The sequence below is a fragment of the Lacerta agilis genome, chromosome 7 (assembly GCF_009819535.1).
Source record: "Lacerta agilis isolate rLacAgi1 chromosome 7, rLacAgi1.pri, whole genome shotgun sequence".
NCBI classification, from domain to species: Eukaryota; Metazoa; Chordata; class Lepidosauria; order Squamata; family Lacertidae; genus Lacerta; species Lacerta agilis.
The window spans coordinates 813,831-1,020,285 of record NC_046318.1 but is presented as its reverse complement, the minus strand read 5'-3'; the positions used below and the strand labels follow the sequence as shown (position 1 = coordinate 1,020,285).

The 206,455-nt window shown below is 44.3% G+C and overlaps 4 protein-coding genes and 1 pseudogene across 6 annotated transcripts; 1 reads left to right on the top strand and 4 right to left on the bottom strand.

Moving 5' to 3' along the window:
- Positions 1–2,806: 2,806 nt before the first annotated feature.
- MTRR (5-methyltetrahydrofolate-homocysteine methyltransferase reductase) lies at positions 2,807–26,342 on the bottom strand. The gene is made up of 15 exons (XM_033154099.1): positions 26,326–26,342; positions 25,802–25,959; positions 24,454–24,607; positions 22,551–22,668; positions 20,465–20,810; positions 19,836–19,955; positions 18,729–18,882; positions 18,535–18,623; positions 14,554–14,734; positions 13,179–13,221; positions 12,153–12,318; positions 10,727–10,845; positions 5,236–5,328; positions 4,943–5,125; positions 2,807–3,260 (listed from the first exon to the last, which is right to left on the bottom strand). The coding sequence occupies exons 2-15, from the start codon at positions 25,943–25,945 to the stop codon at positions 3,116–3,118; spliced, it is 2,055 nt and encodes a 684-aa protein (XP_033009990.1). The 5' UTR covers positions 25,946–25,959; positions 26,326–26,342; the 3' UTR covers positions 2,807–3,115.
- A 1,818-nt stretch (positions 26,343–28,160) lies between these two features.
- Positions 28,161–38,208, top strand: FASTKD3 (FAST kinase domains 3). The gene is made up of 7 exons (XM_033154098.1): positions 28,161–28,228; positions 32,850–34,316; positions 34,661–34,746; positions 35,101–35,275; positions 36,174–36,243; positions 36,683–36,797; positions 38,023–38,208. The coding sequence occupies exons 2-7, from the start codon at positions 32,876–32,878 to the stop codon at positions 38,119–38,121; spliced, it is 1,986 nt and encodes a 661-aa protein (XP_033009989.1). The 5' UTR covers positions 28,161–28,228; positions 32,850–32,875; the 3' UTR covers positions 38,122–38,208.
- Positions 38,209–40,693: 2,485 nt separating this feature from the next.
- Positions 40,694–43,051, bottom strand: C7H5orf49 (chromosome 7 C5orf49 homolog). The gene is made up of 3 exons (XM_033154097.1): positions 42,780–43,051; positions 41,614–41,730; positions 40,694–40,935 (listed from the first exon to the last, which is right to left on the bottom strand). The coding sequence occupies exons 1-3, from the start codon at positions 42,963–42,965 to the stop codon at positions 40,756–40,758; spliced, it is 483 nt and encodes a 160-aa protein (XP_033009988.1). The 5' UTR covers positions 42,966–43,051; the 3' UTR covers positions 40,694–40,755.
- A 7,840-nt stretch (positions 43,052–50,891) lies between these two features.
- ADCY2 (adenylate cyclase 2) lies at positions 50,892–164,449 on the bottom strand. Of its 3 annotated transcripts, XM_033154094.1 has the most exons (25): positions 164,189–164,449; positions 150,707–150,904; positions 130,193–130,354; positions 116,722–116,871; positions 105,791–105,939; positions 103,869–103,980; positions 101,101–101,228; positions 98,968–99,126; positions 97,732–97,864; positions 96,444–96,620; positions 95,700–95,743; positions 91,259–91,339; positions 88,674–88,743; positions 86,813–86,910; positions 84,895–84,979; positions 80,245–80,382; positions 79,187–79,309; positions 77,817–78,001; positions 76,000–76,084; positions 65,086–65,244; positions 63,344–63,490; positions 58,424–58,531; positions 56,425–56,539; positions 52,030–52,154; positions 50,892–51,377 (listed from the first exon to the last, which is right to left on the bottom strand). In XM_033154094.1, exons 1-25 carry the CDS (start codon positions 164,447–164,449, stop codon positions 51,225–51,227), a joined length of 3,345 nt encoding a protein of 1,114 aa, XP_033009985.1. In that variant the 3' UTR covers positions 50,892–51,224. The 3 variants fall into 3 exon arrangements, with proteins under 3 accessions (XP_033009985.1, XP_033009986.1, XP_033009987.1); XM_033154095.1 differs by lacking the exon at positions 58,424–58,531 and having other exon boundaries at positions 164,189–164,291; XM_033154096.1 differs by lacking the exon at positions 116,722–116,871 and having other exon boundaries at positions 164,189–164,291.
- On the bottom strand, positions 60,738–60,835 carry LOC117050513 (annotated as a pseudogene).
- Positions 164,450–206,455: the final 42,006 nt, after the last annotated feature.

Genomic DNA, 206,455 nt, shown 5'->3' with positions numbered 1-206,455 from the left:
AGAACATGCATGTGGCAGCTGGAAACAAACTGATCACCCAGTGAAAGTAAAAAAAACCAATCCCACAACAGCATTTCCATTTTTAAAATTCTATTAGTTCTTAACAGATGCAGTAATCAGCATCTATAAAAACTAGAGCAGGCACCTCCAACCTTCGGCCCGCCAGATGTTTTGAGACTACAATTCCCATCATCCCTGACCACTGGTCTAGCTGAGTTGTAGGCCAAAACATCTGGAGGGCCACAGGTTGGGGATGCCTGAACTAGAGGTCAATCAGCTTTAGCGTTAAGAGATCCATAAACCACCTAAACTGATCGCCAGCAACATTTTAATAGCAATGCTAAAAAGGGAAATGAAACTACAGAATTCTTCGCAGGGGTGACTGAGCTGTTCCCTTAATATCTTCAGAAGTTACTCACATTTGAAATAATTATAGGAAGTTATCAAGGTAGATCCAAGGGAGTTGCCAGTTTTGCACTGCTCCTGTGCTTTTAACATCAAAATGTTCTGCAGCTGTTCCCCTCCAGGCCACAAAGAACATTATGTGTGGATTTCAAGCCGGTGTTAAAAGAAGAATCTGCTTGATTTGTTTGCTTCCTGGTCAAAGGACATCCTTGTGACCCAGTCAAACGGTTCAAAGAAGAGGAGAGAAACTCAGAACTGTTTTAAAATATATATTGAAAATAAAACCAGTTTGCACTTTCTCAGAAACACTGGGCATGTTTCAATCCAATTTCAGCACATTTAAGTCCCAACAATTTAAAATAATTACCACCCATATGCTCTAGTTTCCATCAAAACAATTGGAATTATACTGTTTCCATTTAAAACCATAGCCATGCATTGTATCCAACATTGCATGAGTCGTGTTCCTCTCCTCACAGTCCCAAAGATCTCGTTCAAAGCCATCCAAGTTGGTGGCTATTGGTGCTTTTTTGTGGAAGTGATTGCCAGAGTTTAACTATGCACTATGTGGTGACGCGTGTGGTGCTGTGGGTTAAACCAGAGCCTAGGGCTTGCTGATCAGAAGGTCGGTGGTTCAAATCCCCGCGATGGGGTGAGCTCCCGTTGCTCAGTCCCAGCTCCTGCCCACCTAGCAGTTTGAAAGCACGTCAAAGTGCAAGTAGATAAATAGGGAAGGTAAACGGCATTTCCGTGCGCTGCTCTAATTCGCCAGAAGCGGCTTAGTCATGCTGGCCACGACCTGGAAGCTGTACACCGGCTCCCTTGGCCAGTAACGCGAGATGAGCGCCGCAACCCCAGAGTTGGACACGACTGGACCTAATGGTCAGGGGTCCCTTTACCTTTATGTGAAGAAATACTTTTTGATTGTCCTAAATCTTCCAGTGTTCAAACATTAGTGATGTCCCCAAATTCTAGTGTCACTGGAATGCTTCACTGCCTCTTTGTTCTAAGCACACAGAACAATTTGGTTCTGCTGAGCAAATGGAACCTCCAGCACTGGACATGACCCCATGGAGGCAACTTCAGAGGTGAAAATTAGTGTACAGGAATAATTATTTGCACCCAAAAGCAAGTCCATTGTTGAACTTGCAGCTTTACTCCAGGATCCTGACCTGACAGTCCATCCAGGTGCTATAGTGAAAACAGTTTGTGAAAATAATTTTGAAATGAAATCTAAATTTAGGACAGATGTCCATTTAGCTCTTAAAACTCCATTCACAACCTTCTGTCAAAGACATTGAAGCAAAGGTTGATTGAAGGTTGCAAGAAAAAAATAAGGAGAGAAATATTTGACATCTGAAACAAGTGTTAAACAGCTCCTGCATCATTACAGAAAATTATAAATATCTGACTTAAATAAAAGTAAAATTTACTTTTCTTCTCCTTTGCCCAGTAGCAATAATCAATTACTAACCTTGGCTCTGGAAATTCCTGGGCATTTGGCCATAACTCATTACAGCTAATAAACTGGACTGTGGACCTCATCGTCAAGTCAATGATCTTGCTTAGGATTCCACCATCTGAACGTCAGGCCAAAAAGCAGCCCATTAACCGACGTTTCCCACTGTCTCAGATAGAATTGTGCAGAGGTATTAGATGACGCTCCTGGGTAACAGGAAGACTTTGGGCAGGATTCACCTAGCAAGTCTCGTCAGTGCAAGCCTTGTGCAAGGGCTTCTGCTTGCACAATGGAGCTTTCCTCCATTCTCCCCCTGCCCCAAGACAATTGGAATGGGGGCGGGGGGAGGTCGGAAGAACCTCCATCTAGCGTGGGGGGGGGAGGAGGAGGGATTAGTCTGTCTGGCAAGCTGCAATGCTGGAGTTCATAGGACATTCCTCGTAAAGCAATGTATAACTGTATACCCTTTAACTGTAAACTGGTCTGTTTTCTTGTAGCAACCAATCCGTATCCACTCATCAGGTAATTCATTAATTACAAAGCAAGAAAGTTGATTTAAATTAGTGGGTTAAATATCTTTTATCATAGTGATCTAAAACCAGTCCACCTTGTTTCTAACTTCTATGTAGTCGTGTGAAGGCTGCAATCCTATTCTCTTTTCTGTAAGGATATTTCATGATCATCCTGTTAATCATTTGAAATTGATACAAAGTATCAACACTTTAAAAGGCTAATAAATAAACTATAGTTTTCCTTATTTAAAAGACAATTTCCACCTCCATCCTAAGGTGCAAAAGTTGGGTGGATGATCTCTAATGAAGCATTCAATAAGAAAACCCTATTGCGCAAGCAGATACCTGCAGCAGTAGTGGTAGAGACTGCACACACTATCTTATTTTTGAATGCATCTTCAGATCAGCAGAAGAGAAAGACCAGCACAGGTAGGATTGTTTTAAATATTTACTTCATCCGGTGCTCCAAGCCAGAAAATAAATACCATCTGACAACTTTTGCTGAGAAAATACCTACAAATTAAAGGGCACTGACAGATGGCATATTTGAAGAGTTCCTTTCATTGTGCAAAGTTTCTCCGAAATGAGTGATTCCAACTGTGCAATTAGGTATCAGACAAGAGGACTTTTGTCACCACCGACCAGCATATGCATAAAAAGGTTATCCATGGCTGAAAGAGACCGAAAGCTCTTCCCACAGATCATCACTGCCAAATGGATTAAGCAGAGTGGCCAGTTCCTAGGCCCAGATGTCTTGCAAATATCTCTTCTCTTCTCTTAACAGAGCAAGCATCTTCAGTGCTTCCAGTTTATCAACTCCTCTCTCAGAAATTAAAATATCTATTAAAGCATCATTCACATCTTTGGCCATATTCTTTGCATCTCTGAAAAAATGGGAAAAATCATCATCAGTTAAGCAGACAAACCACTATCGTTGATGGAGGTGGTGTCACTTTCAGACAACTATCAGAAAGAGAAGAGTACAATGTGTGTGTGCACGCACGTGTAAAAGAACTGGTCACATTTAAAATCAACTGACTGGTCAACTGGTCATGTATAATCTGACATATTGTATAAAGTCAATCACACCATTGTAAGTTCACTAGCCCCTTTTAACTGCACACCTGAAAAGGCAGAAGTTTTTGCTCTGCAGCCCTGCTAGACTGAGTATGTATAAATACAAATTCTGTTTCCCTCAAAATTTGGAGTATAACAAAGGTTTAGAATTTAACTTTTCTTCTCCTTTGCCCAGTAGTAATAATCAATTACTAACATTGGCTCTGGAAATTCCTGGGCATTTAAGCAACATGAGGTACAATTTGCTAGACTGGGAGGTTCTCCTGCCCAGTGCAAACCCCACGGGAATGAATGGGAGTTGTTCAAATGTACTGCCATGCTTTTGCACATTTCCAATCCCCCAACCCCTTACAGCTTGTGCAGGAGAACCACCCAGTGGATTATGTAGTCTCTCAATTAACTACATTTGTACTAAATAAATGCTTAGAAGATCTGACCAATGTTTAGGCATTATTTCACCTGCCAAGCATCTAAGCTAAAAGAGGGGCAGTTATCAGCTGGATAGAATAGGGCTCTGGAGATGTTTGAGGTTAAGTTGCTAAATAGCTATTGACCTGCAGGAAGATTAGATGCTGCAAAGCATTCGGCACTTGAAGGTGGTTTTCTTGCCCTGCGCCACAAACTGCTGACTTTGACATTTCTACACTCAAGGATATTGGAGGTGTGGAAGTCTTGATGAGATTAGAGGTCATGGCTCAGTACAAACTCTGATAACACTAACTGAATGCACCTCTTACAGCCTTGAATTCCACAATCTTGAACCACTGCATTTTCCTTTAGGTTAACAGCCTACCCAACCTTCTCAAAGATCCCTCAAATAAGGTTTATGCATTTTATAGACATAAGGCACAGTCCAGCCAAAGTTCAGACGCTTCTACATTCTACTGATAGGTGAGTTTATGCACATTCTCTGATTCCCACTACTGAAATTAATGGGACATAACAGGGGCTAACCACCGAGATGGTAATAACCATGAAGTTTAGGTTAGCATATGCAACTTAAGAGCAGCTCCACTGGGTGAGATCATGTGCATGTAAAAATGACACCAATCAGTCCTTCTGTTAGTGCCAGATGAGAGGAGATTATGCTTGTGTCATCAGGGCATTTAGGGTACTAACACGGCCTTGTTATTTCTCTCTAACGCCTTCGCTTGCCTTAACTCGCACCCTGGCTTGCTCCATTGTTTTGTCTCAACAAGTCCCATCCAAAACTCGCTGCCCCCCCTTCCAGTCCACTTTTCAGCTTGTTAAGAAGCTCTCTAGGCAGCTCTTTCTGCAATCCTCATCTTTTCACAATCAGCGATGTTATGAAACCGTGCCTAAAGGGAGTATTCTCTTCAGGAAAAGACAAACAAACCCACCACCACACCTGGGCTCCCATTAATTTTGTTTTCTCATCTTTTGCTCCCAGCTCTTGCTAATGTAAAAGCAGTTAACGTTTCTACAAGTTCTTGCAAATCCAAGTTTCATAAAATTTGACATGACTCACCCACACACGTAAAAATACCCTTTTTCCTGCAGGAGAATCCTGCTAACCTCTTTACAGTAAAGCCGAAGGTTATCTTGAACGTATTTAGGAATGGCAGCTTCTACCGCAGCAGGGACGTCTCTTGAGAAAGAAACCTTCAGGTGAGTTAATGTGCCACTTTCAGCAAAGCACCTGAGCTCCTCTCTGAAAGATAAAAGTTAAGGATCACTGCAAGGGTAAAGACACAATTCCCTTGCACAGCAGCTTAGGGGGCAAGGGGCTGAGAAGAGAGAGACCACAAGGCAACAACTTACTGGAACAGGTAATCTTTGAGCTGGTGGCGACAGCCAAAAAACAACCATGTCTCTCCAAATGTCCAGTCTCTGTGATCTTCTTGGAGCTTCTGTCTAAAAAAGAATTTTGAAAAAAAATGTAACTTTAGACTGTGCATGCCCTGTATTTAAAAACAACAGCAGCAGGTCCAAACAAACCCAAGTTCTGCATCCAAAACATCAAGATGGCACCAGTTGATGGAAGCCTGCATTAGTTATGCTGGTTTACATTTATTTCACATCATTCATTCTGGCTCTGCTTCTCATGGGACGGGTCAAGAAGTTTATCTTCAACACTCTTGACTACCTGAAATCCTACAGAGCCCTATTATCAGTTCTGAGATTTCACCAAACACTGTCCATAACATCTAGCCAATCTACCTTTCTTGTCACGGGGAGTGTGCACATACAGCCCTGATTTTCATTATCTGCACTAAGGGCACACTTCAAATCTAGTTTCCACTTCCTCTGTTAGAGTGGAGAGTATTTGTGAGCACTGTTAGGAGCAGGTTTGCTCCTGATCACGGCTGTTTGAAAAGATCCTTAATTCAATATTCTGTGCTACAATACTGCAACACAGGGAGATAAGCACTAAAGAAGGAACGAGGAGGGAGAGAGCCTAACAACTCCGTTCAGTGGCATCTTATGGGCAGTGGATCCAAAATGCATACAAAATTCCTCACTCACATTACTAGATGAAGTCACTCAGTGTGCAATGGGCTGAGCTGTACATATCTAGATGTCACCTCCATTAAAGTAAACATGGAGGCCACATGCAGGGTATAAACATGCAGATGCAGCAGCACGAAGGATTCTGGACCAGAGTGTGCCCACTGCTGCAAAATGTGAAAATCCTCCCTTGGCCTCGTAAGTTCCTAGGCCTCGCGATAACGACGATTCTGCTGCTTACAGGTATATGGATGAAGGCATGGAACGGGGGACAAAATTGGGCACCTGAAGCAGCGATCGGAAAAATTTTGCTTGAAAGCCGCCTAGCTTAGGCAGGACCCCATTATGCCAGACATTTGCAGCGCACAGGAGTTGGGGAGCAGATTTTGCGTTGAATCCCCTTAAGGTTGCTGGTACATACTTGCCGCCCTTTGTGAAGAAGAATCTAAGTATGGCTAGCTTTGTGATCTCCGCCTTTTGAAGGGAAGATTGCCAGTGGTACTTCCAAGATCTAGTATGATGGAATGTAAGCCCTAGATAGCTGAAATATTTAATCTGTTCAGGTTTATGGACATCCAGCATCCAATTTAACCGGGAGAAGTTTCTTTCGAATACTAGGATTTTTTATTTTTCATAGTTTATGGATAAACCATTTCCAAGACAGTAATCAGAAAACTTCCTCAGCAGATATTTCAAACCTGGTCTGTAACGTGAAATGATGGCCGCATCATCTGCATAAGCAACAAGGGGGTCCTTCTCAGCCCTATTTTAGGAAGGTGTCCATCTGGGTCCATTTGGCACTCTTCTAGGTCGTTTAAGAATAGACAGAACAATGTGGGGGCCAGGATGCATCCCTGTCTCACCCCCCTATTCATCTCGATACTGTTTGATAGCTGTCCCTGCCACCTGCATCGGACCTGCAACTTGGTTCCATTATATAGGGCTTTTATAAGAAAGAGAGGTGTTTGTCCTGTAATATCAGATCTAATTTAGTCCATAGTTGGGATCTGGGAATGGAATCAAATGCTGATTTCAGATCCATAAAGGCCACAAAAAGTCTGGTATACTTTTTGGCTAGGAAGGATAGCATTAGGCAGTGATCTGGTGTTGAATAGTTCTCTCGAAAGGCTGCCTGGGCTTCAGATAGAATGCATGTTCATTTAGAAAAGTTGTCAGTTTATTACTGAGGAAGCAGGCATACAACTTCCCAATTACTGAAAGCAGGCTAATTGGCCTGTAATTTGAGGGTTCTTTTGGGTGGCCTCTCTTGAAGATTGGAACTACTATAGCATGTTTCCAGCTAGGTGGTACTTTGCCCAAGTTGTTTACCACTGTAAATAGAGCTGCCAAAAGCGGAGCCCACCAGTGCTGGTTTGATGTAATCAGTTCCGCTGGTATAAAGTCTTTTCCCAGAGCCTTGCCATTCTTCAGTTTCTCAATTAATGTATAAATTTCCTCCACTGTAACTGGTCTCCAATGTGGCAGCAGTGCCAATTCTGCCCAGTCTCCATCCTGAAAGCTGGAAGGAAGGTTCGGGTTTTCCATAAATATATTTCTGAAGTGGTTCTCCCAGACCTGGGCTGGGATGGCAGAGCTTGGGGCTGAGTAGCTATTTTTCATTGAGTCAGAGACCAGTTGCCAAAAGAGTTTAGTTGCATTTTTAATGAAGCGTTCAATAGCAGGGACCAGGAATTTTGTTCGAACTGCCTTTTTTTTTTTTTAAGGCCAAAAGGGCTTTGTACTCTTTTTTCATTTTAAAGTAGGATGGGGCTAAGTAATTAAGTCCGGCATGTCTATAGGCCAGACAGACATTCCTTAATGCTTCCTTCTTCGTACGGGACTCTTGGCCAAACCAACAACACCCTTTATTAGTGCAGGACTTGCAGTCTGAGTTGGCAGAGACCACATCCTGCAAGGACTCAATAAGATTTTCATAAGCCATCAGGGAGGAATCTATTGATGAGTTATTAATTATAACTGATCTTAACTTAATTGCAATTGTGACTTCAATCTATTCTCAGCTGCAATCGCTGTCTCTGGTGTCCATTTTTTCCTGTGCAATACTAGGTCATTTATTTCATCTGTGTCCTCGTATTCCATGCAGGGACGTTGACTTGAATTTTGGATAGTAATGGACACAATTAGAGGTAGGCGGTCGCTTTCAGTCCTATTATCTATATAGAATTTTTTAATTAATTCGAAAGCCTCTTTGTGAGACAGTAATCAACTGTGCTGGCTCCATTTGTATTTATAAATGTGTACTCTCCTTCTTTGTCCCTGGAGTGCGCCCCATTAACAATGGTAAAATCAAGACTTATTTGTAGAAAAGCCACACAGAAGCTGACATAATTGATTTGGCAGTCTTTCGAATGTCTTCGCGGAGGTGGGTTTAGGAGAAGGGCGCTATTTTCCTTTAGCTCTCTTAATATGGGGAGTTTTATTTCCAGGCTAACACCATCTGAGCCTATTCTGGCATTCATATCTCCCATTATGCAAGCCAGGGTAATTTACACCATGAGCTCTCAATCTGTGCTTGCACTGCATATGGTGGCATATAGGCTGAAACAAGAACAATGCTCTTGGGTTCTAGCTTCAGTGTAATCCCCAGCGCCAGTTGCTCAAAGACTGAGAAATCAGTCACACCCCCCCCCCCGGTCGTCCCCTTCCAAGCCGGCTTGGAACGCCGGCTCCTTCGGCCTATAGAGTGAGATGAGCGCCGCAACCCCAGTCGGACACAACTGGACCTAATGGTCAGGGGTCCCTTTAACTTTACCTTAAAGGACCCCTGACTAGGTCCAGTAATGAACGACTCTGGGGTTGTGGCGCTCATCTCGCTTTACTGGCCGAGGGAGCCGGCGTTTGTCCACAGACAGCTTCCGGGTCATGTGGCGAACCAGAGCAGCACACAGAAACGCCGTTTACCTTCCCACCGCAGCAGTACCTATTTATCTACTTGCACTTTGACGTGCTTTCAAACTGCTAGGTTGGCAGGAGCAAGGACCAAGCAATGGGAGCTCACTCCATTGCGGGGATTCGAACCGCCACCCTTCTGATTGGCAAGCCTCAGGCTCAGTGGTTTAGACCTCAGCTAACTCTCAAATACTTTCTATTGTAACTACATCAAAGTTTCAGCCTACTTTAATTCACAGCTGCTACAAGCTTCCTTTCAATAAAATACTCAAGCCTTTGCAATAATATGGAATAAATTAGTCACAGCAGCTTGTTAAACATCACGAGTTCTCATTATTAGCAGTAATGATAGCAAATCTGTTTCCCCTTCATTCTGGAAGACAGCTTCTGGCTGTCCCATATAACGCTTTCCCATGAATTTATTACCCAGTTTAAAAAAGAAATCATTTGGCTTTGCAACAATTCAATTTCATGCTCCACATACAGATACGTCTCTAGATTATTTCCCCTATTACTCTACCCTAAATTACAAAAACCAAGGCAGCAAGTTGACACTTTAAAATCATGTTAAATCAAATGTGAATTTGGAAAGCACAGAACTGCAAAGATGAGAGTCAAATGTTGAAGGCAGAACATTTGGTACATACATGCACAGCTTAACTTCAACAACGATGATCTTCAAGCCTGGTTTATGTGCGGTTAAAAAAAAATAAAAATCTACACACCCTACAAGAAAACGTGTTTGGTGTGTGGAAAACAACAATCCGTTAGCCGCAATGCATTGCTCAGAACTACTGAACTAAATGAAAACACAACAGGTCAAAATTAAAACAGACTTGGAATGTGCCATCCTGCAGCATTTCAGCCCTTCCATACATCTGTGGTCACCATTTATTGCTTAAAGGGCACAACATTCCCATCAAGCCTTCATTCCGTGACCTGGCCCATGGCCTAAGGTGGTGCTGACTACCTTTTTCAGAAAAGAAAGCAATTCATAAAACTAAGAGATATTAATTGAAGGAAAGGCAGCAGAACATTACCAGCGGCCTGCAACATCCCACAGAGTCTGATCCACTTTATGGTCCAATCTAACAGACTCCTCATTATTTATTTAATTCATTAGATTTATATATCGCCCTTCCTCATAAGATCTCAGGGTGGTTCACAGAATAAAATACAGGATGGAAACAAGCAAAACAACAACCCCCTTCTTTTATAGTCACATCCCTTGAGTATGAAAAAATCCTTAAATGATTATTGTAATTCAGTGGTAAGTAAAATGTGGAAAACAAACAAACAAACAAACAAACAAATAATGCTTTCCCTTTCTTCTTCTTCTTTGACATTGAATTTGAATGGTCACACTATAAAAAACAAAACAAAACCCACCAACTTAACTGTGATCTCCATTGTGGCAATACCAAGTTAGGAGTCCCTTTCCCAAGACAGGGCTCCTTTCTACTCACAAACATCACATGGGGAGCCCCTTCCCTGGAGGTAGAGGGTGTGTGGGGGTGTGTGTGAGAGAGAGGAGAATCATGCGGTTACAGTATTCATGCACATGTCATAACCACATGGGATGTTGTCACTAGGAAGCACACACGGCGAGGGTGTCAGTTGCCCAGCCTCAGCCCACACAATGTGCGTGGGTGAAGATCCATTTCTGTACATGATGCAAGACACCAGATAACGTGCCCTGCCTCAGGGGATGAAGGACTCTGCGCCTTTGTGGTGGCTGATATATATTGCTGACTCTGCCTGCTTCCCACTGGCATTTTCCACTCTGTCCCCCCGTCTTCTGCCACGGACATCTCCAGGCGCTGTGAATTACTTTCCTAAACATTAAAAGCTGACAGGGAGGAGAGGTTTTTTAAAATATAAATCATGGGCTTACCTATGTTGCAGGAAACCAATAAATGGTGCAATTCCAGTTCCTGGACCAACCATAATAAAGGGAATTGATGGATCCTCTGGTAAGTGAAAAATGTTGACTGGACGAGAAGATATGGTAATCTACAATGCAGTTCAATATCATTAAAATGTAGATGAGGAGAACTAGCAGATACATATATAAACTATACCCTTCTTCTAAATATTTGTAGTCAAAAATGCACTGCCACAAGACCCACTAAAATAAAGGTCTTCCACATTTTCATAAGGAAGATCACGAAGGCCCAATTAGATACATCAGTACAGCTATTTCACAGATTTCCATGTAAAACACTCTTTCTCCAACTGTAAGGGACATCCCCCAAGCAGCTGAGAAGACGCTTGCTGTTGCTGGCAGCAAATATTTGGGTGCCATGAAGTAACTAGCTGGAGTAGCTGCCATTTCTCTTTTGGCTACGAACTGCCTCATACTGCCACAAACCACTCCCTGTAACCAAGTTTTTCGTTTTTCAAATGAATGCCAAAATCCTTATAACCCCCAGACAGACTCCAACAGAACACTTGCAGAAAACAGGCACTCTTTTATTAATTGCCCATTTTTTCTCAATTTAGATGACCCAAAATATGCAAGAGTGAGGTGTCTCCCCCAGGAGCAGCTCAGCTGCTCCATCCTGTCAACTAAGTCATAAGGAGCGTTTTATGTTTTTTAAACCACACGTCAGGTGCTGAGGGGTGGAAAAGCAATCATCGACTCCAGCAGGAAAGCTAGAACGTTCATTCCTCCTTGAACCATTCAGTCTGTCTTAGAACAATACTGACTTCAGCAGTTTCAAGCATGGAACTAAAACTTGCCATGCAAAACCTACTTTTCATTTCTAACCATATACATCCATCTTTCACATGTCCTTTCCTGGCTCTTTCACTTCTTATGCAACCCTCCCTTACTTCAAGAGTGGGATGCAACTGCAAGCCCCAGGCCCCACAGGTAGAGAGAGATGCAGGCACTGGGAAATCCTATCAATTGGATTCATCTAAAGAAAAGAACAACCCACTCCATTTCCTAAAATAGTTGCAACTGATGTTACTATTGCGACTTCCAAGCCCCCAAATCATAACAAAGTGGAAAAGGTGGCCTTTATTTCAGGAACACACAAGCTCTGTCTGTGTCATAAGAAATGCCCAAGAACTTAGCTTTGTTCTAGTTACAGGTAGGTAGCCGTGTTGGTCTGCCATAGTCAAAACAAAATAAAAAATTCCTTCCAGTAGCACCTTAGAAACCAACTAAGTTTGTTCTTGGTATGAGCTTTCGTATCTGAAGAAGTGTGCATGCACACGAAAGCTCATACCAAGAACAAACTTAGTTGGTCACTAAGGTGCTACTAGAAGGAATTTTTGTTATTTTTTATTTTCTTTTAGCTTTGTTCTGATACCTTTGGAATCAGGAGCTCCTCCGCTTTTGTACTTGACTGAAGGATTGGGGAAACCAGCTGGAGCAGCCACCCGGTGCACACCCCTCTTCGCAGTTCACCTAGATGGGTGGGAAACTCCAGAACATTAAAGATGAAACTCATCTTTCCAGACTGAAATAAACTGGAGCTGCAACAAAACAATTAAAAGGAAATCAAACACTTGGGACAGTTAAAGGAGGCAACTATCTCCGTGCAGGAAAGGTCAGGACTGAGCAGACATTGCATCTCACCCCCCAAAATGGGTACCACAAACCCTATCTGGGGGAAAATTTAAATAAATCATTTTCTCTCCCGAGAATGGTTAAAGGGACCCCTGACCATTAGGTCCAGTCATGTCCGACTCTGGGGTTGCGGCACTCATCTGGCTTTATTGGCCGATGGAGCCGGCGTACAGCTTCCGGGTCATGTGGCCAGCATGAGTAAGCCACTTCTGGTGAACCAGAGCAGTGCACGGAAAACGCTTATACAAGACCTTTGAAATGATTTTTACTGAGGATCTTGTTGTAACATCATATTGTTACTTGTGTGCACCAATGAGCCATCACAGAATAAGCACCACACACAGAATTTCTGTAATGTCTCAGATACAACAGGTTGCAAAACGTTCCTTCATACATTCTGCTGTGAGTCATCTAGTTGTTGAGTAATGAAGCAATGAGAGTTAGTGAAGTAGAGACATACGGGAAATGCCTTCAGTCTCCAGATGCCTGGGATCAATGTGTTATTTATTGAAAACATTTTCAGTTGAGCACAGGCTTCCTCAGCCTCGGCCCTCCAGATGCTTTTGGCCTACAACTCCCATGATCCCTAGCTAGCAAGACCAGTGGTCGGGGATGATGGGAATTGTAGTCTCAAAACATCTGGAGGGCCGAGGTTGAGGAAGCCTGGTTTAGCACCTTGGGAGCCTTCTCCATCATAGGAGGATGAGGTCCATAGAAACAAAGAAAGACAGTTTATAAGTAAAATTAAACTTAGATATTGCATTACCTTGCAGCCGAGTAGGGTCTGGCTTGCAATTTAGGAAGATGTTCTGAAAAGAACAGAAGTGAATGAATGCAGGATTTCACCCTTCCTTCTACTCTCACCTACCTACAGCATCAAGACACCTGTGGCAACTTCCAATACTAAATGACAGGCATTTAAATAACACTTTAAAGCATTCCAAAGAGCTCCACATACGTTATCTCGGTAATTTTCATAAACAACCTTGCCAGATAGTCCAGTACTATTATCTCAATAATTTGGACGGGGTGAGGAGAAGGGAGGCAGAGAAAGATTGTTAGCCAAAGCTGAACTACTGAATACAGTGGTGCCTTGCAAGACGAAAATAATTCGTTCTGCGAGTGTCTTCGTATAGCGATTTTTTCGTCTTGCGAAGCATCAATGCAAAATAGCGGTTTTCGCGGAAAAAATTAAAAATAAAATCTTTTTCTGTTAAAATTAAAGGAAAAATCAATAAAAATTATTTACAAAAAATAAATAAATATTTTTTTGACTTTTTCGTCTTGCGGGGCAGCCTTCTGCTAGCGAATGCCTTTCGTCTAGCGAGTTTTTCATCTAGCGAGTTTTTCGTCTAGCGGGGCACCACTGTATATGGCCGAGGTAAGATTTCTAGTTTCTAGTTCACAGCTTTCTGGCCACTGGTGTGGGGCAAAGGGCTGTACGTCAGGAGCACTTGCTCACACGTGTGCAATTCTAAAATACAGAAATGCAAGGACCTTAAATTTAATGTTTTCAAATGAAATACATCTGGTATAGCTCAGCTGGTAGAGCATGAGACTCTTAATCTCAGAGTCGTGGGTTTGAGCCCCACATTGGGCAAAAGATTCCTGCATTGCAGGGGGTTGGTCTAGATGACCCTTGGGGTCCCTTCCACTTCCATGATTCTATTATTCTAAGCACACACGTTTCCTGTATGGTCTCAGCAGGAAAATAAGCTTCACCAGTATACATTTCTACATCTTCCACTGCTTCTAAGAATCGGAGCAACTTCAGAAATTATTTTCTCTTTATTTACCTGTAACAATTTAAAGAAGGCACACCCATATGTACAAGTTTCAGAAAACAGATGTCAACCTTTTGATTTTATTAAAAATGCAATATCGGAATTGGTTCCAGTGATTGCAAATGTTATCTTTGACCCTGACCCGGGGGTTCTACCCTGAATTCTAGTCTGTTTTCTCTTGGCTGCTGCCAGGATGGCGATAGCTGCAAGAGAAAATCTTACTTTGCATTTCTGGTAACTCTGTCTAGACTTACAATTTTCCCGCAATCAGTGAACCTTATTTCCAAGACATCCATTTGCTACAATGGTCACAATCTCTTCCTTTTCTTGCTGTGACTATTCCATGCAACTACTCACCAAGGAGAAGACTTAGGGGAGGCTTGCAAGCTGGAAAAGCATGGAGGAAGTCCAACAAGCACACGCCAACATCCCTTATGAAAGCGTTGTAGTCAGAGGATCCTTGTTTGCTACAGAGCTCTTGCAGTCTCCTTTTTTCTCCAGCATCAGTAGTGTATTCTACCAGAGAGCGCAAAAATGCCTAGTGGAAGAGAGGAGTCTGTTTTTAATTTGGTTTGATTATTCTCAACTTATGTATATATATGTTCCGCATCCTGTCACATTCGTGATAAACAGTGTTCCTAAGGAGTCCTGCAAGGCAGGGCCAATAACTTCTTGCTAAAAAGTCCTTTCGTTGTTTGGACGTATTGGTAAAAAACTCTCCCAAGAGTGGGGTCATCTCTGCTCCCACTCTCAGCACACCCAGCCTTTAGTCAGGTCAGAGGAAGGGAAGCTGTCGGGCTGCGCCATCCTAGGCATCTCTTTGCTAATAATATGCCTGTGAAGGCAGAACAGGTACAGACAACCCTCTGTGAATCGGCTCCTAGTAAACCAGGTGGTTGAGGATGTTACAGGAACATGCCTGGGGACTGCTGTGCCAGGAGAGCCACGCTCCAGGTTGCAGGTGGGGAATACGTAGATACAGGTCCCAACCCTAGTATGGGGAAATTCCTTAAAGTTGGTTCACAGATGGTACCTCACACCCCTCCCATTTATTTGCTCCTTTATTAGGGGCCCCACCACTCCATAATGTTGGAGGGGGTGGGTGCAAAATGGGGGACAAAATTTAACATATGCCGGTCATATTTTACAATGCAAAACATCTGGTGTGGAGTGTTCTTGCAGGTGTTGCCTATAATGAGGCAGACAATAGTAGTTTCAGCTTTATTGGGTGTCTGTAAGGGCAAGATTGAGGGACCCAGGTGGCGCTGTGGGTTAAACCACAGAGTCTAGGACTTACTGATCAGAAGGTCGGTGGTTCGAATCCCTGCCATGGGGTGAGCTCCCATTGCTTGGTCCCAGCTCCTGCCCACCTAGCAGTTCGAAAGCACGTCAAAGTGCAAGTAGATAAATAGGGACCGCTCCAGCGGGAAGGTAAACGGCGTTTCCGTGCGCTGCTCTGGTTCGCCAGAAAGCGGCTTTGTCATGCTGGCCACATGACCCGGAAGCTGTCTGTGGACAAACGCCGGCTCCCTCGGCCTATAGAGCGAGATGAGCGCCGCAACCCCAGAGTCGGACACGACTGGACCTGATGGTCAGGGGTCCCTTTACCTTTACCTAAGGGCAAGATAAAGACCTTGCGGTGTTTCTCCTACGGATGGCAAGACTTGAGATTGCTAAGTGCTTGAAGGTTTGGAGAGAATGGTTACCCAAAACCGGGTGTGCACAGGTTTGGATGCTTGCTTTGGCTGAAAAGCTGACCTGCCAACTGAGAGCAGTCGGAAAATTAACAGGCTTCAGACTCATTTTGTGGCACATGCCATGGCTCTATTTCAGATATTCAGATAGCATGGACTGCAACCCCCAGAGATCTGGATGAATGGCTGATGAAATGTACCACAGTCACAGCCTTACTCTTCTCTCCATTGTAATACGTAGCATATTTTTATGGTCCCAATTTTTGTTTTGTTATCTGAAAAAAGGGATTTTGCATTGTTACAATATTTTTAATAAAATGCTTTGAGGAAAAGATACATGGCTTTCCACCAAGGAGCTCAGGGTTGCACACATGGCGTTATCTCATGATATCCTTTGTAATAAAACTGTTGAGGCAAGTCTTGAAAATCAATTTGCAAAGGGTACTCGCCCACCGAGCTTCCCATTAGCCTTCTGGCCCATAGTGCCTGTCATTCTTGGTCTAAAAGGAGAAGGGGGGGGGGGGAGGAGATCAAGCTTGGTAAAGCTTTCCTGTCTAGTCACCTAGGCAGCTTTTGCTTGACACAGGCAACCAGAGGAGAGGCCAATTCCTATCTTTTAGGCTGACTGAGTGACTTGCCCAAGCAGTTTGCGCACTGAAGCACCACAATAACAGCTGACAGAAGCAAACTGCATACAGTATGTAAGTCACCGTGCTGAGTAACATATACATGGGATGAGTGCTTTGGGTAGCACTCTGACCTATAACTCTGTACAGTGGAACCCCGGGTTACGTACCCCCCGTGTTGCGGATGTTTGAGTTGCGAACGCCTGCAACCCGGAAGTGTTTCCGGAGCATGCGTGACCCCCGGATGTGCAGAAGCGTTCTGCGCACTTCGCGCATGCGCAGAAGCACTCAAATCGCACTTCTTTCAGGTTTTCTTTTCGTGCGTTCGTGATACGCACGCCCACATTACGTACTGCGACCCGGAACAGATCACTTATGTAACCCGGAGTATCTCTGTAATTTACGAATGCCCAGGGTTGAGTCAAATGTGACTTCTGTGAACGGAAGGTCTCCTGGTGAAAGGAGGCAGTGACTTTAGACAATTCCCCCTCTGCTCTGCAATCTCCAGAGCAGCTCTGAAGGGGGCAAGGGCAGGAAGATATTCCTCAACACTGTCTCCACAGTGGCGTAGCAAGGTGGGGGCGTTGAGAGTGGCACGCCCCCTGTTCCAGCCAGGAGGCAGGGTGACACTCCTAGCCACCCCCACCCCCTGGTGACTCCCAAGCCACCGCCTGGCACCACTTCTGTGCAGAGGCTGCTTGCACCCAGCAGCCCGGATGGATTGCGCTCTGTAGTGCGCATGCGTCGCGACGTCATGACGCACACGCGCTACGGAGTGGCACCCCGCCCCCCGGGGGGGTGTGCCCCTGCGTTGGCCACTCCAGGCAGCAAAGCGGCTCCGTACGCCACTGTCTCCAGAGCAGCTCAGCAGGAGGAAGGAGGAATTGGCAAAAATGGGTTCTCCCACCTCCTGCTCTTCCTGCAGCAGGAACACCACGCAACTGAAGTTCTGCTCATGGGAAATCAGTCTCCAAGCCTTTAAATGTGTGGTTAGAAGATACAGCAGTTCATTGAGGCTGCTACATGTGGTTTACTGTTGACATCTAGTGGTCTATAGTGGGAAAGGCACACCAAAATTAACCCACAAACATATTTAATCTAGCCCCAAGGGCAGGTGTATAGTGGACCCTCGGGTTACGTTACCTTCAGGTAACATCAACTTTCGGGTTGCAAACGCGGCAAACCTGGAAGTGTAAACTTCTGGGTTTTGCTGCACACGCATGCGCAAAGGTGCTCTATTGCGCCGCGTGCTTGCCCAGAAGTGGCGCCTCTACTTGCAGATTTTTCAGGGTACATACGGACCCCTGGAACGAATTACATTCATATCCAGAGGGCCCACTGTATTCAAGTTACAAAGCCTTTCATCTGGTTGGCTGCTCATCGTTGCTGGTATCCAGTTACTGATTATTTTAGTTAGTGGAACAGCATTGATAGCACAGATCTCAATATAGCCTGCTTGTTCAAACATGTATTTGTTAACTATTCTTCCACAACTTTGAGCCCTGCAGAGGCAGTGCCTCTCAAGTCCAGAAAAAGAGGCCTGGTGCAGCAACCCAAGGGCGAGTGAGTGAGTGAGCAAGTGGCAGTGCAGAGAGAGAACCTGAAAGGGATTCTCTGCTGATGGGTCTGGCAGTAGCTGGAAATGGGAGCTGCTCTTTGCCAAGGGCAAATCGGAACCCGGCCTTCCTCCACCCCATGAACCTTCCATGGCATTGCAACAGCTCACAAATGGGCTGAAGGCTTCGCAGTCAGGTGACAAACTACTTTTCGAGAGCTTATTGCAAACATTCTGCACTGCTCAGAGACTAACAGTTAAAACCGGAGCAACTGAGAATGTCTTCCTCTTGACCTGAGGCAAAAATAAATTTGTGTGCGAAGTCCCTGTGTCAGCTGCCTGATGCCCACGGTTCCAAGTTCCAAACTCCTCCAATGCAGGCTTGAACCACCCAACCAGTCTAAGGCCTTACAGAGTACCAAGAATGGATACAATAAAGTTATTTGAAAAAGTAAAAAGTCACCTTTTTGAGAACTGCTCTTATTTCCAGACACCATGTCAGAATAAATTTCACAGTACTCTTTTCAGGTATATACAGCGGCACAGCTGCTCCTGTTTAAGAAGAAAAATTAAGGGGCCGTTACACAGAATGAGTTCACTTCTCTTCTCAGAAGGGCAGTATCATATGCAACATCATGGTAAACGTATAAAACCTACCTCTTTTTTTAGTGCCTGCCTTAACCTTCAAGCAAACAAAGTAATCTTTCTTCTCTGACAGTCCCAAGATATGAAGAAGCTCTTCTACCTCATTGGTATGATTAGGGCAAATGACATTAAAGGCATCTCCAGGCTGGTAGCTAAAGGTCGTTTTCTGTATTTAAAATACAAGTTGGTCCATGTAAAACAGGAAAGACATGTGCCTTACACCATTCCCCTTCCTCCATTACATTACACACAAACATTGTGGGTTATTCTATCTCAGCAAGACCTGATCCCAAGGTATGGGCTGATGGAGCATGAGATCAACACCTTGCTAAAGCTAAGCAGGTTTGGGTCTGAGTGGAAACTGCCTCAGAACTACATGGACACCATAATGGAAGGTGTGCTATAAATACAAGGAAATAAGTCTGTCAGGGCTCTTTAGACTTATTGAAATTAGTGGTCTTCTCCACATATTAGCCAGATACAATCCCTTCTCTTTTAATGCCACAATTCGTGAAAATAAACACTTGTCAAAGCAATGGATGTGTGCTCCTTCTTGTCCTCCAAGAACTTTGCAGCTCATTGGCAACTATAACATCCCGTGAAGGAAGTGTTCCATTATACTAACCTGAACATCTACTGCAGCATGTGCTGATACACTTCTGTTTACCAAAGTGAGGGCCATGTCTGGGTGCTTAGGTAGTCCAAATGGCACCACTGACACATCAAAGGGAGGCATTGGGAGGTAACCCCAAAGTTTTATGGAATTTGGGAGGGAGAAACTTAACGCAGGAGCGGCCCAAACCAACTCATTGTGGACGGAGTAGGCTCCGCGGACATAAAAAGATGGACTGGATATATCTGTGATACCCAGAAACCTGGGAAGATGGAATAGAATGTCTTGGAAAAGGGAAGAGCTGCCTGGCTGGAACACTTCACATTGCAACATTTATCAAAGATCCCCCTTGTAAAATCATATTTTTAAACTTGTATAGTGTTAAAACTGGGACAGTAGACTTCAAAAGGGTTGTCTTGTACCGTAGGTTTACTATCATTATCATTTCTGTCAAGTTAAACAAAACAAAACAAAACAAAACAAACAAACAAACAAATTCAACTTACAGAAATATCAAGTTCCAGCAGCAAAGTCCTTTTAATTGCATCATCCCTAGTAAGTTGAACAGCCTTGATGACAGGAACCTGGAAAACGGAGCTCTCTGAAACACAACACAGGCTGGGATCCTAAAAACAAGCTGACATAAATTTAGATTGAAGGAATAAGCACATAAATATTTGTACACCATTATATGAAATAACAGTAAAATATATACATGATCCTGCCCCCCCAACACATCAAGGCCTATCATTTCAATGGAAGAGTTGAGGACGTGTTTAAGTCTCCAACTTTAGAAGAAAGCCACTGTGGTCTTTCCCAGTAAAAGCAATCACCTACTGCCTTCCTCTCCCCACTTGAATGTTGATGTGTAGCCATGGTTTGGCTTAGCATTACGTGCCTCCTGGTCCACGCCTAACACAGGGTTGTTGTGAGGATAACATGTGGGGGAGGAGAACCACATGCACCAACACGTGTTCCTTGAAGGAAAAAATGGATATAAATGTAATAATGAAATCATTTCCCTTCTTCACAAGTAAGTAACTTTAAAATTATCTTGCATCTTTAGTTCCCAAATGCAAACTTGCAGAAGACCAGAGTTTTACATCTAGAAATGGTGTCCCTGTGGGAGACCTACCTGCTCAGAGCTTTCTTGAAAGTGCACTTCTAGGTATTCTGGTGGCAAAGCAGGAACATTAAGAGGCAACTGTGAAAGTGGAGGAACCGAGTGGAAAAGTGAAGGCTGAGAGCCTTGAAGAGGAAGTTCTGACTTAGTAACTGCTTTTGCTAGGAGATCATTGTTCACACCTGAAACTTCTAGCTTCAAACACTCTACTCTGGAGTTTATGCATGAGTTACAAACTGCATCAGCACAAAGAGATGGAGGTTGGTCAGTGTGGGTTCTTTCTTTCTTTCTGGATGCAAATTCTTGGTGGAGGGCAGGCCAAAGTCCAGCAATCCAAGGGTCAACCACCAGTTCCAAACTGAAACCAATCAAAGAAAGTGAACTTAAAAAAATATGTATGAAAAGATCAGGATAAATGTCAGTACCCAAACAGCAGCTGCAGATTAATTAAACACAGTTTACAAGTTATTTCAAAGGTTTCTGTTGGTTTTTTTTAAAGAGTGGTTTACAAAAGAAAAAGCAAGAACTGAGACATTGCACACACATCTCACTAGACAGGACTTTAACACATTTTAACATGCTTTATAGTAGTGGGGGAAAGGTACTACCTTTAATTTTCTCATTCTATAAACTTAGAAGTGCCCATCTTTTTTAAAAAATGTTTTCTTATTTACCGTTCTGATGGTATGTTATTTGGTATGTTAATCTAAATAATAAGGCTATTTCCCATATTTTCCTTTTATTCTGATATAGGAGGTGGATTTTTGTTTCTCCAGAGATGACTAAGGCGTAGCCTTGCACCTATCAGAAGATATGTGACTAACTGTATGTCCACCTTCTCTATTTCTGTCTGGACTGCGAACTAAAGAATCATTTTAGGTTTTCTTCATAACCTACATCCTGTGATTTTCTGTATGATTTCCAATATGTTGTTCCAAAATTTTTCTTTATAATGACAAGTGGTCTGGAAACAGGTATGAAGTTTCTGGCTTAAATTGCTCTGGATCTCCAGCATCTTACACAGTCATGCCTCGGGTTATGGCCACTTCAGGTTGCGCATTTTCGGGTTGCACACTGTGCCAAACCTGTAAGTACCGGAACGGGTTGCTTCCAGGTTTCGGCAATCGCGCTTTGCGCATGAGCATTGAATCGCGACCCGCGCATGCGCAGACGCAGTGCTGCGGGTTGTGAACGTGCTTCCCACACAGATCACGTTCGCAACCCCGAGCATCCACCGTAGTAGAGTTTTGTAAATTTTGCTTATCCTGTAGGGTGTTCAATGCCACTGAGACATGAATTTGAAAAGACTATTAAGGTTAAAACTTCATTAATAATGATGGTATTGTGATGAATAACCAAGTTTGCTCTTCTGGCTATATGTGCAGGCTATTGGCTTTCTCCCACTTTAAAAGCTGTTATTAAAAGGAGCACACCAGAGCCCTCTATCAGCTGATATAATCACAAGAGCCCCAGTGAGATATTTACTTACTGGGATGTGCTGTGCTGCACTTTGCACTGCATTTGCAAAAAACAAAAACAATAGCAGTACTTAATGAGGCAAAGAAGGAGAAGCTCAACCATGACTATCAATTTCAACTCCTCTTACTTCTTCTGGGAGCTCATGTCACAAGAGGCTGGAGCAGAAGGGCAAGGCAGCAGTGAAGGCAGCTGTACACAGGAGTTTGGGAATGTTTCTGCCCAGGAGCTCTGCAGAACCAGTTGGCAAAAAGACTCAGTGGGGTCCTTTCAGCTGAGGCTAAGCAAGCTATGCTCTTCACTTGAACCGTCACAACTGCCCTATGGCTACTGCCTGCTTCTGGGAATATTTCCTGGGGAAATGAAGGAAGCATGCATGAGCAATCTTCATCTAGGATGGAGAGGAAATTTTTAGGGGCAGCGGAGAGTCATTCCACCCTTGTGCTTAATCTGAGGAAAAGTAAATTATTTCACTGGCAGATCTCTCTATTTTGCTCCTCCTCCGTTTCTAAATTGGTGTCCAGACATACCCAGCTGTGGACTCGGGGGGTGGGTGTGGGGTGGGACAAATGCCACAATGAGACTTAACAAAAACCTCATCAGAGAAATTTAGGTTTCTTACCCGACAGCATCGTCAGCAAGTCCAACCTCATAAAAGCGTTGTGCTCCAAGTTCCTGAAATCGTTTGTCTATTATCTTCCCACCATTGCAGAAAAATGTGTATTCTGAGTCTCCCAGGCCTGTAAATAAAAGTAAGGAAAAAGGCATTACATGAAAACCTGCATCGGATCAATTCACTGGACAAGGTGTTTCAGAATAAATCAAACTCTGCCCTCCAGCTTTAATGCAGCAGCAAGACAAACTACAAAACAATAAGCACAAGACCCCGGGATTGCCAACACAGGCCTCCTTGTGCAGACATGGATCGTGGAGGGTGCCAAGTAGACAATGGTTTCTTCCATGCAGAGTCCAACTGTGTCTCTCTCTCCCCCGCCCCCCGGCTTTGGTAAGGCAGGGTGGAATTTTCCAAAGCTGACTCTCTAAACCATTCAGGCGGTTCAGAGGAGAAGGAGAACAAGAATGTCATTTTCTTCTGAACTGGGAACTGGCACCTCCTTGCTGCCGCTGCCACCATCAGTCCAATCTGGACTGGCCCTCAGATACTAACCCAGAAAGAAGCACTTCTCTTCTATGCTGCTTGAAATGTTTGGCATAAGGACTGGAACAGAGAGAATGGTTCTCCCTCTCCCTCTTCACCCCCTCCCTGCCTGCCCCAGGTGATGCTGGAAACGAATGGTGTGTGGCACAATTGCTGGGCAGCGGCCCCACATGATGTCTTAGTGCTCTCAGGCTACCTGGCAGTAACTGGGAAGCACATGGACCTGCTCTAGGAACAGCCACTTCCTCTGTGCAGCAGGGGAAACGGAAAGGAGAAAGAAAGGGGGCCACAAAAGCAGAAAGTGGGGCCATGCACCATTTGAGCAACCTGGAGGCTTAGGCTGCTGCTTCCACCCATCTAGCAAAAACCATTACCTCCCTGCAATCTGGTTGGGAATCAACCGCTATTACAAAAAAACACACAGAAAAATAATTAAAATTTTGCTCATTGATAAAGGTAAGTAGCTGAGGGAAGTCTGGGGGGGTGGGGGGAAGGGGGGATGTAATTGGTTACATTGATTGATAAAACGTTTTGCTTAAATTTGTTTAATAAAAAACATTTTAAAAAAAGAAAAGATAAAGGTAAGTAGCCCGGCACCAGAATTATCAGTGAAAAAGCCGATGAATTATGGCCAATATTCACAATCTCCAAAGTGCAATAGGCAATGCCTCTTCCAAAATTAAGTTTTGGATGCCTGTATTTAAGTCATCATCATATTCTTCAGACTTCCAAATTTTAATAGACAAAATTAATTAATTAGCAGAATAGCTGGCTATATATGGCGGATGGCACCTTAAAAGCAGGAAAGGTGTGTTCAAATTCAATAAGTAAAGTTAAGACACCAAGACATATTGGGGTTTTTTACTGGTTCCCTATTCAACAGCACACATGAAGTAAGAAAGAAAGTATAGTGCTATTTTTTTATTTCACAAATTTATTTTTTTATTTCATAAATGAAATAATCCCCTTTGGTTATACAGTTGAAATTCATACCAATTTGCCATCAAATTTGGAATCACATTTGTTGGATCAGAGAGCTTTTATGGGTCATAATTTTAAAATGCAGGAAGATATAGCAAAAACACAGCCTAAAAATACAAAGGACATAAAATTGTAAAATTTAAGAATATATAGCTCATATTTCCCAATAAAGTCAGTACAGCTAAATCCTTATTTCAGAGAGGCTTGAATCGTACCCTGATTCTGTGTGGTGCATCATCAATCCTCGCAATGAGGGCCACACAGCTATACTAACTGTGGTCATAGTTAAGCAATTTGATCAAAAATATATTGGATCCAGCCTGCAGTTGTTTGCAACAAGGTTTCCCCCCTGCTTTATACGAATAGCAGCTTACAAGCAAATTACCTAGCAATCCATATCGTAAATGGGAAAAGTGGTCCGATGGCAGAGATTTGTCTTTAATTTCCTTAACAAATTTGACTGCTGTGTCCGGTGGCTCTCCTGTGCCCGTAGTAGAAGTAACAATAACCACGGGGTCTTTTTCGCTATTCAAGTTATACTGTAAATTGAAAGAAACAAAGTTGGAGCATAATGCACAGACGTTCAAAACTGGGTGGTATTTGGATGCACACAATCAGAGCTGAACATGTTTCAAATCATCAGGTTTTTCAATTAGCTTTTCAAAATCTATTTTTACAGCTCTGAGCCTGCTAAGGGGAAGAATTTAATATCACACTAAGGTTATGATTCCATCTGCGCGAGCATTTTGGTTTCCAAATAGAAGAATTCCCCCCCTCCTCCCCACATGGGCTCTCCCAGGAGTTCTCCTGTCACAGACCCCTGAGCCAATTTCTGGAGGGGGTGCATGGGGGCAGCAGAAGGGAGGAAGGCCCTATTGCACAAGCAGAAGTCCTTGCACAGGGCTTCTGCGGATGGGAGTCATTAGTTGAATACCACACAAATAAGGGAGTTTTACAACCAGTGAAAGAAACAGAATACAGTAATGGTTCTAATTCCAAGTCTTGCCTCAGCTTGTACAGTAGGTAGGTCTTTACATGTTGCAAGGATCCAAAGTTATATGCAATAGTTGAGCTTGGAATAAAAAATCACATACTCTTACAAATTATATATACTCAGTCCACAATTTAACCTCTTGCATCCCAATTCTCCACGAACAAATCTATACAAGCATAGTGTAGCAGATTTCCTACAGTGTTGAACTTAGATAAGAAAGATCTGTGTTCAAATCCTGGCTCAGCCATGAACGTCACTAGGTAACTTTGACTAATCACTCTCTCAACCTAACCTACCTCATAGGGTTGTCATAAGGATAAAACAGGATAACACCCATGAGGAGGCATAAGAAGAAATGCACATGTAACCAAGATGAAACCCAAGTAAGCATAAGTGCATTTGCTCACATTTCTGCCTTCTTATACCCTCGGGATCCCTTGAAACTCTACATTTCTATGATTCTATGACCTTCCCTTCCCCCCTCTCCAATTTCTTTTCTCTTGGACAAAATCTGCAGTGTGAGCAACCCAGTGCAAGGTGCAGTCTTTAACATGTCACTACCATCTACGTTGATTACCCTTTTTACCCAAAGACTTCAACAAAAAGAGAACAAAATCAAGATGTACCTTTTGAGGGGAAAGATCTCTAAGGAAAGCTCTGAATGATCCAAATAAATGTGGAAAGTCATTTGCCCTGCCTCCCTCCTGGATGTTTGAATTGGGTGTTCAAAGAATCTTACCTTGTCTGACTCACTGATGCAGTGAAGATCTGCTTCAAGCCCACTGTCCTTGGCCTGATGGTATATTTCCTCAGCTATAGCTTTTGCCTGACCCTTCTGGCTCGCATAAAGGAGCAAAAACCTACGGTTTGTTTTACAGCACATCTTTCAAGGATCAACTACATGGGAAAAGAAAAAAAGAGAGAAAAGCAAAGGGGTTATTTCATATGCAACAATAAGACTCTAATCCTTTCCAGAAACAGCAGCTCCTGCTTCTCTTCTCCCCTCCCCCCCGCCTTCCAAATATATTACCCTTCAGAAAGCAAGTTCCAAAATTCTATACACATTACTGAACAGAGTGTGGGACTTGCCTCCAAGAATATATGTGCAGGATCAGGTTGCACATATTTTACCCACCCCAAGTGAGCTGGCCTAACCAAAACAGGCAGTACAGGCTACTGCTTGGGGCAGCAGAAATCCAGGAGCTCAAGGCTAATTGGAAAACCCCTCCAGAAAAAAACCTCTCCATCCTCTGTCCTGTAGACCTGAAGGAGCATCTCCACCCACATTGTTCAGCCCAGACACTGAGGTCCAGCGCCGAGGGCCTTCTGATGGTTCCCTCCCTGCGAGAAGTGAGGTTACAGGGAACCAGGCAGAGGGCCTTCTCAGTAGTGGGACCCACCCTGTGGAATGCCCTTCCACCAGATGTCAAAGAGATAAACGACTACCTGACATTTAGAAGACATCTGAAGGCAGCCCTGTTTAGGGAAGCTTTTAATGTTTGGTGGATTACTGTATTTTAATATTTTGTTGGAAGCCGCACAGAGTGGCTGGGGAAGCCCAGCCAGATGGGCAGGGTATAAATAATAAATCATCATCATCATCATCATCATCATGATTCTTGCTTGGGAAAACAATCACAGCAGTGGCAGCAGCAACTGAGTACGTCCTATTTTCCCGACTGCAGTCAGTTTCCCCTCATTCTGTACAAGTGAACGGAGCAAAAATGCTTTCCTACATTCCATTTTCTTGCATGCAACAGAAAAGAGAAGCTATATTAGGAAAGCCTTAAGAAGACACACTGAAAGCACTTCCATCTCACCATCATGTAGAACAAAATGGAGGTACTATTGGTATATAAAGTCTTTAATGGCTTTGAGGTGGTTTACTTACGGGACTGCCTTACTCCATATTGGGCCCATTTGGCCACTTCAATCTGTGGAACCAGCATGGCCACAGCACTCACGACCCTTTGGAACTCCCTGCCTATTGACACCAAGCAGGCATGTTCGCTCTGCACTTTTCAGCTTTAAGCATTTCCTGACAGGGCAACCCTATCCAAACGTCTAAAGGCTGATATGTTTTAATCTTCTTTATTCTTTAGAACAAATAAAATGTTTAAAGGTACTTAAAATTAATGGCCTTTATTGATAGCATAAATGGCGATTTTTACCACAATCAAACGGTATATAAGAGGAGTACACCACCTTTCCTTTTTAACCTGAATCTTGCAGCAATATACAGCACAGCACTGAAGTAATCATTCTGTAGAGCCACCCAAGATCTTTTTCGGAAAACACAAACACGCCGGATTTGAAAGATATTTGGCATGTGCTGGGAAAGAGTAGCCCCGCCAAGGCCTAAACCCCGCGCTGGCTGCCGAGTTCAGCCTGCCGCCAGGGCCCTTCCGTCCTTCCAGCCTGGCGGGGAGGGAGCGAGGCAGCCGCGCGCGGGGCCCACCCACTTCCACGCCAAGTGGCCTCCGGGGCCTCCCTCCCTCCCTCCCTCCCTCCCTCCCGGCTCCGCTCCTCCCTGGGCCCGGCCCGGCCGCCAGAGGGCTCGCCCCGCGCTCGTGTGGCTCTTGCCGGACTCCGGCAAGTCTCTCACCTGGGAAGAACGCGGCCTTCGGCCAGAGCCCCTCTCTCTACTCCAGGACGCCAGTCAGAGCAAAAAGGGGGCGGGACAAGGCACCCGATTGGGCTCTTGGCGCCCGGACCATAGACTTGAGAAGTAGACTAGTAACCTGCTTCGGGGTTCCTTTCGACCTCTCGCTCGCTCCCTTGCCTCCAGATAAGACTCTCCAAGCGGCAATAGGGCAGCGCCGACTCCCCGCTGCAACTCCTCGGAGGGCGGGACTTCCCAGTCACGGGGCCGGTGTTGTTGGGAGGGCAAAGCAGGGATTCGCAATATAAAACACAAGGTCACCCCCATCACCCCGGCTGACTGGCTAGGGATGATGGGAGTTGTGGTCCGGCCTCGCTCAATGGCCTGCTCCGGCGAAGTCCCGCCCTTTCACTTCCGGCGGTCGTGGGGTTGAACCCCCGCTTCCTGTTGCCAAAAAAACTAGGCCAAGCCCAAACCGGAAGCCGGTAGTGCAGGGGGAAACGCCGCTCTTTCTACACTTCCGTCTCTATGGAACAGGTGCGGCGGAGGCCAACGGAGAAGCGGGTAAGGCTCCCTTCTTTGCAGCCCCCGAAGAGGGCGGAGGGAAGGGGGGGGCCAAGCAAAGCCTCGCCTCCGGCCCGCTCTCTGCCTGGCCTGAAGGGGCGACGGATCCGCGCGAGGCCCAAATTTCGCCCCCGACCGTTCCCGCGCGGGATTACAGGGCTTTGGACGCCGCGCGTCTGAGCATGTGCAGAGCGCTTCCTCCGCCACAGAAGGCGCCTGATTGGGCCGCAGCCACGCGCTCATTGGTTAGCGCCCTGTCTCGGGTTCCCGGCGGCGGAGAAGGACGGGAGAGCCGGAAGGAGTCCCCTGCGAGGCGGAGTCTGGCACGAAGCGCCTCCCGTGAAGGACTCTTCCCTGGCAGGTCCAGGCTGTCTGAAAGACCCAGTTCCCTTCCACATTGTAGAATCTACAAGCCTGCCTGGGTTTCGGGGGCCCTTCCCTCAGGCCGCCACCCTCACAGGGCCCAGGAGAGGGCCTTCCCGGTGGTGGCTCCTCCCAGGCAACTTTGGAACTCCCTGCATAGGGAAACCGAATTGGCTCCCTCTTTGCTGCCTTGCTGTTTTTATTATAATTATCTGTATGTTTTAAACACACACGTTTGTCTTTTAATGACCCCCCCCCCAATGCTTTTAGCTAAAAGTGATCTGGCTATATCTGAAGTTTAGGTAGATTTCGCCTGAGTCATAATGTAATGCAACATTTTCTGGTGGAACCCAGCTGGTGTTGTGTTGTGGGGAGGGGTCCTTTTGAGAACACAACCGAAGTCACATTCTCCCCACAGCTCAGCCCAAGAGATATAGCATGCAATGTTTGTACCGGAATGTGGTGCAGTTTGATTTGATGTTTGTTTGGATGTCTTACGGCTTCTTTTTACTGAGGCTCTTAAGTCTAACAAATGCTTGTGGGTGTGGGAAAGGAAATTTGCCCTCCTAACCAGCTCTCCCAGTTCTACACTATCCTTCAGTAGCAGGCAAACCAATGTGCATCTGTGTGATTAAGGAAGATATGGCAAGCAGTCCTCCCAAGGATTGAGAGTGCACAAGGATTTAACATTCTTTAGGATCAATTGCATGCATGGCTTTCCTTGGCTGCCCATACTGGTACTGTTTACTTAGGTCACTGCCAGAAGCATTTCAAACAAGCACAGATTTTTAGAGATTGAATTCCAAAATCTCAGCAGTACAGCCCATAAATCTTGCTTTCCATTGGGGTTAGGATCTTACCTTCCTTTGGCCAGATCACTCCATATTTACTTCACCTATACAATCCCCACCAACATAGAGCTTTTCCCGTTGCAAGATGTACCGTATTTTTCCGCTCCATAGGACGCACCGGACCATAGGGCGCACCTCATTTTTAGAGGAGGAAACAAGGGGGAAAATATTTTTCTGGTTTTCCTCCTCTAAATGCCCTGTGGTTTTTTTGGTGTTTTTTTTTTAGGATCAGCTAAAAGTTTTGAAGCTTTTTGCAAAGGGAAAAGCCCTGGCTTTTTTGAGGATCAGCTAAAAGTTTTGCAGCTGTTTTTGCAAAGGCAAAAGGCCATTTTTTTGAGGATCAGCTAAAAGTTTTGGAGCTTTTTTTTGCAAAGGGAAAAGCCCCGGTGTTGTTGTTGTTGTTGTTTTGAGGATCAGCTAAAGGTTTTGCAGCTTTTTTTGCAAAGGGGGAAAAGCAAAGAGGAAAAGACCCATTTTTATGGGGTTCAACTCACATTTCTGAAAAATCTTAAGGAAAGGGAGCCTTTTCTACTGTTTCCAGACAGATAATCTAATCAGCCAGTCACATGTCGCTGGGGAAACAAACAACCTCCCTCTGCAGCACATTCAACAAAGGAGGGTGGGGCTGAAAGGGAGCCGGGACTCCTTTTTTTTTTAAAAAAAAAACAGAATTTATTAGCATTTTCATAATATAACACAAACCCAACCCCACACCTACAAATACAAAAACAAATACAAATACACATAATGTCAGGATTCTTCTTCTTATCTATATACCTTGCAAAAAAAAAATTCTAGTTCTGAATCTTGACTTTTGACTTCCCCCGCCTATACACCTTCGGTTTTAAATCAATATACTATTTCCTTAACAACTTTTCTCTGTAAAAAATTTAACTTTACTTAAAAAGAAAAAACACAATTGTCTTAATCTTTGCATTATAACCTAGATCTTAACCAAGTATTCTTATAGCTAAACTTATTTCTTCTATCCTTTATCATGCTGCTTTTGACTTAAGATTCAATGTCTCCTTACTTATTTAAAATAAACTTGTGATTAACAGACTTCACACTCCGATTTCGGATACCATGGCAGACCATTTGGATTATACATTTAATATTTCAACCCACTCCCCCTCTGTCCATTGTCTTTTTCTGTCCTTCACCAGAACCAAATCTCCAATTGTCTTCCTCTAAGTGTCCACAGGTCCAGGCTGCATCCACAACAAACCCCGCATCGAGCCTCAGGGTGTTCCTCCCCTCCATTCTGGGTTTCTCCGTTTCTTTTTCTTCTTCTTCTTCTTCTTGTAGAAATCTTAATTCCATGTCCCTTGCCCCCGAGCTGCCACCTCGGAGTCTGGATATTGTAAATTTTCCCGTTCCAGGGCTGCCACCCCCAGAAACCGGCCCCCCTTCCTTTCAGAGTTGCCCAGCCATCTCAAACCATCCTTCAAGCGCCCCTCCCAGCTCTTTGCCAAAGTTTGTTTCCATTGTGTAAAACTTTTGAAAAGCCTCTTCTGTGGAAAGTAAGTTCTTTTCATTTATAATTCCACTCAAAATTTGTAGTTTTCGATTAAGCAGTTCCAGTTGCAAGACAGTAAGCATTTCCTCATCCTCCAAACCAGAGCTCGATACCAGTGCAAGCGCAAAGTCCAGCATTTTAGGAGGGAGGGTGAGTATCAAGTTTCAGTTCCTGTCTCTTCCTTTCTTTGTTTCAGTTTTTTCCCACGAAAGTCCAAGTCGTCGCCATTTCTCCGATGCCGGAGTATAAAGACCAAAACTTCAAATGGAGATATTTTTTCCCCAGTTAACCCCCGAAGGGAAATCTCAACAGTCTCAGTTTTCAAATTCCAGATACTTTCTATCGATTGTTGTAGCAGCAGTCACTTAAAGAGTTAATTCCTTTCATCTCCCGAAGGGAGGGAGGCGGGCTGCCTTTCTTCTTTCCCCCAGATCGTTCCAGGAATACAAAGAGTCAATCAATTACTCACCGCCTCTGGGTTCTTAACAGCTCATTAAGGACAGGTAGAACTTAGATGCTCATCACAGGCTTTGTCGCCGCATTTACATCCCGGTTGGGGCATGTCCCCTATAGCCCGGCTCCGTCGTCCCTTCACCCCCACTCCCCCTTTACAGGGGGAGCGAGGGAAGGGTTCGGAGCCACAACGGGCACAGCCGGGGAGCCTAGGGTGCGGGACGCTCTTCCCGCACCCCAACCGGAGCCCCGCTTTGCGGTAGCAGGGCTCCTAACCCCCGGGATGGACTGGGTGCTTCGCAGCCGAAGCAGCCCACGACCACCCGCAATGGCGTCAGCCGCCAGAAGTGAAAGGGAGCCGGGACTCTTACCTCTCTTCCGATCTCTTGCTGATCAGCTGCTGAGCAGGGTCCTTTCAATACTCCCTTTTCTCTTTGTAAAATAAAAAGCACAATCTGCTTTTGGCCCCTGGGCAATTCAGCTCCAGGGACCACTACTCGCTCCATAAGACGCACAGGTATTTCCCCTTACCTTTTAGGAGGAAAAAAGTGCGTCTTATGGAGCAAAAAATACGGTAACCTCATGCCATCTTGCTTTTGCAAGGAAGCTTCTTGAAAATCCCATATTTAGAAAGGCATTGTCCTTGTGGTATAAAACAAGTTGAAACCATTGCACATGTTTTATTTTACTGTCCATTTTTATGCAAAAATCTGCAATAAATATTTAAATCTCATGCTGAAAGAAAGGTTTAATTGCCCTGATTTATCCAGGGTTCCCTTTCTACTGAGATTATGGTGAATGTAGCAAAATTTCTGAGAGATGCCATGAAATGATGAGGCACTTTTTAACCTTATTACGTCTGTATCGGTTTTATCTTAAAAGTATCTGCTTTCATGAACAGATTCCAATTTTACACTTTGACTTCTATTTGTAACCTGTGTATGCCAGTAAAGGAGTCTGATTAATACTTAGGCCTTGGGCCAGTGGATCATCACTCTGCCTGTAATTTCAGCTCATTGCATTTATTTACAGTATTCACTTTTTGTTCACTGTAAAGAAGTTAGTATTCCATGCTCAATAATGTAAATTCCATGTCCCGGCAATCCAGATTCCACACTAAGAAAAGCCAAACCTTACTCTAGGCTCCTGGAATTTCACACTTTGAAGTATAGTTTTGTATCTATAATGGCTAGAAATGTGATTCTCCATGAATATGGAAAGTTACGGTTATTAAGACACTTGATTCTGTGGACAGTATCATGTTATGTACTTAGTCTCCCCTTTCTGTAGGGATCGACACAGTCCTCAGTGTGCCATCTCTTGACCTTTCCTTTAAAGCTGTTTTTTTTAAATTAAATTAATAATAAAAGCTCTCAAAGGCTAACCAGGATATATCTATAGTGACACCAACTTTTAGTTGTTGTTTTCCTTTCAGGGAGAAATGTTCAAAGTAGACCTGAGATGGCTTCCATGAATTTTAGATGTTTCCAGGCATCTATTTCTAGAATGCAAGCATGTAGACAGCTGCTAACTCGAGGCACAGCCTTGAACCATTTTGGCCAGCAAATTAGGCAGCTCAGGTTGTGCCCCCATGGTTCTTCAACATTGCGAACAGTGTGTTCAGTCTGTGGTTTTCAGTGCGCAGCTTGTAGAAACTACCATATGGAACTGGGAAACCACCCCGGCTATGTTACGGGAATGGTGCAACTCCATGGAGAAGCTGGTAACAGTGTAAAATCTGGCAGCACGTGGACGGATGAACAGATGTTTTTGAAGAAGTTGAACTGTTTCTGTTCATACAAAGACATTTTCAGATTTGTAAGCACATTGGAAAGTTTATCTGACACCATGGTGGCAGCTGTCCTTCAGCGGGTGTGTCACGTTCAACTGGAAGACAGTATGCTGAAGAATCCTGAAGAGGTGATGGAGGATGAAGTCTTCAGGTCACTTTGCTTCCAGCTGGAACAAGAATCACCAAGCCTGTCTGAATCTGGTCTTGTAAATTCACTAAATGCTTTGATAAAATTACGTGTGGATCCCTGGAGTACCTTGATGGTTCGTTTGGTGTCAGAGAGCCAAGAACGTCTTGATAAAGGCCAGATGACTATTAGAAATCTGTGTATTCTTGGAGAATCCTTGTTCAATCTAGAGGGTCCAAGCTGTGCTATTCTGGAACAAATTATGGACCAAGTGCAAAGTGCAAACCTGGAGAACTGGAAGGCTGATGAAATGGCTATGGTCTACAAAATGCTGCAGCTGGGTGTCGGGGAGAGAGGAAAATACCAAGCCCTATTAAACAAAATGAGCAATTTAACTGTAACTCGGGTTGCTCAGTTCAGCCCCGAAATGACAAGTACAGTGTTAAATGCTCTGGTGGTTCTTGATCAAACCCAAGCCATTCCTCTAGTGATAAAGCTTTGCAAGCATTCAGTACGGCACGTCCCACATTTCACTGACAATGAGCTAGAAAAAGTGCTGGAGGCTTTTATTCATTTTGGACACAATGACCAGTTCTTCACTGAAGCTCTAGAAAGGCATGTTGCCAAATATGCCTTCACCATGCATCCCAGTGCAGTTTCCAAAGTCATGCAGTTCTGCAGCAGGAAGCGCATCCTTTCTAAGAGCATCTTCAATGCAGTGGCGGAAAGTTTCATCTACAATGCTGACAACTTCACCACTGCTCAGATTGCTGAGCAGATTATTCCATTTGGAAAACTCAACTATTTGCCTCCGTGTGCTCCTTCTCTTTTCCAAAAGCTCGAAAGGATACTCAGCACTCGATCGGCCCAGTTTCAGCCTCATGTATTCTTGAGCCTTCTTCATGCATGCACCCTAGTTGAACGCTACCCCCTGAATTTCCTGGCAAAAGTGTTTAATCCTTATTTTCTGCAGCAGTTGCAAGGTAAGTATATAGCTCTTTGTCTAGGGATATGGATGTTCAGAAATGTCACCTCAAATAAGTGACATGCCTCTGGTAACACTGTTAACTCACATGGGCTAGTAATGGAAGTTGCCGTAGGATTGAAGTGGGGCAGGAGCTCAGGGCCAGCCTCCCACTATTTTGTGAATTGTACAGAAGAGTTGGTAGCACATCTTACTTTACACTCCCCTTGGTGACTAGTAGCTTTCCTGTTAAATGAAAGCTTAGCAAATAGCTTTAAGCGGCTGTTTCTTAGCCTTTTTAAAAAAGGGGGGGAATAAATTGTGGAACCATCTTTCTTGATGCCTCTGATTCTTTTATCCCAGCTGAAGGACCTGGTTTGAAGAAGTCTGTTCTTTCTCAGTTGACCCAGCTATTTCTAACAGTTACACTGGAGTGTCCTTCTTATGAGGTATGAGAATATGCTATTCCTTTTTGTGCATGTTTTGATCCTGCGCATCTTTATTCAGAATAGGAAACAGTGTTGCATAATAATACGAGCAGCCTTAAGTAATGATGCTAATTAGTAACTGTCAATAGCAGCAGTCACACCAAATTTGGCTGGTAGCTTAGTGTTCCGTGCGTGGCCCGTTGGGCTTCCAGTCAGCGGAGTACCTATATAAGGACCTTCCAAAAATAGGCTGCAAATAACTTGCCAAGTGTTCCCTTGCCACCCATTCCTGTCCTTGTACCATACTGCTTGCATATTTATCAGTATTTCTACTTGCAGGAAGAAAGTGCTTATTTTCCTCTCCTGTCTTAATAGGGTCCCCAACTCCTTCCCAAGTACTTTGTCAAGTCCTTTCTCACGCCAGATCGTTCAATGGAGTCCTTGGTAGACAGTCACCTCTACAACAGAGTAAAGGCTGGCCTCACTGACCTCTTGGGGGCCCGAATATATTTTGCCTCTCACGTGTTGACACCATACTGCTATACTCTGGGTAGGGAAGCTGTTGCTAATGCGTGTCTTGCTGAATGCAAATGTTAATGGTCATAGTCCCATAATTATGAAATTTGCTTTGTTTCAATGTGTAAAGTAATGCTGTGTTCATCTTCAACAGGCCTGTACTTTGCATGAATGAATGCAGTAACAAACAAAACAAAACAAACCCTTCACAAAGTTATAGCTGATCCCCGACATGACTTCTCCTCCTAAATAGTAGAGTCACTTGCCAAATGCATCCCTGCTCAGCATAATATTGCAGGAAATTCCCATGGTTGTGTGTGTCGGTGTCCAGTTGACTGCCAGATACTATACTATTCTGCAGAAAGAAAAGGGGTCCTTACCACCATAGAAATCCTCTTTTGACCCTTTCCACCCACATGCATACTAAATGGGTTGGAAATGGGATTTAGACGATACTTTTATCCTCTTGCTACCTTTAATACTTGATGTTTTTCTGTTATGAGAGATGGTTTTCGTTTAACGGTTTTCCAGCAACAGATCTCATACTTTGCTGACTAAATGCATTCATGTCAAGTGTAGATAAGAAGCAGGAAGGCCTGCATATGCTTTCCACGTTCCAAATGGAAAAGAAGAATACTGCTCAAGTATTTTGGGTGGTTTTGACCAAACAAAAACGGGTACAACATATATAGTATATGCTATAGAACAGGCATGTCCAACTTTTAAGAGGCTAAGATCTACTTCCTCTATAAAAAAACTGGCAGTGATCTACCAAAGTTGTTGAGCTTTTTTTTAGGAAGTCAAAGTGGTTGGGCCTTTTTTTGTCTGGGGGGGGGGGGGCAGCAATCTACCACGGACCCCTCATGATCTACCTGTTGGCCATCCCTGCTATAGAAACATAGTAATTTTTTCTTGTTCCTTCCTTGCACCAGATATTGAGATTAAACTCAATGAAGAAGGATTTGTACTACCAGCTAATAGACATGAAGAGGCATATCAAAGGTAAGCAAGATGCTAAATATAAACAGAGTAGTGAAAGTGGTGTACAATTTTTCTGTTCTTTCAATTTGTGTCTTTGCTTGTTGCTTCCCTGGGGCTGCATCCCACAGGACTCCTGAAACATTTCAGTTGAACAATTGCACTGAGAGACAGACCACTTTCAAAGAACTTGTTCTGTGCCACCAGCCCATGGCAAGGTGTGCGTCTCCTGTGGGATCTTACCCTGGGGTCTAGGTAATTCACAAGGTTCTGTGATTCAAATGCTAGGAGCAATATGACATCCCAACACAGGGAAATGGCAACCACATTGCACCATGGAGGTTTCACCAGGGATTTGTATTACCCAAGACATGCAATATCCTAAAAAGCAACAACTAGGCAGGATGTCATAAATGTTTGATTCAAATGCGATATTTAATCTTATTTTGTGTTTGATGGTCAGAATAGCTCTCTGCATTGATGATCAAAGAAGATTTTGCACCAACAGTCACAATCTTCTTGGAAAAGAGGCCATTAAGCAAAGGCACCTGCAGCTAGCTGGTTATGAAGTTGTGCAGGTAAATGTTTGAAGCAGTTGGGGTGAATCAAATGGTTGCTGTTCAAAGCGGAATGGAAAACTGCAGCTGGGGCAAGATAGTGTGAGCAGCTGGTAGCACTGGAAATCCATATTGCTGCCTCAGACTCTCTCTTGAAGCTTGGGCTCTTAAGAGCTGATACCTACCCCCATTGAATGCTTAATCTGGACCTGGAAAACGTCAGCAATTGCAGGCCAGTGGTTAATATCCTATCCCTGGGCAAGTTGCTGAAGAGAGTGGCAGCTGGCAAATGCTAGGATACTTCTGGGTGAAGCTGGGTTTTTGTTTTTTGTTTTAAACCATTTTGATTTGACTTCAGAACTGGCTTTGGCATAGAGAAACTGCCTTGGTCACAAAGAGATGACCTTTCTCAAGAAGGAGAAGGGCAGGGGAGCGTGGCTCTGAAGGATTCCTCAGACCTCTTAGCGGCTTTCAGCCCATGGCATCCTTCTGAACAGTCTGACTGAGCTGAGTGTTGAAGGCACTGCTTAGGACTGATCCTGCTTCTATTTGGAGGAGCAGTTCCAGAGGGTGGGGCTGTTGGAGCACCACTTGACCCTACGGCAGCTTTGCTTGGGGCCCCCACAAGGCTCCAGGCTGTGGAACATCTATATGAAGCAAATGGAAGAGGTCACCCAGAGATTTGGTGTCAAGTGTCACCAATATACAGGTGACGCCCAACTTTATCTCTGTCGCTGACTTCAGGCAAGGCTACGGGTGTCCTGAAACAATTCATGGTCGCAGTAATGGACCAGATTTGGGTTAATAAATGGAAACTCATTCCAGATGAAGCAGAGGTACTGTTATTGGGTGGTTCACTCCCCACAGGTGAATGGGACTTGCTAGGAGAATTCTACCCTAGGTGTATATAAGGCCTCCCAAAGATGGAATAGATCTATCAAAGTAGTTTCCAAACTTCTCCCACCCCCCGTGAACCACTTGAAGATCACTCAGCAGACCACTCAATAGTTTTTCTGCCTATTGGGTCAGTTGTGATGTGCTATGCTGGCTGTGGATTGGTTTTTAATTACTTTTGTGTTGCTTATTAATTATTTTAATTAATTTTGTATTTCTTATATCATAAACTATAGGATACAATATATAAGAAAAAATAAGCAACAGACCAATTCCTCTATTTCACAGAAGAAAAATTATCTGAGTTTGCTTCCTGAAAAATGCTACATTCTTCCTTCTTTTTAACTTTCAGATTCCATTTTTTGAGTTTGAGTCACTGAAGACCAGAAGTGATATAGTGGAATACCTGCACAAGAAAATTTTTTCTAACTCTTATAGGCTCAGCTGGTGATTGAAATAGAATCCAAATGATGCTGACAGATCTATGAAGATTGGTTTATTATTATTTTAAATTTGGGACTTGGTAAGCTACTGTGATTTTTAAAAAACTGAACCTTGTTTTCTGGGCCAGCCATTGAGTTATCGAATTGTAGAGCTGGAAGAGACCCCAAGGGTCATCTAGGCCACCCCCAGCTGAAGCATGCATGACAGATCCAACCTCTGCTTAAAAACCTTCAAGAAAGGAGAGTCCACCACCTCCTGAGGGAGACCGTTCCACTGTGGAACAGCTCAGTCCTCTAACAATACATAAAGAGAATGTGTCAGAAAGGATGGCAAAATACAACTAAATTTATTTTTTAGTGTGACTGTATTCCTCCCAAATAAAACTGGGGGGGGGGGAATATTTTGTTACACTTTCTCCCCCGGCCCCAAACAAATTGCCACAGGAAATGCCAAGAGATTGTTTTTTCAGTCTATTGACTCTTCATGTGTGCCTGAATTTGTGAGCTGAACTAGCAGTGACATTAAAGTGATGTTTAATGTTAATAGCTAGCAGGAGAGGCTATTTTACTAAGGGATCACGGGGAGGCGTGTTAGTCATTTCTTCCCCACTGCAATCTTGATGAAGACTAACACTGAAGCTGCTATATTGGTGCTAATGGAAACTGCCCTTCTAGGGCTAATTCCACCATTTGGACTACACAGGGGAAAGGATTAAACTCATTCACTGAAAAAACAGCATATTTGCAGTGAAAGTGCTCCAACCTTGCTAGTTTCAGCTCTAAGAAGTCCTTCCCTGTCTTGTAAGACAGAGCTCCAGAACCATTTTAAAGCAGTTAAATGAAAACCTATCTCAGACACAACTTCCAGACACATTTGCTTGGAGCCCAAAGTGTCGGGTCCCTTAGACATTGCCCTTTGGCTTCTGGCCCCTTAAAGTTACAATAATACCTGTGATTGCACTAAAAGAAATATTACTGGCCAGTCCAAGTGGTTCGTAAGTTTGTTCCAAATTGCTTCTCACCTCCAGCCATGGTTGTGTGTGCCTGCTTTTTACAGCTACAGGCCAAGAGCTGTAACAATAACAATACTGTATGGAAATAGAGGCTATTTAAATATATACTTGGGGCTGTAAAGCTTTATCTGAATAATTCCCTTCTTCAAGCACCAGGGCAGGGATCGCCTGGCCCGTGTTGAATTTTGAGAAAGTGAAATGGGCATCCTTCAGAAAATGGCTGCCATGGAGGAGTGGCATAATAGAAAATTGGGGAGACTTTAGTAATTGCCATCATTCCCACACCTGGATATCCTCCGGCTTACAATGGGAAGTCTGCTATGTCCTGCTGATCCTGAGTGTGGACACTGCACAATATTGATTCTCTATCAAGCACACAAACACACACACACACACACACACACACACACACACACAGGATGTTGCTGCCTAATTGCAACAGGGAGCATTCCCCAGGAGAAAGTTACATGGTGCCCACACCACATTCACATTCAGGGGCACATAGAACCATCAGATGATAGAACTGTAGAGTCATCTAGTCCCACCCCCTGCAATGCAGGAATCTCAACAAAGCAGACACATACAGACCGCAGGCGCACAGCCATTTGTCTGCCACCCACACAGACATCTCTCTCACACACAGACCACAAATGCCTATGTTCCTTCTCTCAAAGAGCACTTATGCTCCCCCTCCCCTTCTCACTACTCAGGCAACTCCCTCTGGGCACCCACAGGATTTTCTTCCAGACCAGAGTGGCGGAGAGTTGGACTGGACAGCCCTTGTGGTCTCTTCCAACTCTATGATTCTAAGTAAGTGAGAGGGGGTGGAGCAGGCTAGTTTTTCAGAAAAAAAATAGAAGAATGCTGCTTCTGAAATACTATAAGCTTTTCTTAAAAATGAATCTGGGGATTATTGTTCATCACAGATGCAGCAAATACAGTAAGGCCTTTACAGGCACCATAACACCTCTGAATGTGAGGTTGGTGAATCATGATGTGCATATTGTACTGTTAAATAAATGCGTATCTTTTCCTAAGCTTTTTTATTTATCATTATTTGAGCATTCTGAATGCATGGATGAAGAATTTTGGTTTATAACTATACTAAGCTGTTAACACTATAAGACGTGGTAACGAAGAGATATGCAACAAGGTTTTGTTTCCAAGAATAAGGGGAGAAAGGACACATTAAGCAAAAGCATGTTGTCAGCTCCTTCATTTGTGATCTAACATTCATTGATTTGTGAATCAAAGCTCTAACCTGCATATTATTAGCATGTCATAAGGAATAGTTGAGTCTAGTACTCACAGACAAGCACATGGCTGCTTTAGCAAGCAGGATGCAGTGAAAAAAGCGGAAACCCCCTCTTCCCCCAGTATTGTATTATGAGCTTATGTTCCCTGTAGAATGCTGTTGTGAGCTGCTCATTGCATAAATGTTGCCATGTTAGGGGCACATTCAAGTAAGACATGCCTCACTTAATGTAGCAACCTTGCAAAGAATTCATCAGATGATAGGATGCAATATTGGAATTTCCCCCAAATCCCAGTAGCACAGTACAGGAAATAATACAGAAACAAAACCCAGGCACATTAATTTTTCCCTGCTATCAATCACAACAAGTAGCCTTAGTTTGCTTCAATGTTTCTGGATGATTTTTCTATCAAGCAAGCTATTCCGTTTTTCCTGTAGAATTCCGCCTGAACGTGTTTAATGCGCACATGGTCTCGGGCCAGCTGTTCCACAGGCTTGTCTATGCGGCGCCCATATTCAGAGGAGGACAAGACGGCCATAGGCCTTGCTTTTTCCTGTTAAGAAATGTTAGAGGTTATTTCTGAGTATGGCAAGAGGGTGAAACTGGTGGTTAGTGCAGGGCTGCTGCCAAAATGTTCTTTCCTCCGCTCACAACCCATCTTGTGGTATCATTCTGTCAGGTGCCTTCCCACTTTTGCTCCACATCCAGAGCAAAGGTGGAACAGGGTGGAGGGGGACGGGTTGGGAGAGGCCTGTGTCCTCTAAGCAGGGTCTGGTCTGCTTTAAATTTGGATGGGGGAAACTGCCCAGGAGGCCCTTTCAGCTCTATGGTTCTATGAATGGTGGTGGGGTGTTTCATGGGATTGTGCTTTGGGTTTGCATTTGTGTTCTTGGTACTCCTGGTCGCCCTCCTCTGGGTACACTTCATTGTCAGTGTCCTTTACTGTCCGTAGTCTTTACTGTTGCGGGTGGGATGGAGGAGCATTCATAAAATTGACACAGCTATGGTCCATGAAGTGGGTTCAGAGTGTCATCCCAAAGACCACTAGCTGTTCTTGTCACCTCCTTAAACCTACATGATACTTAGCATTTGTAAAGCACTTTGCAGCCGGCATGGCCAGTGGCCAAGGAGGAGGGGAGCTGCAGTTATCAAGACTGGGAGAAGAGAAAGATGAGCAAATAGTGATTGCCGTCAAACTGCAGCCCAGGCAAGAGATCATCAATATGGTCACCTCATCATTAATATGAAGTCCTCTGCTTTTGGCGTGTTCTCTGTCACAGCGGTGGAGTTTTTCATCATAGCCCATGGGTCTTTTAAAGATGCAGTCATACAGGGAAACACTTCCTGTCTTAAAATAAAGGGGGAAAGAAATGCCATGCCGTGAACTGACAAGATGACACAGGTTACAAAGAATCATACCAATAAAACTGACAGATATAATGAGGTTTGGTTGAGTCTGCTGTGAGCACAGTGCCCACAGGCAGGAGGATCACGGAGAGGCAGCACCACATGGCTTTAACATTCAACCCTGGTGTTAGAAATCAATCTGGAGCTGAGAACTGCACACTGCCTTTGTGAGCAGAGAGCAAACCTCTGGCTTTGCTACAACTGTCCCACACAGGTTGGGCCAACACGCTTCTTCCCAATTAACATATCACATAATAGGTTAAAGAGCTTTTGTGAAGATGGAGGTTGCTGAAGCCTCTCGATAGTGACCTCCTGAGCTGCCATTCTGTCACAATGAGCCAGGACAGAGAAGCTCAGATCCCAGAGAGGGGCACTGTAAGCAGAAGGATCTTGGAAAGGAGTGAGAAGAAACATGAGTCTAAGGAAACAAGAACCACCAGAATGACTCCAGGAACAAATACAGACTATGCTTGTGAGGGAGAGAAAGCAGACACAGGACCCTCATTTTACCACTTAGGGCTCATGCAGACTTCCACTTCTCCCACCACTTTCCCCGAGGGAAAGCAGATCTTTACCGCTGAATTGGAACAAACGGCAGTCAGGTTTTCCAGGGATTGATGTTCCAGGGATTGAGCAGTAAAGGGTAGGTTTTTCCTGGGGAAAGCGGCAGGACAAACAGAAAACCGCTTGGACCCATGCTTTCTTGGCACAGGACAAGTGGAAGTCTGGACAAGTTGTTCTCCAAATGGGCCAGTCCAGAGCTGGCACCAATGGAAGGTTGCGTGTGTGCAAATATTGAGAAATTACCTGTAGCACAGATATAACTGCTAATAGAGCATTTGCTAGAATTTGCTATTAGCTGCTTAAAGTTTTTGAGTTGCCTTTCACTCCCCCCCTTCCTTCCTACTTTGTTCCTTCAGCGAAACAGCAGTTCAAAACTGGATTCCTTCCCCCTCAAGACTGCTGCTCCTTCCCCTCTGCTCTACGCACCTTGCTCTCTTGGTGAAAATAGCTGAGTTCAGGGGGATCTTTGCGTCGGGGGGGAACATAGCTGAAGCCTGACTGTGCGGAGAGTGGCAGCTGGTGTTTCCTTATTAGTTGTTCATTGATGCTTCCCAGTTCCTCCAACTCTTCCTCTTCTGCCTCCAGTTCTTCCCCATTTTGGGCTTCTTGCATTCCCTACTGAAGCCTAAAAGCTTTGCTGGGAGGCAGGCTGGCTGCCTTCAGGGCTCCAGCGGCCGCTTTTTCTCTAGCCAGCCCCCCCCCCCCCCCCCGGTCTGCTGAGTTCTTTGGTTACTAAGAGACAGTCTGTGTTCACTGTGATGTCAGACAACATATAAGGGAGACTGGAAGGCTGAGAAAAGCTGCTTCTGGGTGAACAAAGGAGCTTAAAACCAATTTGTCTAGAGAAGATTGCAGCAAAAGGCCACAAGTATTACTGGATCTGACAAGGATCACTAAAGCTGGGCTTGAGAATGAATTCACTGGATGCAGCCTTCCGTATGAAGTTGTACAGCTTCTGAAATGTGAGACACCCACATCAATGATGGATAGGCTGGCCAGGCTCCAGGAGGTGGGGATGAAGCCCACACAGGGGCGTAGCAAGGTAAATTGGTACCCGGGAGCAAAAAATTTTTTGTCACCCCCCCCCCCAGGCATGGGAAGGTCAGGTGGTACCCGGTGCAGAAAATTTCTTGTCAACCCCCCCATTGATTCCCCTCCCTGCAAAAATGGTTTTACGTTATTTCATATTTTCTTACAAAGGAATAATAACAAGTAATAATAAAAAAACCCTTTTATTTATGTCCCGCCCTCCCCGGCCAAAGTCGGGCTCAGGGTGGCTAACATGAGATACATAACATTGGTATAAAATCAAACAATAATTAAATTACCTCCTAAAGACATCTCAAAATCAAATTAAAATCTAATTAGATGGCTTTCCACAGGGTTAGGGTTGGGAACAGTAAGTGTTCTCTGAACTGAAATTTCAGCCTTCATGACATAGGAAAACAGCCAAGTGAACAGCTATTTTGGTGGAGGAGGGTCAAGATATTAACCAATATGCATGAAATTTCACATATAGCTATATAATCCCTAGTATAGTAAGATAAGACCTTCGGAGCAGGTTCCTTGATAATTTGTCACCCCCTCCATTATGGAACCTGGGGCTGACCGCCCCCCGCCCCCCTTGCTACGCCCCTGAGCCCACAGAGAGTGTTGCATCCATCTGGAAGAGGGGCCAAAGGTGCTAAAGCAATGGGGAAGGCATTAAAGATTGAATAAGTGGAGAGACTGGACATTATTGATTTGTAAGCAAAGAGGCTGCTGGGAGGCTGCTATTGAAGAGCACCCGGAACAAGCATAGAACAAGCATTCCAGCAGTTCTGTCTGCAGTCTCTCTGCCTCAGAGGGGGACACTGTGCCAAGATGGAGTTTAGCTTGCAGCACACAGGTCCTTCTAGCCCTTTGGGCTGCCATAACAAGCTGCATAACATACACCAGCTTTTCTTGGAGCAGAATTTGCAAGTGTGTACAGTACAGTACAGTACAGTACAGTACAGTACAGTACACAGTACAGTATCAGCAACTTTGTTACAGAGAGTCCAGCTGCAGTTGCTGCCATATTGTTCCTCTCCATGCCCTGGAATTGACATCCTGTATCCATTCCTGTTTTACAGTGTCATGATCAAACTGCTTCAGTCCACTTTTTCTGTGAGAGCTGATTTGTAGCGATGTATAACAACATGTTTGTAATTACAGTGGTGCCTCGGGTTAAGAACTTAATTCGTTCTGGAGGCCCGTTCTTAACCTGAAACTGTTCTTAACCCGAAGCACCACTTTAGCTAATGGGACCTCCCACTGCCGCTGCGCCGCCAGAGCACGATTTCTGTTCTTATCCTGAAGCAAATTTCTCAACCTGAAGCGTTATTTCTGGGTTAGCAGAGTCTGTAACCTGAAGCGAATGTAACCTGAGCTACCACTGTACATGCAGCTGCAGCACCAGCCTATCTATATATATAAAACGCAAGTGTCTCTGCAGCCAGTCCCTGTGTCTCTGGGTTTGCGCTACTGAGCATGTGCCCCACGGACACAGGGATTGGAGCAGAGAGATCGGGCCGGGAGCAGCGGCGGCAGTTGAAGCGGCGGTTGAAATGGAACGCTGGCGCTCCAGAGGCTGAAGGGAGGCCGAGAAGGGAGGCCACGCTGCCACTCTCGCCGCCTGGCAGAAGGAGGAGGAGAACCGGGTGGGGGGGGCGAAGCCTCCCGGGAGATGAGGTGGCCGCCTCCGCCACCGCCTCACCCCCCTCGCTTCCCCACCCACCGCCCCACACTCCGAAAGGGGCTGGGAGCCCCATACATCCGGAAGGAAACCTGTTCTACTGTCCCCAGCCCCACACCACTCCAGGGAAAAAAGCCCCCTCCTATCGCCACTCTCCCTCTGCCGCCCCTTCCCCCGGCAAGAAGACCTCACCATAACGGCGGTGGGAGCTCCGCAGGAACCTACTATCATGGCTGCTCCCAGCCCCTAACTCCGTTCCCTCAGCAGCAAGCGCAGGCCTAGCCCGCCAGGCAGCCCAGACCAGAGGGGCAGGATTAAGGTGGGGTTCTGCTGAGCTCGAGCTTGGCGTCGGCCGTGGGTGTCTGCGGCAGCGTGTTATTTCTGGGCAAGTGACAGGCCTGTGGAGAGCATCGCGCACGCGGAAAGTGAGGAGGGGAGGAGGAGGCAGCAAGCCATGCTTCGTGCAGCAAGTATGTTTAGGACAGGAACAATAAAAGGAAACACGCCGTCATTTCTCCCTCAGGAATCTTAACACCGTGTAGTTTGCCCTGCTCCCTGCACTTCAGGACCTTGGGTTTTGTGTCAGAAATGTTCTAGCGCCCGTTATTTTAATGGGTTTAAACCACTAGTCTAGGTATAAAGTACTACAGTGCTACCTTGGTTCTCAAACTTAATCCGTTCCGGAAGACTGTTCCAAAACCAAAGCGTTCCAAAACCAAGGTGCACTTTCCCATAGAAAGTAATGCAAAACGGATTAATCCATTCCAAAATTTTAAAAACAACCCTTAAAACAGCAATTTAACATGAATAAGGAGACCATTGATCCATAAAACGAAAGCAATAAACAATTCACTGTACTGTAAAACAGTATTGTAGATGATAATTATTTTTTTTTTAAATCTTACCTGCACTGATGGTAGTCATTGTTTGGATGGGGGGCTTTTATCCATTTCCGCAGTCACATAATCATTCAGTAGTTAAACTGTGTTCCACACAGAGGCAACCTACTTCTCAGAACCGCAGAAGTCATGGTCGAGAATCGACTACATCTGGATTTCAAATGAATTGGCACCAAAAATACAAAAAGCAGAAATTGGCCCAAAAATGTATTCGGATCACAATCCTGTACAATTGAACTTAAAAGTAATTTCCAAGGATTCTTTTAGATGGAGAATGGATGATGCGCTGATGAGAGATACCAAGCTAGTGGAAAGAGCCGCAAAAAAGATGAAAGAATATTTTCAGATAAATTTAAATGCTGAAGTGGAAAAGAGAACGGTTTGGGATGCAAGCAAAGCGGTAATGAGGGGGTTCCTCATAAGTGAAAAAGCAAAAAAGAAGAAGCAACAGAATGCAGAAATGGAAAGACTTTTGAAATTAATTAAAGGAAAAGAAAAAGAACTAAGAGGTCACCCCCAAAATCAAAAAATTCAAAAAGAAATCAAATACTTGCAATCCCAATATGCAAAAATTATGAATGAAGATTTGGAATGGAAGATAAAATTAATGAAACAAAGAACTTTTGAATCGGTGAATAAATGCGGGAAACTACTAGCTTGGCAGCTGAAAAAAAGACAGAAAATGAATATCATCAACAATTTGGTAGTGAATGGAAAAAGCGTGGAGAACCCAGAGGAAATTAGGTGGTGTTTTCAAAGATTCTATAAGCAATTGTACAAGGAAGATAAAACAGAAGAATCGGAGATCGACCAGTTTCTGGAAAAACATGGATTGCATAAAGTCCCAGAAGATAAGATAAATATGCTCAACCACCCGATTTCTATACAAGAGATTGAAGAGGCAATTAACAACATGCAGTTGGGAAAGGCCCCAGGACCAGATGGACTGACTGCAAAGTACTATAAATCTTTAAAAGATGGGCTGTCACAGCCTTTAAAAGAAGTTTGCAACGAGATACTAGAAGGAGGTAGGGCACCGGAGACATGGAAGGAAGCCTATATTACACTGATATTGAAACCAGATTCAGACAAGACCTTGATGAAAAACTACCGTCCAATCTCGCTTTTAAATGTGGACTATAAAATATTTGCAAATGTTATGGCTACGAGATTAAAAAGAGTCCTGAAGGATTATATCCACAAAGACCAAGCAGGGTTTTTACCTGGAAGACAAATAAGTAACAATACGAGAATTATTGTGGACATTTTAGAGAAATTGGAAAAAAACATAAACACGGACGCAGCATTAATGTTTATAGATGCTGAAAAAGCCTTTGATAATATATCTTGGATATTTATGAAGAAAAATCTAGAAAAGATGGCGGTGGGACAACGATTTTTAAATGGCATTAATGCCATTTATTCAGAACAAAAAGCTAAAATTATAATAAACAGTGTGATATCGGACGAAATTAGAGTTGAGAAAGGAACAAGACAAGGGTGCCCTATCTCCCCTTTGTTGTTTATCACGGTCCTTGAGGTCCTTCTGAACATGATACGAATGGAGAGACAGATCAAAGGAATAAGGGTGGGCGAGAAGGAGTACAAACTACGTGCCTTTGCAGATGATTTGATGTTATCCCTACAAGAACCTGAAAGCAGTGTCCCCAAAGCTTTGGAATTAATTGAATGCTTTGGGCGTGTAGCCGGCTTCAAATTAAATAAAGCGAAAACCAAAGTACTGACAAAAAATATGAATCCGGAGCAGGTACAGAAACTACAGGAATGTTTTGGCCTCAATTTTGTTAAGAAAGTAAAATATCTAGGTATTAATCTCACTGCAAAAAATCTAAACCTGTATAAAGACAACTACGAAAAAGTGTGGGCCGAGATAAAGAGAGACTTGGAGATATGGACAAGATTAAATCTTTCACTGATGGGCAGAATAGCTGCCGTTAAAATGAATGTGTTACCAAGGATGCTGTTTTTATTCCAAGCCATTCCAATTTTAGATAAACTGGACTGTTTTAAGACATGGCAAAAGGACTTGACGAAATTTATCTGGCAGGGGAAGCAACCAAGAATTAAATTTAAGATTCTTACTGACTCTAAAAAGAGAGGAGGTTTCGGCCTGCCAGATTTAAGGATTTACTTTGAAGCAGCGGCCTTTTGTTGGTTGAAGGATTGGTTTAAATTAAACAATACTGATGTGCTGGACTTGGAAGGTTTTGACAATATGTTTGGATGGCATGCTTATCTTTGGTACGATAAGGTAAAGGCCCACAAGGCTTTTAAGAATCATATAATAAGAAAAGCCCTTTATCAGGTTTGGATGAGAAATAAGGACTTATTGGAGAGAAAGACTCCTAGATGGATTTCACCAGTTGAGGCCAAGGCTTATAAAAGACCAAACATGCCTGCAAAATGGCCAAGATATGTAGATATACTGCAGCAAGAAGGTGAGACATTTAAGCTGAAAAGCTATGAGGGGATTGAAAAAGTCACTGACTGGCTGCAGTATCGTCAAATTTATGAAATTTTTAGAGCCGACAAAAAAATTGGTTTTCAAATGGAAAAGTCAAAGCTGGAAACAGAGCTAATTGAACCGAACTCCAAAAACCTTTCCAGGATGTATAATTTGTTGCTAGAGTGGCATACGAAAGATGAATTAGTTAAATCAGTAATGATTGATTGGGCAAAAGATGTGGGACATAATATCATGATGGAGGACTGGGAGAAGTTGTGAAAGGAAGGTGTTAAATTTACTGCTTGTAGTGTATTAAGAGAAAACATTATGAAAATGATATACAGGTGGTATCTGACACCAGTTAAGATAGCTAAGATATATCATGCAGCAAGCAATGTGTGTTGGAAATGTAAATCTGTGGAAGGTACCTTCCACCACATGTGGTGGACATGTCCAAAGGTAAAGGCTTTCTGGGAGAAGATTTATAATGAACTCAAGAAGGTAATGAAAGTTACCTTTATTAAGAAACCAGAGGCTTTTCTTTTGAGCATGGTTAATGGTGAGATACCCAGCCAGGATAGAGTGTTTTTTATGTATGCCACAACAGCCGCTAGAATTTTACTTGCAAGAAACTGGAAAGGTGAAGAGATCCCAACAGTGGAAGAATGGCAGATGAAGCTGATGGACTTTATGGAACTTGCTGAACTGACTCCAAGAATCCGAGACCAGAGGGAGGAGAAGGTGTACCAGGATTGGAAGAAATTTAAGGACTATTTAGTTAATTGTGTAAAATTGAATATTTGAGCAGAATTAGCTAGATAAATTGGCTTTAGCTAGACGATGTTAGATAAAATTGTGTATAAGAAATATTGTTATGAACGATTTGATTGTTTAAGAATTTTAGGATGTGTAGTTTATGTGAGGAATTATAAGTGATTAATTGCATCAAAGATTTTAAGAAGTTTGGTTAATGTTTATGGAAAAAAGATACAAAGTTACTAAAGTATATCGATTTTGAATGCAGCCGAGTGGGCGGGGGAGGTCCCCGGTTAAAGAAGATCGAAACCAGAACAGATAAGGATTAATGTATGTTTTATGTTCATTTAGGTAGGTATAAGTTTTCTTTTGTTTATTGTACTTTTGTTTAACTGTTTGTTATGTTTCTTTTAATGTGTATATGTGTATGTGTATTGCTTTTTTCTCCTTATGCTTAAAAATAAAAATTTTTATAAAAAAAATTAAAAAAAATAAACTGTGTTCCACAGTCACAAAAACAAATTAACCGAAAAAGCCTCAAAAACAAAAAATGCAAAATAAATAGTAAAAACAAAAGCACCAAAATATAAGCTCCAAATATCACCTCAGAACGCTGCAATCGGAAACAGAAGCCTTGAATTACAATTGGGGAGTGTGTGCAAATTAGCAGTACAACAGGAAACGCAGAAACAGAAGGCTTGAATTACAATAGGGGACACGGATTAGCAGCACAACAGTAAAAACAGAAGCTTAGGGCTCAAAACAGCACGTTCGGCTTCCGGGAAAAAGTTCGCAAACCGGAACACATACATCCGGTTTTGCAGTGTTCAGGTTTCAAGTTGTTCGTGAACTAAGCTGTTCGAAAACCAAGGTACCACTGTACTTAAAAGCTTTTCAGGGTTCTTGTACCTTTAAAATTAAACACATAGTTTTTGCGGGCCGTGATTTGCTTGATTCTGTTCCCAGTGTGGAGGAGATTTTAATTACTGATTTCCTTTCATTACTATTCTTTAAAGAGTGAACTAGTTCTAACAAGCACTAGGGAGGCTATAGGTGAAAGTAACCCACATGAAATAAGTGAAGTTGCTATCCATAAGAGAGGCAAAGTATAAGATGCTGCCTGAGTTCACCTCCATCCTTGCTTACCTGCCCAGTCTCTCCCCTGCCTCCTCTCCCTTCCTGTCAGAAATAAATTGTGAACTTATTGGGTCTGCCCTTTTTAGGCTATGAAACATCACATACTTTGATGGTGCTGTATGTATTCGTGCGAGAGTCGCAATAACCTCACATTGCAAGACAAGTACATATAAAGTTTTAATGAGTTAAACTTACAAAAGACAATGGCATCAAAACATTGGACACATTTTGTACAAAACTGGTCCTGCTCATCTATACTTCTTTTGAGAAGGTGGTTAGCCAGGGGCTCCATTTCCTGTCCCTGGCATCTAGTGAACACACCTTAGTTGTAGTAGATGAAGGGACAGAATTAGAGGTTACAAATTCAGGACTAGAAGGTGATACTGGGGACATAGCTGTCAACTTTTTCCCCTTTTTAAGGGAAATTCCCTTATTCCGAATAGGATTCCTCGCAAGAAAAGGGAAAAGTTAACAGCTAAGATTGGGGAGCTACCATACTTTCCACAACTTTCCATGCAGCTCCAGTTTTATTGCCGTAAGATTTTTTTTTTTTTTTGTTTTCCTTTCTTAAAACCATCTTCCCCAAGTTCTCAGACCTTTAATTTCTCCAACTCCTGTCCAAATTTTCTCTCTTTTCCACTGAAGAGTTGACAGTGCAAGTTGCTGTTCAGTCTTCCCAGCCCAGAGCATACCTTGTTTCAGCCATCCTGGAACATTAAGACAATTAAGGTCTCTGGATACAGAATGGTGGGAGGAGACCGTAAATATGACTACAGCAACATTTCTATGTACCAGAAAATTACACACATGTTCATGGTATGGGCTGAAAGAGACTTAAGAAAAAATGGGCAATGCTTCTTCTAAAATGCGGCACTGCCCGCAGCAGAGGGCCTGTTTCAGGACACCACATTCCCTTGTGAGAGGGACTTTGTCATTTCCGTATGTACAAAATAGGTCTGAAGCTCCCCTTTTCCTTTGACGTTAATTATGCCTCGGCAGGTGCAAATGTAGCCCAATGTTTGTAAAATGTTACTGGTCTCTTCTGTGACCTGAAATGCAAGCAGACAAGCACACCACACTTTAAGTAAAGAAAATCTCAAAGCCTGCCTGCCCCCCCCTCTTTGCCCTAAGTCCAGAAGTGAGGAAAGCCCTTCATTGGACTCTGTTGCTTCACACAGGGTCTCCTTTTTGCTGAGTGAATACAATCATAGAAGATCCATCACAAATAATTTACACAACAGGATAAAAACAGCACCTTGAACTGAACAGATTCTAAAACAGACAATGCTGTCATCTCTTGGAATCAGTTCCTCCATCTCCACACTGCAGCTGCCACCACCATCACAGCCCCAAAACTTGCTCCAGAGAATTATGGACCCCTCAAAAGAAGAGATGGCGAGTGGATGGAGTTGGAATTACTGAAAATTGATTTCCGCCCCATTCTGCCTATGGTAGATTCCCTGCCACCTGAGCAACCCTGCTGGATACCCACCTAATAAAAAATGTTGACGTAGGCTATGATTTTGCATCAGATTTTAACCAAGGAACCTTCGACTCACCTACAAGTCTCCCCCCCCCCCCAGCTCTGCTGCCGCTGTCTTCACTTGAGGAGCTTCCCCCATGTGTGCAGTAGCCTGTATCTTTGCCTGAGAGGGACTTTTAGTTGGGGCACTTGAGTAAAAACACAAATAGAAACCACACCTGAATTTTATCTAAGACACCGGTGCTCTCCATTCTGCTGGCCACATTTACAGTGTTGCCCCAGATATCGTACTGTGGCTTCTGTGCTCCAATGACACCCGCAATTACAGGTCCATGGTTAATTCCTGTAAAGAAGATGGCAAATTAAGCATGGTCCCCCTCACCAAATATATATTTTCAAATGCTACAGATTGCAGAGCTCCCTGGAGGAAACATAAATGTTCTGAAACACATATACACATCTGGTGGCTTTGCTGTCAAATTTGGGGTCTGGAGTTTTGCAGAATTAATTCCTATGGCTGGGATTCAGATCAAAATAATATTTAATTTATTAATAATAGTATTGTTCATTTAAGAAGTGGCAAAATTTCATCAAATAAGCATTGAACAATTATAATGGGAAAATTGAGAAGTATGACTGAACAACATTGGCAATACTAGGGAATGTGTTAAGATGCCATCAGCGCAGATTTGTATGAGGCTGATGGTTATCTTTCTGTGGCAGAGCTGTGCAAATGAGTATCACTTTGTTATTGATTTGTATTACTAGGAATATGTCATATAACTGGAACACACAGAACGCTGCTCTACTAATGAATGACTAGAAAACGCTATATATAAAACAAAAATATTTGAATCTGAAGAAGTGTGCATGCACACGAAAGCTCATACCAAGAACAAACTCAGTTGGTCTCTAAGGTGCTACTAGAAAGAATTTTCGATTTTGTTTTAACAAAAATATTTGTTAGAAGTGTAACAGCTTGCTTTTTACGGGTTGCCTGAGGGAAAGTATCCTTTGTGCCTTAAAAAAAAGGTTTTCATTGATTTTATTTAGGAGCTCCACATTACAGGTTTCTGAAGGAAAGTGTTTGCAAGTGTACTCCCAAAGTGGTGGGTGGCTGAGGGCAACTTGGGGCTCGTCCACACTAGAAAGCCTGAGTCCAAGCGGTTTTCCATTTCTCTGCTGCTTTCTATGCATGGCTCACAGTAGTTCTGCCTTTGGCCTGCCACTTTACCCCAGAAAATCCGCTCTTTAGCGTTAAATTGGAACAAAAGGCAATCTGCAGAAAAGCCAGCTGCTTATTGTTTTGATTCAGTGCTGCGTCTCTTAGTTTCAGAGCATTCTTCCACAACCTGCTTCTGCCACTAGGTGGCACCATAAGCTAAAACCAAGAATCAGCCAGCAAGCAAAACTAGAATTATACAAACTGGAGTGGGGGGGGGGGGGGCGAGCGGCGATAATCCCAGAAAGAAAAATACTGTTACATTAAACATGAAATATTTCAGATTTATTTATAGGTTGGTTCCATTTTCTTGCATACATTTCATACTTCTGAAGCCTTCAAAAATAAATGGCATTACTAAAAGGATATTAAAATCCTGGAATGACCACTCTGTCAGTCAGTCAGGAATTTAATTTTCTGCTGTTGCATTCTACAAACCCTTGCTATTTTTGGAAGATGGCAATTTGAATTTATGTGAATTTGCTGCATAAGTATTTAAATGAAAGTAAGAGAATGAAGAAATGCAGTTAAGTAGAACAGACACTTGTGTGGTTTTTTGTTTTTTTTTAAAGGTTTAAGATTTCTGAGTAAAAGCAAGCAAGCAAGCAGGAGAAGAGAACTCGAACCTCCACTAGGTGGGATTCTGCCCACACCTCTAAGGTGGTATGACACCCTTTTGCTTGGAAATGGGTTTATTATCTCCTTTTTATGTTCCTTTAAAAAAAAAGGAATTACCAAGATAGGAAAAGAGGTAGTAAGGGAACCAGGGGTGGAGCAAGGGAGGGCGGGGGGGAGGCCCGCTCTGGGCAGCGCCCTGCTGGGGGTGACACTTTGGGTGGTGGCCCCACCCCCTGGGCTTTTTTTTTTTAAAAAAGGCTATTTTCAGCACTGCCAGGGTGGAGCCGCAGGGGTGGCCAGCGAGGCGGAGTGTCACCCCCCCTCGCTGGCCACCCCTGCGGCTCCGCCCTGGCAGCGCCAAAGATAGCCCCCCCTTCCAGCGGCTTTTTTCGCCACGGCATGGAGACAAGGAGGGGGCCAGTGAGGAGGGGTGCCACCCCTCTTCGCTAGCCCGCCCCTTGCCTCTATGCCGCACCTCGCACAGGCCAGCTGGCAGCCAAAAAAAGCCTCTGAAAGGGAGGAAAGGAAGACACCCAACAGGCGCTTTCAAGCGCCTACTTTGCTTTCCTTCGCCCCTCTTTCAGCAGCTTTTCCTGCCGCTGGCTGGCTGGCTGGCGGAGCCGGGGCATGGAGAGGGGCGGGCCAGCGAGGAGGGGTGACATCCCGACTTGCACTCCGCCAAAGGAGCCTAGGCGGTGGCTTCGGGAGTCTCTGCAGGCTGTCGAGATTCCCGAAGCCGCCGCCCGGCATCCCCGGGGGCGGGGTGTTGCGCTGTGCACGTGCATCATGATGTCATGACGCACCCACACGCCGCGATGCCCCGCCCCCAGGGGTGCGCCTTGGCTTCTCGCCATGGGCAGCCAAGGGGCTAGAAACGCCCCTGGAGGGAACACCAGGCTACTTTAAATGAATTCAGATCTCCAGGGTCTGATGAGCTGCATCCAAGGATACTAAAGGGAGCTGATGGATGTAATTTCATAGCCTTTGTCTATTATCTTTGAGAATTCTTGGAGAACAGGTGAGGTCCCTACAGACTGGAGGCAGGTGTCAGGGGCTGGACTGAGGGGGAATGGTGGGAGCCCCCCCTTCTCCTGAACCTTCCCAAGGGGAGGAGGACAGTATTGATTTCAAACAGTGGTTTGCAGAAGGGCATAGTCCAGAGGGGGAAAGCTGGAAAATACTGGATGAGGAACAGCTAGAAGAGGAAACACAGGAGAGACAGCTGGCAGATTCATTGTCCTTGGACAGCATTCCTGACCCCCCCCCCCCTTCACCTAAGACTAGACGGGCTTTGAGAGTGATAGAACAGAAAGCACAATGGCAACAAGCTCAGATTACCCAACGTAGGAGTGACGTAGATTAATGGGGACGGAGGGGGTGCACCTTAACTGGGAGCAACACTCTGTGTCTTGAGGTAGGAAATCTCATCGTTTTAACTATGCACTGTGTGAAGAACTGCCTCCTATGCTCTGTCCTGAATCATCTGCCATTCAGCTTCATGGGAAGTCTCTGGGTCTTAGTATTATAAGAGTGTGAGAGGAACTGTACAAGCAGGTCTTAAAAAAAGAAATTCCAGGCAGCTTCCCAAAGAAAATAAAACTGACAAGCTTATTTTGCCTTTCCCTGTCTGCCTTAATTTTCCAGTTTAGGAACTTGAGAACAGTGATAACAGCAGCTTTCTCTATTAATATAATTTTATTTACTTTTGCTATCTTTGCACAGCCTTTTTGAAAGCCACCAAGATGCTGTACAATAGATCAAGTATGAAAGCAACATCATGAAACATTTTTTTAAAAAAGGTAAAGGACCCCTGACCATTAGGTCCAGTTGTGTCCGACTCTGGGGTTGCGGCGCTCATCTCACTTTACAGGCCGAGGGAGCCGGCGTACAGCTTCCAGGTCATGTGGCCAGCATGACTAAGCCGCTTCTGGCGAACCAGAGCAGCGCACAGAAACGCTTTTTACCTTCCTGCCGGAGTGGTACCTATTTATCTACTTGCACTTTGATGTGCTTTCAAACTGCTAGGTGGGCAGGAGCTGGGACCGAACAACGGGAGCTCACCCCGTCGCGGGGATTCAAACCACTGCTGAAAAAAATGTATAAAAGGCCAAATTACAACCACATTTGCTTTCTAGACTCTCTGCTTCTAATTATAAGCCATGACCCCTAACTTGCGTTAAATTCAAAGCAGCGATTGTGGACTGCTTTGCTCCCCAAAAGCACAAGGTGTGCTCTTGACCTATTGATCATGGTTTGTTGGGAGTACAGCAGGCTAAGCTAGGAACCATGGTTTGTTCCCTCCCAGAGCAAAGAAAGCACAATTTGCTTGTACACAGTAAACAATTGTTTATGGTTTATTTTGATGTGTGATCAGTAGGGTTATAACTTTTTTACAACCTCATGTGCTGTAGCCTAGTTAGATGAACTTTTGCCTAAAAACATAGGAATGAACTGTCATTTGAAAAAAAGCTTACCCCAAAATCAATAAATCGATTTTAGTATATGTAACTGTTTAATGTATTGTGTCATTAAAGGTAAAGGTAAAGCAACCCCTGACCATTAGGTCCAGTCACAGACGACTATGGGGTTGTGGCGTTCATCTCGCTTTACTGGCAATATTCAACTGTAGTGATGTGCTGAAATTAGCAATGAGGGGGGAAGTTATGCAACCACAATGCTGGAAGAACAAAGTGGAGGAACTTGGTTAGCACTGTATTAAAAAAAGGTATTATTGCTGTACTTGGAGACGAGACAAAATATTTATGCTGCTTACCTACGCGTAGCTTGAAGTCATTGAAGGAATGTTTGTTTATGACATCCAGTTTTGCTCCCAGGGCAAATGCAAACTCCACCATAGTCCCAATATGCGTGTATTGTCTGTCAGGCTCCTGAATGTGAACACATACACATATCCAGTTATCAAAGAATCCTCAATAGAGATTTGCTCTCTGTAAATGTTGCAATTTACTGAAAACTTACAAGAAGGCAGTGTTTTAATTCTAGGGTTACAACCCTATGTACTTTTACTTGTTCCAACAGAATCGTAGTACTTTGGATTTATTCCTAATCAAAGTGGGATATAAACTAACAAATATAAAAAATTAATTAAATTGAGCTCAGTGTGATTTATTTCTGAGTAAACATGCATAAGATTGGACTGTATGTTATTTATGCCTGCGCGCAGCTCAGTTTTGTATCGGCTACGCCCTTGCGGAAAATCAATGTGCCTGGTCAAAATGGGTTCTGGACTGGCTCTGAGTGCTTGTTGGCCCCTGGGTAAGAGATCTGCTTTTAGTTCCCAGTAAGTAACAGACTCACAACTCCCCTTGCGAGAACAGGTCACTCCCTCCATCCCTTCTAGGATCCTTTCCCTCTTTGCTCCCCTGCTGGTCTCCTGAATGATGGGAAGTGCAGGGAAAGAGGATAAGGAATTGTGCTGGGTCTAAAGCTGGACACCAGGTTGGCTCTGGACATTTTTGCACCTGAGGAGAACCACAAAATGGTGCATGCTCCTGCCAGGGAAGAAGGGGTGAGTGGACATCTATAATGGGAAAAAGCGACCGGGGGGGGGGGGATAAAGAGCTTCATTGGGAACAAGGGTGGGAGGGGCCCAGCAGTGCCTCCTATTCGCTTAGAGGCTGCTGTACAAGTGGCATGGGGGGAGGCTGCTGGGGAGGGAGCAGAGCTGCTGCCGCCACCATGGGCAACACATTCCTTAGAGGCTGGATTTCCTGCCTTTCTGGATCAGGCCACCCAAGGCAGTGGCCTCGCTTTGCCTCCTGGGTGGGCTGGCCCTAGCTTGATGCAACAGACCCTTCAAGTCTCGGGCCTTAAGACAACGGCCAAATGGGTCACCTGTGCACACTCTCAGTTCCAGGTGGCACTGCCCATTTCATACCATACAGATAGAGGGAGCCATCCCACCTGAGAGGCTCATATCTGTTCATTCGTGAGAGGGGAGGGCCCAGCTGTTTTTTTTTTTGTGCCAGGTCTTCACACATACTTAATGTACACCAGTGCACAGGACCCTCCGAGCTGCAACCGTGGACTGTAGGAGAATAGGATTGAGCTGTTTTAATGTTCGGTGAATATGAAGCATGATTCTTCAAAATTATCCTACTTGCTCTATAGGCATAAATCCATTCTCACTCAGAAGCAGAGTGGGAAGAGAATGAGAAAGAAATAAAGGGTGGGGTTGAAGTGTGGAGGGTTTTTTTTTTGGGGGGGGGGGTAAAGTTTAGCACCACTTCACAAAATGTAGATGAGATTCTTCAAATACTGGAACACCAGGGAAACTGCAGGGATATCATTTTACCTACCCACCCTCCCAACCCCATTAGGCATTGCTATACAATGCTGTAACAGCAATAAAGAAATAAAACACTGTTCTGTAATAGCAGGGTGTTTATGCAGGGAATGAAAAGCATATTCAGAGTTATTCAGAGTTAGAAAATCCAAGTGCTTGAGTGTTGTGAGTGTTGTGTTTCATTGGAGGGAAACGGTATTAACTGCATTTCCTGAGATCAGGATCCAAAAGTTGCCCAGGTGCGTGCAAATGCTTCTGGGAACATGCACTGGGATTGCTGAAGTTGGCATGCCCCCTTTGGGGAGCTCCCAAAATTCCTCCCAAGTTTTGGGAGCAGCTTTTCAGAGCCTTTGAACCGGCTTGGTGGGGAGGTGACTTAGAAGCTTCACTGCATTCCCAGATGTGGCCTTTTGCACCCCAGACAAAATATGGTCCCTACAAAGTGGACACAGTAACTTTGATATACCTGACTATGTTCCTGGCTGGGCATTGCGCTTAGCCCTGTGGCTGCCATGTAAGTGCTCCCAATGGTCTTGATCTTTTCAACGCCGCTAAATTTGGGTTTCGACAATAGCTGTGAAGAAATAAAGCACTCAGGTGTCTGATAGCCAAATAATACATCAATGTTGTTAATACAAACGCTTCCCAGTGCTGCTTCCGGGCTGCGCTTGTTTGGAGTACTGTATCTTTCAAGCACATTTAGCAGATCCAGAAGCAGCCGAACTAGTTGAGACAGTAAAAGGTAAAGGGTAAAGGGACCCCTGACCATTAGGTCCAGTTGTGTCCGACTCTGGGGTTGCAGTGCTCATTTCGCTTTACTGGTGGAGAGAGCCGGCGTACAGCTTCCGGGTCATGTGGCAGCATGACTAAGCTGCTTCTGGCAAAACCAGAGCAGCACACGGAAACGCTGTTTACCTTCCCGCTGGAGCAGTACCTATTTATCTACTTGCACTTTGACGTGCTTTCGAACTGCTAGGTGGGCAGGAGCTGGGACCAAGCAACGGGAGCTCACCCCATCGCGGGGATTCGAACCGCAGACCTTCTGATCAGCAAGCCCAAGGCTCTGTGGTTTAACCCACAGCGCCACCCGCGCCCCAAACAGTTGAGACAGTAGTAAAGCCTTTTATTGGAGCCAAAGTTTGGTCCAATCTCACATAGGACACGGAAAGGGGGTCATATTTTACAGCAAAAGATGCCTGCAGGTGAGAATAGCTGCCCAGTGCTCTCGCCATGACTAGCACTCCTCGCCTCCCTCACCAAGGAGCTGATTTCAGGCTTTGGAGCTCAGCTGGGAAAGCTGCCTAGCTGGGCTGGTTACCCAAGCGCTAGAGTTCCCCTTTTTTCCTAGCTCAATTAACTTCTACTGTGCAGAAAGGCTGAGTTGGAAGAGGATACAAAAGCCCCACTGGCACATGCCCTAAGGAAAGGGAGGAGAGAGGCAGCTTTGTGCTGAGCACTGCAGAGATAACTCTGCTTGCAGACATGGTTTTTAATGTTTGCAACTCACAATGTATCAGCATGCCTTGCGGTTGCCAATTCTTTGGTTACAGGAGTCTGCCATGAATGCCATTAGGCCTAACCCTTAGGGTGTGAGCGTGTGTGTGAAAAAGACCTCTATGGATAACATGCTGATAGGATTTTGATGCTTTGGGGAGCAGAAACAAGTTTGACTTGTGAGTCAAAGTGATGTGACTTTTCTTCAAAAAGGGACTTTTGCTCACAGTCCTTGGGGTCTTGTGTTCATCTTAACTCATGTTGTTCATTTTTGCTACCTTTCAAAATGAAAAGAGTGTTGCATGCAGTCCTGCAAGATGTACAAATTCACCCTGAGCTCCAGGCAGTGCTTTCCCTTGTTTCCATCTCTTCGCCAATGACCACAAAGGCACTCAGTGAGCCACATTTATGTAGACATTTTCAACTTCACTGTCAGGTCTGAATACAGGCTTAAACATAAAAGATTTTAAGCTGTTCTCTTGTGAGCATGGGGGCTTTGAGAAGTTAGTTTATTTGTTTCAGCCACTGGCCATAACAAGGATAACTTATCAAGCTAATAACTGGTAAACAACAGATTAAACCCAAACCATCACAGAAGAAAAACATGGCGGACGGCCTAAAACAACATACTGTACATGACAATTCAGTTTAGATTCAGATGGCATTCAACAGCAACCATCCAAATTACAATCCACTACATGTAAATCAAAATAGGTCTACAAATGCTTTGCAGACCCTAAAAGGAAAGAAAGCCAGTTTGGGTAACCTTGTTCCTTTCACAAGCTAACGTATTTCTGTTTTCGGTTCATGCAATGTTTTCCATCTTTCCATAACAGACGTTCAATAGCCCTGCTCCATTCGTTCTCCCAGATGACACAATCAACTCTACAATGGGATGGTCTACAACAGTTGCCTCCCCTCTCATACAATGCCATGAACCAAACGGCACGTGATAAAATTGCCAAGCGCAATTCTTAAAAATCTCAGTGACGTGAAAGAAAATTAGTTTGCTTTCACACCAACTTTTTTCCGTAGCTTTGCCATCCTTTGTTCACTCATTTATTTTATTTTATTTTTACAGGGAAACATTGTAAAATGGCTGTATTCCATTGTCTTCTGTGGCGCTCTTGTGTGCATTTTCAGTCTTCATACGTGTTGCTATATTTTGGATATAAAAATGCAATTACAGCATGAAATTGCCCAGTGAGGACGGGGGAAACCCTACTGCTCCTTCAACGTGAAAGCTTCTTGCTTGCATTTCCCACTTGCTTGCTTCTCTCATCTGTGTAGGATCCATGCTGAATTCCCCTTGTTCAATCAGATTTTATTAAACTGATAAGAACAGATACTACACTTGATCTTAGCCAAAAGGCCAAGAAGCGATTCAATCAGATTTTATCCCATGTTGCAGGGATATTAAACAGAATGTTTCTTTCTATTACTTGTTTCTCTCATTATAGTGAAATCAGGGGAAGAGAATAAAAAATAATAGAAAGAAACAATTCCCCACCTTTCCACAGGCGACAAAAGTTTATTAAAGGAGCCATTCAGCACTAATCACCTAATAGTGCTGACTCAGGAAGCAATAAATGCAGCTGACTATACAAAAGGAAGCTTTAAATTAACATGAAAAGGGACCTTTGCTGAAGGAAACTTACTTGAAAAGTTTTGACCCTAAGGAAGGGCACTGCTAGCTTAATATGCTGCTAAGTGCTGTGCAGAACCTTCATTTCAATTCCTCCTTCAGCTCATTGGGGAAAAGCAGAGCGGCAGCAGTGCTAATGTGCTCTGGTGTGCAAACAATCCAAATAAATGTTTCTGGTCAATGGCGATGTTTCATCATCACGCCAGGTGAGTGTGGTAACTTCCACCAAAATACTTCCAGAATTTCCTCAGTGCCCCAGACTTGTGCTTACACAAAATAAAACTAGGTACTACTAAGGAAACGGGGACATTCTGGAACTCGCCCTGAATGGGACGGAGGCTTTGTGCATGTTCTGAATACCCACAGAGCCTTGAGAACTCTCAAGAAGCATTTGTGCTGCTGCTGCTGCTGCCGCCGCCACGATGCTTGTAATCTCAGTTTAGTCTCTAGCAGGAAAGCTGCCCCATTCGCTCTGCCTTCCTGACATCTCTAGGTGAAACATTTTTTATTATATGTCTTCAAAGACATCTATCTCAAAGAGTTCCAGTTACAGGTAGGTAGCCGTGTTGGTCTGCCATAGTCAAAACAAAATAAAATTAAAAAATTCCTTCCAGTAGCACCTTAGAGACCAACTAAGTTTGTTCTTGGTTCTTAGTTGGTCTCTAAGGTGCTACTGGAAGGAATTTTTTTAATTTTATTTTGTTTTATCTCAAAGAGGTGCAGGAAATTGTTCTTGTTTGAAATCATGCTCCCTGAAACCCAACACATTCTGAGCCTTAATGCAACTCTCGGTTTGACTGGGAAAATACTTCAACATATTGCAAAAGGAGCCCTGGCAATTCATTTCCTGCAGTCAGTGTTACTGTGACATCTGGATTTGTGGTGCTGTTCTCTTCAGTGGTAGCTTATATAAACTGCCTTGGACATTTTGATAAGGTAAAGGTTAAGGGACCCCTGACCATTAGGTCCAGTCGTGTCCAACTCTGGGGTTGCGGCGCTCATCTCGCGTTACTGGCCGGGTAGAAAGCTGCTTTTGTGGTGGGTGGGGGTGGGGGGGATCAACTGCACTTCTGAGCAGCAGAAGCAAGAGGCAATGACTTCCCTTCTGACCTGTCTTTGTCACAACCTCTGCTGTTTCCTTTCTGCTGCAGTTTGGCCTCCACCAAATTCAACCCCCTGTCCACTAGTCAATGTGATTTACATAGTTATTCACATAAATTATGAACCTAAATTTAATTAAAGATGCAATTATTTCCACACCATTCATTTCAATCATGCCAAGGGCATTCATCTCAATGCAAAGGAATCTAGAACGAATCATAACTGGTAAACATCAAAAACTACTACTGGCCATTTAGGAACACAAAGTCATCCATATGCCCCTTAAATGCTGCATGGAAAATTATTCCATTTTATGCAGAAGTGCCTATAAAGGCTGCATTGGTGTGTAACTCTACATTTCTGCAGCAGCTGGTGCCCTCTCAAGTTCAGAGTGCAGCCTCTGCCAGTATTGGCTATTGGCTGTGCTGGCTAGGAATTATTATTATTATTATTATTATTATTATTATTATTATTATTATTTCCTTTATGAATTGCTTCCCACAAAGCATCTCAAAATAATAGTGATTTACAGTATAAGAAAAATATATTTATTATATTGTATTTTATTATTTGATTAGAGAAAAAACCCTCAAAGTGGTTTACAAAAGATAAAAAGTAAAATCAATTAAAGTTTACAATCCAAAGTTTAAAATATACAAAAGTTAAAATACTAAAACAGATTAAATCTCAATTTTACATTCCTTTACCTGTCACAGAATTGCTCTACAAGTCACTATCCTGTGTGTCAAACCATAAACATTGCTGATTCTCCCTTGAGTCTTCCTGGGCACTGGTCAGATTTATAAGCCCTTCCTACATAATCTTACGAGACACTGGAGAGTCTTGTACGGGCTATACTTATAAGAGATGACTCAAAGGTTGGTGTAAAAATATCTATCACACAATTCCAAGACTATGAGACATGGAGGCAACAGCCTTAGAAGGGTAAGCAGGTTTTAGGCTTACAAACAAAACATGGAGGCCATAGTCCAGCGTAGAGTTAAATGTGTTTAAGTTAACTGATTTAAATGGAATAAAATGCACTTAAGTCTGTTTTGAATTGGGGCCACAATGTGGGGGAAACTCCTCTGTAGCAAAATAATTCCTTGGTTGTCCTTTAGCCAAACACAGACATGATGTACTTACATCATCAAAGTCAGCAATGATCTCATTTAGAAGCCGGAGGCATTCTAAGCCCTCTTTGTTGACATCAGATTCTGTATAAAATTCTTTGAAATCTGGAATGGAGGCAAACATGACGCAAACACAGTCATATGATTGATGGTATAAATCCTGTTCAAGAGAGAAGAATGAGAAACCAGTCACAAAATGTTCTCAGTAGAAGGAAAGAAAAAGGATGGATGAAAATTTCATGTCAGGTGGGCTTGCACCTGTTTAGTACAAAGAGAATTTGCTGACATTTTACTACTTTTTGCTTTATAATAAGCCATGCCCATCCATGAATAATTTCATCAGGATAAACTATCCAATTAACCTGTTTTATTCAGTTAAAGTACCTCTCTATGGAACTGGCTACACATTTTACACCAGTGGATATATTGGAAACAGGCCAGTGATATTCAAGGAACAGGTTTACCAAAGCAGGTGACAAAGCCCTGAAGCCTTGCACCTGACTTGATCCCATTTCTAGCTCAGTGCAAAAGGACCAGGACATAGTTCTAGTGAAACTGAGGGATTTCTGTCATTTGGGAGCCTGGCAACCACGGCACTGTTTTCTCAATCTTTTTAATTAATCTGGAAGTGCTTGAAAAATGCTACAGCCAAAGGAAGTCAAAGTTACTTATCACCACCATCAAAGTTCTTCATGTCTAGGCAAGAAAAATGGAAATGAATACTGATCCAGAGGCCCACTTGCTCCAATGTACAAAAGAAGAGAGCTGCCAGATCAAGCCAAAGACCCTTCCAGCATCCTGTTCTCAAAAGTGCCAACCAGATGCTGAAGAGAAGCCCACAAGCAGAACACAAATGCAAACTGTTCCATAGTTGTCCCCCAGCAACTGGTAACTCACAGATAAAAATTGCTTGTTCAGAGCAGACATAATGCAAGAAGGTATCATTGAGAAAGCAGTAATCTCCTAACATCGTTGAATATCAACAGACTCTAGAACAGAAATAGTGCTATTTGGACTGAATATGTTTGGTCTCTTTACGCAGTTTGTCACCAAAATCTTCACTGATGTTTCTCTCATACTGGTCATCACTGCAATGGTCATCATTTGCTAAGGATCACAACATGGCTTGTTCTATAATAGCTTGGGATGTTTCCTCAATGGGCTTTCTTAATGGGCAACCTATGTCCAAGTGGGGCTAGGGAACAGTGCCTTTCCAGTGTGTTTGAGGGACTAGAAAATATATATATTTGGAGTTGGTACATAGACCTCAGGAGAGACAGGATTTTTGCAGCTGGCTTGCAAAAAGCAACCACAGAACTGATCGCTTTGGATCGCTGTGCCAGCTTCTCAATGGCTTGCATTGCCTGCCTGTTTTCTCCTATTTTGAAGTTATTTGTTAGTAAACAGTTATTATAAAAGGCAAAGTAAGGCCTGTGTGATCCACTCTGCAAAAGAAAGCAAAGCCCTGTAGCCTTGCCCTTGAAATTATCACTGGGCAACTGGGGAGTGTGTAAAACCCACAGTGCACACCAGAAATAATCTGTCACAGGCTACCTCTCTCCTGTTTTATTCTTGGAAGTAAACTAGAAATGGAGGCAAGCTGGTATGCCAATTCTCATTTTCAGTGAGAGGGCAGTCTATAGTATGCTGTGTGCGCACTGGGCAAGATTTGTTCCTGAGGGTGTGCAGGTGTTCCTGAAGGCCGTCAGTTTTATTTCGGAACAGCTAAGAAGACCAAAGGTGGTGAAGACTGACCTCATTCTTCAGGTTCCTTGCCAAGAAATGTTCGGCCACGTGAGCAGGCAGCACGTTCTCCAGCAGCAACCGGTTCAAATTCTCCATGGTCTCAATCTCCTCACGCTCTTTTTTGAACTTGTTCTTCCACAGGAAATCTAACCTACAGTAATATTCATTCTGTTACAAAGAGGACACAGAAGTAAAGAAACAATAGGCATCTTGTCCTATCAGATGGTTTTAAGAGAGAGAGAAAAACACACCCCTCCCCCAAAACAATGAAGCAGTAGGTTAAGGTATTCATTCCACTCCAGCCGGGGCCCAAAGACAGAGGTGGTTTTAGGGCAGTGCAACCAAGGCAGCCACAACAATCCTGTAGAACAGCACATGAGAAACAGGAGGGGATGCCGAACGATAGCGTCACATAGGACGCTGCTGAAATCTGCCAATGTTAAACAGGCAGATTCTGTGCACGCATATTTTTACCCAGCTTGATCCAGCAAATATGACCGTGTGTGTGTGTGTGTGTGTGTGAGAGAGAGAGAGAGAGAGAGAGAGAGAGAGAGAGAGAAACCCTTCAGGTCAGCATCCTCATTATTATTTACTTAATTTATTTAGAATCATAGAATCCTAGAGTTGGAAGAGACCCCAAGGGCCATCCAGTCCAATCCCCTGCCAAGCAGGAAACACCATCAAAGCATTCCTGACAGATGGCTGTCAAGCCTCTGCTTAAAGACCTCCAAAGAAGGAGACTCCACCACACTCCTTGGTAGCAAATTCTACTGCCGAACAGCTCTCACTGTCAGGAAGTTCTTCCTAATGTTTAGGCGGAATCTTCTTTCTTGTAGTTTGAATCCATTGCCCCATGTCCGCCTCTCTGGAGCAGCAGAAAACAACCTTTCTCCCTCCTCTAGATGTTAGTATTTGTTAGTTGGATGGTGTCATGCAGCCAACCTGGTGCCCAAACGTCTTGCTCTGCTTTCCTTTGGACCACATAAGCAAGGTCAAGAGGCAGCCCAGGATCTCCCATACAACCACACAGTCTTGCTCCCAGGGAGATCACTTTGGTGCTGCTAACGCAGAAAACAACAATGCAGGAGGCAGCAGTTACAAGTTAACGGTCCCAGCAGTCATGGCAGGTGCTGCACACTCCATTGTCTCCTGAGACAGATGGATGTCAACAAATATTTGTTGCTTTTCACAAACTTAACTCATGATCATCTGATGGGGAGTGAGGATGGGATGAGTTTACGGGGCCAGAGGTACAATGAGAGATGGTCCACTGTGTGAACAGATAACAGCTGAACCATCAAGTGGTGCTACTCAGAGGAGGCCCCATAGCCACAGGGCTGACCCACACTCCCACTTGTCCCTTGCCTTTCTAGGTCAGAGTGGTTTTCCACTTGCCCCATGCTTTCTAGGTAATAATAATAATAATAATAATAATAATAATAATAATATATCACCTGCAGGTCTCAGGGCAGTTCACAAGATAAAATTACAATATAAAAACACAGAATACATAATCAAAATATAAACAGAAGCAGCAGAATAACACCCCCCAAAAAACCTCTAAAAGGTTAAAAACCATTAAAAATATTTTTAAAACACAATTGAAAAGCAGTTTAAAAGAATGAAAACAGTACTCTCTGCTTGGCAGCAGCAGTCCTTTTCTAGTCTGTCAGGCCCCTCCCTCGGCCTGGTGGAAAACAACAGGAGCCGGACCCTCAGCCTCTCAAAAGGGGTCTGAGTGGTTTTGCGTTTGCCCCACAGCTTCCCCCACAGCACCTGCTCCTTACTGATGAATCAGAACAAATGGTGGTCCACGGAAAACCCAACTGCTTTTCTTTCGATCCAGCGGCAAAGAGAGGGTTTCCTCGCGTGAAAGTGGCAGAGCAAATGGAGGTGTGAATGAGCCCATCCTATTTATTACACAGGAGAAGTTACAAAACAGTTTTTTGAAATAGGGCTTCCAGCCCAGTGGAATGGTCCCTTTCTATTTGCCCCAGTGGAAACAGCGAGTCATGAAGGACTTGAGGACAAGCAGCATCCTTTATTAAGAGACCCTTCTTCGAAGACATCTCTGCTGCTCTCAACTTGGCTGCAACTGTGCGTGTGTGTGTGTGTGTGTGTCTGTTTGTTGTGGAGGCGGGGTGGGGTGGGGGTTAGAGACCCACCGGAGGAGGGAGAGAAAGCTCTCAGCGTCCACCAAAAAAAGCCTCCCTCGCCGTCTCCTCCTGTCTCTGCCTGCTTCCCCCCCCCTCCTTCCCCAGACGAGCCATGCGGCTCTTGCTGTCCCTGCAAAGATGATGGGGGGCAATGGAGCGAGAAAGAGGTGCGCGGGGTAGGGTGGGGTGGGGTGGGAGTTAAAGGGCCAGGCGGCTTCATGGACAACCCATGGAGCCCACCTCTCAGTGTTTTTCTCCTGTGGTGCAGGATAGCTTGCTTTCAGACCCAGGAGGACTTTTAAGGGTCTCTGACATACATATATACCTGAGGCAGCTCTCTCCTCGCTCCTCACACTTGGCACGCGCTCGGCAGCCGGATGTTGAGGAACGTGGGGCAGGAAGTTTGGGAAATGTGGCCTCTTTCCCTAGCATGGTCCTCCAGCTGCACGGGCGGGGAGGTGGGTGGGTGGTGGACTCTCCTCCTCCTCCGGCTCATCCTCCTCCCTCAGCGGCGCTCTAGGATTGCGGAGGGGGAGAAGCTCTGCTCTCCCTGGACTCCAAGTCTCCTTCCCGGACACTCAGCTTGCCACCCGGCCCTGGTTCCCTGCGCCACTGGCGCCACAGCCTGGGGAGAGCAACTGCTTCCTTTGAAATACGGGAAATTTAAGGGATATCAACAATCCAGGATAGCAGCGGGAAACAGCTTGGAATAAGGGAGTTTCCCGCAAAAAAAGGGAGGGTTGACAGCTATGCACCAATGTCCAAAACCTCAGTGGAGCTGAGGGAAGCGAATGGCAATGGCCAACAATATATTTAGGAAATATCAGGTGAAAGAGGAGAACGCAAAATATGGTCTGAAGCTCAACATCAAAAAAACTAAGATCATGGCCACAGGTCCCATCACCTCCTGGCAAATAGACGGAGAAGAAATGGAGGCAGTGAGAGATTTTACTTTCTTGGGCTCCATGATCACTGCAGATGGTGATAGCAGTCACAAAATTAAAAGACGCCTGCTTCTTGGGAGAAAAGCAATGACAAACCTAGACAGCATCTTAAAAAGCAAAGACATCACCTTGCTGACAAAGAGAGCCAGTGTGGTGTAGTGGTTAAGAGCGGTAGACTCGTAATCTGGGGAACCGGGTTTGCGTCTCCGCTCCTCCACATGCAGCTGCTGGGTGACCTTGGGCTAGTCACACTTCTTTGAAGTCTCTCAGCCCCACTCACCTCACAGAGTGTTTGTTGTGGGGGAGGAAGGGAAAGGAGAATGTTAGCTGCTTTGAGACTCCTTCGGGTAGTGATAAAGCGGGATATCAAATCCAAACTCTTCTTCTTCTTCTTCTTCTTCTTCTTCTTCTTCTTCTTCTTCTTCGGTCCATATAGTTAAAGCTATGGTTTTCCCAGTAGTAATGTATAGAAGTGAGAGCTGGACCATAAAGAAGGCTGATCTCCGAAGAATTGATTGTGGTGGTTTCTGGTTAACACAGGGTTAACGGTCCACAGGATATACGTTCTGCACTGGGTGCTCCACCCAAGAAGGGGTGTTACTTTGCCTGTATTATACTTTCTGTTTCTTCGTTGGCTGGAGAGGAAGCACCATGGAAGAGCGAACTCCCGGTTTGTGTAGCTTTACGCTTTTGCAATAAACGCTTTAATTAGAAGCATCTGTCTCTAGTAGCCTTTACTGAGACTCACTCCAGGCATCATTCATGCTGCGTTTCAACTCTGCTAAATTTAGCCAGTCCGAGCAAAGACTGGGAAACGTGCCGGGCGGAAGATTTACGACTGCTGTCTGCATTCTGGCGAGGGAGAAGCCGAGAAGCCGTTGCTACCCTCAGTGCCTACCGAGAACATTCTCAGGTTATGGAAGCAACAGCCGTGTAAGTAAACACACATCCCGGGGGGGGGGGGAAGGACAAATGGCCGAGGCACAGCAAAGCTTCCAAGTGCCTTTCCCAAGGCTCAATGGGCGGAACTGGACTGATTGGCAGAAACGTGTCCAGGTTTGGCTTTCTGCAAAAGGGCTTTGGACTTGTATACAGAACCCCCCGGTGCCAGCTGCTGAGGCTGAGCTGAGGAGAGACCGGAGGGCGGTTGCGCATCTCGTTCTTGCGATTGATGAAGCACAGATGGTGCATGTAGACACTGAACAAAATGCCCATGATATCTGGGAGAGTCTGAGACATCAACATGAAAGAGATACAGCTGGGGCCCGGATCCATGTCACAAGGCAGCTGTTTGAGTTGCGTCTGCAGCCAGGAGCCTGCGTGAAGGAGCATGTCACTCAGATGCTCACTACGTTTACCCGTTTAAGGCAGCTCCAGGTTCCCTTTTCGGCAGAACAGCAGGTTTACATACTGATATCATCTTTGGATTCTAGTTATGAGACTTTGTGCCTTACTCTCGAATCTGCCTCTCCCGGACAGCTTGATATGGAATATGTCTCAGGACATTTGATTGATGAGCAGAATCGGAGGCTCAGAGAGAAAGGAAATGTTGCGAAGGGGGGCTGCTCAGCACCCAGGAGTGGGGGTGCAGGCTCAGAGAGCACCGTGAATGCCTTTGCAGTCAGGCGTTGTTTTCGCTGTGGGTCGGACCAGCATCTACACAGAAACTGTCCACAGGAAGCTCCCTACCGTCATCTCCCATGGCACCCAGCAGATAAGGGCCAGAGGACGGTAGGGAGCAAGAGGCCCTGGGGGGGGGGCAGAGGCGGCAAGGCCGGAACTCACCACTTGGCAGCTGCGTTTGCTCAGCTGGGAAAGACAACAGCCAAAGACAAACAACACTGGATTATTGACTCCGGGGCCAGTCACCACCTGGTAGCTCCATCTACTGTCCAGCTGCGGAACTGCTGGGAGATTCAAGATGGAAAGACTGTGTGTGACAATGGATGATTCAACCAGGAGGACAATAACAACAGCTGGTGTTGCTTTTATGTCTTGTTTGAATGCTGAGATTGAAGTGTATTTACTGTCTGGCATGAAAAATAGCTTACTTTCTGTTTCTGCCCTTGACAAAGCAGGTTTTAAGGTCAGTTTTGAGAACCAGGTTTGCACCATTTCCAGAGGTGGGAAGCAGTTGGTCCAGGTACTGTGCCAGGATGGGCTGTACATGCTGGAAACAGGTAATTATGCGTCTGGGGGGACTCAGGTTCCTGAGGCAGGTGATGTAGCTGCTGAACAACATAGGCACGGTGTGCTAACACTCCCACACATGACCAGTGTCTTCATTTATGGCACCGGAGAATGTCACATGCTAACTGGTGATACGTTCGCAAACAGGTTGAGTGTGCTGAAGGGTGCAAAATGAAAGAGTGTTCTAAGTTTCTGGACTGCGATGCTTGTAAAAAGGCCAAAACACATTTGTGTACTTACCCATGGTCTGACAGAGTGACCACACATGCCTTCCAGCTGATTCATGCCTACCGAGAACATTCTTATTGATGCTTTTGAATTATGGTGCTGGAGGAGACTCTTGAGAGTCCCATGGACTGCAAGAAGATCAAACCTATCTATTCTTAAGGAAATCAGCCCTGAGTGCTCACTGGAAGGACAGATCCTGAAGCTACTCCAGTACTTTGGCCACCTCATGAGAAGAGAAGACTCTCTAGAAAAGACCCTGATGTTGGGAAAGATGGAGGGCACAAGGAGAAGGGGACGACAGAGGACGAGATGGTTGGACAGTGTTCTCAAAGCTACCAACATGAGTCTGACCAAACTGCAGGAGGCAGTGGAAGACAGGAGTGCCTGGCATGCTCTGGTCCAGGGGGTCATGAAGAGTCGGACACGACTAAACGACTAAACAACAACAAATATTTAGGAAGGGACAGGGGCAGCCTGCCTTCCAGGCGTACCATTATACCAGCCTCAATTCTGCAGCGACAGCATGAACAATGTTCAAACAGAACAAGCTCTAGTAAGGTGGGAGTGGGGGAAAGCAAAGAGTTGAAAATTATAACAAAAAGAAGAAAACCTTGGGAATAGTAGCTCTGCTTCATGGCTGCTATTTAACTCACCTCAGAGAAGGGAGATTTTCAAAGCAAGGCAGCTCCAAAATGCAGCAGAAGACAGGGCAAATAGAGGCTTTGAGGAATGGGGAAAGTCCTACTTAATATCCAGGCTGTTCTAAGATAGGAAAGGAAATGCTAAAGAACTACAAATCTGCAGCTGAATTAATTTACAATGACATTTTCTGTTGGATTTAAAGGATTGAGGAAGAGAGAAGGAAATCTGAATTGGAGAGTTTTCTCTGTTTGGAAAATGGAAGCTAAGGCTGTGCTTAAAGCACTGCACCGCAAGAAAGTAGGAAGTCACAGTATTCAGAAGGCTTTCCACCCAAAGACAAATTACAATCTTCTTTGAATTCCCCCTGCTTCAAAAGAGGCGTGGAGAGTCATACTGGTCTTCGAACTTGCTGCAGTCTTCAAAGAGATATTGTACTGTGTTATGTTTTACATCTTTCTTGTTTCCCTGGAGAACAGGTGCAGGGACCAAGGAGGAGTTGACACTTGAAAGACACAAAATACCGGTGAAGGTGCCTGTACCAACTTTCATTCTGACATCTCAATCTTCAGTGCAGAAACCACAACTGATCTCTCTCTCTCTCTCTCTCTCTCTCTCCCTCTGGCATTTCCTTATCCCTCTAAAAGCAACCTAGTCTTTAAATCTGAAATTCAGAATTGAGCCCTATATACATGCATCACATTTCACTTCACTATCTCACAGTTCATCATTTATTATTGTGTTATAAAAATATTAATGGAATGCCAAATGGATGACTTAAACACTGAAGCTAATGACATTCCTATGCAGAGCCAAAGAATAAAAACCTATTCATCACCAAATTGGAAATATCAGTCTTAGCATTATCAATGTACTGGTGATGCATATTAAATTACTGGATGCTACTCTCTTATCACTTTTATATTTAATAAATCCTTTAAATCCTGGGAAATATGAAAACACTATTTCTAACACTCGTTCAAACAGCTTTGTCATACTTCCTGTTTAATGAGTGGACACGTCCTCCTTCACCTCCTCCCACCTCAATGTTCTGCAGGTGAGGAAGGCTTCTCTTGTGCAAAAGTGAGGAGAGGGGAGAGAACCTGAACTGCAGGAACGTCTCAGTGTTTTCTGTGGTGGTCTGGCTTGGGGAGGACCTCTGCTGGAGAACACCTTGTGTTTGCCCACCTTTGGTCCCCACCCTGCACTAGGACTGGCCGGCTAAACCAGGTGGGGGGAACTGATGGGTCTCAAACCCTCAAGGAGTCAGAGACTTCCCCTGCATGCAAAGACAGGCTCCAGCAGATTGAGTGAACCAAGAAATTATAATAAAATATGGCAAAATATTGTATATAGATTTTTAAAATAAACTAAATAAAACTTTTTTTGAAAGATCAAAGATTGTACTGGACTAGATGTGTGTGTGCACCGTGCAATCCAGCAGCTAACTGGGGAAGCTCAGTCAGTAGAGCAGGAGACTCTTCATCTTAGGGTCATGGGTTCGAGTTCCATGTTGGGCAAAAGATTCCTGCACTGCACGGGGTTGGACTAGATGACCCTTGCGGTCCCTTCCAACCCTACAATTCTATGATTCCAGCACTAGTTGACTATGAACCATGTTACACGGCAGAAACTCAGTGGCTGAGAGATTGAGGTTGTGGGGCTGGCGAAAGATTCACAAGATCTGACCTTTAACTACAACTCAACAGAGCAAATTAAAATACTCCTCTTGCTCTGCACTAGCCACCAAATAAGAGTTAAAGTCTACTCAAAGCTTAATAAGGTACTTTATCACAGTATTAATATTCCACAGTGGTAAGGAGAGTTTCAATTAAATTGCATTCCACAAGCACAATATTGGCACAACCCACAGGAGAACAATATCTGGATGGAATTAAACAGCCCCATAGTCTTGGGCTGGTTCCTGCTGGCCCAGCTAAGGCCCCATTGGCACAGCAGTGCAAAAACACAGAGCAAGGCAAGGCAACAAATCTGCAGTCATGCTGAGGCAGCACTAAGTAGAGTTAGGCAAAGAAGGCAAAGCAAAACAACAGCAATGCTCCCTTTTTGTTCTTGTTTTAGCTAACATAAAACAGAGCTGCTTTATTAATCTTTGGGTGACATATTTCTAGAGGGGATTTTATATATATTTCTATATATATAAAATCGTAAAAGGTGGGTGTTTGTGCTGTACCACCTTTCTCTGCAACCGCTTGACCGATTCCATTCAAATTTGGACACAACGTTCCATGGGCATGTGGGAAAGTTAGATTGCAAAAATAATACACCTAACCCAGGTAAAAATTGGATTTTGTGCCAAAAACACAGCGCCCTCCAGTGGATGGAACACAGCATAACACACACAAAAGTCTCAAACCCCTCCTCCTCCTCCTGTTACTACGTCACTACCTCCAGCCAATAGAGGGGCACGCCACTCACAAACACCACTGCTGTCTCCGGCGGCAGCTGTAGACCCACGCAGGCAGGAACAACCGTTTGTGCGGTTGGCGGCCATGGCTCCATCGGGTGGGGAGGAAAAGCGAGACAAAACGTCGCTTCCGCCATCTGCGGTGTTAGCTCGGCCAACTCAAACCTTTCAAGTTTCTGACGACGCCTCCACTTATAAAACAGCCAGGGCGGGCGGAAACGAAACTTGCGTTTGCGACGGCGGCAGTAGCGGCTGTAGAGCCAGCCGGATAAGAAGCAGTTTCCGACGACGCCTCCACTAACAAGACGGCCGTAGTGCCTGCGGAGTCGGCCGCAAAAAAAAACTTTGGTCATTTCCGGGACTCCATCTCCACTGAGAGGAGAGTCTGGACGCCCGGAAATGAAATGACCGCCGTTTATGGTGGCGCCCAAAGCATCTGCAGAGCCGGTAAGGAAACCACACACCCTCAACTTCAACAAGAAAAAGTGTCAGTAAGCATACACTTCCACTTTTGAACGGCACCTCTCTTTCCCATTTCACCAAATCAGCCACAGCAACGCATGGCCGGGCCAGCTGGTTCTTAATAAAAGCCCTCAGAATTAATTATCTATGTGAGGATCAAGGCACTGACTTCAGTTTCTACTCAAAGGCATTTACAGATAGTGCCAGGAGGCAAACTCAGAAGATGAACCATTTTCCAAACTGACCTTATAATGCAAAATATAGCCAAGAGACGCTTTGTTCAAGTGCATATTTATCATGAGAATTAGAACTGTGGCCTTTCAATGCTTCATTACTATCCTAGGCTAATTTACTGAGCAAAACAAACAATGTCGCTCTCAGCTCTTGCTAGCAGAGCTCATAAAGTGAAAGAGCACCAGCCGTTGTAGCACAAAATTAGACCTCTTGGAAAACCAAACTGCCAAAATTACTGCAGTAAACTGGTCGTTATCAGTAAATTGGTAAGGGCAACACAATCCTGAATTCATATTTAAACACCTCTCCCAACAGGTTATGAAAAACCTGTACTTTAATGGATAATAATGTGAGAAACTCAATGCTACGGAAATTGTCATTTTCAAAAAGTTGACCATTCAGTTTTACAAGTAACAACATACTCTGCTTTGTATTAGAGTTCATCTACAAAAAACAAGAATGTATTCATGTATTAATTGAAAAGGTTTATGTGCTGCTTTTCAGAACAATAATCTCACACAGCAGTTTACAATAGTTAAGACACACCAATAACAAGAATTAAAATACAACAATAAACAACTCTGATGACAAATAAATGTAGGACTAAAATAAGCATTGGACACAAGGCCCAACTAGTCCAGCCCAACTGTCAACCTTATATTTTAATCACAGACTCATAGAATTGTAGAGTTGGAAGGGACCCCAAGGTCATGTAGTCCAACCCCCTATAATGCAGGGGTCCAAAAAGAGCCCGGTGCACAGCACAGCACGAAGACTATCCTAAAGAAGTGTCTTTAGAGCTTGTTTAAAGAGGTCAGCTTGCCTGATTTAGCCTAGAATTAAGTTCCACCAATTGAGAGGGGGCACCACAGAAAAGGCCCCGTTCTTTGTACCTGCCAGCTGAATAGCTTTCACCAACAGCTGGCAAGCATATCATCATGGCATTTCTTAAGGTACCTGTGTGGTGTAGTGGTTAGAGGGACAGACTAGGAAAACCTTGTTTTAAATCCCCACTCCACCATGAAGCTCATTTGGTGACCTTGTGGCTGGGGGTAAAATGTGCACAACACCCTGAGATCCTTGAAGGGAAGGCAGGATATAAATGGAATAACAAATAAACAACTTTTCTTGGTCTTGCAGCCCACACGATATACAAAATTATTGATACTATGAATAGAGGTTTCTAAAACAAGTTGCTCTCAACAACACTGTGTGTTCAAGATGCTGTACAAAATACAACAAATAAACCTGCCTTGCTGTTTACCACTAAGGATCCTAAACAAGTCATGTCATGCTGGCAGCAAATGCAAAGGAGGGGGGGGGGGCAAGTTGTACACACACCAATGGAATCTGAGCAGAAATCTCAAGGCAAACTTCTACGGTTGAAAGGTTTTAAAAATGACAATTTCAAAGAAGATTTAATTATTTCACGCCTCAGAACGAATATGATGTTCAACTGGGTTCTCTGGTGATTGTTTCGCGCCATAACATTTTGTCTAACAAGCATGTGGCGATCCAGCTGTTCAATGCGAGAGGTAACTGTGACAATGCAGAAAGGCAGAAACAGCGGGAGCCTCCTAAACAAATGCAAAGCGAACCTTTCAAGTGGTATGAAAAGGTGGGGAAAGATAGAGGTTCCTACCTGCCTGCTGAGCACCAGCAGAGTGATGAAGAAAATGAAGAGGGACACCGAGCCCATTGTCTTGAGATCTTTCAGTATCCCTGGTCTGTGAAAGCAAATGCGTAAGTAGAATTGGCAGGAAAACAAAAATGCTATTCATATTCTGAGCCTGTCCATTTTCCTTTGAGTTGCTGCAATGGAGGACCAGATTATACTATGGAATTCAAGCTGTGAAGCATTTCTTGCACTGTGACACCGTAACACATCACTCTGATGCAAACATAAGAAATTCATGAGCAGGGTCAATGAAAATAAGTCAAGTCTTCTCTCTGACTGACTAGTTTCCCGTGTATTTTGGGATCTCCACCTTGCCATTAGTTTTACTGCAGCAACATTCCAGACAACACATACATCTGCTGTACAGTGGAACTATATAGGATACAAGGAACAACTTATGCTCTTGTAGGGTCACACCAGGCGCACAAAGCTTTCGGACTGTTATTTGTTCCCACGTCCCTTTTCACAAAGATATCAGATAACTGTTGGGTTATGATCTTTATTATTATTTATTTATTTCATTTATGAATCACATTTCCTTTGAAGAAATTTGTATTGAGAGAATGAAATTTTGGTCACGGTAAAGAAAATTAAATACCTCATTTGTGGAAAATATTAGTTTCCTATGAATAATGCCACAGTAATTGCACATATAATCACTAATGCTAGAGAACATTATTTCTTGCCAGCCTGACAGATCTGGAGACAGAGTTTCCACATTTAATGAGTCAATTCTGCAATCCTGAAAATTAACGCCTGCCCTGGTTGTTCTTGCCCTTGCCTGCTTGGTGATATTTGCATTATTACTATTATTTTGTCATGCTACTTATAAAACCCAAACCAAACAGCTGAACTGAATGCAGTTGTTTTCTCCTCCCTTCTCCAGGAAGCAGGGAGGCTGAGCTGCCACTGCCAAGTCCATGTGTGGCGTGACATGGCCATAATGTGGATCTCCACACCCCACAAAACCAGCAGGCTAACACAGGGCTTGTCCACACTTCTGCTGGTCCCCCTGCTTTTCCATGGGGAAACCTGCTCTTTAGAGCTCAGTTAGAGAAAACATCCACTGGGTTTCCCACGGAGTGATGTCTGATCCAATTCAGCACTGTTGCTGGCATCCATCTGTCTCGTGAAGCACTGGAGTGCATCTCCGGAGGTGAAGTCAAACCGCTGAAGGATCACAGTGCCTGCTGTGGCGGCAGAAACCAGCACCTCATAAAGTGACCTCCCCACACCCACTGGACAGTGTACATGGAGGTCATGAGCTGCCAAGAGGACGAGACCCGCCTCCCAGCTTCACTGATGTGGTCCAAAGGAAAGCAGGGCTGCTGGAATTGCCAGAAGGAGGCACACAAGGCACCATCCAACTCCATTCTGGATTTGTGTAGAATTCACTCCTTAGCCGTTTCTTTTCCCAAAGATATCCCACAAGGCAGAGGAGGTTTCCTTATCCCAGATGGGCTCCTTCCTTCCCAGATTGACAAGCCCCACCTGCCCCACCAGTGCTAAAGAGCAGGTTTCCCCGGGGAAAGCTTCAGGGCAAAAGGGAAACGGCTTGGATCCGTGCTTAGAAAGCACAGGAGAAACAGAAAACCTCTCGGCCCTGTGACTTCTAGGCACAGGACAATCAAGAGTGTGGATGAGCCCACAAAGCATGTCGATTGTCATGCCACGTTTGTTCCACTACGACACATTACCAGAGGAGGAGCGCAGAGTGCAGGCAACTCTGTGGCTCTAACAACACCTAGTTTGATCCCTGAGGCTCAGATTCGCTGGCCTACCTTTTCAGAGGTGCCATTGTATAGAGGGATTTGCTGTAGTTGTCCAGCACAGAGCCATGTGTGTGCAGAAGAATGACATTATAGGCCACCAGAGCAAGCAGCATGATTGCCATTTTCAGCTCATGATTTATCCGGAGGAAAACAGAGCAGGAAATCAAGCCCAGGATGCAGCTGTAGATGAAGTACTGGAAAAGGAAAGCAAATATTTGGAATTAGTTTGCAGCTAAGGCCTAAAGGGACCCCTGACCGTTAGGTCCAGTCGCGGACAACTCTAGGGTTGCGGCGCTCATCTCGCTTTACTGGCCGAGGGAGCCGGCGTACAGCTTCCAGATCATGTGGCCAGCATGACTAAGCCGCTTCTGGCGAACCACAGCAGCACACAGAAACACCATTTATCTTCCCGCTGGAGCGGTACCTATTTATCTACTTGCACTTTGACATGCTTTCGAACTGCTAGGTTGGCAGGAGCTGGGACCGAGCAATGGGAGCTCACCCCGTCACGGGGATTTGAACTGCCGACCTTCTGATCGGCAAGCCCAAGAGGCTCTGTGGTTTAACCCACAGTGCCACCTGCGTCAGCTAAGGCCTAGTTCTCACTAATCTGTGGTTGGGTTGTGCCCTCAGGTAAAAAATCAATAAAAATCAATTCACACATACAGTGTGTGTCAGGGTGAAGAATCCAATTCTTCTCCATGACAGATGAGTTTTCCATGCACAAGAGCCTATTTTCACATGCTCCATTAGATCGGAGGGGGCATTATCACAATTGTTTCTGTGGTTTCATCCCATGCCACTGTGGTGACATTTAAAACACAGGAACCACATAATCAATTCCCCAGGTCCATCCTGCATAATTGTTGTAGTCGCTTCCCAACCAGGAGACAACTGGATGAGGAGGACCTACACAATAGCCCCTCCCTCTTGGTTCAGGACAGTGAAAGTTGCTCCATTAAAGTCAACAGGGCACTGCCCCACCAAGCTCAACCTGCCCCCACATCTACAACCAAGCAAGGCTGGCCCTGACTGCCGGTTTCCTGCGCCATAGTCTCCTGAATTGAAGAACCTGAAGGAGCATGGACTTCCATGCAAATATAGTTAGGACTGGACTAAGAGACTCCAATCCTATGTACACTTACTTAGGAGTTTGTCCCAGTGAACCCAGCAGAACTTCTTTCCCCAAGGCCCTTTGCGAGAATGTCTAACAGCTCCTGGGAAGGTGTGCCATTTGATTGGAATGGAAACCTTTGCACAGCAGTAACAACTATGGAGGGAATGTTAAGAGGTGCCTCCTAAGTGGACCTTAGTATTTCTGACTCTATTGACAGTACCTGAACAATCTTATACAAATAAGAAATGTAATATGAACTTACTGGAAGGAAAAAATAGTTGCTTTGCATATATGAGAGGATATGACTGCTTGCATTCGGAGAACTTGCATTTGATGTATTTAGCATGGAGAGGAATTCAAGCACACCATCATCGTCCAAGAAAAACTGGAACAAACATGAAATCTCTTAGGACCTGGAAAGACGAGACATGAACCTACCACCTTTAGAGGCAAAAGGGGGGGGGGTGACCACAGGGATCATTAATTCATCTTCAAAGAGCCTTTAATGCCCCCCTGGGGGGTGGGACAACAACTACCTCAGTCTATCTTGCTTTGGCCCAGGAATATGAACCTTCAATTCTGGAGACCTGAAATGTGCAACAGTGCTTAGCAAGAAAGATAATTTGTTGTATAAAAGTCCATAAAAGCTTATACCATAATAAATTCATAGTCTTTAAGGTGCCGCAGAACTCTTGTTGGTTTTTATGCAACGAGAGTGACACGGCACCCCTCTGGAAATTGTCAAAGGTACAGCATACTAGTTGAGGTCAAGATCCTTGACCTAGCAATCATATACCCACTGTGCCAACCAGGCTATGGTCCACAGTTCTCCAAATCTCCCTTGCCAGTCTAGTTCCTTCTTGCCAGTGGTGAATAGACCCTTGTAAGCTTTTTCTCCAGGCCTATTTCTTCCCCAGCGCCTCCTTTCTTCAACTCCTGTGTTTCCTCAGACATTGGCTTTGCCCCATTTCTTTATTTATATTACTGGTAGCTCTATTCAGGTGATCTGACCCCAAAGTTGCATCAATCCACAAGTGGAGCTCTGCCAACAAGCCAGCCCCAACACCTATCTGATAAGCCCTGGCCCCACTGCAAACATCTGCACAGAGAGGGCTCTGCATGTACTGTACAGCTCTTTCCTTGCAGATGTTATCACCGTATGTGTGGACACCAGGGGCGAGGCTGACCAGAGTGTGCAACTTTGGGGGCAGGTCAAGTCAACCCCAAACCCAAATGAAACTGCTGCATGTAACAAGCATCACAGAAACAGGTCAGAAAGATAGAAAAATAGCAATGGAAACAAAATCCTGTTCAACTTACCATATTGAATACAGCCATTGTTAATATTATAGCTGTTGTTATCAAAGTGAGCAGGATACGTGGCCAGGGCTGGTTTGCGATGACTCCGGAGCACTTCAAGATCCACCTCAGTGAGGCTGAGACTTTCTTGTTGCACTGCTGGAATACAGGGAAATGCATCTCTATGAATAATCTGTTTCTTCCACGTTAGCTTCAAACAAGAATGCTCACAATTTTAAACGGCAAGAACATGCAGGCGATGCACAGAGAGCAGTTGAGGAGAGGGTCTCTAGCATTGCTCAATCACAGTGATGAATTGTTCTTGAGTGGATTGAAATGTGCACTGAATTGCAACTATTTCCATATTGGAGCTGTAAGGTAGGAAATGACTGGCTAACCACAACAGTAGATAAAAATGGAATTAAGCATAAAGGTCACTGATGCATTGAGTCTTATGTAGGATCAGGGGACCAGACAGTTCTTATTTCATTTTTTTGCAAATGCAGACTCCAGAGTAGCTAGCAAGCATAGCATAATTTTAAAATTTGCAGTATATTAAAGAAAGGATCCGGACACGTTAAAAACCCACTAACAATACTAAACATTAATAGCAGAATGATAAACGCAGTATTAAAAACCATTCGACTCACAGAGCCCTAAAGCCAAGCAGCATGAAAAGAAATTTCATTTGCCTTGTAAGGACATAGGCAGACCTCACTGAGAAGAGTATGACATCATAAAAAATTAAACCCTAAAAGCTTTCTGTGCTACAAAAACCCCCCACCATCAACATCTCAGTCTTGAGCACTTTTATTTCAGATACATGTGAACAGATTCTATAAAAACATTTAAAGCTTAAGTTACCACAACTGCTTTCCACTTTCACGTAAGTAAAACTCAGCTAAAATTACAGTAAAAACACTGCTAAAATAAACTACAATTATTACGACATGATCAGCCCAGAAGGAGCATCAGCCATTGATCCATAACCTACTTCATTTTTTCTCAGTTTCTGCTTAAATTACTTGCCATGAACAGACATTGCAAAATTCCCATGGGGTACATTTCTCTCCATCCTTTTAACTTTTATTAAAAAAGCAACTGAACATGTGACAGAGGGCCTATCCACCCTTCGGCTTGTTCCGCATTTTCTTCCGTTCGTCGCAGGGCACATGAGTAGCGCCACCACAAGTTACACTGAACTATTTCAAGGACACATCCCTGAAAATGTTTGATATCCCACCCAGCTATGCTTCACATTGTTAAGACACTGAAAAGCATATGAAATAAATCTCTGCCTTCAGTAGCATGGCTGATTTGACAACATACCCTAAATGTCTACATGCCAGTTTTATTACACTAACATCACTTACCTAACCACTTTCATTGAACCTTTTATCAGCATTGATAAAAGCTACTTTTAACAAAAAGGTTTGTGTTTGAAGAGAGCTGCACCATTCAATAAAAGTACTGCATTAAGAAAAGGGGGGGGGGTGATCTTTGTGCCTTTCACTAGAATGAATGCTTTATTTTTTTCCAGGTTCTTCCCCTGTTCTTTTATTTGGCATTACTTGGAGTAGGAACAGCTCTGACCTGATCTGTACATTTCAAGCTCAAGAGATATTTGGCACCCATCTCCTAAATAACAATCAGGGACACATCAGGTCACATACCCTTTTTGCCTTTTTTCTCCTATACATCAAAAACTAAGTCGCTTTGGAAAAACTGTCCAGCTAGTAAGACAGTTTCGTTTAACAGAAAACACAACGGGAGAGAAAGAAATTGCTTGCAGTCTTGACAACATTGAGTGCTGTGAACTCTAGAAATCACCACAGGTTGGTAAGTAAAAGTAAATTAACTCCAGGGGAGAAAGTCCTCAGCGATCTGTTTCCTTACCGAAGCAACGAAGATATTATGCTGAAGGAACTTTTCTTTATAAGAAAAGGTGGTTTTCAATAATGTAGAGTTATTATGGCCTCATTACTGGAACTGAGCTTCTAAGAAAAGCAACATGCTCCCAGCACCTACTGAAAGCTATTCAGCAAAACAGGTAAAAAGTATTACTGAAAGCAAAAGACAGGCAGCTGCCAAGGAGACTGGAATTAATATAAAAAATGCCAGGCCTCCCTTAAAACATCTTTTTGCAGTAATATGATGGTGACTGTACAGGAAGGAAATGTGTATGTTCCTTAGGGGGAGGAACACAAAGCACCTTTGCAGTAATGTAATTACCTCTACAGAGAAAGTAAACAATCAAATGGCATCCTTTCATTCTGAGCACAACTTTTGTCTTGAGGCACTTTTTGTCTAGCGCAGTTTGAGGGCAGCCTCCACTGCAGCACCTCCATCACGGCTTCATTTGATCTGATTTTCTCTTTTCTCTTTCTCATTTGCTCCCAGGTGCTCTTTACCTACTTGTGGTGCAAAGGCACTCCACAAGGGACAAATCCATACATTTGCATTTGCAAGTAGGCGCACCGGTTTGCCAGCTTCAAGCTCCAAACAGATGCACAAAAGTGCAAGTAAAATGCTTGAGAACAGGCTAGGATAAAATGCCACTAACAATGAGGGACGTTGTCCAAAACCCCAAGGTCTCAAATCCCTACTAAACCCCCAGTCAAGTTCTTCCTCCTGGCTGAGATGCAGGCTTCTTCAGCTGCTCTCTTCTTCTGAAACATTTGGGGGAAACAGGAGACAAAGTATGTTACTGCAATGTAGTCAGCACCCAGTGATACCTATATCTAGTCAGTGTTAACTGGATTCCCTGCAACTGCAGGACAATCTCATTTTCCTCTTGCTGGGATAAGTAACAAAGAACATCATTCAGAGCCTGGATCTCCTTAAAGTAGTTTCTTCATTTTGATTCATTGTTCTGCGAACGCAGACCCAAAGTTTTGATAAGCAGAGTTACCAATGGTGGTGGTTGTGCTGCAATGGAACTCCTGGAGTCAGGATCCGATAGAACGAGTTCTGTGTTTCCATGGAGACTTTAGACTTCTTTTTTCTCAGTGCATAACTATATGTGGCCTTAACTGTTTAGTTCTGGCCTCGAGTACAATTTCTGCACACGCCATGTTTCCCCTTAAGTCCAGACCTCTTTGTGCCATTTTCAATTTGGTCCAGGGCTGGGTGTTCCCACTTACGATTTTTGCCTTGGATTTTACTTGGGGAAGACCCCCAAAACCCAATGTTTCCCCTTTCATTCTTCCTATAGCCAATAGTCTGCTTTTCGTGTTGTCTTCACCTTCAGCTCCCTCCACCCATGGCAGAGAGTCAGAGAATCAGAAAACCAGAGAATCAAACCATCATTTGACATATACATAAGGAGCTGCAACCTTTCCAATACCTATTACCGGTAATTAACACTCATTTTTAAAGACAGAAAATAAAGCTGTGATTGGAACCATCACAACAAATCAAAGAAAATGAGCAGGAACACATACATTTTGCACATGTATTGTTTGACCACAATTTTTATTAGCGCTAAACAGGGAAGAGTAATAAAAAATTAAGCACTCAGAGAAAACTGGAAGTGCACTGCAACCAGAGAAATTATCCTGCAGGTGATAGGTGGGGAAAGAAGGAAAGGAGGCAAGAGCAGATTGCCCCAAACACAGCTCCCAGGAAAGCATGCTTATTCCCCTATTTTAGGATTGGTTCAGAAGAGGGACAAATATTTCTTCCAGTTTTCTGTAGACTAAAGTTTGTCCTGATTCAGCAAGAAACAGCAGGTTTTCCTAGGAAAGGCAGTGGGACAAGGAAAAAACCCTATTGGACCCATGACAATAGATAGATACAAAAGGCTAGAAATCACAGGACAAACAGCAGTGTGGATGGGCCCTTACTGTAGGGAGTGAGGACTCAAGCTGCATTAGGGGCCTCCTACTTGCAACTTGCACTGCAAACAAGTCCCCCTACCCCTCCATGCTATAATCCCAAACTGGACTGGAGGCCCCGCACTGTCCATTTGTGTGGGGGTGGAAACCTGCACTCCAGAGCAGAACTGTGCAGTTTGGTCCTAAATGACCGCTCCCCACATCAAATGTGGCGGTAACTTTTGCGTGGTTGCGTGTAGCCCCCTGGATCCCAGTGCGGCTCCTGGTAGTTCGGACTGGCTTCATCCTCCCCAGGCTGGATACCTGGAGGTCTCTGCCTACCTCAGCATCCCCTCCATCCCACACAGTAAACTATTAAATTTCAAGAGCCATTTGTGACCCGAGATGTGCGGGGTTTAGAACCTTTTATCTCAGGATGTTGTATCTACAATTAGCTTTGCTCCTCTGCTATCTTGGTTTAAATTCTTGATTGCTTACACATTTTTTGGGGGGGATCTTAAAAGTTTAGAGTCCTTAATTAAAAATTATTCATGCTTGTCAGCAAAAGTCATTGACTATGACAGGTCAGACAAGCTACAAGGCAAGTCTCTCAGTTTTTCATCTCCAGTAAAGGTCAGTACATAGCAATGCCTATATGAAAAAGCTTCTGCATTTCACACCTTTGAGAAAAGTGTTAAGCAAATTAACTCCAAGAAAGGAAGTTCTCAAAAGGTTTATTTCTCACCCAGACAACTAACAGGAAGGGAAAGTAACCTTGACTCTACTGCATGAGCATTAAGGCCTCATTGTTGATGCAGAACGAATTGTGTTGCTTGGGCATTCTCTGAATACCTACCAAAAGCTGTCCAGCAAAACAGATAAAAAGAATGAAGGAGAGCACAAGGAAGGCAGCTCCAAAGGAGATCCCAAGGGCAGACTTTCTAAAAGACAGGAAGAAAGGCCTGTTAGTGAAACCAATGTACAAATAAAAGACACAGAAGGAATTCTGGTTGATAGATTGTTCAAGCATGTTTGCAGTCACTAAATGTGACTGCAACAGCCATGTGGGTCTGCCTCCTTTGAAAATTGCTTAAAAAGAAAAAAGAAAATGCATCATACTATATATTATTGTATCTTAAAGAATAGGCAGAATGAATTCAGTCTTGACTGGTCTACTTTGGTTGTATTGAAATCCCAATGGTACATTCTGGTATGCTTTAAATTTTCAAAACAAGAGTGAATACTAAGGAATGGATCTTTTAACAATTGTAGGTTAGATTAGTTTTAGGTAAAAGTAATCTAAATGAATATTTGCACTTGTTGAGGAACAAAGAAGTGGCTTGCTGGATAAGACCAACTTTTATATTCCTGCTTTTTTCATCTTTGTTTGTTTTCTATTCCAAGCTGATTTGCATGGGCATTCTCCCAGAAAAGCAAGCTAAAAATTATATCTATCGATCTATCGATCTCCATTTGGCCACATGCTGGAGGCCCACCACTAACCCCTCCTGCAAACTTTCCTATGTGGATTCTGACATGCACTGTGACCTATCCACACGTGAGCAGCAAGGACCTTTACTCCTTCCAGGCAACACCTCTCATTCCATGTGGCAGCAATCTTTCCTGGAAGCCCTTTTGCCAAAACAAACACGCTTTAAGACTAGATGTGGTTATGTACTGGATTTGGAGAAACGCAATGCACTTTCTCAAGGCTGTCGTCATCTTCTTTTTTACATAGATCTATGAGGGGCCAATGCTAGTGTATTGCCCAGGGACTCCCACCACTGGAGCTAGCTAAGCAGTCCAGCATTCTTTGCAGGAATCCCAGAAACAAGGAGGTATTAAGTAGGCTACTGCAAATTAGTCCATCATTCACCAACGGCACCTTCTGTCCATCCCTGTCTTTAAGATTTCAATATATGTATGGGAAAGATGTTCATTGACAGATTCCTGCCAGGAGCTAATTTTTATCTTCATGAGCTTCGACTTGAGATTGATAATTTCAGTATCTATTCTTTCACTCTGTGGGGTTGGGTGTTCTTTGTTTTGTACATTCATGAAGCTTTCAACAGATTTCAGTCAGTGCAGAGGCTTGGACTGCATAAGAGCTTCATTGTTAAAACATCTGTTGAATATAAAAATCCATGGCAGCCCTCCCTTTTCTTTTACCAGGTGCAGGAGAAAGAAAGCCCTTATAAACATGAGTGGGTTTTTTGAACAACTTCTTCCTCCTCCTCCTCCTCTTCTTCTTCTTCTTCTTTGTCAATTGCTTCCTGACAATCGATGTTGTGGTTTTTTGGGAAATTCAAGTGTACTGTACATACTGTTTTATTGCTCCCATCCCAATATTCTGAAAGTTTCCTATTTATAAATGCATGAAATTCAATAGCGGTTTGAATTGTACAAGGCTTGTTCACTTTTGAGCAGTTTTGTATGACTTGAACTGCTCCCACCCAGAGGCTCTTTCCCAGAAACCAGTCATTTGTCTGTGTGTCACAACACAGTGTATCCCAGTCCCATCCAGATATGCTGCAGCAATACCAGTATTGGAAGGCCATCTCTGTAGCTCTGTCCCAAAGGGCACCAATGGGTCAGAAAGATGTAGGAGGGCAAAAACAGCCAGAAATAGAAGCAGAATTATATGCCATGGTTTTATATATTTATTTATTTAATCAGCCAGTCCCATATTGCATTTGGGATTAATGGCACAACCTTCCCAGAACTGAAAAGGGTGAATGGAGATAAACAAAGAGCTGTGCAAATTTCTCACTTACTTGGGTAGTACTAGGATCTGCACAAGAAAAATGCAGAAGAATATAAGACAAGCACAGGTCACATAGTACTTGAATGCAGGAAGCGTTGTTGCTCTATACTAAAACAAAATTAGAAAGAGATTACAAAAAACCAACATTATTTTAAAACAGTTGCTAAAATTAACTCAGATACTAGAACACAGGCTTGTGCTTCCTGAGCTGACCATTAACTCAAAGGCTTTAAAGAAAAGACCTGGGGGAAATCACAGAGAGCAGGTTTATCAGCTGCTCTTAGCTATAGTAGCCAAACAGAACCTCCATGTGCCGTGGCGAGGCACCTCTGCCGGCTAGTGGCTGGGGGACCAATTGCGGGAAATGGGTCTTGCTTTCATGCCCAGCTGATAGGCTTCCTGGAAGCATCTCTTTGGTCAGGGGGCACCAGACTAGATGGACTCTTGGACTGACCCACCACAGATTTTATATTGTTATATTGTACCTCTTCAATGGTTTTCCAGAAAGAAAATAGCAAGAGCAGGCACTGCCGCTAACAGTTGTGCCTCTCTTGGCCATTTGTTTTAAAAAGGTTTTGCATAAATGAGGGGCTCAAAAACTGTGCCTATTTGAGGCACGTTACTATAATTATAGGAAACAAACCACCAAGACGTTCTCTTGCACAAGTCCTATCGACCGGCACCTGATGCTCCCTTATGCTGCATTTCACTGGGGAGCTTCCCAGTTGATTGGGGAAAGGCCTGCTGGGATAACATCTTTATCATGACAAAATAAAAAATAAAAAAATCCTTCCAGTAGCACCTTAGAGACCAACTAAGTTTTATTTTTTATTTTGTTTTGACTATGGCAGACCAACATGGCTACCTACCTCTAGCTATGTTTATCATGGAATGTTTCCATTTCTCCCTGCAATGGAAAATGAGCAAAAGGAACCTGACCCAGAAATCCCCAAACAGCCCACTTCTAGCCTGAGAATAAAGGTAAAGGTAAAGGGACCCCTGACCATTAGGTCCAGTCGCGGACGACTCTGGGGTTGCGGTGCTCATCTCGTGTTACTGGCCAAGGGAGCCGGCGTACAGCTTCTGGGTCATGTGGCCAACATGACTAAGCCTCTTCTGGAGAACCAGAGCAGCGCATGGAAACACCGTTTACCTTCCCGCCAGAGCGGTACCTATTTATCTACTTGCACTTTGTGCTTTCGAACTGCTAGGTCGGCAGGAGTAGGGACCGAGCAACGGGAGCTCACCCCGTCGTGGGGATTCAAACCACCAACGTTCTGATCGGCAAGCCCTAGGCTCCGTGGTTTAACCCACAGCGCCACCCATGTCCCTTTAGCCTGAGAATAAGCTGACATAATTGAACCAGAAATGTTGAAGACAGAGCAGGAGATAACCACTGTGTGGTAGCACTGAAAACATTCAGAGCAAAAAGAGAAAGAATGGATGACTCTCTCATTTGGACCAAATGCTCTGATTTGTTAGGCCTGGTGGACATGCATATATAAAACAAAGCAGTGGGAGAACTCAAAACCAACAAAGTTCAAGTTCTCTGGTGAGTCAAGAGGCCACTTCTATGAAATTTACAGTGCTTTGTAGGAAGGGCTGACAGGCTGCAATCTGGATAACAGGCATATCCATTACATTTCCAGATATAATAGGAGATAGCCTCTGGTCTTTCCAAGAAGGAATCCAATTTTGCTCTATGTCAGGAAGGAGATTAAATAGAAGAACCAGCGAGAAAAATCACCGCTACCTCAACTTAGACACCAACAGGTAAGAGGACCCCCATGTAAATAGAAGCAACTAGTGTCATGACTTGCTTTTACAAAATGGACACAGAACCCTGGCGTTGTATGCTAAGTGTTGCTTACTTCTTTTTCCAGTGCTTTGTTATAGAAGAGCAATGATATCCTGTGAATATCCTCAGACTTAAGCCACTGCCTAGAAGAGGAAGAAAGAACATACAGAATATTATACATAAAGCTGGGTAATTATTTGCTTCTTATATTTTCTGAAAAGTTTAAGTAAGAGGCACAACTTTGTACAATGGGAGGAAATCTAATCTAAACCTACATTCCTCTTCAGGGAAGCCCGAGAAAGGGAATACAACCAATTTCAATTTTAATATAGGGAGATAATAGTGTCAGTTTGCATTTCTTAGTGCAGAAAGTATTGATCTGATGTGTAGAGCCCTTTCCTATTCTGATTAATTCAAGAGGGTGCTGGAAGCTTCTCTATATGAAAGAAGCTTCATGATTGTTTGGGTTATACCTTCTGGGAAGCTGGTTTGAACTGGTTCTCTTATCTCTTCCAATTAAGGTCATGCTGACTATAAATATAGACCAGAAGGAGCCTGGGTTTTATTTTCTATCCCTCTTCCATTTGGTGTGGTATTCTGTACATAGTGTGCTTAGTGTTAAGGTTTAGTCTTGTTACAGGTTTATAAGTTTTGTAAGTGCTGCAACTGGATTTTTATGGACTGTACAATCCTGAATGTACTGGATTTGTGGCCATTATGGTTATTTGCCTTCAGTAGCAAGTAAAGGTCTGCTGGATGAAATGCAATTGCCTCTGGTCTATTTTTGGGAATCTCTGCTACGTGTTTAAGTTTTTTCTCTTCCTCTGGCACTGGCGCGACAAATAGCCATGGTCCATACTGGCAATGAGATCTTCCAATTTCAAACCTTGTGAGTAAACAACACTATATGATTATGTGTTGGTGCTCTTAGTTGATCTGGTCCCAAAAGAATATTTGAGAGAGCAGCTTCTTGACATTCGACTCATTTAAGCAATTATAGGTTAAACCCAGACCTTGAATTATGTCCCCAAATTATAAACAGCCAGTGAAGAAGAAGAAGAGTTTGGATTTGATATCCTGCTTTATCACTACCCTAGGGAGTCTCAAAGCAGCTAACATTCTCCTTTCTCTTCCTCCCCCACAACAAACACTCTGTGAGGTGAGTGGGGCTGAGAGACTTCAGAGAAGTGTGACTAGCCCAAGGTCACCCAGCAGCTGCATGTGGAGGAGCGGAGACGCGAACCCGGTTCCCCAGATAACGAGTCTACTGCTCTTAACCACTCACTACACCACACTGGCTCTCTGCTACACATGCTCTGGGCAGTCCATTGCACCAGAAGGCAAGAGGAACAAATGTAGATCAAATTTCACACTTAATTTCAGTTTAAGTAGCTGAGGTTTAAGCATGCAAAACAATGCACATAAATAAATAAAAACTTTTGCATATGTAACAGCAACCTTAGCAAACAGAATCCAGCAAGTGATAGTGTCTGTTATTAAGAATGACCAGACCAGTTTTATAAAACAAGACAAGCAGCAGATACTATTAGAGAAGTGATGGATTTGGTAGATTTTTTTTTAAAAAGACCAATTTCTAATTTTATGACTAGATGCTAAAAAGGCTCTTGACAAAATTTATAAACAGTATATAGAGGTAGCTCTAACTACATTTCATTTTCCTTTGTGTTTTATAAAATGGATTAAAATATTGTATGACTCGCCTACTGTCCCGAGGAATTGGGCAAGGGCGTCCACATTCACCTCTACTTTTGCTTAGAACCCCCCTGGCTGGTGCTATTACAGGGCAGCTCACAATTCAGTTGAGGATAAATTGGTTTTATCTGCAGATGATATTCTTTTGTTTATTTTGAAGCCTCATACTAACATTCCTATGTTGATCCAAACAATAGATACCTTTGGTAAAATATCAGGATACTCTATTAATTGGTCCAAGTTGGAATGATCTTTCTTGCAGTTTTGATAATTCTCTCTTTTTATTTTTTTCTTTCATCACTTTGTTTTCAATAACTGAAATTCTTTTAGTAAAGTGACAACAACAACAACAACAACAACAACAACAACAACAACAATCTGTAGCACATTCCCCAACAATGAAGAGCCTCATCTCATATGGTGCTCTAAATAGGTCTCTGAGTCATTTAGCATGGTATTCACTCAGTTCTCATTTGCTTCCAATAAACCAGACACCCCAGGTTACTAAAATACTTATTCCTCATCTACAGGAAATTCAGCAATGGAGTGTTTTGGTCCTTTGAACTCCTGACTTCCAAACACAGTGAATCACTGGACTTACCAGAGAGAGGGGTGGGGGAAGGACAGGGGGGAGGGAGCTCAGTGCGGAGTGGCACAGCCAATGAGGCACTCTTGCCATTATGTTGGCAGAACACGAGACAATTCATCTCAGGGTCACATTGGACAAGTTACCAGGATTGCAGGGGGTTGGACTAGATGACCCTTGTCGTCCCTTCCAATTCTACAATTCTATGTTTCTGTGTGCTTGCACAGTGCCAAGGTCTTGGTGCCCTGCCCCTCCCCACTGTTTTCGGAAGCCAGGAGAGCAGCAGTGCCTCACCTACACCACTGCACAGAGCGCTACTGGTGGTATCAATATCAGGGCAACCTTGTGTGCAAACATACTTTTGAGCGTTTATTCCATCAATTGCTCGAATCATCCTTTCATTCAGTTCCTCTTCAAACTTCTTCTTCTGAGATTTTGTTCTGTGGAGGACAAAAGGACAAACAGGAGTTAGTAGCCTTGGGAAAAATTCCCAAATAAGGCATGGCAACAATTAGAGAGAACAAAGAGAACAGAGAACAAAAAGGGAGCCAGCTCTTTGTATTCCTGATTTCCTGCAGCAGTATATAAAACAGAGTCTACACAACTTGCCATATTTGGACCTGCATTTAACATCAGCCATTCGTTTTGCAATATGAAGTTGACTTGTTGCTGAGATGACTTTAGAACAACATAAACAACAGCTTGACTTCAGGTCATCCCAAAACAGCAGGAAACTAGAATTTAGGAATTCTCTTAGAATAACCGGGTCTGGTATAGTTGCCCTCAAGTGGACTGGTAAAGGTACACATTTTGTTACCGATGAACTTGATATCGTGGTATCGTGACATCTATAAGACTGCAAGAAATGGCTTATTTTGTCTCCTCACTATACACGATGAAGCCTCTGAATGAATGAACCAAGTTTATCGGCACCACCTGAAGTCTCTGACTATATGCCTGCATGGGCATATTCTTCCTTTCACAAGCCCTAAGAGGAGAGACTTCCTTTCTGACCCAACTCAGAGCACCCACCAAGCTGAACATAGTTCACAGCTGCATATGGTAGCTCACTAGGAGAATAACTCTTCTGCTTTTCTGTCTTGCCTGAAACTACAAAAGAGGGTGGTATGCAAGTCACCGGGCAGGTAGGTCACAAACATTTTTATTTATTTATTGAGCTTTTTGACTGTTCTTCATCCATTCCAGATTTCAAGGTGGTATATGGGGTCCTACCAGACTGAATTTTTTTTTGCAAGTGTATTCTGCATTGGTACAATAATAGTACATTAGTGGTTGGATTTATAGTGGAGCACCATATATAACTCAGTTGTTCCCTAAAGCCACATTATTGCCATCTGGAAAAGCATTATAGTGTGACAAAAGTGGTACCAACCCATCCCCCAGAGCCCTTGTGGTATGAAAAGTTACAGAATTTCAGCAGGAAGCTACGGGACATGAAATGATTGGAAACAAAGCAAAAGGTCTTCCCCAAAACTTTTGCAGGTGCAAACATTATTGAAAGTAAGGCCGTGCATAAATGAGCACAAATCTTCAGGAATGGACAATAAACGATGCCTGGAGGGAACCACAAATAATATTTTAAACAATTACCATGTCCAATAAAAAATTAACAAGTTAAATAAGATATTAACAATTGGGGACTTCCGCTCAGGAGCGGGAGGAAGATGGCGGATAATAACACCTTTTCCGAATCTCACGGGGCAATTAGGGGCTGAGATGGGAGTAAATCAGCCTCCCGAAATCTTCCCAGGATCTGTGGGAAGAGCTGCCTCATCCGCGATGCCCATTAACCCTGCCCTGACCTCTGAGGAGGGAGGAAAAGGGGGGCTTGGACGCATAGCCCCTGAGAGAATTCTGGCTCTCCCTGATGCTACTCTTCCTGCTCCTGAGTTCCACAATTTAAATGAATAATTTGGTAATGTTTTGGACTTGCTTCAGACAAGAAGGAGAAGAGACACTTTGCTTAATAATCCAGCCACCGAGAAGATAAGAAGGATAAGAAAAAGAGGACTGCAACATTCTATTGGTATGTGGGAACAGAACGAAGGGGGGGGAGCCTTGCTCTATGTCATGGAACTTAGTTGTATTTATGGGCAAAAACCCCTTGAAGAGACGTTTTTATTACTTACAACAAGTGAGATTGGAAATAAACTATGTGGAAAAGAATTTACGACATAATTGCACCCCTGGTTGCTGGTTGCTTCTCTTCCTCTGTTAGAGACTGTCAGGCTTCACTTGCCTTTGATGCTGCTTGTGATAAACAACTAGCTCCAGGGGTGAGCTAAAAAGCTGTTTATTAATCATTAAGATTTACAGAGTGTTGAAATCATGACTGCTCCATTACTTTCAGTTTCCCGGACTGGAATCTCCCCGCGCGCGCCAGCATAGCCAGCCTCTCGGCCCTCTGAAATGACGTCGACGTCTCCTCCTCCCCCTCTGCTCCCCCACTTGTCTGCTACCGACGGTGTGTGACATTTCTCCCTCTTCCGGAGACGTTTCCTGGTGGGGGCTGGGAGAGTCAGATGAATCTGTGGAGATTATGGGCAACTGCTCTCGATATCCCAACAGCTGCCTTTTACTGGCTGAATTGCTATCTTTTCTCTCCTCTGCAGTTTCCCCTTTTCTCTCCCGCTCCTCCTGAGCCCTCCCTCTTTCCCTGACGGAGACCTAGCCGACTTTTTGGAATGTCCGGAGTGATTTATGACGCAGATTAATTAGAGGTCGATTGAAGCAGATCGGGCTGCAAACCAAAGTCAGAGAGGGCGGGAAAGCCAGAAACTATTTTAAAATATATGGACTTACATATTGACAGGCCCCTACCCTTGGAAAGACTTTGAAGCAGCCAGAATGATAAGATTTTAAGTAAAACGCAATATATGGAATTCATTGAAGTCAAGTTAAGATGGCGGCTGTTGAGATGGGACCTTTGGATGTGAAGCCAAGAGGCACCGCGCCAGGGGGGTGGGGGGTGGGAAAAAGTACGGACATAAAACCCACACAGTCATGATGGATTTTGGCTGTTTTATCTCACTTGTGAAAGCACTCAGTGGCATGAAAGAAAATAGGAAGAACGACGGATAACATCAGAAAGGAGGTGGATGACATCGAGACTACGGAAGGCGATGGAGTTAAGAAGCTGATCAAAATCCTAATTGTCTGAAGCAAGGGAAGTCATAAAAAATTAACAATTTGGCAATTTATTTGGATTTATTTGGACTAATTGGACTATATGGATGAATTGATATTTATAAATATATGATGTAATTTTTATGATTGGAAAATCTAATGAAAATGATTTGGCAAAAAAAAAAGATATTAACAATTGGAACACAGGAAGCTGCCCTACACTGAGTCAGACCATAAGAGTTTGAGCGATCAACAACTACAGTAAGACTTTGAACCATCATGTATCTCCAAATGCCCGGCTGAGCAAGTGAGCTTTCACCTGGAACTGGAAACCCAATAACATAAGGGCCATCCATGACTCCAAGAGAAAGGAATTCCACAGTTGGCACATCACTGCAGAGAACGCCTTCTCCTGTGTTGCCACCCAACAGGCCACAAGAAAGGCCTGAGCTGGCTGGCATTGGGAAGGACATGTCCTCAAGCAACTGGGTCCCAAGTCAGTTATGGCTCTATATATTGACATCATGGGAAGTCAGAACAGATCCCATGCGGTTGGGTTTTAGGTGAGTGTGCCAGGTAACATAGAGATGCGGGTGGTACTGTGGGTTAAAGCACAGAGCCTAGGGCTTGCCGATCAGAAGGTTGGCGGTTCGAATCCCCGCAATGGGGTGAGCTCCCGTTGCTTGGTCCCTGCTCCTGCCAACCTAGTAGTTCGAAAGCACGTCAAAGTGCAAGTAGATAAATAGGTACCGCTCCGGCGGGAAGGTAAACGGTGTTTCTGTGCGCTACTCTGGTTCGCCAGAAGCGGCTTAGTCGTGCTGGCCACATGACCCGGAAGGTGTACGCTGGCTCCCTCGGCCTGTAAAGCGAGATGAGCGCCACAACCCCAGAGTCAGACACGACTGGACCTAATGGTCAGGGGTCCCTTTACCCTTTACCTTTACCAGGTAACATCCAACAGAACTCTTGCATTCTGCACTAGCTGAAGTTTCCAGACCACCTTCAAAGGTTGCCCTATGTAGAGCGCATTACAGAAATCTAGCTGTGAGGTTACTAGGGCATGATGTTCTGTGGCCAGATTATCCCAGCCCAGAAATGGCATTCTTACAATTACTAAGCAGTTGGCTGATTTCAAGTCTCAGGGTTGAATTAGACATCTGCCATATGACTTGGCATTGTATAGTGGAGTTTCCCCTCAATGGTGGGGTAGATCAGGGCCACTGAATAGGAAAGGGGGGCTTTGACTCCTTTGTCCTCACCAAGGTTCCCAAACTAGACTTCCTTCCATGCTTGTTATTCATAATGGAAGGAAAGCTTTTATTGGGAACTCCCTTCCCACTGTGAATAGCCAGCATTTGCGGGGGGGGGGGGCAGCTCTAATCAGGACTGCAGCAGCAACAAAATGCTTAAGTCGCCCTCCAATACTGTAAGTACTTCAACAAATCCAGGCAATACAAAAGAGCAAATGTACTGTAGCATCAGCTTGCTTGAGTCAAATTGTAGCAGAATTATATTATTTCAGCTATAATCCTAACTGCTGTTCAAAATTACCCTAGCTAACAAAGTGAATGCTCTTATATAGATTAGAATTGCTGGTTAAAGAGAGTAATGCGTTTTTCTCATAGAATCAATGTCTGAAAAATCAATACATACCTTTCTCTACAACGCTGGAAATTATACTGACCCATAGGCATGTCCTAAGAGAAATTAAGAGAAAATGTCCACATAGTATTATAATAATAATAAAAAATTCTGGATTCTCAGTATATTAGGTTGTATTGTAATGCAAATGTTGCGTCAGAGAACATTTTCTCCAGCTCAAAAATCCCAGTGAAGTATATGATAAAATCCTTATTAATTTTAATGGGCCAGGATTGCATCAGTGCAATTCCTTGTATGTCAGCTCATAAGTAAAGTCCTACTGAGCTGAATATGACTTACTCCCTGGTAAATGTGTGTAGCCTGAGTGGTGCAAGCCAAACGAAGGCAAGACACCCAGCTGAATTAAGCATGAGAGACTAATGATTTCAGGATCGTATTAATACAGGCCAAGCTCTGATCAGCACCTTCTTTCTCAGTCAGAAACTTGCAGGAAGCCCGCCTGACAGCCGTGAAAGCAACACCAGTCCCAACTGGTCTCACCCTGGAATTAGGAGATCGCAGGGCTTCAGTCTATGGAGGCTGGTGGAGCTTGTCCGTTTCCCTTATCCCTCCTTTCCTACGCTGCACAGTGCTAAAGGGCTCTGGTTCAGGGCTGACTGCCAGTCCCAAATCTGAGAAGTGAATTGTTGTCTGCGGGTGGGGAAAGGAGAGAAATCTGGAGAGGAGGGAAAGGCATAGTTTTCCCTCTCCCCCACTGTGCTAGCGCTGATATATCATGATGCAGAAAACTCATACCATGGTGCTGATCTTGCCATTTTCTGTAATCATGCTGTCCCGATGGTGCAAGTGGGCAAATGGCTTGGCTGCTCCCCAGGACTCCAAGTACCGGGTCATCCGAACAGATGCTCTCATTTTAGCTCCATCTAGAATATTCCGGGGTCGGAAATGATGCTGCGGACTTCGTTTTTCTTCCTGGTTAGGAAATAAATAAACCCAAGAGGTACAGATAGTATAAAGCTTGCACTATTTCCATTATTTCCTATTCTGCACAATTTATTCTAGTTTTGCTCGTCACGGGGAGAAGCCACGGAGAGCAATAAAACACAAACTACTGAAAATCTTATTTAGCCTCCTCCTGACTTCTGAGATTATAGCTAGCGTTGTCGACAAATAAACAAGGGCAAGGGACTTGTTCCTTAAAAACAAACAAACCAAGATCCTCAGGAAGATGACAATACCACACAGCCGCATAACATAAAAGATCTAGGTAAGTAGATGCTCAGTGTTGCATTTCTTATTGTCCTGACAAATCACAACCCAGAAGTGGTTCACCTGATGGGATGGAGCCACAATGGCAGCTTCTCAGCAGGGATGCCACTGCTGCTTGCTGGGAGGGAGGGGAGCCATTGCAGGGCTCGCACCTGCATTGTACCTGTCTAGGCCGGCCCGCCCATGAGGCAGACTGAAGCAGCCACCTCAGGAGGTAAAATCCTGTGGGTGGTCCCCCCCCCCCATGCGTGTCCCCCATCCCCCTGCAGAGATGGCTTCCAGCAAGATCACACAAAATTCCTGCAAGATCTCGCTATATCTCACCGGAAGCCGCTGCAGCAACACAACCTCAGTAAGTGAGGCTTTTGGGGGGGGGGGTTCACCTCAGACAGGTCACCCCTCCTCCCAGTCATCTCGACCCTCCCTCTTCTGGGAAGCAGGCATGACATACCTACCAAGAGGTGGCCGCTGTGGCTCTGCCCCACTGGGCAAGCCAGGTCTGGAGATGGCCCAGATCACACAGCTGTGAAGGCAAGCAGCAGTAAGCCCCTGCCTGGTGCACAGCTTCCCCCCCCCCCCCCCGGTCTCATGGCTGTGCCAGAAGAGGAAAGCAAAAGCTTCTACTTTTAGATCAGCCACAGATTAGCCCCAAACCCTAAACTGTGGTTGTACGTAACTATGATTGGCTAAACTCATTTTCATGTCTGAACCAGCCCAATGCAACCCAAGAAGCCACAGAAGGAAAACCATGGCTCTTGTCTGCTTATAGCAGTTTCAAATACAATGTGGAGAAAACAAATGAAACATTACTAACCTTGGGGTTGATAATAAAGTAGGTTTTCACATTATGCTCCTTGAGATATGGGTCCCTTGCATCTCCACCCCCATCCTCCACTTGGTAGGCTCCATTCAAGTGTGCCAAGGTGACTGAAGTAATGTGAACACGGCTGAAATTATGGTTTATTTTAAAATGACCATTATACAATATTAAGAATGGAACACTGCTTTTTCTTTTCTTTTCTTTTACTGTTGGGAAATATTCCCAACAGCTATACAAAATGAAATACTTGTGAACTAAACAATACATTGTAAATGAATAGATATATATTTGCAGGCAACGAATCTGGAGATTGCTGTGCACAAAAACAAATGCAAACTCTGCCCTCATTCACACTGACATAGTCAGCCTAAACTTGCATGATTCCCGCATGCAAATAGAGAGAAATACACCTGTACACAGAATACTAGAATGTCCAAGGACTACATTAGGACCTCTTCTAGACTTTCTATGTGGAGTGGATTCAGTCACTTGAACCTGTAGAACAGAACGGTAAAACCCTGATTCCAGATGGCCACCTCAGGGAGAACTAGGCCCATCATTCAATTGTGCTCCAGAAAAACAGCCAGTCTTTAACATTCTCATTTGTTCCAATCAAGTTATCCCTTGCGGGCGAAAAGGATCCATGGAACACTAGAAGCCCTGAGTCCAGTGGCTTCTCCGTTCAACTAATACATGTGAAAGGTATGGAGCTGTTCCCTATCCACTTAAATGCTTCTCTTCCTCAAGAGAGATCAGAGCAGCTTCTGTTTGGTTTCTAGGTGGTCTGCTTTCTCATCAACTTATGGGAGCCAAACCGATATGCTCAGCAGTTGAACAGTATCCTGTGCCTTCCAAGACTATTGCATTTCAGTAAAAAGGAAAAATCTCTATTTGCTCAGGATCAGAGCAAATCAACAGGGTAAAATGCATGAATTTTAATAGGGGAGTGGGCGCAATCTAGCCACACCTGCAGGCCTACTGCTTTCAATTGCAGAGTGAAACACATGACTTAAAAGGACTTAACTTTGGTTGGATCACATCCAATGTTTATCACAGGTAATCAGGCCTATTTAAATATAGAACATTCCAGTGGGTGAGGCAAGGCCATCACCTTGGCTGAGGACCACAGGGCCCTATTAACTGCATGGTAGGCATTTTGGGTGACCTTGTAGGCACCAATTTATTTGCGGAAATGTATCCACACCCATCTTAAATAGAGACTAGTCTTACCCAGGAACTCCTCCGGCTTCCATGTGATTGGCTAGTGTAACATCATGTGACCATACATCATACTGCCATTTCTGCAGTCCAATCACGCCACAAAGGACATTCCCAGAGTGCACTCCTACTCGCATATTAATATCAACTCCAGTTGCATCTCTGACCTTCCTATTGATGAGAAATTATTATCAATCACAGATGTTATGTTCTGGACTTTGAAAAAAGCACACGGTACTACCATTACCACACAATGACTTTTTCATGCGCTACTATTCATGTCTTAATTAAAAAGTGGTATAGAAATATTTTTGCTTTTATAACTAAGATAGTTGCTCATTAAAGAACAGCCACGTTAACATCAATATAAAAGTAAACAAGCTTAAAAAAAGGTCACAAATTCAATTCAAGGCCACAAATATTATTTACAAAGAACTGATTCCAAATAAAATTGGAACTTGCCTTTCGTTTTTTGAGACAAACTGGCAGTTGTCATACCTAGCCTGATCTGGAATCAGATGCTGAGTCCTTGGGAGGACAAACCAGACACCCCAAAGGCCAAGGACCTTGAGGAGCAGTCAAGGCCGGCTGAATCCAATGTTGAGGGTCCTCTTTGAGGGGCCTTTGTGTTAATACCTGACAAAGAACCCCTGGAATGGTCAGAGGAGCAGGTGGAGCCATCCTCCAGCCTCTGAGTCCTGGGACCCAAGTCTTTGGGTTCAGGCCAAAGAGTGACAACACAGAAGAGCTGTGGACCCAGAGTCATTGGTCTGCTCATGAAAAGAGGGCTTACTTGTCAGGAAGCAATCCCTGATTCTCCTTCACTGCTGGTAGCTGTGGTTAGGATGTGATTTAGGAGGCTTGTTCCTGCTGCAAGTCATCATCCCATTCCCCTTGCTATTGTCCATGGTCTTCTCCACCATCAAAATTTAGATTCTAAGTTTATTGGGTCAGGGGCCTGTTTTGTGTTAACTCTGTAAACTAGGCCTAGATGACATGGTGTCCTCCAGATACTCAGCCCTCAGCCAATGGTCAAGGATGGTGGGAACTGTAGTTCTCAACATCTAGAGACCACCACCTTGGCTACTTGTGCCATAAAGCACTATTTACATTGTTGATGCTGTCTAGGCAAATTTGTGACTGCTCAAAATTATCGTACACACAACGTTGGGTCCTGTAAGTTTCACATCAGCCAGCCTCTGCTCCAAGATGGGGACAGTTAGCCCACTTTTAGAATATCTTTGGAAAACCTGGGAAAGTCGATGCTGTCATTAAAAGGGTCTTAGAAGATCTAGATATTCCAACATTATCAGATAATCTAGATCAGTGATGGCCAAACTTGGCCCTCCAGCTGTTTTGGGACTACAACTCCCATCATCCCTAGCTAACAGGACCAGTGGTCAGGGATGATGGGGATTGTAGTCCCAAAACAGCTGGAGGGCCAAGTTTAGCCACCACTGATCTAGATCCACAATGGGTAGGGAGTGGACACGAATAAATGGGAAAATTGGTTTCTCACTTTTCCAATCAAAAGTTTAGTTCTCCACATTTCCACATCAGTTTGCTTTTTTAAAAAAAGTCCTCATGCAAACACCCCAGCATTTCAGTGTTAATTTCTCCCAACATACATATTTGCAAAGCATTTCCCTCTAAAGTGATGCTTTTTGTATGTTATTTTCACCAGTATGGACATTTTATGGATGCTTTATCTATATGCATTGTTGCACATATTGCCTAGCTGGAGAACTGGGTTGCAAAATTCGGAGAAGTACAAATTCCCAAGGATGGCTGTGCTTCATTTCTTGCACTGTTTGGGAAAGCATGGCTTTGGTAGCAAACTGAACAGAATTCTTTGCCATCTCTAGTGGGCACTACATCACGAGGCAAAGATTGCCTTTCACCTCTCCTGTGTATTATCTTACTACGCTGCAATGCTGTTTCATACGGTATACCCCCAAATCCATACCATCCCTCGTTGTAGCTATGGAGAGAAACAACATCATCTCATCTGATATGGAGCTGAAAATGTTATACATACTGAAGCACAAACCAGAGCAAAAGCTTCAGCTTTAAGACAACTATGTGAGGCTTACTGGGGAGGTTCAAGGTAAGGACAAGGACAAGTTACAAAATACCTCTACCTACTTTATGGCTTCACACATGTCCAGTCCCATTTTCACACAGTTCTTGGCATGGTTTTGGAGAGATATAGGGAGGCCAGACACACAGTAGTAGCAATCTCCCAAAATTTTAATTCTCATGCATTCATTTTCCTGAGAGGGGGAAAGAAGGTTCAGTTAGGAGATGGCCAGCAAAGCAACTACTCAGAAATGGTAAACGTAATGATGGTGGTCAACAAAAGAGGTTTAAAGCCTCAAGGTAAATTTTTAAAAATGTAGTATAAACACCAACAACTGGGAAACACTTGCTTGCGAGCGCTCCAATTGGAGAACAGCCTTTACCAAAGGGGTCATGGGCTTTGAAGACACTCGAACTCAGGACGCAAGGGAGAAACGTGCTAAGAGGAAGGCACGCTTGGCAAATCCACACTGTGATCAACTCCCGCCTGGAAACCAATGTCCCTACTGTGGAAGGATGTGTGGTTCCAGAATTGGGCTCCACAGTCACTTACAGACTAACTGTTAAGACTGTGTTTATGGAAGACAGTCTTACTCAGCTACGAGTGATCGCCAAAGAAGGAAAGACCATGCCTGGAGTGCTGCAGAAACACAATGTACTTGGTACCATCCAATGTATTTCACCTAATGATGGGGAGGAAGATAGCTGGGCTTGGACTTGCAGGCTGAGATGCACTGCCGAGAGCTATGTGCATCCCATTTCCACTGACCTACTTTTCCTGAAATGTGAAATCAGAAGCACACACACGCTATGAAGTATCCAGAGACCTAGGAAATTAAATGAAAACTCCTCCTGCTTGGTACAAAAATAGATCTCTCTGTTGGGAGCACAGGATATTTGTTGTCATCCCTATTCCAGCACTTGCAAGAAGAGCAGCACCACTTCCTAGGCTTAGTTTTCAGAATTATATTGCCACTTTGCTGTGCTCCTTCACGACAGCATGATTAGTCTTTTAAATGATGCCCACCAGCGTTATTTTTAATCCGTGCAAAAGGAAATACTGTTCCATTAGATGTTAGTGATTTGCAAACCATTTATCATAAAACTCTAGGGTTCCTCAGAGGTTCCTCAGGATTTTCTTGGTGAGAAGATCAGTGCTATGGGCAAGCTGCCCCAAAGGCAGATCTTCCTCAGCAATGCTCACCGGCAGGCAAGTCTCAGGTGCCTTCCGGAATATACTCTCAGGCCTCTATTTATACACTGAACTGAATAAAGATTGCAAGTGGGAAGCTGTACAGTTGAATGCTCTGCCTTGAGAAGCTCCCTGCACAGAGAAAAGCAGCTTGTCAAGGAGAAGCCAAGACCTAAGCCCCTTCCAAAAATCTATTAGGATTTATTTTTATGCAAGAAGGGAGTATTTATAAAGGTGCAACATCCACCAGCAACATGAAATGGCAAAACATTCATCCACTGACTGTATAAACTGGCCTCCATGATCCTTGGGAATCACTAACTTGCACCCACAGACACCAGGCCTACATAATATACATATATGGATTTTTTCCTCTTTTATTATTTGGATTTTTTAAAAAAAAATGACAAGGGCTTTCTTCACGCATGGTGGGGCTTTTCTGAAAAGAGGTGGGGTTCTCAAGTATGCTGAGAGAGAGAGAGAGAGAGAGAGAGAGAGACATGCACTTGGGGCAAAGCAAAAAGAGAGGTGTGTGCATGCATGAATTAGAGGGTGTGGGTGCCACCTATGTGTGGTCTGAGGGCAAGAGACATGTGTGATGTGTGATGCCACACTCCATGACAGCCATTTTGTGACTGGAGCCCATAGCACTTCCTCAAAACTCAGAACGCGTCTTCTGGTCCCAAAAGGTTGGCAACCCCTGGCTGATACCAGGCAAGTGCTCTCACTGTTCTGTTCCCAGCAACTGCTCAAAAGATTTTATTTAGGGCAACCCATCTGAACATGTAAAAGCTGTATGAGATTTACTTCCTTTTAACCACTGCTGACTTTCATCAACTTTTGAATACTCTTAAATACCTGGTTTTAACTGTGTTTTATCAGTCTTTATAATATTCTGTTGTATATTTTTGTAAACCGTTTAAAAGCTCTCTTACCATCATGCGGTTTATAATATATAATAGCAAATTCATTTAAAAAACAAAAACAAAAAAACACTCATTTCCCTTTCAAACAGAGTTTGAACCTTAGTGCAACATACCATTCAGTAACTGGATGTTGGTTACTTCTGGCAAGCAAAAAAAAAAAAATTGCCTTACGCTTTGCCCCGGCTGTCCCCAAGACCACTGCAATGCTAAGAACATATCTACCAAAGAAACAAACTGATCAAGGATGGTGACACAGCTAATGGAACAAGATGTTTTTGTGTCTAGTTTCCTAAAGGTTCCTCTCAGAATCTTCCCAGTTACTTAGGAGGCAATAAAATGTTGTGCATTCCTAATGCCATCCATAGAGTTCCTTTTAGTCATAGCAGATACACACAGAACTGCTGCTTTCATCCTCTTTCTTTGTGCGCTTTCCCCACCACATTTGTATTAGCTTGTCACCAAAGGACAGTGCAAATTATAGATCAGCAACTGAGAGCCCCAGGGTCAACCTGAGAACTATGGCTGGCCCCCCAGTTTCCCATGGCACTCAGCATTGGCCCAGGATGTGAGGGTGGCGTGGTGGTTGTGAAAACTGCATTTGCAGCAGGCCCCAGGTCAACAACCTAGCATGCCACCCTCATGCCACAGCTACAAGTCTTAACATCAGAGACAGCGATAACCTACCAGCCATTATTGAAGCCCTCGGGGGTACTTACTTTTGCAATTTGGTCAAACTTGCCAAAGAGCTCATTCAGCATGTGCACCAGTTCTCCAGGAGAGCAATCACTAGCCAAGCGAGTGAATCCCACAATATCGGCGTATAAAATGCTAGAAGTGAAAAGGGGGATTTTACCATTTTGCTTAGCTCAAAACTATCCCTACAGTTTCTTGGAAAAAACAAACAAGAGAAAGGGGAATGCACTAAATACCTCACCAGGAGCAGATACAACTTGTCCACAACCGTATGTTTGGATACTGAGCTCGTACATCCTTTTTGGATGGCCTGCTGTTGTGGTCTGGCTCCCCTTCCACTGTGTCCACTCAGGCTTTGACCCTGCCAGGACTGTTTGCCTATAAAGGATTGTGCCCCACCCTGCAGTTTGCCGCACTGCGGTCGGAAGCTGAACTCCCAGCAGACCTCTTTGAAGAGAAGGGCAGGTTACCAGTCTGCAAAGAGGAGATGCTAATACCTTCGGGTGCCTAAACTGAGCCGCCCGCCAGACAGGACCGTTCTAAAGTTTCCACCGGAAAAGGCAGAGTAGACAGCCAGAGGTCATTCATCTGCTCCACAGTGTGAGATTTAAAGCCAGAAGGCAACCCTTAAAGCAGGCACAGGTTGGGGGCTTAGCCAATTGCGGTATTAATTTCACACAGGAGGGTGGGCCTACAAGTAGAGAAGGAAGGTGAGACAGGAGAAAAGGCAAAACAGGGGAGTCTTCTGCAAGGGCCTGGCAAGGGTGCACTGCCCCTCATGCAGCAGTTCATTGGGGGGTAGGGGAGAAATGGGAAGCCCCACCTTATTTGGGCTCTGCCTCACACATCGTTGGCATGCAACCCCCCGCCTATTACCCCTGGGGGAATGCAGCACCTTGAGAAAAATAAAGGTTCCCTATTCCCATAGTGCTTTGTTTATTTTTCATTTTTTGCTTGCTATTTTGTTAATGTTGTTAATATTGTTTTATAAATTATATATGTTGTATTGATTTGTTAACCATACAATATGACTTATGCTTTAATTGTGCTTTGTTAACCATGTTTTATAGATTGCAATTCTTTCACTGATGATTTCTTAATTATTCCATATGACTTAGGCTGTATGTGTGACATTCTATTATGTTCTATCGAGCTATTGTCATTTGTTGTTTGTAAGGTGCTTTGGGATAGAGAAGTATAATAAATCACATCCATTCAAAATCCCTTCTGGAGATGCCACAGTTGAAGCTCAGAAACACCTGCCTTTCCTAGATCATCCACTGGTGACTCTCTCAGGCCCTTCAGAGTCTGAGGCAGCGCTGCCAGGCCAAAACTCGTACTCTGGGCATCAGTGTATGGAACCTGCCCCCTACTCGTCTGTGACTAGCTGAAGGGCAGTATAAGGCAGGAAAGGCCTCAAGGGTGCAGGATGGGACCAGAGCCTGAATGAAACAGGCCAATGTGACTTCCATCGCATTTCTCATCTCCCACCCACCCCGATCCTTAAGACTGAAACACATTTCAGCTTTGCCACGCTGAAAATTGCCCCCAAATGACTGTGTTACTCACTGCTGATGGCAGCCATAAAGCAAGTTAGCTTATATCAAGTGCAAAGGGTTCTCACTCACTCCCCCCCCCCCCCGATATTTACCACGAAAAATTTAAGGCCATTTGTTCAAGCAATAATATTTCAGTCTCTGGATTGCTTTTAAATTTGATACGCCTAATTAAATTCAGCTGCCTTCCCAAAATAAACATGTCACAAGGTCCACAGAGGTTATCTATATTCACAGTTCTATGGAGTCAACCTGCAATATCTGCGTGCCTGAACAAGGCATCCACCTCCCTCTAAACAATGTACAGTCGTGATTAAAGCATTTTGCTAGTAATGGTAACTCATGCACCTCAGCACTGAGAACGGGCAAGTGTGTGTTCCAAACAATACCTTACATTGGTGTGCCTTTTGACATATAAATTATGAAAGTTGTTTGTATTTTCCAGCTGGCCTGCTTTGGGTCCTTGTAACCTCTGGATGATCTCAGCTTTCATCTCCATGGCTATGTGAGCAGGAAGTAAGGAAAGCAGGAGACGCTCCTAGGTTGGAGAGAGGAAAGAAAAAATGGCCCAAGCTTCAACTGAGCTTCAAGCAGGAAAATCTGCTAAGTAGTTATTACGAACACATCTTTTATGAGCAACAGTGGGATGGAATTTATTTCAAGGATTGGGAGGAAACTGCACATGATGTGCTATCATTTGTGGTCCCCACCTCCACTTCAAGTTTTCTTTATGAAATGCAGCTGCAAAAGATTAAATCTTCTGTGGAAAGCTGAGCTCAAAGTTAGCTCTTACAAAAGAAATTTTGTTTCATGTCCTCATGACTCAACTACAAGCACTTGCTTCCAGGACTCTGAATGCCTTTGGCAGGGTTTTTGGTTTACTTCCTCCTTGGCCCATATTATCCACCAATTGTCTTTCTTGTTTGTCAATTGCTCTCTGTGCGCATGAAGAACACACATGCACAGATCAGGACAGGAGACCAACAGGATAAAGGGACCAATAGTAGGTTGGGAATCCACTATACAAGTGCATCAGTTCGCAAACTGATCCCTTCACAATGTACCTGCAGGAGCCAGACTGGGCAGTAACTCACAAACAGATCTACTTATAGGCAGATGGATCAGCTTCATATTTCAACTGAAGGAGATTGTGAGGGACACCAAGAATATATTTAATCAGGTAAATTCTCATGACAAAACTCGTGCTTGCTAATGACTCCATGCATAGGTAATCTGGTGGCAGAGCCTTCCCCAAACAAAGTTACTGATCCCAAGGGTGCAGATTTGATGTCCACACCTCCGCCACTTTTATCATTCATGTCAAGAAGGAGCCAAAGGGCTCTCTAGCTTCTTCCACACACAACTTAAAAACCTAAGAGGTTTCAACAGAATCCTCTTGTCTGACTTCTCTCTTCTTGCACCTTATTTCAGGGATGGAACAGAAGGAAGACTGGGGTCTACAAGCAGATTGGCAAGGATTTCTGACTTCCAATTGTTTAACAATAGCAACAACAAAATGACTCTCCCCCCCCCCCCCCCCGACAAAGACTGCAGCAATGAAGAAAGCTAGAGGTGATGAGGAATGGGGTTGGGGTGGGTTGGTTTGTTGTTGTTGTTGTTGTTGTTGTTTGCAGGACTGTGAGCCCAGCTCAGTTCTGGCACTCAAAACAGGTCAGCTACTGCTCAAAAGCACCATGCTCCTTAATTCTATGTCTTTTGCACCTGGCTCCAACTGGTGGATCACGAGGCTTCCAGCAAAACAGAAGCGCAGGTCCTGCAAGGCAGAAGTTTGTCATCTGCTGTGTCAGAAGGGAGCTAGCTGTTCTAACAGCAGATGCTCATAGCTGCTGTTGGTCACAAGGAAGAGGAGAAGGAAGAGCTCACTTGGGAAGCCTCTGTCAAAGCTATGCTTGCTATGGAAAAAAGCTGGTTTCAGTTGTGTAGCAGTCAGTGGAAACAAGCAATGGTGCTGGCCTTTCTGCACTCATCAGGTTTCCCCTTGTGAAAAATCAGCCATTGACCTGGTTTCTGTGCCACCCTGAAGCCTTTCAGAGCTATCCACCATACTCTATCACATCTTCCTTCCTCAGAAACCATCCTGCTGGTTCCTGACACTTTATAACAGGGAGAGGTGCAGCAAAAACGGGCGTTAGCTGTAGTTGTTCTGCCTCAGTTGACTTTGTTTTCCAACCCTTGAGGTTCTTTTCAGCACAATAGTTCTGTGTCAGCTCTAATGTGGGCAAAACAAAACAGGCTGCATTTCCGACAGATACATGACAAGGCCTTGATGTGCCTATTTATTCTCCATACCACACTAGGCAAAAAAAAAAAACACCAACCCCACAATCTTTTAACCCGCAGGCACACCACTTTCTTGGAACCAAAGCACAACTCTGATATGGAGGCCAAACAATTTCCATATATCAATGCTAATTCACTTAACACCACTGGATAAATCACAGAGTTGAGGAAACAGGTTGGTTGCTTGGTACTGACTCTCCTAACAAAGCATTACAGCAGGGAGAAGTGAAACATATTTCTTTATTCACAGGTTTTAATCACTCCCACTATAATCTCTCTGATATATCTCCTGATATATCCCTTCCTGCTTTGATCCTCCATCTCTCCTACCAGTAGCAGATGGCAAAGTGGGCAGAGGCACTTATAGCTGACCTTCTGGCCAGTAAGTCACTGTGGTTTACTGGGAAGGGGAATGGCAAAGCAGCAGAAACGGCAGCGTGGTGTAAAAGGACTGGCAGGAGTGCCAAATGAGCTCTGCTGGTGTCTTTGCCTTGTGCTGACCTCACTGCCACCTTGACCCTCCTCCTCCCAGTAAGCAGCAGCAACTCACCTGCTGGGAGGTTAGGTAAGTGTCTCCACCCCACCAAGCTGCCTACACAAGTTTCCTCCTTGTTCAAACTACTCTGCTCATTCTCCCGCACTGCCCCTCATGCCTGGAATTCCCTCCCAGAACATTTGCGTGGTGCTACCTCTCTCTTCTCTCAAAACCCATGTTTTCAAGTGCTGTCTTTGGTTTACCTTTTTACTCCTCATGACCACAAGAATGAAGGACCTTAAGTGTCTTTGTGGATTCTGTCCCCACTATCCTCTCCCCTCCCCTCCCCTCTCTCTCTCCCTTTCAAAATTGACACTAAGCTCCTCAAGGGGAAAGAACATGCCTTTTCTTGCTTATGCTGCTCTGCAAAAATATTGATCAAGTTACATAGAATGAACAGTTCTACCAGCAGTTTTTTAAACCTAAATATTCCAGTGCAATCCTGAGCATGTTCAGTGAAAGATAAGCTCCTCAGAGTAGTAACTCAGGTTGAACCTTAAATGCAATTAAAAAGTGTTCACTAAACTTATTCCACTGGGAAGAAAGAGTCCTAGGGCAGTAGTGACTCTGCAGGGGCCTGATCCTATTTGTACAAGAAAATGCTCGTTCCTTTCCACTGCCTTGTAAAATGCAGACCAAAACAGTTTGCTGTTGTTTTTCAAGTTGTCTCAAGGGGGTGGCATTTCCTTAGGCTGTTCATGAGGAACTAGCTGACTAGGAAGACACTTGGCCAGACCCCTCATAGAATCATAGAGTTGGAAGAGACCCCAAGGGCCATCCAGTCCAACCCCCTGCCAATCAGGAAACACCATCAAAGCATTCCTGACAGATGGCTGTCAAGCCTCTGCTTAAAGACCTCCAAAGAAGAAGACTCCACCACACTCCTTGGCAGCAAATTCCACTGTCAAACAGGTCTTACTGTCAGGAAGTTCTTCCTAATGTTTAGGTGGAATCTTCTTTCTTGTAGTTTGAATCCATTGCTCTGTGTCCGCTGCTCTGGAGCAGCAGAAAACAACCTTTCTCCCTCCTCTATATGACATCCTTTTATATATTTGAACATGGCTATCATATCACCCCTTAACCTTCTCTTCTCCAGGCTAAACATACCCAGCTCCCTAAGCCGTTCCTCATAAGGCATCGTTTCCAGGCCTTGGACCATTTTGGTTGCCCTCCTCTGGACACGTTCCAGCTTGTCAGTATCCTTCTTCAACTGTGGTGCCCAGAACTGGACACAGTGTTCCAGGTGAGGTCTGACCAGAGCGAAATACAGTGGTACTATTACTTCCCTTGATCTAGATGCTATACTCCTATTGATGCAGCCCAGAATTGCATTGGCTTTTTAAGCTGCTGCATCACACTGTTGACTCATGTCAAGTTTATGGTCTACCAAGTCTCCTAGATCCTTTTCACATGTACTGCTCTCAAGCCAGGTGTCACCCATCCTGTATTTGTGCATTTCATATTTTTTGCCCAAGTGTAGTACTTTACATTTCTCCCTGTTAAAATTCATCTTGTTTGCTTTGGCCCGGTTCTCTAATCTGTTAAGGTCATTTTGAAGTGTGATCCTGTCCTCTGGGGTATTAGCCACCCCTCCCAATTTGGTGTCATCTGCAAACTTGATCAGGGTGCCCTCAAGCCCATCATCCAAGTCATTGATGAAGATGTTGAATAAGACTGGGCCCAAGACAGAACCCTGTGGCACCCCACTAGTCACTTCTCTCCAGGATGAAGAGGAGCCGTTAATGAGTACCCTTTGGGTTCGGTCAGTCAGCCAGTTACAAATCCACTGAATGGTAGCATTGTCTACCCCACATTTTACCAGCTTCTTTACAAGAATATCTTGGGGCACCTTGTCAAAGGCATTGCTGAAATCAAGATAGGCTACATCCACAGCGTTCCCTTCATCTACCAGGCTTGTAATTCTGTCAAAAAATGAGATCAGGTTGGTCTGACATGACTTATTTTTCAGAAACCCATGCTGACTTTTAGTGATCACAGCGTTCCTTTCTAGGTGCTCACAGACCGTTTGCTTAATGATCTGCTCTAGAATCTTTCCTGGTATTGATGTCAGGCTGACTGGGCGGTAATTGTTTGGGTCTTCTCTTTCCCCCTTTTTTAAAATAGAGACAACATTTGCCCTCCTCCAGTCTGCTGGGACTTCGCCTGTTCTCCAGGAATTATCAAAGATTACTGCCAGTGGTTCTGAAATCACCTCTGCCAGTTCTTTTAATACTCTTGGATGTAGTTCATCTGGCCCTGGAGACTTGAATACATCTAAACTAGCCAAGTATTCTTGTATTACCTCCTTACTTATTCTGGGCTGTGTTTCCCCTGCTGAATCATCTGCTCCATGTTCTTCAGGTTGGGCATTGTTTTCTTTTTTGGAGAAGACTGAGGCAAAGAAGGCATTGAGGAGTTCTGCCCTTTCTCTGTCTCCTGTTCGCATTTCACCATCTTCAGTGACCCCACTGTTTCATTGTTCTTCCTTTTGCTACGGACATACCCATAAAAGCCCTTTTTATTGCTTTTAACCTCTCTAGCAAACCTGAGTTCATTCTGTGCTTTAGCTTTTCTGACTTTGTCTCTACACTTGCTGGCTATTTGTTTGAATTCCTCTCTGGTGATTTCCTCCTTTTTCCATTTTTTGTACATATCCCTTTTAAATCTTAAATCAGTTAAAAGTTCTTTAGATAGCCACCCTGGCTTCTTTAGGCACCTTCCATGTTTTTGTCTCATTGGTACTGCTTGAAGTTGTGCTTTTAATATCTCCCTTTTAACAAACTCCCATCCATCATGAACTCCCTTCCCTTTTAGTATTACTGACCATGGGATCACACCCAGCATTTCCCTAAATTTTCTGAAGTCGGCTTCCTTAAAGTCTAGAATTTGAGTCTTAGTATGCTTGGTTGCTCCTTTCCGCTGTATAATAAACTCCAGAAGAGCATGATCACTCCCACCTAATGATCCTGCCACTTCTACCCCACTTACCAAGTCATCACTATTGGTTAAGACCAGATCTAAAATGGCTGATCCTCTTGTTGCTTCTCCCACTTTCTGGACAATGAAATTGTCTGCAAGGCCAGTGAGGAATCTGTTCGACCTTGTGCTCTTGGCTGAGTTTGACATCCAACAAATATCAGGATAGTTGAAATCCCCCATTACTACTATCTCACTTCCTTTTGAATGCTTGGTCATCTGTTCCAGGAAAGCATCATCTGTGTCCTCAGTTTGGCTTGGGGATCTGTAGTAAACTCCCACAATGAGATCACTGTTATTTTTCTCTCCCTTAATTTTGACCCAGATACTCTCAGTTTGGCTTTGAAGTTTTAAATCCTGGATCTCTTCACAGGTATACACATCCCTGACATATAATGCCACTCCTCCTCCTTTCCTGTTTGGTCTATTTCTCTGAAATAGATTGTATCCCTCTATTACTACATTCCAATCATGAGACTCATCCCACCAGGTTTCAGTGATGCCTATTATGTCATATTTAGTTTGGTGTACCAAGAGCTCAAGTTCATCTTGTTTATTTCCCATGCTCTGTGCATTAGTATACAGACATTGAAGACCATTGATCATTCCCCCTAGTCTCTTATTTAAGGATTTTTCCTTCCCACCACTAGGTCTGCGTGCTGTTTGCTCCATTTGGTTCTTGACATTTGGATGATCATCACCTCCTTACTTATTCTGGGCTGTTTCCCCCCTGCTGAATCATCTGCTCCATATTCTTCAGGTTTGGCATTGTTTTCTTTTTTGAAGAAGACTGAGGCAAAGAAGGCATTGAGGAGTTCTGCTCTTTCTCTGTCCCCTGTTCGCATTTCACCATCTTCTCCTCTAAGTGACCCCACTGTTTCCTTTTTCTTCCTTCTGCTACGGACATATCCATAAAAGCCCTTTTTATTGCTTTTAACCTCTCTAGCAAGCCTGAGTTCATTCTGTGCTTTAGCTTTTCTGACTTTGTCTCTACACGTGCTGGCTATTTGTTTGAATTCCTCTCTGGTGATTTCCCCCTTTTTCCGTTTTTTGCACATATCCATTTTGTACATATCCCTCGATCTCCTTGAGGGCACAAGGCAGAAGCAGCAGCTTTAAAAGATCCCAGAGCATGGTCTGTGCAGGCACTAAATCCTGTATGGATGACAGCACAGATGTCCAGCTCAGTTACAGGTGAGCCACCTATTTCTGCCTGGGTTTTAATAGGAGCATGGGGAATTTATAAGACCTTAGATGGAAAGGGGGAGGAGCTTAGGAAGACACTTTTAATGAGAAAGTCACACAAAGGTTATGTTTGCCAGGGGGAGAAAGAATCATAGAATCATAGAGTTGGAAGAGACCACAAGGGCCATCCAGTCCAACCCCCTGCCAAGCAGGAAACACCATCAAAGCATTCCTGACAGATGGCTGTCAAGCCTCTGCTTAAAGACCTCCAAAGAAGGAGACTCCACCGCACTCCTTGGTAGCAAATTCCGCTGTCCAACAGCTCTTACTGTCAGGAAAGAGAAAGAGAAAGACTGCTAAACCTGTGCCATTGGTCTTTAAAAATATTTGGATTATGCAAAGGACAAGAACTATGCAGACTATGGAGATGATGATAGATAGATAGATGATAGATATTCACACACACACAGTCTAACTTTATTGTTTTGGGGTTTGTTTTATTTTGGGATGGGGTGTTGGTGTTTTCTGGCTCAGATTCCATTCACCTTGAAAAGGCGTGAGATGCTCCTCCCAGACTCAAGGGCAGCTTCAAAGGGCATGGGAGGACATTGAGGTGCCCATGGGGGGGGTGTCAGCAGGAGCACTGCAGGGCTGGGATCAGCCTGTACAGAACAGGAGGACAACTACTTGCTGCTTCTGCCCGCAAGAGCCTCTGTGCCAAGTGGTGCCTTCCTTGGCTGGAGACTTTTGCTCCTCTTGTGAAATCCCTCCACAATTAAGACCCTGCTCAAGGCAACGCACAGCAAGAAAAGATTTGGGTAATTGCAAAAATATAACGAATGCAGACCTAAGCAAGAAATAAAAACATACCAGAATGTACGTGACAAAATTAAACCACCCCAACGTAAGTCATAACGAAATCTAAAAATAAAAATACAAAAAGCCAATAGCAGTAGCAGCAAAATTAATGTCTCCGAAATGAAATCTTCGCCCCAACGAAAAGACTCTTAGGCAACACCCCACCCCTAGAGTCTGCAGACACCCCAAGATGCAGATCTTGAAGGACTCTGAGATAAGGTGATCTCTGGCCTCTCAAGCAGGCCTCCACTTTTGTGGCGGGAGTCTGGGTTGTGGGGCCAAAATGTCCTTGTGTGGTCAGTGCCGGCATCTTTTTTTCTGGATCTTGGAAATATTATCAGTACATTTTCAACTTCTTGGTACAGCCCAAAAGACCTGTCCAATGTTTTCATATGAATTGAGAGTATGTCTTACATCCCAACCCCAGTATTTCTAGCAGGAGAGAGAGTTCTGAGACAAACATGAAAAGTCCCTCGACAGGCAATCTGAAATGAAAATGACTCTCCTAAACCAACACCCTATCAGCCTGGCTAAACCATATCCAGTTCTCCTCCTCCTTCCCCTGCAACTGCAGAAGTGAAAACAAAAACTACTTCGGGTGTCTTGAGCATTAACCCGACTAAAATAGCTTTTCCTCTCCAAGTATGAGTGAAATGATAAGTCATTTGAAATAAGCCAATGTACACTAACACTCCAGGGAAACTATATTTTCCTGTAATATGAAATTAGTGCATTGTTTTATATAGGCATTAACATTTACAGCATTGCAAGTTTGAGTGACCTAGTAACGATGAATGACTGGTCAGAGCCCATTTAACAGTGTTAATGTTTCTTAATGGCTGTGGTGGTTTCCTGAATGCTCAGGTAGGGCAGAGATCATGGCCGGATAAGCACATGATACAGTCAAGTTAAAGCTAAATCACATTCAAGTGGAATACAGCTCTGACTCTTTAAATTTCATTCAAACAGCAGCCATGCTTGCCTTTTTCCTGATGAAAACTCTCTGCCCCATTAGCACAAAACTACAGGCACACAGACTCCCAAAAGGATATTATCTTCTACCTGCACTGGGCATGCCTGTTTTGGCCTCCAGTTATGTTCTGCTTCAATATTGGCAAAGAAAATAAATACATAATAAACCTTCCGTTCCAAATCCTATAGCCCTGCTGCTCAGAAGTAGACAGCATGCCACTTCTACAACTATGAATTAATCGGATGTACAAGTTCAATACAATAATGCTTCACTAGCAAAGGGATTCGGGTGGCGCTGTGGTCTAAACCACAGAGCCTAGGGATTGCCGATCAGAAGGTTGGTGGTTCGAATCCCTGCGACGGGGTGAGCTCCCGTTGTTCACTGCCTGCTCCTGCCAACCTAGCAGTTCGAAAGCACGTCAAACTACAAGTAGATAAATAGGTACCGCTCCGGTGGGAAGGTAAACGGCGTTTCTGTGCGCTGCTCTGGTTCTCCAGAAGTGGCTTTGTCATGCTGGCCACGTGACCCGGAAAAACTGTCTGCGGACAAATGCCAGCTCCCTCGGCCTATAGAGTGAGATGAACGCCGCAACCCCAGAGTCGTCCGCGACTGGACCTTATGGTCAGGGGTCCCTTTACCTTTACCTAGCAATTAACAAGCTTTCACCCTCCATCCCAGTTTATTTAGAATGAAGATCTTTCCTATTGGATTCATTTTCTCTTGCAAGCTGGAACATGCTTTTCATTATAGTAAAGAAAGGCATTGCTTCAGTTACACATCTAGTGTAACCACTCGGTTACCTTGTTCATTTAAACCTGTCACAGCTCCTGACTCGTTTCTAAGCCCATTATTATTATTATTATTCGGATCCTGCCTCCTCCCTGAGTATGATATTCAGTTAGCTCTCTCTGAGATACCTCTGCTGCCTCCTGCTAGAGTCTTTCAAAACATCTTATAAGTCATAAGATGCAAAACACCTGAAATGAACAAGGGTAATTATGCTAACTACTTGTCAATGTCAAAACCAGGCATGAAAGCTTTGAAAGTGCCTTAGTTTATTTTCTGCAACAATTTATCAGTGGGGCAAACATTTTTATAGGGTAGCTGAAATATATGTGCTAAAAGAGCTTACATACATACCAGTATATATTTACACACACATATACATACAGCACATACATCTATTTTATATTTGTCATAAAAGCAATAAATGAGACAAAAAGATATATAGACACGTGCTCATTTTACATTTTACATTTTTTAAAATTTTTATTAAATCTGTATACCACCCTTAATCTGAAGATCACAGGACAGTTCACAACATAAAAATACAAAATTCTAGCAAAGTGTCAGGAGAAAGCCAGGATGTGGGCTGCATCTGGGGGATTAGGGAAAAGCTAAGATCAAGCCACGTTTTGCCCTTGCCGTTTGTTTGAAAGTCAGGTGGTCCCATTTTGCTTGGATAGCAGCAACCTCATCCCGAGATATATGACAAGCTATTCTGCTCTGATTATCATCCTTAATCGTTTTAAAACCAATATACTAACTAGACCAAAGGAAACCCAAGCTGCACTGGGACCACCACTGGAGGAGGGTCCTGCAGATTCTTCTGCTTGGGGAAGCAACTCTTTCAAATTGCATCTGCATTGATGCAATGCTCACTAGCTCATCTTTCAGGCAAAATTATTTATCAGCAAGGATCTTAAGAATGCATTGTGACTTTTTCACTGCCTTTTAAAAATCTGCCTTTAAATTAATCAGAAAGTTTTGAATTCAGGCTTCTACTTTGATTATTCAATTATTAATCTATCACATGCACAAACACTTGACACAAAAGGCAGGGTTGTGTATATGCTAAGAATCTAAGGAAAAACAGACAGAGTAATGGTATAAGGTACTTCTTGTGGTACAGGGAAGTTTTTAATGTTTGACTGTGGTTTTATGAATTGTTGCAAGTTTCTATAGTCTCTATAGCCCCAAATTTATCTGAATAAGAGCTTCTATTTTCTCTTATTACAAAACAGAATCTTCTTGCATTTTCCCAAGACTTCTGTAAATCACATGATCCTTCCACCTAAAGAGAAGGCTCATCCATTAACAAGCTATGTCCATTAGTCTGGAATGGATGATGCTCCTTGAAAACGCTCTTCAGCATAAAGGATGAATGGTCATTGATGTTCCACAGCAAAAGACCATACCAAAACAAGAACTTTGATGATATCAGCCTAATATTCCTTTTATCTTACACTTTCTCTTATTACTGTTTTTTCTTCTTCACTTCTTTTGGATTACAAGTGAAGGAGGGGGGAGCACAAGGACAGCAGCAGCAATTACATCTCTACGCCTGGGTGGAAACTGCAAGTCGTAAATGGATTTTTGAAGAGCTTCTTGACTCTCCTGCCTAATCAATAATCATTTTCACACACCCAACAAAGGGAAACAAAGAACTGGATAAAATGGAAGGGTAAATGAAATCCTGAGAAGAGCTTTACCTGCTGTCGCTTCTCAAACTCAAGCTTGATCCGGGACTTGATGCAGTTACAGGTGTCCTGATACGTTTGCTGCAGAGCAAGCTCCATTAATTGTTTGTGATATGCTCCTGCCAGGTTCCCACAGATAAAGATGATAACATTGGCCAGGATCTAAGCACACAGACACACACAAAGAAAAGAGCAATGAAACAGTCCGAGGTCACTGTCAGACAGTCAAACAGAAACAATTTCAGAAGTCCGCTCGACTTCCAAAACATTCGGAAATGAAAGCCGCGGAAGCCCTGTTGGACGTTCGGCTTCCAAAAATAATTTACAAACCGGAACTGGGTTGCAGAGGCGAACAGAGCCGCTTGGCCACCCGGAGCGGCAAACCTGGGGGCACCCCCCCCCCGGGGTGGGGTGTTGCTCCGTAGCACACATTCGTCGTAATGCACGACGCATGCACGCTATGGAATGGCGCTGCGCGTGCGTGCTACAAAACGGAGCCACGGCAAACCCCACGAGCAAGCTGCAGAGCGAGGCTGCCTCACTCCGTGGGTTGCTCGTGGGGTTTGCCGCACCGCCGCTTTGTAGCATGCATGTGCAGCACAACAACACGCGATGCATGTGCGCTATGGAGTGATGCTGCGCATGCTCGCTATGGGGCGGGTGGAGGCAAGGAGCAGGCCAGGCAGCCACTGACACCCCTCCCTGGTCCGCCCCTCGCCTCCGCTCCAGCCGGAAAAAGGAAAGCGCACGCTGAGCAGGCTTGTGAGCAAGCCGACGGCGCACACTTTTTACCGGGCGGTGGGGCTTGGCTTGGGTGTCGTGGGGCGTGTGCCGAGTGTCACCCCCCAACAGGGTGACACCCAGGGCGGCCCTCCGCCAACGCCCCACCCTTGCTACGCCACTGCTAGGTTGTGGCATTCGGGAGCCAAAACGTTTTGAGAACTAAGCTGTTCGGAAAACCAAGGTATGACTGTACTTGGTTTATTTATGCAGATTTTATAGTATCCTGCATCCTCACAGTCTGGGTTATTTTTCAGCTGGAACTTGTGGGAACTCAGTCCCAGCCCCTCTCAGGTGGCTGCCATTTCCATTCTCAGAGAATGAGGGAGCTGTTCATGGTGAATCATGGCACCTCTTTTTCTAGGAAAACAGCACTGCTCACAGTCATGGTCACAAAACCTATCAAACAATATTTTGTTATTTTTTTTTATAAGAATTTATTGATTTTTACAACAAACAAATAAAACACCCACATTAACCCAACACCTAACTGAAAATAGACAAATACATACAGACCAATAATTCTTCTTCTTATATAATCAAAAAAAAGATCTTGATCAAATCTTGGCACAGACTTCCCCTGCCTTTCACCTTCGTTTCTAATACCAAATATTACTTTAATAACAACATATAAAGAATTAACACCTAATCTTGTTTTATAACATGCAAAAATTTAACAAAACTAACTTAACAAAAATTTAATCATATTATAACTTCATATTAATTCCACACATAATTCTAGTTCTTAACACATTATTCTCAATTTAAATCACAACAAATATCCTCTTTCTCTATAACTGCTGTTAATAACAAAAAATTTAATATCTCTTTTCTTAGTCCAAAAACTTAAAATCTTGACACGCCGGATTCAGGTTACCATAGTTTATCATTTTTTCTTTTTACCGTTAATACAGTTCACCCTATCCCCCTTCTGTCCATTTTCTTTAGTCGTCTTACTCCAGAGCCACTCCTCGAAGTGTCATTTTTCCTTACAAGTCCACAGATCCAGACAAAAACCAAAACAGTCCCTGCATAGAGCTTCAGGGTGCGCAAATCCTCTTCTTCCAGCTTCTCCGGTTCACCATACCATTCCTCTTTTATTTGTAGACACAATTTTTTCACCGACGCTCCCGGGCTCTCACCTCGAGAGTTAGATATAACAATTCTCCTCGTCCTTTCATTTTTCCAGAGTCGCCAGACCATTCCATCCTGTTCTTCAATCATCCCCTTCAGTTCCATGCAAAGGCTCCCTTCCAATGCAGCCATTTCTTGTAAAGTCTCCTCTGTGGGATATATCTTTTCTGACATGTCCCGGTTCTAAATCTCCAATTTTCGGTTGAGCAGTTCCAGTCTCAGTATAGTAATCCTTTGTTCATCACTCATCTCACAGTTCATCACCAGATCGAAAACAAAACCCAGCATGGCAGAAGCGGGCATAGGTGTCAAGTTACAGTTTCGATTTTCAAACTTCTCCATCTTAATGCCAGTAACTTTCCACTCAATCACAATCTTTCGCGGCCATTTTCCCTGTATCCAGGGTGCAAGAACCACAGATTTTAAAAAGAGATATTATCCACAAACTTGTTCCCCAGAGGGAGATCAAAGAAGTCTCACTTGTCAAAATTCAAATACTTTATAGCCATCACTGTAACAGCAGTCTCTTAAACTGGTTACTTTCTATCCCCCGAAGGGAGGGAGGCAGGCTTCCTTTCCAAATGTCACCCGGGTCGTTAAAAAAAGTACAAAAACGAGTCCAATCCACTACTCACGGCCACCGGGTTTCTTTAATTCCAAACTTGACAGGTAGAACATTGACGCTCGTCGCGGGGGTGACCGCCGCTCCGCGTCCCGGTTGGGGCATGTCCCCTATAGCCCGGCTCCGTTGCCCCTTCACCCCCACTCCCCCTTTACAGGGGGAGCGAGGGAAGGGTTCAGAGCCATAGTGGGCACAGCCGGGGAGCCCGGGGTGCAGGACGCTCTTCCCGCACCCCACCGGAGCCCCGCTTTGCGGTAGCGGGGCTCCAACCCCCGGGACGGACTGGGTCGCCTCGCAGCCGAGGCAACCCACGACCGCTCCGCGATGGCGTCGCCGCCGGAAGTCCAAACAATATTTTGTTATTTGCCATGACTTTCCCTTTTCTAGGCAGACAGGTTTATTTTTTAGCACAGGAGAGTTAAAAAACATACCCCGACCTTACACACAAGCCCACAGGAGGCTCTCACAGAGTTTTCCCACGTGAGATTTCACCTGAAGTGGCTTAGTCTGAAGCTTCTGACACCGTTAAGTCTGCTATAATGTGCTCCCTCTGACAATGCATTGGTTAATATACACCTGTCAATTATCTGGACAAGAGAGTTGTTTCCCCTCAATCTTCCCTTCGTAACTGGCTTTTTGCACTGAGGCCTATTTAGTGTATGGCAGGGGTCCCCAAACTTTGAATTTTCAAAGAGAGCCAGATTTGATGAAGTGAAGATGCATGAGGACCGATAGAAGTTCTTGAGCTTTTTTTTGGGATTGAAGTTCTTGAGCTTTTTTAGGATTTTACGATAGCAACTGAACTGCCGCAGAGGCCAGATTAAACTGACCAGCAGGCTGGATTGGGCCCCCAATACGGACTTTGGACATACCTGGTGTATGGAGTTCTGGGTGGGCATAAAGATAAATAATAGATTTATTAATAGGCTTAGAATAGATACTATTAAAATAGATTTAGAAGATACAGTTCTTTATCTTGGCCTTTAACAGATATGATGTACACTCTGTTTTGTGATTGCAATTTTTCAAAAATTGTTTTTAATGTTCTATTTTAAAACACCAAAATATGTATCTCATCTGAAATTATAATGATAGTCCTCTCACCCACAAAAGGACAGCAGCAGAACACAGAGGGATAAGAAGGCAATAAAACACGGAACAAGAAATCGCTTCTTTGGAAACTGAGAAAAAAATAGTTGCAAGCTAATGAAATAGATCCCTGCTGAGATTAGGGCTGTGTACACACTACCAGTTTAAAATGAATCTACCGGTAGGTCCTTTTTTTCTCAATTCAGGTAGCAGCTGGAGGGGGGACACAGTATTTCAGGCAAATCTGAGAGTCCTGGATGAAATAATATTGTTAATGATGTTTTTAATGCAACTGTTTTTAGAAAGTTTTTAACTGCAATGTTTTTAGGTATTTTTAATTGTTTTTAAAATGTTTTAACTATTTAGCTGTTTTGTTTCTGAAATGTCTCTGTGTTTGCCGCTTTGGGAGGAAGGGTAGGATATAGGTATACTCAATAAATATTTCAATAGGAACAACGATGCACGTGCTCCGCTTCCCAAATCAGCAGTGGGAGCACCCTGGATGCAGGGGAAACCAGAGTGTGCATTTTTATTATTTATTTATTGAATTTTGAATTTATAAATAAATACAGGGAGGTTCACAGAATAAAATCAAAATATAAAACCACAAATGCATAATTGAAATAAAAACAATAACAACCCAATACCCCCCCCCACCTCTAAAAAGAACAAACACATTTTAAAGGGTATAGGATGTCAAACAGATCAAGCAAAGGCCTGGTTAAAAAGGAATGTTTTTGCCTTGTGCCTAAAGATGTATAATGAAGGCGCCAGGTGAACTTCCCTGGGGGGGAGCATTCCACAGGTGGGGAGGCACTGCAGAGAAGGCCCCGTTCTCGTGCTGCCGCCCCCCAGAGCCCTCTCATGGAGGAGGCACACAAAGGAGGGCCTCAGAAGATGATCTCAGGGCCTGGGCTGGTTCACATGGAGAGAGGCAGTCCTTGAGGTATTGCGTTCCTGAGCCATTAAAGGCTTTGTAGGTCAAAACCAGCACTCTGAATTGGGCCTGGAAACTAATTGGTAGCCATTGCAGTCTGACCAGGATCAGTGTAATATGCTCAAACCGTCTTGTCCAGGTGAGCAACCTGGACCCTGATTTCTGCACCAGATGAAGTTTCTGTTGAAGTATCACAATTATGACTAGTTGGATACTGCAGAGTACACGCAGAATTCCAGGAAGCATACAGTACTGTGTTGCGCAGGATGAAGCAGGAACAAGACGTTGTGACTAGTAACTTGGTTAAACTACGTTTATTATGTACAGCACTCACAAGTTACCGGTACTATATACAGAAATACATAGACGGATCATAAACTCTCTCACACTGACCAACTAGCTTGCCAACCAACCTCCCTCTCTCACAGGAAAGTCATGAGTCATCATGCCTTTATGGATAACCCTGTCCAATAGCCGACCTGTTACACAGGGCCCCCTATTTCCAGGCAGATTAGTTCTCAGCCCAGACTTCTTGGCCTCCAGCCAACCCTTAATTGCCACCGTTTGAAGCTGCAACTCGGCACATAGTCAAAAAAACTCCAACAGTTTCCGAACGGTCTTCTGAGGCAGCCCTACATATAACGCATTGCAGTAATCTAACCTTGAGGTTACCAAAGAATAGACAACAGTAGTCAGGAGCGGAGGAAGGGGGGCGCAGTGGGGGTGGGTAACCACTGAGGGGGGTGACAAAATGCCAGGCAGCACTCACCTTGGGGCCTGCAGCGCGCCCAAGCCACATGTCTCTCATGTGGCTTGGGCATGTGCAGGCTCTGCGCTGCCCAAACGGTCCACCCACTGCCTCCTCCTCAGCTGTAGGGCAACTGAGTGGGAGGAGGCAGGCAAACTCTGGAGGCCCCTATGGGTGGCTTGTCCTGCCCTCATCCTGCCCATGTGGGCAGCTCACTCCACCCCCTGGGCACGCCGCTCCAGGTGCCCAAGCGGCTTCCTCCACCACCGACAATAGTTAGGCTATCCCTGTCCTGAGAGCGGCATAGCTGGGCCGCCAGCCGAAGCTGATGGAAGGCACTCCAGGCCACTGAGGCCACCTGAGCCTCGAGCGACAGCAAAAGATCCATGAGTATCCCCCAAGCTACACTGCCTAAGTTTATGTTGAATCTTCTGCTGTCACCCCCAAATAGTGATGGACAGATCTGTCCATTTCAGTTTCTCATTTTCCCATTCTTGAGTTGAGGTCACCATGTTTTTCACATCAGTATGCAGATATTTCAGAATCTCACATCTCTGGTAAATGGCAGCTACGAGTTTCTCTTTCAGATTTCACAGAGTGCTAGATAGCTATTCCAAGACAAGAATATGTCACCTAAAAAAATATATCCAACCTGAATAATTAAAGCTTTTATGGTGAGAGACCAGTGAACTGAACTTTCCCAGGCCACCCATTAAAGCAACACTTGGAAAACGATCTCCTGCTTCTCAACTTGCTGGGCCATCCTCAAATCATGCTAACTGATGGACAAGACTGTCTCGCCAATTTGCTCTTCCCCATTTAACCGCAAGGCAAAAATTAGGCACAACATGTTTCCCCCCTGTAGAACTCTTAAAAGATAAAACGTGGCCATTTAGTGAAATTAATTGGTTTTCTATTCGCAAATTATCTTTTTCCACTTTGTTTGTAAAGTAATAAAGTGCAGAAGGAAAGTAGATTAAATAGTTTAGCATACAGGAGAATTCAGAGCAAATTAGGCACTGAACCTTTTAAATAAATGAACTTCTACCAGATTATTTATGATTCAGAGTATTATTTTTTTAAAAACAACAGCTATTGCCTCTCTTTGGAAAGCAGTGCTGTACTGTCATACCAGTATGTACCCATAAATCAAACACCCTAGAGATACAGAAGTTTTTGGAACAAGTCAAAATAAGGCACAGTCATTGCCATTCTTCTGTATATCTTTGAAATCTATGGTGGGGCTGTGGCAGAAGTTTAGAGCCAAACATACTTTGTGTGAAAAATATTCATCCAAGGACATTCAAAGCAGCCTTGGCCAGCAGTTGCTTCAGGATCATTCTGCAGCTTCAGAAAAACTCTTAACTTCATTCACCCCCCTCAAAACAGCTGGGGGGCACTTTTAAGAGGGGAAGAAAACGTTCACCCAAAGCACCCGATGCGGTGCCTGCCTCCTTCAGCCTGTGACCATTTGCAGATTCCGAGACTCAGTGCTTCTCCAGTCAAGAAACGATAAGAGGAGTTAGTCTTCAGTGGTCTTTGCACTAGATGCAAGGTTACCACTGTGAAGTGGACACTCTTGGTCATACCTGGATGTCATAACTGGACAGAGTGAAGGGTGTTTAAATGTGTTGTGGGATTGTTGTTTTTGTTGGTTACTACGTCATGCATTTCTGCGTTTTACATTGTAAACCACCCTGTGACCCTTGGATGAAAGGTGGCATGGATGAAACACACAAACAAGGTCCAAGTGCTCTGAGTCATGAGAGAACAAAACCTCCTTAACTCACAGAGATACCTCTCTGTTTGTGCCACAGAGGCAGGTTTCAGTGCAGCAATGTATGGGGAGAGCCAGGGCTGAAAGCTCACGGTAGAGCAGAAGAGGAGTCCTGCTGGATTTCGCCAGGCAGGTTCAGGCATCCTACTCTCAAAGTGGCCAACTAGATTCCTCTGGGAAGCTCACAACCAAAAGAAGAACAGCTCTCTCCCCGCTTGCAATCCCCACTGCCTCCAACAGTGCAGGCAGAACACGGGCATCATGAGCAAGAAAGGAGAGGCGAGAGGTGCTTCAATCCAGCACACACACACCCTGCCTAAACAGCAGTGCAGCAGGATTCCAGCTTTTTGCAAATCTCTCCTTCACTGGAAGCTTTTAAGCAGAGGTTGGATGGCCATCTGTCACGGATGCTGGAGTGGAGATTTCTGCATTACAGGGGGTTGGACCAGATGGCCCCAGGGGTCCCTTCCAACTCCACAAATCTATGATTCTATGATATGCAACCCCCAGTCTGCAAGGCAAGTCTGGGAAATCACCACACATGTCCGCATCCATTCCAACACGGCCCCTATCTGGATTAAGACACTGGAGGGGAGCAGGGATTCTCCAGAATATCCTAAGCCCTTTCACATATGGAAATGATACGGAGGGGAGCACAGAGGGGTATTTTACCAAACTGCTCAGTGATTAGGAAACTTGCACAGACCATTTGTGTGTGTGTGCATATATACACCCTATATACACAACCTTTACACATATCTACACCCTAAAATTGGATTTTATGCACTACAAAGTGATAGGAAACTGTGTTGCAAAGTGGTAGGACAACACTTCCTTGATGCAATGTCATATAACCTCTCTGAAATGAAATGGGAAAAATTAAGGAGAGTCACCAAACTGCAATCTGTAGCAAACAAGACACGCTGGGAAAAACACACAGCCCTCTAATTACTGAGGCATGGAATACAGTTTAAGACAAATGCTCAAAGTGGCTTAAAGGCTAAATTTTAACCTTTAAAATTAGACACATTGCTTTTAATTAATTCTTTTTTGGGGGGGGTCTTGATTAGATTGAAATTCATTGACAAATACCAATGTGATTTTATGCAGACTTGTAAAGAGCTGCTTGCCTGGTTGCTGGCAGGGAATAAAACCACAAGGCAGGGAAGTTTTTAAAGCCTTGGGCAAGTGAGGAAAGATGTTGTGAACTCATCATAGCTTTAGAGGTTCATTTCCAAGGCTGGCTTGGGCCATTCTCTTGTGTGCCCTTTAGAGTAAGAAATGTCACAGGAAATGTCACCCAGGGAGTGTTCTACACCTGTCCTGAAATAGCTGCACTGGTTCCCAATTACAACCACGAACCTTGTGACACCTTAAAGACTCCAAGATTTATTGTGCCATCAGCATTCATGGACTGGCCGTGAGGAGTGTTATCTTTAGCTGGCAGATTATAAGGCACAGAGGAACAACAACATTCAATGGGGCCTGAAAGGCTGTGAAATGCAAGCGGTCCAGCTGCCCTGAGCCATTTCTTTTAAAAGCTCCAGTGTATGCAAAGGAAGACCTCTTGGCCCTGACCTATGTATGCCACAAACCCTATTCTCTTCATTGTAATTTGCTCTGATATTATATTTCTAAATTTTAGCCTGCTCTGGGACCTGAGCATAAAAGGCTGCTAAGAAATTCAATTAATCGTTGTTGTTGTCATCATCATTGTATCATATTTTCATCACCTTTGTATTGGAGGAAGCTACTGATTCAGCATTGGCTGTGTGTTTTACATACAGTAGGCTACTCATGTACTCACTTGTTGGGGGTCATGTGGTTAGTGGCATGAATGCATTTCAAAAATTAAATAAAATGAATATGATCCCAGCAATTTAGAAAAGTACTGTGCTTAGTAGGCAGCACAGATTCTTCCCGGCAAAGTTTTCAAGTGGCAGAGATGCCATTTCAGCATCTCCTATACTTCAGTCCACACAGAGATTGGCACAAGCTCTGTGTTGATTGCTGCTGGCTCAAGAAGCAAACTTTTGACATGGAATTAAAGAGCAAAAACTCCACACTCTGATAATATTGTGGGAAGTCCTTCCTCACTGTTGCTTTTGTGCTGCAGTGCAGGGGAAAAAAGATGACAAAAAGTCGGCTGTGGAAAAAGCTGTCATCTGGGCAAGCCACAGCTCTGCTTACATCTTTCGAGATGTGGCAGCGCTGCAGGTTGGTGACACTTCCCCAATGCATCCCAGACAAGGATGCCTCTGCCAGGGAATTTCTAGCCATTGGGCAGCTAGAACGGCTCGCTTGGCTTGAATCTAGTTTGCCTACCAAACTGGCCAATGGCAGGAAGGCTTAGGGGCAGGCATCCCTCGAGCGGTGCAGCTGACTGAACTTGCAGGCTTCACTCAGGTCTGCTCCTCAGGTATATAAACAGCTGTCAAACCACTTCTTTAAAAAGCCATCTTTGGACCCAGACACTATGACCAATTATCGCTCCATCTCAAATCACCCATTCCTGGGCAAGGTGATTGAGCAGGTGGTCATGGAACAACACCAGGCACACCTGCAGGATGCAAACTATTTGGACCCCTTCCAATTGGGTTTCAGGCCTCATCATGGGACTGAAAATGCCTAGGTCGCACTGGTCGATGATCTCTGGCAGGCTAGGGACAGAGGTGAAAGCTGTTTTCTGGCTGTGCTGGATCTCTCAGCAGCTTTCAATACTGTCACCCATTGTATCCTCCTGGACCAACTAGAAGTGCTGGGAGCTGGGGGCACTGTTATACAGCGGTTCTGCTCCTTCCTCCTGGGTTGTGTCCAGAAAGTAGTGGTAAGGGATGAGTGGTCAGACCGCTGGTCTCTCACTTGTGGGGTGCCTCAGGGTTCCATCCTCTCCCCCATGCTTTTAAACATCTATATGAAACCACTGGGAGAGATCATCCCAGTGGGCCAGGTGTTCACCAAAATTTGGATGATACCCAGCTCTACCTCTCTTTTAAATCGGAACCAGTGATGGAGGTGAACATCCTGTGTGGGTGTCTGGAGGTGGTTGGGGGGTGGATGGTGGTCAACAGATTAAGGTTGAATTCCAACAAGAAAGAAATACTGTTTCTGGGGACAGGGAATGGAGAGGTGTGGGGAATTCCCTGGTCCTGAGTGGGGTAAATATGCCCCTGAAGGACCAGGTGCGCAGCCTGGGAGTCACTTTGGACTCACAGCTGTCTATGGAGGCACAGGTCAATTCTGTGTCCAGGGCAGCTGTCTGGTCCAGGCCAGCTCCATCTAGTATGCCAGCTGAGACCCTCCCTGCCTCCGCCATTGTCTCGTCAGAGTGGTACATGCTCTGGTTATCTCCCGCTTGGGCTACTGCAATGCACTCCATGTAGGGCTACCTTTGAAGGCGACTCGGAAACTATGGTAATCCAGAATGCGGCTGCCAGACTGATGACTGGGAGTGGCCGCAGGGACCATATGACAAAAGTTCTAAAATATCAGCATTGGCTCCCAGTACGTTTCTGATCCCCGTATACCTGAAGAAGCATCTTCTTTGTCGTCCAGCCCAGACACTGAGATCTAGTTCCAAGGGCCTTCTGGCGGTTCCCTCGCTGTGAAAAGTGAGGTTACAGGAACCAGGCAAAGGGCCTTCTCTGTAGTGGCGCCCGCCCTGTGGAATGCCCTCCTGTCAGATGTCAAGGAAAAAAACTATGACTTTTAGAAGACATCTGGAGTTACAGAGAAGTTTTTAATGTTTAATGTTTTACTGTGTTTGATGTTTTAATTTGTTGGAAGCCACCCAGAGTGGCTGGAGCAACCCAGTCAAATTTTGTTGCTGTTCAGTCGTTCAGTCGTGTCTGACACTTCATGACTCCATGGACCAGAGCACGCCAGGCACGCCTATCTTTCACTGCCTCCCACAGTTTGGCCAAACTCATGCTAGTTGCTTCGAGAACACTGTCCAACCATCTCATCCTCTGTCGTCCCCTTCTCCTTGTGCCCTCCATCTTTCCCAACATCAGGGTCTTTTCAAGGGAGTCTTCTCTTCTCATGAGGTGGCCAAAGTACTGGTGCCTCAACTTCAGGATCTGTCCTTCCAGTGAGCACTCAGGGTTGATTTCTTTAAGGATGGATAAGTTTGATCTTTTTGCAGTCCATGGGACTCTCAAGAGTCACCTTCAGCACCAGAATTCAAAAGCATCAATTTTTTGGCGATCAGTCTTCTTTATGGTCCAGCTCTCACTTCCATACATTACTACTGGGAAAACCATAGCTTTAACTATACGGACCTTTGTCAGCAAGGTGATATCTCTGCTTTTTAAGATGCTGTCTAGGTTTGTCATCGCTTTTCTCCCAAGAAGCAGGCGTCTTCTAATTTCGTGACTGCTGTCACCATCTGCAGTGATCATGGAACCCAAGAAGGTGAAATCTCTCACTGCCTCCATTTCTTCCCCTTCTATTTGCCAGGAGGTGATGGGACCAGTGGCCATGATCTTAGGTTTTTTGATGTTGAGCTTCAGACCATATTTTGCGCTCTCCTTTTCATCCTTATTAGTCAAATTAGTGGCATATAAAATTTTCATCATCATCATTATTAGGGGAGAACCTGACTGTTAAAGCAACATCCATATGGTGCTTAGTAGTGGCATTCTTTGCCTTTACAGCAGAAGTCATAAAACTAACTCAGATGAGACTGTGGAAATGCTGAATCAAAGTAAAATGGGCTAGACAAGGACCAATAAACTGAAGCACATAGCTGACAATGGATGTGCTATGGATGCAGAGTTCCCACATTCGGGGAACTGGTATTCAAGTAGTTCTAAGAAGGATCAGACACTCCCTAAATCAATAGGACCACAGCTTAGGGGTTCTCTTTGATCCAGCTTTGTCACTAGACACCCAGTTTGCCTCTGTGGTGTGGCATGTATCATCTTAAGTGGCAAGCCTTGATGTGTGTGCTTTTTTAAGGATCGTATATTATCCTTGGTAACTATGAGAAGTTTTGCATGATATAAATGCTATAAAATGTGCATAAGCCCATCTATGTACAGTAATATCTTTAAGCATTCTGTATTAAATAGTGGGTGGACATAGCAGACGACACAGTGATCCTCCAAGCAGGGCCGGTGCTAGGGTGGAAGGGTGAGAGAGGGGGGAGAAGGAAGGAAGGAAGGAAGGAAGGAAGGAAGGAAGGAAGGAAGGAAGGGGTGAGTGAGTGAGTGAGTGAGTGACAAGGAATGAAGGGGTGAAAGAGAGGGAGGAGTGAGGGAAGGAGGGAGGGAGGGAGGGAAAAGAGAGAGGGGGAGAAGGAAGCTTGCTCTTGCAGGCGGTGGCAGGATGAGTGCCCCAAAAGGAGTGCTTTCAGGGCGCTGATCGCGTCGCCACCTCTCGTAGGGGCAACCGCACCTCCCTTCTCCCAGGCTCTCTGTGGGGTGGGCAGAGGAAAAGCGGCTCAGACGGAGCCCTCCCTCGCCGCTTGCCCCAAAGCAGCGGGGCTAGGCAGGAGCTAAGCGTCTCCTGCGCAGCCCTGCTGCTCCAAAGCAAACTGCGAGGGAGGGAAACAGAGCCCTCCCTCGCAGTTCGCCCCAAAGCAGCGGTGCTGGGCAGGAGACGCTAAGCGGCTGCTGCCCAGCCCCACTGCTCTGCAGGTGGCGGCGGAGGGGGCGGAGAAGCCCGTTTTGGGGCTGCTTGCCACTCTGCCGCTGGCGGAGGGGGCGGAGAACCCCGATTTCGGGCTGCTCCCCCCTCCCCCGCCACTCTGCCGCTTGAGGAGGGGGCGGAGAAGCCCGATTTTGTGGCAACGGGGAACGGCGGGGCAGGCTGGCCAGCGCCCCCTCCATTTTGGCGCCCTAGGCAATTGCCTAGTTCGCCTAAATGGACGCACCGGCCCTGCCTCCAAGCAGCTCTCTGTATTCTCAGGCTGGAACAGAACTGAACTGAAGGCTCAGCCACCCTGCTTATATAGTACTCAGTAGCATGCAACAGTAACAACTCTCTCTCTAGGTACCCAGTCCGTGAGCGGCAATCTCAATCCTTCATTTGCATGTGCGGACTTGAGTGAGAACTGCAGCCATGGTAGGCAGAGTGAAACTATATACACAGCACCCCTAGTGGCCTAGGGTGAGAACTTCAATACATAACATTCTGCATCCTTTTAAAGTTGGATATATTAAACTGCAATTGCCCCAGTGCAGAATCTCCTTGCATGCAAATGACAACCCCAGGGCATACAAAGAGCTTCTACAGAGTGTAGGAGCTGACTGTCCCAATGAACAATAGGTATGCAAGCAATGTACAATGCAAGGAGACAATTATGCTTCTAATCACAGACCACTTATGCTTGCTGGCAAGGATGATCATCAAGTCATTCACAGCACATAATGACCCACATCACTGAAAACATACCTGCCAAACCAAGTGTTCCTTGATTATGTCTGTCGATGACAGGCAGATACTTAGCACAATGGTATGTGATGCAGAGGTGAAAACGCTGGCGATTATAGCATCCTGCATGTTGAAGGGCAACATGGTATAGACCACAAAAATGATGAATAAGAAAAATGACACCTGTGCAGAAAAGACAAAGACAATACTGGTCAAAAGTAATTCTAAAAATATTTCAAATACGTGTTATCTAAAATTACAAAAGAGCTATTTTAAGTATACACAGAATTTCTTAAAAGGGTTTTTTAATGTGATCAACAGATAAACATACATAGCCTTGTCACCACCAGCTTTTTTAAAAAGTCCCTTTTGTTTCAAAAGCAAATTGCTATAGGATATGGTTCAAGACCCGTAAGCCCTCTCAGCCACATACAACTAGCTGCACTGCTCAGCATCAATAATCTTGTCGTGCATAAATTCAGGAACAGGTTTTAAAACAGTGGTATGCTTGCCAGGGTTTTCTGGCTTACATGTGTTTGGGGGTTTGTTTTTACTGCAGTCTGCATAGCCTGCTGATGTGCTTTAAGTTTACAAATTTATTCAGGATTTCTTTGCAGCTGAGGCATAATAACTAATCTGTGCGAACAAGAGGTTCTATGGTAAGTGGCCCCTTGCTGAATCAGACAATGATCAACAGAGTCCAACTTTCATTGCAAAACTCCCAGCAACCAATCTGCTTGTGGTCCGTCACAAATTTCCCAGCAGTTCACCAATAGCCCACATTGTACTTTCAGTTTTAAAGGGATGCACATTGTTGAAGCCTGCTTGCGTAGAAGTATGTGACATTAGAGACAGAGTATGTTGTACAATGCACCCATAATCACACACATATAAATTAAAACATCAGCACCCAGTTTGCAAAACTGGAATTAGTCACTGTAAGTTTAGAAGATTTAGCCTTTATGTCTCAAAATAATTGAAAAGCAAGAAATATGCTGCAAGAAATATCCTCTTCAAATATTGAATAGCCACCCAAAAATGTGGATATGGGGAATATTATACTTTGCAATAAGAAATGCCACTGTGTGCCAGAATTACTTTTCATCCTCAGTATTCAGCTTGATTTGGGGAGATTCGGAAATGAAAATGGGTTTTCCTATGTGAACTTTCTCTAATACCACGTCAAGTCTTCAAGCGAATGTAGAATACTTACTCCATACTTCTGTTCCAGAATGAAAAACAAAACAAAAACACATTTATTGGAATGCTGCCCCTTTCACACCATTGGGGGGGAGGAGTAAGAAAATGACACTTTGCACATCGCCAATGGCCTATAATTATCCAGGTGGCAGACTTCTTCAGGGTTAACACATTCTGCAGAATTAAAGGTGATTCACAAAACAGCACTGGACAGAATTATATGGGATTTCTATTTCCATCTACCTCAAACCTTGCTATATTAGAAGGCTGTGCAAATTCTAATGATTAAAATTCTATCTTTAGCCTAGAGTTTCTGGCTATCAGTGTCCAGTTTGCAATCTGGGTATGGAGCAAAGCTCTCACCACAAGCTCAAGTGTTTTACAGTGCAATTTGATATATGTACAATCAGAAAAATCACCCCACTGGGTTCAACAGGACTCCATTCCAGAGAAGAGTGCACATGTTTGCATTCTACTGGCCTAGGCCCTCTCAAACTAGAAGAGCCGTCTCCCTGCACCATGTGAAGCAGCCTGGCCACTCCCTTTCCTTGGTCGGGATATATGACAGTTTATTTCCCACGGCAAACCCTGCTCTCTAGAATTCTTTGCTCCAGCATCTCCACTTGCAAATCCGTTTGAGTACATTGAGGCACCATCTGAATCAGCACTGTTTTAATTCAGCAGGCATATAGCCGGGCAGGCTGGTGTGGTATCTTATTTCCCTTGACTTACTGGATTGATGATTAGGCAATGTTGAGGTCTCCTTCTCCAAATTGAGAAGCAGCCATCAGAGGAGATGCCAGCGTATTCTTTAGCCTGAGTAGAAACTTGAACGTGAGGAGGATTAGAGTACTGCCAGCCATTTAATTATTACCACTTTGGACCCACTCCTACTCTCTTTGTAAGTGAAACAGTTCCCCAGAATATGTTGAGTTGAAACCAACAGTCACTGTAAGAAGGAGAATGTTGTTCTAAATATTTGGGATGGTGCCCACTGGATTTTACGTTTTAGAATTTCTAGAGCTACTCTCTTCAAGATTGCTAAAATCCCTTGGCCACATCTCCAGGGACAGAAAATGATGGGGAAGGTACTAGTATCTGCTGTGAAGCACGCTGCTTTTGCTGTGTGGTGGCTCTCTGTGCTCAAGTGATATGGTTAAGTTGCACTCAAGTTTGGGCTTTGGAAATTCACTGTGGACGAGGTGGTCCTTGGGCGTGTGCTTGACCACAGAGCCCTGTCTTCTGCACTCCACTGTGAAGTTGGATGACTACCGTAAAGTTAGTTGCAAATTAAGTTGTATTCATTCTCTCTCTCTCTCCCACACACCCTGTGTGTCTTGGTCGCAGGGGCGTCACTGGGGGGGGGCGGGGGTGGTGGTGGTCCGCACCGTGTTCCAGGGGAGGGGGTTTTTGCCCACCCCACAACTCATAAGTTACTCAGTGCAGCAGCTGGCTTACACAGCACACACTTTGCTTTTTCCTCCCTGCTGGGAAGAGCCACAGAAGCACAGCTCTGCCCAGCCAGGGCTCCACCCAGCAGCCTGGCACATTTCACCAGGGCACTGCCCTCTCAGGGGGCACAAGGGTGCCATCTTCAAGGGGTGACATTTGGCACCTCCACCTAGAGCCTCAAGCACAAGCCAGAGCAAACCCAGTGGCTTTGGGCTTAGGACTCACCACAGCACTGCAAAAGCGTTAGCTGTGCTTGCTTTACCTGGATCTGGGGTACCATCCCTTCAAGTCACAGGGAGCGTTTTGTGTTCCCCCACAATGCTGCAAATGAGGTGCTGCAAAGCATTGTGGGGGAACACAAAACGCTCCCTGTGACTTGAAGGGGTGTGGGCGGATATGGGGGATGACAAAAAAAAACTTGGGCTTGCTACGCCTCTGCTTGGTCGTACTGATACCCTGCAAAAATGATGTTCCGTTTCTCCCACCTTCATCATTTTCCCCTTCATTTCCCCCTTTCTTTTGATAGGTGTTTCAATAAAACTTATTTTACCCACTTTCTTTTGGTTGGTAATTTAGAGGTGCCAATAGTCTCACCTTGATGGTTAGTGATAAAACTGCACAACTGCTGTTTCCTGGAGAGAAAAAAGTATTTGCTAAGTGCATTCCTTTATTATACAGATCAAGGACAGATCTGCCTAAATGGGGCTCCTGCATACATTACAGATTGTGGGCAGGTGCTACTTTCCTATTATTGCTCCAATTGGCAAGGTAAAAGATTACTTCATAAAAGATTCCCCCACAATGCAGGAATCTCAGCTAAAGCATCCATGGTAGATGTCCATCCAACCTCTGCTTAAAAACCTCCAAGGAAGGAGAGTCTACCACCTCCTGAGGGAGACCGTTCCACTGTCGAATAGCTGTTACTGTCAAAAAGTTTTTCCGTATGTCTAGTCAAAATCTCCTTTCAAGGGACCACTGATCATATTGTTCTTACTGATAGGGTGGGAATAATCATGCTGCCTATAAATTCCAGAATTCTACTCATTTATCAGATGATGTTTCTGCATGATATTTGCACCCTAACTGTAAAAGGAGTGCAGATTACTGTTTTTTTTTATTGTTAATGGCAGCTACCAGATGAGGAAGTGGCTCATGAATGGGCACAGCAATTGCTACCTGAATCAGCAGCTAGCAAGGTTCAATCTTGTTTTCACCTACTCCAGAAATGTGGTGGAAAGAGCGTTTGGACACCTGAAAGCCAGGTGACGGCATCTCACTGCCAGCCAGGCTTTCAGCGGCGGAGGAGACCTTGGTAGCAGTGGTCACCTCATGAGTGGTGCTGTGTAACGTGTGTGAAACTAAGAGCCACACATCAGCTGATAACAGGATTGTTCCTTAGGATGTGGTACTGCCTCCTAATGGCATAGAAGTCCATCCAAATGACAATTCAGAAGCCCATGAGGGAAAGTATACACTTGTCTGGCTTTTGTCTGCAAATGTATAGCTTGCTTTATTGAAGTCTTGTTTGGCTTTTGTTCATTTATTAAAATGCTGACTGCTGGAAATGTGTTTAGAATTTTAAATACATAGTAAATATTTTTATTTTCAAACCTGCTAGAACAATATGTTATGGGAGCAGGAGTGCTCAGCAAAGAGGCTCTGTACGTTCTTTCCGAGTGAAGGTTCAAGGGAGTAAGCAAGAAATGGGACTGCCTGTAATTTCAATAGAGCCCCGTGGTGTGTAATAAAGGCAAATCTAAGATCTGGACATGCAGTCTGCTTCCAAAAAGGATCTTATTGGAGAACCGAGGAGGTTTGGCAGCTGCTTTTGCTGCTAATGGAAATAGGGACAGCAGAAAGATTTAGGGCCAGGACTCCTCTTCTTGTTGCTTATGTTTTTAGATAGGTTGCAAAGCAGCTGACCACATTTGGATACAAATGGATGGCTGACCAAGTTTGAGCCAAATCCAAAAGGTTAAAAGCTAGATGCGTTTCAGGGCTACAGACAAATATGACGGTGATCTTTGTCCCAATAGCAAGCATCATACCGCATTTTACTATTTTTAAAAAGCTATGGGAGACAGTTTGAAAATCAAGCTGCATGGCCTTCAAATAAGTGTATGGCAGCTGCAACAACGGGATGATAAGAGAAATCAACCAGAACAGCAATACAAATGACTGACACTCGTGTGAATTCTATAAATGAACAGGACAAATAGAAATATAAAAGGTATGGCTGGAAGAGCCCATGGAGAAAACAGGAACAGGAAAATGCTATTGGCTGTCCGACTGATTATTCACCAGGGAATATTCACCAATTCTCAGGATAATATTTAGACACCAATTAATTACAGCTCTGCAAACAGACATTAGAACAATGCTTTGGCCTTCCAAGGGATTGTGTGCAGCGTACAAGGCTTCACTAAAGGATATAATTACATGTCACATATATACACATGGATGGCTGCAAACAGATTACTGGTAAATGAAGGCAGTCTAGGGAAAGGGATTTGGAAGTGGTGCATGTGCACAGCTATGGGTTTGGCATGTGTGCATATGCCTAACTCTTTCCCTATCCACTCCAAACAACCAGCACCCAAGCCATCCCCCGAATGTGCATTTGCCATTCAATAGACCTATTTGGAGTCTTCAAGTGAAGCAACTCTAGGGCAAGTATGAGCAGAAATAATGGGCAGAAATGGCAGGAAGCACCTCATCCCCCACTACAGCTGTCTCCGTGCTCCTATCACCAGCCCCACAGTGCTGTCAGGATTGCGCTTGGAGAGGCAGGTTCTGGCGCAGGAGGAGGAGGAGGGATCTCCCCTTCCTGCCTCAATGTCAGCTGCTTCAGAAGGAGGTGCAGGGATGCCGGCTCTCTCCCCCCCCCCTCCAGCAGCCTTCCTGTGGAGTGCAAAGCCTCAGTAAAGCCTAAGGCGGGTTTGTGGAAGCAGAAGTGGGAGGCGGAAAAGGAGAAGGCGGCAACCAAACAGAACCTGGAACTGGAGAGTGCAGAACAGGGCACGGCCTTCACAGATTGGAGCAGACCCACCTATCCCAACTGAATGTGTGCTTGTGCATGTGTGCACACACACCATCTCAACATTCCTGCAAGGTGAGCAAGTCTTCTGAGCTAGCACACCCTACCTCATTTAAAAGCTTGTTGGGCAGGATGTGGAAACTTGTTGGGAGATCTCTGTCACTTCCGTCCTGTTCTTAACTTCTCACTCTGCTCTGGAACACCTGAACCATGACTCCTGAGCCCTGTGTCTGCTGCTGAACTTGTACCGTTACTTGCTTAAATAAAAACTGATTTCATATTTACAGGTAAGAGTTTCTGCTTGCATCCTTTGAGGCAGGTTAGTTCCTGCCCTCAAAGGCTGCTTTTCTCTGTACAAGATTTTCAGAGGCTTTAGAAGGGTAAGATAAGGTTGCTCCCAAAGTGGTATCAACTGACAACAAAATCTTTTAAGGGGGAAAAGAAGTGGATTGCAAAAGAGGATGAGAAGAGATGGAAAATGACCCTGGAATACAGTACTTCTCCAATTTATTTCTTTTAAAGTGTCTTTCCCTTCTCACTGACAGTTTTGGCTATAAAATATTGTGTTGTCTGTTGCTCAGAGACTGAGATAACTTAATTCTTAAATGTAAACTGTTTTCAATACATCAAGCAGACAGGGCTAAAGAAATGCAGCCTGGATCCTATTACAGACCAAGACATTTCACAGAAATGCTATTTCACTGGTGCTGTTGCCCAACTGACACGCGCACTTGCCTGCTCTTTACACCAGGGAGTCAGATTAACTCAAATGATCAGGCAGATGTTAGAGATCTGGGTTTGAAAACAAAAATCATGAGATGTACCTGATTTCCTCCTTCAAAAGGGCCAGCTTTCAGCACCAGCAAAACAACAACTGCTTCCCCCCTTCTCCCAGGCAGCAGGGTACTGCCACTGCCAAATATAGCACATGGAATAGGAATGTATTCGGTTTCATATGCTACACAGAAACAGGTAGAACATCTTGGTGTGGAAAGATTAACTGGTCTGCTTTGAAGCCTTCTGTGAACTACTGGGCCACTGCCTTTTTACGGGAACTCAATGTGGAGTAAACACGAATATAATCAAAAGGACTAGCTCTCATTGATGTCTGCATGAAATGTAGAGCTACTGAATAAAGCTGCCACCTTTGCTTCTTGACTGCAGCATGCCTAGCTAACACCCAATACTGTATATTTTTATCCCGTAACCCTCAGCCCCAAAGTGGGGGCCTCCCTAGGTTTTGAACTACAGCTCCCCTCACCCCTGACCATTGGCAGAGGCTGACAGGGGTTATAGTCCAAAATATTATTTGTTTATTAAATTTATATGCCACCCTCCATCCGTAGATAGAAACACATTATAAAAACACAAAATACAACAACAACAACAAAATAAAATTAACTCCCCCCCCCACAAACACATTTTAAAGGGGTACATTTTATTTATTAAATTTGCAGGGCCCCATGTTTGCTACTGCTCACCTCACCCAATTAAGGCTAAAACCCTACGCACACTTAACTGGGAGTAGGTCCTACTGAAATTCCCAGTACAAGTGTATAGGATTGCGTCCCATTTTAAAGACTATTACTTACTGCAGTCTGGCTTTTCTTAGTCCCAAACAATACCCTCTAACCTGCTGTCTTTTTTGTTGTTGTTAAACATTTCTGGGAAATTCGTAGCACTTAAAAATAGCACCACTTCTCCCCATTCTGTTTCTTCAGTCTCATCCATTTGCTTGAATTTTTCCAGTCTCTTGTTTTCTGTACCAAATCTTTCTAATTAAAGGTAAAAATCACTCCATCCGGTATGTCCAATCTTTTCTACTTATGTTTATTTGTTATAAAGTTTATTTCTATCTCCAGATACATTGCTGGATCCAAAATTTTCAGGGTTTATGAAAAGCAGCAGTAGCTTGAGAATTCAATATCCTTTAAAAACCTTTGCCTTGTTTCCAAGATTAAGGAAACAAACCAAATGCCTGAAATTATTTATTTTAATTATACTGAAGCCTATATTCTCAGTTAATCAGCATTGGATCTCTTTATCGCTGAAGGAGGACCCAAAGCATACATGGTCTTGCATTTTCCTATCTAGAATCTAGCAATTTAATTTTAAAAAAGGAAATTCTCCTTCAGTGAAAGTACATTGAATTTAGCACTGCCATCCAAATCTGCACTTACTGATTTATTATGACACATTATATGGTAAGAAGTGTTTTTTAAATGACCTCGTTATATATATTTTCAATCCAGCCCTGCTCCCTTAACATCTGGACCTGCGACCCAAATGAGATGAAGCCCTGTCTCTTTGTGATGAGCATCGCTGCAGGCTTCGCTTCAAAGCAATTGCAGCAGCTTTCCCAGCAACTGGCATTTGTAGGCCTATTGCCTTCGGCAGAGGCAGAAAAGTGGCATATTGGCCTTCTTCCGACTCTCCAAGCACACCTGATTAGGCAAGCATTCACCTGAACTTGACCTGTCTGAATTACTGTTTTAATTTTTCTTTTAACTGTTTTAACTTTAACTTTTTTAACAGGCTTGCTTTATGGTGTATTTTTATTGCATGTGGACGCTTCATAATTAATTTTGTACTTGTAAAAAACTTATTAGCCATTTTGGCATGTTAAGTGTTATATAAATTAAATAATAATTGTATTCTTTCTTTCTTTCTTTCTTTCTTTCTTTCTTTCTTTCTTTCTTTCTTTCCTTCCTTCCTTCCTTCCTTCCTTCCTTCCTTCCTTCCTTCCTTCCTTCCATTGTTGGGATGTTTTGTTAATCCTGTTACATATTTAATAAAATAAAGCATAATAATAATAATAATAATAATAATAATAATAATAATAATCCATTGTAGCTATGTGGAAGTGGCCATGAGGAACCAGTCACCTCTCACTCCAGAGCCTGCTCTTGTACAACAAATCAGGATGGAGAGCAATGGGACTGCTCCACTGTGCCAGCAAGACCTGTGCCTGCTCCTTGGTTTGTCTGCTTTGCCTTGTACTAACCGCCCACATTGCTGGCTTTGATATTTCAACCTTCCTATTGGGAAGAATTCAGAATGAGCGTTCCCCACATCAAATGGGGTGCGCATTTTGCGTGGTCGTGAGTAGCCCCCCTTGGATCTTGGTGCAGCTCCTGGCAGTTGGGCCTGGCACCACCTTCCAAGGTTGGATACCTGTGAACTCCACCTACTCCAGCAGACGCCCAATCCCCGGCTGGGGAGGTGTTGCGGGGGGGGGGGGATTGGCCAGGTAGAAGGAGGGATTATACAGTGCACACAATAGAAGTTGAGTCATACCTGGGAAGCAGCGGTTGGATTCAGAGCTTCCCCACCCTCCACTCCCTCAATTGACCGTATATTTTGCAGGTTTAACCATTTATTTTCCACAGGCACGCAGGCGCTGCTATGTCAAGGTCGCTGTTGAAGGGCCAGAAAGGACTTTCCCTGCATTGGCAGGTTTCGCCTTTCCTGTAGCAATTCGTCACAACTTTGGCGGTTGCAGGCCTTAGGCGGAATCCTTTAGTCATCTACGAAATTGGAGGGTTGGGGAGCGGTGACCCCCACCCCCATTGTGGCGGCAATAACAGGGTTTCTGTTAAAGGGGTCTCAGGGGGAGGCATTGACCATACGCCCAGAGGTCATCACTGCCCTCCCCCTCCAGCGGCGGCGAACAGGGGGGCGGGCTATCTGCTTGAACATATGTTCTCCAGAGCTAGCTCACCCCCCACACATGCTGGATAACCCTGAAATTACCCAGAACCCCAGCTGGGGGGCTGGGAAGGATAAATGCCCAATGCCTGAGCCAAGGTCTCTCTACATCTGAATCTTAATAAAGTTGTGGCCAATTTAATCCCATAGAACACTGTCACGTGTCGTTATTTCCCTCAGGGGCTGCCCGGGATTCGGGGGACTCCTCCTGGCCACGCAATTCAGAACCTCCACAATGAACAGACCTGACCTACACACCTCCCAGACTAATGTGCAGACTAGAATGCGACAGATTGTGCAGTTTTGCAAAATACTGCAATTACATTCTCAGCTCAATAATAATAATAAACATAAACTTTTATTTATATCCCGCCCTCCCCAGCCAGAGTCGGGCTCAGGGCGGCTAACATCAAATATATAACATTAGTATAAAATCAAACAATAATTAAATTACCTCCTAAAAACAGGTCAAAATCAAATTAAAGTCTAATTAGATGGCTTTCTGCAGGGTTAGGGTTGGGAACAGTAAGTGCTCATTGCCCCAACTGGTTACAATGATCTTATATGGGCCTGTGAGAATGCTGGGAGGCCTCTTTCACACTAGTTCTTATACAAAAGAAAGCTTGCACCGAGCTACACAGGAATGCAAACATTTAGGACAATTTAGGAATTAGAATAAGAAAATATGTAACATTTAAATATTTATTATTTTTGTTTCAATTTTTAAAACAAAAATGCCATTGACAGGAGGCAAATGGAATTATGTAATGAATGCATGTGCAAATGACGCCGACTGGAATTTAACCTCTCTCGCTGCCGGCCTTCAGACTTGGAAACACCTTCCCTCATCCTTTATCAAGGGAGCTCTCTTAGCCCTAAAAAGCTTGCCTCGTGGGGCTCAGCTGACAACAACTGTTGCTTCCAGGTTATCCCCTCTGCTCTCACACTGGCCACCTTGAGATCTTTTCCTAAAAAAGATTTATGGACAATCAATGTTAGCTATGTGGCGCAGAAGTCACAGCAAAAAGCAGTAATGAAAATTTTGACCTGCCACTTCATTATTTCTTCATTAATTTTTCCAAGCAGCTTAGATCAAAATGGTTCCATGACAAAATGTGCTGGCTATGTGACAAAAGCATAAAGAAGAGCAGTCAATAAATGCCACTTCTCCATATACTTTTATTGTGGTCTGAGTCTTCTCCTAAGACAGCCACAAAAGCTATCAAAAACTGCAATAGCAGTTTGCAACTTCATCCGGACTGTTCAGATTAATGAGGATGTGCATTAATCCAATACCTAGAGGGAAATGACACTCAGCAGCAATTTCTGGCAAAAAGCAGTATCCTAAGCAAGGTATTATGCTCATATTGAAAACAACTGAAGGAGATTGCTCTGAAGGAGATTGCTGCAAGCTACAGCCTCCAAGCTATGTTTCATTTTTGAGAACAACTCCAAGCATATTGACAAGCTATGAGTAGTGTCTCTTACACACTGATTCTGGCTGAAGAACAACAAGCAGCTCCAAGGTTGATCAAAACTACCATACTTTTCCGTGTTCAACACGCCCCTGTGTATAACACGGCCCCTATTTTTGGGGACTCAAACTTAACAAAATGGGGGGGGAGATTCCCCGAAGTTGTTGAGCTTTTGGGGTGCAAAGTTATTTAGCTTTTTAAAGGGAAAAATGCCAACAGTTGCTCAGCTGCTCTACCCATGTATAAGACAACACCTAATTTTGAACATGATTTTTGAATGAAAAAACATAGTCTTATACATGGAAAAGTGTACATAAAAGTATACATAAAACAATCACAGCTGCAAACAGTTCTGCACATCACTATGACAAAAAGATACAAACTTCAGCACTGTACTAACACAGTACTAACATTTTTCAGTTACTACTTACATACATTTTAACAGATTTTTATGGGGATGTGGGTTCACATTTCAGCTTGATATGAATTTGTAAAAGGATGTTATGGAATAATGAAATTTTGTGTATGTGTGTATCAGTGGTTGCACACATGCCAAACACAAGCAAACGAAGAGCTGCCTGCACTTCCAAACAGATGAAGGTGGAGCTCTGGGCAACCCTAGTATGGCAGGTCTTATGGGTCTTTTGGACACTAAGAATACAGCACAAAACTTCTGCCAGTTTTCTGCAATCCATTCCAAAGCTTTTACACCATCTATTAAGAGTTCCAAGACAGTAACCTGCAAATATATCCATCACAGAATCTGCATGGATTTCTGAATTTGACATTCCAAGCTCACGTCCCCATTGCGCAGAAGGCTTAGAAAGGAAGTTTCATTAGGAAGTTGCTAGGTGAGATTCTGAAATAATAAAAGACGGACTTTGGTTCCGGGGTGCCATATCTATGGGCAACCTACCAAAGGGGGGGATTGGTTAATTGATGGCCTATGCACACAGCTAACGTGGAATAACAAAGATACAGTTCTCTACCTCGAGAATCTACATTTGGATTTGTGGAAGGCTTCAGGGTAGGGAAGACAGAGCAGTAAGAGCAAATGGGAGTGAATAATCCGCACACTCCTGGAGTGATTTCACCTGCTGGCATGAACCTTGAACTACAGTAAGTGGGTGGACAATGGAAAAATGTGCATTGGTGTGCATGTGCAGAGAAGCCACTGACTTTTGTGAGAGGTGGAGTGCAGCTGACAGTGAAAAGCAAAAGTGACACATGCTGCTCTGCTCCCTTTTGCCTCTGGTCTTGCTCATCAGTCACATGCGGCCCCCAGAAAATTGCCCTCAGGCTAGAAAAGATGACTCACTCCTGGAGGACAGCAGCCTCAATTGTGTACTCGGTTAAAAAAAAACACTGGAAAAGTATTGCTTCTATTGTTAAACTGCTTGACATAAAGTAATTAATGAGCTATGCAATAAAAGTTACACTAACAATTCAAAGCAACACAAGACAGACTTCAGCCATGTGTCTAAGTTGTCTTCTGCTTAAACAGCAATACAAAATGGAAAGCTATAGCTAAACAAGCTGTCTGAGCCCAATAACATGCAGTTTCTGGCCCTTATTTGCTTGGCATAACAGCAGCGACACTGATGAACATCCTCAGGTGTTCTCCTTCAGTCACTCAGCTGCTATTCCCTTTGCATCCACAGAAAGGGATTCCCATTACATCAGGAGTCAGGTTGGACTAGAAGAACTGCTGGCACCGTTGAGTGATGAATCATGACAGCGTCAGGCCAGCAGGCATGCTTGTTCACAGAAAAGGATGCAATAAGATTTTTGCCAATTCCCCTTTCTCCTTAAACACCCCCCCCCCAAAAAAAAAATCTGCTTTGGATGATTTGGGGAAATAAGGGAAAGTCATCTCCCTTCCTCTTCTGTGAGCAGACACTTCCCACTGGCTCAACAGCTCTTGCACTTATGCAGCAGCACGTTCAGATATCACCCCGAGACTTCCTCCACTCAATAGCATCTTATATAACAAGATGTACAGAGACTGGAGAAAAGGAGATTTGCGGATGTTTGTGCCCATAAAGATGTTGTCAGACTGAGCAAAAGTTATGTATGGGTTGCAAGCATTTATCTCTGTTGTTGCATTTGTAGAATATCGGTTTGCTACAAATCCTTTAGACTTGAGAGTTATAGCCTTTTGGGTATTTTTTCAAAACATGCTGGGCTAGGAAATGCAATGAAATTCCCATGAGATGCCCTTCAAAGCTAGAATAGTTCCCTTAATATGTCCTTTGAATCTTTGAGTAGCCAGTACTAACTCACTATATTCATCTAATCATTTCCAATATGTTTGCAAAACTATCAATCTCTAATGCCCCATGAAAACATCCAGCAGAGACAAGTTCTTCAAGCTGGAGAAACATTCATTTATATTCCATGTTCAGAACACCTTTGGTTTATGTGAAAAATAAAGACTCTTTAAAAACAAACCACACACTTGTGTACTAAAAAGCATGGGACCAACCTTCAGCTCTAAAATGTGCTAAGTGGAAAACTGTCTAGAATCTCACGTATTACAACTCAGCCTCCCATGCAGTCACATTTTGCTTATATTAGACACAGGATAGAAATGGCAGGATCAATGTGAGTTTCTCTTACGCACACGCACGCACACACACACACACACACACACACGATAGAGAAGCAGCCGCAGAAGCAAACAGCACACAGCACAAAAGCATTCCCCCCAGCCTACAGACTTCTGTGGGTATCTGCCAGCTCAGTTCAGCAGTGACCATTTTTCCCTTGGGAAGGAAACTCAGCAAACAGACGTGTGCTCATAACTTGCCCTTAATTAAATGGTTGATTAAAATGGGATTTTTGAAACCTCAGAACATTACGAAGACACTACAGATTTTCAACAGATCAGTGCAATATTTGTGAATGTTTGACAAAGCCCAAAGCAATGGAAGGAGAAATTGGAAGGGTTACTATAATGGCCACAATCAGAAGACGCCCTGAACCTCAAAGCAAAAATTTAAAACTGCTGCAATCCAGCCATTCTTCATTGGACTGTTCTGAATTTAGGCCAGATTATATCTTCCACCAAGTGGATTCTCCATTGTCAAAGAAAAGCCATCCCATTCTTATAACAAATTGAATTTGCAGGCTCTGCAATGGCCAGAGACTGAAAAAGTCAGCTGCCTTATCTATACTGCCCTCTTTAATGTATAAATATAAACACCTGTTTTCAACAATCCATCCTGATCTCTTGACATTCAGTCAAATTAAATATACACACTATTTGTTCAAACTTATGCCATCTTAAAGGGTTTGAATGACGCAGGCAGGGCACATGCTTTATGACTGAAGGGTTAAGGAAACAAGTGCAAAACTAGTGCAAAAGTAAAAATGTTGCTTTATTTCATACATGGTTTATAATACTTATGGATTATGACTCAGACTTAATGCTTGCTGAGGTGGTAAATCTGTGTATGGGCTGCCACATTTCCTACTTCAAACGGGGGCTCTTATGATATATATATCACACAATCCATTTTTAAATCACAAAGCAATTAATAAGAGCCGCAATTTAAACAGAAGTTTATAGCAAAATTCAGAACTTAAAAGTTCTGGGAGAATAAAAAGGTCTCTGCCTGGCATCAAAAACATAGCAGGGAAGGAACAGCATTAATGGGGTACCATTACTGAAAGGATTGCTTTCCAGGTCACCACCCACCCCACCTCAAATGGTGTGGCTTGGGTTTGAAGTTGGGAGACCCAGCAGTCCTCTGGGTGGTCTTGGCAAGTCTGCTACATGCTAACCTTTCTCAAAGTTTTTACAGAGGCATAAAGAGCAGAAGATGTGTTGTAATCTTGCCCTTTGGGTAGATGAGAAGGTAATGTAAGTTAAAGAAAAATATTGTTAATAATATCACATACAAAAACAGAACAAATATACCCTTGCTGGAAGACGAAAGACATCTCAAGTTCCTCAAGGACAACACCAGGGAATGAAATGACAGATCCGGTCATCATAAACCGAGGAGTAAAGCAGGGCTGTGTACTCGCTCCCTCTTTTTTTAACCTTTTTCTTAACGACCTCGCTTCTTCACTAAGACAGGTGGACGCCCACAGCCCAAAACTCGACGCATTAAGCATTCCCATCCTCCTATACGCAGATGATATGATCTTGCTTTCACGGACAAGAATTGGTTGTTAAATTCCTGTATTGACTCTCTGTCCAGAATGAAATTGTGCATGAACTTTGATAAAAGCAAAATAATGTTTTTGGGGAATTCACGTAAGAGCTATAGCTGGGTATTTGTTGGAAAACCCATCCAGCAGGTTTTCAAGTTCAACTATCTGGGAACTACATTCCATTGTAGGCTTCTCTGGTCCACACACCGTGAAATGGTGGTGAATGCCAGTAAGATGTCTATGCAGGACATAATGCGTTTTTCATAACAAGAGGTAATTCGCATATCCCTTCTGCCCTTAAGGTATTCAATGCCAAAATTATAGCTCAATTGCTCTATGGTATTCCAGTTTGGCTGCCAGGGTTTACCCAGTTGGTAGAACGAGTGCAGGCAGCTTTCCTCTTCAAGATTTTTACTGTCCCTCTCTGTGTACCCTATGCAGCCTTGTGTCTGGAGGGAAGTCAACACAAGATAGAGACTGTCACCTGGGCGAGATTTCTTCTATGCAGGTTAAACATCTGCCTTACAACAGATAAAGATCCTCTCCTCAGCGAAGTTTTGTTAGACCCCTTTCTTTCCCCAGGGCTACAACAGTTTAACAAGAAGGTACAGCAACTCGGGCTGTCAGTGGAACTTTTGTGATCAATGTCCCTACCATCTGCCAAGGCTATAATAAAAACTAGGTTGTGGGATATTGAACGCCAGGAACTAACAGTAGCAGCAGAGAAAACACGTTCCCCTCTTTATTTTCAACTTTCTTGGGCACATGAAACTAACCACAATTACCTTGAATTTTTGCTTAACCCTCAAGAAAGAAGGACATTTTTGCCGGCCAGGTTTAATTCAAATCCATTAAACCTCCTTTGGGGATGGTTCTCGGGCAGGGTGGAAGGAGAAAGAACTTGCCCATGTGAAGACCACCTGGTGGAAACCCTTACACATAAGGTTCTTAATTTTCAACTATATGCTGATCTCCATCAGCAATTTCTAGACCAACTCTGCATCGCCAATTGGAAACCAGAATTGGAGGTCATACATTATCTATTACAGGGGAATGATCAGGCGCTTACCAAGTTAGTGGCTAAATACCTCTATTTGGTTTTTTGTCCTCAAAATACACTGCAGACGTCTGATCTCCCTGGAGACCTAGAGATGTGACGATAGACTGCTCCGCCTCCTTTCTTTTAGCAAATGTTTTGTGCCACTGGGGAAGTGGTAATTCTGTATTGATTTAGTTACAGGTAGGTAGCCGTGTTTTGGATTTGTTTTGGATGTTTGTATGTGATGCCAATAAAAGGTTTGATGATGATGAAGTTCCATAAGGTAATATGTTAGACTTTCCTAATCCCTCTTAATTCAAATGTATAAAGTTTAAAGATAGGGTTAGTACAATCACTGGTTAATTTCAGCTTTGGCAGTTTTTGCATTAGCCTTTGACAAATGCCAGGTGACCCACCTTACTGGGGGGGGGGCGGGATTGCCTCCCCTCATTTACAAGGCTCTTTCAGTTTTGACTTCCATTCTTTAAACCTGGACACATTTCATTTTTAATCCACTAATGTATGTTCATTTCAGTGAGTCATTGGAAAGCGATGAGGGAGACGGTTCCTGCTGCCTGTCTGGCTGCAACGCACTCCTGCAGCTGGCAACAAATTCCTTGGTGGTTGCCTAAAAGGCACTTTTAAGACATTCTACTGAATTCCAAAAATGATACTTCAAGCAGAGATACTTTGCAATGCATTCCATCTTCTTGGCCTGCAAAATCTTCTGACAGTTAAATGAGAATCACAGCTTGACTTCAGCAACCTGATAGGCCTCCATAGGGTCTTTGGATACCAAATGTTGAAGCACTTGTGCTTCTTTCCATCTCCAACCTATGCCACTTTCCCATATAATCCTGAATCTCATTAGAAATCTCAACACTAAAGAAAATATTTGCCACCACTGGTGCATGATGTCTGTGGCCAGCACTGGGAAGACTAAAGAAATGAACACAGGAGACTGGTACTGAGTTATATTATGCCACAACTTTAGTGATTAAAGGCAAGAGTAGGTTTGGCTGAGGCACTGGACATGCATCCGGCATCCTGTGCTGAGGAGTCACCGCCGACATGGATCAGGTGCCACGACCCCGCACAGGTGCTTTGGTCGACCAGTGGACTCCCGGGTAGTCACACCCCCCCCCAGGCCACTTTAACAGGGTACCCGCATGATCCAGCCCAATGCCTTATCTGCCAGGGTTGTGACAGTTGCCATGAGGAGGCAAAAACTTGAAAACCAGCCCATTTGCTTGCAGGACAAAATTCCTCCCTGGCCCTGAATAGTAAACCATAGCAAGGTCCTTACACCAACTTGCCTGCCCCCCACTGAGTGGGTGGGTGGTAAATCCCACACCAGTCAGCAAAGAGGGCGCTCTGCCCACCCATGCCCCTCCTAAATACAGCAGAACTGGGCACGACCCAGATGGCCATGCGGTAGGTTCAGCATGGCTGGAGGAGGGTGGCATCAAGTGACCAGCCCTCCCCCAGCCACACAGGAAGATAGTGGCCTCCTGAAACCACTACTCTCCCAGAGTCTCATATGAATGAATTTGCTTAGGCTTTTCATAATGCACTACAATAAAAAAACTAATGTAAACAAAATAAGAAACAAACAAAGAGGGTTTCTCCAACTCTGCAAACAGGCCGGGGCAGTTGAACCTCCTTGCTGAGATCAGCAAGACCCTAATCTGCACATGGGACACTCTGTCCTCACACCAACTAGACTAGTAGGAACTCAAGGATGTGCTCACACACTAGGGCAGGGGTCCCCAAACTAAGGCCCGGGGGCCGGATGCGGCCCAATCGCCTTCTAAATCCAGCCCACAGACGGTCCGGGAATCAGCGTGTTTTTACATGAGTAGAATGTGTCCTTTTATTTAAAATGCATCTCTGGGTTATTTGTGGGGCCTGCCTGGTGTTTTTACATGAGTAGAAAGTGTCCTTTTATTTAAAATGCATCTCTGGGTTATTTGTGGGGCCTGCCTGGTGTTTTTACATGAGTAGAAAGTGTCCTTTTATTTAAAATGCATCTCTGGGTTATTTGTGGGGCCTGCCTGGTGTTTTTACATGAGTAGAAAGTATCCTTTTATTTAAAATGCATCTCTGGGTTATTTGTGGGGCCTGCCTGGTGTTTTTACATGAGTAGAAAGTGTCCTTTTATTTAAAATGCATCTCTGGGTTATTTGTGGGGCCTGCCTGGTGTTTTTACATGAGTAGAAAGTATCCTTTTATTTAAAATGCATCTCTGGGTTATTTGTGGGGCATAGGAATTCGTTCATTCCCCCCACCAAAAAAGTATAGTCCGGCCCCCCACATGGTCTGAGGGACAGTGGACCGGCCCCCTGCTGAAAAAGTTTGCTGACCCCTGCACTAGGGGAACATGTGACGACAAAGGATAACATGAAGAAGAGGGCAATGAGATCTACAAATTTAAAAACCAAGCCAGATAAATTACAACTGAAATAAAGATTTCCTAAAACTTTACACAGGGATCTCAACTAAAACATCCATGGCAGATGGCCATCCAACCTCTGCTTTAAAACCTCCCAGGAAGGGGAGTCCACCACCTCCCAAGGGAGGCTGTTATGCTGCCAAACAGCTCACACCATCAGAAATTCTGGTGTTTAGTCGGAATCTCCCTTTTGGTAACTTGAAGCCATGGGTTCGGGTCCTGGCCTCCAGAACAGGAGAAAACAAGTCTGTTCCATCCTCCATTTGGCGGATGTCAGGGAACTGTCCCCGGCTCAGTGCAGGGTGGTGGAAGGGCTCTCGGGATGCTACAGAGAGCTGCGGCCCCACCTGACCAGCAGCACCTCCTCTGCCAGCAGAGGAAGCAGCGATGTCTGTAGTGGGAAGGGGCAGGCAGCTCCGGGTCTTGAGATCGGAGGCTCTGGGGATGTTGGAGAGACCCTGCACTCCCCTTGCTCAGCGGGCGAGGAGGGAGACACGCCATTTCCGATGCCCCAAGTGCGCAGAGGGGTGAAACGCAAGGAGGGGAGGCAGAGATTTCAGATACCGAAACTCTTATGTTGGGGTCACAGCTGGAAGGGGCCACTCCCGGATTCTGCGAGTGACTGATACAGACATGAACTTGTAGCTTTGCACTGTAAATAGCATGCACAATAAACCTGTTAAAAAACAGGTCTGAATCTTGCCTGGTTACTCGCGAGCAACTACCCCAAGGACCTTACAGCGGTCCTTTTGATATTTGAAGATGACTCTCCTATCTCCTCGCAGCCTTCTCTTCTCCAGGCTAAGCATTCCCAACTCCCTCCACCGTGGTCAATGTAACATAACTGTCTTCTTAATAGCTGGTGTAGCAAGTAGGCATGTAAACGGTAAGCATCCGGCTGTGTCCCTGCTTCAAATCTCTGCCTGTGGTTTGCCCAAATCTAGAAATGGACAGAACCTTCTCCAGTCCAGGGTCCCTCAAGTCACTGACTGAAGCTGCAGAAGCTGAAGCCTGAGCTGCAGCACCCAGAAAGCACTGCTCTGTTTAACAGGCAAAGTCAGAAGGCAGCTGCCCATTCATTTCAATTGTGTCTGTGCAAGAATACAAGTTAAATGCCTCTAAACAAAGCCCATTGAAACAAATGGAACAATGTATGTTTGTGAGTGCATTTGCATACACAATAAAGTAACAGAAAAAGAAATGAATGAAACATCTATGCATTGCTGCAGCTGACCATTAATATTTGTCTTTGTCTTCTGCCATACTTCTGCAATCTTTCAGAAATTCAAGGAGGAAAAATGTGCAGAGTAATCATATTTGATACCTGCTTAGTATCAAATATGACCTACGGCTATTACACCTTTACAGGCTGTGTTTATTATAAGGTAACCATAGAATAAATTAAAGGGATTTATCAATTTATGGCAATATTACCCTGTGAAAAAGTGTCACATACATCCACTTTCTGCATGTTAGCCGTTGCCTTGCTTTAAAATACTATTTGAAATTAAAGAGGGATGTGGAAAGTAAAGCAGACTAGGGTGTGAGAGGCCGCCCTGACAGAGTATTCTATGACTCAGCCAGCTGATCTGATGACCCAAAAGGAGAATTCTTCTATCACTTGACCAAAATTCTAATAATTAGCTCTCTATAATGTTAGAGACATCACATGGGATGTTTTTAAATAGCAAACAGTCATCTGACTGGCATGCCCTTGTCCAGTACCCATTTGTTTCAATAAGGTTTGTGCGGAAGACTTTCCCATATGATTGTGCCCTACTTAAAATACATAATTATTTCTATCTATGTCCTCTAAAAATGTTCTTTGGGAATGTTGGATTTTCAAGTAGAGATCCGCAGCCTTTGCACTGGATGTTTTCCCAACTGGATCTAGGAGTCTTAAGTGTCAATTCTTGAAATCTGTGACCTCCCCCCCCCCTTCACATTCCTGGCAAAATAACATGGCCAAAATAACATGACCAGAAAGAATCAATTTCATACAAAAACTTACCTGGTCCCATGGACAGATTATTCCACCAAAACACATGAAGAGATATCCCATGGCAACCAGACACACCCAAACGACCAAAGAGAAAACACGAAGGAACTTCTTGAATAATGGCTCTATACAGGCAAGGATAAATATGGTGAAGAAAATTGCCAGGGCTGTTGGAACAGTTACTAAGAAGGCCACATGGTCCTCTGTTTCCTGAAAACAAGAAGAAAGGAAAGCTTAATATTTAACCTATGCAACAGGAAGCCAACATTTTGCTTTCATTTCAGTATTATGAATCAAGGATCCACCAGATCTGCCAATTCATATCAATTGCCTAATTGAGTGCGAGACTTACAAAACCGGGAATAAAGTTTTCAAGAGCAAACTATTCTCCGATTAAATCAAGAGGTGGAGAATGACAAGGTGTACTGATTTGGTGAGAGCAATTTAAGTAACTGAGGAGGGAGGAGCAATTTTGTAATTCTTACAAAAACTTGTGATTACTTCCTGGTTGCTTGAACAAGTAAAAACGTATCAGTTTGCAACTAATAGTGCAATCCTACACTTGCATACTCAGAAGCAAGTCCAACTATGTTCAATACATGTGACTCCCAGGCCGTTTCTATACAACTTCTTTATTTAACCATCATCCTGATTTTGTTTCCAAAAATCTTTGCAGGAAGGTCAAATTGTGTCAGCTATTTATTAAGCACTCATCCTGGTTTGTTTGCGGGGAGGTTATACAACATCAAGCAATTCTCCCATTATTGCTTGATTTGCCACAAAAAGTAGCAGAAGGGGCCGGGGGAGGTGCTTGTTGCACAAGAGCACCAAATCAGCTTTAACAGAACAACCTGCTTCTCTGCCCCAAATTCACTCAAATCTCTGCCATTGTTTAAAACTGCCATTTTAAAACCTGCCTTGATTTCTGCTCCCTCCCCGAAATCCAGGATTGTGATGAGGCACTAAACCCCCCCCCATGGGGGCTGCGTAATGACAGCCTTAGGAAATCACAGAAAAGCATCAGTGTTTGATAGTTTCATATGGGTTCACTAATTCCCCACTGGTCCCTCCTGGAGTCAGTTTTTTGGAAGCTGCTGCTGCTGCTGCAGTGAAAGAGATGCACTGCTTTTGATCTAAGCCATTTCTTCCATATGTATTACCTGCACTGTTTCTGTTAGAGGTTTTTAAAATACCAGCTCTTAAACCATCTGAACCCAGAACCTTAGTGTTTCAATTGAGTTAACCACTTCTTCTGATAAACTAATCCATAAATTCATTGACCATCACTTGAATGTGGGATTAATATAATCTATTTAGGAAATTATTAATATAACTCTCTGTCTTTTATGAATATATAATGATTCTCAATAATCAAATTCCTCTACAGTTCTTTGTCTCTAATTATCTTTTTACAGTCATATCCAAACTTGCATATTTTTATTTATTTATTTGCTCATTTAGAGGCAAGTACAGTAGTTTTCTTGAGCTCCCTCTGCTTTCAAAAGTACTTTAATTTAATATACAGTATATTTCTGCAAACTAAGTAGGGATCTTTAATATACATCATTCACCAAATATTGTTTGCACTAAGCCCCCCTTCCCTGAAATGCTTATTTTAATGCGCTTAGGGCTGCAATTATATACTCTAGGAGTTGACATACATAGGATTGCACTGTAACTCTCTGTTTCTTTCTATTATCTTACCAGACAGTATAATTTTTGCATGCAAAGACTTATGAACCTAATAAATGAAGATTCCACATAGGAAGCAAGCATCCTCAATCTTTCCACTTTCTACAACAGCCTTTCCTACTCCTGATGTTGTAGACTACAACTCCCATCAACACCAGTCAGCATACGCCAGCATACACACAGCATGGCCAGGCTAGCTTGGGATGATGGGAAGTGTAGTCCACAATAGCTGGAGTGCACTGGTTTGGGAAAAACTGTTTTAGAAGTTAGCAGACCCTGCATCCTCTCGTAAATAACAGAATAGGTTAAGCATGGCAGAGCACAAGAGCTTGAGAACTCTGCAGGGCAAGTTAAGCAGAGGAGGGGCGGCCATCTGTCACGGATGCTTTAGTTGAGATGTCTGCATTTCAAGGGGGCTGGACTAGATTACCCTTGGGATCCCTTCCAATGCTACAATTCTAGGACTCTACTATTGTAAGTCTATGCTACTTACTTAGAAAGGGCAAGTTCCACTAATGGGGAATGTGTGTCTATGACAGCGGCCTAATCAGGGTGGATTTGATTTAAATCAAACTGATTTAAATCACGATTTAAATCATGATTTAAATCACTAGTCAGTAAGGCTTGATTTAAATCACAGTTTTCTACATAAAGACTAATTCTTGCTGGTATAACTTTAATATGCAAGTAGATGAAAAATTTTAGAATAACAACTTTTCATATTAGTTTTTTTATCCCCAGTTTAATAGGTTAATCATTCATATTTGGACAACTTTTCTGTTGTACTTAGGAAGGAGAAAAATAATCATTACCTTAATAATAACAATTTAAATAGATTTATTAGATCCATTCCACTCCAAACAATCAGAAAAATATTGTTTCTATTCTGTTCACTGAACTTCTTGAAACTTAACACTGAAGGGGTTGATTCTGTATTCATAGGTTTGTACAACAATAGGATTAAGGTCTTTTTCTCAACTCTGTTCATGTTATAACATTTTTGCTGTGAAGAAGAGGCATGTGATCTCTGCTGACTCAAATTCAGTTTTGAGAACTGCAAAAGTAAACCAAACATCTGTCATAATATCTTGTGGGCAGAGAAACTGCCCAATAATCTTACAAAAACCTCTGGAAGAACATAAATGACATTGTGAATGGATTAATGGAATTTATTTACCAAAAAATTAAACATATACAGCCTTATTCTACATAATTAAAAAACTAATCTTTATTTCATGATTGAATAAGCTTTGGATGGTAATATATTTTCCCCAAAAAGCATTTCATTTTTAAAAAAATCCAATTTAAATAAAAAAAAATCCGATTTAAATCAAAAAATCAGATTTAGTTTTTTAAAATCATTGATTTTTATCCACCCTGGGCCTAATTCAGCTAAACTTCATGCAATTCATGTTTCATGGTGAAAACACTGAAGAGAGATCATATACTTTTGCATCATATTTATTTGTTTATGAATCTTATACACAGATAGCTTGTGGGACCAGTGAAAGACACTTCAGTTTGCTTTACGACCTCCTGAGTAACGGATGTCATGCTCTGGGGGCAAGAATTGCTCAATTTTATATTTTCTTGCTCCAATTACAAGCAGACCCTGACTTGCGCAATGCTCTTAAGCCAGAGATCTGTGGCAGAAGAAGCATGTCCACTGCAACCATTGAAGGGGAAGACTGTCCTGTGCATACCTGTCTATGGGCATCAAAGCATCTGGCCGACCACTCCTAGAAAGACCAGGCTGAATTAGGCAGACCTTCCACCTGATCCAGGAAGGCTCTTACAAATATTGATTTGGCATGCTTACTGGGCAGCCTCTGCCAGCAGGGGAACGTTCCCACTTTATGGGGCTGAATAAGCTCCACTGCTGTGTGGTAAGTGGAGGAAAAGGTCTGCAAAAAAGCCCCTCTGCACTCTCATCTTAACAGTAAGCCTCCTATCCCTTCCTTCCAAAAAGGTATTAGGATATCTCCCTGAACATGAAGCATCAAAAAAAAAGGCTGAGGAAGTTTCCACTACATGAGGAAAGGAAGGAAGGAGGAGGCTGGAAAATATGGAGGCCAGTATTTTTAAAGGTGAGGTGCCAAGCCCCCTAAGATCCTGCAGGAAGATCCTCCTTCCTTTTTGGACATGGTGACAGCTGCACTGCCCCACAGACTGGCTGTTGAGTTTCTGAGGCAAAATAGCCTACCTTCCCTCCTGTCTGTCAGCATCCCCTTTGAGATATGTGTGCTCAGTTTTAACTCCATACCAAGGAGGCGACAAGCAGGTACAAATAAATTATTTTTAAATGATGGATGACTATGTGTTTTCATACTATTTTGTTTAATATCAACATTACAGAGAAATGGAATAAGCAAAGGTAATCGCTGCAAAAGTGTCACACTCGGGATGCTTACAAATTGTGTTTTTCTCTCTCCAGGGAAGCTTCTCCCTGCACCAGTTTCCAACAAGATGAAGAAGAGGCAGAAAAGGGGGAGAGGAAAATTATTGGAAAGTTCTACTTTATTCTCCTAATTCTCTTACTGCAGACCAAAATGTATGCAAATCACTTACTGAACCCAAACACATTCACTAGATGCAATCTAATAAAGGCTTTCAGAAGGATTAGATTAGGAAATTCATTTGTTGTGGCAGAGCACCTGTTTCACATGCAGAAGCTGCCTGGTTCCACTCCCCAACACATTCAGGTAGGGCTGGATATTTTGGAGAGCTACTTCTGGGCAGCATAGACCATATTGTGCAAGATGGAGCAATGGTCTAACTCAGGATAAGGCAGGTTCTTCTCACTCTAGCCAAGGGGACACAAATGGCCACAGCTCAGCATGAAACTGAAGGTGCACCTACAACCTGCCTTGGAATTTTGTGTGCCACACACAGGTGACAATACTGAAAGGGGTCCCTGAAGGTTGTTGCAAAATCCCAGGTCCACATTCCTTTGTAGTTTAAGAGCTACATCTTGTCCTGTTCTTAGTGTGAGCAACTGCTTCTGCTCTTCCAAACCCGCCTGAAATAATCCCCATCAAGTTAGCTTTCTCATTTTATTTGCATCCCATTCTTTCAAAAGAGCTCAGGGTCTCCCACTTCATTCCCAAAACAGCATCTTAGCAGTCCAAGGTCAAAAAGTAAACTTTGTGCTTGAGCAGGGATTTAACCCAAAAGCCTTCCCGAACCAAGTCTGCCTACTAAATAATGCTGGGGGCCTTACTTTCCAATGAAGAGAATACAGTGGTACCTCAGGTTACAAACTTAATTTGTTCCAGAGGTCCATTCTTAACCCGAAACCATTCTTAACCTGAAGCGCACTTTCGCTAATGGGGCCTCCTGCTGCCGCCATGCTGCCGGCGCGTGATTTCCATTCTCATCCTGAGGTAAAGTTCTCAACCTGAGGTACTACTTCTGGGTTAGCAGAGTTTGTAACCCGAATCGTTTGTAACCTGAGGTACCACTGTGTCATGCACCTCCTGCCAACTTCCTGTCAACAAAAATGGCAGGACGTTAGGCACTCACAGTGGGAAACTCCTTTGGGAAACCCAGCTGAAACCTCCCTCTGCACCTTTAGGCAACAGGTAAAAACAGCCGTGTCCAGATGGGCCCTTGTTTCAGGGTGCTTCCACAATATGAAGGAGCCTGGCATTATTTATTTGCTTTCTGCGCTGATGTGCCGTTAGTGTTGCTTTGGTGCTTGTTTCTTTGTTCTCCTGTTGTTTTATTGAGATTTATGTTCTTTACCAACCTTGAGGGTCTTGTTATGGGAAAGTAAGGTGGGACTGAAATATTTGAAAAAAACATGCTGCTGACTCATGTTTAACTGATTGACAACAAGGCCTGTACAGAATTTGTCTCACAAATGCTACTGCCCTAGCCAGTTAAACTCTTTTTAAGAACTAGCTCTCTTTCTTCCTAATTTGTAAGATTCCATACTTTTTTTAAAAAAAAAATAATAATATCATTTTTGTTTTTATATAAATACACTGAGAAAAACTTTCACATTTATCTTTCCATTTGTTTAACATTTTGGCCTTTTAGGGCCGTGACTTCCCTCAAACCCTCCACATGATTTTCTAATATCTATTACTTTATACTATACTTCTTAACTCAACCATTGCTTTATTATTTTCTCCACTCTTCAGGTTACTGAAAACCACCAATGCCAAAAGTGCCTTTCTCATATAATTCAAAATATCTGTGCAGATTCTTTAGCGACTAGAGTTAAGACAAGCATATGAAAAAATCTAGTTATACTCCTGTAAATAATGGAATTGCAATCCAAGAATATGTCACGTACTGTATGTGTAAACGCCGAAGCCACCCAAAGAATGCCTCCCAGCATCAGACTGAGCAGCAGCTATCAGTTATTGAGAAGGGTCCAGAAGCGTCAGCCCAAGCTCCCTCTTGGGCCTTCTCGGTGGTGGCACCCGCCGTGTGGAACGCCCTCCCATCAGATGTCAAGGAAATAATAACTATCTGACTTTTAGAAGACATCTGAAGGCAGCCCTGTTTAGGGAAGTTTTTATTGTTTGATGTTTTATCGTGTTTTTAATATTCTGTTGGGAGCCACCCAGAGTAGCTGGGGGAACCCAGCCAGTTGGGCAGGGGTATAAACAAACATTATTATTATTATTATTATTATTATTATTATTATTATTATTATTATTACCTAGTCCAACCTTTAGTAAGAACAATAAATGAAAGAAATTGGAGGGCAGGGGGACGTGTAAAATTAATGGGAGGAGATTATTGCATTACATTGTTGATCAAGTTACTTTCTGAAACTCTTGCCTGGTTGTTCTGCAACAGGAACACTTCCATTTGAGAAGTCCACATCCAGCATCCTGCTGAGAATATACTAAACTGGCCTCTTATTTTTCTTGATCATTGTTTTGGGAAGGCAGATTATGCTCTCAGCAACATAAAGCACATATTGAGAAAAGCAACTCTGGCTCTGTTATACTGCCTTGAAATGTACACTTGAATTTACAGGGGGATTAAGAGTTGCACTTGGAAATCAGTGAATTCTTATTTATTCATTTTTTAAAAATCAAGATTATAAACAAGCTGCCCAGATGGAAAGCAAGACACTTTTATTGGTTATTTACAGTGAGAAGTTCTTTTATATATATATATATATATATATATATATATATATATATATATATATGTCAGGATGAAATTATGAGCGGCCCTCGGCCACACACAAGCAGATCCAGAAAATAAAAGTACACTTCTCTGTTAGTACAGTAGTACCTCGAGTTACAAACACTTCAGGTTACAGACTCCGCTAACCTGCTGGTAGTACCTCGGGTTAAGAACTTTTCCCCAGGATGAGAACAGAAATTGTGCTCTGGAGGCGGCAGCAGGAGGCCCCATTCGCTAAAGTGGTGCTTCAGGTTAAGAACAGTTTCAGTTTAAGAGCGGACCTCCAGAACGAATTAAGTTCGTAACCAGAGGTGCCACTGTAATGAGCTTCTGAAGAGGCTCAGAGGGAAATGTTGCTTGCTTTCACTTAAAAAAAATATGTAAAAACCTGAAGCCTGATTTCCTTAGTGTGCACTTTATTATTCTACTGTAAATCAGTAATAAAGAGGCAATGCAGGTACTTGGTCACAGAGAAAGTAATATGATGGTTTCAAAAGAATGCCATTTGAATGCATGGCACTCCTAACCTTGAATGTTCATTTCCAAAGTTGCCTCAGGAAATGTTATGTTTAAGAAACTGTATATAGAAAAGTGTTACGTTCTTAGAAGTGAAATTGATTAGTAACTTTCCAAACCATTCTGGATTTGCAAAAGCTGCACACTGATATTTTAAAGAGGCAGGCTGAAATCCGATACACACACCTACCTACCAGTAAGTCCCACTGAACTCAGTGGCTTACTTGTGAGTAGACATGCACTGGATTGTTCTATCAGATTGTGCCACCAGCTTTGAGGATAAACCTTCCTCTTTTAAATGCTGTTCCAGAGTTATGATAGACTTTTAAGTATAAACTAGTCTGCATCACCATAGCTGGCATTCTAGAAGGACATATTGAATAAATATTTTTTTAATGTCCTGTTATATGTTGTGGAGCATTTTGTGATATTTGTGTTGATATTTATAATCTGCACATTTATTTGAGGTCATCCAACTAAAATTGAAGCTGCTCTGATTTTAATCAGGAGGTTTGAGCTTAAACCCAGGCCAAAACAGCCAAATCCATTGCCAGCTGGACTGTCCTTGCTATTTGTAAGGCTGTATCTTATTTTTGAGACAAGAATGTTTTATCTCCTTTGAAACTGCCAGTGTTACATTTCTCAGAAAAATTAATGCACTCACAGAAACAAATCAGGAATGATATATTTACAGTAGACAATGTACTGCAAATTTCAAACGCAAGGCAGAAGAATAGTCTCATTATATAGGAATATGAAAATGCTGAAGGATATGTTTCAATTTATGCAGCAGATGTAACTGCAGGATTTACATTGCAAATGATTTTGCAAATTATGATATGAAAATTAGCATTATTATCATAACTTTTTATATTGTAACACCTATGGTCAGTCAGTGAATTAAAATGTAGTTTGCATAGTCTTACAATTTATAGATAATCAGCTGTTCTCTTTCATCTTTCTGATTACCACTTAGTAATTATGAATTCTCAGACACAGCAAAGATGTAGCACAGAACATTGTAAACAACAAAAGGAAAATTATACCTGATAAAATACTTGACCCTTGATAGTATCTAGGGTGAGAGAGACCAGAAAGGGGGGGGGAGCTTTTAAGTATAAAATGTCCAGTGACCCAAAGGTTCTGGTTCAGCAGCCAATGGAAGACGAACCCAAGGACAAATATTATGTCATAAAACAAACTTCATGGATAAAACAGTAAGTGGTGGGTAGTTCTTTCTCCCTCTCTAGATCCCATTTTTCACTGCTAGCCATTGGGAAATAAAGCCTCCTAAATACAGTATAAATGAGCTTTCTCCCCCTTCCTATGGCATGCCTGGAATGCCAAAGGCAAACTAAACTATAACCTTCTTTCTGGTGGTGAGAGCAGTTCAGCAGCGGAAAGGACTCCCTTGGAAGGTGGCAGCCTCTGCTTTCTAGGAGGTTTTTAAGCAGAGGTTGGGTGGCCATCTGTCAGGGATGCCTGAGTTGCTGCAATTCCTGCATTGCAGGGGGCCACACTATTCTGTTTTTCTGTGATTGACAGCCTCTCTCAGCCTGCCCAGCTTCTGCCAATGCAAACCGTGGCTTCCCTACCTCTCAAGAGCCCCTCAGTTCAGAGCTGCAGCCATGATGACACACTTGCAGCAAGGGAAACGTTTAAACTAGCCTAAGAATGTTTCAGATGTACAACAAAATCAGGATCAAGGGGATTGTGCATTTTCAACACAGGCTCTTTGAATGCATTTCAGTTCTATGGTGTCCACAATGGAAGCTTTGGGTTTTGCAGGCAACACCCTCCCTCTAATTATTTTATACACTGAACTTGAACATATCACAGAATATTTGGAGCAGGGCGATGGGAGAAGACCATCAGTCTAATTTGAACAGAAATGCTGTGCTACTGCTCTAGCTTACCTCTAGCTATTTCACAGGCTTCGGTGTTTTTGATTTATATCTGCTCTGAAACTGACATAGCTCTGTATACCACAGAAACATTTATAAACTTTGAAGGTCTATTAAAACTCAGAAAGTAACTTCCAATGGCTCATGGCCATTCATTCCTGATCCACGTGACCCAATTCTCTAGCAGAAACCTCCTTGACCAAAATGCACCCCCCCACCTTCCAATTTAACTCCTCTGCAAAACCTTCATAAAATGGGAGACGGATGCAGAGGAAGTTTCTAGGCAGTTCCTCCAAAACAGTCTGCTCCAAATGTGAAGCACTCAGATTCCCAACTGACTAACCACTATGGTAAAAAAACAAGCACACTTCCGGTTTACAAATGGAGACTCCTTGTTGCAACAGAAAAATACTGCTTTGGAGGCGTGAGGCATAATCTTAGACTTCATGCCATCAGTACAATTCTCACATCACCTCTGAGAGTCATAGAATGACATTTCTATTATCCTCTATCACCCAGTCTTCTTGTATTTTGTTTTCACTGTCTATTTAATGTTGCTTCAATCATATTTTAGGGCTGACATATTATTCTGGATTTTACATTTACATGAACATAATCGCTTTTTGTACTTTGTCCTGCTATCAAACTGATGTAAAGTAGTTTCTAATTTATATTACATATGCCTTCAAATGCAATGTTTTTGAACAGAGTCCGCTCATACATTTAATAATAATAATAATAATAATAATAATAATAATAATTTGGGCTGCTTCCAACAGGGGATTAAAAACACAATAAAACATAAAACACTAAAAACTTCCCTAAACAGGGGCTGTCCAAATCATCAAGTATGCAGTAATCTTATTTTATAAAATGAGGGTGGGATGGGGAAGAATCGGGTTTTATTTGCATGTTAGTGAGAAACTATTTAACTTGTACTTCTGGAACCAATACGTGAACCAAAACTGAAGGCATCCTTCAGAAATTAGCACTTCTCCAAATTTTGCAAGGTAGTTCTCCAACCAATGTGTACAAAAATGCATAAATTAGGGGGGAGTGATTGCATGAGAATACATGTATCTGAGTGGGGGGGGGGGAAATACATGCATGTATTGTATTACAGAAAATTGCTTGCAAAAATGTGTATACTGTATTAGTCAAAACTGCATACCAAACGGTGTTCATTAGGAGAAAATCACAATAAAATGCAGACAAATTTTCATGGGGATTTAAAAAACAAAATTCCCAAATTGTTGCAAAAAGGTGGAAAATGTGAAAAACTGATAGAAACCAAAGCTGACATCTGTCCTAAGTAAGGTATATCCATGCTTATATCAACCAAAACTTATCTGCTTCCAGAGTTCAATAAATCAGAATAGAAATGTATAAAACAACAGGTCACTTTTAAAGTTACCAAATGATAAACAACTCTAAGGCTAAGGATAGGACACTGCTTAGTGGCAAAGCACATGGTTTCAATGCAGAAGGTGCTAGGTTCAATCCTCCTCAGCATCTCCAGTCAGTGTTGGGGAAGTCCTCTATCAGACACCCTGGACTCATCACTGCCATCCAGCTTAAAGAATCAAGGTCTGATGACAGAAGGCAATTTCCCAGGGTTCCCCTGTAAGGGGAAGTCCATCTGAACTCTGCCGGAGCTTCACACACCCACAGTATACTAGTCTGAGAGAGTCGCCCTGAGAGTTGCAACCTGGAAATCTGCTCTGTGCCTTTAAATTCCCCACTGAATCAGGCAGTCAGTGATGAGGCAGCCATGTCTTCTCTCACCTAGTTTCCACAATTGGTTTGCCTACCCTCCTCCAAAGCAGGGGGAAATTCCAGGGATGTGGAGAAGGACAGGCAAAAAAGGAGTGTGTGAGAGTTTCTTTGTGGGCGCAGAGAATGGGTAGGAAAATCCTCATTTATTCCAACTCTCGGTTCAGAGAGAAATTAATAAGGCGCAAGTGCAGCTCTTCTGTGTGACATTCACTGATAAACAAGATTGCAACTCACAGCGATTCACATCATTACACTCTGAACATGGAAACACTTCACAAGAATGGAAATCTCTTTGACTAATTGCTGCAATCAGGAGGGGGAAATGAGCATTTTGGCTGAGTGTATGGGCTACACCTGATTACAGTTTATTTCTCTGAACTTTAGGCTGAGGGTGCAATCCTGCTCCTATACAGAAGTCAAGAGCAAAAACTCCCATTGATTTTAATGGAGAAGACTGGAGCCCTGGGAACAAGCTAATAAAGAATTCGACAAATGGCACAAAGTTTCCCTCTGCTGAAAATTAGAGGGTTGTTTGCACGCGTAGCAAATGATGCAAGCAACAAACTAGCTTTTAATTGTTTGAAGCAAATGAAAAACGTGGATAGCGAGTGGGACCTATAACAAGCTGTTGCAGTAGGGGGGGGGTGCTCCTTATTCACTGCTCCACTCAGCCAGTCAGACCTTTTCTCTAGAATACTCCATTCCATCCTGTTTCTGCCCCTCCCCCCATGGCACCCCACCCAGCCCTTTCCTTCTCCCTCCTCCCCCTCTTCTTCTCCCCCCCCCCCGCCCCATGCCCCACACCATTTTTTCCTAAATATTTTTCTCACTTCTGCAAACCTTGGGGTTTCCCCAGTCTGCCCAAACCTTCCTTGGCTGTGGCACTCATGCCCAAACATAAAAAATGGAGGGAGGTGGCTCCTTCAACTCCTGTTTTGAGGTAAAAACATTTTAGAGTGTTAGTTAAAGCTCTTTTGTAGCTTTAAAACCTCCACCTGAACAACAAATACCAATAAGGTTAATCTGTCAGCAGGAAGGAAACCAAGCAAATGAATTAGAGGTATTAAATTTGGACTGCAAGCCTAAGCACACTTACTTGGCCAGAACCACTGCTGAAATCTATGGGATGTCTCCAAGTAGCTATGTTGAGGACTAGAGGACTGGCAGTTTTGTTTATTCCACTTGTGATCCATGAACAGAATATTTAACTAAAAGGACCCAGTCTTCCCAAGCAGGTGTGTCCTCTGCTATTTACATGAATACATGCAAGTTGCCCAAGAGATTACACAAAGTAATTTTGTGCTAAAACAGATGTGAAGGCAGTCACAATTCAAACCTGCTTTGAAAACACCAAACTGCAAGGAAGCACAGGGGTTGGGGGAGGCCAAGGAGAGTCTCTGCTTTGCCAGACACACCATGAGGTAACAGCTACAGCGGCTTATCTGAAATTAACTGCATCTCCCGAGCAGAAATAGGTTATGAAGTTATCTGCCAGTATGAAAAATGTAAAAGGAAAAAAGCAGCAGAGGCTCTGGAGTACAGAAAAGAAGGGATAAATCCAGACCAGAACATTCTAAATAGCTGTAAAGCAGGATTACAGCGGAGTAGAACCATCCTTTTTAAAAAGCAACCTGAAAAAGCTGAGATAGGAGTAAGGCTACAATCCCTCACAAACTTCCCTTGGAGTAAATGCCACTGTATAAAGTGGGACTTTCTTGGGGTGGATCTGAGTGGGATCAGACTGCCGGCTAATCAACTGTGGTAGGTTGCAAAATGCAGAAATTAAACATGATCATAATGTTACGTGTGTTTCAAAGCAATACAGGCAGGGCTACTTTTGAATTTTTAATCACATGAAATGCTTTTTTACAAAACATTTCTCTATCGGCCCATAACCTCTGGATCGTGGTATTCCGGCAAGTTTGAGAGCTGCCAAATCTGTAAGCCACCTGCACCAAAATTCTCAAGAATTGAGGCTTCCCATTCATTAGAAACTCAAAGCTACCAAAATATGTTCCTTGTGTGTGAAACTGAATAATCATGCAAACATTTAAAAAAAAAATCAATAAAGCTCCAAATTAAAATCCAGCCCATTCATGTGAGAATAAAACGAGACGATTTTTTCCAAAATCATCGAAGAAACTATTCACATACATATATATATATTGAAGGAAAGAAAATAAACTCTACATATGCTGGAGGACTTCCTTTCTCTTTTTGAAAGTTGAGGGGGGACGGAGCCGAGCCTGCTTTCAGATCCCCCAACCTTTTCTTGGCGCCAGGGCGCTCCCGCTGAGCCCCGAGCCCGCCCCCACCCTCCCTCCCTCCCCGCAACGCGCGGCTGGGCGCCCCAGAAGCAGCGAGCGCCGCCTCGGCCCCGAAAGAAGCCTCGAGCAGAGGAGCCCCGACGCCCGGCCCGGCCCGGCCCCCCGGGGAGCCCCTTTCGCGTCCTCACCATCCCGGCGGCGAAGAAGAAGAAGACGGCGAGCAGCGTGAGGCAGGCGCCGAGGACGATGAGCAGCAGGAAGACGAGCAGCGGGTGCTGCTGGCTCAGGCAGTAGTACGACTCGTAGAGCCAGTCGCGGCGAGGGGCGCGCGGGCGGCGGCAGCACAGGCGCAGCGGGGGCCCCTCGCCGCCCTCCGGGGCCCCGCAGCCCGCGCCGTCGCCCTCGGCCGGGGACGCGCCGCGCTCCAGCAGGTCCCGGTGCCTCCTCATGGCGCGCGAGGCGCCGCGGATGTGGCCGGCGAGGCGTCAGAAGGGGCCGCCCGACTCCTCAGGACGCCTGCCTCCGCTGGCGCCCCCGACGGCGCAGCGCCACAGTCGCGTCCGCATGCCGGGCGGGGGGGGGAGGGGGAGCCGCGAGGAGCCAAAGGGCGCTCGGCTGCTGCCGCTGCTGCCGCTGCCACACGCGCCCCGTCGCGGCGGAGAGGCGAGCGGCCGAGCGGGCGCCCACAGCACAGCCAGTCCCCGAGTGGCGACGGCAACGGCAAAGCCACGTCCGACGCGGGAGGAGAAGGCGGGCTCCGGCTCCCGCCCCCCGACTGGCTGCGCCCCCCGCCGGCAGCCGCCTTGGACGCGAGAGCGCGCTCTCTCAGCCGCCGGGCAGCCCGCCCTGCCAGGGTGACTCGGAGATTCCGGCATTGCAGGGGGTTGGACTAGATGACCCGGGGGGGGGGTCCTTCCAAAGCCACGGTTCTCTGAGGCTGCGAACGCGGCCGCGAGTGGGAGGTGGGCGCCGCAATTGGCGACGGTGTTATCTGAGCGTGTGCCGCGCACAACTCGGCGCTTCTGCAGCCTCGCTCGCCCCGGTTTTTGCGGTTTGCGCAAGTGGATTCATTCCGGACGCCGACAGCCATGACAAGCACTTCGCGGGTTCGATGTGTTACAGAAACGGTAGAGTTGAAAGGGGTCCCGGGGGTCATCTAGTCCAACCCGCTGGAACGCCACGGCCCTGAGAGGCTCATGCTCTACTGACTGAGCTCTCCATCAACTGCGACGCGTGAAATGGGTCGCCTTGCGCCGAAACCATTAGTGCCGAAGCTTCCTCTGCGGTGCCTCGGAGCGCACTGGTCCGAATACGAGCAAGCTGCTGTGCTTCCCGCAACTAGATCCTGTATCCACGCCCCAAGCAGGACAATCCTAGGCAATCGAAAGAAAATCCCTTTGAGTTCAGTGGGGCTTACTCTCGAGTAAGTGAGTATAGGAGTGCAGCCCAAGTGCCACTTGTTTGGGTGACAATTGCGTGGGATGGATTGCAACCTCTACAGGAGCGTGTTCGCTCCGATCCAGGAGGAAGCCTCTCTGGATTCAGCCTATCCTGGACTCCCAAATGTCCAGGATAGCAGCTCTGAAGAGATTTAATCAGACGGCTGAGAGACGCCTGTCCACAGGGCTCTGCTGTCCTCTGTCTCAGAGCAGCGCTCATGCAAACAACTAATAGCGCAGAAAGGCTGCCTAGCTGGCTCCTCCTGGCGAATGTGCAGCAGAGCAGAAAGACATACAGGTACTTTGGATAAGGGGAGCTGTCCCATCATGGAGCTGTAGAGGTCACCCCCAGTGGTGGCGCCTGAAATAGGTAGGTAGGGAACTCAAAGCAGCTTACAGATAAAAATAAGAACAGATAAAAACATTGGAAATAACAGTCATAAAAAATAAACACTGATAGAGTTAACACTGTATAGCATACAGATAATTACAATAAAAACAGCATGGCACCAGCCCTTTCAATAAAAGCCATCTGCCCCCCAGAGCCTGTTGTTCTTCACCTCTGGCCAGAACAACAAGGAGGGAGTCAGTTTGGCATCTCCAGAGGGAGTTCCATAGTCTGGGAGTAGCCACTGAAAAGGCCCTGTCCCGCATCCCCACCAAGTGTGCATGTGAGCGTGGTGGGACCAAGAGAAAGGCCTCCGTGGAAGATCTCAGAACCTGGTGTGGCAATTAGAGACCTGCAGCTAATCTGGCACCAAAGAGTTGCCCCATTGTATCAGGAGACATTCTGTCCTAAAGGTACCAGGAACAGCCTCACTCCTTATCTTGTTACCACATACAAAAGTGTATGCATAATACAGAAGAGGCCCAAGTGCTGCATGAAGGTGCTCAGAGACAGTGGCGTAGGGAGCCGCTTTGCTGCCCAGAGTGGCAAACGCGGAGGCAACCCCCCTGGGGGTGGGGCGCCGCTCCCTAGCGCACGCCCTGACGTCACGACGCATGTATCATGACGTCATAACACACGCACAGCGTCCAGGGTGGAGTGCGCATGTGCGGACATGCACACTCCACCCAAGATGCCGGGCGCGAGGTTCTGTGCTGCTGCTCGCACGCTGCAGCCTTAAAAGTTGCTGCCGCCGCGTGGAAGGGGTGACGAGCAGCGGCTTGGGAGTGGGAGGGTGGCGCCGAGTGTCATCCTCCCCCCAGGCTGGCACCCGGGGCGCTCCGCCCCCATCGCTCCCCCTCGGTACGCCACTGCTCAGAGAGTCCTTTGTTTGTTTGCTTGCTTAATTAATATCCAATTAACCAGAGTCCTTATATGGAATCATAGTAGGGCGTTATCCCAAATGATTGGAAGGTACTCCATGCATATGTATATTCTTAACTGATAAGGGAAATGTATATTAGGAAGCCCCCTTCAGGAAAGTGCTCAGTCCTTTGGGGTGTTAACCCACTGAGCCTGTCTGTCTGGCCAGCAAAGACAATAAACGTTCCTTTGCTCTTCTCATGCAACAGCGTGGTATTTTCCTTTCAGCCGGTTTATTTGCAACACTGGGCAGTTTGGTATGAGGGAATACAGTCTTTCAGATAGATGGACCAAAGCTATGTAGGGCTTCATAGCAGTGGCCTAGTGTGAGGGGATGGGAGGGGCAGTTTTTTGGGGGGGGTGTATTCCTCACAATGCCCTGCTGTGTTGTGAGCTGTTGCGTCCTTCTCACACTGTCCTCCAGCTGGAGGGCACCTTGAGAAGGATGCAACAGCTCATGGTGCCCTGCCACCCAACTGCCATTTTTGCAAGTCTCACAAAACAGCACTGGGCTCACAGGGCACCCTGAGTGCGCCCCTCAAAGCAGGGCGTTGTTGGCTGGGCAGGCTCCCCATTGTGCAGCCAAGCAGGTGGCGCAGTGCAGCCCTATCTAGCTCCAGTGGGTGAAGGCCGCAACTTTTCTGACTGACATATGCAATTTTTTATGACTTGACGTATGGAAAAGCACATGAATTTGACCTTTGCAGAGTTTGTAAGTAAACAATTTTAGAACTCATCTGGAAAGGACTTAAAGGTTTTACAGCCTATATATCCTTGTTTTACTTTGCTGCCTTTGACCAAAGAGTTCTTGCTTTGCTCTCAGGGGCATAGCTAGCTGCTCTGACACCTGGAGCGGTGGGGGCGGGGTGAGCCACCCACGGGGTGCCATGATGATCTCCGCACAGGGGCACTGTGGTGTGCTGCCCAAGGAGTCTGCCTGGTGGACCGCAAACCCCACGTTGCCATTTCGGGCAGCGCGGGGCCCTGAGCCAGGCCCCGCGGTAAGTGCCGCCCCCTGTGGTGTGCCATTTTGTCACGCCCTCAAGAATGACACCTGGGGCAGACCGCACCCCCCGCACCCCCATTCCTATGCCCCTGCTTGCTCTATACTTGGATCCTGGCATCCACAAATTCTGTTCCTTATATGACTTTTTCTTGAACCAACAGATACCAAAGGTAATATATATCAATAATGGCAAGTAGGCATTGACAGCTTTCTCTTTCATGAATTTATCTGAAGTCATCCCTTTCAAACTGTCTCAAATTTGTAACTGTTACTACATCTTGTGCTGGCAACTCCCAGTGTTTTTTTGTTTTTTTTTTAAAACAGAATTTATTAGCATTTTCGTAATATAACACAAACCCAACCCCACACCTACAAATACAAAAACAAATACAAATACACATAATGTCAGGATTCTTCTTCTTATTTGTATATCTTACAAAAAAAAAATTTCTACTTCTGAATCTTGACGTTTGACTTCCCCCGCCTTTTCACCTTCGGTTTTAAATCAATATACTATTTCCTTAACAACTTTTCTCTATAAAAAAAATTTAACTTTACTTAAAAATAACACAATTATCTTGATCTTTTTATTATAACCTAAATCTTAACCATATATTCTTATAACTAAACTTATTTCTTCTATCCTTTATCATGCTGCTTTTGACTTAAGATTCAATATCTCCTTACTTATTTAAAATAAACTTATAATTAACAGACTTCACACTCCGATTTCGGATACCATGACAGACCATTTGGATTATACATTTAATACTTCAACCCACTCCCCCTCTGTCCATTGTCTTTTTCTGTCTTTCACCAGAACCGGATCTCCAATTATCTTCTTCTGAGTGTCCACAGATCCAGGCATTCACAACAAACCTAGCATCGAGCTTCAGGGTGTTCATCACTTCCTTTCTGGGCTCCTCCGTACCTTTGTACCATACTTCTTCTTCTTGTAGAAATCTTAATTCCATGTCCCTTGCCCCCGAGCTGCCACCTCGGAGTCTGGATATTATAAATTTTCCCGTTCCAGGGCTGCCACCCCCAGAAATCGGTTCCTTTTCCCGGAGTTGCCCAGCCATTTCGAACCATCCTTCAAGCACCCCTCCCAGCTCTTTGCCAAGGTTTGATTCCATTGTATAAAACTTTTGAAAAGCCTCCTCTGTGGAAATTGAGTCCTTTTTATTTATAATTCCACTCAAAACTTGCAGTTTCCGATTAAGCAGTTCCAGCTTCAAGACAGTGAGCATTTCCTCATCCTTTAAACCAGAGTTCAATACCAGTGCACACACAAAGTCCAGCATTTTAGAAGGGAGGGTGAGTATCAGATTTCAGTTCCTGTCTCTTCCTTCCTTTGTTTCAATTTTTTCCCACGACAGTCCAAGTCGTCGCCATTTCTCCGAAGCCGGAGTATAAAGACCAAAACTTCAAATGGAGATATTTTTTCCCCAGTTAACCCCCGAAGGGAAATCTCAGCAGTCTCAGTTTTCAAATTCCAGATACTTTCTATCGATTGTTGTAGCAGCAGTCACTTAAACGGTTAATTTCTTTCACCTCCCGAAGGGAGAGAGGCGGGCTGCCTTTCTTCTTTCCCCCAGATCGTTCCAAGAATACAAAGAGTCAATCAAATACTCACAGCCACTGGGTTCTTATCAGCTCGTTAAAGACAGGTAGAACTTAGACGCTCATCACAGGCTTTGTCGCCGCATTTACATCCCGGTTGGGGCATGTCCCCTATAGCCCGGCTCCGTCGTCCCTTCACCCCCACTCCCCCTTTACAGGGGGAGCGGGGGAAGGGTTCGGAGCCACAACGGGCACAGCCGGGGAGCCCAGGGTGCGGGACGCTCTTCCCGCACCCCAACCGGAGCCCCGCTTTGCGGTAGCAGGGCTCCTAACCCCCGGGATGGACTGGGTGCTTCGCAGCCGAAGCAGCCCACGACCACCCGCAATGGCGTCGCCGCCGGAAGTCGGCAACTCCCAGTGTTTTTAATCTGGCCAGAGAAAAGAAAATAGAATCCAAGTTCTCAAATCCTTTAGGAGACAGCATCAGAGAGCTGGGAAGGTGTGTTGTGTTGTCATATAAGGCATTATTATATTCCATGTACTGGAATAAAAAAAATACGAAGGGACTTCCTGCAGCAGTATTAACTTTTCTCCTTTAGGCACTTACACTGTTGGCACCAAACATGGAATGAACTCTGACAGCCAACTAGCATTCCTTCCATATAGCAGCCAAGAGAGATGCAGTCTTGTGCATGGTGGAAGGAAAGGGTGAAGAAAAGAAAAGCTGACATCATGCTTACATGTGAATACACCAGCACATAGGAGATCAAGTTCAGGATTTATCCGTCCAAACCATTAGGTGTAGACAAAAGTGAGCCTAATGAGCTCTAATCATGTATTTCTCCGTATTGAAAAAGGCTATTAGGAAAGCAAAAGGAGAGAGCGATAAAAGGCAGCAGCAGAGGAGAGACAAGAAACACTGTGTCACCCCATTGTGCTTGCTAAAATGCAGACCAGCCAGGCATGCAATCAGGAGGAAAATGGAGAGAAAATATAGGTTAGGTGACATCATTTATTGAACCAACATCTCCTGGCAGAAGAGCACACAGCAGCTCCCTTCTTCAGTCTCTCCTGAGATAAGTTTCTGGGATAAAAGGAAACCTGAACAACAGGTATAGGAAGGGGCTACAGCTCAGTGGAAAGACACACAAACATGGGACCTCACATATCCCCATACAGTGGTACCTCGGGTTACAGACGCTTCAGGTTACAGACGCCACTAACCCAGAAATAGTACCTCGGGTTAAGAACTTTGCTTCAGGATGAGAACAGAAATCGCCCAGCAGCGGCAGCGGGAGGCCCCATTAGCTAAAGTGGTACCTCAGGTTAAGAACAGTTTCAGGTTAAGAACGGGCCTCCAGAACGAATTAAGTTCTTAACCCGAGGTACCACTGTATTTGGTTTCTGGCATTTCCAGCAAGAATGATCTGCAGTAGCAGAGCTAAGAGGGAGTGTCAAGAGAGGCTGAATTTGCCCACTGTTCGTGCAAATATAGGGATGATGGTGAGCTACATGTGGTTTAAGTAAACCATGATCCAAGCCAGCACTTGGGTGAAGCGATGAGACAGGCACCAGCATGCGTGAGCTCCATCCCAGCAGGCAGCAGAAACGCAGACAGAGGGAAGTCAGCCGCACATCCTTCCTCTAGTGCAGGCATGTCCAACAGGTAGATCACCGGACGTCTGCGGTAGATCACTGGTAGATCACTGGCTCCCCCCAAAGAAGCTGAACAACTGTGGCTCCCCTAAAAAAAGCTCAACATTTTACCTCCTCCTGAAAAAGCTCAACAACTCTGACCTGAACCCCCCAAAAGGGGGTAGATCACTGCCTGTTTTAAACTCTGTGAGTAGGTCGCAGTCTCTTGGGAGTTGGCCACCCCTGCTCTAGTGCTTAGTTTAAAACAGAGTTTCCATGAGCAGAGGGCAGCTGGAGGCAGAAGACACATTTGGACCCAAGATAAAGACAAGTCAGGGGTGGGCGAGGGTGTCCATTTCATTTTCTTTTTTTTCCATTATTCAGTTCAGCTCTCCCCATTTCCTCATCAGTGTGCAATTGGGGGAAAAAGTCCTGAAAATTTATCAGCCTTTTACAGCAAATATTTTTGTGTGCAGTTTTGCCTAATATGCTCAGTTTTATACAGCAGCTTTGCCAAAGGTCATGTGTTTTTGTATGTTACTTTCAATAGCATATTTATTTATATGCACAGTTAAGTATATGTATTTTTCTACACATTCCTTGGCTGAAGAACTGCATTGCATAATTTCAAGATGTGTGACTCTCCATATTATTTCAGAAAGTGTGAATTAGGTAATTACACCTTTACATTTCACCTTTAAATGGAATTTCTCCTCCATATACCTATGTCAAGCAGTGGGGTGGGGGCAAAGAGAGGAATTCCCCATCCATATGCTTTTGTTAGTTGTGGCATAGAAGGTGCAGGAAATTGGGCAGGAGAAACTCTTGACAGATGTTGAAATTTAAAGTGTTGCTAATAGATGGCCCTAGGCAGAGCCCACAGACTCTGTAACAATACTTTTGCCTATACTGTTTTAAATCTGTGCCCATTCTGAACTGCCCGTGCTGTTCAACTGTTAGCATAAATTGCAAGCTTTCACTAAGCCCGTTCCCCATTTTTCTTCTTTCATAAATCAAAAGCAATTTTGTCCTTGATGCAAATTAGTATTAGTAATAAAATTCTCTCTATAAAGCACATTCAGGCTGGAGCTACACATGCAAGGAAATGAAGTGATAAGAGTCTGGAAGGTATAGTGTGTGTGCGTGTGTGTGTGCGTGTGCGTGTGTGCGCGCGCACACACACACACACACACACGCACAGAGTCATACTTTCTGTATATAGAAGACTAGTAGAGCGAGGAGGTGTCTGCATTCTTTCTACCTATAGGGAGGGCTTCAAAACAAAACAGGGAAGTTCAAAAGTGGCCCACAGCATAATATCTGAAGAAGTGCAATTCCCTACCCATATTGAGGGCTCTCCCATGTAATACAGCTTCTTCAGAGATCACATGTTTTTTGAGAGTGATTCCTGCATCTACAAACATGGTATGGGACACATCCCACCAGAAGATTTTGTGTACTCTTGAATCGCAGTACAAGGGTGAAATCAGAGATATTGGACAGCTTGAGATTTTAACGTTCAATAAGAGGAGAAGGGTCCACAGCTCTGTGGTAGATTAAGATTTACAAAAAGAAAAGAAAAAGAAAAACTAAATTTTAGAAGGGGGCAAGATTAGACATGGATGCACAAAGCTCCCCTCCCCCCTTGCACTATGCTCTGTTCTCCCTTTCTTCCCACCCAGGGCAGTCCTGCCTCCTGCCTGCCCCTCAGAGCCAGCACATCCCATGGGGCTGGCCCTTGGCAGCACAGCCTCTTCACCTCCAGCAGCCACAAGGAGCCATGCAAGTGAGGGGTCTGCCAGCAGTGGCCATGGAGAGGCAATGGGATCCTTCCTTGCAGCCACAGCTGCAGGAGCTGCCGTCGCTCAGGACAGCTGCCAGCTATTCCTCCTCTCCAAGCTCAGTGGCAGCAGCGCTGGTAGAAGAAATAGGGATGCTCTGGAATCAAATCAGAAACCAGGATGGGTTGTGTAATTCTAGGACTGTCACTGGAAAACCAGAACATTTGAAGGGTACGTGCCTCATATCCCATGAAGCTGTTAGTGGTGGTCATCATCAGAGGCTCTGCTCTACCCTTATGTTACTGACAATGCAGGGGAGGGTAGCAGTAACACGAAGCAGGGTCTTCTCGGTGGCAACACCCGTTTTGGAACCGCCTCCCAATAGAGATTTAATTGGCTTCGTTGATGGCGCTTTTATTTCACCTGGGTTTTAATGGGTGTTAACTAGAGATAGGGCAGAAATCCAGCTTGGTTCACATTTTAATATGAACCTAACTAATTCACACTTCCTGCAACACCAGGCATAATGAGGTACATCTAGCCTTCACAGCTCTCTAAATGTTGTTTTTTAAAAAGTGTATATAAGGGGAAAGTGCTAATAGAAATGCACATATCAGTGAAAAATAACATACAAGAATGCATTACAGGTGTATTCGGAGAAATTGCTTTGAAAAATTTGTACAAGGCAACATTGCAGGTTTGGACAGATTTGCATCAAAGTGCTGGTGATGAATTTTAATTTCTTTCATTGCAAACTAACGTGGAAACGTAGCAAACTGTATTTAAGGTTGGGAAGATGAGAGACCAAGGGAAACCAAAATTGACATATTTGGACATCCTTAGCTTTAAACTCTACCTTAACTTTGTGAGCTGTTGTTTTCCAAGTGGCTGCACAGCTCCCAGGATTGTGTTGTTATTGTTGTGAACTTGTCTATGTGACCCTTACGGGAGCTGAAGGGCATTAAATAATAAACAAGAATAAATAAATAGCACAGGGCTAGGCAAACCAGTGGTCTGGGTCAGTATAAAGCAGTTTATATGTTCGTGGGTGGAAGATGACATATATGGAGCAGTCACTGTGGTGGTTGCCTCTGTAGAAGTCAGGTTCACAATCATATAGGAAGTATCAGCAGGGGCACCATTCAACTGAAGGCTGCTACATTGGAATGAATAGGAACCACGCAAAAAACGTATTTCTCTCTGTGTGCCAGATAATATGTAAAGCAGTGTTCTTCAACCATGGGTCCCCCTGGACTACAACTCCCATCAACCCCCCCAGCCAACTAAGCCTATGGTCAGGGATGACTGGAGTTCTAGTCTAACAATCTGGGTACACAGTGTCAAAGAACACAGGTAAAGCATGTTAAATAACATAGAGACTTTAACATAGTCCTGTAGCTGTCAACATTAAATTAGTCTGTGATTTTCAGGGATGTTGTTAATTATCTGAGATAACCCAAGATGCTACCTCAAGACAGTTCTTCTGACAACTGAACTGGGTTCTTATATTGGACCTGCATTTCAAAGGGCTTGTGCCAGAAGAAATTCCCGGTGCAACAGAAGTTCAGCTGCAAAACCTCCAGAGGTTGTGCAGGAGAGCTTCCAAAGCTATGAAAAAGTCACAAATCACTCCTTGTCTCCTCTTCACGACTGCTGCCCTTTTCCTATTCCTTTAGAGCTTCCCCCCCCCCCCCATTGCTCAGGCCTCACCAAGGAAGTTTGCATTAATTGATAACATGGGAAAAGAAGAGATTCAGCTTGATTGGCAGGGTTGATTACAGCTGGAGATTTTTTTAAGTTTCCTTGGCACAGGGTATGTGCACCTTTCTCTGCTCGGCTGAGCCATGCTTCTGCTCCCACTCTGTATTCTGGCAGCAAAAAGCTCTCACAGCTGCTGCTAGGCCTCATGCAGAGCCAAAACGTAGAATATGCAGAATCCACCCTTTCATTCTGGCTGCACAGATCATGCTCGATCCCTCTCCCATTTTGTTCCCTTCTTATTTTGTTTGGACATAGCCTCTCCAGCTGCAAAAAATATATATGTTGCTGTAGGTGAAATTTGGTAGCTGTAATAAGTTCACACACTGTTGCGAATGCTGGCCATGCTGCCCATTTGTCAAATAAATTGCTTGCTGCAGGACTCATCACGTCCAGGGAATGGTTCCTTGGTGCACAAATGCTAGCCATGGAATCCTGGGATGTGAGAAGAACCGTTAGGCGAAGGAGGCAGGCTTTTCCTGTTCTTTCCTTTCACTGCTAGGGATGATGTAAGTCTCTCTGTGTGGAAAAGAACAGAAACAGTGGTGAGGTGTGTGTGCGGACTGAGACTGTGGCTTTTTGGAGTGAAAAGCTGAGAAACTGAATATGAAAGCTTGTAGGAAAAATGTGTCTGGGGATCTTGGGGGGGGGGGGCCCTCTCCAGAAAACTGATGTGGCAGCAGTGGCATGCAATGTAGTGTTAAGCAGTTGGCTCCATCTCTGTGCAAGCATTTCTTCTTGCCTAATGGAATACTCTGCCCTCTGGCTGTCCCAGGGGCTCTCCTGGCATCTCCAGTTACTTCTGAAGCCTTTCTCATAACTGAGTGGAGCCACAAGGCAGCGGAGTTGTCCTTCTCCTCAATGGGCTCCCTTCCCAGGCTGACTAGTCCCATCTGCCCCTCATTTCCCTCTACAGCACCTGCAGAAACCGCCTTCTTGACCATTGGACCCACTCAGGGCTTTTTTTCAGCTGAAACTCGCCAGAACTCAATTCTAGCACCCCTCACATGGGTGCCATTGCTATTACAGTGGTACCTCTGGTTACATAGTTAATTCATTCCGGAGGTCCGTTCTTAACCTGAAACTGTTCTTGACACTTTAGCTAATGGGACCTCCCGCTGCCACTGTGCCACCACAGCACTATTTCTGTTCTTATTCTGAAGCAAAGTTCTTAACCTGAAGCGTTATTTCTGGGTTAGCGGAGTCTGTAACCTGAAGCGTATGTAACCCGAGGTACCACTATATAAGAGAACAAGGGAGGTGTTCATGGTGAGTTCAGGCACCTCTTTTTCTAGAAAAATAACATTTGTCTCATCTGCCCAATCCGCTGGAGCCTGTCTTTGCATGCTGGGGAAGTCCCTAACTCACCAGGGTTTGAGATAAATTGGCTTCCCTCACCCAGTTTAGCCAGCTACTCAAAGCTGTTCCTGGGATGCGGCAGCTGCCGCCTGCTGACAGCTTCTAGGAGCCACAGAAGAAGCACAGCATGCCCCCCCCCACCAGAGGTACTACCACTCCCCTAACACCAATAAACCACAGTGTTTTGTGTAAACCCCTGTAAAATTTATCTACTTTGGTTGGGAGTATCTAATACAATATATTACCAAGTCTCAAAAATAGCAAAGATTCTGGAGTGGTTCAGAGATAATCATGATAAATTTTTACTTGGGGAGCATGAACTATACAAGATGCAACTATGGGAATTACTTTTCTATAAACCAAAGAAGAACATAAATCACCACAGTCTACTCACTTAAGCAAAAGCAATATTAAAAGTTTGGAGCAGCAGCTCACACAAAATAACTCCAAGTTTATCCCCATTAATGTCAGTTCTAAAAAAATGATTGCATAACGCAAACTGATTATTGATTTGTCTACTTGGGATAATATCCTTCACTATGGTAGTTGGTTTAACAATCTCCTATGAACAGGCCAAAAAAGTAACAAACACACCACTAGTTCAATTTTTGTCAATTAAATCACACAGTGGGAAAATTGAAAACAAAATATGGTATACATCATTCTTTTATGGCATTTGAGAAGCTTCTGTTAAAAAACTGATAAAAGCAATTGCAAAAGCATTCTCAGTACCAGTTGAAAAGAGAATCTTTACACCCATCATATAAGAGGAAATGGGAAAGGGATCTGTTGAAATTTAATTTCACCATCTTACAAACAGAATGGATGTTTAAGATTTTCACTTAATAATACAGTTGGGATATTTCAAAAGAATTCACAATCAATAGAAGTACTGCTGGAGGTATAAAACAGCAAGAGCAACTTTCATGCCTATATTCTGGAGTTGCAGGTCCAGGAATTAGAAGGGGGCTCGGGGAAACAGCCTACACACTTCCCAACTCGGAACATTATGCACCTGAAGCAACGTGGTGTGGTTTATGATGTGCCCTGTTTGTTATGAAGGGACTGTTGCTGCTTACTTGGAAAGCTAAGCATGCTCTAAAACTGAGCAGTGGATGAAAGAGACGTTGATTTTGGCAGTGAGAAGAAGAAGAAGAAGAAGAAGAAGAAGAAGAAGAAGAAGAAGAAGAAGAAGAGTTTGGATTTGATATCTCGCTTTATCACTACCTGAAGGAGTCTCAAAGTGGCTAACATTCTCCTTTCCCTTCCTCCCCCACAACAAACACCCTGTGAGGTGAGTGGGGCTGAGAGACTTCAGAGAAGTGTGACTAGCCCAAGGTCACCCAGCAGCTGCATGTGGAGGAGCGGAGACGCAAATCCGGTTCACCAGATTACGAGTCTACCACTCTTAACCACTACACCACACTGGCTCTGTGTGTATATTAGACACAGTTGAAGAAAGGCATGAGATGCTTCCCTTTCCACCTGAAGGAGGTTCAGAGAGATGCCTTGCTGGTCAACCAGTAGAAGGACACTGAACCAACACCACAATCACACTAGAACAAGGAAAAGAACTGTGTGTTCCTTCTATTCCTTATCTCCCTTTTGTTTCAATACACACACGCACACAAATAAAACCTTTCTCCAGCTGCTTACTATAGTTTGGGCTTTATTTTCTAATGACTTTTTTGCTATTAATACTTTTTGCAAAAATGTAACAAGATCCAATAAAACTATATATAAAACTATATAATAAAAATAGCCAACAGCCCACACCATTTGCATAAAGAATTTGTGTTTTCTTGGAGTCAAACGGGTTGTTTTTTTTTGCAGCCCAAAAGAGCCCCCAGCTTCTACTGAAGTCCTCTAATTTAGTAAGAGAGTTTTGCTACTACGAAAAGATTATAAGGAGATGATGAAAGCGCTGTAGTAATATGTGATGTGCAAAAGCTATTTTGATACCCTAATCTGCATGAGACTTGCTAGATGATGGGTCATCTGCTCTTTAAATCATTGTTCCTTCTTATCCTTTGCACTGAGCTTCTAGATGCTCTATAAATGTCAGCATTCAATTGTGAAATTATCTCACAAGCTCTTTTCTCCTACCTCAGAATGATTTCTGGACCCTTTGCTAGAGTATCTCTAAAAATCTTGTGAGTGGAGTCATCCCCCCCCCCAATGATGAAGATTAGAACCCTCTTTCTCAAAGGAGATACTGCAGAAAAGGGGCAGCTAGGAATAGGAAGCCAGAATTGCCAAATGAACAGCAAGTTAGAAAGAAGCAGAGCTAATATACTAGTGATGTCAGGAAAGCTGTCCAGGACAAATGGACTAGCAAAAGAACAGCAGCCATGTCTGTAGAATTAGAGGATAGGCTACCGCTCGCAATGAGCCAAAGAAACTTGCATCAGTTGTTGTTGTTGTTCAGTCATGTCCGACTCTTTGTGACCCCATGGACCAGAGCACGCCAGGCACCCCTATCCTTCACTGCCTCCCGCAGTTTGGCCAAACTCATGCCAGTCGCTTCGAGAACACTGTCCAACCATCTCATCCTCTGTCGTCCCCTTCTCCTTGTGCCCTCCATCTTTCCCAACATCAGGGTCTTTTCTAGGGAGTCTTCTCTTCTCCTGAGGTGGCCAAAGTACTGGAGCCTCAACTTCAGGATCTGTCCTTCCAGTGAGCACTCAGGGCTGATTTCTTTAAGAATGGATAGGTTTGATCTTCTTGCAGTCCATGGGACTCTCAAGAGTCTCCTCCAGCACCATAATTCCAAAGCATCAATTCTTTGGCAATCAGTCTTCTTTATGGTCCAGCTCTCACTTCCATACATCACTACTGGGAAAACCATAGCTTTAACTATACGGACCTTTGTCGGCAAGGTGATGTCTTTGCTTTTTAAGATGCTGTCTAGGTTTGTTATTGCTTTTCTCCCAAGAAGCAGGCGTCTTTTAATTTCGTGACTGCTGTCACCATCTGCAGTGATCATCAGGCCCAAGAAAGTGAAATCTCTCACTGCCTCCATTTCTTCCCCTTCTATTTACCAGGAGGTGATGGGACCAGTGGCCATGATCTTAGGTTTTTTATGATGTTGAGCTTTAAGATGTTAACTTCCATTACTTCTTCTTGCATACTGCTAATTTTATGCATTTCTTATCCTTCTATATCTCATTACTATAAGTACTAACTAATATTTCAATATTTATATTCTAATATTTTAGATTTCTTCTTTCTTTTCTCTCTGTATTGATCACGGAACTTGTCTTATTCTGATAGAAGTTCTGGCTTTTCAATATAATTTTGTATATATTCTTTAAACATCTTCCATTCCTTCTCCATTTTATCTTTTGAGACCCTTCCAATATTTCCCATTAACTTAGTCAGATTATAATTTTCCATTAATTTGGCAAGTCACTCTGTTTTTGTTGGTATCAGGACACTTTTCCAATTTTTCACCACTGGAAGCCTCGCAGCCACTGTAGCATACAAATATAATACCTTGTCCACTTCCTTTAGATTTTCTGGCACTATTCCCAACAAGAAACCTTCTGGCATTTTCTTAAATGAGTATCTAAACATTTTTTTCATTTCATTGTAGATAAATTCCCAGAACTGTTTGCTATTTGTACAGTTCCACCAGATGTGAATCATAGTGCCTGTTGCAGAGTTGCATTGCCAGCAGATGTTACTGTGACTTTTATTCATTTTGGCAATTCTTTCAGGTGTTAGATACCATCTGTGTTGTACCTTGAGGAAGTTTTCTTTTAGTGTATAACACATGGTAAATTTCCTATCTTTTTGCCACAACTTCTCCCATTGTTCAAACATAATATTTTTACCAATATCCTGTGCCCATTTGATCATTGATGCCTTAACTAATTCATCTTTTGTTTCCCATTCTAAGATCAAATTAAATAATTTGGCTATAGTTTTGGATTTATCTTGAATTAAATATTTATCAAATTTGGAAATTTCTTTTTTGAATCCTACCTGTTTATCTTTAACTAATCTATACTTAATTTGAGTAAATTGAAACCAATCATTAACATGAATTTTAATTTCTGAATAATCCTTTAATTTTAATTCCCCATTTACTTCTTGCAACAAAATTTTATAGGTGGCCCAATTTTCTCTCATATTTAATTTTTTTAACTGCTACCATTTCTAATGGCGAAGCCCACCATGGAATTTTTGGTTCTAAAATTTTCTTTTATTTTATCCAAATTTTATACATTGATTTTCTAATTATATGTTCTAAAAATCCTTTATGAACTTTGACTTTTTCATCGATCAAATAAGCATGTCACCCAAACCAAATCTGCACTCCAACAGTTGAGGGTAGGCAACCTAAGGCCCATGGGCTGGATGTGGCCTAATCGAATTCTCAATCTGGCCCGCGGACGGTCCGGGAATCAGCATGTTTTTACACGAGTAGAATGTGTGCTTTTATTTAAAATGCATCTCTGGGTTATTTGTGGAGCATAGGAATTCATTCATTTATTTTTATTTTTATTTTCCAAAATATAGTCCGGCCCACCACATGGTCTGAGGGACGGTGGCCCCGCCCATGGCTGAAAAAGGTTGCTGACCCCTGGTGTACTGCTTAATGATTTTCCTGCCTGTTGCAGCAATTGTAATGTGCTGTGCTAGATGCTGCATAATTTTTAACTATACTTTAATTGCGTCTTTTATTTCATCTATATTGAGTCACACTTTACTGTGCTACAATCTGAACTCCATAGAATTGAAATACTGTAACCTGCAGTATAAGAAATAAAACAAGCAATAAAAATGCAATTAAAACCCAACACGAATAGCTAATATGGTGGAGGTGCCGTCTCCTGTCAAACAAAATTTCATAGGCATGCCACAGAGCACCTGACTAAAACTCATGGACCACTGGGGACCCACAGACCACCGTCTGGGAACCTCTACCTTAAGCAGTTATTGCAACATGCTTCACATTTCTTCCGTTTAGTGCTCATATTGTGTGAGCCAGGCACCCCCACCCCCAGAAGCATCACATTCTCCCAGACCCATTGTCATTGCTGCCTCACCAATACGCTTGCCCAGCTCAGCACTGATGGAAAGGTTGCTGGTTCTGGTGCAGCCAGGCAGACAATGTCGTCTACCACCTCAAGTGTGTGGCCACCACGCTGCTGGTCATGTCCTGACCCAGGGTGTCTTTGTCAGGCTGATGGTGAGGCCAGGGGCGTCACTGGGGGGGGGCGGGGGTGGTGGTGGTCCGCACCGTGTTCCAGGGGAGGGGGTGACTCTCAGCCTGCCCACCCCACAACTCATAAGTTGCTCAGTGCAGCAGCTGGCTTACACAGCACACACTTTGCTTTTTCCTCCCTGCTGGGAAGAGCCACAGAAGCACAGCTCTGCCCAGCCAGGGCTCCACCCAGCAGCCTGGCACATTTCACCAGGGCACTGCCCTCTCAGGGGGCACAAGGGTGCCATCTTCAAGGGGTGACATTTGGCACCTCCACCTAGAGCCTCAAGCACAAGCCAGAGCAAACCCAGTGGCTTTGGGCTTAGGACTCACCACAGCACTGCAAAAGCGTTAGCTGTGCTTGCTTTACTCAGTCCACCTGGACCTGGGGTACCATCCGCAAAGCATTGTGGGGGAACGCAAAACGCTCCCTGTGACTTGAAGGGGTGCGGGCGACAAAAAAAATCCGCACCGGGTACCACTTGGGCTTGCTACGCCTCTGGGTGAGGCAGAACTCCATGAGGCAGAACTCCAGGCTTGGCCCAAATAGCCTCATTGCATTTGAATGCAGGATGCAATTCTAATACAGGACCAGTCAAAAGCACAGGTGGCAGGATAACAAATGCTCTCTCAGGAGCAGCTACATCAAACAGACATGAATCAAATGCATTAAATCAATGGTATGATGAAGAGAAGCAATCTGCCCTGCCCTGAGGCTGCTGTGACACATTCTGCTGGTCTTTATTTGAATTTATTTATCTGGATGCAACTGTGATCTCTTACAGGGACACGTGCTTTCAGTGTGTGCAGTGTTGCTCTGCATCTCCTTGTCCCTGCCCACTGGCCCAAACTTATGGTTTGTTAAACATATTACAGTGGTAACTTTGGTACCTGGGTTCTCAAACTTAATCGGTTCTGGAAGTCCGTTCCAAAATCAAAATGTTCCAAATTTAAGGCACTATCCCATAGAGAGTAATGCAAAATGGATTAATTCATTCCAGACTTTTAAAAACAACCCTAAAAACAGCAATTTAACATGAATTTTACTATCTAACGAGACCATTGAGCCATAAAATGAAAGCAATAATCAATGTAAAATAAAGACAATATGATAAAAATTAGAATTATTATTTTTTCTTTCCTGCACTGATGATAGTCATTGTTTGGATGGGTTTTTGGTTTTTTTTATCCATTTCCGCAGTCACACAATCAATCAATCAATCAATCAATCAGTAGCTGAACTGGGTTCCACACAGTCACAAAAAAAAATTAACCAAAAAAGAGTCAAAAACAAAAACGCAAAATAAATAGTAAAAACAAAAGGGCCAAACTTAATCCGTTCTGGAAGTTTGACTTCAGAAATGTATGAAAACCAAGCTGCAGCTTCTGATTGGTGCAGGTGCCCCGGAAACAATAGCTTAGAGCTGCATCAGACATTCGGCTTCTGAAAAGCGTTCGAAAACCGAAACAATTACTTCCAGGTTTTTGGCATTTGAGAACCAAGGTATCACTGTATGGCTTAGAATCATGTACAAACCAGGCCTTTGTATTTTATTGTTATTACGGGAAATATAATATTACTGATATTTTAAAGTCACAGTGGGCTCCAGTCGAGGAATAAAGACTCAGGTGCCTTACTTGCTGAGGCACTGGATCAGTTTACAAGTAGAGAGATTTGCAATACATCTCCACTGCGTTCAAGAGGACTTATTCCAATACCAAGATGGAAGTCTACTAGGCTTGCATGTGGGCAACTTACAATTGCCACGTGCACTGTGTCAGGAATAATAATAATAATAATAATAATAATAATAATAATAATAATATATTTATACCCTGCCCCATCTGGCTGGGTTTCCCCAGCCACTCTAGGTGGCTCCCAACAGAATATTAAAAACACAATAAAACATCAAACATTAAAAACTTCCCTAAACAAGGCTGCCTTCAGATGTCATCTAAAAGTCAGATAATTGTTTATTTCCTTGACATCTGATGGGAGGGCGTTCCACAGGGCGGGCGCCACCACCGAGAAGGCCCTCTGCCTGGTTCCCTGTAGCTTTGGTTCTCGCAGTGAGGGAACCGCCAGAAGGCCCTCAGCGCTGGATCTCAGTGTCTGGGCCAAACGATGGAGGTGGAGATGCTCCTTCAGGTATACTGGACCAAGGCCATTTAGGGCTTTAAAGGTCAGCACCAACACTTTGAGTTGTGCTCAGAAACGTACTGGGAGCCAATGTAGGTCTTTCAGGACCAGTGATATATGGTCTCAGCGGCCGCTCCCATATGCAACAATACACGTCTCTCCTACATTGATCTCTACAGCCACAGCAGGCACTGCAACCTTCCAACAGTTTGACTTCACTCCCAAAGGCGTACTCATCCATTGTCTCCCGAGGCAGACAGATACCAACTACCTCCCACTACAGAATGCAGAGTTAATACGCTTTTCGTGTGTGCTGTGGAGAAGGGAGTATTGATTTGTTGTTTTTGATTATTTAAAATAAACCCTTTTTGTTGTCAGGGGGAAATGGATTTGTTAATTGATTTAAAATAAATCGTGTGTTGCTGAAAAAAAATAGATAAATTGTTGTAATTGTGTTCTGTCCCCACTACACTGTCTGGTGACACATTGACAGGCGGGTAAACCCCTCTGTCCTTTATAAAGAGACTGTTTCAGTAATCTAACTTTATTTAAAAGACAAAGATGTGATACCATCAGTGGAAAACATGTAACAGAAATCCCTCAGGCTCTCTCCCCAAATGGAACCTCCCTCCCCTCTGCCAGCAACTGCCAGCAACTGCCATCCGTTGCAATGTTCTTTCTGGCCAGTAGGTGGAGCTGCATCAATAAACATACAATAGCAATAAAATACAACTTAATATGTGCCGAAGGCACAACAAATTGATTACAATAACTCTTTGTGTGCAAAGAAGGGTAAGGCATGAATGAATCCAGTTTTTAATTTATTGCAACACAAAAGGTCATAGAGGACGCTACTGAGGCACAAAATAGTCATAACAGACAAATCAATGGCTTCTGTTTGGAGTTCACTGGCAGAATTTTTCAATGACTGTTTTTCCCCAGCCATGGATGTCAGACACTGCAGAGCCTAAGATGTCTGCCAAACTGGGAGGCATATTGAGATAATAACCCTGCATTTTCACTTCTTAATCCAAGATAGGATTACGTAACCAGGAAATATGATCAGATTCTAGCAGCAGAGTAACATCTCAGTAATAAAGGACAAAAGTAGGAAGGACCTAACAGAAGCAGAAGACATCAAGAAGAGGTGGCAAGAATACACAGAGGAACTATACCAGAAAGATATGGAGGTCTCATACACCCCAGGCAGTGTGGTTGCTGACCTTGAGCCAGACATCCTGGAGAGTGGAGTCAAATGGGCCTTAGAAAGCCTTGCTAACAACAAGGCCAGTGGAAGTGATGATATTCCAGCTGAACTATTTAAAATTTTAAGGGATGATGCTGTTAAGGTGCTACACTCAATATGCCAGCAAGTTTGCAAAACTCAGCAGTGGCCAGAGGATTGGAGAAGATCAGTCTACATCCCAATCCCAAAGAAGGGCAGTGCCAAAGAATGCTCCAACTACCGCATAATTGCGCTCATTTCACACGCTAGCAAGGTTATGCTTAAAATTCTACAAGGCAGGCTTAAGCAGTATGGGGACCGAGAACTCCCAGAAGCAATGACAAACCTAGACAGCACCTTAAAAAACAGAGACATCACCTTGCCGACAAAGGTCCGTATGGAAGTGAGAACTGGACCATAAAGAAGACTGATCGCCGAAGAATTGATGCTTTTGAATTATGGTGCTGGTGGAGACTCTTGAGAGTCCCATGGACTGCAAGAAGATCAAACCTATCCATTCTTAAGGAAATCAGCCCTGAGTGCTCACTGGAAGGACAGATCCTGAAGTTGAGGCTCCAGTACTTTGGCCACCTCATGAGAAGAGAAGACTCCCTGGAAAAGACCCTGATGTTGGGAAAGATGGAGGGCACAAGGAGAAGGGGACGACAGAGGATGAGATGGTTGGACAGTGTTCTCGAAGCAACTACCATGAGTTTGGCCAAACTGTGGGAGACAGTGAAGGATAGGGGTGCTTGGCGTGCTCTGGTCCATGGGGTCACGAAGAGTCGGACACGACTGAATGAGTGAACAACAACAGTATTTTATGGGCATGTGACTGTGTATACTTGTGGTGCCAGGAAATAATTAAATAATTTAATTCACACCAGGAAATGGAGGGAGACAGCTGGAGTTTTTGTGGCTCGAGAAGAGAACCTTCCCCGGATCCCAAAGAGGACATCAGTGAGGGCAGAGAAGAGAGTGGCAGCACAGCAGGGCTTTGTTATGCTGCTCAGCCTTTCCGCCTATCAGCTGATGCATGCAGTAGCGCAGTCAGAGCTTTTCCATGCATCCTCCAGTCTCCAGCTGACCCCAGAACTTCAATTCCAGTTGTGGTTTTTTTTTTGGCTACAGTATTTTTGGTATGGATTGGAGAGAGAGCAGCAGATAGTGTGTTTAGAGGGTGCTCCCCACTTCTTGATTTTCATTTATGTTGGGGGGGGCACCAGAACATAACCTCCACGTAAGTGGGGAGTTGCCTGTCAACTGAAAAGATGGCCAATATATGCAACAATAAAGTTTTCTTAATAGTACTTCAGCTCATCATCTCACATCCATATAGGTAAAGTATTCTTTTTGAGACCCTGCACTTCACTGGAGGAAAACAAACTATAATCTTTGAAGCTGGGACCATAGTTTATTTCATTAAAACAGACCAAAATCAGTAAGGGAAGAACAAAGCTTGGTTAGAGATCATGGTTAGTTTGGGGTGAAACAAACCACAGTTCCTGATTTGACCATACATTAAGCCAGGAATTAATTGTGGCAGGAGGAGCAAAGTGTGTGTGATTCACTTATGTATGGTAAGTCATGATTTATAACTTAACATACCATGCAAACATATCCTATACCCTTTTCACCTTTTTACAGTGCTGCCAGCAGCTTTGTGGGGCTGGAGGAGGCAGGCAGAGGCTGGAGGGTGGCTCCTCTGGCAGGGAAGAGGCGCTGCTTCAGTGTGGCGGGTGAGGGCACCATGCCCAGCCTCTGCCTCTTCCCTTGCGCCCATGCCGCGGTGGCCATGGCAGGCGGAAGCTCAGGGCACGGCACTGCTTCGGCGCAGTGGGTGGGGGCAGTGAGCTGGTGCCAGGAGGTGTTGCATCCAGCCTCCACCTCCAGAACTTGGCGTGAACTTGGAGCCCTGGTGCCCTGCGCCACTTGCCTCTATGGGCAAGACGCCCCTGGGCTGCAGTGTATTCCAAACAATCCTATTTTGATGGTTTGGGGTCATCAGCCTTTGCAGAGAACCATGGAAAAGAAAGAAAGAGGAGCCCAGGGGAGCAGTTTCTGGGTGGTGTGTCTCAGGACTACTCTGGCGTGTTGAAGGTTGGACTGAGGCCAGGCCCAGTTCCAGCCAGGTGATTTCCCTGTAGTTCAAGGGCTAATTAAGCTCCTGCATTGGTCTCCAATTTGTGTATTCATATACTCCTGCACATGGGCTGAGCTTGTACTGTCATACACAATACCATTATGACAACCAAGAATTCTAATGAAGCCATGAAATCAGCATTTAGGGCTATTTGCATGCCTGCCTGGCAAATTTATGCTGAATATCCACTGGTGGGGCTGGCGGTGTGGGGGGGGGGGTCAAATGGACATTTGGAAGCAAAACTTAAAGAACAACAACTTACAGAGGACCTTTTGTTGAGGGTGGCCTCAATGATGCAGTGAAATTTGGACATCTTATGTAAATTCATCTTTTGCCTTCAGGCAGCTAACGAAGTACAACATACAACATTCACATGTCATTTCCTTGCTTTCTCTTTTCTTTTTTGTTTCACTTATTCCCCACCCCCCCCCCCACTTTGCATGAGAAGCAAGAGTGTTTGAGGTATAATGGGTTTTGCCACATATTGTTACAGTGTAATATTAAGAAAATTAAAATAAGAACACGCACACAAAGAACATCAATAAATTGATTTTTTTAAAAAGCAAAGTGAACTTACACTCGCCCCACTTTTGCCACTGATCAACAGGTTCTGCAGATTTGTGTGTTGTTTTAAAACTCAAAATTGATTTGAAAAATTGATTTGAAACCAGCAGATGCTGGATCTGGAACAAGCTACACAGGAGAAAAGAGGTCTGGGTTTGAGTTAAGAAGTAAACGTGGTACAGAAGTGGTGCACAGAAGTACCCCCCAACAGCACACACTGTCAAGCCAGCGTTAAAAAAATCCAGCTGGAGTGCCTATATGAGAAGTGAACCGAGGGGAGAGAGACTTTCTGCAGGCAAGGCTGCTGGTGCTGCCCAGGACTCTCCTGCTGCGAGTGCCTACAGGTCCTGTCCCTGCCTCTCACCAACTGGCCCAGGGCGGGGCCTGACAGGCCTCATAATTTTGGTATATTTGTAACTTGTATTGTTTTTGGTTTGTATTGTTTTATTGTGTTTTTTGTTTCTTTTGTTTTTTGCTGGTTTTTATAGAGGCTTTATTTTGTTCTTAAGGGGGGGGGTCAGGGCTGCCTGGAAGGGGGTCCCAGCCAACAAAATGGCTGGGGCAGGTTCCACAGGGGGGCGGGGGAGGGTGCACTGGGACAACCGACCTCAGTGATCACGGGCAGGAGGAGCAGTTACGCCAGGACCAGACCATATCATTACCGAGGAGGCAGGTTTAGTCATTGTTTGAGGACTACCCCTGCCTCCAGGTCTGGTCCTGACCGGACGGATACTGGAATCAGCAAGGGATACCCACATGACCTGAAGGTGCTGCTGTGCAATGCCAGGTCAATGATTCATAAGACCACTGCCATCCACGACCTGATTGTGGATGGAGGACTTGACCTGGCATGTGTGACAGAGACTTGGTTGGATGAAGCAGATGGGCCTGTCCTTGCCGCTGCTTGTCCACCAGGTTTCTCTTACGCACAGCAACACAGGCCTTGTGGGCGGGGAGGAAAGGTTGCAGTGATTTTTAGGAAATCATTAGTTTGCACCAGGTGTCCTATTGGGAAGACCCAGTTCTCTGAGTGCATGGTTCTGGAAGTTGGGCAATAGGGGCAGTACAGGATTCCTCTTGGTGTACCGACCTCCTCGCTGCACCAAGGATTCCCTGCCTGAGCTGCTTCAGGTCATGGCGGATGTTCTCCCGGAGCCACCTAGTTTGGTTGCCGTAGGGGATTTTAACATCCATGCTGACACGACCTTACAAGGGGCCACTCGGGACTTTGTGGAAAGCATGGCCTCCATGCGGCTGTCCCTGAATATGTTTGGCCCAACTCATTGCCGCAGACATGCCTTAGACCTGGTATTCACCTCTATGGATGCTGGTGATCTGACACTAAGTAAAAGTGAAACTAAAGAAGTGCCATGGTCAGATCACTTCCTGGTGCAACTGGACTTCTCCGCGACCCTTCCCCTCTGAAGGGAGGTGGGACTGATTCAGATGGTCTGCCCCCGCCATTTAATGGATCCAAATGGTTTCCAGAGAGTGGTAGGGGATGCTTTATCCCATGTTGATGGCCTTTCAGCTGATTCCCTGGTGACCTGCTGGAATGTGGAGTTAACCAGGGCTATTGACTGTTTGGCTCCGAAGCTCCCTGTCCGATTGCATGGAGCACCGGCTAGAGCGCCGGTGGCGGATAACTCATTCTGAATCTGACCGGACACTGGTTGGAGCTCAATGTCGAGCCTACCACATGGCGATAGTGACGGCGAAGAAAACTTTCTTCACCGCCTCTATTGCATCTGCAGAAAACAGCAGCAGGAGACTTTTTCAGGTGCTTTGCAATTTAGTGGAACCACCTGCTCCATCAGGGCCCAAAACGGGCCACATGATCTCCTGCAATGATTTTGCAAAGATTTTTGCAGATAAAGTCACTCAGATTTGGGAAGAGGTAGATTCCACCGTGGGAGCGGGGCCAGGGCGGGAGAGTGCTAGAGTCCTGTCTAGTCCAGTTGTGTGGGATCAGTTCCAATCTGTTACCTCCGAGGATATGGACAGGCTGCTTGGACGAGTGAAACCAACCACCTGTCTCCTCGTTTCTGAGCACAATTCAAAGTGTGGGTGCTGACCTTTAAAGCCCTAAATGGCCTTGGTCCTGTTCCACCTAAACATTAGGAAGAACTTCCTGACAGTAAGAGCTGTTCGACAGTGGAATTTGCTGCCAAGGAGTGTGGTGGAGTCTCCTTCTTTGGAGGTCTTTAAGCAGAGGCTTGACAGCCATCTGTCAGGAATGCTTTGACGGTGTTTCCTGTTTGGCAGGGGGTTGGACTGGATGGCCCTTGTGGTCTCTTCCAACTCTAGGATTCTATGATTCTATGATTCTACCTGAAGGAGCGTCTCCACCCCCATCATTCTGCCCGGACACTGAGATCCAGCGCCGAGGGCCTTCTGGTGGTTTCCTCACTGTGAGAAGCCAAGTTACAGGGAACCAGGCAGAGGGCGTTCTTGGTAGTGGCACCCGCCCTGTGGAACACCCTCCCACAAGATGTCAAAGAGAAAACCAACTACCAGACTTTTAGGAGACATCTCAAAGCAGCCCTGATGGGCGGGGTATAAATAAATTATTATTATTATTATTATTATTATTATTATTATTATTATTATGGCTTCTTCTACCTGCCATGCTCCCTCCCTCCAGACTGGGATCCTTTCCCAGACCATGACTTTGAGAACAGCAGAAGCAGCTGGGAAGAGTTCAGGGATGTTTTTAAAAAATAATTGTGTAAGTTGTAGTTACAGGTGGGTAGCCGTGTTGGTCTGCCATAGTCAAAACAAAATCGAAAATTCTTCAGATACCTGAAGAAGTGTGCATGCACACGAAAGCTCATACCAGGAACAAACTCAGTTGGTCTCTAAGGTGCTACTAGAAAGAATTTTCGATTTTGTTTTGTGTAAGTTGTGTGTTCTTGTTTCTCACTTTGATCCTATTACATGGTTTTTGTATGTTTTGTGGTATTTTATGCCTTTTGATTTGCCATTATTTGTATTGATTATAGATTAGTAATTCTTTATTGTGACTGATAAGTGTAAAGTGTTTAATTATTATTTGCTGATCTTTAATTTTACTGTTTACTATTGGATTCTAACAAATTATTGAGTATTGCTTTATTTGATATAAGTAGTTTATTTTAAAGTTATTGTGATTTTTTATATTGGATTAGATTGTTAGTATAAATGTTTGATGCTTTATTATTATGTTTGTTGAAAGCTGCCCAGAATGGGGGGGGTATAAGTAAATTATTATTATTATTATTATTATTATTATTATTACGGCTGAGAAGAAAGTCATTGGGAGAGGAAAGTGAGCTGTAGGCAGGGGAGGGTTCTGCACACCTCACTTCCATAAGGGCTTTGCTTCTCAGGTTACCCCTCCCTCCCCCCGGCCGCATCTCACTTTCTACATGATCACAGCAAATCTAGAACTAAATCTATGAATCTGCTGCCGTATTATCTTGCTTATCTACCAAACCATTCCACGTATTGAATTCTATATTGGTAGTCCAATCAAAAAGAGAGCAATGCAAAAAGTCAAACAAAGAAGCCACAAACAGAAAACTCATTCAAGTTAGTACCATTTAAAGACTGAAATTGTCCTGTTGTACTAACTTGAATGAGTTTTCTGTTTGTGGCTTCTTTGTTTGACTTTTTGCATTGCTCTCTTTTTGATTGGACTACCAATATAGAATTCAATACGTGGAATGGTTTGGTAGATTTGTGTGCGCCGTTTTTATGCTGCTGATTGTATACTGATTTACCACGAGTATTGGCAGCATATGTTTATTTTTTCAGTATTATCTTGCTTGGCTGGATAGAAAGCAGCACAGCTGCAAATAGAACAAACCACTATGGTAATTAGGAATGAAGATTGGTTGAGTAGGGTTTTGCACGGCAGGAACTTGAAGGAGCAAACACCTGTATCATGACCATATCCTGAATTCAGAGCTCTTCAGATGGAACTTTGACCCACTGCCTTCTGAGTTAAGAGAGGCTTATGGGTGTGAGAAGCAGAGCCTTTTCTGTGATGGCCCCTTCACTAAGCAGCTCTCTATCAGGAGAGGGTCCTTTGACCAGATTACAGATTCTGCATAGAGAGTTGATTTAAAACAAGGGTCAGCAAACTTTTTCAGCAGGGGGCCACAAATAACCCAGAGATGCATTTTAAATAAAAGCACATGTAGAAACACGCTGATTCCCAGATTGAGAAGGCGATTGGCCTACACATAATTCAAAATCTTCTGATTCAGGAAAGCATCACCTTGACTGATAAATGTTGCTATGGTGGCTTGCTTTTGCTGTTCCTGTATGTGATTCTAATGTTTTACTGGCATGCATAGGAACATGGCTGCTATTGCTTCTGCATGTGGGCTGTGAAGTGGGCAGCTAAATTTGCAAATGGCACAGTTTGCAGTATTACTATCTGAGGAGTAGCTGGATAAAACTGGATTTAGCTATGTGGGAAGGGGGTTACATCTGCTACTAGCAGGCCAAGCACCATGTTTGAAGCAGCCCTAGTCAAGCTGTCCTCCCCAGGGAAATGGAGGCTGATTCAGTTGTTCATCTGATCAGCCAGCCCCCACCCCTGCCAATGCCCGCTGCTGCTGCTGCTTTCCACAGCCCCTTTGCCCCCCACCATAAGCCTGCAGGGCCGTGGTTAGCAGAAGCAGATAAGTCGCTGAGGGAAGTGTCCAAAGCACCCATTCCTCTGGCCTCTCACAGGAGGGTGCCATTCAGGAATCACACAATTCAAAGTTGGAGTTAACTCATGATTAGGAAAAACATGATCTCCACAGACTTGGTTGAGAGTCAGGCCAAATGAGCACAGCAGCTCATTCTCGGTGGTCTTACTCCGTGAAAATCAGCTGCCGAGACTGAGAGCCCCCCTCCCCACAGATGTCTAAGCCCCCCCCCCCCCCGGATTTTCCCTCTTCTGGTTCTGGGAGAAGAGGGGAGAGGGAGACACCTGTGAGACTTTCCCAGGCTGGCTCCCCTCTGCCTCTTGGCCTGCTTCCTCGCACTCTCCTGCTTCCGTGTCTGCCTTGTATTCTGACTCTCCTCTCTCACGAAGCCTTGTTGCCTCTGCCGCTTCTGAGCCCTCCTCTTCCCCATCTTCTCCCTCTGGCCCCTCATCCCATCCCCATCCCCCAGGCTCTGAGCCTTCTTCCCTAGCTGGTTCCTTCCACCATTCCTCTGCATCCATCCAGTCCCTGACATGACCTGAGAATGCTCCTGAGCTCCAACAGAGCATCCATTGGGACTCAAGAGGCCTTCTGGGATAGTGAAGGTGGCAGCAGCTGTGGCCAATTTGCACAGCACTTCTCTGTCCTGCTTCAGCTGTCACCAACCTACACACAGAAAATTTACAAAATTCCATTCCATTTTTTAAAAGGCATGACACCATTAGCCCTGCTGTGCCAAACATCTATATTGGTATCGGCTATTCTATCTTGGCTCTTATTCTTGGTTCAGATTTCTGGTAAGGTATATATTAAAAGGTGCAGATAACATTTGTGGGAATAACTCTTATCTAATGTGAAAGTCTTGTGAAATGAGGTCTTTTTTTATTAGAACAAGGATGATTTCTAACAATATTTATAACTCAAAGGGGAAAGTGAGAGCAAATTGAGCATGAAATGTGTGTTATGGCTGCTGTCACCCAACAGATGTAAGTACAGACACCATGGGAAATTACAGAGCTTTAGCCTTAATAGGAGCTTTTTATAAAGTAGCTTTGTGTTTGCCAGCTGGCATTGCCACTGAATGACTTTCACACTCTGTATTGAATTTCCTCAGCGCTGGCTTCTGAACGCGCTTGCATTTAGGCGAGGCTTTGCAACTGCGCTCGGATGCAGAAGCCTATTAAAGTGCTCTCTGCTTCTGCCCCAAATGCTGGAGACAGGGCCAACACTCACGTCTGGCGGCGGCGGCTACTGGATCATTTGCAAAGCGCTTTGAAGCTCTATGAATCTATAATACTTGAGATAAAACCAAGCCCAAGAAGGCAGAAGTAAACGGCATCTCCGCTGACTTCCCTGTCATCACAGAAAATGCTGCCCTTTGGGAAATATCCAGCACCTAAAAGATAAAAGCTTGGTTAAAATGTTCTCCTTCCCTAAATCCCCAGTTCTTAAGGAATTTTATAACCCCCTCAAGGATGCTCAGAGACAAAAGAATGTTTCTTCTGCCAGTTTGAGGTATTTGGAAGCCCCTTCCTCACGCAAGCTGGGGGTGGTGGGTGGTGAGGGGGTCTACATTGCTGGCTCCTGCCCAGAATTTGCTGCTGCACCACACAGGTATATTTTACAGGACCAGGAATTCCTGATTGTGCAAGGTCCCAGTTGTGCAGAGGTCACCATCTCAGCTCTCAAACAACTTTTTTCTTCTCTGCACCCAAACAGGGTTTGTGTGGACGTAACACAAATCCCCATAGCCAGTGCTCCCCCCACCCGAAAAATTACAGTAAATGCCACACTTTTAAACAACAACAAAAAGATGTGCAAGTACTGTGTACCCAGGAGTACCCCCTGGAGAAAAAGCACTGACTGCCACCATCATTAATGTGGCCACTGAAGTAAGCAACAGAGTGGCTACCTCCTCACTCGATACCCCATTCTCTACAGTTGCTGGCATCTGTCTGTCTTGAGAGACAATGGCGTGCATCTCCAGGGTGATGGGAGCCCTTGGCCCTGCCCCAGCCTGACCTCTCTCTCCCTCCTTGGGGACCTTTACCCACTCGCCAATCCTGCAGCTTCTCCTGCCTCTGCCTCTTGTCTCCTGGATGTTACAGGTTCTCCCAGATGTCTGCTCCCTTCTTCCAAGCCAGTCTCCAACTCCCCTTCTCCCAGTGCCCACTCCTCAGTCCCTGACAGCACTCCATCCAGGAGCATTACACTGACATGTTTCTCTCTCCTTTGATAATTTTCGCCTTTAATTGATGGAGAGTGGGAAAAGAAAAAGAACAATTCAGGAGACATTTTCTTCACAGCACCAGGTAAGCAGTAAATACATTCAGCAGCCTCTCACATTGTGCTAACTTCCAAACCAAGAAGTATAAACTTATTAGCCCACAACCATGCACAGCTAAAATGTGGGCACTAATTTCAAAAGAGATTATTATTATTATTATTATTATTATTATTAGTTCCCCGCCCATCTGGCTAGATCCCCCAAGCCACTCTGGGCGGCTTCCAACAAATATTAAAATAAATTAAAATGTCACAGATGAAAAACTTCCCTAAACAGGGCTGCCTTCAGGTATTTTCTGAATGTCATGTAGTTGCTTATTTCTTTGATCTCTGATGGGAGGGCGTTCCACAGGATGGGTGCCACTACCGAGAAGGCCCTCTGCCTGGTTCCCTGTAGCTTTGCTTCTCGCAGTGAGGGAACCGCCAGAAGGCCCTCGGCGCTGGATCTCAGTGTCCGGCTGAATGATGGGGGTGGAGATGCTCCTTCAGGTATACAAGACCGAGGCCGTTCAGGGCTTTCAAGGTCTGCACCAACACTTTGAATTGTGCTGGGAAACGTAATGGGAGCCAATGTAGATCTCTCAGGACCGGTGTTATGTGGTCCCGACGGCCACTCCCAGTCACCAGTCTAGCTGCTACATTCTGGAATAATTGCAGTTTCCGGGTCACCTTCAAAGGTAGCCCCATGTAGAACGCATTGCAGTAGTCCAAGCAGGAGATAACCAGATCATGCACCACTCTGGCGAGACAGTCCGCGGGCAGGTAGCGTCTCAGCCTGCGTACCAGATGGAGCTGGGAGACAGCTGCCCTGGATACAGAATTGACCTGCGCCTCCATGGACAGCTGTGAGTCCAAAATGACTCCCAGGCTGTGCACCTGGTCCTTCAGGGCACAGTTACCCCATTCAGGACCAGGGAATTCCCCACACCTGCCCACCAGTGGTGTCAAGTATCCCGTATCGGCCGGGATTCCCCCGTTTTTAATCGCGTTTCCCGCTGCAGTCCCAGATGACTAAAAAACCCGTATATTCCCGGGTTCTGTGAGAATGAAAGTGGATGGGGTGCTTTGGGGCAGCGCCCCAAGAAACGTGCTTGTTTTGCTCCCCTCTGGCCGTGTGCCTTGCAGGCCTGCCGAGCAACGCGCTGCCCGCCCCTCTAGCTGGCCCCGTGCTGCCATTCGCGCCTCTCAGGAGAAGCTGCACCTGTGGTTGCCGCCACCTGTCCCACACCTGCTTGGGCGCACGAGGCTCCACCTGGCTCACGCCTGAATGCGCGCCCGGCATTGGAATTGGTGCTGTTGCCAGCCGCCACCTCAGTGCAGGCAGCACTAAGCGGAGGAGGGCGGGAAGGCGGTGGCTGCTGCTGCTGGTGGTTCTTACCGAGGTGGCCTCAGCTTGGCCAGAGGCGCATGGCCACAAGGGCTCTCTGGGGGTGCCTGCGTGGCATGGACGGCACCCAGAGGAGCCAAGCAGAGTCTCCTCGCGAGAGAAGGTGGCGGCCGCCCAAGCTCGGCACCCGCAGCCCTGAGCACCAAGTCCGAGCCACGGCGGTCCCTCCCTGGGCGAGGCGTGTGGGGAGGGGGGAGAGGACCGGGCGGCGCGGGGTGGGGGTGCTGGGGGAGCAGTTCTCCTCAGCTGCCTCTCGCTCGCTCGCTCTTCTCAGGAGCTTCACCTCAGCCTCCTGCGCTGGGTGGGAGGCGGGGGCGGGGGGAGCGTCGGAGGAGAGAGAGAGAGGCAGGCGAGGGGACTTTCGCCTCCGCCTCTTCCTCTCGGGCAGCTGGAACAGCACGCGGCCGTGGCGGCAGCTGCTGCGGCGGGAAGGGAGCCTGGAGCGGAGGGATGTGGGGCTTGGGACAAGGCAAGATCTTCGGCGTCTTCTCCGCTCCGGTCCTGGTGGCTGTGGTCTGCTGCGCCCAGAGTGGAGCCTCGGCATCTTTTCCCATCGGCATTAAAATATATATATTTTGCCGCGTTCTAGCTGCTCCGCCCACTTTTGCTTCTGGCTCCGCCCACCACTGCCATGTGACTATATCCCTTATTTTGAAATCCGAAAGTTGACAGCTATGCTGCCCACCTCCTGTCCCCCCAAAACAGTACTTCTGTCTTGTCAGAATTCAACCTCAGTCTGTTAGCCGCCATCCATCCTCCAACCACCTCCAGGCACTCACACAGGACCTTCACCGCCTTCACTGGTTCTGATTTGAAAGAGAGGTAGAGCTGGGTATCATCCGCATACTGATGGAACACCCAGCCCAAACCCCCTGATGATCTCTCCCAGCGGCTGCATGTAGATGTTGAAAAGCATGGGGGAGGTAGAGGTAGACTGTTCAGTTAGTTACTTGGATTTAATTACTGGGGAGATATGCTTTCAATGCAGCATGTCAGAATCGTGCCACATGACTCCCCACCAATGCTATTCAAAGCAGCATGACTAACTTCTGTATGTTATACTAAACATCTGGCCCACCCCATCAAACCAGCAAATAATGGAAATAACATTCTGTAATGCACAATCAACCGATTCTCTCAATAGGAATGCTCCAGAAAACTTGATTATCTCAGCGTGACACTGAGGATGCCAGTGTCAAAATCATGAAATTATAACTGTAACTTATACTTTAAAAAGGGAGCTGAGCTAAAGGCTTGTTTTATAAATAGAATGGTAAAGATCACATAGCTCCAGCTTTCAGCTCACCTGCCATTTGACCTCCGATTATGATTTCTGCCTAAAAACCATCTCCTACATGGCTGTTTCAGCAGGAGCTGAACAAGCTAAACTTGCAGAATGATTAAAATGAGTTTTCCAGGCTACAGGAAATGGAACAGAATGCGATCATTTCCCTCTTGCTCATTCTGCAGACACTAGTAAAATATTATAATATTGCTCTCTGTAGGAATGGTTTTATTGCATTTAGAATTTGTGGGGTGTGTGTGTGTGTGTGTGTGTGTGTGTGTTGTAAGCCTGCACTCAGCTCTCACTTGTGGCTCCTAGAAGCTTCATACACACTGCCTAGACTTGCACCCTGGAGTGGTTTGGCTTCACCCCCAGATGTGCACTCCATTGCTTCTCGAGACACACAGATGCCAGCAAAAATCCCCAAACTGTCCTTGGGGTTTTTTCCTTCCTTAATAATAAAGAGAAATACAAAGAATCCCTCATGAATTTATCTTAAACGAAACCCCAATTAAAATTATCCACCTTCCCAACAACCCACAGGAATGATTTTTCAAGTTATTTATGCACTGTGTGTGTGTGGGGGGGGAGCCCATATTTTATTTTAAACCTGCTGCCTGTTAATACATTCAAATACATTTAATTGCCTTCAGAAATTTCCTGTTAGCATGCAGATTTCAAAGTGCTTGTATATAAATGGCAAACACTGTTGCTATACAATCAGCATTACTAAAGAAAGCTATGCACAAATGTTATTCGGATGTTCTTGTGAAATGGAATATGCATATTCATAAGATGTTTTAAAAAAACATAAGTAGAACAATATTAAACTTGCTGAAGAACTTATTGCAGATTACCATGACAGATCTATAAGAGCCATCTGTTTTGTAGGCTGCAATCCTTTGCACACTTACCTGGGAGTAAGCGCCACTGAATTCAGTATGTCTTACTTCTCACTAGGTGTGCATCTGGCTGAGCTCCCTTTCCAGCCCAAGCAACATCCCGGCTTCTGATTAGATCCCGGAATGTCCCTATTTTCCTGAGCTTGGGGGGGGGGGGTGAGCTGGCACTTGACCTGATCAGCCAGGCGGCTTCTCCATGGGGGAGGGCTGTCAATCTGAGGCCCAGCCTCACATGATGCACAGGCTCTGAGGGGCAGGCCGAGGACAGAGCTGCTTCTGGGTGGGAGGAAATGGAGAACAGAGCAGAGAGCAAGGAATTTTGCTTATTTCAATGCTTGGCGCATCTAGATGGGTCATTGGCCTGATTCTGCAGGCTCTTATGCATAAGACCCACCTTATCAGTTCGACAAAACTTACTCCAAGTGAGCACGCCGAAGAATATTGTAAGTGAATTGATACACTAGAAGAACGTTGGGGACGGGATGATTTCTCAACACTGTTCTGAATTTACCAGGTGAATGAATAGTCTTTATTACGGTCAGAGACCAGAAAATCAATAAAACAATTCGTTTCATAAATAGCATCTATATATTAAAATCACATTTAAATTTTATAATCAGCACATTTAGACTTTAAAAATTGGTGAGATATCTCATCAATCTGAATTTACCAGGTGAATTCCATCCATTTTGAGGTGAAGTCCCAGTGCTGGGTTGTAGAGTGAGGAATTTAGGGTTTTTCTCCTGCTCACCTCAGGTTGGTACATTCTTAACCTTTGGCAACATCACTAGTGCTGTGTATCACGAATTACTCAAAGCTGCAGAGTGGAAAGCAAAAGGGCTCAGAGGAGAGCGGAAGTACTGCCAACTTCAAGCTCCGTCTTACCACCCGTCCCAAGACAGATCCCTGGTTCTCCCTGGCCTGCCTTGGAGCCTGCCTAGGAGTAGGCAACTGGGAATCCTCCAAATGCCGTTGGGTTGCATCACTCTCAGCCAGCTTGGACAATGGTCAGGGATGACAGTAGTCGTAGTTAGGGTTGCCACTTTTGGTTGGGCAAAATACGGAACAGTTGGAGGCAGGGGATTGAGGGGCTAAAAATTACCTGGTGCAGAAATTACTTCAAATTTCTTCAAATTACTTCCATTACTCTCTCACTCCGAGTCTCCTTCTCCAACCCACCTGTCTCTGCCTGTGCAAAACCTCTCTCTCCTGCACCAGACCAAAGCCTCCCTCTCGCTCTCCATCCCCCTGTAGCAGGCCCATACCCTACAAGCCCCCTTTCTCGCAGTCGATGGCCTGGGCAAAAACTCTCTCAAGCTCCGCCTCCCGTGATAACTCTTGCTCTCACTTCTTCCTTTCTCTGGACAAATTCCTCAACTTTGCCTTCCAGTGAACAGATCTGTTGTGGACAATAGGCAACATTTGTATCTCAGATCAGCAGCTCCTTAAAATCTCTGCCAATATTGCCCCCTAATTCGCCAAATACTCTAGCCTGGCAATGTCTTGCATGCCTGCAGCCCAGCATCCAGAAACACTGTTTCCTATGACCAGAAACCCTGCCTATAAACAGAATGGCACATGCTTTTCAAACAAGAATAAATGTTTAGAAACCCAAGTCAACTCACAATGCTATATTTATTTTATGCTAAGAGATTCCACTCTGGGCACTTGGCATGCCATCTTAATTAACTCAGCTCTTAGCATTAATTATTTTGGTTCATCACAAAGATGGCAATCATACAATAAAACCATTTTAGGTCTGGTTATGAATGGCAAATACAGTATAGTGTGTCACAGAAAATTTCAAACTAAATGTTCTTCATTATTTCTAAAACGCCTCAAACCAAATTTATATTGCTTCCCAGAAACCAGCTGTCATGTGCTAGATGCCACATCATTAATTTAAACAGAGCGTCTCTAGTTAGCCTTGGTAGAAACTAGTATTTCTGGCCATTGAATTCAGGTCCAAGAGGGGTGCAAATTTTAAGCAAATCTAGAACCTACAGGGCTGCCAAAATTAGCAGGTATGATATGCAAACTACTTTTCAGCACAAATTTAGTGACTTGGAGCTATGGGCCAGAAATTCTCATTTAAAAATGCACTTACCGCATGGATTCACTAGCAACCATAACCATGCTGCTACCTTAAAAGGGTTGTTGTAAGGATTACTGAGATACTACATGTAAAGAAATGTAAGGTTATCAAGATTAAATTGTCAGAATTAACATTCACTAACTGATACTTCCAACAGTATTAGTGCAAATCAGTCTCTAATCTTGAGGTAATAGTTGTAAGAATTTGGGAAGTTAACTCTGGCTAGCACGATGGTGACAGCAGAGGGAAAACACTTTGAATCTTGTGATTGAGAAACTGAAAGGAAGTTTGGAGTTGAGGTCTGAAGGGGAAGAACCTTCCAGGAGGCAGGCTCTGGAAATGGATACATGTGGAGCCGTTTTGCTGATTGTTGAAGGGGGGTCTGTTTGCTTCCATTATGTGCTACTTGGCTCTACGTAAATCTCTCTCTCTCTCTCTCTCTCTCTCTCTATATATATATATATATATATATACACACACATTGCTGGCCCGGCCACGCGTTGCTGTGGGGTTTTTTGCTTTTTAAAATTCTGACCCCAAAAGTATTCTGAAAGCTCCTGTTTTCGTTCTTCCCTGTCCCTCTAGAGCAGGGGTCAGCAACCTTTTTCAGCTGTGGGCTGGTCCACTGTCCCTCAGACCATGTGAATGAACGAATTCCTATGCCCCACAAATAACCCAGAGATGCATTTTACATAAAAGAACACATTGGTCGGTGGTATTGATCACTTGGGACTGTGTGTGTTGAAAATGAGAAGCTGCGGCGGCCATTTTAGGTGAGGGCACTTGGGAAATTTTAAAATGCCTGTGAGTGTGCAGCGGCCATTTTAAGTGAGGGCACTGGGCACCTTATGGAGGCCTACTGCGGGCTCTGATGACATCAGCAGGCAATCCGCCTTTCTATTGGATGCTGTTGGAGTCTTCATTCCTTTTGCTGGTGAGGTATAATAGGCGTGCCACTTTCCCCCCCTTTATCCTTTATGTTAGGTATGACAGGTGTGGTTTTTTAAAAAAAATATTATGCCAGATCCTTCCTTGATGGTCAAGTTACGCTTTGTCCTAATTTGATGCTGATTGGTGCAGCGGTTACGGAGAACATAGGTTTTCGGCGTACACGCAATGGGAACATTTATATATAGAGAGATATAGACATATATATAATGCACACACACTCTAAAAACATTCAGGATTGTCTTTGGACTTCTCACTGGGCAAGAAAAGGAAGCGCACCCACTGTTAATTTTCTATAGTGTTATTCCAGGCACCACTCATCAAGAACTCTCCAGCAATCTCTTCCTCTCTGTTTCCCCTGTTATTTCCTGTCCTCTGGGGTATTAGCCACCCCTCCCAATTTGGTGTCATCTGCAAACTTGATCAGGATGCCCTCAAGCCCATCATCCAAGTCATTGATAAAGATGTTGAATAAGACAGGGCCCAAGACAGAACCCTGTGGCACCCCACTAGTCACTTCTCTCCAGGATGAAGAGGAGCCATTGATGAGCACCCTTTGGGTTCAGTTACAGGTGGGTAGCCGTGTGGGTAGCACCCGCATGGCCCCACAGTATGCCAACATCTTCATGGCAGATTTAGAACAACGTTTCCTAAACTCCTACCCACTCAAACCTCTCTTGTACCTGCGTTACATTGATGATATTTTTATTATCTGGACACATGGTCAACAGACCCTGGACACCTTCCACAAGACATTCAATGACTTTCACCCCACCATCAACCTAACTATGAACCAATCTATGCAAGAAATACACTTTTTGGACACTACTATAAAAATACAGGATGGACACATAGACACCACCTTATACCGTAAACCAACTGACCGACAAACATATCTACATGCTTCTAGCTACCATCCCAAACATACCAAACAATCCATTGTATATAGCCAGGCCCTACGTTACAGCCGCATCTGTTCCAACTCTACAGACAGAGACTCTCACCTAAGAGATCTACAGCAAACCTTTTTAGAACTAAAATATCCACCTGATGAAGTTAAACAACAGATCGACAGAGCCAGACTGATACCCAGAGAGAACTTGCTGCAAGACAGACCCAAAAAAGAAAATAACAGAACACCACTAGTCATCACATACAGCTCCCAAGTTAAAACAGTACAACGCATCATCAGAGATTTACAACCTCTCCTAGACAATGACAGTTCTCTTTCTCAAGCTCTGGGAGGAAGACCCTTCATCGCATACAAACAGCCACCCAATCTCAAACAGCTCCTCACCCACAATAATACAAAAACAGGACTCAACATGGACACTGGTACCAGAGCCTGCAATAAACCCAGATGCCAACTTTGCTGCCACATAAACCCGGATAACACCATTACTGGTCCCAACAACATCAAACACACCATCTCAGGACTATTTAATTGCTCATCTTCCAACATTGTGTATGCAATCAAATGCCAACAGTGCCCTTCAGCTCTCTATATTGGACAAACAGGCCAAACCCTACGCCAAAGGATAAATGGACATAAATCTGATATCAGGAATCACAAGACAGAAAAACCAGTAGGAGAACACTTCAATCTCCCAGGACATTCTATAAAAGATCTCAAAGTAGCTGTCTTAATACAAAGAAATTTCAGAAATAGACTGGAAAGAGAAGTGGCTGAATTGCAACTAATCACCAAACTTAAAACCATGGAGAAACCTGGTTTGAACAAAGACATTGGATTCTTATCTCATTATACATAACAAAGCCATCTTTAGCCATCTCACCCCTTGCCTTTCCCTGCAAGACTAATTGCAGCCGTTTAGAGTCGTCAACAGGTTTTCCACACTTATCAGCCTATCACCCATTCCCACCACCCTTCTGAGTAATACCCCTCCCCACTCCCCCACTATATTTAAGGATCTGGTGACTTCTGTTTCAGTGTATCTGAAGAAGTGTGCATGCACACGAAAGCTCATACCAGGAACAAACTCAGTTGGTCTCTAAGGTGCTACTAGAAAGAATTTTCAATTTCCTTTGGGTTCAGTCAGTCAGCCATTAGGTCCAGTCGTGTCCGACTCTGGGGTTGTGGCGCTCATCTTGCTTTACTGTCCAAGGGAGCTGGCGTACAGCTTCTGGGTCATGTGGCCAGCATGACTAAGCTGCTTCTGGCGAACCAAAGCAGCGCACGGAAACGCCGTTTACCTTCCCGCTGGAGCGGTACCTATTTATCTACTTGCACTGACATGCTTTCAAACTGCTAGGTGGGCAGGAGCAGGGACTGAACAACGGGAGCTCACCCCGTCGCGGGGATTCGAACCACTGACCTTCTGATTTTACCCCGTCGCGGGGTAAAAACCAGGAAACCCCAAAAGTTGTTGAACTTTTGAAAGGAATACCCAAAAGTTGTTGGGATTTTTTTAGACAAACCCCAAAGTTGTTGAACTTTTTTTTACAAATATGCCAAAAAAAGAGAAACCCACTATTTTTTGACTGACCAAGGACAAAGCGCCACCTTTCAGAAATTACCACTGGACTCCAATTCCGCCTTTGAAATCCCAGGGAAATCTGGATGTCTGGCAGCTCTAATGTCTCAGTTCTAACAAACATGTAAGAGAAATGACTGGATTTGAACAATCAATGATGAAGACCAAGAAACATATGCTAGCAAAGTTGTTGTTGCTCTTTGTTGTCAAAGTGTTTCAGCTTTTGCCTTGGTCCACTGATCTGCCAAAAATGAAGTGATGCTGTTTCCAATGTGGCAATTATAGGACTCTGAGGATAGCATTCTGCAGAAGGGACTCATTTGTCCAGTGTATACATCCAGAAGTTATCCCTGTTCACACATGATGTTCTCTACATGGGGCTTTTGAGCTATCATTTTCAGTGGTGATGATGTCACACTAGGCCCGATCCTAACTTTATTCAGGCCAGTGGCCTGGGTGCGTGTGGAATCAGGCCCATAGAGATTCCAAGGCTAGTGCCTGCTCAGTAAGTACAATAGGTCACAACCGAAGCAAAAATCTATTGGATGACTCAGCAGAATCAGTCAGGGCCAGTTTGACCTCATCCTGCTGGCTGGAGTCTACTCAGAGAACTCTCATTCCTGGAGCACACTAATGACTCTGACGAGTTATTGGTCCTGGACTACGTTAGAGAAAATACTCAGGCATGAAATCACAAAAAACCATCACCCCTCAAATATGCACATGCTGCAAACCAAAAATAAAAAAGAGAGAAAAGAATGCTCCACAGGGATTCTGAATCTGTCAGAAATAAATAACTTGGAAATCATGACTCTTGGTAACACATCTACACCCAAAGTCTGGAAATGAGAGCTATGTGATCCTTCATGGAGTGAAAGATAGAAGCTGCAAAAATCATTTATAACTTACAACTTATCAGAAACTCATCCAGCTTCTGGAACTGATATAAAATTGTTGGCAGCTCAGACACAATTGAAGTGTCCTAAATTGAGGATGGAAAATTATTATTTGAGAAGTGCTTTGTCTTCTATGCCCTTAACTTTCCAGGAGCTGGAGAATATAAAGTGGGTGTGTGCAACAAGATTTGCCTTGCATCTGTAGCATTTAGAAACAGGTGGTTCTGTTTCAGATCCATTCCATGTTGTTCTGATTAGGTTAGTTATTCTGATCCCAATGTGATCGGGTAAATCTGAAGCTCTGTTTTACCCCCATTGACTTTTTTTTTTTTTTTACGCAGAAGCAGATGAAATTTGCAGGCAAATTAGAGTGGATTAAGCCTCCCAGATTTCAGGCAGATAAGAAAAAGAAGGAATAGGAAAGGAGACCACCCAAAAGTCTGCTACTTATGCCCTTGTCTCACAGCTCAGACTTGGAGAATGATAAATTATGGTACATGAAGAACTCTGATTATTTAGTTCAACATCACTCCCCCAAATCCCTGTAACTGGAGGAGCCTCTAAAAATAATTCACTGAAATGAAATATAGACCTGTCCACCAAAATGAAAGATCACTCCCCAACTCTCCCCTCCCTCCCTTTTCAAGTACTGGGTGTTTCTCTAGTCAGTTTGATTTTCATTTCTTAAATAAAATAATAAGTGTGTGTGGGGGGGGGGAGAGTTTTGGGGAAAACTGAGGCATCAAAGCTGCTTGGAAGTGGTGGACACCCTGATATGTCTCAACATGCCTTGTTGACAGCACAATCCAATTCAGGAATTTGTGAGTTTGCCCAACTCACCCAAATTTGCCCAGATGTTCAGAGCTGATGCCCACCCCTAATATAAACCTCTTAATAAATATTTTTGTTGACTGATAAGGGTTTTAGTTTTATTTCTTCTTCTAAACATTATAGAAATATATAAATAAATATTTAGAAACATTTCTAAACAGCTGCTGCAACACACACCAATCTCTTCTTCCACACATGCAGCACAGTCCTCTAGGTGCTTCCTCAGAAAGTATGCGAGGCCTGTTCTCAGGAAGAGCCTGGAGAATGAAATGTGGGACATGACACCTCCTTCTGCACTCCTCAATACAGAATGCAGTGATGTTCTGTTTCTTTTTCTAAATACTGTATTATGAAGGAAAAAATGAGGGGCAGGGGGAGGATCAGGATTGGTCGCAGCCACATGTCTCCTTTAATTGGGGGTTCTTTTTCTCTCCCCCCCCTTGCCTACTTTGGAGCAACAAGATAATGACTATTGCTACTCATGACTTGTAAAAAGGTAAAGGGACCCCTGACCATTAGGTCCAGTCGCAAACAACTCTGGGGTTGCAGCACTCATCTCGCTTTATTGGCCAAGGGAGCCGGCGTACAGCTTCCGGGTCATTTGGCCAGCATGACTAAACCGCTTCTGCAAACCAGAGCAGCGCACGGAAACGCCGTTTACCTTCCTGCCGGAGTGGTACCTATTTATCTACTTGCACTTTGACGTGCTTTCAAAATGCTAGGTTGGCAGGAGCTGGGACCGAGCGACAGGAGCTCACCCCATCACGGGGATTCCAACCACTGACCTTCTGATCGGCAAGCCCTAGGCTCTGTGGTTTAACCCACAGCGCCACCAGCATCCCGCCACTCATGTCTTTAATCTTATTTTTTGTTATCTCTTGGGGTATGCTATTTTAACACTTTCAACAGTGTTAAAAGTGTTAACACTGAAAACTGTGCTTCCGGATCCAGATCCCATCCAAGAGAAGAGTTGGGAGAGGAAGTCACTTGGCACAAGGACAGTCACACATGGTCTAGGGTTGACTTGCAATGCTCATGTTACACTTTTGGCTGGTGGCAAAAGCTCAGCGTATCTGCATGTTCGATTTGGATTGCGAGGGGCCCTGGGGGAAGAATTTAACTAGACTGACCTTTGCTGCAACCCGAAATACATTTTGTAGGGATGTGTCTTTTGGATGGAAATCCAACAGCAAAAATAAAGTGATCAAGCACACCTGGGAGCTTATCCACACTTGCTTTCTGCCCCGTTCTTTCGAGGCTCAGGTGCACACTTAAAAGCTCTGTGTCAAAGGAGGGTTGCCCCAAAGCTTTCCCTATGAAAACCCACTCTTTAGTGCTAAATTGGAGCAATAACTTCAGCTACAGCATGATGGTTTATTTAGGGAAAGGCAGGTGAATACCACAAAGTCGGTCAGAGCAGTGTCACTGGGGGGGAAAGGAGGGCTTAACCCCTTCTCTGCTAGTTGTTTTTGAGAACAAAATTGTATGCAGCTGTTTTCCCATGTGTGTGAGGG

Coding starts and splice junctions, on each gene's coding strand:
- MTRR (XM_033154099.1), bottom strand. CDS start 25,945: ATGTGCTGTAAAACAAACCGTAGGTTTTTGCTCCTTTATGCGAGCCAG. Junction 18,883..19,835: donor TGCTGGAACTTGATATTTCT/GTAAGTTGAATT, acceptor TTTTAAATACAG/AAAACGACCTTTAGCTACCA. Junction 10,846..12,152: donor AGGAGCTCCTGATTCCAAAG/GTATCAGAACAA, acceptor ACTGCATTGTAG/ATTACCATATCTTCTCGTCC.
- C7H5orf49 (XM_033154097.1), bottom strand. CDS start 42,965: ATGCAAGAAGCCCAAAATGGGGAAGAACTGGAGGCAGAAGAGGAAGAG. Junction 41,731..42,779: donor ATTTTCACCAAGAGAGCAAG/GTGCGTAGAGCA, acceptor CTTTATTTTAAG/ACAGGAAGTGTTTCCCTGTA. Junction 40,936..41,613: donor GACTTCATATTAATGATGAG/GTGACCATATTG, acceptor ATTTCTTAACAG/GAAAAAGCAAGGCCTATGGC.
- FASTKD3 (XM_033154098.1), top strand. CDS start 32,876: ATGGCTTCCATGAATTTTAGATGTTTCCAGGCATCTATTTCTAGAATG. Junction 34,747..35,100: donor TGGAGTGTCCTTCTTATGAG/GTATGAGAATAT, acceptor CTGTCTTAATAG/GGTCCCCAACTCCTTCCCAA. Junction 36,798..38,022: donor CTGGTTATGAAGTTGTGCAG/GTAAATGTTTGA, acceptor TTTAACTTTCAG/ATTCCATTTTTTGAGTTTGA.
- ADCY2 (XM_033154094.1), bottom strand. CDS start 164,449: ATGAGGAGGCACCGGGACCTGCTGGAGCGCGGCGCGTCCCCGGCCGAG. Junction 105,940..116,721: donor AGTTTGAGAAGCGACAGCAG/GTAAAGCTCTTC, acceptor TCTCCAACCTAG/GAGCGTCTCCTGCTTTCCTT. Junction 80,383..84,894: donor GTTTTGCTGGACAGCTTTTG/GTAGGTATTCAG, acceptor CCTGTATTCCAG/CAGTGCAACAAGAAAGTCTC.